Below are 288,358 nucleotides of genomic sequence, written 5' to 3' on the forward strand. Positions count from 1 at the left end.
TAAAAGTAGCAAATCTGATCCACGATAGTTGGAACTAAAGGCTGATCCAACATCACTTTTCCAAGGAGGAATGTTAGGATATCAACAACACACCTATATTCCTGGAAGATACCTCCATCTCTTGTATTTGGACACCCCACCCCTCCGAGAAATTCTCAACAAAGTATGCTTATACCCAAATTCAACAATTGTTGAATAATCCCATCCTAGTTGACAAGAAAAATGTTTTAGTTGTATTTGGAAACTCCTTGCCTCCCCAAATCCTAGTTGTTTCTTTGGAGAGTTATTAACGGACTCATCCCAGTTAAACAACAAATCTTGGCTAATGATCAGGACCAAACTTGTCAACTTTACAATGAAGCCCCTAAATCAATCAACCATTTTCTGGAATGTCAATTTTCTCAAGCCATCCCATTCATTTCCCTGTGGAATATAAACTTGCAAAACTTGTTTCAAGGATCTTGGTTTAATTGCATTCTTGATCTTTTGAATGTGTTACCTGATTGTTCAATGCTTCTTCTCTTAGTTAGTATGCCATTGCTTTGTATTATATATGCTGTGCAAGGATTGAGAGGTATTTCAGAGACAAGAAAATACCAATAAAGATAGTTATTGCCAAAATTAACATGTTTCGAGCTACACAATATCAGGGAGAAGACACCTATCATACTCCCACTCAACCCATAATAAATGATCATGGGAATTTTTCTTTAAGGCTGAATTCGAATGCAAATCTGCCTATCTGACCATCTCTCTTGTCATGGTATTGTAGGGGGTCCTTTTAAGAGGTTGGGCTTGGTGGAAGAGGCGGAACTTAATTCTATGTTGCAAGGAATTAAGCTAGCAGCCCAAATGACACATTGTATTATGTTCGGACTCACTGCCAGTGGCGAAAGGGATCCAATAGACATCTTTGCTCCCTTGGTCTTGCCTCTGGCTTTTGCAGAAGACCAAGGATTTACTAAAAAGTTCTTTAACTCATTCTCTATAATTCATGTAAATAGAAAGTACAATTTTCCAGTCCATTTGATAGCTTAGAGGGCCAAAAGCCTTGCCCATGACTACTTTTTCTTACCGGATTACCCCCACGGGATTCCTGATGTTTTGAACTATGTCAACATTTTTGGAGTTATAATATAGCTACTTTATCCTTCAAAAAAAAAGTATCTCAAGGCAAGGGGGCCAAATTTCACATGGCCTCGGTTGCCTTAGTTTTAGGTCAAGAGGCATAAGCCTTAGTTTTAGTGAGGTGTAAGCCTTTGGCTTTTTGCCTCAATTTATGTTTGGTGGTAGCCTTTTGGGTTGGGGGAAAATTGATTTCAGCATGGATAATTTTGAAAGAAAAAAATAAAAGAAAAAGTAAAAGCCCCAACAGTATACAGTTTCCATCAACCAAAATCTCTTTTCTCCTTTTTCAGATCGAACTCAAGAAGCTTTATCAGAGCAAACTCTACTCTGTACTCTGTAGTGGTTGACTGGTTTTAAAGTTTAATCTTCATCGAAATATTGGAGGGACAAAATCAAATCGTGCATACAAGTCCCCTTCTTCTTCTTCTTCTTCTTGACATCTTCTTGGATTGATCATTATGAAATATAACAAATGTAATTTTTTTGGTTGAATTTTTTATCTTATATTTACCATTTGGTTTTTTGACCTAGTTTTTCACCTCTATCTTATTTCTTGTCTTAGACTCTCAGCTGGGTGGGGCGGCAAATTTGTGGGAGGTGTTAGCTTTTTTTCATAAATCATAACTTCATAACCAGTGGGTCTCAAGGACAAGCTCTCTCAAGTGTCAACTCTCTCTCTCTCTCGTACAGGAAAACAAACAGAAATGCATTTGGCATTCCTGAACTAAAATGCATTGTTATTTATTAATTTGTTATTTCAATATTTCCTAAACTGAAATGCATTCTAGAAATGTGTTCCTAAATCTCAAGTTATTTTTTTTTGACACTTTGAATTTCTAGTTTCAATATAAAAAGCATAGGTCTCTCTAATGATTTGATATTATAATTTATGAAACATATATACAATATGCACAGAATGGCTGAACTGAATGAATTTGTCAAAAACATAGTTATGTTACACGTATAACCCTTAATTAATTTGTCAATTTCCCGCATTGATAAGAGCTGAAGTGGCCATATTAAATGGTTTATTGCTTTGCCTTTCAGTGAATAAGTTATATTTCTTCTTTTGCATTTTCCCCAAAGTAATGATGATGATGTATTATTTCCTTTCTTATTTTTTGTTGATTTATTCTTGGGTTATTTTTATACATATTTTGGCATGTTCAACCTAATTCCATTAGGTTATTTTTCCATAACTTTTAAGTTTTTAGTTTGAGGCTTATGCCTCAAGCAGCCTCGAGGCTTACGCCTTGCCTCTTTAGCACCTAACCGCTTCACCTCCGCCTTTAGCCTTTTAAAACCTTCTTTTATACAACTATAAAGAAATAGAAAATGCATATTCATCTATAATTATTAATAATATAATGTAGTATTTGGTGGACTCATGTCAAGATAAAGTGCTAAACACCAAAATCCACAACCCCAAAAGAATACCTTTTTATATTGTTTAATCCCTTGTGTCATAAAAGAATTTAGAGAAAGTAAGGTTGCATTTGGAAAGAGTGCAAATCCCGGTTTCCAATTCCCGTTTCATTGCATATATGCACTATGGTTCAGTTTTCCTAGTGTTTGGAAACAACACAGTTGTGTATTGACAATGACAGAAAACACAATTTCCAAGGCATGTTTACACTCAAAATGAAAGGTAATTCTGCATCAAAAAAATGAGGTAAGTATTTGCACTCTAATGATCAAAGTTAAAAAGGTATATTTCAATATCGGGATTCATGTTTGCATCTATTTCAAGAGAGTAAATTTATCAATGCAAAACAAAATCAACTTTACATTTGTATGGAGCAAAATGAACTCTACATATTTGCATTTACAATCTATTTGCACTGTTTCCAAACACAACCTTATACAATCAATCTTATTGCTTCTAAAAATGGAAACAAAATGTTTCATTCACTTACCTAGGATTGTGAAAATGATCCACTTAGTTTGCATAGAGAGGAACAAGCTCTCTCTCTTTGTACTTATGATTTAACCCATCTACTTCCATCACCAGGAAAAGAACCACAATCAGAGTTCCCATCATTTTCATTACCACCATTGTCAAGCCAAGAGTTTTGCCACAAAAATCAATGCCTTTGTTTACCCCGCCAATATTCAACAAAACCCAAATTAAATAGTATCACAATGAAGGAACTTTGATAAATAGAACACACAGTTTATATCAAAACAACAGAATAATGCCAATAGAAGATCTAGGAAATGGAAGAAGAAGCTTAGTGTCTTGATATACACCTCAAACTAAGATCATTCCAATGGAAAAACAGATATAGTAATCATTAATGGTGGTGAATGAAGGTTTTTGTATAGAAAATTTTAAACTGGATGAATTCAATAAATAAGAAGACAGATCTAACAAAGAAAAAGAGCTTGTTTTCTCTAGAGACGGATTACTTCCACCTTTGAACCTCAAAAATCAATCTTGATCTGATAGGCCACTCAACTTTGAACCATTATTTAACTCGCTAATTAGAGTTTTTGGATCTATTAAACTTGGGACATCATAGAGGAAAGAAAGAGGGAGAGAGGAGAGAATGGATCTGTTGTTAGACATTGTATGCCCTTAGCTCCAATCAAGTTGATATACACAAACATTTATTAGCAAATGAATAAAGTACATTATTGTCTTATGTTTAAATTGGTATATTTCTATGAATTATTCATTAAACTGGACACTTATGAGACTCATGTTATTTTAGAATGTTATCAACCATTGAATATATTTAGGGAGTTTAACCTATTAAGGCTAACATTAGTGTGCTACCGAATTGGTGGAGCAGCTTATCTCAGTTGCTATGGTTAGACCCCAAGTATAGTTAGTCAGCATTTGGAAGAAACAATGATCCTAGACCAATTTTCAATTATGCCTTAAACCTTGGAGATAGATGATAAAAATTGGAAAGTTGCACTTAACCCCTGATAAAAATTGGAAAGTTGCACTTAACCCCTAACTTGATTATGATACTATAGTAGGTTTTAGACTGAATTGTCTTTGATATACCAACCAGCGAGATCCATAAAAAGTCAAATATGATATAGCACGATCTGGGCACTCCTAGCTGACTGAAACTTGACTCCTAACTGTAACAGACGACACCTGAGATGAAGAGGAACATAAAGGGTTCCCGGGGATCTCTCCCGGCGGGAACACTCCGATGGCTAAGTTAGAGCTCTGAGGAAAACTCAAAGAAAACACAGAGAGTTAAGAGTGTTGAAAGTGCTAGCTTCAATACCTTTGCTCGTGAGGGTCGAGGTCCTTTTATACCGGAGCTTGGTCACATCAAGCGTAACCACCACTACCCTATCCGTTACTGCCAGGGCTGGGGTGGCAGGTACAGGCTGCTGCTGTAGGGTACGGACTCATCAGGCGTGCCATGCTTTTCAGAGATGGTAGGAAGAATGCCGCCTGGCAAGGGATGCGGGCATTGCCACCAGATTCGGCGGGTATGGATGTCAAGCAGGTACGGATGTCAGGTAGATCTCCCATGTAGTCTGCCGAGCTACTGTACACCGAACCACCTGGGGCAGGTTTGCCTTGCACCGAGGTGGTGCTCGCACTAGAGGCGAAACTTAAGCAAGTACGAACAGGAGTCTCGACGGTGCTGTCCCAAGGTATTTCTCCCTCGGGAGACAGCCAAAAGCCGAGGTGCTCCCTTCTTAGGAAGGGAGAGCTCGGAGTCCCTTAAGAGGAGCTCGGGTCCCTTTGCACGGGGGGAGCTCGGGATGCTCCACCCTTAGGCTCGGGGCGAGCTAGGCCTTGCTTCTCGGCGATCTGTCACACCCACCGAGTCATTTGGTCGGGCCTCGGCGAGCTCGCTACGCCGAGTTGTGGCCAAGCTGTCACGCTGAGTTGTCACTTATGCCAGGTCATATACATGGGTCACCGTACTACGAGGTCTGGCTAAATCACCCTACATCATCTAGGTATGTTGGTGTAGTTTAAGAAATTACTTAAGTGGGTGATCATAGTAATAGGATTGACCCCTTTGTTAGACAAAGTGAATATCACGGTTTACACTCTCTTTGATGGAAACCTAAACTACTGTCAGTGGATTTCAACTATATTTGAAATCTGATTTGCAAATGTATTTATATGCTATATTACTATTTTAATAAAAAAGGTTTACAAAAGGTTTTAATCCTAGGATCCATCCAAGTAGAGAGTGTGACATTTCATTTTACAATCAGGGAAGAGGTCCTTCCCTATGGGTAGTGTTTTGATGATTATAAACTGAGAGGTTAGGTGTAAGTAGGGGTGGCCATGAGTCAAGCTTTTCACGAGTTGTTCGAGCTCGGATCTATTCAATCGGGATTGAGCTTCGAGTCGAACTCGAGCCTAGTATATAGGCTCGTTTGCTATTTGAGCCGAGCTTGAGCCGAATTAAGCTTTTACACACACACACACATAGACCGATAGATACATACATACATACATACATACATACATACATACATATACAATACATATGTATATGTATGTATGTATGTATGTATGTATGTACGTACGTATGTATGTATGTATGTATGTATTATGTATGTATGTACGTACGTACGTATGTATGTATGTATGTATGTATGTATGTATGTATGTATGTATGTATGTATGTGTTAATATATACATATAAAAAATATGTATACAAATAATAAATATAAAATATTATATATATATATATATATATATATATATTATATAATAATAATATTTTTTTGTAATTCTTAATTTTTTATTTTTATAAAACATTTAATTCACAACCGAGCTCAAACTTTTGAGCTTTTGACTCGAGCAGAATTTGAGCTCAAGTCTCTAGCTCAAATCAAGCTTGAGCTCAAGCCTAATAGTCTATTAGTGAGCCAAGCTCGAATAACCAGATATTTAACTCGACTCAACTCTAGTCCACCTCTAGGTGTAAGAGACCATTATACAGTTGATTACCTAATGGGCTTTATCTTACATAAGTTCATTATCCATGGGTCTTCATAGGGTGGTTAAATCCAATGATCATTTATGTGTAAATGTTGGGCCCAAACTGAGCCCAAGCTAATTGAGTCAGGGGTTCACTGCCCCTGAGCAATGAATTCGGTCTAACCTCTACAAGAGGTGGGGTTGAACCCTTATGAACTCGTGTAAGACCTTTGTGGGTTCCACACCATATAATATTCAAGCCCAAAGTGGTCATGCAACACCTTGGAGCATGAACCATTAAAGAAAATGAGCCTAAGGCCCATTACTAATATGATTAATTAAGAGATCATGTGATTTGGGTTGAAGAAGGGTATGGATCTGGGTATGGAATACTCATTCTCTTAAAAAAATAATGCTTATCAATTAAAGATAAAGTCCTAATTCAAATGAGGTATAAATACATAGAAAATGCATATTTTAATAGTATGTATGAAAAACTACATTACATTCAATATAATGAGACTTATAAATATCATATACATTTATTAACAATACATCAATCAAGAGTTCAAGACTCATGCTACATGAAGATACCGGTTAGTATGTTGGTTAAAGTCTATTTGCTTGTAGCAAAGACCTAGGATCGAGTTCCACCTTCACTCGACTTAGGGGGTCTAAGGGTTTGGAGAGGGCCACCCCTATTATGTAGCCCATTAACAAAAAACACATTCTATGTGGCTTCTACAAATTACTACATGCATAAAGCCACTGATATGTTATTATTTAGTTAAAATATTACTTAATAATTATAGAAATATATCATTAATCCAAAAAATATATTAGATTCATGAATACTTCTTATGAATACATAGGAATATATATAGATAAATAGATATATGAATGAACTATATATTCTCATGCATGTATACCTGATTAACTGATTTCTATCTTTACAAATGAGATACATGACAATTTATAGAATATGGAAAATGGAGAACTTCTCTCATCCTGAGATTTGATGGAAGAATATCAAACCATTTTTTCTAAAATGATATGGAGAGGACAATCAACTTTGATTGTTTGGTTATTTAATACCATGCTCTCAACAATGAGATGCACATCGGTCATTGAAATAAAATAAATAAATAAATAACAATGGTTCAAGGGATGTTTTGAATTTATTTCCTTTGTTGAGATATTCTTGTCTCATTAGGATCCCTAAGGGAGTGAGGTCATAGCAGTGTGGCATTCACTAAAAAGAATGCATGTATGCTCATAACATATGCGACTTTGATGTTCTCTAGTGAGATAGGATCAACTGAATGTAAATGGGTTATGGGATCTCATAAGTCTTCACACTAGTCATAAAATACATAGAACCCAACCATTCAGTATATGTTTGGTTCCATTTATGTTTATTGAATAAACGTTTGTTCTTTATTTGCTGGTAAAACTGAGAAATGCAATAATTACAACCGTTTATGACAATTAGGCGCCACCAAGCTCCACATCAGCGTAATAGTGAAAATGTCTGGTCGTTTGTGGAAGCTTTAAAAAATAACTTCCACAAACAGCTGGCATGCACAAAAACCAAAGTTGACTTTTTTCATTTTCGATGCGTGCATAAGAGCGAGAGAGAGAAAATGCTGAAATGGTGCCTATGTGGCACCGTCAATAAACGTTTACTGAATAAACATAAATGGAACCAAACACCCTCTCAACCTCTCATAGTGGATTTCATATTTTTCATGACTGGTGTGGGGTGTTATCATTAGTTCAACTGCCCATTACCTAGTCATCACGTTCTACTAATCTAAAATATTCTCTTGTAGGATAGTAAATGTGTCCATATTTATCCAAATTCAACCTAGCTAACAATGATCCTGAATCCAAACCGAAACAATGGCTTTTCAGTACAAGGGATTGTGCGTAGAGATACTGAGTGATTTCATCAAATGGTTTGTTGTTGATAATTGTGCGTAGAGATACCGAGTGGATTTTAGATAGGTGTGATCATTTCAGCCCAACTCGGAAATTCCAAGCTTAGGCCTGGGTTTTGTGTTCAGGCTCGGCTCGGGCCCAGGCCCACATCAGGCCTGCAAATTTTAAGGCCAGGCTTGGGCTTAATACTTCAAGCCCGACCCGGCCTGCATATATTTAAAGTTATACATTTTGTGTAAATGTATGTATATGTATACATATTATTTTGCATTATAGTATATATTTTATATAAAAATATTATAACATGACATTTATAATTTATATTATATGTAATATTTTATGTTATATAATGTACAAAATAAGTTTATATGCATGTTATGTCATTTAATATATAGATATGTAATGTTTTATATATGAGTGACATTGGCCCGGAATTAAGCCCGGGCTAGGCTAGGGCTTATGCTTATGTTTTAGGCACGGAACCCCAAGCTAGGTCGGGCCCAGACCTAAGTTATAGCCCTTATCATAAGTGCAAAGCCCGGCTTGGGCCTGGCCCGGCCTAACCCATGATCATTCCTAATTTTAGACATGGTGTTGATGATGTGGTGTAGTTCTTCAAGAAAATGACATAGGTTCTAAACACTAGCTTGGAATCAATGGGGCAATCATCCCAATCAACATTGGAGTATGTTGAGAGAGAGAGAGATGAAATACAAAATTTAAAACTGATTCAAAAATGAAATTATTTTCCTATTTGTATTGTATGTCAATAGTATAACTTTTTGGGTCAAGTGTGTTAATCCTTGATATCATAATTAAATAATAAAAATAAAAAAGATAAGTGGACAAAAATATGAAAAAAAAAATGAATTTTACATTTCCAATATTTTATATTAGCCATTTAAAGAAAAGTAAGTGTAATAAAGAATAATTATTTTTATTAATGATGGAAATGAAATATAAAATCTAAAACCAACCCAAAAGTGAAATTGTTTTCCTATTTAGTGTTAGGTTCTAGCTTTTAGGTCAAACGTGACAACGCTTGTAATGAAACAATAAAAATTAAAAAATATAAAATTTGTGTAGAAACATTTGGCACATCTTTAGTATCAAAAATTCATTATACTAGTGGGGCTTTGTGCGATAAACATGCTTTATTAGATGAAACTAAAAGAGAATAACCATATGTTATTCCCAGTTATTTAATATAAATTAACTAATTAATAAATTTGGTTGAAGTAATTCCATTTAATAATATTATTAAACATATTTTATGTGAAACTAAAGAAATTATTATTATATTTTATCAATAATACAAATTAATAATTAATTTATTTCTTTAACAGTTTTTGGTAAATGTACAATAATTTAAGTACATCTAAAAGTATTCATTTTAGCAGTTTTTATTAATCTTTACAAAAATATAATAAGTTTAGTCATTAATAAGTTAACTAAAATAAGCAAAAGGTAAAGAAGTCACTTAACTTTGTTTAATTCAGTGTTTTAAAAAATGACCTAGAATCAGAACCGCTTTAGCCTCCAGTTTTCAGGTTAGAAGTGTACCATCCGATCCAAAATGGATGAGCCGATGCAATTAAAAAACAAAAGGAATTATAACAAAAGAATGGCCAAAAACCATCATCCAAGTCAACAATTCTACCGCCCAAGTTAGTGTATTGCAGATCAAGTCATTGGTTTTTGCCAAAGGAATGGTGAAATGGAACTAATTGCTTAAACGGCTTCTAGGCTAAATAGTCAAGGGCAGAGCCAGGGGACCCAGGGGACCCATGGCTTCCCCTATGGTTCAAAAAATCTTTACAATAATACAATTTTTTTATGTAAATTTTCCCCTCCCCCCACTCTCCGCCGCAGTGGTTGCCCCCGATATAAGTACATCCATACTTCATTTAGGTTTTGGCTCCCCTTATAAAAAATTTTTGGCTCTACCCCCGTGAATGGTCACATTTTAAAAACCATGATTTAATTAACTTAATTATTTAAATTAATTTTATACTAAATTCTAGGTTAGTATTATTGTTCTTATTATTTTTCTAAGTGCTACAGTGATTCGAGTGGAGGACCAGTAGGAATGGATGTTAATTGCCTCTTCATTGGTGCTTGCACCAACAACCAAATGTGAGAACAGGACACCCTCTACTTGGTTGTTCCAATTGTCTCTTTTTCATTTCCAACAACCTATTTATTTTCTTATGATATTTGTTCATGTCTTCTAGAAGGGTAGATTGACAAAGATTATTAGAACTATTTTGCTAAGGCCACGTTTGTTTGGGGTGAAAAATGGAATTGGGGTAAAACTGTTTGAAAAGCGTGTAGTTTTACATTGTAAATCAGTGTAAAACTGATTTTTTATTTTTTTAACACTAATAATCGATGTAAAATATACATCAAAATTATCGGTGTAGTTTTACAACTCTCTCTCTCTCTCTCTCTCTCTCTCTCTCTCTCTCTCTCTCTTCTTTTTCTTCTTCCCTTTTTTTCTTTCTCTGTTTCATCACCACCACTGCAACTGGAACCAGGGTAGCAACGGTTGCGGCATCTCTCTCTCTCCCTCTCTCTTTCTTCTTTTTCTTCCCCCTTTTTTTCTTTCTTTGTTCTGTTACTGCCACCGCAACCAATTGCAGCGGCAGATTTAAACCTAGCATGGGCACTTGCAATTTCTCCCCCCCCCCCCCCTCTCTTCTTTTTCTTCTTCCCCCCTTTTTCTTTCTTTGTTCCATCATTGCCACTACAACTGGTTGTAGCAGCAAATCTGAACCCACCTCCCCATCTGTCTCTCTTTTGTTCTCTCTCTTTCTCTCTTCTCCTCCTCCTCCTCCTCCTTCTTCCTCTTTTTCTTCTGTGTAAATTTTCACAGAATTTATACCTTAACAACCAAACATGGTCGGTGTAAATTTTCAAAATCTACTAGTTTCAATTTCCATCGACAACTAAACCGGTTCACATTTTCCATCAGTGTAAAATTGAATTTACACCTAAAACAAATGCAGCCTAAAGATCTAGAATGCTTGTAGCAGAGCTACAAATCAAGTATTGGGTTAAATATGAAAACTGCCCTTATAGTTTAGCAAATGGACACAAACATACCCTACTGTTTAAAAAAATATTATAAAGTATCTTGGACATTTCTAACAAGGGACAATAACGGAAAGATTGAAAAGACTAATTTACCCTTATTTTTCTTCAAATTTTCAAAATGTAGCATTTTTCTCGTATGTTTGTTTCTATCTTTCCATAGGTTTCTATGTACGTTGAAAGACGAAAGTGGCTATTGGTGCCCATTTAAAAGCCTGGATCAAATAAATACTTCATAGATCTATCTGTCAAAAAAAAAGATAAATACTTAATAGAGATCTTTACCCACGATGGTAAAACACTATAGTACTGTACAAAATTACAGAGAGTTGTCAAACCTCGTTGAGCTCAAGTATCATACACACAGTGATAGCACATTGTGTCTTGGTGCCACGCAATCATCTTCGCCTGCTGTCGAGGGACGAGGAGGTGACCGAGAAATTTGAAGCAGGTACTATGGAATTGAAAAGTAACGTCATTGCTAGGGCTGCAAATCGTAACGGGTTAGGTTGGATTGATGCCAATCCTAGCCCAACCTAAGTTCTAAATCCCAACCCTAACCCTAATCCAACCCGACCTTCAACCTGACCAACCCAACCCTAACCCTATCCTTAACTAAATTCCTTCAACCCTAACCCAATCCAACCCAACTTGAAGTCAATTTCGGGTTGGGTTGGGCTCGAATTTAGATCTTAAAACCAACCCAATCTTTTTCCCATCCTTTAAAACCTCATAGAATTTCACAATTTTATATCTTAATTCAACTCTCACTACATATATTAATCTTATGTTTCATTAGAATTTGTTTATTGACATTTTTTTTTTGTTCTTTTGGTACAAAGTTCAGAAAAACAAGTGTTAGAAATGATTATAGTTTATTATGAATTATGGCTTATGATAAATCTTTCTTAGGCAGCAAACAACATAGAGGAGATGAAGAATAAAATTTTCAAAAAACATAAAATAATGCTATTTAAGTATTAGTCTTTCTTATTAGAATTAAGTGAATTGATTATCTTAAAAGAAATACATGATACTATATGGTGGGGGTTATACAAATATCATGTGTCTAAACAAATCAATGTATGTTATATATTACATATAACATATATTTATATATGACATATATTATAGAGTCGGACTCGGGTTGACTAATAGGTCAATCTTAACCCAACGCAAAATAAAATCGGGTTCATAAATTTCAACCTGAACATCAACCCAACCCAACTTTTTCAGGTTGGGTTAGGATTAGGTTCGGGCCAACCCAACCCAAATTGCAGCCTTAGTCATTGCTCTCAACATTAGCAGCGAATTCATTTCCAGTAATAGTCTTTTGAACTTGGATATCTCCGGAGCTTGAATTTGGCGTACAACGCATTCAGTAATGCTCAGATTCCACTTCGGTTTGGCAGGCTCCTTAATTTGACTCATCTCAATCTTTCCCTTCGCGGGTCAAATTCCAAGTGAAATCTCACAATTGACGAGGTTGGTTTCTCTTGATCTCTCCACATTATTCAGCGGAAACAAGAAGGAAAATGAAAACCGAGCAACCTAACCAGGTCTGTAAAATCAGATGTGAAGTACCAAAACAAGAAGGAAAATGAAAAAACAGATCTAAAAAAATGGAATCATCTCTTACATCAAACTTAGAATCCCTCAGAAAACAAGAAGGAAAATGAAAGAACTTGAACTCTCAAAACCATGAGTTCAAATATGCGCCCCACACAATGAAGGCCCGCGCACCTATCATCTTGAAGCTAACGGGACGACGTTAGCCGTTAGCTCCAAATTTCACCCAATACGAAAATTTCTTCTCATTATTAGTGAAATTCATGTTTCTTCCTTGTTTCGAAACAACATTGCGAGACAAAGCTCCGGCCATAACTTTGCATTCAATTGTTATTGAAATGATTTTTTTTATTTTGTCCGGGCATGCCTCGCTATTTTTTTCTAGAAAACACCTTTTCTTGCCTTTTAAAACTCAATTTTTAGTTTTTTTATTTATAGAAAATAAAAATATAAATTATACCTAAAATAAAACATATTACACACATATATAATACATATACTAATCATATATTATTTATTGAACCACTTGATATTGCTCGATCCAAGGTGTTTTGAATCGAGGTTGCAGTCAAATAATCCTATCAATTGGACAAAGCCGAGGTGGAAGGATAAAGTGGCGTAGCAAAATCTGAAACCAAGAACAGAGTCAGAGGCCCGAGGAGTTATTCCCCGGGTAGGCAATCTGACGCTCAAATCAATAAGAAGAATGGGTGATCAGGCCGAGCAATTGATAAAGCAATGCTGGTCTAAGCAGAGTAACAGCATGGGTGCGAAAAAGTCAAAAGTAATCTACCTTGAGCGGAGATTACTTACTTATAGCCGAAGATCCGTGTTCGATTCGGATGAGGCCTCCGGGGTTGTTGGGATGAGATTGTCCATCGAGGTCTTCAAGATAAGACCTACTCCCCAGTGGGACTATCCTCCTTATCCATACGACACTCTCCTATCTTGGTCATACTTATCCGATGATGTGGTGTAGACGTGATCAAAGTGATAAGACAGCCGCAGAGGTGACACGTGGCACCCAGAGCCAGCTCAACCATAACCCAAACACCGCTGACTCACAACCAAGAGGAAAAATGGTTCAACCTTTGAATCGGTTTCAAAAACATTGAAAAAAAAGAAAACAATTCACTGATTTAAGATATATATATAGGACTACAACTTGGATTGGTCAGCTCAAACCCACCCCCCAAAAAATAGGGTGTGGATTGAAGTTTGGGTTAGGGTTAGGGAAGAAAAGTATGAACCCAACTCAACTCTGGGTTGGGTTAGGGTTGAGGCATTGACTAACCCAAATTTGATTTAACCTCATATTTACATGTTGAAAATGTGTATTTATACATATAAATACTTATGTCTATGTGTATTCATTGTTCATGCATGCATGCACACATGCATGTATGTATGTATGTATGGATATTTTTTTATCTTTACATGAATGTGTATATTGTATATATAAAAAAATTAAGTTTAAAACCAAATTTTCTTTTCTAAAACAAAAAAATTATGCTCTTTTACACATAATAAAGGGAAAATTCTGGATCAGTACACTATACTTTGGCTTGAGTGACAGTTTGGTATCTGAACTTTAAAATGTGACAATCAAATACTCGAACTTTCAAAATGTGACAATCCATTACCTACTGTTAACTAGTCCGTTAATCAGCCATTAAGTGACATTTGAAAAGTAAAAAATGCCCTAACAATGCCATATAATTCTCTTTATCAACCATCCAAACATTGACAAAGTGAACAGTCCCAAATTCTAGATTCTTCTAAATAGTCACCAATATTTTTGAATAGAAGTGGCTAGGATTTGGAATTGTTTAGTTTTTTGTCAAAGTTTGGATGGTTGATAAAGAGAATTAGATGGCATTTGAAGGGCAATTTTGACTTTTCAAATGTCACTTAACGGCTGATTAACGGACTAGTTAACGACAGGTAATGGATTATCACATTTTGAAAATTCGGGTGTTGGATTGTCGCATTTTAAAATTCGTGTACCAAATTGTCAGTTGAGCCAAAGTATAGGGTAATGATTTGTAATTTTTCCTAATGCTAATGTTGAATTAACATGAACTCTTAAAGTAGATCTTTCAACAACCCAATAGATGAGAGAGCTTTGGGGGTCTTCTCTTAAAGATCAAGATTGTTTGGTTTGTAGTCTACTAGGCTGTCAAAAACAATTGGGAAGGCTATTTTTAGCATAGAAAGACCAAAAGTTTCATTGGAGCATTTTGATTTTCGACCTTTTCAATCCTTCTCCACAATCATCTTTGGATATTTTGGTCTACACAATACTAAATGGGAAAAGTCATTTTTAGAAGATCTTCCAGTAGCCTTGATAACCAAAAGGCGATGTGAGCTTTGCATTTATATCTTAACAGCTTGAAGACCGTTTGGTTAAGGCATGTCTGTCTATACAAAAACGAGTTGAAAAAAAAAAATGAAAAGCTCTATTTGGAATTGCAATTTTGATGGCTAAAAGCCTATATCTTTTTTCAACTAAATGGAAAAATATCAAAATACGGGCTGCTAGGCTTCTAAAAAGCCAACAGGCATGAAAAATGCGCCAAACGAGGCCTGTCTTTTAAACTTCCTCCAAACCGAAACATACATCGAAAAAGGCCCTCCAAACAACCCCCAAGATCCCAAGGACATTTGCGATTTGGCAAAGGGAAGTAGAGGAATTGGACTAACTCGAACCCATTCTGACCCTAACCCAACCCAAAGTTTTAGAGGGTTGGCCAGTTGGGGGTTTCAACAACTCGGATTGGTTAGGGTTGCGTCAACCCGACCTAACCCGGTTCGACATGACCCCTAGCGTCCCCTACGTAATATACAGCGATTGGGTTCGGGTTCTGGATATGAAAATTCCGAATCAAACCCGACACATTACATAAATCTGGTATCTGGAGTCCGGAACTCCAGATATTGTGATTGATGTTGTTGACTCTTCACTGCCGTCTGCCGACCCAAGTTCGACCGGATGGGATGAGCCGGAATTCAGGCCGAGCCTTCCCTCCTCAACTTCAATCCCCTTCTTTTTGAGCCGCCGTCTCTCTCTCTCTCTCCTGCGCTCGAACTCGAAAGAGAAACAGAGATGGGGAGGAGGTCGTTCGGCGGACGTTCTCCGTCCGTCTTAGACCGCTCTGTTATCCTTCGCCGTCTTGAGTCCTGCAAGAACAAGTCCACCTTCGAGGAAATCGTCGACTACCTCCGCTCGAACTACCCTGATTACAGACGAATCAAGCAACAACCCTTCTCCAAATATGTCCAACAGACCCTAGAGTTCCAGCAACGAAAAAAGCTCTCTGCTTCAACCTCAAATGGAATCGACAGAGACGACGACGACGACGACACCAATGCTGCTCCTTCCCAAAGCCCTGCTCGTAAGAAGCTCAAGAAGATCGATTATAGAGAAGAGAGACTGCTCCGAACGGAGACTGAATATATCAGAAGGAAACAGAATCAAGCGCAGGATCTACGTGCATCTACGTCGTCGTCGTCGTCATCTTCTTCGGACTCGTCTTCGTCGGACGATGAAAAGGATGGTGCTGTATCGACGTCGGAAGACGCGATTTATGAAGAGAAGGTGGAGCCAGAATTCGATTTGATGAAGTCGATGCTACGGTCGAGTTACAGTGCGTCAAAGAAAGTGGAGACGAAGGTTGAGGAAAAGAATTTGGAGGTGGAAGTTGTTAATAAGGCCAAGAAGATTGAAATGGTTGAAGGAAACACGGGAGAGAGGCTGGGGCAAAAGAAATTGACAACGGAGCTAAAAGGTTCTCGTGAGAGGGAGTTGAGAGGGGAAGATGGTAGTGAGGTGAAGAGGAAGGACGGACCGAGGTTTAAGGATCTTGGTGGGATAAAAGGGGTTTTGGATGAACTGATGATGGAGGTGATTATTCCGCTTTACCATCCGCAGCTGCCTCGGTGGTTGGGAGTGAGGCCCATGGCTGGGATTTTGCTGCACGGGCCACCTGGATGTGGAAAGACGAAGCTTGCTCATGCCATTGCTAATGAGACCGGAGTTCCATTTTACAAGATATCAGCTACTGAAGTGGTCTCTGGCGTTTCGGGTACTAATTTTTTTTTTGTATTTTTTTTTCTTTTTTTGTTTCATTTGCTTATGTTGAATGCTTTGCGTTTAAAGTCACGAGGTGAATTTAAGTATAACGAAATGATTCGAATAAGTTTCTGTCAAAGATTGGGAACTCATTATATAGAATTAATTCGTTTCATTGATGTAAGAAAAAGAAAATAGAGATGAATCCATATTTGAATATCAAGAATTGGATTTGCTCTTAACTTTTATTTGCATTCTGGTAATGAATTCATATTAGATGAAGAAAGAGCTTTCAAAATGATAAGGTGCACAAGAATGAAATGTTTTAAATGTTTCATTCCATGTTGCTTCTAAATCCTTAGATAGTCAATTCAAACATCAACTGTAGTTATAGTGACAGTGTGAAACTTCTCTTACTTTCTATGCTTCACAAGATTTATTCCTTTGTTTGGTCAGTGTCTACATTGAAGGTCATAGCAGGAAATTGGATATAAGGTTTCTGAACTCCATATTTAGTCTGCATAGCGTTATTATTTTCCTTGGAAGTTGAACACGTTATGTTGTCTGTTTTATTATGTGTGCTTCTTATTGCTTATCCCAACCAAACAGTACAATCAAGTTATACCCACCTTTAGAAATTCCATCATATAGAATGTTATCCTTTTTTTTTTTTTTGTAAAAAAAGAATGAGCTGGGTTAAAAGCTTTTTATCTCTCCAAAGCGTTAATGTACATTTGTGCATTAACACTTCAGTAAAATGGTTATTGATTAAAAAAATTTTAATTTCTCATAGATTGGACAGGACTTGCGATGAAAATCCCTAAATAGGTCTAGTACATAACAATGACCCTTCTATTTAGGCTGGCATATTGACTACTCTTTAGTCTTACCTTCCAAGCTCATTACATATCCCTAAGAATGCCTTATCTCTATTTACACCTTATCTTGACAATGCATTAGCCATGCTATTGGCTGATCCATCTATCCATTTACATTCTGTAATTCCCTTCTCCAAATCCTGTATTTCCTTCATCATGTTCTGATGCTGCCAAGGGATTATGAAAAGTTCAGTATAGTAAATAGGGCTATACATTAGGCAAAATCCTTGGACATATTTTCAGAGTTCTCCTTTAATGATCTTTGGAGGAATTGGGATACTGTAGCAAGAAGTTCTACTGTGAGGGACAAACCAGTTGCAGATTGGTCTGAAAGAAGGTTGTATCAAGCTAAATTTCGATGGCAGCAGTCTAGGCAATTGGCAATCCAGGGCCGGCTAGTATAGGAGGAGCTTTTAGAAACTCTGATGGCTGAAGGAACCAGAAATAGTGATTTGGAAGTATAGGGAACCATTAAAAAGATTTAAATGGTTTATTAGAGATGACTGTTATAATCCAATGGGAAAGGAGGTCAGCAAATAGGGTGGCTGATTATTTTGCAAAACTAGGGGTGCATAAGTCTGAACATTTTCTGGCTCAGTTGTAAGTCTTTTTGGTAATGGGGGTTGCACCTCACGCCTCTGTTGGATTGCATTATTGTAATACTTTTTTGTAACACTTTATCTTTCTTCAATAAAACTTCATTACTTATCAAAAAGAGTTCAGTGATTGCCAATGTTTGTGTCAACTTTTTGCTGTTTGCAATTGGCTATGTTCCTTGCTGTTAATATCAACAACCAGTGTTTTCTCTCTTATTATCAAGACAATTTCTTTGATTGTGTGGTTTATAAAAAAGCAATTCTCTTGAATAAATTTTTATAATCATTTGGCCCCAGCTTTCTGTTTTATGCTTTAGCCATTACTGTGGATCTTTTCTCTCCTTTGAAATGCTCTTGTTGCCTAGTGTCTGTTTTGAAAATCAAAGGCTTTCGTGCTTTAGAATAGAAGCTTATATTTTCTGTAATTTCTTTAATCTTTTCCTTGATTTTATTATATTCATCAGGTGCATCTGAGGAGAACATACGCGATCTTTTCTCAAAAGCATACAGGACTGCTCCATCCATTGTATTCATTGATGAGATTGATGCCATTGCTTCAAAACGAGAAAATCTACAGAGGGAGATGGAGCGTCGAATTGTGACACAGCTAATGACTTGTATGGATGAATCACACCAAGTTATAGGGACAGCTGATGTAGATTTGGATTCAAAATCATCTGATTGTAGGCCTGGCTATGTTCTTGTAATTGGTGCTACAAATAGACCTGATGCAGTAGATCCTGCCCTAAGGAGGCCTGGGAGATTTGATCGGGAGATTGTTTTGGGTGTTCCAGATGAAAATGCACGGATGGAGATCTTGTCGGTGCTTACACAGAATCTTAAACTTGAGGGTATGTTTGATCTTGCAAAAATTGCCAGGTCTACACCAGGGTTTGTTGGAGCAGACTTGGCAGCACTTGCTAACAAGGCTGGCAACCTTGCCATGAAAAGAATTATAGATAGAAGGAAGTCAGAGCTCTCTAGAGAACCTAAAGATGGGGAACATGCTGAGGAATGGTGGAGGCAACCATGGGCTCCAGAAGAAATGGAAATGCTTAGTATCACTATGGCTGATTTTGAGGTAATCTGAAAAAAAAAAAAACATACAATTATATATGGGCTCCAGAAGAATTGTAATGCACTGAAATGCATGGTCACATGCATGTCATATATGTTGCACAATTTTTTTGGGTGATATAGCATGCAACTTTTGTTCTCCATGTTTTAATGTTCCTTTATAAAATTGGGTGGACTCAGATGCATGCACTTTAATTCCTGGTATTCATTTTACTACAACTGAATGAGCTAATTGCATCTCCTTGTAAGAGACCTCTGGATATTATATGATTTCTCTGACTGGTAAAAAAGTTTGCAGTGGTTAATTGATAGAATAATGGTGGTAGTGATGAAAGAAATAAACATAGGTTGATAGTGCAAATTCTTTTCTTGCTTGTGTTTTTGTAGGAGGCAGCTAAGATGGTTCAACCCTCTTCAAGAAGGGAAGGATTCTCTGCAATTCCTAATGTTAAGTGGGGGGATGTTGGAGGACTTGACTTGTTAAGGAAGGAATTTGACCGTTATATTGTTAGGCGTATAAAACACCCTGAAGATTATGAGGTAACTATTATGATTGTCTTTCCTTCGTTTCTTTATTGATCATAAAAATTGTCTTTCCTTCGTAAGGGCAAGATCAGGGTGCTCTAGTTTATATATATTACACTTTTTTACAGGTGCTCTAGTTGATAATTCCCGATGCACAATACATATTTGTATTATGTCAAGAATTTATTGTTTCTGATGAATTTCTTTTAGATCATTAAAATTTAAATTATATGGGAAAAATAAAGATAGATTAATCTATGGACTTCTAAGTATGATTTTTCCACATTTAAGGAGTTTCAAGTTTGAAAATCAGCTGAGTCAACCAATTTTTCTGATTCAAAAAGGCTGCATTTTTCTGTTTCATCAACTTGTTGAGAACTGGTTATTTTGATTTTTAACATGTGAGATGAAATTTTTGTTATAAAACTGTAACACAACTTTCTAAAATTATTGCCTGTGAAAGGCTAACGCTTCTGCTTCCTCCATGTCCATTTTACTTTTACTTTTTTTCATATTGACATTTTTCTGACAGTTTCAGCCAAGAAGCCTTCTTGGTTTCAGATACTCTTTTCTAATCAATTTAATTGTCAAAACTCAAAAGTACCTATCAGAAAAAAATGTCAAAAGTGTAATAGGGAAACACTGTTTTGGGCTAAACTAAACTATAATCTTGTAGTAGCACCATGTACTCTTTGCATAGTTCTTATGGTTTTTGTGTTTTTTGGGCTCCTTGTTTTGGAGAGGCAGCATTTCGTGCCTTTCCAAGGGTCTGTAATTTTCTCTTGGTTTTAGTGAAATGTGATATATTATCTATCAAAAAAAGTTGTCAAAAGTGCAATCTAGTTGGGAAATGTAGGGAATATTTCCGATCCAAGTTTTAACTTCTGTTTGTCTCTTCAGGAATTTGGAGTGGATATGGAGACAGGATTTTTGCTTTATGGACCTCCAGGTTGTGGTAAAACACTGATTGCTAAGGCTGTGGCAAATGAAGCAGGAGCAAATTTCATACACATTAAGGTCTGTGCTGACTTTATTTTTATCCTATTCATAATTCTTGCTGTCATTCTGTGTATTCAGTAGCTTTTTGTTTGTTTGTTTCTTTTTTTTCTTGATAAACAAACTAGTAGCTTTTTGTTTTTTTATATGATTACATTTAAGTGTTGAAAATTGGTTGATGCTTTACTGATTTTTATTTTCAGGGCCCTGAACTTCTGAATAAATATGTTGGGGAAAGTGAATTGGCAGTTCGAACAATTTTCAGTCGTGCAAGAACATGCTCTCCATGCATACTTTTCTTTGATGAGGTATGCAGTTTTTTACCCTTTATTGGCCTTTATTGCTTGGTTCAAAACTTGGTCCCACAGTAATTATTGCAACTTTGCACTTCTTTTCTTATATATGGGAATCGTGGTTTTATTAGGTTTTCTTTTCATCTCCTATTTGTTTTAATTAATAACAGAATTATATTATATTATGTAAAGATCATCCATATAGAATTACATGTAACTGTTTCAAAGGGTTAAAGTGATCAATCATGTATAAGTATACGATAAGAAAGAAGAGGGAGACGAAGAAATAAATGAGAGAAGGACAACAAAGAAACATAAGCATCCTAACTAGAGAACACAAAATGTCTAGGACCTCAAACTATATATACTATAAGCACCCTAACTAGCAGCCTGCCCATGTCCTAAAGTCTTTCCGTCCTTATCTAGGTTCTCTTTCAATGTTTTCAAACCGTTGTTGACCCGGACGGTCAGACTGTTCGGACCGGAAACCGTCCAGGTGACCGGTTCCGTTTTACCCCAAACCCGGTCCCTGGTAAAAAAACAGTTGAATTAGTCAATGAACCATTGACCCGAATGATTTGACCACTGAACCGTTCGTCTCAGACAACGGTTTGCAGTTTATTACTTATGACAACAAGAATGAAAAGAGAGAAGATCTCTCAGATCTGAGATCTACTAGAGAGAGAGGGATCAGTTGAGAGATGTGTGAGAGATCTCAGGTTCAGAGATCTGGGAGAGCAGCCTAGATGACAGATCTGAGAGGGAGAAATCTCAGATCTACTTTCATCATCAGTTCGCCACCATCGCCGCTGCTGTAGGTCAGGTCACTTTCGTCGTCGCCGCTGCAAGTGACCTCCTTTTCCTTCTTCTTCTTCTTATTTTTCTTCTTCTTCTTCTCTCTCTTCTTTCTCTTCTAAACTCTCTCAGCTGACAGCTTCTCAAATCTCACTCTCATTCTCAAACCTTATTTCTCTTGATATTTATATGCATCTTACCCTAATATTCCAATCTAATGGGTAAGATGACATATCACCTGTTAATGTCTTTAAACTGTTTGAACTGGACAGTCGAACCGCTGACCTGGAAACTGGTGGACAAAACAGTTCTGTTTCCGGGTCGGTTTTTAAAACCTTGTTCTCTTTAACCTCAGGAACTTTAATTCCATGAAAATGCCTGATGTCTCCTTCTCCACCTTCCCCCCATATCTAGCTTATGCTGAGCCTGAACTCATATGCCTCAATCTTATTTTCACTATTGCTTCTTGAACTTATCTTTTGGCATTTCTATACATTTGCATGTTCACATTTTTATTCATTGTCAAGCTTTTCAACAGGATCAATTTGTAGCGGGGACTTTTGAATCTTTTCATTCCACAGCAACTCTCTTAAAATCATTTTTGGTAATAAAATAAAATTCATTAAAAGACAAAAGAAGATTACACGGAAGGTGACCAGAAGTCACCCAAGAGAGATAAAGAACAAATACGCCCATTCCCACCCACTCCTAAGTCCTTAACTAAAAACCAATCCAGCAAGAACAAAACCCAAAAACAAATTCTCCAACCACTAACATATCAACAACCACCAAACCCAAACAACCTACCACTTGATCAAACAATCTTTGAAATAGCAATCTCAAACAAAACAAGACCAACCCCACTAAGAAGGAAATACATAGAACACTTCTGATAAAAAAACCAACCATCTAGCATCCCGAAAATGAAATAAAAAGGACCAAAAACTCTCTACTTTAATACTTTCCTAAGTTTCAACACTTCGTTGTTTGGCTCAATCCCAAAAAAAACCACCTTTTAATCTAGGAAAAACTTTTGACACCAAAATATTTTTATGCTTTCTTTGACTTTCGAATCTTCTAACAGCAAAAGTAGCTTCCTTGAACTCTATTGAAATCTTAGATTCCTCGTTAATTCTTTCCAGCTCCAGCACCTGGTTCTTCTTGAACAGTTGATCTGCACCCAAACCTTTATCAATTCCATTGGTAGCTTCTTCAAGTCCAACTAATCTCTAGCCTTCATGATTGTCTTCAACCCTAGAAATAATTTCCTCTGAACCCACAACGGACTTCCTCACAGGCATTGCACATTTTTCTTCCAGTTTTTTGACAGTCTTCCTAGCATAATCCTCTCCTCCTACGAATCGAAGTCCCAATACTTTACTCTCTTCCACTTCAGTGCATACAATCTTTCCCAGATATATTGTTCAAGTGAGTCGCTTTCTTTTTGTGACCAGCAACCACAAAGAAGAGATTTATTAATGATTAAAGAAAGTAGATACAACAAGGAGTTGCGAACAATAAGCATGCCTAATACAAGGCAAGCCACCCAACGCATATTACAATTGAGCTCAATACATAAACTGTCTTTGAATGCCTTGCTTGGCTAATTTGTCTGCCAAGCTGTTTGCAAACCTTCTAACCCATCGTACTGTTCATGTCTTTTGACAGCACAGAAATATATGAAGATCATTTGTTAGCTGTCAAGTTGCACCCTCTCCTTTTTTCAGCCATCCCACAACTACCTTCAAATCCCCTTTGATAATCAATTTGTCCTATAGTTTCTTTTTCTCTTGTACACCCTTGGACCTTCCACATCTAGCACTTCTTTCTCTTTTACAGTCTCCTCCCCTCCCAACTTCTACCCTCTAACTCCTCTTTACTCTTATCATTCCCTTCCTTGCTTTCAGCATGTTCCTCAATCCTTTCTTCTAATCCATCATTGCAGTTCCCCACTCCATCTTCAAACCCACTATTACCTACTGTTAAACTTCCTTTAGTTTCGTCAATCACCCGAACACTATCCTTGTCCACTTCATCTTCAGTTTCAATTCTTTCTTCTGCTTCAGAAAACTGTGTTTTCTCTATTGACATGACCCACACCCAGTAACACTTCTTGATCATGATCTATAATATTTGCAACCTCCCCCTCTCCTGATTTATGTCTGTTATTAGTTCCAAAATATATAAAGTTGGACACACTCACCTTTGTAGTCATCGGAAAGAGGAATGACTAAAATTTTAAAATCATGTCAATCAACTCCTTTTCAATTCCTAGATCCTACACCATCCTTCCGTTTCCACCATCCCTTTAAACAATGGCACCACTGTTGTCGTCTTCTTCCCTACTATCATCAATTCGAATATCCTTTTCTTGTTATTGTTCGTCATCCTTGATCTCCTCATTGTCACCATCCACCCAATGCTGGACCCTCTTATCATTAGTCTCTTTTTCATTGCAATTTTCTTAAGTCACTTCATCCTGATTATACTTGTATTGAGTGATAAACCAGATGCAGTCGCCTTTCCCTCTGATCTCTGTTTTCTGACCTGTTGGAGCCCTCAAAACCTTTAGCCCCTTTCCTTTTCTTCTATCAGGTCATCCTCCACTTGCGGCTTTGGCCCAAGCATTTTCTTTTGATGAGTTTGGCCCAGCCCAATTTAAATTAATGATGGGCCCACATAACTTAGAAATGTTGCTCGGTCCAACACCATTGGTCTTCAATCCAAGTCCACTTGGATTTAAGAATCCTGATTTTCCTTCATTGCCCCTATCTTTCCCAAAAACTTCTATTCCGTTGTTCTTCCCCAAACCTTCGTCTTCCTCCTTCCCTATTGGCTTCGACTTTTCAGATTCTTTGAGCCCCTGTGAAACCTTAGTCTTCTTCTCAGCCTCCATCTCTCTCTTTTTTTTTTTCCGTGTCAATCTGGTTATCTATTAAATGATGGATCACAGCAACCTATCACAATCCTCAACTCATTCCTCTTCCACATAGATCAAATCAAGTAAAGTTGGAACGGAGCTGGGATCCTCTGTTTCTATCAAGATTCTTGCTAATTGGACTTGTTCCCTAGGACTGTTGTGGAAATCAAATCTTTTAAATCTGCCACATGCATTTCCTATTTCTTTGAATGTCTGGGTACTCCATGCATGAAGAGGTATCCCAAAAACTTCAATCCAAACATAAGTTTTGTGTTTTGCGATTTGCCCACTCTTCGATACCATTTATCCATTCTTAGTTCACGGCATCTCGAGATCTCCATCTTTTCTCATTCCAAAACCTTTTCAGCATCCACCTTTTGTTTTTTGATGGATAACTTCCGCCCTGTTTTTGAAACTGAATAGGAATACGCTTGCACCCAGTTTTCTTGCTTGCAAGATACCCATTTTGATTTCGCCAATCTCTCCACCTCCATGGTTTTAGGGTCTGAGTTTAAAAATCTTCCCACTAAACACCGGTGAAGGATGAATAAAAGAGCCATCCCTTCTCACAGGCCAAAGTATCTGTTTCCTAATCCTGAACTCCAACTCCAATCTCCAACCAGCATGCACTTCCAGTAGCCATCATCAACTCTCTTTAAATGCTTGTCCTTTCATCCTTGATTCTGTGGAAAGTTGGAACTTTGTTCTCACTCACCTTAAGCTAAATCATTAACTTCTTCCTTTGGTTTCTATTGCTCTTCCACTATTAATCTATCTTCATTATAATGAGTATTCCTCTTTTTTAATCAACCACCTAAATTTTAAGCACCTAATTTCATCTGGCCACTAAACATGCACCCTCTAGTGAGCTTCTCAGCCATGAATATGATTTTGGACCCTTCCTTCAAAACAACCCTCAGACTTCCCGGCCCTGAAATGGCAAGGATAACCATTCCCTTTCTATTCCTACAAACAAATATTCTCTACCCTTAACCTTTTCAGGGCCTTAGGATACCTGGTTGCTGGTTACTCTTGAACATTTATTGGAAGTCTTAATTCATTCTTACACCAATGTCTTGCTTAATATGTTTAAATTTTGGAACCCTTCACTTTTGCAGGTTGATGCTTTGACAACTATGCGTGGAAAGGAAGGGGGATGGGTTGTTGAACGGCTGTTGAACCAGGTTTAATGATCTTCAGTTCTGTTCATTATCTTATGTGTTAACGTATCTTGGTCTAAAATTGGGTGAACTGCTTAACTGTAGCTGCTCATTGAGCTAGATGGTGCTGATCAGCGACGGGGTGTTTTTATAATTGGTGCGACAAACAGGTACCACTCATAATTCGTTTTCTCAACATAGGCAACTACACAATCTCTACTATGCCCACCTGATATTCCATGACAATGTTCACAGACCTGAGGTGATGGACCGTGCTGTCTTACGTCCAGGGAGGTTTGGGAAGCTTCTTTATGTCCCTCTGCCTGATCCTGATGAACGAGGACTAATTTTAAAAGCTCTTGCTCGGAAAAAGCCTGTTGATGCTGATGTGGATTTGCTTGCTATGGGGCGACAGGAGACTTGTGAAAATCTCAGTGGGGCAGATCTTGCTGCAGTGGTGTGTATAATATTGCTCTAAAATTTCTGGTCCAGATAATTTTTTAAATTGGAATTGGAGAAGTGTTTGTATGGCCTTACCTAACTAATGTTTTCTCTTTTGTCTTCTGCTAGATGAACGAAGCTGCCATGGCTGCTCTGGAAGAGAAACAGACGTTAGGCCAGTGCAGCTCAGATGCAAAGTCATGGACCATTAAGTCAGCTCATTTTGAGCATGCATTGAAGAAAATATCTCCATCTGTCTCGCGGGAGGTATGATGAATTATCTTATTTTGCCTGCTAGCTATGCCTCCAAAGTGCGTGGATTTTATGGAAGCCTTGATTCTTTTTCTTTGTTTTCTTTTTTCCTCCCTTTTTACTCTTTCTTGAACGCAGCAAAAGAGGTTTTATGAGGTTTTGTCCCAGAGCTTCAGAGCAGCTTAAGAGCAGTTGAACCGAAGATTTTGATGTTTGTGGTCCCTATGTGCATTTTTTTTCTTGTGGACCGTCAGTGCTGCACTGTAGCCGGCCTATTTAACAGAAGCAGAAGCAATTTTTTGGATGTCGAAAGGGAGTGATCATTTTGTTTTGGTCTTCATATTGACTACCTTCATACTAGACCACTACCACCAGAACAAATTTTGCATAGTTATAAAAGAAAAGAACAAATTTTGCAGAGTAATTCAAAATTCTTTTTAGGGAAATATTGATTGTATTTATTCATTTCACTTGTATATTAGCACTGCTGGGGCGTGGTAAATTGACAAATTTTGATGCGATCATGTTAATTGGACAGAACAGTGTACCAATGTTTATGATTTTTGGGTTTAACCACAAATAACCACAATGAATGTATGGACAAGTGCCTATTTAGGGTTTCATGGTTTTTTCTTTTGTAAGTTTTTTTTTGGGTGAAAACTTTTATAGGGTTTCAAAGTATTGAAAAGGTGAATTTAAAGCTTATTTCTAAATAGGCCAAATAAGCTTTGAATACAGATGTGTACAGTGGGAATTTTTTTTTGGTAACAGGAAATTTCATTACTGAGATAGAGCAAGGCATACAGGAGACTACTGCAGACAAACGGACAGCAAGACTAAAAAGAACAGACAACAGAAATCAACAGACCTATGAGATCTCGACTTACCTCCCAAGAGGGGCTACAATGGATGGAAGAGGTGGCGCCCAACACGGAGGAGAGAGAAGCCACCAAGAGACCTGATTTCCTTCTTGCAGAATCCTCCTCATCCATCTCATTGCTAGGGGTGCAGATGGATCGGATGATGATCCGAATCTGGTCCTATTTTGTCGGATTTGGATAGCCTTTTTTTAGATTTTCGGATTGGATTGGATTCGATTCAACCCTATTCAATCCCATCTATATATTTATAAATATATTTACTTATAAAAAGACATATATATTTATTAATGTTTTTATTAATAAATATATTTATATTGCATTTTTTTGTAAACTTTTTTTTATAAAGGACATGTTTTATATATATATATATATATATATATATATATATATATGAAAATAGTTGAATAAATATTTATATTTTTTGTTTTTTATATAATTTTTATGTTTTTCTTTTAATAATTTATTAAATTTTTCATAATTCAAATCAGATCGGATTGGATTCAGATTCTACTATTAGATCAGATTGAGATATACCCTGATTTGAATTCAATCTGATCCCTTTGCATCTACAATTGCGGCTATACATTGAGAACATCTACAAGGAAAAATTTTGGATTCAGCCACGAAATGCAGTTGCCCTCCCACTGATGTGATTAAAAATCACATTGTGACCAACTACAATCTGTAACAATTAAGGGCAACTTTTGGCCCTTAATATCAATAAAAGTAATATATTTAAAAAATTTTCAAAAATGGGTTAACTTTTTAAAAATAATATCAGTTAATGGCAAAAACATTATTCATCTTCTTCCTCTTGCAATTCATTCATTGGCGCCGCCGTGTCACGGGGGTAGTTCTACAGTGGAAGAAACCCGTGCGGCTTCCAGGACAAGCCTTTATGTGCTTCGAGGCTAGGAGTTGCCCGATGAGATGGCTCCACCAACGTCAGTAGCATTGGATCATGACCTCTAGTCGCATAGTCGGGGCACTTGGCTAGCTCTGGCCGGTCCATGGGAGGCACCACTTACGTGCTAAAGGGGGACGGCCATGATGTGAGGCGATTGTGCGTCGAAGAAGTGACTTGGCACCGATGTGAAGGGTCTCCTATATGCCGATGATGATGGGCACCGGTGTGCCATGTTAAGAGGCAACCGCTTGGGCCAGAACACACCCGTGCACTAGAGGCAACGGGGTAGCTCGCTCAGCTTGGGAAAGGGTTTGGTGTGGTAAAGGGTCATGCTTGAACTAGGCCCGCATGCCAAGCCTCCCTTGAGTGTTGGTAGCGCAGTGTTGGTCCATGCACTATCCCCATGAGCAAGTGTGCACCCATGAGAACCTTGGTAGCCATGCTAGCCATTAACCAGGGCCACCCCGCAAGGGAAGCTGGTCTAGGAGTGCCAAGGTTAGGCACCCAAGGAGGTCGACCACCCCTCCTCAAAGAGTACGTTAAGCTCTTGGTGGTTTGCCTGAAGATTACATTAATTCTCCCGAAAATCTTACAAGCAAAAATGACGGTGATGTCCCTTAACGTAAGCCTGCCAAGCGTAGGCAAGGCTAAGCCTGTGTCAGACTGTAACAGGCTCCCCCACTCAATCCATTGTCGACCTCGACAATGGTCTTCTTGTGAATGGGCATCTATGTCCCGCGCCATTCACTTCCTTGCCAGTTCCAGGGCTCATCTGGCTAGCTCGGGTCTTGCCTATATTGGTGTCCATTTATGGGGACAGAACCATTTCACCATGCCGGCCTGCTTGGACTTCACTCCCTATGTTAAGGTTACTCAAACCGCGCAATGGCTATGCCGTTGAATTGTGAAAGAAGGTCCCTCGAAGAAATTGTGTGTGGTGCTTCGCAGAGGTCCGTCCCATGTATCATCTTTACTTCAAGGCTCGACCGTCTTCTTGGTAGATTTTCGGTGGTGCTACCGAACACGCTGATAAGTCTACTCCTCAAGATGGCGATGTGTCCTGGGTACCCTTTCACCATGCTGGCCTGCAGACTTCACCTTGCCGACTCGGGTTACTCAAACCTAGCCATAACTTATTATCTCTTGGACCTTGAAACTACACTTCGCATCGCCGACTCAAGCTACCTCTTCGCTCTGAGGGGGCCCCAATGTGATACTGCCTCAAGGAGACCTAACTGCAATGTGTGCGAGTGGTGGCAACTTTTACCTATGATGTTGCCGAACATGCACTCGCCTTGTGATGAGCTATTGCTGCTACAAGTGATCCACCTGTTTGAACTGAGCATGTCCATCTGATACTTTGCCGGTGTAGGGCCGCCATGCTCCAATGGCTAGTGTACCCACATTTCTATCATTCCAATGTATTGTGCTTCAACCGAGGACCCGTTTGATGCAAAACTGCCACTTCAGTGATATTCCTTGACCAATCGTCGACACCAACCAATTTCAAACTGTTGTCCCCGCCTTAGTAGTGCCTCAAACAAAGCTACGGAACAATGGCTCATTTGTCATGAAACCAAGATGTAGGCGCACCGCCCAACACCTCACCAAAATGAACAACAACTGATGTCCGTGAGGAAGCATGCCGCTCCCCCACTCAAACTGCCACAATATGCCTTCCATGAAAAGGCTCACGTGTCTGCCCCGCATAAGCACAGCAACCAATACGTCTGCCCCCGCAAGGATAGCTGTTTTAGGGTCATTGGAATGGGGACATGAACAATGAATGGCCTCTTGCCAGGCCTGATCCGAATTCTGCTTGATCCTGGGTGGAAGTGCCTAGGGACCGCACCCCACAATGTGCTGCTTGCCGAGATTACCGCTTCAACTGGCTTTGGGCTAATCTGCTATGACAACTGCGACAACAATTGCTAGCTCGCTCCGATACCAACTATCACGGGGGTAGTTCTATAGCAGAAGAAACCCGTGCGGCGTCCAGGCCAAGGTAGGCTAGGACAAGCCTTTGTGTGCTTGGAGGCTAGGAGTTGCCCGATGAGATGGCTCCACCAAGGTCACTAGCACTGGATCATGACCTCTAGTCGCATGGCCAAGGCACTCGGCTAGCTCTGTCCGGTCCATGGGAGGTGCCACTTACATGCTAAAGGGGGACGGCCATGATGTGAGGTGACTGTGCACCGAAGAGGTGACTTGGCACCAATGTGAAGGGTCTCCCGTATGCCGATGATGATGGGCACTGGTGTGCCATGTTGAGAGGCAACCACTTGAGCCGAAACACACCCATGCGCTAGAGGCAATGGGGTAGCTCACTCAGCTTGGGCAAGGGGCTAGTGTGGTGAAGGGCCAGGCTTGAGCCAGGCCCGCATGCCAAGCCTCCCTTGAGTGTCGGTAGCGTAGTGCCGGTCCATGCACTGTCCCCATGAGCAAGTGTGCACCCATAAGGAACCCTGGTCGCCATGCTAGCCATTAACCAGGGCCGCCCCACAAGGGAAGTTGATCTAGGAGTGCCAAGGTTAGGCACCCAAGGAGGTCGACCACCCCTCCTCAAAGAGTACGTTAAGCTTTTGGTGGTCTGCGTGAAGATAACATCAATTCTCCCAAAAATCTTATAGAAAAAAATGATGGTGATGTCCCTTAACGTAAGCCTACCAAGGGTAGGCAATGTTAAGCCTGTGTCAGACCGTAACAGTCGTCCGCTGCTTCCGGCAACACCTCCACCTTCATCTCTAGCAACGTTGCTAGAGACGAAGGCAGGGGTGGTGGCGTTGGGCAGAGGAATGACCACCAGCCCCGCCGCAGCCTCTGCCTCCGCCCACCTCTAGCAACGTTGTCTGAGGCAGAGGTGGAGGTGGTAGAGATGGGCGGAGGCATTGTTAGAAGCGACGGCAGGCAACGGCGGGAGACAACACTGGTGAATGGATTGCAAGAGGAAGAAAATGAACAATGTTTTTGCCCTTAACTAATATTATTTTTAAAAAGTTAATCCATTTTTGAATTTTTTTTAAATATATTACTTTTATAAATATTAAGGGCCAAAAGTTGCCTTTAACTGCTATAACCCCTAAGATAAACACAATACCAAGTCTTTACAATAACTTGCGCCAGCTGCCTTGGATAAGCTGCTCAATTGCGTGCATACGTTTAGTTTATCCCAAGGTTCTAAATATTATTACGCCCAATACGCCGGTAGGTGCATATCAATACATTTTTTACTTTTTTTATTTTTTATTTTTTTCAAAACCAATTCAAGGGGCTGGTTTAAGACTCCACCCCCTGAACCAGTTAGAACCCCAATACACCCTCTATAGGGGTGTATTGGGGGTGCTTCCGAAACGATACAAATTGCAAGGTTCAAAATATCGATACACTTGATATGCCAATGGGGGGCATATTGGGCGATATGAAGTGTTTTTTTTTTCAAAACCAGTTGAAGGGGGCCAGTTTGAGGCTTCTCCACCCCCCGAACCGGTTAGAACCCTGATACGCCCCTACAAGAAGCCACCGGCACAATACGTATCAATACTTTAAACCCTAACATTGGCTGATATGGGCCGATATGTGTCAATTCTTGCACTAGAATTGAATGATCCCCCCCCCCCCGTTGTGTAGCTCTCCATCAAGTAACAATTTTAAAGCATTCCCTAAAAAAACCTGAAATCTTTCAAATTATCAATTAATGAAATTAACAAACTTTCTGAATTTTCTGTGCATTGCACAAGACCCCGCTAATTGCTAATTTATGGCATAAAATATGTTGCACACTTGGATATGGCATAATTCTATGATTGTCTTGCAACAGGCATCAAAGAGCACCTAAAACTACAAGAGTAACTCATCGCTACAAAGAAACAACCAATTGAAAACTAATCACTATTGAAAACCTCTGTTAATGTCACAACTCACAACACCAATGAAATATGTTTCGGGTTCATTACTTTGATTGATTTATTGAGAAATAACCTAAAACTACAAACATTTATTCTGATCCTAAAAAAATAGAACATTGTTAACCATTATCCATTAACTTGTTCTTATGTTAGTTAAAAAAGCTGATTTGTTTCCATTAGAAGGAAATAATATTCTTATGGCATAACTTCATATGAACGCATAACTTACCTGCTATTCATAGAAAGATGCTAACAGCTTTCTATCTCAATGTTTGATCCTGGCTTCTTATAGCTAGAAATAAGGAAAATAGCAATCCAATGGTCTAAAATCAAGGAAAATATTTTTAATACACTAGAATATCAAAATAAATGAATAAATGAAAATTCTACATAATGGATATGAACCCTCCACAATCAACATTAGGATAAATTGCTAATAATATAATATTGGGGAAATTTTTGAATTGTAACTCATGGAGATTTGACCAAGTTCTGAAGCCTAGTTAATAGAGTCAAAACTCTGAAGGCAACTTGCAATCCAAGGGCCAACATTACAGCTCCACAGTGATCAGCCCCAGGTTCAATAGGCGGAATTCACTCAGGTGAAAACCTAGATCATAATACAAATACAATTGAATCCGAATCTAGAACATAATTAGGTGGTTAACCAATCCAACACATAGACAACCCCAATGTAAGGTTTCAAATTTGCCTAAGGTCTTTTGCACTTTGTTCAATGAAAAGTGGAAGTTAATCTGTTTGACCTGGTTTTGTTGTAAACCACAGCTACTAATACTTCATGCCCCCTTTGTTGCAACAGACTTCTCCATTGTTCACATTCTTCTTCGAACTAATGACCCCTTTATTGGTTTATCCACTGTTCACACTCTCCTTCACACTAGTGACCAACTAACCATGTGCATGTAGCATGTGGACTAATACTTCATGTCCCCTTTATTGCATCATAGATTTCTTCATTGATTTCTGTTAACCACATCCAAGAGACCTGTTGTTGAATATTGTCTAATGCAACTGTGTATAATCACTTCAAAGTTGTTCAAATACTTATCATTTTTGGAGCTCGAAGGGACCTGTATATGCTGCAATGCAATTTCAGACATTGGATCAATATTATGAGGAATTAATTTAAATTAACTTTTTTGTACAAAACATATGCTATTTATATAAATTTGTTCCTTATCCATTGAAAAAACATCGTGGTGGAAAAGGGTGAAATGATCCAGGAAAAAGGTTTATGATCACACTATAAAATGATAAATGCACTAACCTCTTGAAGACATGAAATCTGAGACATCGGATGAGAAAAAACCTGTTACAGGTTAGATCTATAGTATAATGGTGTCTTGTTGAACTCACTCAATTTCAAACAATTTTAGCGTTTCATTATGAACCCAACCATACCAAAGAACAAAGATCAAATCATCAAAATGTTCATTTGGAAAATTACATGTTTTTCTAAACATTGATCAATATGTCATTTGGAATGCTATAGGAACTATAAACACAGAACTGCCCAATTTATAAAAGAAAACCAGAAACAACTCGCCGTGTTCTACGCACTGATCATGCCAGATGTGTATAGTACGGAAGTGCCTTGAGCATGAGAACGGAAGACTTGAATTTTAGCTACACCTTTGCTAGATCGATAGAGTGGTCTGAACAATGCCTAGCAATAGACAAAAAATGGCAATTAACCGATAGCATAACTGTTAATAAAGTCCAATAAAACCCCAAACTACAAAAATGAAAACACAAACCATAAGCTCTAAACCATAACAAGTATATGCAAACCACATTGGGCTATAGAAAACAAATAATATTCAACTGAAATCGTCACAACCAGAGCCTGTGAACGTAAATTGTACCTGTGTATTTGGTGATTAAAAGCTCTTTTTTTTTTTTTCTCTTGATCCAAAAAGAAAAAGGGATTGGTTAATCATATGTTGAGAGAATGAACAGGATGGAGGAGATACCCGTCAAAAAATGGCATTATACCTGTTGAAAAATGGGAGGGGGCCGGTTCTCCTTTGCTCCTTCAGAATTTGCTGCAAGTGAAAATGGAAGGAAGTAATCTGATCCCTATCGAAAAACAACCAAATGTTTAAGCCTCCCGAAATTAGCCATTTTGGGTCTTCCACGAGCTTCAGTCCACCCAGCTTCCCAATGCCAAACGGGGAAGACGCATTTTCCGTCTTTTGAGCCTTGAAAAGCCTGAAAGATATCACAAAAAGACTTGCAAACACAGCCTTAGTTTAGTGAATTTTGTTTGCAAGAATTTTCCTAAATTTTGTATTTCTAAGAGTTTATCTAATGACTAATACCTGAAACAAAAAGAAAATTTAGAAAATTTCTCCGCAGATGGTCTCTAGAGGCTATGATATCAGATTAGAGATTGAGAGTTAATAGCATGTAGCGTGGGTCCATTGTTTTATTGGATTTGAAAATAAGCTAATTATTTGGCGTAGTCATTGTAGAGAAGGGAAAATGTATAACCAAAAGTTAAGTTTTTGGTTGTGTTTGGATAAGCTTTCACTTTCATTTTTTTGAAGCTCAAATGCAGAAACATTGTATTCAGTACTGTGTAAGTTCTTGGTAAAACATGTTTTGGAAGTGTGATTTCCAGAACAGAAAAGCACTATAGGGCGTTTGGTTACATCCATGTACTTCTGTTCTAATTTGGCCATCGCATACACATATACCCATTTCAGATCCTGGTAATTTTGCTACATTCATCGCATAGAAGCACATGATACTTTATGCTATAATTTGTGTGGCACATACACATGTACCCTTTTCAGTCATGCAAAGTATTGCCACACACCAGCATATAGAATTTTTCTTTCCTAATCCTAGAATTTGGGTGTCTCAAACCTATGATCTTGGTTTGATTAAAAAAAAAGTGCAAAATTTGGGATTTATATTTTCAAATGCATATTATCAAAAAGAAGAAAGTTGTCAAATGCTTTTCGACTTTTGCTTTACATGTTTTTTACTTGAAAAAACAAATAACCACAACCAAATGCCAAAGTACTTTAACTTCATGTCTCTGGTTTCCAAAGTAAAAAACATCTAAGTAAAAACTTATCCAAGCACAGCCTAACATTTTGTGCATTTCAAACAGAGGGCCAGAATGATTTGGAAACTCTATTTTTAATCTTTCTAAGATATTTTAATCTTTTTTTGACCAATAACAGAAGACTTTTATTAAAGAAACTTTAATTAAAATGTATAATAAATGATACTAATCTTTTGTTTTGAAGCTAAAGCAAAAAAAAAAAAAAACATATAATACTTGGGATATCAAAATTAAAAAAAAAAAAAACTAGAAGTAGATTTTATGATTTTATCAATTCAAAAACATCTAACAGACACAAGAAGAGATAATTGATCTTGTAAATAGACAACTCACATATATAAAAAAAGGATTGTCATTTACAAACATCTGAGGACAATGCCAATTTTAGTGATAGTCAGATAAACGGAGTTCCAACCATGTTATTAATTTCTGTTGCCATAACTTACATTACACCAGTAACGAGAAATTGAATTCCCACTTCAAATACAAACTAAGAGAAATCAAGGAACTAGATCAATGTATTGTGGTCAATTACATACTTGCATAAGAACAGAAAAAAAATCACTTACATCAAAGTTTCTCAGTTATTCTAATCATAAAAGAATTAACAGCAACAGCATCCAAGACTATCCAAGACGACTCAAACAACTCATGGAAGAACTCTGCTCCAATCTCCTCTGCTGCAGCTCTGAATGCAACTCCAAATGCATTCCCTTGAACGGCTCCAAGACGTGGCTTGCCGCATACCCCAACAATCAAAACCTTGTTGGCTTCCTGGGTTAAGCAAGCACAGATCAGAGGCTTCATTTTTGCACCTTTCTCCCGCAGAGCATCCATCAAGAAATAACAGAATTTGGTCAAGGCTTGTGGATATCCCAACAGCTTTGTGTCAGCAGCATCTTCAAGCTTCAACCACCTGAATTTTCTCCCACTCCTTATGGAACCGCTCTTGGTTATGGCAGCACTTCCTTGTCTTAGGATGGCTCTCTGTATCATAATCGCATTCTGCATCCCCGTTCTCAGTTTATCAAGATTACTCAAGGATAAGGCATCATAGGCTACACCAAACTGTTCAGAAGCACAGGAGCCATCGGATTTCACGAATGATTCAAGCAATGCAGTAACACCATAAACGACATCAGCTGCAGATACCTTTGAGCTATACCCATGTAATCGTAAGAAACTTCGGTAATAAAACTCTGTGAGTCCATATTCTGGAAGAAATCGCTCAAACTCATCTTTCATTTTCCTTTTCACTTCAATGTTCATGTACTGGAACTTCTGTTGGCAGTCAACAAGAGCAAATCCCATCCTGGCTAGAAGAAGCTTGAGCTTCTTCAACCCATTATCACTCCAAGTCTTCAGTTTCGTTGCTATGTAGGAAGAGCAGAGCATTGAATCAAACAAGTTCCACTCCCGCAATAACATCAGCCTTGGCTCATCCTCGTATGCAATTCTCGAGGCATCTGGAGCCCGGATCTTGGTCCCATCTTTGAGAGTCACAGAAGTAATTGCATCCAAATTCCCTGAGCTGTTGATGTGCTGTTCAAGCTCCATAACCCCAGCTTGGTATCTCTCATTGGTAAGTCTTTCGTGGACGAACTGATCAGTCAAGGAGACACAAGCTAGCCAGAGTAACTCATTTGTGTTCTTTCTAAGTGAATGAGATAGATCGAACATCAGAAGGCCAGAAGGCCTCCCATGGAAGGTACCCATGTTGTAATACTCCTTTTTCAGCTTCCTGAAAAGCTTAACCGGATCTTCTTCTGTTTCATCAGAGACCCTTCTTCGTTTCCGAGATCCAGAACCATCTTCATCCTCACTTTCACTGTCACTGTCGTCTTCGCTATCAGAATTCCTCTCCATCTCATCATCACTGTTCAAATCCGATGCATTCGCCACGGTGGAGACATCAAAGTCATAGGCCAAATCAGCCTGCTGCTCATCATCCTGAGTGTAGAGAACAATTACCCGATCATTCTGCTCACTGAGATTGTGGAGATGAATAGGACGATGACTATCAACGACGAAAACCTGTGCCGCCGGCCCTAAATTCAGAACCCGTCGAAGGTCCCTCTGGCATCCCCAATTGATGAGTAGGATAGAGATAGGCTTACTAGAGGAAGCACAGAGATCGGGGCCTGCATACTTGTGAATTTCCTTGAAGGAAGAGACCGGATAGCAAGCGTAGCGGACGGAATCAGACTCCAAAACATGGAATATGATCTTCAGGGCGCAGAGAGAGTCTACGTCGGATGTCGACGGAAATATCAACAGAGGAGAGGAGGAAGCTAAAGCTGAAGCGGAAGCGGCCTCTCGCAATCGTGTATAGAATGAATCGACCCTCCGTTCCCTCACCATGATTTCTCAACTGGGTATCCTGCTTTCGAAAAGAAAAATATTGTAAAGATCTTGAGGAAGGATTGAGACTGATTTGGGGAGGGAGGAGGCGGAGGATTTTGAACGAACCAGTTTGAAATTTACTGAAAATTTGAAATTTTCTAACAACCGCCAAATTTTGGCGGTAATGGTGAAGGCGTGGGCTTGGGCCGAAATTTTCCGGGCTTGGGCCTTGGCTTAAGTTTAGGCCCGGCCCGGATCCGTTTCAGCACATATGATCTGAAATGCTGATTCTGAATTCTGAAATAGAGAGAGACGGAGAGCAGGAATTCGTCTGAACCTGAAGGAAGCGAAGGACAGCGGGTTAAGAGTTGTGTTCATGGACGATTACGAGGTGGGCTTCATTCCCTTCAACCCTTTCTGCGAACTTTCTCTGTGCTTTTACTTAATGTTCTCTCACCCTTAACCAATATTTTTACATGTTTTTTCATGAATTTTCATCAGAATCAATTCATCTTATCTTTACCAAAACATATAAATCTAGCTATCGTAAAATTTGAAATTCTGCACTTCCTGCAAGATGGGATTTTTTGTTCTTTCCTTTTTCATTTATTTTAGTCCTGTTGGCTTCAATTTTGGAACTTTAATGGCCGCGGCAGGAACAAATGACTCGGATTGTTAAGAACTATCTTTAAACCAAATATTATTTATAATTTAACAAAGAGGATGCCTACACTGAAAAAAAAAATTATGAATTAAGGTCCTCAACTAACGTTTAAAGTGTGATTGGGAATTTTGATTAAGAACTTTTGAAATATAATATCATTCAACTCTTTCACTATAATTCCAAGCCACCAAAAAATGACAAGTTTCCAGGCAAATATATTCAATTGTACCTATTGATTGGTAACAGTATATTTGTCATGACTCTTCCCTTTCATCTAATTCTGCAAAACCCTTTTTTAAGAAAGGTAAAGTAAATTTGTTTATTGATAAAAGCAGAATTGCATAGAGAGTTGAAATGATTGACACTCATAGAGTACAGTAAGGTACTGTTAATACAGAACTACAATAGCCAACATATATCAGAACAATTTACAGAAACCAGCTCTCCCCAACAATCTCAAACCAACTCTGCCCATCTAAGAACTCATGGGCATTATACTGCATGAACTCTTCTACTAATATTGATGAGCCAAGTCTGCCCATCATTTTCTTTAGCATCCCCTCTTGAGAGCTTTTGTACAAAAAAAAAAATGCTGAAGGAAAAACCAAGATGCAAATGGATTAAAGAGGGGGATAGGAATACAATTTTTTTCCCTTTTTTTTTTTTGATGACTAGGAATACAAAATTTTTTTCATGCTCTAGAAAATGGGAGAAGGAAAAACTTTGTTCTAAGCTAAAAGTAAAGGGCTTTACTATTACCCAACATAATGAGGTTGTTGGGGCCTTCACAAACCACTTTAGGTCAATCTTTAGAAGATCATTAAATGTTAGAATGTGGGTTGAAGGGCTAGGATGACCTAAGTTATAATCAGAGGCTAGGGAGTGGTTAGAAAGAAAGTTTGAATTGGAAGAAATTAAAGAGGCAGTATTTTCTATGGACCGATCAAAAGCTCCAGTGCCAGGTGGTTTTACAATGACATGAGGACATTTTGGGGGGTTTTTGATGAATTTTACAAAAGGGGAATAATTAATCTAGGGTTGAGCTCCACCTTTGTGGCTTTGATCCCTAAAAAGACAAATGCTGCCCATCCTAGAGATTTTAGACCAATAAGCTTGGTGAATAGTTTGTATAAGGTTATAGCGAAAATGTTGTCTCATAGGATTAGGAGTCCTCCCTACTATTATTGCACTGAATCAAGTAACCTTTGTGGAAGGAAGACAAATAACTGATCGAATCTTAATAGCAAATGAAAGTGTGGAGGATTTCAAAAAGTCTGGAAAGAAAGGAGTGGTGTGCAAACTTGATTTGGAAAAAGCTTATTGTCTGATGGGTTGGTCCTTTTTTGCTTGAGGTGATGGTGAATTTTGGGTTTGGAGACAAATGGTAAAAGTGGGTGATGGGGTATGTTAGAACTTGTCATTATTCTATCCTAGTAAATGGGACACTGGTGAATTTTTTCTTGGCCTTGAGGGGTATAAGGCAAGGAGGCCCTCTCTCTCCATTCCTGTTTTCCTTGATAGAAGATATTTTGGGAAGACTAGTTACTAGAGTAGATTCTAGGAATCAAGTAAGAGGATGGAGAGTGGGAAGGGATGGGGTACCAATTACTCACTTGCAATTTGTGGATGATGCAGTGTTTTTTATTTTCTTTTACGTTTTTTTTTCCAAAGGTGGTGATTTGAGTTGGATTAGAAATTTAAAACTGACTGTACAACTTTTTGAGAAAATGTTGAACCTAAAGGTGAATTTTGAAAAAGTTGTATATGGTAGGAATAAATTTGGAGGGGGAGATGGTAGAGCATGTAGGTCTCCTAGGGTGTATGGTATCCAATTGGCCATTTGAAGTATTTAGATTTGCCCCTAGGGGATAGGGGTAAACCCTATGAAATGAAATTTTTGGGACCTGATTGTAGAAAGATTTGAAAAGAGACTAGCTTCTTGGAAGATAAATTATTTGTCTCTTGGGGGGAGAGTCACATTGATTAAATCCACTTTAGTGAATTTGCTGGTCTACTTTCTGTCAGTTTTCAAAGTGTCGAAAAGGATATTTAGGAGATTAGAGAAGTTAATGAGAGATTTTCTTTGGGAGCTAGGGGAGGAGAAAAAGGATCATAGGGTTAGGTGGAAATTTGTCAGTATAAGTAAGAAGTGTGGAGGTCCCGCCTAGGGGATATTCAGAAGAGGAAGTGTGGGCCAAGAAAGTGACTAGTATTCATGGCCTTGTGGATAATGGATGGGAAGCTGGAATTACGGCTAGGACCACAATGGCTTCTCCACGGAAGGCCATCCAAACTATTCTGCTTCTTTTTTGGCCCCAAACCAGGTATGATTTGCACTTGGTAACCTCATTAAATTTTGGGAACAAGTCTGGATTGGGGATTCCCCCTTGAAGGAACAGTTTCCATCCCTTTTTGCCTTGTCTAATTCGAAGAACGAGCCTATCTCCACTTTTTTTGTACCTTTACATGTAAGTTCAAGGTTAGGGTGGAATTTGCATTTGAGAAGAGCCATTAGGGATTCAGAGTTAAATAGTACCTTGACTCTCTTAAGCTTTCTTGAGGGGGTCTATTTAGTCCCCACAAAACCTAATAGTAGGCTTTGGACTCTTTTGTCCTGTGCATCCTTCTTCAAAGCCTTGTCTCCACCAAATGATAATCTCAGATAGTCTTTCCCCGTTAAGGAAGTTTGGTGCAAACCCATTCCACCTAGGATTGGGAGCTTTTGTTGGGAAGCATTCCTGAAAAGAATCAATACTTGTGATTTACTTCAGAGAACCTAATAGTTATTTATCTCCTCACTGGTGATCAATCCGTCCTTAGTTTGGCACTTAACTGAGGCCACTAACTACACTAGAAAAGGAATCGTTTTACAGGACAGCAAACACCCACACAACTTTGGACGGGGAACTTGTATTTCTAGTCTCCATGAGGTTCTTGGCAAAAGATTTCACAGAGAAACAGCCCTTGCATCCCACTTCCGTACTCTTTAGTCTTTCCTCTCCATGTTTATCTTGCTACCTTGAAGCAAGAGCAATAGATTGGCTGCACTTCCTATCTCAAAATTCCTGTGAGATTTTGGCATCCAAGTGATATTGCTTCCATTGTGCCACTTTTACCTCTATCTTCTGCAATGAAGTAGAAGTTTGGAAAAACCTTGGCTAAAGATCTTTGGCCACACTATGAATCCATTCCAGAACCTTAACTACTTACCATTTCCTACCTTATAGGAAACTCCTTTGATGAAAGATTCATAAACCTTTATTGATCAAGAAAAAAAGGATTCATAAACCTTCTTAATGACCCTCCAAACAGAACATCCATAGGAACTGGAAGAACATAGGCCTGGGTCCTACACTATCGACCTGTATCCATAGTTCTTTGAAATCAAACTCCTCCACCAACTGTCCCTTTCTTCACCAAACCTCCAAAAGGATGTTTTCATTACTCTTAATTTTTTTTAATTCCTAATCCTGCTTCCTTGAGATTGTGTTATTTGATTACAATTTACCAAATGCACTTTCCTCCCTTCCCTTCAACCTTTCCACAAAAACTCCGTTTGAATCCTTTCAAGCCTTTTTGCCACCTTTGATGGAATAGGAAAAAATGAAAATAATATGCCAGTAAGTTGTATAGAGTACTTTTTATTAACATTCTCCTCCCACCTCTGGAGATACTTTGATTTCCATGAAGATAGTCGTTTCTCAAACCTTTCTACTATTGGATTCCATGTTGAGGTAGAAGTGGACTTGGCACTAAGAGATAGCCCAAGTAGCTGATTGGTGTAAAAATATTGGGCCAGATAGGCCTTAGTTTATTTCAGTCTCATGTTTATTATTTTTTGTGTTAATGGGCCTTTATACTTATGGTCTTGTTAGCCTTTTTTCTTTAAGTTTATAAGCAGCCGCCTTATTAAGGGTATTCATGTACTCCCTCCCCCCCCCCCCCCCCCCAGTAATGTTTCTAATCAAGTTTAATAAAAGTAATTGGGGCTGGAGAGAGAGTATGATTGACCCTTCTCTTCTCCTTCTCCTGCTCTTCTTCTTTTGCACTGATTCTCTTTCTTTTGCTTGGTTTCATTGATTAAACAAAGAATCTATTGCAGGTTAGTTTTCATCTTGGCTTTAGAGCAGTATAACTACTCTTTTTTCTTTTCTTTTTAATCCCATACACAGTCATAGTTTTCAAGGTGATGCCTAGGCGACAAGGCGCCCTTGGAGGCTTGCCTCACCTAATTGCCAAGCAGTTTTGTACATTGTATTGTAAAATAGTTTTACATTCTTGATTTTTTGAGATTATAATTATAAAATAAACATTATTAAACCAGAACATTCATTGTGTGTGTTTTTATACTAATTTATTCTTATTGTTTTCTTATTTGTTAGGGTTTAATCAACACAGACATTGCTAAATGCTGTATTGAACCCTCAAAGATTTCAAAGCCCAAACCAATAAGGCAGGTCTTAAAATTTTGTCTAATCAACACATTTTCTTCTTAATTTCTTCTTCTTCTTCTTATGGTACCTAGGGAACTAGCCGAGGATATATGTTTTTTACTTAGAAAAAATCCATCACCTAGGTGACACCTAGGTGCCCACTTAGGCAACAAGGCACCCCCTGTCGCCTAGCCTCACCTTGGCACCTTGAAAACTATGTACACAATGTGGTGGAGAATTGAATGGTTCACTGATTAAATAAGATATTCGGCCCAGTTAGTAGAGGATTTCAGGAGAAAAGAGACAATCAGATTAGTGGCCAAGACAATTCTTGGATTTTTTGCTCGAATCCCTAGCTAACTTGAGATTTTTGAATTAAGGGTCCCAGAGGAGGTTCTAACCTGGTGCTCGAGGCTTGAAGGGAGCCTTTTTTATCCTTATAGAGATCAATCCAAGTAGAACATGTTTTTGGGGATCCTACAAGGAGCAATCCTATTGAGGTCGGTATTAGTTGTTTCAAAGGAATATTTTGAGAAAAGTCTTGCTTCTTATCTTGATGATTGGGGTTATTCATCAAAGTTCTTGTTTACGCACTTCACAACAAAATGGAGTTGAACGAAAAAAACTATCATATTGTTGAAGTAGCCAGAAACGTTTTATTTGCCTCACACATGTCCCTACCAAATTCTTGCGTGCACGTGTGGGGGGGGTGCTGTTATTACAACAGCCTTAGCACTTCTTTAATGCTGAGTTTGAAATTAAATATTTAGGAGAACTGAGATATTTCTTGGGAATTGAAGTTGTTAGATCCAAAAATGGCATCTTCATCTCCCAATGTAAGTATGCGCTTGACTTGCTTACTGAAATAGGAAAACTTGGGATAAAACCAATTGCCACACCTATTGATTTGAATCATAAGTTCTTAGCTTCTGGTGGAAAGTTACTTGAGGGAGGATATGGGAGTGTTCCAAAGGTTGCTTGGGAAGTTGTTGTACCTATGCATGACTCACCCTACATTTCTTATGCTATTAGTGTCATTAGCCAGTTTATGCATGCCCCTAGAGATACACATATGGTTGCGGTAGAGAGAATTTTGTGTTACTTGAAGGGTACACCAGGAAAAGGTATCCTTTTGCAAAGCATGGTGACAAGAAGCTGGGAACATATAGAGATGCAGACTGAATAGGATGTATTGATGTTAGGAGATCTACATTTGGGTATTGTACTATGGTAACTGGAGATTTGGTTTCTTGGAGGAGCAAGAAACAGTCAGTAGTGGCTAGGCCTTTAGCTAAGGCAGAATACAAAGCCATGGCACATGGTGTACATGAGCTATTGTGGTTACGTTCTCTAATGGAAGAGATGGGTGAATATGACAAGCCATTAATGTTGTATTGTGGCAATCAGGCGACCATTAACATAGCACACAATCCTATCCAACATGACCGAGTGAAACATATTGAGGTTGACAGACACTTCATTAGAAAGAGGGTGGCATCTGGAGAAGTTTGCCTACCCTTTATTTGCATCTAAAGAGCAGCTATCTGGTGTACTTACTAAAGGAGTTCCTAAAGCTAAATTGCAGTAGTATGTAAACAAGCTGGGCATGATTGACATCTATGCTCAGCTTGAGGGGGAGTGTAGATTGGGCTGGATGGGCCTTGGTTTATTTCAGTTTTATGTTTATTATTTTTTGTGTTAATAGGCCTTTATACTCATGGGCCTGTTAACCTTTTTTTCTTTAAGTTTATAAGCAGCTGCCCTACTAAAAGTATTCATGTAATTCTTCCAATGTTTCTAATCAGGTTTAATAAAAGTAATTGGAGCTGGAGAGAGAGTACGATTGATTCTTCTCCTTCTCTCTTTTTCTCTTCTTCTCTTGCACTGATTCTCTTTTCTTTTTCTGTTTTTTTTTTCATTGGTTAAACAAAGTATGTATTGCTGGTTAGTTTTCATCTATTGGAAAATTTCAATGTTGCAGCCCAAAACTTCCACTAGATTCTGAATGTTCTCAACCTACCCAATTAGGTCGATTGGTTTTTCTATTTATGAAGTTTATGTTCAAACTTGAGGCCTCCTTGAACCAGCCTAACGTCCCAAATAAATACTTTAAGCTGTGTTTGTGAGGCATTCTAGTAAGCACCATTAGAACCTCAACCACACAAATGAATAAAAGGGGGATGGTGGACTAGAGCTCTTTAATAAGCCAGATGCAGTGTCATTAATTAGAACAGAGAACTTAGGGTTCTGCACTAGTGGTGCAAGTTACGTACCTCAGTTGAAGAATTTACATTGAATCAGGCCCAGATGCATACAAAATTTAACAAACGCTCAATCTGAGCCTGCCCAAGTTGCACTCCAATATGCAACACTTTTCCGCTTTGCTGATTTGTTGTTTCTGTAAAGGCCTTTGAGTTAAAATCCCTTAAATTGAAATTATGGAAGTAGCACTTTATAAGTTTTTGTATTATTTTTTGAATGTGGTAAAATCATTACATAAAGGGGGAATTGCAATATAAAACTATATAAAAAGACAACTAAATGAGGTATGGTCATTGCAGAACCGTTTAAGGCATTATATGTCCTCTCCCCCATCCCCCTCCAAAAAATGAGAAAAAGAAATTGAAATAAAAGGTTATACTAATTTTTTCATTGTTAAGAAAATCTATTGTCTAGATCTTGGGGCTCTAGCAAAGTGCTTAAAAACATACTTATAGTCTTATTTCTTTCACCCAGTGAAATCCAAATATTCTTTTCAGTACTCAACATATGTGTAAACCATCCGTTTCTAATAAAATCTGAACACTAGAAATGTATAGAGACTGAAGCTTCCTATAATGGTAATTTCCAGATCCTAACTTTAGGACCCAAAAGAGAGAAGAACAGAAGATACATGTTTCCCCCTGATAAATGGATTAGAAGTTAGATTTCTCAACTTGAAGTTGAGTTTTGGGTAACTGATAAATTAGAAGTTAAAACTCTCTATTAGTTTAATTGTCACAGGTTTCTTTCCATTCATATTGCTATTACTTTCCCATGTATTCTTGGTATGTAATTGTAACAACTCCAAGAGTATTTACCAAAGAGAAAACTAGGCTTTCCTTCTGGTTTTTTGATAGTTTTTTCCCACTTCTGTTTTCAAAAGGATCCTTTCTCTCGTATACGAGGCTTTAATCTTAACTATCTTTACATCTTTACACATATGTTCAACTTGTCTTCATTTCTTCTCTGGTTATGTTCAAAGGATTCTTTGTGTCAGATATGAGGCTACAAGCATATCATTCCAATTCTGAAGCAGTAGATAAATGGATCCATACCAAGCTAGAAAGAGACCACAGGGCCCTTGACCTGCGTAGAGCTGTAAAGTGGGCCGTGCCGCCCGTGGCTCGGTCACTTTAGCAACCAGGTCGTACCGCAGCCAGCATGGCACAACACGATAAAGTGGGCCATGCTGGCATGACTCGCGGCCCAGCACAGCACAGCCCATATATATATATTTCAATTTCTTGTCTATCTTGTTAATTTATTTTAACTTTCATTATTTTTTTCAATTTTTCTAAAAAAGCGTGCCACCCATGGACCTGGCCTCCCTTTTGAGGGGTCCCGGGCCAAGCATGCACAGCCCACCCAGGCCCGCTACAGTACAGACATCCTGTAAAGCATGGCCCACATTACACCTCTAGGCCTGCTTGTTTTGAGATTTAGCTTAAATCTACCTAGCAAAAGAGGATGGAAAGAAATTAGTGCTTAAGAATTAAGAATATAGAGGGAAATAGGAACGCACTATGATATTTAAGAACCATAAAGACTTGATAACAGAAACAAGTAGATAGATATACAATGAGAAAATATTATAATTATACGAAATAGAGGAATAACTGGATTAAAATACAACACCACATATTCTATAAGATAGAAGAATATCCAAGCACTACAATGTGCATTGAAGACAAATCAGGGCTTATAAAGGGAAAAATAACCAAAGCATAACTCTGTTAAGCAGGAGACAGGAAGGTCAAGTGTAGGGAAACTCAACCAGGATAATAGTCTAAATTATTGGGCATCCTACATGTAAAGCCAACAAGGACCGGGTTGAACCAGAATCCATGTCAACTTAAAGGATGTGGACTAAGGATGGGAACCAAAGTTTCAAACCAAACAAACCAGGGAATGGTTCAATAGTTATCCATGAGGTTATTATGTTTGACCTAACGAATAGAAATTCTCCTCTTCCAGAGGGAGACAAGCAAAAAAAGTGGCAATGGATGAGACTCCAGAATAGACGCTCTCTTCCAAAAATGAAGAAGTAGAACAAGTATTTCAGGAGCACAAGTATTCAGGGACAATCCGGTAAAAGAAAATTCCCCAAAGGTCGGTGGTTGGCACATTCACAGAGATAGAAGACACTGGTGAAAACTAAGTGTCAGAGGTAGAAACAATAAATTAGTTTACCATTCTTAGCCTGAAATCTTGGGCTGACAAGCATGAGATTGTGGGTTCAAGTCTGAGTGGAGACACTTCGCACAAAAAATGCCAAAGGTTAGGCATGTATCCGGTCCAGTCCACCCCTCCCTAAACCCCAGATGAGATATCTGTAACCAACATTGGGTAATGGCATTCTTTTAGCCTAAAAATCATATTGTGCTGGAAGAAGAAGAAGAGTACTGTGCTGCTCTTTTTGTATAAAATGGAAGTTAGATATTCTATAAGAAACAAAGTTATAAGCTATTATGTATCAAAAAAAAAAAGTATAATCTTTTGATTCATCTATCATTTGCAGTATTGGGGCCCCTATCCCTTGTGGTTGGTATTTCTTGCTGTTAAGAAACATTGCATGGGGTAATAATCATATGAGATTCAAGAAAATCATGCTGAAGGATCAAATGGTGGGTAGTTTTCAGTATCCGTTGTTCTATAAGTCCTATAAGGTGCTTTTTTTTATTCTTGTGTGTGTGTGTGTGTGTGCTTTCACAGCCACATATGACCCAACAGATTAATAGATCTTTTGGAATGAGTTGGATAAAGTCAAACTGTGATGGTATCTTCCATGTATAGGGGGAATTTCAACACAATACGTTTTAATCATGAAAAAGGGGAGGGTGTAGGATCTCAATCCTACTCAAATTGGATAGGTTCTTAGTTACAACATTAGGGATGTTAATGGGGTGGGTTTGGATCAATACCCAGCTAAATGGAACAGGATTGTTGAACCCGACCCAACCATGTCCCATGAACCCCTATTCTTAGCCAAGGCTATATCTACATTTTTTCAATGTCACTAGTGGGTTAAGTTTAGTGTGGGGCAGTCCCAACTCATACCAGACCTAGAACCCAATTAAGATTGTCTCGAACTCAACCTCATAGACCTTTTGTCTAACAATATTCCCATACTGTTGGGCTGTGAAGGGATCAAACATGTAAAGAGACTGGGCCGAATGGGTCCTAGTATCTTCTCTTGTAATATTTTTTCTATTTTCCTGTTAGCTAAAGGGCCTCTCTTAATGGGCTTGTTATTTCTTTTTGTTTGATCTCTTTATGTTACTGCCTAGCTGGCCACCCACTTAAGGGCATACTTGTAATTATTTTAACATTAATTTTTAGTAAAAATGATTAGAGAAGAGAGGGAAGGATTATTCGAACCTTTTCTTCTTCCTCCTCTTTTCTCCATCTTCTTCTCTTGTACTGTTGCTCTTACTTTTCTTCCTCCTTTTTCTCTCTAATTTTTCAAGTTTACACCTATTTTTGAGGACTGGTTTACATCTTGGTATCAAAGCAGGTTTCTTTCTTCCTTCTTTTCTTCTTCATCTTTTCCCATACAGCCTTCAATTAAGAGAGTGTATGGAGGGATAGGTTCTCTATAGTTCAAAGGATCTTTGGCCTAGTTGGTAGAGGGTTTGGAGAGTTTAAATCTGGCTGGATATTGCCAAGAAGTGGTGTTATTCTGTTGCTGCCCAAAACCCTAGCTAACTAGAGATTTTCGAAGGTACAGGTAAAGGTGAAGCTTTGGGAGTGGCACTCTGTGCTTGGAAGGTGTCTTTTGACTCCTAAAGGAGGGTGGTTCAGGTTTGGAAGAGATTGGGAAGCTCTGGTAGGAGCGGCTACATCCTCTCTCTTCCTCCCCAACAACTAGACAGAGTAAAACCCTAGTTTTCAAGCATCTGGGTTCTGGTTTGACTTCAAGTAAGTTTATATAAACCAAATTTCTAGTTCTTTGATTTTCGTTTGATTAATGGAGCCATACAGAAGTGAGTTTAAGCAAGTGTCGGTTTCCGGCCTCAGCTCGGTAGATTCTGTTTTGACTGGTGTGACCACAATCAAGCTAGATGGGACAAATTATCTTGCTTGGGCATAGTCTATAAGAATTTATGTTTGTAGTAGAGGAAAACTCGAGTATCTCACAGGTAGTAAAGTGAAACCCGAAGAAACAGATCCTGAATTTGAGAAATGGATGCAAGAGAACTATACCGTCATAGGATGGTTGGTCAATTCTATGCAACCTCATATAAGTCGGCATTATCTCTGGATGTCTTTGGCTAAGGAGATATGGGACAATGTTATTGAGACCTATTCACAGAAGTTGAATGTAGCCAGAGTCTATAAGTTGAAAAGTGATGTGAAGAACCTAAGACAGGGGGAGAAGAGTGTAGCAATCTACTACTATATATTGAAATCCCTATGGCAAGAAATTGATGTTATGGAGACAGTTGTATGGGAGAGTAAGAATGATGCTAAAATGTATAGGAAGTTGGTGGAGAGAAATAGGGTGTTTGAATTTATCACTAGACTCAACCCTGAGTTTGACATCATTAGGCAAAATATCCTGGCCAAAGATGAGGTTACTCTTTCCCAGGCATACGCTATGATAAGCAATGAGGAGAGTAGGTAGCAGGTTTTGTTACAGAGTCTACCTATAGAACACTTTGCACATGTTGGAATAAAGCCAAAGGGTCCTACTAAGAAAAAGGAGCATATATGTGAATATTGCAAGAAATCGAGGCATACAAAGGACACTTGTTGGAAGCTTCATCCTGAGCTTCTTCCTGATAGGTTTAAGAATAACAACAGTTCCAAGAAGGGCAGTCAGGTAGGAAAGCCTAAGACAGCTAATGTTGCTATAGTACCTGAAGGAGGAAATAAGGAGAGTGAAGAAAAATCAACCATTGAGCAGTTGGCAGCAATGAAGGCGGATTTTGAAAAGTATGGGAGGCTACTAAATCACTTGAAAGCTACTGTTTCTTCATCTACATTTGCTCACTCAGGTATTCATGCTTCTGCAAATCATGCTTCGGTTTCAGGTAATCGTAAAATCCCTTGGATTATTGATTCCGGTGCATCAGACCATATGACCAGCTTGTCTAATCTCTTTTGCTCATACCACCTTCTCTCTGGTAAAGAGAAAATATCCCTTGCTGATGGGTCTCTTGCTCCCATTTCTAGTAAAGGGGATATAAAGACCTCTGACACCCTTTATTTATCCTCTATCCTTCATGTCCCTAAACTTAATACAAACATTTTATCTGTTAGTAGCTTAACTAAATCCATGATTGTAGCATAACCTTTTTTCCCACTCATTGTGTTTTTCAAGACCTACAATCTTAGAGGATGATTGGGAATGGCCATGAGGCGAACGGAATATACTTGTTGGACACACTGGATAGAGCTTTTGGACCACCTCATGGAGTTGCCTTAGAGTCAGTCTTGTCAGAATCTATTGACAAAGTCTTGTTATGTCATTTTCGGTTTGGTCATTTGTCTTTTTTTTGTTTGAGTCATTTGTTTCCAGATATGTTTAAGGGAGTGTCTTTATCGAGTCTTCATTGCGAGTCGTGTGAACTGACAAAGCATTGTAGGCATTCTTAGTCAGTAAGCAATAAAAGATCTCTTTCTCCTGTTCATATTGTTCACTCTGATGTGTGGGGGCCATATCATTTGCCAACTGTGGGGGGTTACAGGTACTTTATCCTTTTTATTGATGACTATTCTCATTACACTTGGATTTATCTCATGAAATCCAGGGATGAAGTACCAACTATTGTGCAAAAATTTCATGAACTCATCCTCACCCAGTTTAACACTCAAATCAAAATATTTCGTTCTGATAATGATAAGGAGTATTTAGAGAAAACCCTCTCCGCCTATCTTGAAACTTTTGGGGTTATTCATTAAAATTTTTGTTCCTACACTCCACAACAGAATAGAGTGGCGGAAAGGAAGAACCGACATGTGGTTGAAGTATGATTATATTAATATAAACAAAGTATCGTGTACAACAAGTTGATGTACGTGGGGACTATACAAAATCTGCCCTCTCAGTTCTATACCCTCGCCCCGCTTTACAAAAAAAAAATGTCATGTACAAAAAAAGGAATTATAACCTTAAATTCTTAAATAGTTTATGACAAGTGAACTAAGAAGACATTTTTCCCAAGATTTTCTGATGAACAGAATCAGTAGAACTACTCTTATTTTTGAAAATTCTTGTGTTTCTCTCCTGCCATATACACGAAAAAAGCACAGATGGTGTTATATTCCAGACCAGTGTCTTAAAAGGCGTGGAAGGTGTATGTCTGGAGGCACCCCCAAAATGCCCCAAGGCATATGCCAAAGGTATTGACACCTCTGAGGCGTATGCCTCATATGCCTTTTTTATGAAGCGTGCTAGAGACGTACACCTCATGCGCCCCACATACACCTCATATAAAAAGACAGAAGAAAAAAAAAAGAAAAAGGAAAGAAAAAGGGAAAAAGAAAGGAAAAGAAAGGGGAGGGAAAGAAAAGCTACGTGAAGGAATTTGACTTCCTTTTTCTCAGCCTTTGCCCCACATCACACCCTTTACCTCTTTTTTCTTTATTTGTGACAAGCCCTTCAAACCCCTTGGCCGTGTAATGTGGACCTTACCTATACAAATTCTTGCACAAATATTGACCTGTTCACATTATTATAATTTCCCAATATTTACTTTTCTATTTATAGTAAAAGGAAAATAAAAGTGAGAACGAGTATTAAAAGTGCAAAAAAGGTATGGTGAAACAGTTAGATAAAGAGTAGACCTTTGTTAGTTGTTCATCAAGCCCCAGTCATCCCATTGTCCTCTTTTTGTGTTCAGTTTATGCCACATTTGTTGCTACTAACTGAGGTCATTGGTTGTTGTAATGGTGTACTGATTCTGTATGTATCCATTAAAAAACTGGGCCCTTTTCACATACAATAAGAAAATTTATTTTTGTGTTCAGACTATCTTGTTAATTATCATTAATCTACCTTTTCGTAATTTAGTGGCTGTTTAAATTATATGGTTTTAGTAATCTACTTGGGTTTTTTCTGGCTAAAAAACTGACAGATTGAAGAGAAAAAGCAAGCAGCTGCAGATGTTTTGTTTCAATATTCAAAATTTGTTATGGTCTGTATTGGGGAGGGAGTTCAGCCCAGTGATTTAAGGTTGCATCTAATGAAGGTAAATTTAATCCATGTGTTCAATTGATCCTTCTTTTTGTTGTTGGGCAAGATTTACTTTTTTCCCCATCTCCTAAATACTGCTTATTGGGATTATTTATTGGTTTATCCAACTTTTCCTGGTTTCATGGTTCTTCTTCATTTGTTTGTTAATTACCGTCTATATAGGGTACTACTGCCTTTCCTACTCAATAGATGTAAGCAGGAGATACACTGATTTAATCATTAATGTTTATAGTGAGGGAGTGTTGGACAAAATTTTCCTTTTCCTGATCTTTTATATTTGGCTTTGCTTTTTTTCTTGTTTTTATTCTTCTATGCAATATAACTGCTGTCATTGCAAACGGGATTGATTTCATCACATTGGAGGTAGCGTAGGGTATTTAATAATTTAGAACATGATTTCTAGTCATTCGATTAGAGGATTCTATCTCATACAGTAGATGTTATTTTTTATCCTAAACCAAGGGAATTTCAAGAATACTTATTCTGTAGGTTTTTGGTCTAAAAGATTTCATATGTCAAAAGTTATTTTATCCAAAACATCAAGATCTTTGGTAATTTTATCCAAAAATGAAACTGTTCTTCCATCCAAGTGGCATGTAAGCAATTCAACCATCTAGGTGAAATGGGTCAACCCATGATTCACACACACATCCATGTCTTATCCTAATTACATGGGGTTGAGAAATGGGTAAATTCATGATGTCATAGTTAAATAACAAAATTGTGTGATAAACAAGAATTGGTTTTATTGATCGAAAAGGAACAAAAAATTTACAACGCAAAAATGAAATTATTTTCCTTTTTTATGGTGGGTCAACAGGTCAACCTTTCAGGTCAAATATGTCAACATTTGATGTCATGATTAAATAATAAAAATTAAAAAAAAAGATAAAAATACAAAAAATAATTACATAGAATACAGAAATTTTGTAGAAAACATTTGGGCTTTTCTCTGATATTATATATTCAAACAAAGATAAGCAAGCATGATAAATAAGAATTACTTTTATACACATAGAAATATAAAAAATGTAGAAAATTTTAGGAATATATCATCATCATCATCTAAAATTGCCACATGCAAGATTGGCTAGTTATCTGAAAAGCATTCTTTATAGCCACAATTTATGTTCAAGTATAGAAGTTATGGAATTAGCCTTGCAGTTTTTCATACTTAAAAGTTCAAGTATCAGAAACATGTTCTCTGAAGTATCTAAGTAACATAGGCCAGAATTTTTGAAAGGGAAACTGTACCAAGGATTGGACATTGGACCTATCAAATAGCTCACAAATAATTTTCATCTTTGGTACAAACAGATGCCTCAGAAATTGTAATCATCTGGTACATTATTCAAATTTCAATATTTGAGAACAATAAGGTAGAGTACTTTTCAAGAACCAAAGAGAGAGAAAGAAAAGCTGTTAACTAAAGTGCTCCCTCAGAATGTTTACTTCATAAGACAGTAGAGTTTGTTCAAATGGATGAAAATTTACCAGGTAACATATAAAGGTAAATAAGAAAGGAACAGGATAACCTATAGTACTTATCTCTGATTCTGCAGTAATAAATCCATATCCATACTAATACCCTAGTGCAGTCTAGATATCTTTTCTGTTTTCTTGTTGCTAAAGAGCTTGATAAAATTTGGCATTGCCTCCTTTTTGTAAGAGTTTATAAAGCTGAGTGGAATATTTGCTATGATATTGGTGAGCTAGTGAGCTAAGCCTCCTTGACACAGGCTGCTTTGCTGTCAAGGTTCTACCATCCTCCCATTAATTTTCTCTCTTGTCTGTCAAATTCTCTTTTATGTATATCACTTGCTCTTCCTGTGCCATTGCCCTGTGATCTCTCTAAACTATTTCAGCCTTCATCAATATATCCTCGGTTTAGTGTTTCAATCTTGTACTGAGCCACTCCAACCTTCTTCATTGTCCCCCCCCCCCCCGGCACAGGCTTGCAGTGTTTTTAAGCTGCAGTCAAACTAGATTGTTGAACCGGTTGATCCATCACCCAGCCATGTTTCTGGGTCTGTTTCACCCCCAAACTGTTCACACACAAAAAAAAAAAAACATTGACTTGGCCAATGACCTGTGACCTGGCTGGTTGAACTGCTGAACCATTTGACCAATCAACAGGTCACAGGTTAGACATATATTCCTTTTTTCTGTTTGTTTTGTGCTTTTAGCCATTTCCATCATTAATAACAATAACTCTCTTTTACCACTCTTGTTTTTATTTAATATGATAAATATATAATTTAGACGCATGCCCAATTTCTGCAATTTTTTGTTCTATATTTTTTACTTATTTTTATTATTTAATTTATTATGTCACGTGTTGTCATGTTGAACCATTTTGACCCAGATGGAAAAGCAGTTTTGTTTCCAGATCAGTTTTTAGAACACTGTTCACACATTAATCAGGACTTAGATTATTATCGAAGAGTTCTTTTATGAGTTTATTATCAAAAATAGATGCCACAAGATGCTGAATCACATGTACCAAGTCAAAGAGGGATAAATGTTCGTCACGAACGAAAGAAAGTAACAGGGAGTAAATGGACCAGTTATATTCCCTTTTTTTTAAATCCCTTCTGTGAATTAGGTATCTTTTTAGATTACTAGTCAACTATTATTTTGGTTGTTTTACTCGAGAGGTTTCCCCCTTCTACAATTTTTCTAATAAAAAAGGTTGGAGTGCTTAGAGTAGAGAAGCCCAAGCATCTTTTGTAGACCTTTTTTCTTTATTTCGATTTCTTGATCAGACTCTCTCTCTCTCTCTCTCTCTCTCTCTCTCTCTCTCTCCTGCTTGTTTTTCTGACGAGGTCATAGGATCTGTGTTACAGGAAATTTCAGGTATGCCAACTTCTTTGAAGAAGGCACCATCCCAAACAACAGCTTCACCTGATGCAGTGGGTGAACCATCAAGCTCTGGTACAACCAGAGGAGACAGATCAGACAGCACTTACGCACTATGATTTTGAATCTTGGTTAAGATTTCCAACAATTTGCAAGTGCAATAGTTCAGAAGCTCTAAGGCGCGTAAACTAAAAGGATAAAATCATTTCCCTGTTTTGTTGATTACGAACCTTAGCATCTTTGTTGTTATAAGATTTCTGAATCATTTGGATCTACCTTTGCTTGGTAATGGTGGTGCTATCCTGATAAGATTATAGGTTCTGATTGTTTAAAATTAGAGAAATTGGATGCCTTGTCACTCTCCTGATGTATATTCAGTTTATTTTTTTTCATGAAATGAAAGAATTTCCAGATAAGGAATTCCTTGGATGATAGGACAGGTTATGTTCAGACCAATGTTATTATGACAAAACTTAAGCAGGTTTCTGGTATTTTGATTGAATTTGATAATTGAAAATTGAGTCTGTTGAATGTCAGTGTTTTGATTGCCCATGATCATTTTCCTATTTGATGGAATTAATCTATAATTCAACACAGCCAAACAATGTATTTGAACTGCAAGTATAGACCTCCAACGTTACACTACAGCTGTTTTTGTGCCACAGGAGGATTTGGATCCGAATTCCATTCCCTCTTCAATTCCCCTGGAATCGGGATTGAAATGACTATCCCACCCCATTTCCCAAATAACGCGAACTGTGCTCTGTTGAATCTTCTCTATCTTGGAGATGAACGCAGAATTGAGATCCAGAAATTCAGGGAATTGGCAATTTTAAATCCACCCTTATTCAAAGACAGCCCTAGAGAATCTTCATAGGATACAGACTATATGACCATGCCACGTGCAGAGACTATGGTGCTCATTCTAATTCACGTCCTTAGCAAAAAAAAAAAAAGATCAAAGAAAAAAAATAGGGCTGCCTTAAGCCACAATCCAACTAGCCAAATCTGAACTTTGACCAAGTTACGTTGGCTCTTACTTGAAGTTGGGTTTGATTATGATTGTAAATCATCTTCCTGATTTTAAGTGGGGTGGGATTGGATTGAGACCTGGGGAAACCCACGTCAATTGTTCCGTTTGGATGAACTTACTTCTGAGCTTTAGGCTGTGGTAAACAAGTAGGAGCCAGTAAGGGTTTTGGTAAGAGTGGCTTTTAAAAGCAAAACAATCTAAAGTCAAAGCATTTTTGCCCCTAAAGCATAAAGTCTAAAACTTGGGTTTTGTGCTTTAATGCTTCAAAAGCACAAATCTTAAAGCTTATCTAAACATTGGGGTCTTTCAAATACAAATATATCAATGCTTAAGATTCACATATCTAAAATTTATGTGTTCAAGTTTTGCACAGTTATACTCAAATTTGAGGAATAGCTAGCAGGGAACACGCTATAACACTTTGCGGGGCCCAAAAGGCTTATTAAAAATGACAGTTTCCGTGTTTTGTGGGATTAACAAATTAAAACAGTTCACCTTTCTTTTAGGACTCAGTATAGGGCTGTGCAGCAATACGAGTATTCTTCTTAAGAAAAGAGGTTGGAGTCTGATGTAAACTACAATGAGACCTTCCTGTTCATGCTTCATGGACCAGGTAACTCAATAGGTTAGCCCGGCTTGGCCCATTATTTTTTGGACTTGGACAAAACTTTAGGCCTATAGGTTTGAATTCGGGCTTTAAACACTAGGCCTGGGGCCTGGACTTTCTTAAATAAGCCCAGCCCGAACCCAATCCCAGTCCAATAATATCACATATAATAAAAACATACATTAATTTATTAAATTATATTCAAATATTAATTTATTATTCAGGAAATATGAATTAGCTTATTAATTTATTAAATTAATACCAAATTAATATATATTAGTTTATTAAATTATATCGTAAATAAGACATTTTATGTGCAAACCAGGCTTCAAACTTTATATAAGGATCGTGCTCAGGCTTAAGATATAAGCCTGATGGTCAGGCCAAACTCAGGCTGAGGTTCAGGCCTAGACATTTTCTATTGATAAAGACGCAAAGTCTGACCGGCCCATGAACAAGTCTAAGTACAACCAATATTCCCATATGTGGCTGGGTGAATGTGGCCAATAATGTATTGTGATCAACAAATCCAAAATCAAGAGCTTGGTATGGTAAAGGGGGTGAAGGTGTTTGGTACCTGTTTCAAACATAAATACTATCACATCAATGCCATATAGGCGTTTTGAGTTCAATGGCCAATTTTTTGTTTGGCTGGAGATGCTTTGTGTTAAAATGGTTATAAAACACTTTGAATGGGAATCCATGCTAGGAGGTGTTTATGAAGCATCAATTTGATTTTAATTGATATATTTCCTGTTTTTGGAAGCAAAGTCTCAACACCTAGAATGGTGTGGTGGCGACAACACACACTTCTCACCAAACAGAATGCAGTACAAGTAGTATTTGTGTTTCAACTTTCAAGTACAAACAGTGTTTCAATTTAAAACATTGCAGGTTGAAACACATATGGTACCAAACACAGAGTACTGGAAAGACAATTTTAAGATACATATTTGGATAACCTAAGGCTGTATTTGGTTTGATAGAAAATAAGAGAAAAATAGAAAGCTGAGGGAAATATCTCAAGGAATTTCATAAATTTTGTTAAGAATTTTTCCTTAAGCTTTCCATTTCTTTCTTGTTTTCTACCAAACCAAACATAATCTCAAGAAACGAGTGGAATAACTGGGAGTCTGGAATATTAATCAATATATTAGGGAAATTCATGTAAATCCAATATATGCATTAATAATAATAAATAAAGGCTTAAATGACTATAAGTAGCTATAAATACAAAGGTCGGGCTGTAGGGTGGGAGATTCACATGCACCCAAAAAAATAAAAAGAAAACATATTTTAATAGGTTGTCTGAAGTTCGGAAATTTGGATGCCATAACACACTTGGGAAATATTAGAAAATCATGCCTAGAAACCTATAAAAACATATTTCTTTGTTTTACTTTTTTATTCCAACTAGTAATTAAGCACATGCCTAGCATAGAAGAAATTTTTCTTCATATTAATTAATTGAATTTTAGATATGTCATAGTTTAAATAGAAATTGGAAATTAATAAAGGTAACAATTTGATTAAAAATAAACTTAAATGTGCATGCACATTGCATATGGAAATTTTAAATTATGTTAACAATTATTATTATTATTATTATTATTATTATTATTATTATTATTATTATTATTATTATTATTATTATTATTATTATTAAATTTTGTATTCCATTTCTATCATAAATAAAAATAGTTTTTACTTTAACAATTATTTTTATTTAATATGATGAATGTATAACATTAGAAATGTTCAAAAAATGTTTTCGACAAAATTTTGTATTTTTTCATTTTTTATGTTCTATCTTTTTTTTTAATATTTATTATCCAATTATGACATCAAGAGTTTCTTTAAAAAGTTAGAACATTGACCCACCATCTAGATAAGAAAAATAGCTTTGCTTTTAGATCAGTTTTAAATTATATAGTTAATCTATATTTTATAAATAATGTTTACTTATTACAACTAATTTCTGTTTGACATAATTAATATATTTTTTTTATATAATGTTTTGATTACTTGTATTTTTTTTAAAGATTTATTGTTTAACTAGCATATCATCAATTAATCCATTTGACCAAAACCACTAACCCACCACCCAAAAAGGAAAATAGTTTTATTTCTAGGTTGACATCAAATTTTGTATTACGCTTCCATCAATGATAAAATTATTTCTTATGTATAATTCTTGTTTTTGTTCAATGTAATGAATATATAATATTATAGATGTATCTAATATTTTATTATTTAATAAACAGATAACATTAGATATGTGCCCAAAATTTCTTCTTTTTAATTTTTTTTTATTTTTTTTCATATTTTTTATTTTTAAAAGTTTTATTATTTGACTATGGAATCATTTCATTTCTAAGTTAGGGCCTGTTCGTTTTCTCTAAAGACTTGCATCTGAAAGTGTAATAATTACATTAAGAGGTATATTGGTATTGGTGAACTTTTTTTTCCTCTGAACTCTGAATTTAGAGAATGTTGTTCTTAATTCTGAATTCTGAAAACTATCAAATATCCATTTTGACCCATATATGAGAGTTTTTGTTTGTCTTTTTGGGGTATCATTGAAAAACAAAAAGATGTATGATTGCACTTTGAGAGATAAGAGATAAGAGGAAACGAACAACCAATTTTCTCTTAAAGTTAAAAGATTCTTCTTAAGATATAAGAGTTAAGAGGAAATGAACATGCCCTTAATTTTAAATTTGGCATTCCATTTTCATCATTAAAAAAACTATTTCTTATATTTCATACTTATTTTTGTTTAGTATAATGAATATACAATATTAGAGATATGTCAGATTCTTTTTATTATTTTGTATTATATTCTTATTTATTTTAATTTGTATTATTTAATTATGGTATTATTTATTAACCTATTTGACCCTAAATGGTTTAATTGCTTACCCACCGCCAATAGGGAAGAAAATGGTTTTGTTTTCATATTACTAAAATATTTATTTTTATACTACTAAAATTAATGTTGTAGATTTAATTAGTAGAATGTAATAATGAGAAAAATATATACCTTAAATATAGGATTTAATGATATAGAATAGGAAAATGGTGTTATTTCCAATTGGTTTTAAATTTTACATTCCATTTCCATAATTAATAAAAACATTTTTTATTTATCATACTTATTATTGTTTAATATGTCAAATATATGATGTTAAAAATGTCACCAATTTTTTTATATTTTTTAAATTTTATCTAATTTTGAATTTTATTATTTAATTGTAGCAATATGGATTGGCCCTTTTGACCCAAAATGGTTTAATTTCTTACCACCACCTAGATGAAAATATTATTTTTTCAAGTAAATTTTAAAAGTATAATTTTTTATGTTATTGGAATTATTAATTTATTAGATATGGATTTAATTAATAGAATTTAATGATGAGAAGAAACAAATATTCCTTAAATATATGATTCAATGAAGGTAAATGCAAGTTAATACCTTAAATGTTGGATTTAATGAGAGGGAACTATATGAATTGAATATATTAAAATTACCTCTTTTCAACTCATTTAATATCAATAACCAATTATCCTATTTTCCCTCATTTTTTATCAAAAAAATTAAATATAAAGGGGTAAATTTTGTTCTTAGAAAATTCCATAAATATTCTTGGGGCTATTCATGCTTTTTAAAGTATAAATTTTCTAGTTGACATGGAAGAATATCAAACCTATACTTATCCTTATTCCTTTAGAACCTTGCTCCTCCTGGAGATGAAATTCACACTTTAGATGTGAGAAGCTTAGACCTCAATTCCCAGGAAGTTTAACCAACCCAAGAATGGGATCTTCCCCTACTACCACATCAGCAATAAAGGGAGTGCAATTTCTAGGATATGTTATTTTGTTTTTATTTTAATGTTGGTGTTACACAGAGATTGGATTTGCCCCTCACAAAGACATAGAGCACCTTCACACCAACCTCATAGTACATTGCACTCGTGGTTTGAGAACATCTCCCATACTTAATGTTTCCATGCACGGAAAGGTGTTTCCAATGCATGGCTGTGATGTGCTGTGAAGTTGGTGTGAGGCACGTTCTATGAAGAGCAAATCCAAATTTTGTTGCACCACCTTGCTAAAAGTCGAGCAGAATTTCAACCTCACAACATTAGTCCTCATGTCATCCTCGTAACACTTTAGCTATGCACTGCACTGGAAGCATCTCCCCATAAATGAAAACATAGAAGTATGGAGATGTTCTCAATGCATGGCTATAGGTGTTGTGACAATGGTGTGAAGACCAGTTTTGTGAGGATGAAATCCAATCTCACTAAAACTTGTCATGATAAATGAAACCTACATTTGTTTTAAGTTTCCTTTAGTTGTTAAGAAAATATGACTGAATAATCTTAGGTAAAGAAGGATCTAAACTTTTTACTTGTGCTGATCCCTACCAGTATATGGTTGGATTTCTTACAATATAAGAAATTTTATTTTTTCTTTTGTTGGTTGGTAAGAAAAAAAAATAAAAGAAAATAAAATTATGAGCAACTTTATTTCATAAGATCATCATGTTGGCATCGGTATTTTAAAATCCCTAGAGATTATAAAATTTGTATTTGAGCTATAATTGTCACATGCTAAGTCTATTATATCTTTTAACTAACCTACATTAAGTATTATTCGTTGTAATTTGTTTGTTTGTTATTCAAGGGTTGTTTGATAATATTTGAAGTGGCTGAACTGAATAACTTGTTGCTTTGTCTTTCAAGCCAATGTTTTTGAATCGCCATTGATCCAAACAGTCGGACCATTCAACTCAGAAGCCATATAGGCAACCGGTTCCATTTCACCTTTATCCCATTCTTGGGCCAAAAATGTTGACTTGGTCAAAGAACCGCTGGCCCAGGTGGTTGAACCGTTAACTCGTTCAACACAGACAGCAGTTCACATCTTAAGAAGATAAGGAGCAGATTGAAATCTCATATCTGATATCACTAATATCCCAGCAAGAAAGCACGCGCACACGAGAGAGAGAGAGAGAGAAGATTGTAGAGATCTCATCTGAGATCACATATCTAAGATCGCAAATCTGAGATCTCAAAGAAATTTTGTTGTTGTGTTTCCTGTTGTCGCCGTCATCATCACCGATTGGATGCTCCTCCTCCTCCTCTTCCTTCTTCTTCTTCCCTCTCCTTCCTCTTCCTCCTCCTCCTTCTTTCCTCCTTCTCCCCCTCTTCCTTTCTTTCATTTTTTTCCTTTCTTTCCTTCCTTCCTTTCTTTTTCAAGCGACAACTAGCTCTTTTTGAGTTTTTTTCTCATAAAAGACTAAGAGAAATGAATATTACCTGCCATAATATTCCAAACCACCTGAACCATTCAACCCAAACGGTTAAACCGCTGACCCAAAAACCGGTGGTTACAGTGGTTCCATTTTCGGGTTGCTTCTTAAAACCTTGCCTTCAAACCAAACACACCCATAATAGATTCAATAGGTTGTAAGATCTTTTATGAATGAATTGAATTGAGCGACTTATTGCTATCTAGTGAATTTCAGAGGAATGGATTGCATTTTGCAAGCCCAAAACATGACAAAGTAAAGATATAAGTTCCAAAGTGTCAGAGTCAATGGATTCATAGGCTTTCGGTTCTCATACTATTAATTAATTCTCTTTGGTTTGAAACCAATCAAGCTAAGGATCCAAGGGTCTTTCAGTATAGAAATTGGGTGTCATTGTCGACTTGGATTACCTATCTCACAAGTGAACACACTAATGATCCATACACAAAAGGTGTGGGTCTCATGTGAGTCCCATGTATATAGAATATTGGTGTGTTCACTCGTGACAGAAAACCCAACCCAGTTAATTGTCTCCAACCATCCAGTCTTGACATTGTCAATGACCCAAAGGGTACCTTTAGATAGTAGTTCTCTACTATTAATGATACCTCTCCAAACTTGTGAGACACGAGTCCTCTTGTCTAAAGCTACATTTGGCATTCCTTATTTTAAGGACTTATCGATCTCCTTTTTGTAGTTAAAATGCCCTTATGATGAACACTGAGTTTTTAACTACAAAAAGGGGGTAAGTCCTTAAAACAAGGAATGCCAAATGCAGCCTAAGTCCCATAAGTTGGAATTATGAATACATTTACATCTAAGATGTTGCTCCCACATTATGTTGGGGTCGTATAGGAACATCCAAGAAATGAAACCATTTTAGCCACTATGGGATTGTTCCATAGCATGATCATTTTTGTTTTCATTAGTCTATGAAATCACAACATTAGCAAAAAAAATGAAAACATGTCCTTGAACTCTGCTTTTGTTTTGAAAGGCAAAAACAAGTTGATTTTGTTAACAAAAAACAAACAATATATGTTTTTAGAACCATAAATTAGAATAATGGTTTTTAAAAAATAATATAATGTAGAATTTTATGATTTGCTGAATAGGATATTAAGGGGATTGTTGGACAACATGGTTGGTTTTGTTTTTGGAAATGCCACATCAGCAAAATTGTATTGAGTTTGTCGATGATGTGAAAATTGTTTTTGCTTTTAAAAAGCAAAACCATGTTGTCAAACAACCACTAAATAACTAGATGAAATCATGTTTTTGAAACTAGCAAAAACTCTTTTTTTGGTAAACATTTGAAACCAAAAATTCAAGAACATGTTTTTTGTTTCAATTTTGAATAAGGCTGCAACTTGGGCCAGGTTGGCCCGAACCCAACCCAAATTGGGTTGATGCTCGAGTTAGGGTTAGGGTTGAAATTTATGAACCCGACTTTACTTTAGGTTGGGTTGACCCCACGGGTAACCCAACCCAACCCGACCCGAACACAACTCTATAGTACATATCATATTTAAATATATGTTATATGTATGATATCATTCATTGATTTGTTCATATGCATGATAGTTGTATAGCCCCTACTACATACTATCATTTATTTCTTTTAAGATAATCACTTTACTTAATCCAAATCGGAAATACCAAAACTTAATAACAATTTTTATTTTTTTGAATATTTTATTCTTTATCTCCTCTTTGTTGTTTGCCGCCCATAGCTTATTGGACATAAAAGATCTATTATAAGCTATAATTCATAATAAATTATAACCATTTCAAACACTTTTTTTTTTTATTTTGTACTTAAAGAACCAATAAAAACATCAACAAACAAATACTAATAAAACATAAGGTTAATATATGTAGTGAAAGTTAATTTAAGACCTGAGATTAAGAAGTTCTACGAGATTTTAAGGGATAAGAAGAAGGTTGGGTTGGGCCCAACCCAAGCCTAGACCAACCCGAAGTTGACTTCAGGTTGGGTTGGGTTAGGGTTAGGGTTGGGTAGGTCGGGTTGGGTTAAGGTTAGGGTTGGGGGTTTAAAACTTAGAGTTGGCCTCAACCCGACCTAACCCGGCCCGACTTGCAGCCCTAGTTTCGAAAACATACAACACATACACAACTAAGAACCGAGAACATGCATGTTTTATGTGTTTTTTGTTTTGAGAAACAATCTACTTTCAACAAATATGGGTTTGATTTGTTTTTGAAATTGGCAACGAGAAAAATGATTCATATCATAAATGCCCCCTAAAGGTAGGTTATTTAATCTAATTCCATGAATGTTCAATTCCCTATACACAAGTTAGATCAAGAATTAACACAAATTTGCTTTTGAGTTCCAGGAATCCCCACCAAAAAGTCATTGATTGTTGTGTCTAGGGTAGCGTAGAGTGTCTTTTGGTAAAATATAAGTGCCCATACAAAAATAGAAGAGAACCTCTCTCTAAGTATATTATCCATCCAATGTGGAATAGGCAGTTGGCTTTCCAACCCCAAAGCCTATCTTTCACCTTATCTACGATATGGGCAACAAGGCAAACACATCCCTTATACATATGCTCATAAACAATAGGTTATCAAGGTAATGATCATGCTTAGATATTCACTTAACTCCATGTAACCGGACCTAGATTCTTTGAATTCCAAAATAACATACGTTTGCACCCAAGTGGATAGTAAATTTAGGCAATATTTGGGAATGCTTAAGTTAAAAATAAGTGCTTATTCAAATAAGCACTTATTTGCATTTGGCACCCAACTTTTTCAAGTGTTTATTTTTTAAAATAAACACATATTTTATATTGGATGTTTGGTAGTCTTTTATGAAAGTGCTTTGTACTTTCATAAAAGTACTTTTATATAATTCAACTATGAATAATTTTATAAGTGGTAGTTAAAATTCAACTAGAGATAATTATTGAAGAAAAAATTGAATAAGTGCTTATTGTATAAGCACTTAAAAAATCTGGAAAATTGAGCTTAAAACTGTCCTTATTTCTAAAATAAACACTTATTCCGGGCTTATTTCCCAAATACTAATAGGTGCTTAATGGCCCAAATAAGCACTCCCAAACATGGCCTTAGAGTAATTTATTGCGTGCCTTGACCACTGGCAATGGTGCCAACTAAAAGAATATTGCATAGCTTCCAATTCTCTCCTTCCTACCAAAAAAAAATCCACCTTTCTTTATTTGCCTAAGTGTTAATAAGTAATCAACAAACATAAGGTGGCTAATAGCAAAGGTAGATCAATGCAACTTTGGTTCTTCAAATCATTCAATTTTCTTATGGTTCTAAAGTTTCTCTGAGAGCACCTCTAGAAGGGTAGTATCCCATGGTTGGCTCCCCATTAATAATAACATAGATAAAAGAGGTTCTAATGCATTAACTTAATTACTAGATTCCTAATTGGGAGCAAAAAATAGTGGACACTAAGACCATAAGAAGGAATAGCCATACAACCCTATCATAGGCCTTAGCCACATCTAGTTTTAACATACATAAGGGGTCATATTTCCCTCTCTTAGACTCTTACACACACACACACACACACACACACACAGATATATATATATATATATATATATAAAGAAAAAAAGACTTCATTGTATGTGGAATTTCCAACTGACTCAACTGGTAAGGTCTTCGAGTGGTTGTAGTAGACACTTTAGATCAAATTCTGCTATCACCAGAACCGAGGGGACAAAGGCATTTTAGGTGTAGGTATCAATTTGTAATTCAATGGTTTCAGTCTATTAGTAAGATTATTTTTTAGATATGAGTGCAAGAAGTGTTTTATTAAAAGATGCATGGAATCAACAATTCTTAAATATGAATTGGATGAAAGGGATAAGGTTTGTAACTTGTTACTTCTCAATTTGAGTGACCATGTTAAGGCCTTGTTTTAACAACCACTTAAGGTTGTTTGGTAACCCACTTTTCAAACCACTTATTATGTTTTTAAGAACTTATTGGGGTGGGAATGTTTGGTAAACTACTTTCCATATAAGTGTTTATGTTGACACAAATGACAACTTTAGCCCTCACTTCACTCATACATATATACAATGCTTTTCACGTGTTATACTATACATTTCAACTGAGAGTCCATGTGGACCCCCACATGGGCTGCCATGTGGATCCAATTAATAATAATAATAATAATAATAATAATAAAATCATAATAATAAAAATAATAATCATCATAATAATAATAATTATAAAAATAAATAATAACTAATCATCAATAGGAGAAGACGACAGAGAGAGGGGGAGTTGATTTTCGTTTTTGAAAACCGAAGAGTTTTGATTGGTTTACAACTTCAAATTCCTGTTTTTGAACAGCACAACCGCTACTGCTATTTGAACAGGCTGTTGCAACTCCTTGCGGCTACGGAAACGACCTCTAGAAGTGGTTGGAGATAAAATAGAGGACAAGATATAGGGGGAGCTGATAAACGGAAGGGGAGAGAGAAAGTGATGAAAAGGGATAAAAAAAAAAGGAAGAATAGATCAGAGGGGGGAGGTTGTCGCCGCTGCAACTCTCCTACTCTTGTTAAGAAGACAATGAACATGGATGAAAATCTCCTTTTATCTCGTTAGGGAAGAGAGGGGGATGATCAGGATGGGTAAGAGAGAACGAGAGAGGAAGAATGAAAGTAAACGTTATGTTGATGTTGAGGGGAAGAAGATGATGAACAGTGCCTTTGGCGTGGGGGTATTTTAGGCATTATAAAAATTTATCAGGGAGTGGTTAGTCCTATTTTTTTGGAGAATTATTTCTTCAAGAAGTACTTAAAAAAAGCCAATTTAAAGTCATTTTTTCAAAAAAGTACTTTAAAAAAAATACATCTTCTCCACTTTTTTAACAAACACCCATAAGTACTTAAAAACCACTTAATGTGTGGTCCTTTGTCTTAAAATAAGTAATTTTAAGTGTTCTCAAACAGGGCCTAAGACTTTTTATTTCCTCTGGTGCTGTTAGAATTTTATAGAGTTCTTCATTCTCAATGGAGGAGACTGTCATTAGTTGACTAAGTAGCTAGCATGGTCGAAATCAAACGGTCCACTTTCAAAAATGTTTCCAGAATGATTAGGTATCAATTTGTTCTCTCTCCCCAATCATAGCTTTAGTTGCTATCTTCTCCTTAAAGTCTATTACTCGATATGGTTCTTCCTATGTTTGTTAATCAACAATATACATGGAAAAACTTTAAGTTCCGAACCCCCCTCTATAAGCTAATGAAATTTACACTGTTGCTTAGAAAATACTTTAATGGCATTTGATAACATTAATTAAATCTCAAACCCGAAAAGCACAATGCTCTTTTTAACCATTTGAAGTTTGAAAAGCAAAAATCTGCTTTATTAGGGCCAGTTAGATGTCAATAACCAAGTTTCCAATAAATGCAATCTAGCTTTAAGATTGACCCTTTTTATAAACAACATAATTGGAAAGATTGATTGGTAGATGTCTCTCAAACTTTATTTTTCTAAATAGCCATGTTTGTGGAGTTTTATTATATTTTTTCTCCTGAACCGAAGTGAAAGCAATATGGGATACTGGTTACTTCTTATTGTTGGCAAACAGTTGACAAAAGCTGAAAAACACCTAAATAGCCACTGCACCAATTAGTCATGACAATAGCTTTGTCTAGACATTTATGGGCAAGTTGGTGGAGACTTCTCTTAGACTATGTGTAAGCAAGTTCTCAAAAACCCAGGTCTCTAAGTCTACTTCTATCAATCCTTGAATGCAAAACCATTATCCCCCTTATAAGAGAGAAATATAGGCCCAAAATTCTTGGGATCCATTTGGTTTGTGGGAATAGAGGTCTGGAATTAGAAATGCAATAGCCCATTCTAATTTCAATTATTTGGTTAGCTAGGTAAAATGTGATTCCATCAATTCCTATTTTTGATAAAATAGCATTCTCCCATTTGAGAGCATGGTCATTGAAGCCTCTCCCTTGGAATGATAATCTCATTCTAGTCGGTCAAAAAATAAACGACATGACATTAAAAATTATCTCACCCCCCAGAAAAAAAAAAAATCATTCTATATCTCTTCTCAGTTGATACCCTCCAGCGGGATTTTTGTGTGTTTGAGTTCAAGAAGCCAAAACCCAAAAGCATCGACAACACCATTTGGATTAGCGGCTAGCAGAAGCACTTCTTTGGGCCACAAAAGCCCAATAAAAAACCACACCTGAAAATTCCACTTTACTTTCCATGCTTGCCAGAAAAAAACTATTTTGAATTAGTGACCGGCCAAATACTTAAAAAAAGAATCACTTTTCTACTTTAGTGTTTAAACCTATGCATTTATAGAATTTTTTAGACTAATTACATGGAACCCTACTTTAGTGAATGTGACACTTGAGCGGTTGAGCCTTCCTTCTGTTCTTCTATTCATTTGATAGGCTATGTTTGTTTGAATGCAAAAATAAATCAAACACAAAATTTAAACCCAGTTCAGTTTCGAATCTATTTGTTTGTAATTATAATATGATACAAATTTGTACTTTTTGGTTGCCCCATTTGCATTTTCTGGCAGTGTAAGTTTAACATTAAAAACAACAACAAAAAAATGATGCATAATTTGCATCATCTTCCTCCTACCCAAGGTTCAAAATATGATATGCCCGATGTATCGATAGAGGTGTAACAGGCAAATCAATTATTTTTTTTTTCAAAACCGGTTCAGGAGGGACGGTTTAGGGCTCCTCCACCCCTGAACTGGTCAGACTCCTGATACACCCACCATAGGGGCATATCGGAAGGGTCCCAATGTGATACGTATTGGCCGATACAGGCCAATACGTGTCAATACTTTGAACCTTGCTCCTACCTCACTTCTCTCTCATATAAAGTGATAACCAGACCATATTGCTTCCTACTTCACTCCCCAACAAACAACCCTCCTAGCTACTACCCCCACTCTCTTTCTTAAGGTAGGGCCACATCATTTTACCTTTCACCAACAAATAATGACAGGGTCAAGCAAAAGTAAACCAAATTTTACAATTAATTCATTTGCACTACAACCAAACACAGCCTTATAGGCAGACTCTTTAACTAAAGATATAGACCACTGAACTCACATCTCAAGATAATAAACTAATATTAAAAGTAGAAGTGATCTGCAATGTTTGAAGTACCTACGCCTTAGAAGCTGCATATATAGTAAACGATGTACCAAATTAACCTAAACATTTGAACCATCAAAGCCTTCTTGTAAGATTAATTCATTGTTGTGAACCATCTAAGTGGTGTATTAAGGTACAATTAATCAAGGCCATCCAAAAAGGTGAAAGTGTAAATGGACTGAAAGGTATAGAGGAGACGCTAAGGAATTGGGTCGATTAGGGATTTGGAATGAATGGGGGTGTTTTTATAAAAAAAAAACATAAAAAAATAAAGAGGTTGAAATGAGAATCACATTCCCATGGGGGATAAAAAATGGTCAGTCTCCATATGGGGAAATCCCAATCTGCCTTGGCAGTGGCATTAGTGGTCATTCCTCTGCCCAATGCCGCCACCTCCACCCACCAATGTCGTTGCCGCCGCTGCCTCTACCTCCGCCCACCTCCATCAACGTTGTTGGAAGCGAAGGTGGAGGTGGGCGGAGGTGGCGGCATTGGGCAGAGGAATGACCACCAGCGCCACCGCCACCGCCTTTACCTTTGCCCACCTCCAACAATGTTGTCAAAGGCGGAGGCGGAGGTGGGCAAAGATAGGCGAAGAAGTTGCAGGAGGCAGCGATGGATGGCAGCACTGATGAATGGATTGCAAGAGGAAGAAGATGAACAATGTTTTTGCCCTTAATTGATATTATTTTTAAAAAGTTAACATATTTTTGAATTTTTTTTAAAAATATTACTTTTATTGATACTAGGGCCCTAAAGTTGCCCTTATCTGCTATAATCCTATAACTAATTTCACTTATATCAAGTAATAATTCGAGAAAATAACTTTCAAAAAAATTAATATTTATTAATAATAATTTTAAACTCTTAATTTGTTTTTATTATATAATTATATATACTAAAATTAATATATATTGTTTTTCAATAATTATTTATTGTTTTTGTCATAAATGTGTTTTCAATGTTTATGTATAAATTTATTTTGTTTTTTTATTTACTATAAAACTTTCAATAATTATTATAAATTAAACTACTATTAGTGAAATTTTTAAATTTAATTTATTGTACTTAATGTATTTATTGTATTTTTGTTATAACTTATTGATTAATATTTATTAGAGATTAAACTATTTATTGACTAAGTTAATATATTTTTAGTACTTATTTTATTTTTTTCATTATCAATACATTTTCAATAATTGTGTATTTTTGTTATAAATTTTTAATAATTATTGGAGATTAAACTATTGTTATTTATTAGAGATGATACTATTAATTTAACTGAAATTATGAGTGTTCATGAGTTGGTTCGATTTGGTCGCAGGCTATTTGGCCAACCAAATTGACTTGGTCAGGTTGGGGAGTTGATCAACAAAAACTGATTAACTTTTTGTGAAAATTGGCCCACTCAAGTTGTATCAGTTTTGGTCGACTTTTTTTGTTTGGTCAGTCGGTTTAAAAGGTTTAAACTTAAAAATTGAATTTAATTTTGAAAATTATAGTGCAATTATTAAAAAATAAATTTAAAAATTAGATTTATGATATAAAACATTTTAGACTAAGAAATATGGGAAAATTTTCACTTTTCCATATTAAAAATTATATTTAAAACATAAAATATTAATATATTTCCATGGTTAGGTCGTTCAATTTTGATTGGTTTACAAATGGTCTAACTGAAATTGATCCAATTTGGTTGAATTGGGAAATTTTTGAAACAAAGCCGACCTAAAATACTAGAAAATTGACCAACTCGGGTCGAGTTGATCGGGTTGGTCGGTTTCATCAGTTTGATGAATAAACCTAACTAAAATTAATTATTGCTATTTTTGTATTATATAAAAATGATTAAAAGTAGTATATAAAATGTGAATGTTTATTAATTATTTAAAAAGTTGAAAATATAAAACAATTGTATACTCTTATGTGATTCTATTAATGTCATTTAGTAGAACACATCTTATAGTTTTACATATTTACTTAAACCTACCTTATAGTTTTCATTTTATTAAAACATCCCATATATTTTACAAGTTATTTACATAATCAACTTTTCATTAAGGAGTGTTTGTTTTGCCATTAGGCTCATGTTTTTTATCCCAAAAATACCCTTAATACTTTTTTTTACAGAAAATAAAATATAGCTAATAGAGTGGTTGCTTGTGTCGGATAAAGGGCAAATATGGTATTTTTATTTTTTTTCTTTTGATTAAATTTATTTAAGTGAACATTAGGGGTATTTTAGTAAATAGCCCTTTCTATTATTTAGCTTTTGCTTAATAAATCCCATGGATTGCACGGGTCCCCGCTAGTGAATCTTGAGATTGAAATATGATGATGCACGATCTAGTGCTCTTTGTTGGCGAACAGCTCGGACACTGGACTGGTGAGGTCGCCTGATTGAACTGCAGAGAGAGAGAGAGATAGTAGAGTAGAGTGTGCAGGTTGTTTTACCTAGGGTGGGCATTCCAATGCTTAAGTCAACGATAAGTTATTGGGGAGCTAAAAATACACTTTTTTTTTTAGCACCGATCAACTTTGCTCTCATTTTGAGTGCAATCATGTATTGAAATTTATATTTGCTATCATTTTCAAGATATAAATGCACTTTTACTAGGTATTAGCAAAACTAAACCAGAATTGCATTTGCAGTCTTCCCAAATAGAGCCTAATCTATTGGGCTCTAGCACACCTTTCTAACCCATCAAGGTGGCATTTGAAAATTGCTGAAGTTGATGAATTGAAAGAATTATTGCTTCATCTTTTAATCATTAAAATAATTAAATAATTAAATTTTAAAAGTTCATTAGGAGCTCTCAACATTCTTAAAATCTTATTATCTAAAAAGATGAAGCGTTAGCTTTTCGGTTCAGCATTTCAGGTGTAATGAAGCACGACCCCTACTTGTTTAATGCATAGCACCTTGCTACTAAGGAGCATGGTTCATTAAAATACTTCCCTTTCACCCCTAAAAAATCTATATCTAAAAAATACCACCATTAATACCATGAATTTATGTTCAATTTGCAATTTATATATAGAAGATTCTTTGCATAAAAAGTCCAATCCGAGAATCCGACTGAATATTTCTTTATTTGTCAAAAAACCCAAAGACGATAGCATTTGAAAAATCATGCATTTATGTTAAAAAGTATCCGATGAAATAATTTTGTCTAATAGATCTCCTGCATGGGTGACGGGTCTACAAGTTGAATACAATATAAAATAAATGCTACCACTTACATGATTGGACCCCATCACTCATCACTCACAGTGCTTTGATTTGAGCCATTTGACACAATGGATTCATGTGACCATTCCTGCCACCTCCCACGTGTTCATCAGATTCTAAAAATAGATGTGCTAATCGGATGGTTAAAAGATCATGATCGGTTTGGGCCAGGTCGGGTCAAGGCAATACTGGACCATTTCGGGTCGGGTCAGCAAAAGGCTAGACGCTAACTTAAATAGAACTAACTACCTAAGTATTCAGGTTAGCCATGGGCGGTCAATGATTCAACATTCAACCATCTAAGCTAATTGGTCTTTGATTAAGTCAACGCTTTTTTTATTAAAATATAAATTTAATCAATGTTTTAAAAACCGGTAAAGAATCAAAACCCTTTTAGCCATAATTTTTTTGGGTCAGTGGTTTGACTGTTCGGTTTCGAATGAATGACTTGCTCTAATTAAAAAAAAAAATAATAACTAAAAACGAATCGATAATTCGATTGCTTGGGTCAATGAATCACTAACCAAATCAATTACTTTTGGTCAAAAAACAAGTTAAAAGTAAAATGGAACTAGTTAAAAAAAAATAAAAATAAAAGGGAATTAGTTACCTGAACGGTTTTTGCGCTAAACCGTCCAACCATCCACGTTAACGATGGTTCGAAAATCATGGGTTTAACTGTCCAATTCAAATTGTTTGATTGATTTAACCGTCTGAGTCAACACCGGTTGGAAAATGTAGGTGTAAAAATCGATGACTTAATGGTGACTTGTGACCCGACCCAATCCCTGGATCGGGTCACTACACAGGGGACCCTAACCCGCATTTTTTGGGGTGGCCGGGCCGGGTTCGCGGGGTGTCTCGATTTTTTGCCAGGTATTTCTCTTCATCAGCTGCTGATGATTTTGGATCTGGCAATGCCTTAGCTCGGACCCTTTAAAGAGTGGGCCACTATCCAATAGAATTCGAACACGTGGCTTACAACGGCTCAGACACATTAACGGGTCCTGTAGCTTCAGACCCAAGCTGCTCCAGCACGGCAGGCATAAGTTACAAGAAACAAAGACAACTCTCTGGTATATATTTTCGATTAGATTCTTCGAGCTTTAACTTCAATCGTTCAAAGAGAAGACCAGCTCTCGGTACTCAATCCTCTCACGCAATTCCAGGTATATCTCTATTCATCTCTGCTTTGCTTTTCGTTCCTCTGTTTCTTCCCCATTAATTTCTCTGATTTTTCTCGCCATTTTTATGCTTTTTTTTTTTTTTTTCCTTCTACAAAATCCATCGGTTAAGCTGGGACCAGATCTTCCTTTTGAGCATGGTCGTGTTGAAACCCTTGGCGTAATCGTCAATAGAAAAGCTTGGTAGATTGTCCAGAGCAAACCCTAGTTGAGCATCGATTTTATCGATCAACAAAAAAAAAAAAAGAAAAAAAAGAAAAAAACAACATCGGTTTTTGATCCAAAGCCCCAAACCCAATATTATCTCTTTGTTTATGATGAATTTCAGTGGTTCCGTGAAGAATTATGCATTAGTTGTCATTTAGTACCTCATCGGCTCTTGACATTGTATTCCTATCTGGGGCAGATATTGATTTCTGTTTTGGGTACATTTTGTTTTATGGATGTTTTTTTTCCAGGACTGATGCTGTGACCGTTTTGTTGGACCGATTTTCTTGTTGTGGTGGAGATTTGATTTGGTGACAAGCAGCTTCATCACGGGAATTTTCTATTGAGTCCTCGTTTATATTTTGAGCGTTTCTTGTAACATGAAACAATTTCAGATTGAATTATACTATGCTGTATATTTGTAAACAATGCAAGGTTTCCAGTCATATAACTACCCACTTCAGCTCTTCAACTTTTGCATGTTGTTTGGAATGGATTGAGACTTGTTCCTCAAATCATCTTTCTTTTATGTTTGTTAAAGATATAACTGCATTTCGTGGGAAATTGTAGATCTCTATTGGATATACATACGTGGGAAGCAGAAACAATTGACCACTTTAATGGTGGATTTTTGATCACCTGAAATTTGGAAATCCTTCTTACTTATCATCAATGGAGAGCTTAGCGCAACTGGAAGCATTGTGTGAAAGGCTTTACAATTCACAGGACTCCGCTGAACGTGCTCATGCAGAGAGCACTCTGAAATGCTTTTCTGTAAATGTTGATTACATTTCACAATGTCAATACATACTCGACAATGCATTGACTCCATATGCATTGATGTTGGCTAGTTCAAGTCTGTTGAAGCAAGTGACAGAGCATAGTCTCTCTTTGCAGCTCCGACTTGATATCCGTAATATTCTCTTTCTTTTTTTTTTATAGATAATTTTTTTATATTTTAGGAGGAATAGTGGAAATTTATATGATTATCATCCAGTATGTGTCCCATCAATCCTTATTCTTTGGTGTTATGCAGGTTTGTTTTCTTGTATTGCACCCATTCTGACTCATACTATTCTTTCTTACAATTCTTGTCTATTTCTATTTTTTTTGATGGTCACTTAATGACCTTTTCTTGGTTTCTAATTTTGCATGGATGGTTTTGAAATTAATTAAGCTTCTTAAACTATTGAAGTGTTGGCATTTTATACTGGATAGGCATATATATATATATATACACACACTTTAAAAGTTGACAATACAAACCATTGCCATATTATCAAAACTTAATTTTTTACTGTTACATGTTTCTGAATTGATCCATCTGTACTTTGTCTGAAGGAAACTACCTTATAAACTATCTGGCCAACAGAGGACCTGACTTGCAGCCTTTTGTAACTGGATCACTGATTCAGCTGTTTTGTCGAGTTACAAAATTTGGGTGGTTTGATGATGACAGATTCAGAGATGTGGTTAAAGAGTCAATGAACTTTTTGAGTCAGGTGACACAGCTTCCATAAATGGCATTAATGACTTTTGTTGCATCTAAAATTAAATGTTCCATATGCTTATTTTTAATTGGTAAGCTAGGATGTTGCATATCGTTTATTCATCTCCTTTTTATGGTTCTATCTAGCTGTGTCTCCACTGGAATTTTAGTGGTTCCTTCCCTTCCCTCTTGATGAAGGTTGGGTACAATATACTACTTTGTGTATATGTATTTTCCCCTTTTTCCATCTGTTTTCTTTTTTTTTTAGGAATTCATTTACTTTCTTTGATATGTTAGGATTTCATTTACTTTTCTCATCAGTTTTTAGAATATTCCACAATAGTTGGCAGATGAAGAAGATAAAAAAATTGTACATTAGGTTGGCTTATCTTGAATTTCCTTGTTAGCTTCTTCCATCTTAGACTATGAATTTGCTTCTCTTGGCTTGATCTCATGATTATAATGAAATTATGGCCCTCTTCCTTGTAACTTGAAAGTTAACCCAATGATACATGGATACCTGAACATAATTGGCATACTCATCTTCAAATTGTAAGGTGCAGGTTACTAATAATGGATGCTGCATGGAACTCTCTAGAATGTAATTTTTTGGTTTATATAGGCAGCTCTGATGATAGTCCATTGGGTGTGGTGTTTGATTTTTTTTGGTGATTTGTATACTATGTAGTATTGTTATTTCTCTCTGATTAATAGAGTATGGGACCAAGCAACAAAGATGGCAGTAAGACTACCTATCTGTACTTGGATGGTACAAAACTACAAATACAATGAAAGCAAGATATAGAAACTTCTATCCCTAGACAAATGAACTCCAGAATTCCTATTCCTTTGTATTCATCCCTTGGCTATTCATTACTGTTTTTTCAATAGAAATATACAATATCAAGTGTACCATAAGTTACTTGAAAAGTAACTGTATGAACTTATTGGATGGTAATACTCAAATCTGTATCTCTGTCTAGAATCTTGAGGATGGAGAGTCATATCCAGGTTTCCTATGTCAATATCCTTATTGGGGCATCTTAGGGTAGCCCACACCCATGAGTTATATCAAATATGAGTGGTGATTTACTTGCTTGTTGGTTACCACGGGACAACTTTGCCTATTTGGGTTTATATTGTTGGAACAGCAATACTAGCATCACAGGTCTTGACCATCATGGAGCCCTTACATTACAAAAGTAAAAAAGGTAAACAAGGTTTGGTTGCAAATACAGGCAATTATGAGGTGTTATTTTTATTTTTTTCTTTCTGATTTTAGGGCTCCATGAAAGCCAAGCCCATAATGGCGGTATCTACTTGATATCTTTGTCTTGTAACTTTTCATATTATGACTGACTGGTTAAAAAGTTTTTTTTTTTTTCTTTTGAAGTGCTACACAACAGGGGTAGCCCATCCCCCAACCCAGGTGCAGGTGGGGTAAAAAGGTTAATGTTATTAAATACTTGAAAAATTTTGAAATCATATGTAGAATATACTTAGTGAGAAGCATAATTTTTATTGGTAATTAACAAACCTTGTGACAGGCTCACTGGTAATGAGGAAATTATTCTTAGGAATGACACATATCTTCAGTTGCTGACCTTGGTTTCACCAACGTTCCATCTTATGTTTTTTTTTTCTCACTACAATCTGTGTTATATTTCATTATCTTGGAAATATATAGATGTCTTATTTAAATTTATAGGTGTCTTTTTGTATTTTTTTTCTTAACAATCAGGGTATTTCACTTTCTATAGTAACCTTCCAGGGAATCATAAACTTTAGCAGAGCAGCTAATATTTATTAACTTTATGTGGTGCAAAGATTATTTATAATTTTAAACTATTACTTGTAAATAATAATGATGCAAACATCTAATGATTCCATGCAGTGCAAGATCATTTTACTACTACTGTAGTAATTTTATTTTATTTAGGTTGGAGGAATTGAGCTCTCCTATCTTTTCTACCTAAGCATGTAGGTACTTGTATACAAACACATGTTTTTATATGTATCTTCATTATTATACCTGCCTTTGCAAGAGCCTCCAAAAAAAAACAAAACAAAATAATGAAATGTGTTTATATTGAAAAGCTAATTTATGATGCCCAAATATGGATACGGACATGGACACTGATACGGGAAATGGGGATATGATTCTCCATTTCCTAAATATTGGGCAAGTATATATTTGGTATGGGTATCCCATGGTAATATGCTTATATCATGCATTTATATCAAGTTCAACGTTGGTATGCTAAAGTACCTCTAGTGTACTGATAAATATTGTATCATGCAGTACCTCTAGTTCAACATAGGTTTGTTAATTGCCAACAGAAATTATATCATGCATTTATATATTTTAAGTGTTACTACTATAAAGTACCTCAAGAGTATCCATGAATATCCTATATTGTATCTGATAAATATTGTATCCACATTGGTACACTAGGCATGTACAGGTATCTTGGCACTGTCAAAGCAAAAATTTTTTTTAAGAGAAATAATATGATTTTTGCACAAGCATCTGAAGGAGTTGAGTAAGTAGAATGACTTTGGGTGGAGTCCAGAGATTTGGTGGTTGTGCGCTTTTGTTAATTGTTAGGGGTTGATGAGGCTGAAGGTTTGGTGGCTGTGTGTGGTCTTACATGTAGTTTTAGGTGGACGTTTAGATTATTGTTTGTCTGGGCCTGGTTAGTGTGTTCAGCTTTCCTTTGGTTTATTGTTTTAGTGTCTGGTTTGGTTTGGTTTGAGTTTTTGAGAGGAGGTGTTGGTCCTGTTGGATTTGTTTGGGTGAAGGGTCATTTTTCTTCTCTTGGGTGACTTCTTGTCACCTTACTTGTATTTTTCTTTTTAATAAAATTTATATTTTACTATAAAAAAAAAGTTGAAGCTATTATGCCAAAAAAATTTAACTAAACTATAGATGCAAAAGATGTATAGCTTTAAATGCTTTACCACTTGACTGAATGCACAATTGGTTGTCTTCATTTATCTACATGCATTGCATGTATAAAATACCCCTCCTACTGTGTATTGTGTCTATGTATGCTTTTGTAATTTTTTGATCGGTAACCAGATCAAGAGAATTTTAGGAGTGAGAACAAAGAGATACAATAGGTACATAGTAGAAAGGGGAAACGACAGAGAAACAATACGAAGAGGCATCAAAGCCCCTGGATGCGGGACTCAGCCAAACAGCAGCTCATTAGGTGGATGAAATGGGCTGTAAGCAAGCTGGAAACACGCCCACAAAGCCCTCAGCTTGCTAATTCAAACTTGCTTTGACTCGCCCAAGAAATTTAGTGGGATAGAACTTAATGAGATTGAGTAATCACTAGTCAAATGAAGCGGAATTGAAAATCAGGTGAAATGATCTCACATGGTACTTACATAAAAGAGTTGGTGAGGATGGCTGCTGTACTTTTTACAGAAGATTTCTGAAATTCATTCACTAATAAAGTAAATGCAAAGGGGAAGAAAGGAAAAATAAATGGTGGTAAAGTAAGCGGCACATAGACTTATCAAAGTAAGGGGCACATAGAAGTTGAGTATATAACCCAAAATGCAAGAACATAAGAACAATAAAAAACAAACGTGGAATATTAAAACAGAGATTTAATAGTCCAATATTCAACCAAGAACTAAGCTACTTTCAGTAAACTACAGATGGGTCCTAATGGAGTCAGCACCATTAAGTTCCTCTAGGAGTCAGCACCTAGAGATGGACTCAGCACTATTATAAGCTTGGACTCAGCACCAAACCACAAATTTTGCAGGAGCAATTCATATTCATTCATTCATTTATCATCTCAAAACAGTCTTTACACAGACACACACACACACACACACACGCATATATATATATATACTTGCTAACAAAGGAAAGAAATTGAAATATAAATAAATCTGAAATATTTTCTCAATCTCTATCAAATCTTTGACTGGCATGATATCAAGTCAAATCTTTGATTGAGAGAATCTCCATGGGTCCCACTTGAGCTGGGCAATAATGTTAGAAATGGGCCTAGTGCAGGACTTATAAAAAAAAGGGCCTTCTGCGGGGGCTTTCTTGCATGAGGGCTGCAGATATATGGGCTATGTGCCCATGGTCTTCTCTCTATCACCTAGCTTGGAGTAGATACCTCAAAACTAGTCTATTTCTTTCTATTCCACTCCTAGCCAGTTAATCTGCTAATTCATTATGTGACGTCTTTTCTTGCTACTAGAGCTTTTTCCTATCTAAGATGATAGGAAACCCTTGTATCAAGGAAAACCTAGGGGCTAACCCTGGAAATTTGCAGGCCAAGTTGGGCTTCTAGGACAGTCTAAAAATGATCACCCCCTAATTTCATCCCAGAAAAAGTATCAGACTGTTTGGTGTTTCACATTCTGGCTATAGAAATATTTTTTCCACTAATCTATTGCATTTGGTATTACATGGACTTGGATGTAGAAGCTACGCAAGGGAAGAAATGTTGGAAGAGGAAACAATGTTTCTTCATGTTCTTGAATCCTTTGCAATTTTGTCCTAATTGTGTGATTTAGGTTTTGGTAAATTTCAACTTCTCTGAAGTTATTTTCTAGTTTGATAGTGCCTTGGCAATAAAGTTAATCGTCTTAACGGGTCAAACTAAGAGTCCTATAAAAATTATTTTAGTAAATATCTTCTTAAAAGACAATTAAAATTATAAAATCATTTATTTTTGTATTAGGATTAAGAATTTAAGACCCTACCATGGACTTGTTTGGGCTTGCCTTCAAGGGGCTTGGTACAAAGGCAGCTCGTAGAATCAAGAATGCAAGATGTTTTACATCACATTAGCTGTTTGAAGTAATGCAATTGAGGGAAAAAAAGAAATTGTGGGTTTTACATGCCTGAAAATGTTTTATATGTTTGATTTTATTTTTAAATTTTCATTTGAATACGCTTTACATGTTATGCTTATGTATTTTACTTTTAATTAATAGGTTTTTTAAAATATTTATTTTAAAATTTAAGTTTATATTTTTATTAATATTATGTTTAATATATATTTTTTAAAATTTGCATTTTTTTTTGAATTTTTTGGCATTTTTTTGTATTTTTGTGCCTTCATTCGAAAAGGCATGTGCCCCTTGCCTTGTGCCTTAGGCACAAATTTCCCCTTGCGCTTTTAAAACATTGGGTCTAAGGGTGTAAAACTTTATGTTACAACAAGGGGAAATGTTGGATACATAAATGGGAAGATAAAGGAACCTAAGAGTGAACTGCTGAACATGGTAGGTGGGACTAGGAGAATAGTATGGTGATGCCATTGGCTTCTCATAGCTATGGAACTTGAAGTGAAGAAAAATTTTATGTGGGTAGACATTGCTTGTGAGATATGGGAATAGGCAAAATCAACTTACTTTGAGCAAAGGTATTATGCCTAGATTTATCAGTTACAGGCTGAGTTCTCAACTTGTAAACAGGGAGATTGTAGCTTGTCAGCCTACTAATAGGCTTGGCACTGTAAAGATGGTATAAATTTTGGAGAGATTGAGCAAAACATTGGGAAGAATAATGGCATTAGAGATGAGACTGGATCTAAGAGATAGAAATGGAAATCTTAGGGAATAAAGGACGGGGTGAAGCTAGAGTTAGAAATCTCAAAAAATGACTTAAGTCTGAGCAAAGGGAATGAAATCCAAAAATGATGGAATCAATGGAATGGTCTAGAAATGGGATAATGGCCCTTTTTGCGTTATGAACCCTACTATTTATAGACAAAGAGAGGGCTCACTTTGTTCATGGGCAAGAATTCTAGAATATTTCCTAGGTGGTCAAGAGCTTTCTAAGGACCGAGAATTCCAGAATATTCTTTGGGTAGTTAAGGGCTTGAGTCCTTAGGCTTATTTGATGAGGACACGTGTCGAGCTGCGATGCAGGGAATATATTGTTCTGATTCCCATGCCTGCAATGCCCTACTATGCGTTATCTTGGGGGAGACAGTATCTGTCGTACGATCAGATTTTTTGTTATTCTGTTCCCTAAACTGTAGTTTTACTTTATTTGCTTTGTCTTGTGTTTCACGATAGGCATTTGTAGGTTTAAGGTTTGAGTTCGTAGAAGATTCACAGCTGACCCCTGTAGGGGGAGTCCGTGGTTCTCTTTAGGTTAGTACTGCTAACTATGCGACCATGGGTCCTGTAGTATTGTTGCTGGTCCACGGTTATGTATTAGTATTATATAAGTCTATCCCTTTACACTACTTAGCCCTTACATTTGTGTGGAAAGAGCTAGATCATTACAAAGCTATTGAATGGATACATGGTGGTGATGCTAAGGCATTAAGATTCATGGCTGTCCCCTGTATGGGGAGTCTGCGGTTCTCTTTAGGGTAGTACTGCTAGCTATTTGACCGCAGATCCTATAGTATTGTTGCTAGTCCACAGTGATGTATTAGTATTATATAAGTCTATCCCCTTACATTACTTAGCCCTTACATTTGTGTGGAAAGAGCTAGATCATTACCAAGCTATTGAATGGAAACATGATGGTGATGCTAAGGCATATAAGAAGTTGGTCTCTCAGCAATGGGTCTTTGCCTTCTTGTTGGGGCTAAACCCTGTGTACGAGTCCCTTAGAGTTCAGGTTTTGCGGAGTTGTGGCAGCCTTCATTCCAAGAGTTGTATGCCTGGTTCGGGCCAGGGACAATAGGCAGGGTGTTATGGTTACAGCTGAGGGGGAGCAGCAGATTGCTTTAGTTGCAAAAGTGGTAACAACGTGATGAAGAAAGGTGATAATAAGAAGTTTGACGATAGGGATAAGTTGTGGTATACGTATTATTGGTGTTCTAGGTATACACATGAAACTAGTTGGGACCTCATTGGGAAGCCGGAGTGGGCAACAAAGAACCGGGAACAGAATAATAGGCAAGGACAGAAGAAGTTCACATGATTTGGAATCAAACCAAATTTGGATATGATTTAATATTGATGTTTTGGAAATTAATCTTAAAATTAAGGAAGTATGAGGGTTGTGGGGTTGACTTTTTAAGTAGCTATTTTTCTCACTTGTCACTCTGAGACAATTCTAGAGAACTAAGGTTTTGGACCGTGAGAGAAAGAAAAAATTGCACTTGTCTGGTGGCAGAATATCATTATTAAACCTATATTCTCAAGTGGGAGTCTCTAATAAGTTGATGCATTAAAATCAACAATACTTTTCTAGGTGGCAGAACAACACTGATTAAATATAAAAACCTGCACTTGTTAATGTACTTATCTTTTTCCATTGAAAATTGTAAAAATGATTGGACTTTATTTGGGAGCTAGGAGAGTAATAAGATTTCTTCATCAATTGGGACATCATTTGCAAAAGGAGGATGTATGTATGCTTTGGAATAGGTATTTGAAAGATCAAATTGAAGTTTTATGTTATTGAGTAATAAGATTTCTTCATCAATTGGGACATCATTTGCAAAAGGAGGATGTATGTATGCTTTGGAATAGGTATTTGAAAGATCAAATTGAAGTTTTATGTTATTCTATCATCAAGTGCAAGTATGATCTTCAGTATAATTGTTAAGATGCTGGGTTGGTTTGAAATGGGAAATGTAATCCAGAGCGATCAGGGATTGGGGTTTGGAGCCATGTCATTGAGCTTTTCATGTCCTGATTTAGAAGGAAACTTATTGATGGTCAAGATGCTTGCCCTCTTTAAGGACTAAGGTTGGCTTTCTCCTCCATTTGTTACAACTTGAATGTGGAAGAGAAAGAGATTGCTAGATTGTGATATCTTGGTTCTCATCTACGGCTATTGGCATTTTGGTTCTTACATATTTGACTACAGAGCAAAGGCTTTTGGCGTCTAAGTTGAATTGCTTGTTCAATTGGATACATGGATCTGCAAATGACCTTGTGATTCTTTGTCAATTACTGGGGTTACAAAATCAGAGTTGGTTTGCAGGACTCCAGGCTGAGTTTTTTGATATTAAATAAAAAGAAATTTCATTAAAAATAAGAAGTAGAATGCTAACTAGGGCGATGAACTGGGACCCTAATTATATAAGCAGTACAACGGAATAAAATTAGGAAACCATATCATTTGGCCATTCAATAGTATCCAGAAATCTTTCATGAAAGTCAGATCTGTCCACTTCAGAAAATTCTGGTAAGACCAGCACCCACCCAATCCATAATCGTATTTCTAATGTGTGCACAAACTCTCTCAATGTCTCTTTTTGGTCCTCAAAAGTCTTCTATCCTTTTCCCACATAAACTCTAATATGTTGCCAATGGGATGCAGCTTCCAAACAATTTAGCCTTCTTACTTGCATGGACACTTGGCCACAGAGAAAATTTCATCTAGATTATGAGGATGAAAAACTTGTAGTCCAAATAAAGAAGAGGAAAGGAAGTGTGAATGCAATCATTAGAGTAAGCCAGATTTTGTCTTTTCTATTATACTAGTTCTCATATCCTTAACCATGGGAAAGAGTGGTTTCACTTTGTGCCTTGTGATTTTTCTTTTTTTTTAGTCAACAACTGTAACTTTCATTAATTAAAGATGAGATAAATAGAATACAAATACAGTTAGAGATAAAACTGCTTATCTCAAAATCAAAAAAGCTTTTACAATTGAGCCCAAAACATTTGAATTCTCCCAACCCCTTGTTTTATCAAATAAGCAGCCATGCTATTTAGCTGTCCTTTGGATCCATTTAATTCTCACATCCATATCCCTAGTTAGCCATTTATTCTTCTTTAATTCATTTTGGTACATCTATAAGCCATTTCCTTTGTTTTGTAGCCACTTGATGATCAGTTAAAAATCACCTTCTACAATCAGCTTGTGCATGCCCAATTCCTTTGCTTTGACCAACCCTTCCATATCTGCCATTACTTCAGCCATCAAAGAATCCTCAATACCAATCGGAACCAAGAAGAGTGCCACCTAGATGTTTCCAAAATTGTTCATTTAGAGGGGATGAACACCCAGGTATGTTTCCAAAATTCTACTAGATTACCCAAGCAAACATAATGCCTGATAAAAGGAGGAAACCGAGGGAGGATCTCAGTGATAGCTTTCTAAGGAGATCTCCTTGGTAGCATCTCCAACGTCCCAACCATTGTCCAACTGGCCATGTATACTGAATACCACCTTATGCCACAGTTTATCCTTTTCCAATGGCAGTTTCCACAGCCACTTCCCCAATAACACTGAATTCCACAGCTCAATGTTTCCAACACTCAAGTCACCTTGTTATTTGTGCCCTACAAATTTCAAGTACTGTTACTAATGAACTAAACAAAAAAGATTCTGGATTTATTTGTTGGTGACTAGGTTTGTTTGTTTGTTTGTTTGTTTTTTTTTGATCAATAATGGCAAATTTTATTAAGATTATGAAACTTTAATTATAAGAGAGGAGGGAGGTAAACTTTCTTAACTCCCCCACCAGCACAAAACAAAGGATACAAATTTAGAAATGAGCCCAAAAAAAGGAACCCCTATTCACCTCTTGCTTGGCTAACCCATCAGCGAGTGAGTTAGCAGTTCTCTTTACCCAGCTGTAATTCACCTCAGTGTCCCTAGTCAGCCACTTAAACCTTTTCCTTTCATTGCTGTAGTTCCATAATCCATATACCAGAGTTGTCTTCCTTTAGCCATCTCATCACTACGTCTAAGTCACCTTCAATAACCAATTTTCTTAGGTTCAACTCCCTTTCTCTTTGGGCACCTTCCAGAGCCGCAAGGTTCTCAGCCCTAAGAGTGTCTCCTCCAATAGGGCCTGAGGACATGGCTATAATAAACCCTTCCTCATTCCTGAACACTCCCCCTATACCAGAGAGCCCTGGGTTCCTTAAGCTACTGCTATCAAAATTCAGCTTTATGAACCCAGAGGGATTTGAAACCTTATTAACTTGGGCAGAATTAGCTATCTCAAACCAATTTCTCAGTAAGTCATCCAAGGAGAAAACTGTGAATAGGTTCAGGGATTTCAGCCAATGAGCCACCCTTAAGTGTATCAACTCCATTACATTATCAATGGATCTCTCCTTTTTTGAGAAAGTACATAAGTTTCTTTCTTCCCATATAGACCAATAGACTGCTGCCCCAATACATCTCCACATAATTTTCCCTCTTTTTAATGGCCAACTAAATTAAGAAGGAGAGAAAAGGCTTTGGACATTCAAGGGAGAATGCACCTATGCAGGGAGAATACACATTCTGAAATAGTTCTAGCAAACATGCAAGAAATCAATAGGTGGTAACTAGTTTCCCTTCAACTTTGTGGAGAATACACCTATGCGGGGATAGACAAGAATTGGGTCTCTTTCTTTGAAGCAGGTCACCTGTGTTAATTGTTTCCAGGAATGTCTTCTAACAAAAACTACCAACTTGAGGAGGAATGGGCTTGCTCCAAACCTCTTTAATAGGGAAAGATAGACCACTAGAGGCAAAAGGCTGAGATAAGGTTTCAAAGAAAGAGGCACAAGAAAAATTACCGGAGGAGGACGAGGTCCAAATTCTGATATCTTCCTTAGTGGAATCCAAGAAAACATTTTCAAGAATGGTTAACAAGTTCAATATTGATAAAAAAAAATGGTTAACAAGTTCAAAGTACACTCGAGGTCTGTGTCCCTAACAACCCTTCTCAGGCCTAGGTTCCACCCAAACCCAGAAGTGGAGTCTGAAGGCACATGAAAAGAAGAGATGGGCTCATTCTTCAGATTAGACAGAGCATACAAGGAAGGAAACTGGTCCATTAAAGGGGAATCCCCGACCCAAGTTTGCTCCCAAAACTTAATAAGATTGCCATAATTCAAATCATACCTGATCCAAAGGGAGAAGATTGGAAGAAGATCATGGATGGCTTACCAAGGAGAAGCACCTATAGTCCTTGCTAAAATTCCAGGATCCCAGCCATTGCCCTCCAGCCCATGAATGCTAGCCACTATCTTTGTTTCTTGAAAGATTCCTGGTGCCATATGAAAATCAATTAATTTGTTTTGTCAGGTATGACTGAGGGTAAGGAGTTGTACTCTTGATGATGAATTCTATAATCTCTTATATCCATTCTTGATAAAACCCAGTTTCTTATATTTTATCTCCTTCATTACATGCTTCTTAGGGCCCTTTGTCTCAGGAGTGCTTTGAGGGATCAGAAAAATGACATCATCTCCTTTCTTGAACTATTAAAGGATACCTTCATTGGTCTTAGTGGTGCTAATAGTCAAATTTTCTACTGCTTTTAAGGGTCCTTTCTCTTGCTTTTCCTTTTTGAAAATCCTATGTACTAACATTAACTGTGGGTTTTCTGGGTCAAATCTATTTGGTTGAGATTTACTTTTCTAAAGTTGGAGATTTTTTTTCGTGTGATTGAGCATATGAAAATCAATGTAATGTATTTGTCCAAAAAAAAAAAAAATCAATGTCTAATGTGAACCAATCAGTGCCTTCTCTTACAGTGACAACTACTACTTTTGATAAATAGAGAAATTTTATTGATAAGAGAAGCTGAAGAGACATATATGACAGGGGCAGCTAAAACACGACTGTAACCCCCAAGAAAATTTTATTAAGGAAAGGTTATCACTCATCCTACATCCAAAAAGGGTGATGAGAGTATACCTTAGCAGCAAGACAGAAACATTAATATGTGCAATTGAAAGATGACGTGTCATGAAGACCCTCCTGACAGCTCTAAAACAGACCGGGAATACAAATTCATGAAGGACCAAGGTACAAAATTGTATTTTCAATTTCTAAACTGCAGATATCTAGGACCAACATTGGGTGATGACCCTTTAAACTTTTGTGGGTTTTTTACCTATCTTTGAATGTTCTTCTATTCTTTTCCTTCTAAGTTCTCCAACAAATTGCAAATTGAGTGCAGCTCCAAAAGATCGTTGCCTTCTTTCTCCCATGTAAAGAATGCCATAGTGAGAAAATCTCCTTAGGGATTAGGAAAAAAGTTATGGATCCCCACTCAATTGCTAAATTTCGAAAATGGAAGCCCATTAACATCCCTTAAAGTTGAAACTCAAGAAACAACAATCCTTCCAATACACCAATCACCACCTCTATCTAATGTCATTCTTCTTGAAAATTGCTTGGCCTCTTTTTTTCCCAAATACATCAGTAGTTGGCAAATGGGTCAAGGTTGCATCATTAGCTAGGGAGCTAAGAGTCACAGGGTGATAGAAAGGAGCTAGAGACAAGAGGTTTAGGTTGGACACTTGACCTTCTTGCCTTCTTGCCAAGTTTGGACATCTTTATTGGACCGCCAATGGACTAGAGCATCTCAAGTCAGGGCTTGGACCAGAGTAGCCTAGGTCAGGATTATTCTAGATGTATGTATATGGGACATGGGTATTCTTTGGAATCTTGTGGAATGTCCTAGAGTTGCCTAGAAGGTCTAAACATGCTTTAGAATATTCTAGTACTATGTAGAAGGGGATATTCCTTGAAGAGTGTAGAAGCTTGAAGAATCTAGAAGGTTTTCTAGATTTTTCTTGATTGTTCCAAGTGTAGAATGTTCTAGAGTCTTCTTAGAGGGGGAATATAGTGTATAGGAAGGGGTCCCTCATTTGTATTTGCTCCAAGTCCTGCAAGCATTCTTTGAGTTGTAAGCTTTCTTAGTGCAATACAATCTTTCCTCTTGCATTACTTTGTGTATTCTTATGTGCCTTAGTTGGATGTTCCTTGCACTTAAGCAGCCTAGCAAGAAGGATCTTGGGCATGAATTTGGCTGACTTGCTCGTAGGGGGAGTACCACATGACTTAACTAGAGGCAAAGTTTTACACCTTGATACACCAAAGGGGGTGTATCGGTACTTCGCACCTAACTCATGTTTTTTTAGTTTTTTTTTGTTTTTTTCAAAAATTAGGCCAGGGGTAGGTCTTAGGCCTGCCCATTCCTTGAAATAGGTTAAAAGGACAAAAGGCCTATATTTTGAGTATTGATACCCCTGATACAATACAATATGCCTGATATGGGGCGTATTGTGTCAAAATTTTGAACCTTGGCTAGAGGGAGTGGTCGAGTTGTGACATAAGAGACTTCTATTTGGAAACAAGGATTGGATAACATCACGATTGATGCTTTGGAAAGGCATGGGGTAAATGAAATCAGTTGTTTAAGGGACTACTTCCCAAGGGAAACAATTGTAATGAAGCTTTGAAAACCCCATATTTTCTAATACTGCTATTTCATTCATCATAATAAAAGATATTTTAAAATATAACCTTTTTTTTTATGGGGATTAAGAATTTAAGACCTTGATATGGACTTAATTGGGCTTGCCTGGAGGGGCTTGGTACAATGGGGCTCGTTGAATTAGGAGTGCATAATGTTTAACATCACAACAACTATATGTTATGCTTGATTTTATTTTTAAATTTTCGTTTTAAATATGTTTTACATGTTATGTTTATGTATTATAATTTGCATGGTTTTCGAACCGTCGTTGACCCGGACGGTCGGACCGTTCGACTTGGGAACTGTCCACGCAACTAGTTCCGTTTTACCCCAAACCCGGTCTTTGGCCAAAAGCCGTTGAAAAGTAAAAAATCCGTTGACCCGGGCGGTCGAACTGCCGACCCATTCAGTGGTTTTGACAGTTTTTTTTATTTTTAATTTTTTTTTCAATTTGTTTGTCAGAACGGGCCGTCCGTTCAAACCGAATAGTTGGACCGTTGACCCAAAAACCGGTGGCCAGAACGGGTCCGTTTTCGGGTCGTTTTTTAAAACCATGATTATTTGAGATAATAGTTTTTTTAAACATTTATTTTAAAATTTACGTTTATATTTTAATTAATATTGTATTTTTAATATTTTTCATTTTCTTGGCATTTTATTTTTTGTTTTTTTTTGAATTTTTAGCAAATTTGTGTGTTTCTTCAAAAAGGCACATGCCTTGTCTTGCGCCTCATGCTTCACGTGCAAAATGGCCCTTGCACTTTGTGCCTTGTGCTTTTAAAACATTGGTTTAGTAGTAGGAATGGCTAGGAGTAGTTGAGCAATAGTCATCTTTGCCACCGGAGCAAAGTTTTCATCATAGTCTATCTTGTACTCCTGCTTATATCCTAGACTTCCTTTTGACTTCAATTTCATTGAATAAACCCATTGGCTACCAATGATAGAGGCTCTAGGAGGAGCCTTGACAAGTTCCAAGTGTCATTTTCAAGAAGTGCCTGAAGTTTAGAGTCCGTGGCATCTTTTCAATGAGTGGCTTCAGCCTATTGGTGAGATTTAGGAATATCTATGGTGGATGGCACACCAGAAAAAGAACTATGGTCTAAAGGAAAACCTTAGTGGTCAAAGAGGTTGAGAGATCCTAGAGGAACAACGTAATGTTTAATGTAGGAGTAGTAGATGAAATAGGTTTAGATGAAGGAACAAAAGAACTTATAAGGATGGATGAAGTAGGTGGACCAGTATCTGGTGATGAAGAAGGAAGAGGCATAGGTGCTGACATAGCTTGTTGCTTTCGGAAGAAATGGCTTCAAGAGTGAAGTAGAGGCTTCTAAAGAATCTGTAGTGTCAAAGGTATGCAATAAAGAAATAGGAGATAACTTAACAATATGTTCAAAGAAAGACGCATTTTTAAGAAAAAATAACATTGCAACAAAAGAAGAGAGGAAGAATAATATTGAGAGCCACTAGGGCAACTGTTGCTTTGGTGGTGTGGGAGGAAAAGAATAATGGAATTTTTGCTAGAAAGAGTAGAACTTTGGAGGAGGTAATTGGCATTATAAATGTGAGAGTTGCCTTGTGGATAAAAATATTAGAGAACTTTCAGCTTTTCTCAGTTGTTGACTTTCTAAGGGAATGAAGGAAACATCACAGTCATCTAGAGAAAAGGAAAAACTAAGAGTAGAGTGGAATCCACCAGAGGTTAGCAAAGTAAAGCTGAACTTTGATGGCAGCTCTTTGGGCAACCCGGGATTGGCAGGAATAGGTGGAGCAATTGGGAACTCGGAGAGTAAGATTTTGGTTCTATATTCAGGGCCAATAACTACTGTCTTTACTGCAAGGACTCTGGTTGGCAAAGCAATTGAGTTTTCGACAAGTGGCAGTGGAAGGGGATTCAAAAGTAGTTATTTCTTGGGCAAAATGTAACAGCCATATTCCATGGACTCTTAAGCATATTTTCAGTGAAGTTAAAAGGATCTAAATGCTGATTTCAGGTGGATTGGGAATACAAATGGGTTAACGGATGCTTCAACCAAACATGGGGCTACAAGGCAACATCTTTACCGGGGCTCTTTGTAATATTGGTTATGTTTTTCTAGGGATGACACTTTGGTCATCAATTTGTACAAATCTCACATATGTTTACTTAATAAACTAATCATTATTGTTGATAAAAAAGAAAAATAACACTGCATGATATGTGAATGCAAGAGCTTTGGGATCATAGCAAAGAAAACCCTTGTGATCAGTACTATAACCCACAAAAGCACATAAAGCAACTTGAGCAGTTAACTTAATGTGTTCTTGGGGCGGAAGATGAAAAAAGCAAGCACAACATAATACCCAAAGCATGGAAAAGTCTGAAGGACAATTAAAAAGAGATTGGAAAGGAGAAGAGTTGTCTAGGACTGATGACGGAAGAAGATTTATAAGGTAACAACAGTGCTGTCCGCCTCCACCCAAAACAAGCAGGGTACATGGGAATGCTACAAGAGAGTTCTCATTACACTCAAGATGTGCTTTTTCTTTCTTTTTTCCACCCTATTCTGTTGTGGATTACCAGGACATGGTTTGTGGGATTGGATGTCATGTTGTTTCGAGTAAATTTGAAAGTTCTCATCAAAATACTCCCCCCTGAATCCAAACGTAGAATGCATATGTTGGTTTTGTACTCAGTAGCAACTTGGGCTTGAAATAGTTTGAAGGTAGAGAACACTTTGGGTTTCTTGTGAAAAAAATAAATCCAAGTAAAGCGGGTGTAGTCATCAATAAAAGTCACAAAATACTTGTATCCTAACCTAAAGACAACTGGAGATGACCAAACATCACTATGTGTTAACTAAAATGGAATAGTTGTATGCTCATAATGAGAAGGAAAAGGTAAGACATGGCTCTTACACAAGCAACAAGTAATGCAAGCTTTGTTAATATCTTTAAAGGAAGCAACTAAAGTTGGTAAACTACCAAAAGAAAACAATTAATCAAGTTTCGTAAAAAAGATTATGACCAAGGCATCTATGCCAAATGTGCTAAGCATTATTACAATTAATAGTCTCAAAACAAGTAGTAAACAGTAAATAAGAAGTAGATGTGGGATGGGCCTTCTTCTTGAATTCTAGAGCAAAAATTCGATCCAATTAAGTCCCTTCCCCTTCACCTCCCTAATTTTCTAGTCCTTTATTAAGCAACCATAAGAATCAAACAAAGCAATATTACCATCTTCAACAAGTTGCCCAACAGAAATCAAATTGGTGGTAAGTTTAGGTAAAAACAAGGTCTTAGGTAGATTGATCAAAAGAGGCCCTTGTCATATGATTTGAGGCTCTTGAATCAATGATCCAAAGGTGATTTAATGAACGACAAAAAGGAGGAGATTTACCAGACAGGTTGATAGCTGACAAAGCGGAAGAGATAGTGGATAGTCAAGGACAAAAGTTGTTGAATCTTTTGCTCTGACATAATACTGGAGGTATCACTCTTCAACACCGAGGAAGTAGTAGAAGATGAAGCATCTGAACCCTCTTTAGAAGTCTGATAAGCCTTACAGGAGCCCTTCTGATTGGACCCACCTCCCATTGGAGGTCAAGTGGGTTACTCTGTAATAATATGTCCTTGTTGCTTGCAATAGGTGCAAGTGTTCTTTTTCTTGCAGTGTGAGATACATGCCCAAAATCTTTACATTCATAACACTGTACCTAAGAAAAATCTTTCTTCCCCTTGGGCTTTGTTGCAAGGAAAACAACACCTATATAAGGATTCGTCTTCCCATCAAGTGTAGTCTAAGTAATTAGTCTAGTTTCTTCTCTTAAAAGTTCCCCAAGAATGTTGTCTAGGTAAGGAAGGGTCTCATTATTGAGAATACTAGACCTAACAACTTGGTCTAAGATGCATTCGGGAATGTGCCTTCATAAACTTAACACAACAATCTGAAGGATCATCTCCCATGTGGACGAATTCATACTCAGTCTAGACGTTACTGAACCTTGCATAATACTCCTGAATTTTCCTTTCTCCTTGGTGATAAGAGAATATGTGAACTTGAATTTAGTATTGCCTAGAGAGGTTTGATTATTGATAAACCTCCTAAAGGTTCTGAACATCTCATAAGAAGTCTTGTACCCTTGCATAGGAATGACATTATCCACTTTTTTTTTTTGATAAGTTAATAGCAGTATCAACTTCAACTGGTCGAAGTATCCTTGAGGCAATGTTTGCATTTGTCCAAAGTCCCTTTGCCTCAACATGGAATTGGAAGTGAAACATCCATGAGGCATAATTGGACCCATTAAACTTCATGAGAAGGACATCTACTCATTTTGAAGCCATTAATCAACAAAAATTAGGCACACAGTTGAAAAACAACAATGTAAAACTCCCAAGGAAAAGTAACAATCCCCTCAAAGAGTAGTAGCAGTTACCTCAAAAGAAGAGAGTAAAGTAAACAACTTTCAGATGACTCAAAAAATCCCTGCAAATGTTTCAGAGGCAGAGGTTTTCGCTCTCTGTGGTGTTCCATTGTACTTGTTTCCATAGTTAATGAAAATTTTCTGTTATTGATGGAAAAATGTTTCAGAGGTAGAAAAGATAGACCAATCCTAGTCCAACAAATAACCAGGACAACTAGAAACAATAGAGAATAAAGGAATACCAAAAAAATTCTCACTTGTCCAAAGAAGGAAACTGTAGCAATCAACCGATCCAAGAGCGATATCAAAACCCTTATCAAACAGATCCAATCCAAACCAAGCGAAAAGAGATCAAAAGCACTCCTTTGGGCGACACCAAATCCAAAGTTTCATGTAGATCCAATTCTTCTTGAAGGAGATCCAGAGGAAATACTGAAGTTGGTGGTGCAAAACTCCTGGAACAAGACTTGATATTGGCTGTTCAAAACAGGAAAAGTCCTAAATAAATAGTGTAGGATTGAAGGTCAAGAATCTTCCTCAAGTAGATTAGATCGTGACATGCTCTGATACCATGTCATAGTCAGATTGTGAGACTGAAGAAGAGGAAGATAAACAGTTGTTGGGTGTGTCTAAAGTGACAGTCGACACCTAGGAAAGAATATTTATATTAAAATAATAAAAGGACCTTACTGTCCTCAAGATACAAATAATGTACAAAAGAATATGAAACAATCTAATGCATAGAAAGGGCACAAAAAGACAAAAATAACCCTCATCTCTCTTTGTCTCTACATACCCCATCTCCTCCTTTTGGAGCCAGCTAATAACCAACTTTGAATCCCCTTCAATTATCAGTTTATATAATTTCAATTCTTTGGATTTTTGAACTGCTTCCATAACAGCAAGGATTTCAGCTCTCAAAAAATCTCCAACACTATAGAACCTGAGAATAAAGCCATTATTTTTCCCTCCTCATTCCCAAAGACTCCTATGCCTGAGGGGCCTAGATTACCTTCGCTACTATCATCAAAATTCAGCTTTGTAAATCCACCGCTTGGGGGAGAGCAAGATGGCTTTATAACAGGTTTTAGTGGAGCAGAATTAGCCACTAGCTTCCAGTTCCTCAACATTTCAGCAGCCAATACACCTTTAAATAATTTTAAAGTTTTCACCTAATGGACCACTCTAATAGTGATAGCTTTAATAATGGCTTCCTTACTTCTCTCTTTTTCTGCAAATGTTCTCTGTTTCCTCTCCTCCCATATTGTCCAACAAACTGCAGCTCTTGTACATATCCATAAAATTCTTCCCCTATTCTTTTGCCAACTAACAGAGGTAGAGCCAAACAATCTTTGTACATTTGGTGGGGTGGGGGGGGGGGGGAGGGGGTTCCACCTACACCTAAACAAGGATAGAAACCATTCCCAAATTGAAGATACAAAGGGATAGGAGATTAATAAGTGATAGGAAGACTCCCCTTCGGCTTACAAAGGATACACCAGTGAGTAGATAAGCACCAATTAGGTCTTTTTTTTGGAGTAGGTCACATGTGTTAATTCTATCCAGAAACACTTCCCAACAGAAACCTCCAATCCTAGGCAGAATTGGCATACCCAAAACCTCTTTTACTGGAAAAGGTTGGCCCGTGCTATCACTTGGTCGAATTAGGGACAAAAAGAAAGAGGCACAGGTGAAGGTACCTGAAGGGGAGAGAGTCTAGATTCGAAGGTCACTTCGCGAAGGGTCCAAAAAGATCCGTTTGAGAACTTGGATAAAAAACAAAGCATTACCTAATTATTCATAGTCACCTAAGTCACGTAGACTTGGGACAAAAAGAAAGAGGCACAGGTGAAGGTACCTGAAGGGGAGAGAGTCTAGATTCGATGGTCACTTCGTGAAGGGTCCAAAAAGATCCCTTTGAGACCTTGGATCAAAAACAAAGCATTACCTAATTATTCATAGTCACCTAAGTCACGTAGACCTCTTCTGAGCACCAAATCCCAATCAAACCCTGATGTAGAGTTGGATGGAATCATAAAGGAAGCAATGGGCTCACCCCTCTGATTATAGAATGCATAAATGTAAGAGAATTTCTCTTTAAGGGCTGACTTACCCGTGCAAACATGATCCCACAAGATTACCAGAGCATGGATTATACCTGAAATGTGGCAAGAATGAAGGAATGATAGCGTGGATAGACTTCCAAGGAGAGGATCTTGTAGCTCTAGCCAGCACTCCAGCATCTGAACAATCAACCGTAAGACCATGAATACTGATAATTACCTTTGCCCACAACTTGTCCCTATCAAGTGGCAAGTTCCAAAGCCATTTAGCAAGTAAAGCCACATTCTTTTCCTGAATATTCCCCAAACCTAACCCACCAAATTTCATACTTCTATTGATTACTTCCCAACTAACTCTATGGTTCTTTTTCTCCTCCCTTGGCTCTTGCAAGATTTCTCTCATTAGCTTTTCTAGCCTTTTGCTAACCCCCATGGAATCCTAAAGGCCAATAGACAATAAACCAGCAATTTGGCTATAGTGATTCCCCACCCCTCGAAGACAAATAACTTTTCTTCCAAGAAGCCAATGTCTTAGTGAACCTCTCAACTACTGGATTTCAAAAATTACTACCCCTTTAGTTCTATCCTATAGACTAGCCGTTTTATATATGCCATCTTTAAGTGACTAATTTATTACGGACATATTCTGCTATTATTTCAGCCCTGAACCTTCATGAACTCCCTGTAGGAAAGATTTTTGGAACTCTTAATTACAGACAACAATGGCACAATGTCCTTTCTACTCTGAAAACTAATTTCATTTAGTTCATTGGCGAAACCCTTAAATTTTCTTGTTTGATCCATAGTTGTCTGTTATACTTCTGTGACATAACTTTTTAAGCTCTCTGTTACAATTTTCTTTCTTATTGGTTTCTTCAGGTATTTTGCGATTGTTTTATTCATTATAGTTATGGTGTTTTTTCAAGCAAGATTGCAAATGTAATCTTCTTACAATTTTGTTTTGCTTGGATCAGGCAACATCAGGTCACTATGCCATTGGCTTGAAGATACTGAACCAGCTTGTGTCTGAAATGAATCAGGTTAGTTTTGTCCTAGCCTGACCCCATTTTTACTGCATAACAAGGAAAGGATTATAAAATCTACTTAATCGTAAGTTATAAGCAGAACTACCTTAACAATCATGGATTTTGAGAAGGTAACTTTGGTTTTTAATCACTTGATATTTAGCTGACATTGTGCTCAAATGCTTCCGATGCATTTGCTTCACCATGTATTGCAATGTTTGTGACAATAAGTATAAGGTTTCTATTGCAATGCTTAATTACATACCACTCGTTTAGGAAAAAAAAAGGTTTCTATTCTTTTCCATTGGTGCAAGATTTTGTTAATTATAAAAAAAAAGAATAAAAAATGGTATATATTGTAATGTGCCAGGAACTCCTTTGCTAGTCTATCTTAACCCCTTCCCTTTATACTATACACTTTTATGCCTCCCCTCCTTGATTTGTTAATACCCCAATACAGATGGTCCCAAATTGCAGCTTGTTTTGTCAGTCCAACATCGAATAAATTGGCTGATCTCAGAGTCAATTTGTACCTCGTATATATCAAACTAGTTAGTTGCTTTATCTCTTTGATAGCATGTCTATACTTCCATGAAGCGGTTCCCCATCTTGTAAGCCATCTTACTGTCACCTTTGAGCTTCCCTCCACTTCCAGGATTTTGATGAGCAGCAACATAGCCATTTCCAAGGCCTTTCTAACAGCCAGAAATTCTGCATGAGTTGAATCGATAAGACTAATGCGACCTTAAAATAGATCATTTATATCCCTTATCTTCTAGGTCACTCCTACGGTTCAAAACGGTCTTGGATTTCCTAAGCTGCATGCATCAAAGTTGAACTTGATGGACTTGGGGGAAGGAGGAACCAAGATGCTGCTATGAGGTTCCTTGTTGACGAGTTAGCCAATGCCTGTCAATTCCTAATGATATTATCATTGGAGGCGTCTTTTGACTATCAACAAGGTTTCCACCCAATATACCACCTCGGTTGATACATTTTCAATAATAGTCTCTCTATTCTTCATCTGCTCTTTGAATATTCTAGCATTCCTTCCTACCTGTTTCACCTCCACATGATTTTACCCCTCTTTCATTTTTTCCCTTGTGGGAGAAATGAGGTCTTGAATAAGATTCTAATGTCACATGGCTATGCCCATTTGCATCCAAACAAAGAAAAGAACGAGATCCAAATGCTTAAGAGTATTTAGAAAACTAAATATTAGGTGATACATATTGCTGGTCCTTTTTCTTTGAATGACATCACAAGTGTTGATTTTGGTGTTGAAAACCTTCCAACAAAAAGTGCTAATTTTTAGAGGTATTGAAAGATACAATCTACAGGAGGCCTCCTCCTGGATATTGTAATAATCCCTCCTTGGTTTTTCGCTCAAAGAAGTCCTTATATGGTCTCAAGCAAAGCACCTTGTGCATGGTTTGAGAGGTGATCACTTCTTGTTGGATTTCATCAATGCACTACTAATCATTCTTTGGCATCACAATATTTCTATTATATGTAGATGATAAATTGGTGACAAGAGATTATGCTTTTGGGATTACTGATCTTAAGTCTTTTGCTCAGTTCTTTCAAAGTGAAAGATTAGGGTCTCTTTACCTATTTCCTAGGCTTGGAAGTCCATCGGAGCACTTGTGGATATTTTATTAGCCAACAGAAGTATGCCACTGACTTGGTTTGCCTTGTTCATCTCATTGATGATAAAGAGGTGTGATACTCTTTTTGAGTTAAATGTCAAACTTTCTAAAGGCACTAGGCAGCCTCTTCTTGGTGCTACATTACATAGACAACTTGTGGGGTTATCATTTACTTGACCATGACTAGACCTAACATATTCTGTGCTGTTCAAATAGTCAGTTAATTTGTTACCTCTCCTCATCAGCCTCATATGTCTGTAGTGCAAGTGATTATTTGGTATGCATGCTGTACTTTGGATAGTGACCTCTTCTTTTCATCCTCCCTAATTTAGCTCAAAGCATATGCTGATGCTGATTGGGCAAGCTGTCCCCAATTCATGCCGTTCTACTACTGGGTTGGTTTGTGTTTCGAACTGATTCTCTATCTCTTGGAAATGCAAGGAACAATGAAGAGTCTCAATATTTTCTACTTAAGCAGAGTATAGGGCTATGCCATCCTTTGTTAGTGAAATTGTTTGGCTCCTGTCTCTTTCTCTCTGACTTTGGTATCTCTTTTATCTTCTCCCATTCCATTTAATGCTGACAACACCAATGCTTAAAGATTGCTTCTAATCCGGTGTTCCATGAGATGACCAAGCATATTGAAGTTGTTTATCATTTTATTTGAGACCTCTTCCTTGCTGGCCTTATATTTCTTTCTCATGTGTCGTCTCAATTACAACGTATATATATTTTCATCAAGGCCATGATACGTGCAGTACACCAGTTTCTATTTTTTTTGATTAATAACTGAATTACTTCATGAAAGATTAATAGAAAGAAGATACAATGCAAATGATCTCGTCCCACCCCTTGTTTGGCCAAAGCATCAATTAAAGAGTTGGCGTCTCTTTTCACCCATTGGAATCTAACTTCCATACCAAGTGTCGTCCAGTTGAATTTCCTTTTTTTTATTAATATAATTCCACCAACCCACATCCTCCTTTTGCAGCCAGCTTATCACTAGCTTTGAATCTTCTTCGATAATCAATTTCTGAACATTCAGCTCCTTGGCCCTTATAAGACCTTCCATTACGGCCAAAATTTCATCCCTCAAAGAATCACCAACACCAATTGGACCTTAAAAAAGTCTAGAATTTGCTTCACTACTGCCATCAAAATTCAGCTTAATGAAGCCATCAACCGGTGGCGATCAAGACCACCTTATAACAGCAGCATGAGTAGCTGAGTTTTTCACCTCCTTCTCCTTCCACTTCCTACACAGGTCATTAGCATTTAAATCCTCAAACAGGAGCATGGATTTCAGCCAACGTATCACTCTGACGGTAATAATTTCAGGTAAGGCTTCTCTGCTTCTCTCCTCTGAAAAGATTCAAATTTCTTTTTCCCCAAATTGTCCAGCAAACGGCAGCTCTTGTGCACCTTCAAAAGGATTGTTCCCTGTTTCTTCGGCCAGCTGAAGAAAGTAGAAGCAAACAAACCTTGTACATCAGTTTCTAGTTGAGAAACTGATGCTGATTTGCTTACTTGAAATTATTACTGCAACTCTTGTACACCTTTCAAAGAATTCTTCCCCGTTTCTTCGGTCATCTGAAGAAAGTAGAAGTAAACAAGCTTTATACATCAGTTTCTATTTGAGAAACTGATGCTAGTTTCTCCACATCAGTTTAAGGGGGAGTGTATGTACACCTCCAAAGGATTCCTCCCCGTTTCTACACCAGTTTCTAGTTGTGAAATTGATGCAGGTTTATCCACATCAGTTTAAGGGGGAGTTAGAGAGTTTGAGGGTTAATATTTGCAATGTTTATAATAGTTTTTCTCATTTTTGATTTATATACTATGGCTCTTTAGAGACACTCTTATATGTACTGCTATATGGGGCAGAAGTGTAATTTTCCCACCATTTCATTTTATAAAGGATACCTTTGTGGGGAAATCAGCACTTTCTGGTTCCTTCATTTCCCTCTTGACTTAATAAGTTTGAGAATACTTTCGGAGTGACTGAAAGGGATAAGGTTTAGATGATGATGATAATGATGTACTGGCATGAGACTGGGTGTTTATTCATTACTGTCACTTCCGGAGGCTTCCATGCAAGTTGTGCTTGTAATCGGCTCCCTTCAATTGAAGTAGTAAACAATACAGATGGAAATGAGTCTACAAAATAGTAATCAACTTCAAAATTTAACCTGGTATGTATCAGATGCACCAAACAATCAACAGAAAATCTGAAAACTGTATTGCTTCCTATCTGCAATAACCTACTTCTAAGCTATACGCTTCATAACCCACAACCAGCTGTCATCACCTATTAGCATGCCATCAACACTGATTCACCTATACAACACTTTTATCCCTCTTTGTAACACTACAATAGAGGGCTCAAACTACTACATAACACACCAGTCACCAATGGTGTCCACAACCAGGAAAACAAAATAGGAAAAGAAATTAAGCCATTACAGATCTAGTTTCTTGAGAGAAACAGATCAGATAGTGAGAGAAAAGTAGAAAACGGCCAGAAGCAAATTTGAGCTTCCTCTAGATGTGATTGCAGAGCTTTGGGAATTGAAAGCTCCTGTTATCTCTTCTGTCTCTCATTGTCTTTTTTCAGGTTCAAATGAATTGTCATCCCATCCAAAGCAGAAAGTTCCAGCTCAGACAGCTGCTCCATCAAGCATTGGTAGGAAGGTGGCGGAGAATATGGGAAATGTTAACATAGCTGGAGTTTTGGGAATTGAAAGAAGAGATGAAGAAGATGAAAAACAGCGAACTTTTGAGAAAGAGAAGATCAAATCCGGAAATATTCAGGAGAAAAGTAGAAAAAAAAAGGTCCCAAAAAAGAATTAAAAAGGCTTCAGTGGGGATTAATGGATTGCACCTCAGATAGAAGTAGGACGAACAAGGGGATTTCTGTTAGAGCTCAATGAAGTTGTTAAGCTGGAATGTCAGGGGTTTGGGAGGTCAGCTTAAAAGAAGCTTAGTGAAAGAAACATTGAAAAGAGAAAACCTAGACATAATTATTCTTCAGGAATCAAAAAAGGAAGTTATTGACAGAAAACTTATGAAAGCCATTTGGGGATTAGGGGGTAGGAAATGGACTGCTGTTCCAGCGGTGGGATCCGCTGGTGGAATCATCCTAGCATGGAAGGAAGACGAAATTTCAGGTTTGGAGATTGACAAAGGTGAATTCTTAGTCTTGGTTTTGTTCACAAATATTAAAGATGGGTCCAGCTGGATTCTTACCGGAGTGTATGGCCCCAACTCTCCTTCTGATAGAGAGAGAATTTGGGGTGAATTGGATTCCCTGCATGGGGGGGGAGGATATCCCGTGGTGTTTAGCTGGAGACTTCAACGTCACCAGATTCAGTCTGGAACACTCTAGTGGCAGAGACCCAACCAGAAGTATGAGGAACTTCTCTAATTTTGTTTCTAGACACAACTGGTGTGACCTTCCCCTTACTAATGGATTCTTCACCTGGTCAAATATGCAAGAAAATGTCATAAGTTGCAGACTTGATAGGTTTCTTCTTTCTCAGGACTGGCTGGAGAGATTCCCCATCCTTTGCCAAGAACTTCACCCAAGATGTACTTCAGATCACTGGCCTATCTTTTTTTTTGATCAATAACAGTGAATTTTATTAATAATTGAGAAATTAGGAAGTTACATAGAAGAGGAACTAAAGAATCTTAACTCCTTAAAATACCAATGTACACCCAAACCATGAAACACTTACAAAACAGCCCAAAAGAGAGTTTCTGTTCACCCCTTGCCTAGTTAATCCATCTGCCAATGAATTTGCACTTTTTTTTATCCATGTGCAACGAACTTCGATGTCCTTAGTCAGCCACTTAAATTTCCTCTTTTCATTGTTGTAAAGTCAGAGCTTAGAGCTATCCTCTTTTAGCCAATTCACCACAATTTCAGAATCACCTTCTATGATTAGTTTTTTAATATGCATGTCCTTGGCCCTTTGAATCCCTTCAAGAGCTCCTAGAATCTCAGCCCTCAAGGAATCTCCGACCCCAATTGGACTAGAATACATAGTTAACAGATTCCCTTTTTCATCTCTTATCACTCCCCCTATTCCGGAAGGCCCATCAGTGTCAGCCTTGGCAGGATAAATCTCCCTAGATCTATCCAACGACTATGAAGATTCTAAACTAACACGAGTCTCATATGTGTCGATATAAAGTGGGAAATGGCTCTAAAATAAAAATTTGGAAAGACCTTTGGTGGGGGGAAACTACCCTTGTAGCCTCTTTCCCTAGACTTTTTAACCTTACCCTTGACCAAGAAGCCACTATTTCTTTCTGCCTTCCAGACAAAATTGTTGAGAACACCCTAAACCTTTGACTCAGAAGACCCCTAAGGGATTCGGAGATTTCTGAATTAATAGACTTAATTCAGACCCTTAAAGAATCAGACATCTCCCCCTCCTATTCAGACACCCGAATCTGGACCCTGCACCCTACTGGCGAATTCTCTTCTAAGTCTATGTTCAAGGTTTTGATTGCTGATGAACAACATTCCTTCTCTCCTTTTAAGAAGATCTGGTGTAGCCACATCCCTTTAAGAGATTGTTTCTTTGTGTGGGAAGCTTGTCTCCAGAAATTTAATACTTGTGATCTCTTGCAGAAAAAGTTTTTGGGAAGACTGTCCATCACTCCTCATGTTTGCATTTTATGCTTCAGTGAAGGTGAACCAGCAGATCACATTTTTCTTCACTGCAAGTTCACCCAAAAGATTTGGTTCCATTTCTTGAAAATGGCAGGTTACAGCTGGGTTATACCAGAGCACATTATGGACTTCCTCCATCAATGGCAAGGAACAAGTTTAAGTAAAAAGGGTAAAGTTTATTGGCAACCAGTGCTACATGCAGTGTTGTGGGGAGTTTGGGATGAAAGAAACAAACACCCATTTGACAACAAATTCAGGCCCCTGGAGGAGTTAATTTCAGACATTAATTACCTTTGCAACCTCTGGACGGTGAACTCAGATCTGTTCAAAGGACTCTCAGTCAATGATCTCAGTAGAGATGCTTACCCCTTTTTATTTCTCCCTCACCTCCATCAAACATCCTTGAGACATCTTGACCCCATCAGTGAAGGAGTGATGACCCTAAACTTCGATGGAAGTGCCTTAGGTAACCTTGGCTTAGCTGGTATTGGAGGCACAGTAAGGGATGAAAGGGGCAGCATTTGTTGGACTTTCAGTGGTTCAATTGGTTTGGCTGATTCCACAAAGGCTGAAGTGATGGCTGCTCTCACAGGAATCAGAATAATAATAAATTTGGGAATCCAGAATTTAATCATTGTAGGTGATTCAGCAAATACTATAAAATGGTTAAGAGACAAAGAGGGGGGACCTTGGAGATTGAGTCATTATTTGGCAGAGGCTAGCTGGCTAGGGACTTTTTGGACTGTTTAAATGTAAAATTAGTTTGGATTCCTAGGGAACACAATCATACAGCAGATGGCTTAGCCAAATGTGGTGTGTATTTGGAGCATTTGTATAGCGACAAGCTTCCTCCTTTGTAATTTGTAGGGTTTCTTCCCCTGCTTTTGTACATCTTCTCATGTATCTCTTCTTCCTATAATGAATCCTGGTTAAATTTTCTCAAAAACGGTAATCACAGTAGAAGTGGAGAATTACTAGCAGCTATGCAAGAGGTTTAGCTAGCAAGTCAACTTGGTGTGGAAAATTTAATTAATTGAAGGTATGGCTGATGATTATGATGGTGACTCTGAGGTGGCTGTGGGGTGGTTGATGTTTCTGGACTCGGTTATTTGGTGTTTCAGAGAATTTTTAAAGAAAGTCAATTGGCTAATAAGAAACATGAATTTTTAAAGAAAGTCAATTGGCAAACAAATTGGCTGATTCTCTTGCAAAACAAGGGGTTATTGGGGATAACTTGTATTGGGCTGGGGATTGGGGGTGTTTTTAGGGATGAAAATGGGGTCATTTCTGCCATGTTCTCAGGCCCAATTGGAGTGGGTAACTCCCTTAGAGCTGAGATCTTTTCAGTTATGGAAGGAACCCAGAAAGCTAAGGAGTTGAACATCAGGAAACTCATAATTGAAGGGGATTCAGAGGTGGTGATAGGGTGGCTGAATAAAGATAACAATGGCTTATGGAAGTACAGCATTGAGAGGAGGAAATTTAAGTGTCTGGTGCGGGAGATGGAAGTTAAGATATGCTGGGTTAAAAGATCAGCTAATTCCCTAGCTAATGGTTTAGGTAAACAAGGGGCAGAAAGGGATTCGCTGTTTTGGGCTAAGCTGTAACTTTAGTGTTTTTCCCTTTTCTTTTTCCTTTTCTTGAGGTCCTTTGTTGCTCTTGGAAGATAAGTGTGTTTGTCTTCCTCTTGTAAATCTTCTATTGATGATTTAATGAAAGTGTTATTGATCAAAAAAAAAAAAAACTTGTATTGGGCTGCTTTGTAATTGCTCGATTCTGTGCTTTCCTCTCTTTAGCTGATTGTAGCCTGTATTAAAAGTGAGGCTGCACCTTGCACCTACCTCAGGGATGCTTGTAACAATCATAGAAATAGTACCAAAATGAAGGTCACTGAGCATAAGTAAACTGCAAAGGGGCTTGTATATAATGGTGAGAGAAGAGAAGGATCTAAGGGATGCACCTTGCAAAGCAGTGTTCTTTGAGAATCTGTAGATCAATAGAAAGCAGGAAACTGGAGAGAAGAAATGTGAAAAAAAATGAACCAGAAAGAGAAAAAACTAGAGACAGATTGGGAGAGTAAAAAAGGAATGAGTAACATGCCTAACACCATTTGGAGGTTGGAATTCACTGGAGACTACAATGGAACGGCAGAGAAAAGGAAAGGTAGGGTTTCAAATGGGTGGGGATTTTCTTTAGGCTGGGTAAGCCATTAGGGATTTGTTGTTTCTTCATGGTAAAGTTTTCCAAATAGTTTTTACTAAAAGGTTTGAGCAAATTTGGTGAAGGACAGACATCCAATGTTTGGTTGGTAGACCAAATGGGCCTGACCTCTGAATTTGAGGTCCATTCAGTGTTATTAAACATGCTCTAAATGAGTGCATTTTGAATTGTCAGAAAATCAGGAAATTGTGTATGGAAATGGTTGATATTCACTGTGAGAGAGTACATCTTCTCTGTGATGTATAAGGAAATGGTTGTGTAAGGAAATGTGGTCTCCTTAGCTTACAATGTCGCAGCAGGTTGTCCATCATTTAGTTTTTATTCTCCGTGATGTATAATGCCATCGCATGTGATAAATTATGGATCTTTGTAATTAAGCTTTATTACACGGTAATCCAATGTGTCCCTGTTGAGGCATTGCTTATCTTCAATAGTTGTAACACTTGAATATTGTATCAGCCAAATAACACCAGGCCCCTAAAACAAAACCCAAAAAGACCTCTCCCAAAGGGAAATACTCCAGTGAAAGCTTTACATTTTAGGAAAATAAAATACTAGGTTCAAAAAACTGATGATGTGGTAAACCTCTGAACTGTTCAGTTTTTATTCTCCGTGATGTATAATGCCATTGCATGTGATAAATTATGGATCTTTGTAATTAAGCTTTATTACACGGTAATCCAATGTGTCCCTGTTGAGGCATTGCTTATCTTCAATAGTTGTAACACTTGAATATCATATTAGCCAAATAACACCAGGCCCCTAAAACAAAACCCAAAAAGACCTCTCACAAAGGGAAATACTCCAGTGAAAGCTTTACATTTTAGGAAAATAAAATACTAGGTTCAAAAAACTGATGATGTGGTAAACCTCTGAACTGTTCAGTTTTTATTCTCCGTGATGTATAATGCCATCGCATGTGATAAATTATGGATCTTTGTAATTAAGCTTTATTACACGGTAATCCAATGTGTCCCTGTTGAGGCATTGCTTATCTTCAATAGTTGTAACACTTGAATATCATATCAGCCAAATAACACCAGGCCCCTAAAACAAAACCCAAAAAGACCTCTCCCAAAGGGAAATACTCCAGTGAAAGCTTTACATTTTAGGAAAATAAAATACTAGGTTCAAAAAACTGATGATGTGGAAAACCTCTGAACTGTTCAGTTTTTATTCTCCGTGATGTATAATGCCATCGCATGTGATAAATTATGGATCTTTGTAATTAAGCTTTATTACACGGTAATCCAATGTGTCCCTGTTGACTCTCCCAAAGGGAAATACTCCAGTGAAAGCTTTACATTTTAGGAAAATAAAATACTAGGTTCAAAAAACTGATGATGTGGTAAACCTCTGAACTGTTCACGGACTGCCAGCCAAGAGTATATAGTTGCTGTAGCCCAACGCAACATCTCATCATCAGGGCTCCTCTTTGACTCAAACACCCTATGGTTCCTTCCCTTTCAAATAATCCAGCTGATTACTAGGGGAATCATACCCCAAAGCTCTTTATGCCTCTTGTTCAGCCCCACCGAGGCACCAAGTAATGTTGCAACCTCAAAATCTTTGGCAGAAGTTAATAGTGGAGAAATTTGGTCTCAGCAATGATGGTTGGGACCTGGGAAGATCTTCTTCTTCCTTTGGCTGTTCCATCTGAAAGGTGTAGGGAAGGTACACTCGAGCTTCATGAGGGGATGAAATTAAAAATAAGTAGGATCTGTTTTTGGCAATACATTTGGTGTGGCCTAAGATGATGAGTACGCATTCACTCTCTTGAGATATTATCTTCAAAAGTTGAAACACTTGGATATCATCTCAGGGTCTAATCAAGTTCCTTGGCAATTTAGAATGCTGGTGAGATTGGCTCTTTCCTTGGGTACCAGATTGAATATCTCATTCATTTGGATAGCCAGGAGTGTAAATATGTTAGCCAATTCTTTGGCATGATTGAGGGTAGGAAAGGATTGTTTGGTTTTGGTTGCCCAGGTCTGGGCTGTAACTCGTAAGCTTTTTCCTATTTTTTTTCTTTTCTGTGATTTTATCTAGAGGATCTGTTGTACTTGGCCCACCTGCTATGTTTCGAGCTGGGTGGTTTTCTCTCCATTAATGAAATTTATTTCTGATGCTTATAAAATAACTCAGGGTTTAATTAGGGAAAAATACTTGGTGATTTCTGAAGTAAAAACATTTTATGTAGATGCTATATGTTTGGTGATTGCTAATAATTGGTTTTCTGTGGGATTTAAATTAGCCTAATTAATGGTGATTGCTAGTAATTGTTTTTCTGTTAGTTTAGTTTTGTCCTGCACAGTCATTGTTATCTATTTCTTTTTAATGTCTATCCCATTAAACTTTTGCTACTAAAATCCTATGATATAGACTTTGTTTCCAAATTTTTATCAGCCTAATCCAGGACTGCCTGCAACACATCATCGAAGGGTGGCCTGCTCTTTCAGGGATCAGTGTCTTTTCCAAAATTTCCAGATATCTCTGACATCATTGTGCCAACTTAAAAATGAAGGTAATATGTTAAAACATATTTCATTGTAGGAAGTCATGCCTTTTCTGTGTTTAATTTTCTAACTTTCATCTTGGTTTGATTTAATTGTTTGTTTTTCTGGTTTTATTCTTGTTTTATGCAGTTGCAAACCGGTTACAAGAACTGGCCCTTTCTCTTTCGCTGAAGTGTTTATCTTTTGATTTTGTGGGGACGTCTTTGGATGAAAGTTCTGAAGAGTTTGGTAGTGTTCAGGTAGATACTAAGATTTAATAATAGTTATCTTTCATTGTGCAATCTTTTGATGATTACATGATTCACCATAAGATATGTTTAGTGTGTTTCACTCTAAATCTTTCTCCTTATGGCTATATCACAGATTCCATCTTCTTGGAGGTCAGTCCTAGAGGATCCTTCAACTTTGCAGATATTTTTTGATTACTATGCAATCACTAAGCCCCCGCTCTCAAAAGAGGTTAGTATTTATTTTATGCTCCAAATATAATTTAGTCTTGTACTTTTGATTGCTACAAAATGCTTGTGCTCTTTATTATGTCTACAAGGCCTTTGTAGTTCAGATTGTGTATTCATGTTTATTCCTAATATTAATACATATTTCTACTGAATATGTTAGATAAGGCAGATCATTAAACTCAAATGTTCCTGTTAGTGTGGACTAAGTTTTGTTTAATGGAAGATAGAAAAATTGGGATTCATATCCCTACATTCCTTCTAAATCAGGTCAGTGAGAATCCAGTTACCACTTCACTGAGGGAAGTGGTAGTGGCAAATCAAGAGTTAGAGTGTAAAGCTATTCTTGGTTAGCATATATTAAAACACATCAAAGGAAGATAAGCTGGTATATGGTAACCACACTGAAGCGATAATCAATGTCTCACAGTAAAACCTTTCTGCTGCCTGGTTGTTGGCATAAGATTTTGTTTGCATATCTGACCATGTTTTGTCAATCTGATATTTATTCACCTGCAATGTGATGATAAAAATGCAGTTATCATTACCTTTTACCTCGGTGGCTAATGTGCCTGTGATCAGGATGGTGCTATTTTTACAAGCATGAGTTCTTTAATTGTGGTACCTCAAATGGTTCAGCCTCCAAGTAATTGTTGTAATTCTTTAAATCTGTTTTGAAAATTCTTTCACATACAGTGAGGAAAGTATTTATGCTGACCCAGAATTTGTTTTTATCAAATGGTGTTAGGTTTATATTGATCAAATAATGGTGTTAGATTCATCCTGAATGGTCATGAGTTCTGTACAAGGTACCAAGTATTAGCTAGACTGACTAGCTTTGTAACAGGTCAACACAAGAAGACCTATGAAAACCATTGTCCACTGCTAAATTTACTATTGGTTCTGATTTTTATTGCAATTTTTGGGGATGATGAGAATTACTTTTCTGGTTGAGAACTATGTAGGCATAATTGGTTGTTTCATCTCTGGGTGATCCTTGAGCTGACTAGGTCTACATTTTGGAGGCAATCCTAGATCTTGTAACTTCTGGAATCTGATCATAAAAGGATTTGCTAAGAAATTTTCTACTTGGAATTGAAATTACATTTCCTTGGGAGGAAGAACTACCCTGATAATATTTATCAAAAAAGAAAAAAAAAACTACCCCAATAAAATCTACCTTTCGTATCTACCTATTTATTTCTTTTTTGGTGCTTTTTTTTGATAAGCGAAGAGAATTTTATGAAACATGTAATTAAAATTGTTGGAAAGCTGTGTGATTTTTGCCCTCACCTGTATAGGTTGGGTATGAAGAATAGCTCCATTGCAGAATTTTGAGATTAATCAAGGTAGAGCAGTATGATGTCCTAAATTTAGGAGATTTCTCTTTGGTTGGGAATTTCAAGAGTGTGTGGATCTTTTGGCAAAGCTACCGTTAGCTGAACGTTAGGTGGAAAGGAAAGATTCAAGATGGTTGAAAGAATCTAGAAATGGCCTATTTTCAGTCAAATCTTTCTACAAGTCTTTGTCAAGGTCAAATGGAAAAAATTCAGATTCGAAAGGCATTTGTTGAAACCCTGTCCCCCCAAGGTGGTAGCTTTTGCTTGGCTAGTGGCATTGGATAGCATTTTGACATTAAACCATCTTCAATATAGAGGCTTTCACTTAGCTAGCAGATGCTATGCTTGTGAGAATGCTGAGGAGAATGTCTTCATTTGCTTGTTGAGTGCCTTTTCTCCAAGTTCATTTGGGGTTTCTTCTTTAGGCTCTTCAAGGCTGGTGGTTGGTCTCCAAATGGCCAAAGATGATAGGAAATGTCAAGGCAAAGATCGCCTGAAACTGCATTCCTTTTGTAGTTTGCTGGGAACCATGGAAAGAAAGAAATAGAAGAATATTTGATGAGAAGGCTCAATCAAGGGAGCATTATCACACTTCAATGCGGCAAAAGAATTATGGACTGGATTCTCATTCTCCCAGAGTTCGAAAGAATCACAAAGGAAGACCTTGGTTCTGGATTTTGGAGCACTTTGTAGTCGGCCTAATTGTTTTCCTTTGTTTGGTTTGTGTTTTTTCTGCCTTTTTTTCTCAGAGTATCTTTTGTTTTTGCTCCATTTTGGTTTGTATCTTTGTTTCTTAGTGATATCTCATCGCTATGAGATGTACTTCTTTCTTCTATTAATAAAATTTCCTTTTTATTTACTACAAAAGAAAAAGTAAGATACAAACAAGTTGGAAAATTCCAACAACCCTGAAGTACAATACGGATCACATTATTGCCCAAAATAATTGATGCCTATTAACCCCCTGTTTAGCTAGAGTGTCTGCCATCCAATTTGCAATCCTTCTCACCCAGTTAATTGTGATGTTTAACTCCCTTGATAGGCTTTCCATCTCCTTGAAGGCATGCCTATAGATCCAAGCTACTTGAGAGCTGCTTCTTGTCCCAGAGATGACCAGTTTTGTATGCTCCTCAACTTCCAATTGTGGAAAGCCAGATTGCTTTGCAAGTCTAAGTCCTTGCAGCAAGATCATCAGTTTAACTTTCAATGAATCTCCGGCCACAATAGGTCCTGAGTGCAAAACCACCACCTTGCTTGCTGAATCTCTGAACACACCCCATGCCTGCCAGCTCCTGATTGTCCATACCACTCCCATCAAAGTTCAGTTTTATTTTATTATTTGCTAGAGGTTCCCATTCCATGGTCACCCTGTCTTTTCTTTAGAAGACTGCGACTTTAGCCCAAGATCTTAATATATCATTCACCAAGAAAATTTGAAAAAATTTCCAGTCTTTAGCCATGTGCCACTTTAATTTTTATGGTATCAATTTTCTTTTCCGTGGACCTGCTTTTCTCATTGAAGATTCTCCCATTTCTTTCCTCCCATATGCTCTACACCACTGCTGCCTTAAGAGAGAACAAAAATGCTCCCAAACATTAAGCAGAAAAGGACAGGAGATTAGTAAATGAGGAATGGGTTTGGTGATTTGGTGAGGAGGCTGCTTTGTGGAGGAGAGCCATTGTCTGTAAGTATGGGGTGGTTGATTTCAGGTGGGATTCAATGAGGGTTTCTCCTTCCAATGGAGTGGGTGTGTGGAATGGAATAATGATGTTTCAGTTTTTCTTGATGCCTTTTGTCTCTTGGACAGCATTGTAAACCCGGGAGCAGCTGAAGAGAACAGGTTACTGTTTAGCAAACAGATGTTTTATGCAAACCAGATGGTGAAAGTGTTTTGCACTAATTGGTTGAATGTGATTTCACAAGTTTTATGTGAAGTTTCTTCTTTCAGTTGTTCAATTTAAGAGGCTTGGTCACCTCATATGCCTAAAGACATTTTTGATCAATGGCCATCTATCAGGGGCAGCAAGAAAGTAAAGATTTTGTGGAGGTGTATACCATTTGCTGTTGGCTGGGAAGTATGAAGAGAGGAATAGAAAGAGATTTGATGGAAAATGAAAGTCAAAGGAGATGTGTGCTATTATTGGGGAAAGCTTCTTGATTGGGTGTTTCTGCTTCCGGATTATCAAGGAATCAAAAGAGAGAGTATGAAGCTGATTTTTGGAGAACTTTAGAGCTGCAGTAGAAGTTGTTCGTTCTAGTTGTTTTTTATTGTCTTTTGTTTGTTGCTTTGCTTGTATTTGATCTGTTCTCTCTTTCTTTATTGATTTGTGGGTTTTGTACTATTTTTCTTGCTGATACTTTATTTAAATACAATACTTCAATTGTTGTTGATCAAAACAAATTTCCTGTTAACCAGAATTACTGTTAGAGTCTTTACTGTACACTTGTCATTCCTGAATACATGTATATTTCTGATTCTTTGTATTTATCGAAAAAAAAAGCTTCTGAATCTCTTTTCATTTGGTCTGCTTTGTTCCTATTTCAGGCTTTGGAGTGCTTAGTGAGACTTGCTTCTGTAAGGCGTTCTTTGTTCACAAATGATGCTGAGCGTTCCAAATTTCTGGCCCATTTAATGACAGGAACTAAAGAAATTTTACAAACTGGCCAAGGTGCTGTTCTTTTTATGTACGAGTGGTTGTCTTTATTTTCCTTTTCTAAATTATTTCTTTATCTGGTTTTTCTGTTGACTTTTTTTTTATCTGTTGTTCCTTGTTTTTGGAATTGCAGAAATATCATTCTTTAAGATGTTATATATATATATTTATTTATATATATTTCAAATGCTTGCTTGATCTTATTCATTGTATTGCTTTCTTTTGTTCTTTTATGAAAAAAAATTATTAAGAGTTACTGTTACTTTATGTCTTGATTGTATGCCAGTGGATCCCTACATATTGGTTTGTCATATATTACGTCGGTGATCTTTGTATAGTATGGATTATAGCCTGAACAGTTTTTGGGAAAATTTCCAGTTTAACTAATATTTCTCTTATAGTAACTGTTTGATATCTCTCAAGTAAGAAATTTCTTTTTGCATGAAGCATGTGTTCTTTAGCCTCTCCATTATATGCTTATTTATGAGGAGTGGAACTAACACTTTCTCTTGTTTAATGAACCAACATTTTCCAATTCTGCACTCTAGTAGTTTTTTTTTTTTTGTTGATAACTTTAGAGAACACTGAAGTGGGCCCCACAACTACGGTCCCACTGTGTTCGTAGGGTAGAAGATATTCTAGTCTGCCTAGGGTTAGCTATTGGTCATTTAGTTGTTTCAGTTGTTATTTATTTCAGTCTTTGTTTTACTCTATTTGTTATGTAAAGACTAAGGGCAGATCTGTCCTTTCCATGTAATGAGCATAACCTATAAATATTAATTAAAGTGGCGGCGGCAGAACATGAAGCTTATGCTCCTCCTTTCAACCCTTGTGTTCTACTGCTTCTTCTCCCTCTTTCTCTTCTCTCCTCTTTCTTTCTGCTTATCTTCGATCCTGAGATTCATTAGGGTTCAAGACTGATAACAGTCCTGAACTTCTAGTTGGTATCAGAGCTAAGTTCTCTCATGTGAGCCTAGTCCAGCCGACCACATGAGAACCATCTAAGGCTGGAAGACTGAGAAAGCAGAGTTCGTTGACTGGTTCTTGGAGATCTCCAGAGGATTAGCAGCTGTTTGAAGAAGTATCACAGTTGGAGCAAGTTGGTGATCAGGAAGAATCAGAGAAGGCTAGGGTTCGGGTAGCCTTGGTAGGCAGCGAACTGCATTCTACTGTAAGTTTTTTACTTTCTGAGAGAAGTAACATCAGAAAAGATAGGTTGGACCTATCCAGTAAGGGTGGCCGAACTACTCTAGGGTTTTATCTCTCTATTCTCTAGGGTTTCTCTAGGGTTTTGTCCTATCCCTACGGCAAACCCTAGTATTAGGCCGAAACTTGTGATCTTATTCCTGCGGCAAACCCCAGAATTCTCCTCAACATTGATCAGTTTTAGGGTTTCATATTAACCCTAATACAAACCTTATCCGTAAGGCTCTTAGGACTGATTAAAACCTCGAATTTGCTTCAGCATATTAGATTGCCCTTCAAACTGTGTTTCGGTCTTTTTTTGGGGTTTCAAACACTTTTGAAGGGGTGAAAACAGTTCGGACTGTTGCTGTTGTGTGTGGTTATTGATTTCAGATCAGTCTTATATATATTTCATGCACATCTATCGTGAGTACAGATTGGTTCTCTACTGATTTTGTGACTGTTGTTGGGATTTCTAGTGCTGGTTTTGACTGTAGTAACCATAATCTTTGATACTTCTGGTTCTTGACTGAAATGGAGCTTAAGAATCAGGCAGAAGGCAGTTTTGGGAACAACAGTTATGGTGGTGGTTCTGAGACAGGTTTTCAGATTACAACCGTAAAGTTTGATGGATCAAACTACTTGGAATGGGCCCAATCAGCCATGATGGCTATTGGGGGAAGGGGCAAAGTAGGGTATCTCTTGGGAGATGTAGCAGAACCTTCCAAGGGAGACCCTACGTATACCAAGTGGGTCCAAGAAAACTACTTGGTTATGACATGGCTCTGTAATTCAATGCAGCCCCATATCAGCCGAAATTACTTATGGGCAAAGACAGCCAAGGAGATATGGAATGTGATGAAAGAGACTTACTCCCAACCCCTTAATGTTGCCAGAGCATATGAGTTGAAATGTGAGGTGAATGCCCTTAAACAAGGAGAGAAACCGGTGTCGGTCTATTTCTCTAACTTGCAGTCCCTGTGGCATGAGATTGATCACTTAGAGATTCTTGAGTGGGAGAGTCCCAAAGATGCTCAGATACATAGAAAGCACATTGAGACAAACAGAGTGTTTGAGTTTCTGGCAGGACTGAATTCAGAATATGATATTGTGAGGCAACAGATCCTGACCAGAGATAGTGTGACCCTCTCTCAGGTATACTCCTTAGTGCATAGTGAAGAGACCAGGAGGAAAGTCATGATGCAACCTCAGCCGCTTACACCTGCCTTGGTAGCTGTCAAACCCAAAACAGAGGGTGATTCAGAGAGGGGCAGAAAGAAGGAAGATAAAAGGGATGTGGTGTGTGAGCATTGCAAGAAACCTAAACACACAAAAGAAACATGTTGGAAGCTGCATCCACATTTGGTCCCGGCAAAGTTGAGAAATAAAAGGAGTAATGCTCATGTGGCTACGACTACTGATTCAGCATCCTCATCTGGCACGAGAGGCACACCATTAGAGACCTTAGCTGCAGTTTGGGCAGCTCTAATACAATTGGAGAAGGAAGTTGGCAGTTCAGCTCAGTTACCGCAGTCATCATCAGCTCCAGCTACATCGGCCTTTGCACACTCAGGTACTCGAGCCTCAGCCTACCATGCCTCCGCTCCAGGTACTACTGAACCGTGTTGGGTAATAGATTCAGGTGCATCTGACCATATGACCAGCTTGCCCTCTCTGTTTACTACTTATCACTTATCTTCTGGTAGGGATAAAGTATCTATAGCTGATGGCTCTCTTGTCCCTATAATCAGTCTTGAATCCTAAAAGGTTTTAGGTTTGTAAAACAGAAGAGAAGATGAGAGAAAAGGAGAGAATAGAAGAGAAGCAAGAGAACACAACTGAAAGGAGGGACAGATTCTAACAGATCTGTCGCCGCCACTCTCTTAATATTTATAGGTTTATGTTTAGTACATGATGAAATGACACATCTGCCCTTGGTACTTACATAATAAAATAGTAAATAAAACTGAAATAAATAACAACTGAATTAGCAAACTGACTCAAACTGACACTACTATAACTGAAACAAATACTGCTGTCCTACGAACACAATGGGGACCACTGCAGTGGGGCCCACATCAGTGTTCTCTACAATTTGTCTAAACAATATAAACATGAAAAAAAAGGAAAGAATGCCATATTATCTGGCTCCTTCTAATTGTAAAATGAGTACTGGGAATTGGATAGCAAATCTAACAGAAAGAAATGATCAAAATAAGTATCCCCCATCACAGTTGCCTTGAACGTGCAGATTGCTGATATCTTCACCAAGGCCATGGCTAGGGCTCAACATCTCTATCTTGTGGGCAAATCAATGCTTATGTCTAGGCATTAGTTTGAGGGGGAGGGTGGAGATTCTAAGACTTGGATGTATAGTTTTATTATATAGTCCCTATTGTAATTGTGTACATCTTTTTGTTTAACAGAAATTTTTGGGGTGGGAGTCGGCTATTCCATTGACACCCTTGAAATTGTTTGTCTTTTCTCTAGTTCAAACCTTCTTGTTGTCACACAACCAACTCCAACAAGAGCATTGTGGAATCTCTCAAACCAAGCATGCTTATTTTTTGGGTTCTTGTAATTGTATATATCTTTTTATTTAACAGAAATTTTTGGGGTGGGAGTCGGCTATTCCATTGACACCCTTGAAATTGTGTCTTTTCTCTAGTTCAAACCTTCTTGTTGTCACACAGCCAACTCCAACTAGAGCATTGTGGAATCTCTCAAACCAAGCATGTGGAGACTACTTGAGCCCATAAAGAGATTTCCTTAGTTTGCAGACTTTCCCTACATATCGGAAAGAAGAGATATATATACTTCTTCATGAAGATCTTGATTCCGAAGATATTTTTCTCATCAATTGATGTAGATACTATGAAAAGGATGCTGCCAAGGACAATAGAACATGAAAATAATTCTTCTTGGCTGTTGGAGTGAAAGTCTCTAAATAGTTAATCCCACTCCTGTGTATATTCTTTAGCTATTAGCCATGCCTTGTACCTTTCAATGGATCCATCAACATGGTATTTGATAGTATATATCCACTTACAATCTTGACTCCTTCTCTTTAAGCAAATTAACAATCTCCTACGTATTATTCTTATGTAGCGCTTCCATCTTATCTCTCATAGCTTCCCTCTATTCAAGTTTAGATATTGCTTACACATTTTTGGAATAGGTTGAAAAGAAATAGAGGCCAGAAAGGAATAATAAGTTATAATAAAGGTGCCTAGAAATACAATATGTTTATATCTACTTTTCCTTATAGAGATGGGAAGGTCATGGTTTGGAAAAGTAGGGGAGGGCAAGGAAAAAGATGCTAAATTTGTTACCTCTATTGTAATTGGAAGTGGAGGCGGCTCTTGTGATGTAGGGGGAACAAATTGCCCATGTTTGTGCTGAAGAATATACTTGCATCCGTTAGGTGATAGGGGGTGAAGATGGTAGTGTTATAGGAGGAGAAGAAGAAACTTGAGTGATAGGAGAATGAGGTGATTTAGTAGAAATATCACAAGGAACAGAGGAAGAAGAGACAAGAGATGGAAGAGGGATATCAAATAAGATAGGATTCTTCCCTTTCGAAGGAACATGACAGAAAGGAACAAACTTTGCAAAAGTGACATCTATGGAAAAAATGGGTGTCACTAATAGGACCATAACAGCAATAGCCCTTTTGTGTGGGGGCATGCCCAAGAAAGATACATTTCCTAGCCTTAGGTTCAAACTTATGTCGTAAGAGCTAGGAATGTGGACATAGCAAGTGCAACAAAAAACTTTGAGGGGAACAAAGAACAAATCATCATTAGGAAAAAGGAGATTTTAACCCCAAAACCCTTGAAGGGAAGTGGTTAATCAAATAGGTCACAATAGGAACAACGTCTCCCCAATACTTCGTTGGAACATGAAAGGAGAAAAATACTACTAGCAATTTCAACAATATTTCGATTTTTGTTTTTAGCCACCTTGTTTTTTTTTTGATAAGTAATAAGGAAATTTTATTAAAAAGAAGTACAAAGCTCAAAGAGAGTTGCGAGGTTCACTTGGATTCAAATGGCTTAGCAACAACTAATCCCTAGTAAACCTCTGTTTGGCTAAGGTCTCTGCCATTCCATTAGTTGATCTTCTTTCCCATTGGATTTTTAGTGTCAAGTTGTCGTTGAGCCATTTGAATCCCTTCATCTCATCCCCATAAGTCCATAATAGTGCTTTCGAGTTCTTCAACCATCATATCACCAACTTGGAGTTCTCTTCAATAATCAGTTTATCAAAGCTCAACTGTCTTGTTATCTATAAACTTTTTAGAGTAGCAAGAAGCTCAACTCTAGTTGAATCTCCTAGTGGTTTAAAAGGCATGCCTTGGCACATAGGTGGGTCACATTTTAGGGTATGCGCCTCTCCTAGGTCTTAGGTGCAGGCACTTTCAAAAGGCACGGTTCCGGTGTGCCTTGCACTTCATCACTGGCATGTGCCTTTTGAAAATCTATGTTTTTTTTTTTTGTTTTTTGGTGCGTCACTTACTTCGCTCGCTCACTGGAGTTCCAATAGTCCCATGATTGTTAATGTTGTTCATTCATTCATCCTAATAAAAGATATTTTTAAAAGACGCATAAAATTCTAAAACCTTTTTATAGGGATTAAAAATTTAAGACCCTGATATGGACTTGTTTGGGCTTCCCTCGAGGGGCTTAATGGTAGTTAATAGAATCAAGAATGCATAATGTTTTTTTTTTTATGAATAAGAATGTTATGTTTATATATTTTAATTTGAGATAATAGGCTTTTTAAATCATTTAGTTTTAAATTTAAAATTTTTTAATTTGTATTTAATATTATTAATATTTTGGTATATTTTTTAAATTTTGGTTGTTTTTTTTTTTGAATTTTATGATTTTTTTTTTGCATTTTTGCGCCTTGCTTAAAAAATGCATGTGCCTTGCCTTGTGCAAAATGGCCCTTTTTTAAAACATTGGAATCTCCTACACCAATTGGACCTAAGAACAATGCAATAACCCCATCCTTCTTTATTTTTGTAGCAACATCCTATCCCTAAAGGCCCTGGGTTGCCCTGGGGTGGTCCATGACAAAATAGGCTTGTCCTTCCTTGATGAACTTTTACCACTGTACCCATGTTCCTCTAAATATCATCAGAGAACTATGAAAAGATGTCCAAGGTTTTAATCCAATGTATCACCCTCAAGGCTATGCTCTCTATCACCACTTCCATGCTTCTTTCTTTCTTTCTTTTGAAATATTTTAGAATTTCCTTATTCCGATAAAGTCTAAATCATAGCTGCCCTTGTACACCTCTAGAGAACTTTGTCTCTTCTCTTTGGCCATCTAAAAGTGGATGTGTCAAAGAGTCCATGTAACTCTAGTGGTAAGGTCCAACTGTACCCAAATAAAGAAAAGAATCTTTCCCAAATACCTTCACCAAATGAACCAATGATTTAAAAGGCGTGCCTCAGGCGCGCCTAGGTGTGTGCCTGGTGTGCCTTGCGCCTTAGCCTAGGCGTGAGCCTTTTGAAAATTTGCCCTAACATGGATTTGTTTGGTTTTGCCTCGAGGGGCGTGGCACAAAGGCGGCTCGTAGAATTAGGAATGTAATATGTCACATTAGCTACTTGATGCAATTGAGAAAAAAAAGAGATTGTGGGTTTTATATGCTTGAAAATGTTTTATATGTTTGATTTTATTTTTAAATTCTCATTTGAATATGCTTTACATATTATATTTATGTATTTTATTTATTTTTTGATGAATAATAATAAATTTATTGATTTAGAAACAAATTTAGAGTGAGTTCATACATCATCCCAGCGAGAGGCACGAGCTACAGCCCCTCCTTGAAACTTACAAGTAAACTAGGAAAGAAAAACAAGAATCACAACTGAGCCCAAAATAATTCTTCCCTATTTACCCCTTGCTTAGCTAACATATCTGGCAAAGTATTTGCTGATCTCCCCACCCACTGTATAGTGACCAACATATTCCTTGTCAACCAACTAAATTTCTTCATTTCATTCTTGTATCGCCACATAGCCTCTTCAGAATTTTTCAACCAACCCACCACCACTTTGGAGCCCCCCTCAATTATTAGTTGTTGTACCCTCAGCTGGTTTGCAAATTGCACCCCTTGTATAGCAGCTAAGAGTTCTGCCCTGATGGAGTTCCCAAGTCCCAAGGGACCTGAGTAAAGCAACAAAATCTCTCCCTTCGCATTTCTCAAAGCACCCTCCATTTCGGATAAACCTGGATTACCCATGCTACTTCCATCAAAGTTCAACTTTAGTGAGCCTTCGGATGGAGGAGACCAGCTTGTAATTGATTTGTCCTTTAGAGATGAACACCTCGCTACTGCCGACCAATTTCTCCAGAGGTCATTAAAGGAGAACTGATGAAAGATTTCCAAGGTCTTCAGCCAATGTATTCCCCTATTTAACACACAGTCTTTCAAATCCTGGCTGCTCCTTTCCTTTTCTTGAAAGATTCTAAGATTTCTTTCTTCCCAAAGAGTTCAAATCAAAGCAGCACGAGCACATCTCCACATAATTCTCCCTATTTTTGTAGGCCAATAAAAGGTAGAATGGTTGAAGAGCATGTGAACTTCTGCTGGTAGACTCCAACTACCCCCCAAACAACGAAAGTAGCCAAGCCCAAAGGTTTGCAGAAAAGGGACAAGGTATTAATAAATGGTAACAATCCTCACCGTGAGCTCTACAGAGGATACACCAATTAGGAGAAATACAGAGGAAAGGTCTTCTCTTTTGTAGGTTATCTAAAGTGTTAACTTTCCCATGGAATTCTTCCCAACAAAATGCCATAATTTTTGGGGGAACTGGCCTACACCAAATTTCTTTTGACGGAAAGGGTTGGTGAGTAAAAAGTTGAGAGATGGGCTTGAAGAAAGAAGCACAAGTGAAGGTTCCATTGGGTCTAGGAGTCCAAACCCTCTTATCTGGCTTGGAGGGATCCAAACAAACCTGATTAAGACAACCAAGCAAAGCAGAAAGAGAATCAATTTCAACATCCCTAAGACCTCTACGAAACCCAAAATCCCAAGTAGGATCTAAGGGTGTTACCAAAGGTGAGACAAATTTTGAGACCACCTATTTTTTTGTACAAAGAAATTAAAAAAAGCGAAGGGAACAAATCCTTTAACGGTGCGTCTTCTACCCAAATATCCTCCCAAAAAAGGAAAGAGTTGCCAGAACAAACTTCATACCTGATAAAATTGAGGAATTGAGGAAGGGTGTTGTGAATAGCCTTCCAAGGTGCTGCTAGGTAAGCTTACCTCGATACACCAGCATCCCATCCATTCTTTGACCTCCCATGAATGCTTCCCACCACCTCATGCCATAATCTCTCTCTTTCCAATGGCCATCGCCATAACCATTTCCCTAACAGGGTTTGATTTTTTCTAGTTACCCTCCCAAGTCCCAAACCCCCCTCTTCTTTACTTCTGCACACAATTTCCCAATTAGCCAAGTGATCCTTTTTTTCTTGTCCCGGCTCCCATAAGAAATCTCTCATCAACTTTTCCAGTTTCCTAGCTTCCCTAACTGCACACAATTTATGTATTTTAATTTTAGATAATAGGTTTTTTGATTTTTTTGATTTTTTTTGCATTTTTTTTTGATTTTTTTTTGAATTTTTAGCATTTTTTTTTTTTAAATTGTGAGCCTTGCCTCCAAAAGGCGTGCGCCTCGCCTTGCGCCTTGCGCCTTGCGCTTTTAAAACACTAAAATGAACAGGAGATTAATAAGTGATAACAACTTTCCCTGTAAAACAACTTTACAGAGAATAGACTGGTTTCAAGTCAATCAAAGAAGGGTCTCTAAGGGAATCAAGAGTATTGATCTTCCCATAAAACACTTCCCAACAAAATGCACTAACTTTAGGGGGAAGATAGAAGCACACATGAAAGATCCATGGGGATGAGGAGACCAAATATGTTTGTTTGAACTGGAGGGGTCCAACCAAAGCTTTATCAAGCACTTGCAATAAATTTGATATGGAATCAAATTCTTGCTCTCTTAACCCCCTTCTAAAACCCTAATCCCAAGAACCAGTAGAAAGAGAAAACGATGAAACAAACTTCACATTGGCTGCTTTTCTTTGAAAAAGAAGAGATGGAATAGAAAGAGGGGAAAAAATCCTTGAGAGCAACATTCTCATAGCCACCCCATTTTGTTGAGGTGTAGAAACAAGAAGTCTGATGAATAACCCCAAAGTTTTTAAGATGGGTAGAGAGGCCCTGCTCAAAATACTCCTTGCCACTATTAGACCTGGATATTTTACTGTGGGTATTAAACTGAGTAAGTACAAGTTTATGAAAATGTCTGATCAACTTTGGAACTTCATCATGAGAAAGCATCAGACAAATCCATGTATATCTGGAAAATTGTCAATAAACAGCAATAATTTGTGAAGCAATAATGGTAGCTCTGCCCCATCCCTTATCTATGATATATTCGACCCATCATAAAATAATGATGGCAGAAAGAATAAATAATCAACGGCTTTAGGCCCTTTACAACAAAAGTCTACAACAAGAAATAAATACTAATGTTCCTCTTGGCCCAATATCTCAACAATTATGACTGTTCACTTGTTTAGTAAAAGCATTGTGCCTCTTGCTATAAGAATTCTGCTTTCATTTCTTCTCCTTTTACATCTCTTATACCTTCTTTTCTTGTAATTTAAATATTTAAACTAGTATTCTGTTTGGTCTGTTTGCATGTGCGTGCAGCGTACTTTCCTTGGCATTTCTAGTTTTCTTGCATATCCATGCTTATCAATGTATGCATCTTAAAAATGACATGATAGTATACATTGTAGATATTTTTAGTTTCATTATATTGCTAGTATGATGCTGTTGTAGTTATCAATAAGGAAAAAAAAAAAAACATAGTAAGGTGCCAACCAGTGGGTTGGTAAGGTCTCCTGCTGGTCGTAGTGGAGACTTGGGACCAAATCCTGCCTGCACCTGGGTTGGGGGATGGGCTACCCTCCGTTGTGTAGCTCTTCAAAAGAAAATAAAAAAAAAAAAAGAAAAAAAAGCATACTTGTAGCAATATTTCTAATCCTTGATTATAGTTGTGTAGCAATGTACATCTAGTTCTGAAATTTCATTTGGAACTGTTCAAAAAATATGTTCCTCTCAGAATTTTTAATCCTTCATTGTGGTCATGTTAAAGCATAAATGTAGTTCTGAAATTTAATTTAGAACAGTGCAAAAATATTTATCCTCTCAGAAATCTTACTCTATTTGATAACACACTTTATTTGATTGTTCTCATGCAATATTATTGCATGTTTTTCAAACTGAAAATATTATATGTTGTATACAATTTTCTGCTGTTTCTTTGAGTACTTTACTTTATCTATTTGTCCTTTTTTTCTTTTCTATGTTTGAAGTACCTCTGTGTGGTTATTATGTATTTGGGTGGGAATTAGGTCTTGCTGATCATGATAACTACCATGAATATTGTCGTCTTCTTGGACGCTTCAAAGTCAATTATCAGGTAATGTGGTTTTTTATTGTTTACACCAATTCATGGTTTTATACTTTCATCCTGTGAATTTTAAAATTAGTCTGGTATTAAAGTTAATTTGAGAATCTTGCATGAATGGTTTAACTGCCAGATTTTCTGTTTTTATGGTATGATTTATTAAGAAGCATGGTTTTAAAATTTCACTGACACCAGATTGATTCCACTGGAATAGTGATAGCCTAAAAAATACATGATTTTTTCTATTTTTTAAAATTAAATACAAACTAGGGAAAGAATGGTCTTTGTTTCAAAAATAATAAAAGGATACATGCTCTCTAAAACTTAGGAAATCTAATAGACTAATATAAAGATTTTAGAAATCGTCAAATGACAGGAAATGTTTGCTGTATTTACTTGTGGATGCATTACAGTTGGATGTCAAGAATAGCAGACATGTGCATCATCATACACCACTGCCTATATTTCAATGTTTCTTATTTTAAACATTTTGGCTGTATAATAAGTACTTTGTGTGTATTGATGTTTATTCTATTTTTCTTTTTAATGTTTATCACAGATTTCCATCATTTTCATATTGGTGTCATAATTTTCTTTTACAATTGTTCTTTGAGCATCCATAAACCTCCAAGAAAGATCTGAAAAATTGTAATTGTATCGTAAAATGTAGAGCATAATGAGTTGCATTGTGGAGTCCCCAAAACGCTAACACCTGGTCTCTTTTAAAGGTTAATACCCCTTGTAAAGATGTCCTGACCCAATTTTCGAAACATAATTTTTTTATCAATAACTGTGAATTTTAATAAGAATTAATGAAGAGTACAAATGAACAGAATTAGGAGGGGGTAAGCTCTCTCAACTTCCCCCCCTCTCCCTCCCAACAATTCTTACATATTACAGCTGAGCCCAAAAAAGATTATCCCCTGCTCCTTATTTTGCTAGAACATCAGCAAAGGAATTAGCACATCTTTTAATCCAATGCGGCCTTACTTTGACACCCTGCATTAATTTCTTGAACTTCTTTCTTTCATTGCGGTATCTCCAGAAACTATTTTCCACCTGCAACCAGCCCACCCAGTGATTAAAAGAGACCTAAAGTGCACCTAGGTGCACAGGTGATGCATAGGACTCAGGTGCAGCACTTTAAAAGGCGTACGCCTAGTGTGCCTTGCACTTCAGCCCAGGCGTTTGTCTTTCTTTTTTAATCTTTTGTGCTTTTTGTTCTTTTCTGAACCTAGCATCTGGGCCAGTTGCTCTGTGCCCAGACCCCCGGCTAAGCCCCTTGCGGCAAGTGCAAACAAGTCCATGTTAGGGGCTAAGCCCCTTGCGGTAAGTGCAAACAAGTCCATGTTAGGGTTTAATACGCCTGGGAAACCCTAACATGGACTTGTTTGGGCTTGCCTTGAGGGGCTTACAAAGGTAGTTTGTAGGGTTTCTTGGATATGTAGGCCAATAGGACTTTTTTGTAAATTATAAAAGAGATTGAGGGTTTTACATGCTTAAATATGATTTGTATGTTTAATTTTATTTTTAAAGTTTCATTTGAATATGTTTTACATGTTATGTCTATGTATTTAATTTTAGATAATAGGTTTTTAAAAACATTTGTTTTAAAATATAAGTTTACATTTTTATTTAATATTATGTTTACTATTTTTTTAATTTTTTGCATTTTTGAAAAAGTTTGGCATTTTTTGTATTTTCACGCCTTGCTCTGGAAAGGTGTGCACTTCGCCTTGTGCCTCGGGTGCAAATTGCCCCTTGCACTTGTTTTGTGCCTTGCACTTTTAAAACGCTGAGCCAACCGTTAGTTTGGAATCACCTTAAATAATCAATTTGCTAATATTCATATTCCCTGCCTTTTGTACATGTTCCAAAACAGTCAAAATCTCAACGCTTAAGGAATCACCTGAATCAATTGGTCCTCTTCATTTCTGAAAATGCCTGAGGGGCCTGGGTTACCCACACTGCTCCCATCAAAACTAAGTTTAATAAATCAACCTTGTAAGGAGCTGAATTTGCTACTCCTTCCCAACTTCTAAACAAAAAATAATTAATTTTTAATCTGAGTATTTTGCCCACTTGAAACGCCCAATATGCAATTTTTGTGTATTGAGCTTATAGATACTTTGGGCATTGGCTGAATCAAGTCATTAGTCATTAAATGGTTAGATTGTTTCTGTTTTTAGTCAACTATGCTACAAGAATATATTAATTGATTTCAACCTAATTTTCCCTAACAGAATAGAGTTTACCACTTGTACATCAGCAGTACAAGATAATATGATCAAGTTCAACTTAGAAGTTGAGTGGGTGGCATACAACAGCTCTTTGACCTACATGTTAGAAATAAACTCGTTAAGGTTCAAATAAATCTTGAATGATAACCAAGTAGAAAGTTAAAGACTTTTTGATAAAGCATTATTGAGGAAGTGGTTGTGGAGGTTTGGGCATGAAAGGGATTTTGTTTAGAGGAGTGTGGTTGTATGCAGGCAATGTTTTAAAATGTGGAAGCGTGAGACGAGGTGTTTCACTGCCTAGAGGCATGGGTGTAGTTCAGATTCTTCAAAATGTAAGAGGCATAAGCCTCCCGGGCATAAACCTCCTTAAGAGGAGGGATGAGGAGGAAGAAGAGGAAGGAAGATCTCATCTTTTTTGTTTCTTTTTTTTGTTCTATTTTCTCTTTCTCTTTCCTTCCTTCTCTTTCCTTTCCTTTTCTTTCTTCTCTTTTTTTTTTTTTCTTATCTTTCTTTCTTTCTTTCTCTCTTCCCTTTCCTTTACATTCTGCCTTTTTCTGTATGAGGTTTGCATGAGGTGTACACCTCTAGCATGTCTCATGCAAAAGGCGTATGACTTGTGTGCCTCATGGACATAAGGTGTACGCCTCAGAGGCATCAGTGCCACTGGAATACATCCAAACGCCTCCCATACCTTTTAAATCACCGCATGCAAGTATAGGGTGGTGAATTTTGGGTGGGACAGAAGGGAGGTGAAGTCTTCATATGGTGTATGCGTGTGGAAAGGAATTATGGATTTCCACTTGGCTTTCTTGAACTGTGTTTCCTTTAATATTAGAGATGGAACAGGCATTAAGTTTTGGAAGGATGGTTGATTGTGGAAGGGAAAGCTATGTGACCTATGCCTAAGATTATACAGACTGAGCAGTAAAAATATTTAAATCTCACAATGCTATGAAGTTGCCCAGGGATTAGTCGTGTGGTGTTCAAAATTTAGAAGACCACTTCTTGATTGGGAAGTGAAGGAATGTCAAATGTGTTAGCTTGCTAGCTAAATTAGAGGTACCAGAATTGAACTTGGGAAGGCTAATTTGACACGCTGGAGAGAAAGTAACAAAGGGATATTTTCTGTAAAATCATTCTACAAAGCATTAGCAAGGAATCAGGTTGAAAGGGAAGATATCAAAGATGTCTGGAGACTGGAGCAACCCTATTCAACCTAGGGTGGAGGCTTTTGCTTGGTTGGTTTCTTTGGACAGCATATTCACTCAGGATCACATCAAAAGTAGGGGCATTCAGTTGGTGGGTGGGAAGATGATATCTTTGCCTTGCAGAGGATGAAAATGCATTTCAACTTTCTGTGAAGACCATTTGAGTGTATTTCTTCTTTGTGTTTAGAATAGAGATATGGTCTCCAAGATTGCCAAAAGAAATCTTTGCACTTTGGCCAGCCTTAATTGGAAGCAGGAAAGCTAAAACAGTTTGGAGTTGTGTGCCATTTTGCAGTTAATTCAGAGCTGTGGAAGGAAAGAAATGGAAGAGTTTTTGAAGATCAGTTCAAGGCCTCACTGTCTTGTTTCAATTCTTGGGAAAAAAACCTTGGAATGGGTTTTGATTCTTCAAGAATGTGCAGATGTATGTAAAGGGTCATTCAGTTCTGGGGTATGGTCAGTTTTTGATTTGGAATTGGGAGGGGGATGATGTAATATTATTTTGGTGTATTTCTTTTTCTTTTCGGGTGAATCTTTATCACCCCTCCTTAGGGGTGTACATTTGGCTGGTTCTGTTCGGTCCAGTTAGAACCGAGAACCTAACTGACGTTTTGGTTTAACCAATATAATAAACCAAACCAAACCAAACTGCATTTCACAACCTAACCAAACCAAACCAAATAGAGTTCGGTTTGGTTTGGTTTTCCGTTCGGTTGTGCCTATTATTAAGTGTTGAAATTTGATAAGAATGAGACCCCTCCCATTATTAAGAATCAACAACTTTACAGACTTACAAGTACAGAGTTAGTCTCTTTCCACCAATGCTGGTCCTCAGTTGTTCAGCATTGATAACGACCTCTTTTGCCTTTTCTATCTCAAATTAATAAAGCAAGACTAACATATTGTACCATTATTTGGTCCACTTGGACCCACCACCACAGGGAATGAAGAATTTTTTTATCCAATAAGTTCTTCATCTTCTTTCAGAAAAAAATAAATAATCAAATAATGATACAATATACTGAAAATGATAAAGAATAAACAAATACCTGTAAGTTGACCAAATGCAATACAAGTTATGCAACACCACCAGGCGAACTGAGTTTCAAAATTGATGGGAATTCTGGTGGTGGTGGGTGGTGACTAGCAGCAATGAGTTGGTTCTAGTCCTCTTTGACATGCATCTGATTGTTTCTGTTCTCTAACTCTAGAGACAAAGAAGGATATGGGGTTATTTTTGTTTCTTTATACTTTGTACATTAGATTTTTCTTTCTTATTCTTTTGTACACTATTTGTACTTTGGGGACAGAATGTCTTTTCACTATATAAAATAAATTCTATTTCCTGGGTGTCTGTCTCTTTCGGCACACCCAACATTTGCTGCGCTCTTTTTTCTTTCTTGTCTCTCAATCTGACTCTGATATGGTATCAGAGAAGGTCGCAATCTGATCTTCTTGAATGAGATTCGAACCTACTGTTATTTAGGATTCTTCCTATCAGTATTTTGGGAATCCTCTTCTGCTTCTGATTTCCTCTACCTTAGCCTGTTTCGATCAGCCCTTGACAGTCTTGTTCTTGGGGTTCTACGCCATCAGCTTTGATCTCTATACTCTAGATCTCTTCAAAGAAGTATCAGATCTGCATGAAACTTTATATCTGGTGTCGCCCAGAGGAGCACTTTTGATCACTTGCTGCCTGGTTTTGATTGGGTCTCTGCTTAATAAGGGTTCTGATTTCTCTCTTGGATTGGCTGGTTGCTACAGTTTCCTTTTTTGGACAAGTAAGAAATTTCTTGGTATTTCTTTACTGTTTACTATTCAAATTGTCTCTTGAAATTCTCCTAGAGATTTCCTTTAATTGGCTGGAAGGTGTTTACCTTTCTCTCTTCCATTTAGAGTTGTAAATTGGGGTATGCTGCTCGTGACTTGGCACGGTAGCACGCGGGTTGTTCCGAGCATGGCACGGAGACATGGGTCGTGTTGGGCTTGGATTTTCAGGCCCAAGGGCTGGCATGACATGGCATGACACGACCTGTGGCCCGGCTGCATTGCACGGCACGACCGATATAGATATATAGTATATATATATATATATATATATATATATATATATAATTTTTTATTTTCAAATTTATTATGCTATTTTATTTCAATTGTATTGTAATAAAATAAAATTCATTTTTGTCTATTTTGTTAATTTATTTTAAAATTTTCATTTTTTTTCAAATCAAAATTTTTAAAATAATATACCTCTCATGGCTTAGCTTGGTTCGTGGCCTAGCCTGGCCTCGACCCACGATACGGCCCGGGTCTGCTTGGGGCCATGTCGGGCCAGACTTCTAAAGTATCCTAGAGGTAGCAAGCACAGCCCGGCCAGCCAAAAGCATGGGCTGTCTGTGGGCCGTGCCGTGCCGGCCTGACGTTTTGTTTGTAGTTTCACACTGCTGTCATGTTACTTAATGGCTTCAGAAAGAATAGATGTCCTTCCCATCAAGTTTAATGGGTCCAATTATGATTTATGGAAGTTGCACTTCCAATTCCATGTTGAGGCAGAGGGTCTTTGGAGATATTTGGATGGAACAACTTCTAAACCTGCTGATTCAGATGTTAAGGCCTTGAAACAATGGAAATTTGATAATGCAAAAAATGGCCTCATGGATCCTTGGATCAATTGAAGTGGATATTGCCATTGCTATGAGAGGGCATAACTGCTTATGAGAGCTATCGATATCTTGATAAGGTTTATAAACAATCAAACCTCTCTAGACAATACCAAATTGAATTTGACTTGTTTTCTTATCATCAAGGAGAAAGGAGAATTCAGGAATACCATGCAGGATTTGTTAACCTCTGGACTGAGTATGAGCCGATACACATGGGGGAGGATCCTTGAGATTGTTGTGTGAAGTTTATGAAGGAACATTTTGATAGAGGAAAGATGATGCATTTCCTAATGCACCTTATACCAGAATTTGATGTTGTTAGGTCTAATATTCTCAGTAGAGAGACTCTTCCAGACCTAGACACTATTCTTGGGGAGATTTAAGAGAAGAAACCAGGCTTATTACTCACACCACACTTGATGGGAAGAGGGACTCTAATATAGATATTGTTTTCCATGCAACAAAGCCAAAGGGAAGAAAGATTTTTCTTGGGTACAATGTTTTGAATGTAATGAATTTGGGCATGTTGTCTTACACTACAAGAAAAAAGAACACCTGCACTTATTGCTAGCAATAGGGACATTTCATTACATAGTACCCTACTTGACCTCCAAGGGGGGGGGGGGTCCAATCAAAAGAAGGGGTCTTATAAGGCTTATCAGGATTTTGTGGAGCATTAAGATGCCTCATCTTCTACCGCTTTGCCGATACTGCAGAGTGATACCTTTTTGCTAGTATGTCAGAGGAGAAGACTTGACAAGTTATGTCCTCGACTATCTCTTCTTCTTTTTCAGCTATCGGTCTGCCTTGTAAGTTCCTTCCTTTTGTCCTTCAGCAAACCATTTTTGGATCATTGGCTTAGGTGAACACATAACATGGGCCTCTTTTGGTAAGTCTCCCAAGACCTTATTTGTATCCAAATTGACTACTGATTTTATTTCTATTGGACAACTTGTTGAAGATGATGTTGTTTTGTTTTCTTCTGATAGTTCTTTAATGTAGGCCCAACACATTGAGGAGGTGAAGGGGAAGGGGCTTAGAGTGGGTTGGCTGTTTGATTACTCGTTTACTTTTGGTAGCTTGCCAACTTTTGCTGCTTCTCTTAAGGACATTAATAAAGCTTGCATTACTTGTTGCCTGTGTAAGAGCCATGTTTTACTTTTTCCTTCTCATTCTGAGCATGCAACAATTCCATTTCAATTAATACATAGTGATGTTTGGTCATCTCCAGTTGTTTCTTGATTAGGGTACAAGTATTGTGTGACTTTGATGATTGCAGCCGATTTACTTGGATTTATTTTCTTCGCAAGAAATCTAAAGTGTTCTCTACCTTCAAACTATTATTGTTAGTTTAGACCCTGATAAGTTCGATAAGCGTATTTGGCTCCCCACCCTAAGGGTTTATTCTCTTGTTTAGGAAAGTAGTGCATGGGTTAATCTCTCTCCTGATAAGTTCGATAAGTCCTTTCTTTCCTTGTAAAGAGTTTTAGTGTAGACCCCTTCCACCCAAAGTAAGAGCCTTTTTGTTGGAAAGTAGTGCATGGGTTAATCTCTCTCCTAACTGTTGTATCTTGTGTAAATCCAATAATGAGAGTTATCATCACTTACTGATCTTTTGTCCTTTTTGTTGCAAAGGTTAGGCTTTGGTTTTTCTCTTTGTTTGGGTGTAGGTGGACCTACCATCAAAGATTAATATGCTTTTCGACTATTCCATGTTTATGTGGCCCAAAAAAAGGGAAGAATAATATGGAGATGTGTTAGAGTAGCCTTGGTGTGGGCTATTTGAAAAGAGAGAACCAAAGAAGTTGTTAAGGATTGCGTAATGGTTAGGGTGATCCATTGGATAAAGACTTTGGATTTGTTCTCCCAATTCTCCTTTGACAATGTTTCGAGGAATCAGGAAGCAATTGCCAAAAGCTCTTCAAGAAAGGAAAGTGTAGAGATGTATTGGTTACCTCCAATGGAAGGCTTTGTGAAACTGAATTTTGATGGGAGAAGCCAAGGTAGTCTAGGCCCCTTTGGTATAGGAGGGGTTTTGAGAGTTTTTTTTTTTTTTTTTTTGATCAATAGGGTTTTTAGAGATTCAGAAGGTAAAGTTATAGCTTTGTTCTCCGGCTCCGTGGGTTTGGGTGGCTCCCTCAAAGCAAAGTTGCTTGCAGCAATACAAGGAGTGCAGATTGCCAATGAGTTGCACTTAGCAAATATGGTGATAGAAGGGGATTCAAAAGTGGTGGTGGGATGTTTAAAGGACCGAACTCTATAATCTGGTGCTACAAGAATGAAATGAAGAAGGTTAAGTGGCTTATTAGGAACATGAATCTTAGGATACAATGGGTGAGGAGATCTACAAATGGGATGGTGGATGCATTGGCTAAGCAAGGGGTGAGTAGGGATTTATTGTTTTGGGCTCAATTGTAACTTCTCTTTGGTTTTTACAAAGAGGTAGCATCTCATGCCTCTCTAGGGGATGCTTGTAAAGCCTTTTCTTAAAGCTTAATAAAAGTTCATTTTATTAATAAAAAAATGTTTTAGGCCCATGTTGCTATCCAATTCAAAACCAACATATGCATTTTACATTCAGGTTAAGGGGGAGAGTATTTTGATGAGGATTTTCAAATTTACTTGAAACAACAAGGTATTCAAACCCAAAAATCCTATCTTGGTACCCCCCAATAGAATGGGGTGGTAGAAAGAAAGAATAAACACTTTTTTAGTGTAGTTAGAACTCTCTCGCAAGATTTACATGTACCCTCTTGGTTTTGGGTTGAGGCAGCCAGCACTACTTTGTAGCTTATACGTCTTCTTCCATTGCCAGTTTTGGACAACTCTTCTCCTTTTCAGTCTTGCTTTCATTGTCCTTAAGACTTCTCCATGTTTCGTGTATTTGGTTGTGCTTGTTTTGCCCATCTTCCACCCCATGAGCACATTAACTAATTGGTCAAGCGACTTTGTGTGCTTTTGTGCGCTATAGTCCTGATGACAAGGGCTTCCTTTGTTATAATCCCACGCCTTGTTGCGTTCGCATATCCCACAATGTTATTTTTCTTTAAAATGTGTTTTTCTTTGAACATATTGATAACATAGTTGTCAAGGCGACGACTAGGGGACTAGGCGGTTTTCAAATTTCGCCTTGCCCAGACGCCATGCAAAGTTTGTATAAGGCACACGCCCAATCAATTAGGCGCATGCCTAGGCGACTAGGCGGGCGCTTAACTCCAAGGCACACGCCTAGACTAGATGCAAGACACATTAATACATCTCTTAATACATTAATCCTTTAATATTTTATATTGTTTTTTACTTTTCTTTTGCTGCAAATAGTTTTTATTGGTTAGTTTTTCTTATTACAATAGAACCTATCACACATTATCACTCTTTTTATTAGAAGAAGAGTGCTGTCTTTTTAGGGTTTTATTTTCATGGCAGAACTGAATAGAAGAGGGAGAGCTGTCCGGTCAGGTATGTTTCAAACACAGTCGAACTCCAACTGTTGCTGCAATGCTGAACAACCAACTAGAAGTCTAAACAACTTTGAATATGCCAGGTAGTCAAATGAATCATCTTCTTCTTCTCAGTTTTCAGTCCGCCTATTCTTCCTCCTACCCTCTTCGTTTTCAGCCTTTTTTTTTCTTCCTTTTTGTTGGTTCTTCCTTTTTTTTGTCTTCTCCATATGTTTTTTGGAATCAAACAGGGGCTCCACACCCTTCGTTTCTTCTTTATTTTCCTTCAAACTTTTCACCCTTTTACCTGCACTTTTGTCCTTCTTGATGTTAATCTGGAACAGGGGTTCCGCCCCCTTTTCTTCTTCATTTCTCTGTGTTTCTTCATCGTTTTTTCCTCTTGACTGGTGATCTAAAACAGTGGCTTTGCCCCCTTCTTTTCATTTTCTTCTTTATTTAGTGTTTCCCTAGTTTTTCTTGGTCTGAAACAGTAGTTGAGCCCCTTGTTCTTTTTCTTTTTTTTGGTCTAAAACAAGGCTCTGCTTTCCTGTTTTCTCCTCAAGCTCTTTTTCTTTTCTTTGTCAAACATAGGGGCTACGCCCTCTTCAATTCTTCTTTTAAGTCCAAATTTCTATTTCTAATATTTTGTATTGCATGCTTTAAGCATGACTATAAGAATCATAAGTAGAAAATTTAGTTTAGAGGTTTGTAGGTTAATGTATAAAACCAACTAGCTCATGAAGGGTAGAAACACGTAGGCTTACTATTTTTTTATTTCATCGCCTAGGCGCCTGGGTGCCCGGGCACCCCTTGGTTGCTTAGCCTCGCCTTGGCGCCTTGAAAACTATGATCAATAAGTTACTTGCTCCTACTTCGTTATTGAACAATTTTGACTCTATAAACTCTATAGAAGCTCTTACATCACTTTTGTAGCAATTTTAGACATACTTCCAAAAGCAACAAACTCTATGGCCAGCTAATGGTCCACTTACACCATTCATCCTTGTAAGTTCCTCTATTCCTACATCTGAAACCATTTCATCCACTGCTCCTATGTTCTTCTGGGATTTCTCGACCTCCTGTTTGCTATGGTTTTTCTCTAGAACATAGTTCTTTCTTTGTTGTGTTGTCCACCACAAATATCCCCAAGTCTTACCAACAGGCTATAGCCATTCTTTATTGGAAGATGCCATGGACTTTGAGCTTCAAGCTCTTCTTGAAAATGATACCTAGGAACTTGTTAAGGCTCCTGCTGAGGCATCTATTATTGGTAGTTGGTGGGTTTATTCAATGAAATTGAAGTCTGATAGAATTCTAGATAGATACAAGGTTCGTCTTGTTGCTCAAGGCTACAGGCAAGGGTACGGGATAGACCATGGTGAGACTTTTGCTCTAGTGGCAAAGACGACTGCTATTTGACTACTCCTAGCCATCCCTATTGCTAGACAATGGGAGATCCATCAAATGGATGTGAAGAATGCTTTTCTCCATGGAGAATTGAAGGAGGTTGTGTTTATGAAGCCTCCTCCTGGATATTGTAGTGATCCTCACCTTGTTTGTCGCATCAAGAAATCCTTGTATGGCCTTAAACAAGCACCTAAAGCCTAGTTTGAGAGATTCCACTCTATTACCACAGATGTTGGCTTTATACGGAGCTCCTTTGATTACTCTCTCTTTACCTTGCATCGGGATTAGGGAGTGACTATACTTTTCTATGTTGATGACATTGTCATCCCATGGAATGATGTAGAAGGGATTGTTAATTTGATGAATCTTCTAAGTGAATCCTTCAAGATGAAGGACTTGGGCCCCTTGACTTGTTTTTTGGGATTTGAAGTCGGTCATAATTCTCATGGTTACTTTGTCAAATAGCTCAAGTTTGCAGCCAATCTTGCATGGATGACTAATCTCATCGGTTCCTAGTTAGTTGACACTCCCTTGTAGTTTAATTTGAAACTTAGTAAGGATGATGATCTCCCTGTTGAAGATTCTACTCTCTATTGCCAGTTGGTAGGTAGTTTGGTTTATCATACTATGACTTGGCCAGATATATCTTATGTAGTCCAGATTGTACCGGTTTGTGTCATCTCCATGATAGCCACATTTATTTATAGTTTACCAGATTATCAGATATGTGCAAGGTACTTTATCTCATGGCTTATTCGTCTCTTCATCATCCTCTCTTAGCCTTACTACCTATGTTGATGTAGATTTGCAAGTTGCCTAGATACTCAGAGATCTACTATAGGTTAGTGTTGTTTTTTTTTTTTTTGGGTGACTCTCTTATCTCCTGGAAATGCAGAAAGCAATCTATAGTATCCAAATCATCTACAGAAGTTGAGTACAGGGCTGTGTCCTTGGTATATAGTGAGATTATCTGGCTCAGGGCTCTTCTACATGGTCTTCTACATGAGTCTTCATCTTCAATTCCCTTCTTTGCAGACAATCTCGGTGCTATCAAGATTGCATCCAGTCCTGTGTTTCATTAGTGCACAAAGCACATAGAAATTGATTGTCATTTTATTTGTGACATCTTCCTTTCTAGTTGTTGATATAAATTTGATGGGGAGTATAGAGACAAGGAAGGATAGAGGGTTATTTTGTCTTTTCATACTTTGTACATTAGATTCTTCTTTCTTATTCTTTTGCCACTATTTGTAGTTTGGGGACATAATGGTCCTTTCACTATGTAATGTAAATTCTATTTCCCGGGTGTCAATTGTTACTTTTGACACACCCAACATTTGCTATGTCCTTTTTTTTCTGTCTCTTGATCTAACTCTGACACTAACAAGTCACAACGGTTGTCAATGGTGTCAGCAACACTCTCCACTGTCTCTATAATAGTATTTTTTTTGCTTAATGGTTCAAGTGTTTGGTTATGGTATGGACTTGGAGTCCTTGCCTCTTGGACTTTGGAAATTGGAGTTGAATCAATGGAATTCGAAAGGGCAGGTCAAATGGGTCATTGGGATTTAAAAATTAGAATTGAGTTGGGGGTATTTAGGGGAGATATAAATATCAATATTTATAAACAAAATGCTATATATTATTATTTATTATATTAATAATTTAACAGTTTGGTTTTCAGTTCCGTTCGGTTGAAAATTTCAGCCAAAACGAACCATAACCAAAAACCAAAATTTTGAAAAATCTTAAACTGAACTGAACCAATATCCAAGCTAACTGAACCGAACTGGCATATTTGGTTTGTTTCGGTTTGGTTTTTGGTTACATATCCAAATTTGAACTCCCCTATCCCTTCTTGTACTATTTTTCATATTCTTCTAGTAAAATTTCTTTTTCTATTTATTACCAAAAAACCTTGAATAATGACAAAGTAGAGAACTAGGTTCCAATTGAATTGGTTCAAATGGAATGAATGTGTGTGTTGTAAAACTTACAACTTGAATGATAGTATTCCAATAGTAATTGTAAGGTTTTTGCGGAAAGGGGTTTAGACATAGGATTTAAATCAAAGCCAAATTCATGATTCAAATTGCAAATTGAATCATAAACTGTAAGTTTGTTTGTACGAATTAATTCCACTTCCACATGGACTGGAGTTAATATTGAAGCCAAAGTTTGATAACACCGCTAATGAACTAAAACTTTTCTAGGTTGTTTTCCCTCAAGTTCAATCAAAACTTGGAATTTTCTTGTTATAGCTATCTTTGCCATTTTGAGTCAAATCATCTCTGAGTGCCCTCATGTTTGGGTGCCCCCATAGATCTTATGCACATTTCAGTTTCATCATACCAAATACAGTAAATGGCTGACCACACTAAACTGCATATGAAATATTTGAATTAGTCATACACATAAGTTGAGTGCTATAGATTGAGAGACCCTAAGAGATAAATGAATGCATGAGAGGTTGGTTGATTCAACAAACAAATATTGTCCAGTTTTTGTGAAAATTGAGGGTCTTTGGTTGCTAGTATTTTAAATGCCTTAAGGTGATGAGGCAAATTTCTGCCCTGGTCTTGAAACCAAAACTAGGAGTGAAGCAATTCAGATTGTGTTTTTTATTATTCTGGTTTTCATGTACATTATGTGGTTCAGGATTCAGGAATATGTTTACTTGAAACTGCAAGTTGGAGTTTTTCATATGAACTATGAAGTATTTCTAGAATATTGAAATTAATCATGACTTGCATGGACTTGAGCATATGGGTGCTTATTGTATTGTAATTGCGGTTTGTGTCATAGTTGTCTGAGCTTGTGAAGGTGGAAGGTTATAGTGATTGGATACGTCTAGTGGCTGAATTTACATTGAAATCTCTTCAGTCCTGGCAGGTTAGCCTCCTTATTTCTTTTTTCTGATGTATAAATATATGACTGTATAACCATTATTCATAACCACAAATTGACAGCTATTTTCTACATTTCCTTTACAGTGGGCCAGCAGCAGTGTTTACTACCTTTTAGGACTGTGGTCCAGATTGGTGACATCTGTTCCCTACCTCAAGGGTGACACACCAAGTATGCTGGATGAATTTGTTCCTAAGATAACCGAAGGTTTTATCACTTCACGATTTGATTCTGTACAGGTTGCTGATATCCCTCCAATTTTGATCTCACATCTCGGTTTTGCTTGGTGACATTTGAAACCATATACCTCATTCTGTGATTATCTCCATTGCAGGCTGGATTTCCAGATGACATCTCTGAGAACCCATTGGACAATGTTGAACTTCTCCAGGATCAGCTAGAGTGCTTTCCTTACCTTTGCAGATTCCAGGTAGAGGTCCTCAGTTTTGGCTTGTTTTATGGCCTTGGCAGTCTGAAGACAGTTTAGGCTATGCACTCCAGGAAAATAACTCTGTCCAATTCCCAAAAGTTTGAGTTCCTGGCATGAATCTTTAATAGTTAATTGTCTCGTGATTATTATCTTTTTGTAGCATTAATTTACCAAATTCGCTCTGGTGCTTAATATTCTTTTCTTTCTTGAGTTGCAGTATGAAAGTAGTAGTCTCTATATAATAAAGGTTATGGAGCCGATTCTGCAGACTTATACAGTATGTTGCCTAACAGTCTTCATTGGTTGAGATATCAGTGATTTCTCTTTTGTAATGATATAGTTTAGACTAATTCTCTTTATTTGAATTATAGGAAAGAGCAAGGCTACCAGCAAGTGGAGATAACGGTGAACTTTCTGTGGTTGAAGCAAAACTTGCATGGATAGTTCATATTATTGCTGCCATTCTTAAAATCAAACAGTCCATTGGATGTAGGTTAGTAAATGTGTTTTACTGTGAATAATTTGAAAGTTTTCAATTGGCTTTTTACTCTCAAATTATTTAATTTTTCTTCACTTGCAGTACGGAATCACAAGAAATAATTGACGCGGAACTTGCGGCCCGTGTACTCCAGTTAATAAATATCAGTGATAGTGGATTACACATTCAGGTATGTCAATCTGAATATGTAACATTGGCTTGTGCAAATGCATTTTTCCTTATTTTTATTTGAATTTTTGCCAATGTATTGATAATGATCAAGATAGATTTAACTGGAAATGTGAAAAGAGAGTAAAGTGAAGTGATTTGGATGAAGGAAAGTAAAATTTTTTTAATCAATTTCAATTGTTATTATTACCACTATTTACCACTACTGATACTAAATTATTTTGAGTCAGATGGCTGGTAAGATATACAACTGTGTCTAACCCTGCCAAAATGTCATCATCATCATCCAATCCTTATATATCACCATTCCGTTCTGTTTAATGCCAATAACCATTGTAAATTTTTTGGCCCTTAAATCATTTCTTACTACTTCTATCAATGTCCATTTTGGCGTACTCCTTCCCCTTCTACCCTCATTTACTTGCAAAAAAATACTCTTACTATTTCCTGGTTATCAGCAGGTAAGTGAATAATGCAGTTGGTATAGCCCTCGCCTAATTAGTCAGTTGACTAGTCATTAATCAAAACATTAACTGGACTATACTTTGATAAGATAGGTCATGCATGTCCTTATTATTAAAGAGTAGACACTAGAAAAATCAATCTCCTGTTGACTTGCTATTTTGTTGTTAAGAACTGTGGTAGTATCGCAAAATATAGAAGGAGAAAAGTTCTCTTGAAACTAAGGAAGCTCTTGTCTTTAGTTAACAAACAAAAGATGAAACTAGGGTTTAGAGAAGAGAGGAAGCAAGAGGAGAGAAGAAGAAGAAGAAGAAGAAGAAGAAGAGGAGATGTGTCGAGAGGTGTGTTCTAGTTACTGTTCACACCCTCAAAAAAACTTTATACTTTGAATATAATAATTACAAGGAAGCCCCTACTTGGGGGGCCAACTACAAAAATAGTACAAGGAAGAGAAAAAGTTTCAAAAATACCCGTCTAAGCAATCTCAACATCTTTCTGCTTAATAATTTCTATCTGTATTGTGGGAAGTGCTCTGAAGTTTATGATTCTCTTCATTTGGAACTTGGCAGAGATATGGGGAGTTAAGCAAGCAAAGACTTGATCGTGCGATTCTTACTTTCTTTCAGCATTTTCGAAAGTCTTATGTTGGTGATCAGGCAATGCATTCTTCTAAGGTAGGTGAACTTCCCTCTTCATCAAGTAATTTGTTTACATAATCCTTGATGCTATCTATCTTTCTTGCAGCAGTTATATGCCCGCTTGTCTGAGCTTCTTGGAATCCATGATCATCTTTTGTTATTGAATGTCATTGTTGGAAAAATTGCCACAAATCTCAAGTGTTACACAGAGGTGTGTTCAGTTTTTGTTTCTTGCTAATTCACTACTTTAGGATGCTGGTTCATGCAATATCATGTCCTACATGCAGAGTGAGGAGGTTATTGATCACACCTTAAGTCTGTTCTTGGAGCTGGCGTCTGGGTTTGTTCTCTGACTAGGAAAACTAGACATTGTTATCGTCTTTAAAATATTTTGCTATATTGTTCTGATAGTAATTCTTTGGGAATATTGATATTGTACTTTTGCAGATATATGACTGGAAAGTTGCTTCTGAAGTTGGATACTATTAAATTCATAATTGGGCATCACACTGTAATATGAGTTCCAATATGTTTACCATATTTGTTTTGTTCCATTTATGTGCATATGATTGGTCTCCAATTCGCATGCAAGATTGATGTAGCAACTAATATTTGGGCTTTGTATTTTCAGAGGGAACACTTCCCTTTTTTAGAAGAATATAGATGCTCTCGTAGCAGAACAACCTTCTATTACACCATTGGATGGTTGATCTTCATGGAAGATAGCCCTGTCAAATTTAAATCTTCAATGGATCCTCTCTTGCAGGTACAGAGTTGAGGCTTTTTAATTTAGGACCAGTCCTGCTCTGTCCCCTCTCCCCTCTGGAAAAGAAAATTGTAAAGAAACAAGAAAAGACCATAGTAATAATGGTAGTTGTAAATTTGGTTGTCTTCTAACTCTCTAACTATTTATTGCACAATTGCTACAAGATCTCTCTTTTTCATAGCCTAAACTCCACTGAAAACCATAGGTTTTTTCCCCCATATTAGCTCATGTTACCTATCTGGTGTTTTGTACTACTTTTCACTACCTACACTTGGTTGTTTCGTGCATCAATAAATATATTCCTTTTTCTAGTTTCTGGTGTTATATGAATCACGAGCTTAGATATGGACTGGCCTTTTTTTTTCTCAATGTGATTTCTAACCTTGAAGTTTTGTTCTGCTTTAGGTTTTCATCAGTCTGGAATCAACACCTGATACCATGTTTCGAACTGATACTGTAAAGTATGCATTGATTGGGTTGATGCGGGATCTCAGAGGAATTGCAATGGCCACAAATAGGTTTACTTTCACGCTATTTCTGAAACTCAATTCTGGGTGTGAGGAATATGTTAACTTCTTCATGCTTTCTTATTATTTATTCCTTTACAATTTTCAGCCGCAGAACCTATGGACTCTTATTTGATTGGCTTTATCCTGCGCACATGCCTCTTCTTTTAAAAGGCATTTCACATTGGACAGATACACCAGAGGTAGGGGAAATTTGTTGTTTTCCTACTATTTTCAGTATTCAAGATGGACTAATTTTTTTGACTATGCAAGACTCAATTAATTGGTTGTTTTGTTATCAAGGAAACTTAGGTTTCAGTGAATTTGCCTTATTTAAGATGTTGTCCCCAAAAGTTGACTTTATAGTTGCTATGCATCTCATTTTTCTAGGTGAATGTTAAAAGTTTTCCTGAAACTTTAAATGAATAAAAGGTTGAGAATTGTTGGGTTATATGGGATAATGACTTAAAGCAAGCTTGGTACTGTCTGGTGTCTAGGGAAAACAGTGCATGAGTTGTATTTTGGCATTGTTTGCTTTGTTTTTACCCTTACTTTTTCTTGTTGGCAAGCTGGTTAGAGTGAAAGGAACTTGGAGGGAGAGGAGAAAGACAATATTCTAGAAGTGAGAGGTGCAACAAAAAACATAAGGGCTTCTGATTTTCTGAAGCAAATGTTGAGGTGTTTGATTGAATAAAGCTAGGCACAATTTTTGAAGAAAAAAAATTAATACAAAAATTTGACATATACTAATATGCAAATATTGAATCTCAATCAATCAAAATAACATGAACCTCCATAATTAAAGTCTAATAATCCAATTGCCTTGAAGATGCACAAAATCCATGAAGGCATTAAGACAGAAAAAATCAAAGATTCAAGTTTCATGCATGGTTTAAAATGTCCCTAATTTCCCTAACATTTCCGCGACATATTTCCATTTCCATGGGCAGCGACAAGAAATTTTACTGGAATCAACATTTCCTCAATGAACACTACCAACACTATGTGGAGTACAAGAGATGGTTTCCACGACATACTTTCATTTCCGCTTCCATGGGTAGCAACATGAAATTTTACTGGAATTTACATATTCCACATTGAACACTACCAATACTATGTGGAGTACAAGAGATAGTATTATAACATAAGTTGGTGACAATATTGTAGGTATGTGAAGTAGCAAGTTATTGTCCACTTAACTTATATGATTACCACTTTGAGCTAACTCAATATTCATTTCAAATGTGAAATTAAATATTAGATTTTTTTTTGTGTAATAGATTATTTGGTTAATATATTACAACCATTTACATTTCCTACGAGTTTATTTTTTGCTTTAACTCATTCTATTATGAAGCTCTGAATCTTAAGGTTTATAGGGCAACTTTAGAACATATTCTTTTGTCTATAACCATAGTTTCTTAGCTTTGTTTAATGATTTAGAATAAGATAATAATTTAAAAAGGTGTCCCTATGCTTCTTTTATCATTTCATAAAATACCATTATATTTTGCACATTTTACAATGTTTCCACCATATCTATAATTTTCACGACATTTCCATACGATATTTCCAACATTTCCAATATGTTTCTTATATTTGGATGACTGACATTTCCACCTGCATTGACATTTCAAAACTTGGTTTCATGGTCACCACAGAATAGAGCATTACTAGTGTACAAGAAACAATAAAAGGTTATTTAGAAGTTTGTAGGCTATTAATGGTATAAAACATGTAACAATATACATATATAGATAAACTAAGCTTGTAATTACATAAAAATATACATAGAGCATTACACAAGATCCTTGTTTATCCCACCCTTTTATCCCCTCTAGAAGGCTCACTTCATTTGGTTGGAAGAACCAATTTGTAAAAATGGGCAGATTCTTAATACTTTTTGAATTGGGATTACTTTCCAGACCTTTCACTAGATTCTCTAGTCAATGCCATGCCAGATCACACTTTACTTCTTCACTAAATGAATTTGCAAAAATCAGCTAAACCACCTCCACATTGGTTCAAGAGCACGTGGAGTGACAATTTGTTTATTTATGTTTACATTAGACAAATTGCTTTTCTCTGGATTCTGGTATTTCACTTGTCTGGCACTTTATGCCCAATGCATGGATTTCAGAGTTTTGTAATATAAGATTTATGAACAAGGCCTTTATAGAAGTAGTTGCTGAGGTTACAACAAGCAGTGGTCCCGAAATTTATACACATCAAGAAAATAAGTGACAAAAGCAGTGTTTTGAAAGCATGACGTGCAAAAAAAGCACAATGGGCATTTTGCTTCCAAGGTGCAAGGTGCAAGGCAAGGCACATGACTTTTCAGAGCGAGGCAAAAAGTGCAATTAAAAAAGGCCAATTTTTTCAAAAGAAAATAAAAAACATAATATTAATTAAAAATATAAACTTAAAATTTAAATTAAATGTTTACAAAACCTATTATATCAAATTAAAACACATAAATATAATATGCAAAACATATCTAAAATGAAAATTTAATAATAGAATCATTCATGCATGTGAAACTTTCAATCTTCCTTATTATTTTGCCTGTGGACTTGCACTTGTTATTAAATCCTTCTTCTGTAGTTATAGTTTAAGATAATCACTTTTTTATTCTTTTTCATACTTAGAAATTTTCTTAGAGTTTCTTTTCTTGTTCATTTTAGGTGATTTAAAATATTCTTCTGCATTCATTAGGGTAAATTAGGAAATATAAAGTATAGGTTCATATCTTAATGTGGCCCAATGGTGCAGGTTACAACCCCATTGTTAAAGTTTATGGCAGAATTTGTGCTAAACAAGGCCCAACGTCTAACTTTTGACTCATCATCTCCTAATGGAATACTTCTTTTCCGTGAAGTCAGCAAGTTAATTGTTGCTTATGGATCAAGAATTTTGTCTCTTCCAAATGCTGCTGATGTTTATGCCTTTAAGTACAAGGGAATTTGGATATGTTTAACTATCCTTTCAAGAGGTAATGCAGAAACTAGATTATTTGTTTTTAGAAATTTGAGTGGGTGTCTCATCAGTGAATAAGCTGGAATTCTGTTAGTTGTTTAGTTGCTTTTGAAATCAGGTTATAAGTTTTTGTTTTCTGGCAAATTAGTTATTCAATCTTCTAATTCGCAGTGTACTGTAAGAAATAATCAAGACACTGAGGAATCCAAGATACTAGACTATAAGGAATTTACTAAACATATATTTTATACATGTATTATGTCTTAGAATATAAAATATTCTTGTAACAGATGCTCAGCCCAGTACATGGATAATGAGTAAGAAACTAAGAATCATGCATCATTTTCTGGATAGATGACATAATTTACATTACTATTGTTGTTAAAAGGGAGCAAGATCATGCTTACAGTGCATGGATAATGAGTAAGAAACTAAGAATCATGTATAATTACATATACTTGGCTATGCATTAAAAGAAGAGTTAAAGAGAATTTCCTTTCACTGGTTTCGAGATCATAAGAGAATCCTAAAAAATCTTTGAGAAACCAATCCATCAAATGCATTCTTTCAGTCTTCCTCTACTGGGCATTTGGATCTAATCTCTTCTCAAAACTTTAGGAATTTCCTTTCGTTTTTTTCAAGTTTACAATCACTTCAGCAGACTGTAATCTGAAAAGAATGTTTATAATACACCTACTTGTTATGCATTATGCAGTTTTATACACTACTTCACCATTTCCATGAACATTTTGATGTGATGTACAAAATATAGCTTGCATACAATGTGATGACTGCTCAGTCCTATTGAAAGGCCATTATTTTCATCAGGGTGTTGACCTCTAGTCTAATAAAAAGGGTGGTAAATGGAAAACTCAAAATATGGTCAGCAACGTAAAAAGCAGATTCCGCTGTTTGTGTTGGTGTTATTACTTTTCCTCTTATTGTTGATGCTTATACAAAGTCACTGCTTGTATTCTTATTGAGGACATGCATGTTTTCTTATGATATATTGGGAGCTTTTCTAATATGAATTCTTAATATGTAACAGCACTTGCTGGAAACTATGTCAATTTTGGTGTCTTTGAATTATATGGAGATAGAGCACTTGCTGATGCACTTGATATTGCTCTAAAAATGATGCTTTCAATTCCTTTATCTGACATATTGGCATATCGGAAGGTATGATTTTGCCACTGAAACAGAATTGGGCATATGACTGTTCATATTACAGTAGGGGAATTTTGATTTGTTTATAGAAATGTGCAATAACTCAATAATCTATGAAGATATTCAAGAAAGTGATGTTTGCAGAGAAAAAACTCTTGTTGTTTTATAGTATGTTTGAAGCAATTTATCCAGGAGAAATAATCAGTTACTTGATACTACCATATATCATGTAGACATGTAGTAGTAGTAAGTTCATAAACTGTTTAGTACTAGCATATATTATATGCAATAATTATATATAATAGGGATCCTAATTTTCATCCTGGCCCGTCTGACACACAAATTTCCAGACCTAGGCCTTGATTTTCTTGCTAAACCTGGCACAAGGCCTGCATGTAATCTTGGGCAGGCCCTGTCTTTCATGATGCCCCCTATACGAGGTACCAGGACCAGCCCATGATCACTCCTAATACATGGATATCCAACAGTGGAACATGGTGCCCTATTCTCTGACAGTTAATGCTTATTGCTTTCATGGATCCACTACTTGATTTTATTGTGATAATAAAAGAAAAAAATTGTTAAAAATAAAAGAAAAGTTGAATACATCCTCAAGCAGTGTCAAGGCAACACCTCCAACATCAAACCACAGGACTAATCAAAAGAAAAGAGATATTTGAAACTCAACTAAACTCTCAAAACTCTCCCTGAACTCTGGACACTTGGAATAGCAAAGCCACCTTCCCTCTACGTCGACTCCAAACTCCCTTAAATCTGAAGTTAAGCCTGCCCATCAAAATCTTCTTCCCATCCTTTTTCATGCCAAGCCTCACCCCTTCCCCTAATGTTTTTTTATTCAAACTATCTTCTTGAACCCTTCAAGGGCTCTTCTGATAAAAGCTTCTCCGCCCACAAAAGCAAAACCCAAAAGCCTGCCAACCTCCACTTCCTTGTCAACAATTGTATTAAAGCCCATACTTCTGGCCTTTGCCTCCATTACACTCAAGTGAAACAACAAGATTTCTAAGTTTCTCTGTTACGTCAGAATTACTAGCAGATGTGGAAGAGGATGCTTGAATCCTAGCGGCGTTAGCATTACCCCTCTTTTCCAATCTTAAATCATTCAAGTTTTAGGTTAGAATGCAACTTCCAACATCCATATCTGGTGTGTTTAGGCTTCTTGCTATAGCTTTTTTTTTTTTTTTATCAGAAAAATGAGTTTATTAATGATTGAAAAAGGTTTCATGGCTTGCTACATGGTATCCCAAAGCACAACAGAAAACAGGTTGGTCACCCTAGCTGTGCCATCCCCCCCTTTTACTATCAAAGATTACAATATTGCCCAAAATAAAGTGGGTCTGTTGACTCCCTGTTTTGCTAGGACATCTGCCAGATCATTTGTTGTTCTTTTTACCCATCCAAAGATAGTGTTGCAACTTTTTGTGAGGAAGTAAATTTCCCTAAAGGAAAATCTATATTTTCAAGGGGCTGACTTGATTTGTTTCATCCAAGAAATAGCCCAATAAGGAGTCTCCTACTCGAGCTCTCTAACTCCTAGCTGTTTTGCTAGTTTTAGTCCTTGTAAGAGAACCATTATCTCATCCTTAACTGGATCTCCAAATCCAACTGGCCTAGAGAATAAGGCCACTACTACTCCTTGATGGTTTCTGATGACTCCCCCTATACCCCCCCCCCCCCCCCCCCCCCCCCCCCCCCGGATTGCCAAAGGAGCTCCCATCAAAATTTAGTTTCAGTTTATTTGGCCCTAGAGGTCCATTATCACTACTTCTTTGTGTGTAGCTGTTTGTGCCACTTTGGTCCATTTCCATAATGTCATTTGTAGAAACATCTCTGAAAAGTTAACTTGTTTTTGCCCAATGTGCAGATCTGATCTTTATGGATTCAATCATTTCCTCCATTGATCTACTCTTTTCCTGGAAGATTCTTTGGTTTCTCTCTTTCCAGATGGTCCATACTAGGGCTGCTCTTGTTATTCTCCATAGACATTTTCCCCTTTTCTTTTGTTATCTCAAAAAGCTGGAGTTGAATAGGCTAACCACATCCTGTGGGGGGTACCCATCTGCAGCCAAAAAGAGAGCAGAAATAGTCCCAAATACAAATCACAAATGAACAAGAGATTAGTAAATGAGGAAGGGTCCCACCACTGGCCTTGCAAAGGACACACGTGGAGAAAGGCAATTATTTGGCCTTCTTTTTTGTAGCACGTCACAGGTGTTAGTCTTCCTGAGGAAGCTTCCCCAACATAGAGCCTGCACTTTAGGAGGGATAGGTTTGCACCAAATTTCTCTCATCGAGAGATTTACCCTCATGGATTCTGAGCTAATAAGAAGGTAGTAGAAATCTGCTGAATTAAAAAATATGAAAGAAAGTAGTTTCCTGAAGAGAGAAGGAGAAGAAGAGAAGAAGAGAAGTTGAAAGAAAAGAGAGCAATAATCTGGCCACCCCCTTCACTTATTATTTATACTAAAATAATAGAACAGTACAAAGACAACTATGCCCTTATAGGGCCTATAACACTCAAAAAACATAATAAAATTTGGACTCACATAACTACTGTGGTCCCCACCTCCTATCTAACAACTAACATAAAACATCTACTCAGAAATACATCATAAAACTAATTAATCTTCAACACTCCCTCTCAAGTTGGGAGTAAATGTCACACATTCCCAACTTGCGTAGATCATGTTCAAGCTTGTTCCTTGCCACCCCTTTAGTGAGAACATCAGCCAGTTGCAACTCTGAAGAGACATAAGGCAAACAAACTTCTCCGGTTGTTACCCTTTCTCTTATAAAGTGTCTATTAACTTCAATGTGTTTTGTCCTATCATGCTGAATTGGATTGTGGGCAATATTGGTTGCAGCCTGATTGTCACAGTATAACATCATAGGTTCCTCTGCTTTCACCCCAATCTCACTCAAAAGAGATCTTACCCAAAGAAGTTCTGAGACACCATGAGCCATGGATCTATACTCAGCCTCTGCACTTGACCTTGCCACAACCGCTTGCTTCTTATTCTTCCAGGAGATCAAGTTTCCACCTACAAAGGTACACATTCCTGATGTAGACCTCCCGTCATCTAAGCATCCTGCTCAGTCTACATTTGTATAGGATTCTAGCTTCAGTTTCTCATGATTTGAGAAAAGAATGCCTCTGCTAGGGTGCTTTTTCAGATATGCAAGTATTCTCTCAATAGCTTCTTAGTGTTGAACCGAGGTGCATGCATGTACTGACTCACAACACTGACAACATAAAAAATATCTGGTCATGTCATACACAAATATAGCAGTTGGCCCACCATTCTTTGATATCTCCCCACATCCTTTACCAATTCACCTTCCACACCATTAATTCTGTGATTTGGATCAATAGGAGTGTCTACTGGTTTGGTCCCCAGCTTCCCAGTCTCTCGCAGTAGATCAAGTACATATTTTCTCTGCGAAATGAAGATCCCATGCTTGGATCCTGCAACTTCAATCCCTAAGAAGTATTTGAGCTCACTAACATCTTTGATCTCAAATTCTTGTTGCAATGATTTTTTGAGATCATCAATCTCCTCTAGATCATTTTCTGTCACCACTATATCATCCACATACACAATCAGAATTGACACCAAAGCATCTCTCCTCTTCACAAAGAGGATGTGATCAGACTGTGTCTGTGTGTATCCAAAACGGATGGGTGACCCTATGAACCTGTCAAACCAAGCCCTAGGTGACTGTTTCAGTCCATACAGAGATTTTCTGAGTTTGCACACCTTTACTTTACCAACATTTTCATAAAAGCCTGTTGGAATGCCCATATATACCTCCTCCTGTAAGTGACCATTGAGGAAAGCATTTTTGACATCAAGTTGGAACAAGGGCCATGAATAGGTGGCTGCTAGAGATAAAAGGATACAAACTGAACTCATCTTATCTACTGGTGCATAGGTTTCCAGATAATCAACACCATAGGTCTGAGTATACCCTTTTGCTACCAACCTTGCCTTGTACCTCCCTATCTTGCCATTGGCCTTATACTTCACTGTGAATACCCATCGGCATCCGACTGTCTCCTTGTCTGGGGGGAGATCAACTATTTCCCAAGTTTGGTTTTTGACCAAAGCATCCATCTCATCTTGCATGGCTGTTTTCCACTCAGGTTTGGAGAGAGTCTCAATAACATTCCTGGGTATAGACACTGAATCTAGGGAAGAAAGAAAAACACTGTAGGAGGGTGATAAGGCACTATAAGAAAGATGGTGTGAAATGCAGTGGGTTGTACACTTTCTCTTCCCCTTACGAACTGCAATGGGAAGATCAAGGTCAGTGGGATCAGCTGCAACAATGATGTTAGGGACATAAACATTATCATCAGAAAACATAACAGGCTCAGGCTCAAGAGGAATAGCTGGAATTGTATTTGCCGAATCTGGAGTTTCAGAAGGACTGATAGAGAGTGGTGTGGGTCGAGGATGTGTGGAGTCAACCATCATTTGTCGGCGCTGATATTGTTGTGAGGCTGCCCGTAGTGGCTCAGGTAATGAAACTGGAGGTGCAGGTGCTGGTTGAACCTATGCTAGCTGAACTGATGGTGCAGGTGGTGGCTGAACTGATGGAGGCACCATAGAAATAGGAAGAGGAACAGAATGTGAGATCTCGTCCCCAAAACTCTCCCGTTGAGGAGAACCACTCGAGAAGAAGAATGTGGATTCAAAAAAGGTAACATCCATAGTGACAAATCTGCTCCTCGACACTGGATCATAACAGCAATACCCCTTTTGGTTCTAAGCATTGTTAGAATGTTAGAGTGATGTTCGGCTGATAAGAGTTCTTATTAGCCCATTCTTATGTTTAACTTATCTTGTAACTGGTCCTGTGTTAATGGGCCTAATCCTGTTTAATGATTTAAGTCATTTGGGTGTCCCATCACTAATCAAGGGCATCCCTGTAATTTCTTGTACCTTGTACTACATTCATCTATAAATAAAAGGCTGGTCGACTGGCTAGTACAGTTCGACATTCTCTTCATTTCAGTGGTTCTCTTCTCTTCTTTGCTACTTCGAGTATAGCTCCTCATATTACATGGTATTAGAGCATTAGCTCCTTCCTGGTTTCATCTGGTGCACTCTCTTCTCTTGCTGTCTTTTCATCTTCTCTCTTCCTTTTCTGGGTTGCTGTAGTAAAAACCTAGGAGTATAAGAGAGCAAAGCAAGTTCGAACCTAGGGTTTCTCTTGGTTGTAGGACTCAAGGGAAGTAAGACCCAGAAGTAGATGTCCTACTAGTTTTTTTTTTTTTTTCAGCAAGTAGTAGCTATTGGGCTACTAAGAGAGGTCTGTATAGGACAGACCTAGTTGAGGATTGATTCCAGCAGTCCTAGCACTAGCCGAAAAGGGGAGAGCTTCCTCTACAGTTGCAGCTTCGGTGCTCCAGCAAGACTTGCGCAAAACAGTGTTACAATTTTTTTTTTCAGGTCGGTTACCAGCCCTACTTCTGCACTTCTACCAGCACCGTTGCAACCTTGAACTTTTACCAGCACTGTGATCTGGTTCAGTTACAGACCTTTACTTGCTACTGTACCCGAACTGTGAACACTTCTACCAGCACTGTGGACACTGTGACCACTTCGGCTAGTCCTAAACAGAACCACCTACAACACTGTGAACAACTCTTGGACTGAAGTCAGGATGTCCTCACTATCCGGTGAAGTTTCCTCTAGAGATAACAGACCTGTCACAAGGTCCTCAAACCTGAAAAACCCTAATCTGCACAACTTGCAGATTACAAGTGTGCTGTTGGATGAGTATAACTTCAGAGAGTGGTCCGTCTCAGCAATGTTGTTCATTACTTGTTGTGATCTCACATGCTATTTGGATGGAGACAAGAAACAACCAGAAATTGGCAGTCCTGAATACACCATGTGGCATATGGAAAATGCCACAGTCATGTCTTGGTTGCTGGCCTCCATCACTCCTCGGGTGGCCAGAACTATTCATCACTTCCCTACAGCCGCTAAAATTTGGGAGAAGGTTTCCAAGACATATGGCCAGAAAAAGAACAATGCTAGAATCTACAGGCTGAACCAAGACATTGCAGCCCTAAGGCAAGGAGACATGTCTGTGGCAACATACTTTGCAACACTGGAAGTTCTCTGGGAAGAGCTTGACCACCACTTGATTTTGGATTGGGAAAATGCCAAGGATAAGGTGAGGCATGACAAGCAGATTGAGGAGGGTAGAGCCTTTAAGTTTCTGGTGGGCCTTGACCCTGTATATGAAGGTATAAGGTCACAGATTCTAGGGAGAGATGAATTACCTGAGCTTCACCATGTCTACTACCTAGTGAGGAATGAAGAAGTAAGGAGAAAGGAGATGCAAGTCGACTCCTAGGCATAGTCAACAGAACTACCTGGAGGACATTTAGCTTTAGTCTCCACTAAGGGGAATAGATTTTCAGACAAGAAGTCCCTCAAGTGTACCCATTGTGGTGGTGAGAAACACACAAGGAGAAATATTGGGTCTTGTACCCTCATCTGAAGCCAGCTGCTCTGAGAAAAAAGGCAACATAAGGGCCACACGGCAAGTGGGAATCTTGCCACCAACAACAGTAGTGACAACTCACAGAGTACTCAGGCAATGTCCTCTTCCACCGCAAGGCAGGCTGCCGACTCCTCTGGACCAAGTATTTCGGGCTTCACAGCTAGTGAGGTAGAGGTTCTCAGCCGGGCATTAGCCCGTTTGAAGAACAATTCTTTAGCTTCCACCTCTCTTGCCAAATCAGGTACAACCTCTGCATTTAGTGCAACTAGTTCCATTAATTCTACCTCTTGGGTGATTGATTCCGGAGCCACTGACCATATGACACATATGTCCTTATTCTTTACATATCATTTGTTGTCTGGCCAGGATAAGATGAGAGTAGATGATGGGTCCCTCTCCACCATCTCTGGAAAGGGGGTGGTTGACCTAAGCAAGGATCTCTCTCTTAAATCAGTCTTACATGTTCCTACTCCTACCTCAAATCTGTTGTCTGTTTCAAAGCTTACAAAAAATTTGAACTGCAGTATAACTTTCTTTCCTTCTCATTGTATCTTCCAGGATAGATTGACGAGGAGAACGATTGGGGGTGGTCATGAGTATGGGGGCCTTACTATTTTGATGAGGATGTCAGCTCAGTCTTGCAAGCTTCTGCTACTACTAGTCCGAAAAGTGTGGAGTTAATAGCTAGGCTGCACTTGTGGCATGCTAGGCTAGGTCATTTGTCTTTTTCTTCCTTAGCAATGTTGTTTCCCGAACTATGTAAGGGCATTCCGATTCAAAGTTTAATTTGTGACGTGTGTCAAATGTCAAAACAATGTAGATCAATGTATCCAATTTCTAGTAATGAAATTCAAGCCCCTTTTGATTTGGTTCATTCTGATGTTTGGGGTCCTTCACCTATTGTTTCAATTGATGGCTTCCGGTACTTTATCAGTTTTATTGACCATTATTGTCGGTGCACTTGGATTTATTTGTTGAAAGGACGTGATGAAGTTCCCAAAATAACTATGATGTTTTGCAAGATGGTTGAAACACAATTTGATAAAAAGATCAAGCAATTCCGTTCAGACAATGCAGCTGAATACTTTGAAAGATCCCTGAACTCATTTATGGAAGATGTAGGCATTTTACATCAATCATCATGTGTTTACACCCCTCAACAAAATGGGGTTGTTGAGCGCAAGAACAAGCACCTATTGGAGACAGCTCGAGCCCTTCTTTTCCAGCACAATGTGCCCAAGCAATATTGGTCTCAAGCTGTTCTCACTGCATCATACCTGATAAATTGGATGCCATCTAAGGTACTGGGCATGAAGACTCCTTTCTCTGTTTTGTGTCCCACTCTTCCAGAATTTCCTCTTCCCCCACGTGTTTTTGGCTGTACATGCTTCATACATGTGAAGGATCCAAAGAAAACCAAACTGGATCCTAAGGCTACAAAGGGAATATTTTTGGGGTATTCTCCTACACAAAAGGGGTATAAGTGTTATGATCCTGTCTCCAAGAAAAAATGTCACCAGAGATGTAGTCTTTTTTGAGTCTCAACCTTATTTCCAGTCTTCTCAGAATCCTCTTCAAGGGGAGAGTAGTGGGTTGGAAGAGGATTCTCAGTCTCCCTTCTTTTTTGTTACCCTTTCATCACCTTCCACTACTCCTAGCTGTAACATTCCGGGTCAACCTAGTGAGACTCCCATTGTGCCAGTTGCTTCTCCAGATTCGGCTGATGCTTCTGAAGGTTCCAGTAAACAAGAGAAAGAGATATTTACATACAGTAGAAGGAAGAAGGGCCCTCAACCTCATGATTGCAACCAGTTGAACTCAGATCAATCTGTCTCTGCAGTCCAAGGTAATTCTGACTCACTTAATTCAGATTTGGATCTTCCTATGCTCTTCGTAAGCTTGTTCGTTCTTGTACCACTCGGCATCCCATAGCTAATTATGTTTCATACTCACACTTATCCCCTGCCTATCATTCCTATGTGTCTGCTCTTTCCTCTGTATGTGTCCCTTCCAGGTATTCAGAGGCGGCATCTGATCCAAGGTGGAAAGAACCATGAATGAGGAGATGAAAGCCCTAATGAAAGCAGGAACGTGGGAATTGGTGGACCTGCCAGAGGGGAAAGGCACTGTTGTGTGCAAGTGGGAATTCACAGTAAAGCACAGGGAAACCTTTGTCCCAGTAGCAAAGCTCAACACAATCAGGGTTCTACTATCACTAGCAGCAAAATTCTCTTGGGAACTTCATTGGTTGGATGTGAAGAATGCATTCCTAAATGGTGATCTTCATGAAGAGGTATTCATGGAACCCCCACTTGGATATGATGTTGGAAAGAAGGTATGTAAACTAAGGAAATCATTATATGGTTTGAAGCAATCTCCCCAGGCATGGTTTGAGAGACTTTGTTTGGCCATGAAGAAAGTGGGGTACACTCAGAGCAGTGCAGATCATACATTGTTTACAAGGAGATAGGATGACAAACTTACAGCACTCATTGTGTATGTGGATGATATGGTGATTACTAGAAATGATGTGAAAGAGATGAAGAGGCTGAAGGAGTTCTTAGCTTCAGAATTTGAGATCAAAGACCTGGGAAATCTGAGATACTTTCTTGGGATTGAAGTTGCTAGATCAAGAGAACGAATCTACATATGTCAAAGAAAATATGTGCTAGATCTCCTAGAGGAAACATGCATGATGGGGTGCAGGCCAACAGACACTCCAATAGAACCAAACCATGGATTACAAGAATCAATGGGTGATGAATGCTGTGATAAGGAAAGGTACCAAAAATTGGTAGGAAAATTGATATACTTATCCTTTACTCGGCCAGACATTGCCTATGCTGTGCATGTTGTCAGTCAATTCATGCACTCACCAAATACCCCTCATATGAGAGCAGTGGAAAGAATTCTAAGATACTTGAAGACTTGCCCAGGGAAAGGAATTCTATTCAGGAAAAACAACAGACTTGAAATTGAAGCCTACACTGATGCTGATTGGGCTGGGTCTGTTGGAGATAGAAAATGAACCTCAGGTTACTGTACATTCTTGGGAGGAAACCTAGTCACATGGCGTAGTTGGCTCCTGCAGTTGCATATGAACTACCTGTATGTGCGAAGGAAGTGGTGTAGTTGGCTCCTGCATTCTGCTGTCCATCTGGAAGGCTAGAGCTGGATGAATCTTTCTTACTCATAAGCTGTCCAAACCTCTCCAATTCCATTCTCACTACTGCTACTGCAATGGATTCCCAATCAGTTTGGGAGAGAGGGGCTGAAGAGTCTCCTGTAGTGGCTACATTTGCATTTCCCTTATTGTTTCTTATCCGAGCAAGCATAAGATTTGGATGAAGCGTCCAACAAGTGTCCCTGGTATGCTTAGGCTTCTTGCAATAATCACACACCAAGTCCTTCTTATCTTCCCTTCTAGTCTCACTACTCCCCTTGTCTCCATTTGGCTTAGGTTTTGTTGTACCAACCATAGCCGGTTGGTCAATCCCAGGCTATCTCAGCATTACATTCCTCCTACTCTCCTCTCCAGAGACAAAAGCATAGGCCTGAGAGAGTGTCACACCCTCCCTAGAAAGAATATGCTACCTAGCAATGTCAAATTCAGGGTTCAGCCCTACCAAGAACTCAAAAACCCTATTCCTCTCTACTAGTTTGTGATAAGTTGCTGCATCATTTACACTTTCCCATACCATAGTTTCTAAGTGATCTATTTCCTGCCATAGGGTTTTCAGCATGGAGAAATACACAGCAAGAGGTTTTTCTCCCTGTTTCATACTTATCACCTGATTTCTTAATTGATAGGCTTTGGCTTCATTTTGTTTCTGAGAGTAGGTTTTAGTCACTCCATCCCAAATCTCCTTAGCAGTATTAGCCCATAGGAAATTTTTTGCAATATGGAGTAGCATAGAATTACACAGTCAAGACATTACCATGTAATTCTCTTGCACCCATCAGAAAGAGTCTGTATCAGGTTTCTTCTCCCTAGTGAGATACCCTAATTTTCCACGGGCACCAATAGCCATCTTAGCTGATTGTGCCCACTCCAAATAATTTGTACCATCAAGTTTTACTGTAGTAATGATCCCAGACCCAAAAATATCACTACTACCTCCAACACTTATTATTTATACTAAAATAATATAACAGTACAAAGACAACTATGCCCTTATAGGGTGGCAAAACATAAAACAGCATATATAACACTCAAAAAACATAATAAAATTTGGACTCACATGACTACTGTGGTCCCCCACCTCCTATCTAACAACTAACATAAAATATCTACTCAGAAAAAACATCATAAAACTAATTAATCTTCAACAAAGGTTAAAGAAGGAAGCACAAGAGAAGTGACCATCAGGGGAAGGGTGCCAAATTCTACCATCCAAGAGATTTTGATCCAAGAAAACCTTTTCCAAGATAGAAAGTAGGAGAATAAGGGGTTCATATTCATTGTCCCTCAATCCCCTTCTGAACCCGAAATCCTAGTTTAAACCAAGTGTTGAAGGCCTACCAAACCTAGAGACTAGTCCATTCTTGAGGTTTGTTAATGTGAAACGCCAGTATTGCAGTGTGAGTGGAAAATCGCCAAGCCAAGGGTCTTTCTTTTCATCTACTGGCTCTCACAAAAAATCTCTCATCATTTTTTTCAAATTGCTTTCACCAGGATTCTAAAGGTGGAAAGGTAATAGGTGGGCAAATTTGCTAGGGTAGATTTGATCAATGTAATTCTTCCCCTAAAGAGATATAGTTTCTCTTCTGAAAGGCAAACCTTTTAGCAAATCTTTCCACTATTTGCTTCCTGAAACTATCTACTCTAGGGTTTACTCCAACAGCATTCCTAGGTACTCTAGGGGCCAAGTTCTCACCTCACAACCTATGATTTCGGCCAACAGTAAAATGCAATCCTCTCCCAAATTTATCCCAGCCACACATCCCCAATTGACTTTCAAGTTTGGTATTCTTTGAGGCTTCTTGCTATAGTTACATACCAACTTCTCAGATTTCTCAGTAGATTCGTTCCATTTTTGCTTTTACATCATGGTTGCCAAAGCTGAGATCTCCCTTATTGAGACTGAAAGCATTATCTGCCCTCCTGCTCTCTTCACCCTGTACAAGAGAATATGTTGTAGGAAGAGTAAACATATGAATACTGAAAATTCATGCCTAGTGAAACCAATATCAACATTCAAGCCGGCTATGAATTCAAGGACCTGGTTCTTCACAATAAACTCTTCATATTGTTCAAGTGGACCTTTCCATTTAAGTTCCTCTAGATGATCAATTTTCTCCCAGATTGCATGTAAAAGGAGAAATACATGGCAGCCAACTTCTCCCTTGTCTCATATTACTAGCCTCTCTCTTAAGCTTATAGCTCCTGGTAGTGTTCTGTGATTGAGAATAGGTGGCATAAACTTTATCTGGGATCTCGTTGGTTGTAGATAAAAACATGTGATTTCTGGATGTATGGGGCTACATAGAACACACAACACACAAGCCAAGACATAACCAGTAACCAGTAAATCTTCCTGCTCACACCTGGAAAAAGAAGAATCATCCAATTAGGGTCTTACCTCGCTTTATATGAGGTATCCTAACTTTCCCATACTTTCAATAGATTGTTTTTCTGATTGGGATCATTCCAAGAAGCTACTTCCATATCCAACTTAACTACAATCACCAACTTTCAAGTCGATGTGGCCAACCATCAGTAACAACCAATTCATAATGCAATTTAGCAGTTTACATAGTTATCCAAAAAAAAATAGCAGTCCATGTATGAAGAAACACAGTTCCACGCTAAATTTGAGATTTTTTTTTTCTAACATCCATGTTAGATATGTCAACTGTTACTGTTCTTAATTGGGGCAATTTGAGATTTTCCACACAACTCTATTTCTTGCCACATGATAAGACCACTATCAACTATCTACTAGATCGTGGACTTTTTGATTAGGCCAGCATTGAGTACACATAGATCTAACATCAGAAATTAGAGACAACGCAAGCTACACACTTGGTGATCTTAAAGATGGGTTAGTTCATATCCTTCAATTTGTCCTAAAATAGTGCCCCCTTTTCATCTTATAACCAGATTATTATTTTATATACCTATTAAGGCTTTGTAATTGTGCTCTTAGATCATATCCTTCAGTTGATGAGGTATTAAAAGCTAGATAATGTCATTTTCTGTTCCTGATCGGATCAAGTTGAGATTTTCCACACACAACTCTACTTTTTCACATGGGAGATGATAAGACCAATATCAATTGTCTACTAGATTGTGGACTTGTGTATTGGCTTGGCATTGAGCTCACATTCCATACACTATCTCACCCTTTATTGACCTTTTTTACACCAAGTAGAATTCTCTAAAGTTTCAAATTTAAAATTTAAGAATCGTTGTAAAAGAGTTTATTTTTGGAAAACATGGCTTCTGATTTATAATTTAATAAATATGGGATCAAAAGTCTAGTAAATGGAGCACTTTTGAGTGTGAAACAATATTGCCATAAAACTCCTTGGTCATATATATTTCTCTAAGTAGCAGCTAGTGAACTCATGCCATCCTGTTGTAATGTTCATGACCATTCCTATGAAATTTTCTTCTACTCATTTACTTGTGCTCTTTTGGTGAATTTTAGAGATACAATCATACTGAGTACTGTGTGTCTGTTGAAGTCCTCAGTACTAGGATATTTCTTCACTAGTCAAAAAGAAAAACCTAAACTTGTAATTTTCATTTCAGGATTTTCTAGCTTGTCAAATTAGGAAAAAGACATTGGGAAAAGCCTAAGTTATTTAGAACCATGAAGAATAGAGAGATGCTTTTATGTTTGTACTGTTCATGACACTATGTTGTTATGAAGTTTATTGAAACTTTTCTGGTCATATATCCTTCAAAAAATTTTCATTAATTTGTTTTGGGTCAATCCTTAATGGAAAATTTTACGGTCTTTTCCTCTTTTCAGCTTACCAGGGCCTACTTTTCTTTCTTGGAAGTTCTATTCAGCAGCCATATTGGTTTTGTATTAAAGTTAGATACAAGCACCTTCATGCATATTGCTGGATCTCTAGAATCTGGTTTAAAAGGTCTTGATGCTAATATCTCATCACAGGTATGCATCACACTAAATGTTTACTTATATTAATGGCCACTTGCTTATCTTTATTTAATGATGAAACTTGACTTTATCTAGTGACCTCATGTCTATATAACAACTTTCAGATGGGTTCCTAGGGAAGTGAATGTTATGGCTGATTCTTTAGCAAATTCAGGGGTGGATGGGGCTTCTATGTATAGTAGAAACAGTTTGCCTTTGTATTTTTTTGGCTTTGTTGGGCTTCTAGTTTCTATTTTTTTTTTTTTTTTTTACTTTCTCTCATGTACATCCCCCCCTCTTGGTATAAAATCTATTTAATATATATTTTTATTTTATTGGTATATCTGCATTCTGCAAAGCATGTGCCTGTCTGCTAGTTTCTATTGTATCTTTTTCCCTATGTTTATTTGTTTTACTTACAAGGACATTAATTGCAGTAGTTGTAACATAGAAGGATGTTAAAAGTCATGCATATATTTTTCAGTGTCAATCAGGAACCTGAATTATGTATCAGTTTTATCTTGTGATCTTTTGGAGGCCAGCCTGTGCACTGGGGTGTGCATTTATGATAATTTAATTATTTTTGGCAGTGTGCATCAGCTGTTGATAATTTGGCTGCTTTCTATTTTAACAATATTACGGTGGGAGAGCCACCCACATCACCCGCCGCATTGAGTCTTGCTCGACATATTGCTGAATGCCCGAGCTTGTTCCCAGAAGTAAGTCATGGATTGTTTTGATTGTAAAATAGTCATTCTTATATTTATGTGGTTGTCTTTCCGTTAATTTGATATTTGCATAATGAAAATCAAGATGATCTTTGTGTGTGTGTGTGTATAATATATTATCTTTATCCTTTTTTTTTTTAATTTCTCTTTTCCCTGTGACTTGTTACATTCGAAAAAGAAATTGATTTTCAAATTTGGGAAACAAAATGCTCAAGCCTAACAATGCAACTTGGGCCTGGATTGGATCATGTTGTCTTTAGTCTGGGCTTGGGCTGGGTGTGGGTCTTGGAACAAGTGAACAACAGACTAGACTGCTTCTGAACCCATTGCAGCCTAAGTTGTGATTTTTTTTGACAAGTAATTAAAAACTTTTATTAAAATTCAGCAGAAACAACTTATACATTGAGCTTCCCACATAAGAGGCATGAGGCGCAGCCTCAAAAACAGTTGTGAAGTTTCTTTTGGTCCATAGAATTCTTGGCATGCTCTGTTCCTGGTGTTACTGTCTACCATATGTATTTTCTCTGGTTCTAGGACATTTTTTATTTACAAAACAAGAAGGGCCACTTGTTGTAAATCTTGAATGTGATTTTCAACCAGAAGATGTGAATCTGTTGCAAGTTCAGGAACATACTAGTTGAGGGGCTTTATATTTTATTGTTATTTTGGATGGTAACAGGATTTCAGTATTGTATTTTTTTTTCTTTTGATAGGAAACGGAAACTTTCATTTATGAGATTAAAAAGCACATCTGCCACCACCCAAAGGATGGATAGAAAATCCATCTACATTAACAATCCTACAAACAAGCGCATAACAAAGCCTCCCATTCCTTGCTTAGCTAAAGTATCAGCCATCCCATTTGCTGATATTCTTGCCCATTTGAACTGCACCCTTAACTCCCTTGCTAAGTTCAAAATTTCCCTTAGCGGTTGCATGAAAGACCATGTGCTCAAACTTCTTGCTTGAATCCAACCTATTACCTGTTTGCAGGCACCTCCCACTTCTAATTGTTGTATTCCCCACTGTTTTGCCAATCTGAGGCCTTGAAGTAGGGCCTTTATTTCTTCCCCTAGAGAGTCTCCCACTCCAATTGGACCCGAGTAGAGGACCAGCACTCTTCCATATCTCTGAAGACTCCCCCAGTTCCCGAAGGACCTCGATTACCTAGAGAGCTTCCATCAAAATTCAATTTTACTCTAGCCTATAGAGGTGGGGACCAACACTCCTGAACTATAGGAGGAGGAGGAAGAGGAAGTAGCTATAGCACTCGAACCTTTGATGAGATCATCATAAGTCCTTGAAGAGTAGCTAAACTTTCAGCCAATGTATAATTTTGTTGGTAACGTCCTCAACAAGTGATTCCTTGGATTTTTCTTGCCCTCGGAAAATATTGTTATTTATCTCCTCCCAAACCAAAGAGAGAAGAGAACTAGTCCCATAAATAAGAAACAAAAGGACAGGAAATTAATAGGTGAGCCACTGTCCCACCACTCCTTAAGAAAAGGCAATAGAATTAGGGGAGAGGCACTAGTCTGACCTTTTTCTTTGAAGCACATCCAAAGTATTGATCTTTTGGAGAACCACTTCTTAGCAAAAAGCCCTAACCTTTGGTGGGAGGTACAACAGTAGATTGTAGTAAAGCATTAAAGAATGAAGAGAAAGAAATGAACCCTAAGGAAGACTTCGACCAAATTCTACTTTCGGACAATGATCTAGGAAAACTAAAGTTAACAAAGAAAACACCTTGTCTACACAATTCACTTTTAAATCCCTCTGTCCTCTCCTTGGACCCAGATCCCAATATCTCTCAGACCCATGTAATGAGGAAATAACCTTGAATTTATTTAAAGACTGAATATGGAAACAAGGATCCTCAAAACAGAATTTTGTTACCTGAGCACACACTCTACCCGATGAAGGGTTGAAAGGCAGGCAAGACTCCAATAGTGGCTTTCCAAGGAGAAATATGGGAAGCCCTTGGGCTTGGGTTGACACTAGCATCCCATCCATTTGCTGTAAGGAAAACCTCCACAACCACTTTCCTATCAATGCTAAATTTCTTAACCCAGTATTACCAATGCCTAGCCCCCCTTGTTACCTCTTCCTAGAAACTACTACCCACTTCACTTAATGATCCTTTTTTGAGTCACCTGGTTCCCAAAGAAAATCTCATTATCTTTTCGACTTGTTTCGTAACTTTGGGAGGTAATTTGAAGGTGGACAGAACACCAATCTCATTAACAGGACCCTAGAGTCTGAACTTTTTGTAGCGTCTGAGCTGTTAGGATTGCTGAATTCAGTTTTCTTGGGAGAAGGTGGGTCAGATTCTAGGATTTGGGGTCCTAATTCTGACGGGTTATTTTCTTGTAAATCCCTTCTACAATTGTTGGTTGCCACTCCCTCTTCTCATCCTTTCCCAGTCAAAGAAATTTGGTGGCCTCCTACTCCCCCTAAAATCAGTGCTTTTTGTTGGGAAGTATTTCATGGTTGTATTAATACCTTTGATGTACTTCAAAGGAAAAGACCAAATTGGTGCTTGTCCCCCAACTGGTGTGTCCTGTGTAAGTTGAGTGGTGAGACTGCTTTCCACCTTCTAATATCTTGCCCTTTTGTCAGTTTTATTTGGAATTGGTTTACTTCCCTTTTTGGGTGCAGGTGGTCTTCTCCTGACAGGTTGGAAGGTTTATTCAGCCATAATGGTATTAGTGGCATGAAAAGGAGGGGTAGGATTCTATGGAGGTGTACTAGAGAAGCACTACTTTGGACTGTTTGCGAGGAAAATAATATTTGAAGGAAAAGAAAAATGTAAGGAAGCATTAGTTGAAACAATAACATTGAGGGCGGCACATTGGGTAAAATGCTTGAAGTTGTTTTCAGGTTTTAAGGTCAAAGATTTTTTAGGGTTTAGGGAATTATTGTTGCCTCCTCATCTACGAGACAACAATTTTTTGAGGCGTGGTCTCCGCCAATAGATGGTTGGAAGAAGCTGAACTTTGATGGGAGTTGTGTAGGTAACCCAGGCCCTTCAGGCATTGGGGGACCATTAGAGATGAAAATGGAAACATTATTGCTCTGTACTCCAGTCCTGTGGAGCAGGGTGATGTGGCAAGGGCAGAGTTTCTAGCTGCAGCATATGGGGTTGAGAAGGCTAAAGAGTTGGGTATTAATAGATTGATCATTGAGGGAGACTTAAAAATTGTGATAAAATGGTTGCAGAAAGGGGAAGGGGTGACATGGCAGTTGAAGAATGAATTTCGAAGACTTAAATTGATGTCAAGGAACATGTCAATCCAGATGGGGTGGGTTAGGAGATCTGCCAACGGTTTGGCAGATAGCTTAGCAAAGCAAGGGGGTTCAAAGAACACATGTTTTGGGCACATTTGTAATTCTGTTCCGGGTCAGCTTACTAAAGTTGGCTTCTTGCACAACTTGTTGTATCCTAAAGTTTTCTAATTAATGAAATCTCTTCAGACTTATTGATAAAAAAAAGATATCATCTGCAAACTGTAAATGAGTAACAACCACTTCTTGTTGCTTTGATCTTCTGATATTGTATGTTACTATCAATGAATTGATGCTTCGATCGTTTGATATTCCTCGACTAGGGGAATCCAAGAGTACCTCCACCCAATAGCTGTAATGTAGACTAAATGGTTTTTGCATGTCAGTTGAGTGTATCTTTAAGAATATATATATAGTTATATATCATACAAGCCAAAGACAAGATTGCAATTGCTGACTGGCAGAAGGTTGGAAACGTTAATAAGATAGAAAACTACTGCAACATAGTCTGATAGTATGTATCTCTTGCTATATTGATATCTATATGATCAAATGTTTAAAAAAACGACCTGGAACCGGAGTTGTTCTAGCCACCAGTTTTCGGGTCGACAGTTTGACCGTCCGGTTCGAATGGATGGCCCGTTCAGGAAAAAAAAAATAAAAAAAGTAAAAATAAAAAATGACCAAAAAAACGTTGAACAGGTCGATGGTTCGATTGGTCGGGTCAACGGGTTGTTGACCAATTCAACGGTTTTTGGCCAAGGATCGGGTTTGGGGTAAAATGGATCCAGTTGCCTGCACAGTTCCTAGGTCGTCCGGGTCAACGGCGGTTTGAAAACCATGATATGATCTAGGAACATTACTAGTGAGCTTAAGTGTATATGCCTTTTTTTCAATGCAGTTTTAATGGAGCTTTTGTTCTTTCATATCAAGTTGTTAAAAAGTAGTATTTACCAATTCATTTGTGCTTTTTCACTTGACTGTCTATGGTTTAGGGAAAACTGTAGTCAAGATTTATCTAGATCTTGAAGGAGAGAATGATTATATTAGAATTTAGGGTAAAATATAAAAACTCCCCTGGAATTTTTGACAATCGTATAGACCTCCCGTGTTTTGACATTAATAAAAACGTTCCCTATAGTTTTGAGAAAATATACAATTACCTCCCTTCCCTTGACTTTCCAATAACAAAGACATTCAAGTTACAAAAATGCCCTTAGTATGGTGGCACCATAAAAAAGTGGGTAAAATTTTTTCTCCATTCCCTTTCCAAACGATTTTAAGCATTTGTATCAACTTGCAATCAAGAGGTTTATGGGCAAGTAACGTTTGAATCTTGATGTACCACACTTCTACTGGTATAACATACGCTAAAATAAGACTTGTTTAATTCCAGTAATTTGATGAGCATAAGAGAGATCAGAATGCAATTTTCCATTTCCACTGGGAAGAAGTATCGTTAAAGAGCTGATGTTGATGGCTTTTGGGGGTAGAAATGGTTATATTTGTGCTGAAAGAATGAACAAGTTTCTGTGGAGGAGTTGAACATGCACACACAAAGCTTATCGAATTTCGTTTCTTTCTTCTCCAAATGGCTGCAATTGTTACTTATCCTGCAATAGCCTTCATCCCTGAAAGAATATATATCTTAAAATCTCACCAAGACACCTTCCACCACTCATCTTCTCCCAGCAACTTCGCTTCAAGTCCAAGCCTTCTTCCCTAAAAGAATGCATCTTTCGATGTAGTCTCTCATTCCTTTCATCAGGGTTCTCTAGTAGCAACTTCTTCTCGTTTTCTCTGCAGTAGCAGCAACAATAACTTCAAATGAAGATTCCTTTGCGGTGGATAGTGAAACTGAAATGGTTCTTTCTTCATCAGATGTTGATCAACAGACCCTCTAGTGTTCTTTTCTTTGTTTTAGACTTTTAGTACTTCTCTCCCTTGTTTTGTTTCAGATGTAAATCAGTCCTCAAATATTAGGTGTAAATTTGAAGATTAGAAGAAAAAAAAGGAAGAGAAGTAAGAGCAGCAGCACAAGAGAAGAAGATGGCGAAAAGAGAAGGAAGAAGAAGAAGATTTGAATTATCTTCCCTTTCTCCTCTAATCCTTTTTTATTAAGAATTAATGTTAGAGTAATGACAAGTATGCCCTTAAGTGGGCAGCCAGCTAGGCAGTAACATAAAGAGATTAAACAAAAAAGAAATAACAGGCCCATTAAGAGAGGCCCATTAGCCAACAAGAAAAGAAAAGATATTACAAGAGAAGATACTTCAACCTATTCGGCCCAGTCTCTTCACACTCCCCCTCAAGCTGAGCATAGATGTCAATCATGCCCCAGCTTGCTTATATATTGTATCATTTTTCCTCTTGGAACTCCTTTGGTCAACATATCAGCCAATTGTTCGTCTGATGTGATGAATGGCAAACAAACTTCTCTTAAGGAAATTCTTTTCTTTATAAAATGTCTATCAACCTCAATGTGCTTAGTTCTGTCATGTTGAACAGGATTATGTGCAATGTTGATAGCTACTTGATTGTCACAGTAGAGCATCATCGGCTTCTCTTTGTCAACCCCCGATTGTTCTAAAAAGGATCATAACCACAGTAATTCTGACACACCATGTGCCATTGCCCTGTATTCTGCTTCAGCTAAGGATCTAGCAACTACAGACTGTTTCTTACTTCTCCATGGCACAATGTTCCCAGAGACCAGAGCACAATAACCTGAGGTGGATCTCCTATCATCAATACATCCTGCCCAATCAGCATCAGTGAAAGCTTCCAGCTTCATGTGTCCATGTTTGGCAAATAGAATACTTTTCCCTAGAGTACCTTTCAAGTAACACAGAACCCTTTCTGCAGCAGCTAAATGAGTATCTCTAGGAGATTGCATAAATTGACTAATAACACTTACTGCATAGGAAATATCTAACAGAGTCATGCAAAGATATAACAACTTCCCAAGCAATCTCTGAAACACCCCCTTATCAGATAAAAGCTCACCATCTGTAGCAGAAAGCTTATGATTAGGATCAATAGGAGTGGAGATTGGTTTAGCTCCAAGTTTACCAGTCTTAGCAAAGAGGTCAATGACATATTTATGTTGAGAAATGAAGATACCATCCTTAGATCTAGCAACTTCAATGCCCTAAAAATACCGAAGATCTCCCAAATCCTTGATCTCAAATTCAGAGTTGAGAAATCTTTTTAGTTTACTGACCTCTTGAGTGTCATTATCCGTGACCACAATATCATCAACATAAACTATCGAGAAGGTCACCAGAGAGCCATTTCTCTTCAAGAACAGGGTATGATCAAATTGAGTTTGTGTGTAGCCAAAGGAGACAAGAGCAGCGCTAAACCTCTCAAACCAAGCCCGAGGAGATTGTTTGAGACCATAAATAGATTTCTGCAGTTTACACACCTTGCCTTGCATTTCCTTCCCATACACCCCTAGAGGCAAAGACATATAGACCTCTTCATGTAGGTTTCCATTCAAAAAGGCATTTTTAACATCAAACTGGTGTAGGGGCCAGTCAAAAGTAGTGGCTAGAGATAACAAAACCCTGATTGAGGTCATCTTAGCTACAGGAGCAAATGTCTCAAGATGGTCAATACCATACATTTGAGTGTAGCCCTTAGCAACCAGCCTAGCCTTAAACCTCTCAATAGAGCCATCAGAGTGATATTTAATGGTAAACACCCATTTACAACCCATTGGTTCCTTCCCTTCAGGCAAGTCAACAATATCCCAAGTATGGTTCTTATGCAAAGCATCCAGTTCAGCCATCATAGCATCCCTCCATTCAGATTGAGATAAGGCTTTCGGTATGGACCTGGGTATTACATGGGAAGAAACAGAAGCAAGAAAAGAGTAGTAGGAAGGAGAGAGAAGGCTGTAAGACAGGTGTTTGGAGATACAATGGGCTGTACTCTTCCGCTTGCCCTTGTAGAGAGCAATAGGAAGGTCAAGGTCTGGGAAAGCTGTAGATGGGTCAGAAGAAGGGTGACCTGTTACCTCAGTAATGATGGGAGGAGCAAGAGGCTCTTCTGTAGGAGTGGAAAAAACCTGCCCATGTTTGAATCTCTGCCTTTGGTACCACCTTTGGAGAACAGGAGGAGGAGGCATGGGAATATCGGAGGTAGGTCCAGTGGGAGAAGTAGACACCTCATGATAGGACTCAAGAGGAATGGGAAGAGGAACAGCTGGAGACATAGCCAAGGGCTCTTCAGATTTCTCCCCCTCAGGAGAAATGCTAAAGAAAGGAGTCAACTCAGCAAAGGTGACATCTCGAGATACAAAGCGGGTGCCACTAACTGGATCAAAACAGCAATATCCCTTCTGTGTGGAAGCATATCCCAGAAAAACACATTTACGAGCCTTAGGTTCAAACTTGTGCCTTTGATGACTGTGAATATGCACATAGCAAGTGCACCCAAAAACACGGAGAGGAAGAGAAAAAATATCCTCATCTGGGAAGAGAAGGCTAAAGGGGGTTTTGAAGTTAAGGACCCCGGAGGGCATACGGTTGATCAAAAAGGTAGCAGTAAGAACATTATCTCCCCAAAATTTTATAGGAACATGGGATGCAAACAAGAGGGATTTGGCAACTTCAACCACATGTTTATTCTTCCTTTCCACCACCCCGTTTTGTTGTGGAGTGTAGGAACAAGAACTTTGATGAATAACCCCAAAAGTTTCAAGATAGGCGGAGAGGGTTATCTCAAAATACTCCTTAGCATTATTAGAACGGAATATTTTGATACGAGTGTTAAACTGGGTGAGGATGAGTTCATGAAATTTTTGCACAATAGTTGGTACTTCATCCCTGGATTTCATGAGATAAATCCAAGTGTAATGAGAGTAGTCATCAATAAAAAGGATAAAGTACCTGTAACCCCCCATAGTTGGCAAATGATATGGCCCCCACACGTCAAAGTGAACAATATGAAAAGGAGAAAGGGATCTTTTATTGCTTACTGAATAAGAATGCCTACAATGCTTTGTCAGTTCACACGGCTCGCAATGAAGACTCGATAAAGACACTCCCTTAAACATATTTGGAAACAAATGACTCCAACAAAAAAAAAGACAAATGACCAAACCGAAAATGACATAACAAGACTTTGTCAATAGATTCTGACAAGACTGACTCTAAGGCAACTCCATGAGGTGGTCCAAAAGCACTATCCGGTGTGTCCAACAAGTATATTCCGTTCGCCTCATGGCCATTCCCAATCATCCTCTAAGATTGTAGGTCCTGAAAAACACAATGAGTGGGAAAAAAGGTTATGCTACAATTCATGGATTTAGTTAAGCTACTAACAGATACAAGGTTTGTATTAAGTTTAGGGACATGAAGGACAGAGGATAAATAAAGGGTGTCAGAGGTCTTTATATCCCCTTTATTAGAAATGGGAGCAAGAGACCCATCAGCAAGGGATATTTTCTCTTTACTAGAGAGAAGGTGGTATGAGCAGAAGAGATTAGACAAGCTGGTCATATGGTCTGATGCACCGGAATCAATAATCCAAGGGATTTTATGATTACCTGAAACCGAAGCATGATTTGCAGAAGCATGAATACCTGAGTGAGCAAATGTAGATGAAGATGATGTGTTGTTGTTGGAAGAGTGAGATGAAGAAACAGTAGCTTCCAAGTGATTTAGTAGCCTCCCATACTTTTCAAAATCCGCCTTCATTGCTGCCAACTGCTCAATGGTTGATTTTTCTTCACTCTCCTTATTTCCTCCTTCAGGTACTGTAGCAACATTACCTGTCTTAGGCTTTCCTACTTGACTGCCCTTCTTAGAACTATTGTTATTCTTAAACTTATCAGGAAAAAGCTCAGGATGAAGCTTCCAGCAAGTGTCCTTTGTATGCCTCGATTTCTTGCAATATTTACATATCTGCTCCTTTTTCTCAGTAGGACCCTTTGGCTTTATTCCAACATGTGCAAAGTGTTTTGTAGGTGAACTCTGTAACTGAACCTGCTGCCTACTCTCCTCATTGCTTATCATAGCGTATGCTTGGGAAAGAGTAACCTCATCTTTGGCTAGGATATTTTGCCTAATGATGTCAAACTCAGGGTTGAGTCTAGTGATAAATTCAAACACCCTATTTCTCTCCACCAACTTCCTATACATTTCAGCATCATTCTTACTCTCCTATACAACTGTCTCCATAATATCAATTTCTTGCCATAGGGATTTCAATATAGAGTAGTAGATTGCTACTCTTCTCCCCCTGTCTTAGGTTCTTCATATCACTTTTCAACTTATAGACTCTGGCTACATTCAACTTCTGTGAATAGGTCTCAGTAACACTGTCCCATATCTCCTTAGCCAAAGACATCCAGAGATAATGCTGACTTATATGAGGTTGCATAGAATTGACCAACCATCCTATGACAGTATAGTTCTCTTGCATCCATTTCTCAAATTCAGGATCTGTTTCTTCGGGTTTCACTTTACTACCTGTGAGATACTCGAGTTTTCCTCTACTACAGACATAAATTCTTATAGACTATGCCCAAGCAAGATAATTTGTCCCATCTAGCTTGATTGTGGTCACACCAGTCAAAACAGAATCTATCGAGCCAAGGCCGGAAACCGGCACTTGCCACTTGCTTGAACTCACTTCCATATGTCTTCATTAATCAAACGAAAGTCAAAGAACTAGAAATTTTGTCTATATAAACTTATTTGAAGTCAAACAAAAACCCAGATGCTTGAAAACTAGGGTTTTACTCTGTCCAACTGTTGGGGAGGAAGAGAGAAGATGCAGCCGCTCCTACCAGAACTTCCCAATCTCTTCCAATCCTGAACCGCCCTCCTTTAGGAGTCACAAGACACCTCCCAAGCACAGAGCACCACACCCAAAGCTTCACCTTTACCTGTACCTTCAAAAATCTCTAACTGGCTAGGGTTTTGGGCAGCAACAGAACAACACCGCTTCTTGGCAATATCCAGCCAGATTTAAATTCTCCAAACCCTCTACCAACTAGGCCAGAGATCCTCTGAACGATAGAGAATCTATCTCTCCATACACTCTCTTAATCTAAGGGTGTATGGGAAAAGAGGAAAAAGAAAAAAAAGGAAGAAATAGACCTGCTCTGATACCAAGATGTAAATCAGTCCTCAAATATTAGGTGTAAATTTGAAGATTAGAAGAAAAAAAAAGGAAGAAGAGAAGTAAGAGCAACAGCACAAGAGAAGAAGATGGCGAAAAGTGAAGGAAGAAGAAGAGGATTCGAATGTTATCTTCCCTTTCTCCTCTAATCCTTTTTTATTACGAATTAATGTTAGAGTAATGACAAGTATGCCCTTAAGTGGGCAGCCAGCTAGGCAGTAACATAAAGAGATTAAACAAAAAAGAAATAACAGGCCCATTAAGAGAGGCCCATTAGACAACAAGAAAAGAAAAGATATTACAAGAGAAGATACTACAACCCATTCAGCCAAGTCTCTTTACAGTTTCTGACACATGATCCTATTAGAGCTTCAAACTTTGGTTTGAAAATTGCAAGCACACTTCAAAGCTAGGGATGACTCTCCCAGGCAGTTGTTTTCACTCTCATTGTGCTTCCTGTAATCGAGCTTTAGGGGGCTATTCTGGTTGGTTACTGGTTGCAAGTCAATCCCATGCTCCTAATTGTCTTACCTATTCTTGGGTCAATCTCTTCTCTTCTCCATTCCCCTTGAACTTAGCTGAGTAATTTAATTTTGTCCTTAACCACGGACGTAATATGACAATTTTGTCTCTTTTGGATTTTCTTTCATTTTGAGTTTGGGGGACGGGGTGTCACAGGCAGCCATTTGGAACAAAAACTTCCGCTATAGTTCTCCAGTAGCCGAACTTTCGCTGCCCTCTCTGGAACCAAACTTTGGCTGCCTTGTCAATCAGCTTTCAGGGGGTGGAAAGTGAAAAAAAAGAATAGGTGCAAGGTAAAGGTAAATCTGGTAGTTTATGAAATTGTCTTTCTGGTGTATTTTATTAAATTTACATTTAAATGGATTATTCTGAAGGATAAGTCTGGTATTTTGAAATTAGTATACTATGTTACCATTTTTCCCTCTGGTAAGTTGAAGGAAGGGAGGTTATTATATATTTTTTTTCAAAACTACAGGGGAGGTTTTATTAGTGTCAAAACGCAGGAGGTTTATATGATTGTAAGAAAACCCCGGGGAGGTTTTTATATTTTACCCGAGAATTTATGAAAAGTTGTCTTTACCTTTTTTTCTTGCAGTCTGATGTTTATGTGATTTTTTTTTCTACAGTTATTGAAGACTCTATTTGAGATTGTTTTATTTGAAGACTGTGGAAACCAATGGAGTCTTAGCAGACCAATGCTGAGTTTGATACTTATAAGTGAACAGGTGATAACTAAGACCTCCAAACTAATTTTCAGCTGCCTAAGCTTTCTATTAGATGTGCAAAGTACATTGATTTTTCATCTGACTCTATGTTACAGGTAAAGTATGACTTTTAATATGTAGAAGGTATCTCAGCCTTATTCAAGTCATACTGTCATTCAATAAGAGGACAACAATGCCCCAGTCGTTAAAAAGTAATTAAAATTAGGGTTAATTACTTATATATACCCTACATATTTGAGAAACTACTTATATATACCCTGAACTTTCAAACCCAACTTAAATATACCTTGTTGACCTTTCAAAGGTTAAATCTAACAGATAAATGTAAAAGACAAAAATGACCTTAACTGTTCATTAAATTTTTAAAAGATGCCATTTTCTTTCTTTTTTTCTCTCCTTTCTTTCTCCCTTTGATGTTGCAAACACCATACCTGTTTTGGCTGCTGGTGACGTGTGTCTGAAAAATCGGCAAATGCACATACTGGAGTTTACAAGACTAAAGTTGTGTCATGTAAATCCAAATGTACTCGACCTGGACTGATTGGACAGAAACACGTGTCTGAAAAATCTGCAGGTGTCTGAAAACCACTATTGGTATATTGTATACCTGGTTTGTCTACCGGTGACATGTGCATTGTACAGACGCACATGCGTCTGAATAATCCCCAAAAAAATTCATAACTCAGACCCCCAAATTAGTGGCTCCTCAAAAACCTAAAATTTCAAAACAATCGTTAAATTTTTGGCATGTTCACTGAGATAAGAGTTCATCAGGATGAGAATCAGGGAAGCTGGGTTGGGTTCTGGTAGACAAAAAAGCTGGAAGATATGAAAACGGGAGAAGATTGAGAAGGTTTCAAGAGTTTGATGACAAAACAGATGGTTATCCAGCCCTGCTTCTCACATTCTTGAACATAAAACCAGTTTTATCTTCTTGTTTAATTAGAGAAGGATTTCAGTTGGAAATTTCAAAAATTTGCGTGACAAAACTGATTCAGTTGTTATGTTCATGGTTTTAGACGAAAAAGATGATCCAATGTTTTGAACATATATGGGTAAATTTGGTATTATAAAAGCATTTGTAGTGAGCTGTTAATGGTTCTAAACGGTTCATTGACAGGGGTCCTATTTGTGTTATGTCGGGCCACTCAACAAGGCACGTATAAGTTGTTTTCAAATGTTCAGGGTGTATGCAAGTAGTTTCTCAAATGTACAGGGTATATTAAGAAATTAACCCTCAAAATTAAAATAGAAGCCCAAAAGTAAATGAGAATACTTCTCTCTCATGATAGTAGACCCAGACATCCATTCACCATGGATGTAAGTATATAATTCATAACCAATTTCTGGGTTGTACTCAAGAAACTAGCTAATTGTTAAACAGGATTCATGTAGCCATTCCCATATAGTTGGGATAAGGTTTGGATGGTGATGATGATGACTCAAGAAACTGGTTAGGAAACTTGCCAAGTTAATTTTAAGTATTAATAACCAGAATAAATTGCAGGAAGCAACTTGTTTTTCTTTCTTTATTACCTTTAAAATCTCAATTAAGCACCCAAAGAGTTTGAAAATCATATTTTGCATATTGTGCACCATAGGCTTTTATTTTGGTGAACTTTATCAAATTCCCAGTTAACTGAAATGAATTGAATCCTACAGGAGTTTTTAGGTAAGTGAATCATGGGATTGTCTTGTACTTGTAACTGACAATTCAATAATTCCTGTGCAGATATTTACTGATTTAAAAGCTCAGATTTTGGCTTCTCAAGTAAGTTTCCTTTCTCTAGCTTGGCTATTTGGTGCAGCACTTAGCACAAATATTTTGGTACAATGTTTTAAAACCTGGCCCAGAGGTTGAACCATTTTTCCATCTAACAGATCAGCAGTTCAACCATCCAGGTCAATGGGTCAAACCCATTCTGTAATCAACATAAAAATTCATAAAATTAATATTGATATAAAAAACGAGAATCCATTGAACAGCTCAGATAGATCAACAGTTTACCATCTGGGACAATGGCTCATTAACCCAAAATTTTGCTTTTTGCAACATAGTGGGCTAGAGGTTTACAAAAACAGGGATTATGACCATGTCACCAGTCTGACTATCTGGGTCAACAACAGGTTGAAAACACTGTTTTATTATGAACAAGCATTGTAGTTTTATGCATTTATTTTTTAAGGTCTAAAGGGTTGGCTTGGATCTGGGGACAGAGGACTGCTAATTAGTATTGGTGGCAGGGGGCTCTGGTAACTTGCCATTGAGCAGATATTTAGATCAGGATCCATCTTTGGGTAGGTCCCATCTAAGAGGCAAAATCAATATGATCAGATGTATATAGATAATATGATTCATGCACCATTTTCAATGCTTTGAAGTAACACTTCTGACAACCATCCAAATATTTGTTTCAGAAATAGACATTTTGGATGAAAATAGGAACTGAGTTTTTGCCCACTTAATCTTCAAGGTGAGATCCATTGAATTGGGGGGAGGGTACAGTCATCCTAATCTAGCAAAGAATTGCAAATTATGGGGCCCCAGACTGCTTTTGGATCCTGAATTCCCAGACCTGAGCTTTTGCTTCCTGTTATTCATTATAAGGTTTTCTGCCTTGTATAGTAGTATCAGGCAATGATAATGGGATTTTATGTAGATTATCTAGTATTGATTTCTTGGCACATTTATTAGGTTGTATATTGAGTTGTAAGATTACTTTCCCTGGATAGTGAAGTATTATTTTGTTTTGGAGCAAGAGATTACTTGCCCTGGCATTTGGCAAATATCCTTAATTCTTACTGAAACGGTTCCATTTTCATGGCTTGCAGCCCACAGATCAACAGCAGCGCCTCTCCATGTGTTTTGACAAATTGATGGCAGATGTTACTCGAAGTTTGGATTCAAAGAACAGGGACAAATTCACTCAAAACCTGACTATATTCAGGCATGAATTCCGTGTCAAATAGCATTCACTTCCCTAGATATACATGGACGCATCTTTTGGGTGAAATTTTCAACCAATATACCAGATGAACAATCGATGTTGCGATCTACCATACTTCTTTCGGTTGCAGATAGATTCTTTTGGTGCTAGTCAGACTGTCAGAGCACCTCTGTTGATGATCTTCTGGTGCTAACAAAGGAGAAAGAAGGTTTGTGAAGATCACTGGTATGCTTGCAGATTGGATCAGTTCTCTGTGAATTCTTTGTAGTTGTATTTAACTCTTTCTCTTTTCCCTTGGGAGCCAGGGAAGAGCTAGAAATTTATACAGGGGTAGTCAAAGGGCATTGGGATTTCTGAAGCTAGTGGCTAGTATGATGTTAAATGGGGATCAGATCAATTCTTTTACTCAAAGAAAAAAGAAAGATGTATATAAGTGATTCTTTCGTTTTGTTACAGAAATGGATTTCTGAAGCAGATATCTGTACATTACCCGTTCTTTTATTTTGTAATTGTTGATGTAAGCTGAAATTTGCAGAATTCCTGCTTGCCCATGCATAGCTTTCTTTCCCAGCTGACCATTGATGTTGACCATTGATGTTCTTGAAAACAGTACGAGGGAATCTTTCTTTCCCAGCTTCTACATTTATAAATCTGAGAAAGATTTCATGAGCCAAAGAAACGAATCCTAAATACATTCACCCATCCAGTCTACCCCTCCCAATACCCTAGGGGGCTGCTTGCTTCTGAGTTCTTGGTAGTGGGACAGGCTTTACATTTATAATCCAAGTCAAGGCTTACGATGGTATGATCGTCTACTTCCCGGGTTCTGGCAATTGTCTATTATGTTGCGTGCTGTTTCTAAGCATCTGAGAATTACTGGTGTCTGATATTCAAATGATGCGTTTATGTTCCTGCATCAAATGACTGTATTTTTCTGCGAGAAAAGACCCAGATTCAAAATAAAGTGTTCTGTTTATAAACAGAATGCTCTTTCAATGTAAACAATGGATATTATGTGAAAGTATAGAGATTTTCTTGCCCCATAAACATTGTAAATTTGTAACTATGAGTGCTGCTCCAGTCAGTGACGGACCACTAGCTGGCTAAAGATAAGTGGATTCTTGTTATCTGGAGAGTGGTTCAAACTTCAAAATATTGCTATATTGTACTAAATTGCAACGCATCGGTTTTCAGGGTCACTCATGGTTTAGACTTTAGAGTGCTGCTTTTCAAGTGGAATTGCCAATATGTTATTTATAACTTACAATGCCTGCTCTTAAGTAATGTAAATAAATCATTTTTTATTTAAGGACTTCAAAATAAATCTCCCTTGACAAAACTACATATAAACCAAAAATATTCATTGAATTTATTAGAATCATAGTGAATCGTAGGAACAGTATATATCATAAGATTTGTTAATCAAATCATACGATTCAAATGCTTGTTTACTTCAATCGTAGGAACAGTATTTAAGGACTTCCATCTTCTCACAAACGAAGTGCTTGTTTACTTCAATATGCTTCATCCTTTCATGCATCACAGGATTGTGGGCTATATTAATCATTGTTTTATTGTCACAATACAATGACATTAGATGTTGAATTTCTACTCCTGACTCTATCATCATATTCTTCAACCGCAACGATTTAGTTATCTCAAGATCCATGACCCTACATTCAGCCTCTGCACTCGATCTAGCAGTCATGGCTTACTTCTTGCTTCTCCAAGTCACCAAATTATCCCCAACGAAAGTACAATGACCTGTTATATGTCATTTGTCATTAACAATGTCCAATCAGAACCGATAAATGTCTCTACCCTCAGTGACCATGCTTGGAGAAGAGAAATACCTTCACCATGAAACTTCTTCAAGTACCTAAGAATTCTTCCTATTGCAAAAAGATGAATGGTTCTAGGGAGCACACATATAGTGCTTTAACACTTTGGTTGCATAGGCTATATCAGGCTTGGACATGGACAAGTACAACAATCTCCCAATAAGTCTTTGAAATTGTCTCATCTCAAAGAGGGACTCGCCACTTTCTTCTCCAAGTATGATCAACATCAATTAGAATATTTGCTAGTTTAATTCCAAATTTACCGATGTCCTATAGGAGATCTAGGATGTACTCTAGGAAATAAAGATGTCCTTGTCTAACCGTGCAACTTCAATCCAAGGAAATATTTTTGGGGCCTAGATCTTTAACTTCAAATTGAGTTCTCAAAAGCTTCTTTAGATTCTATATCTTTGATTCCCAGATTCCTATAAGTACAATGTCACTTACATAGACAATAAGTGTATTCTCTCTTAACAAAGAAGGTATGGTTATTCTAACACTATCTAAAGCCAATTTGCCTGACTGCGTTATTGAATCTTCCAAACCAAGCCCTACGAGATTGTCTTAGGCCATACAATGATTTATTGAAACGATACTTTTTCTTTTATATCATTTGAAGAAAACCTCGAAAGCTGAACCATGTAAATTTCCTCTTCAATATCACCATTTAGGAACTCACTCTAAACACCTAATTAATGTAATTGCCATCAATGTAAAAAGGGAGATAAGAACATAGATAGAGTTCATCTTATCAACTAAAGAGAATATCTCCTTGTAATCAACACCATATGTCTAGGAGAAGCCCTTGGCCACCAACCTAGCTTTATACCATTCTATTGAACCATTGGAATGATGCTTAACTACAATCACCCATTTGCATCCCACAAATTTTTCCCTTCATGAAGATCAACCAAATACTACAAGTGATGAAATGGCTAATAGGGTGCTTAGTAGTGCATGAATAAGTGCTTTTGTGAATAGTAAAAGGGAGCTCAAGATCACAATTAGGGTCACACAACGAAACATTAACTGGAATGGAACATTAACAACCAAAAATATGAATAGGGACCGATTGTTCTTCCTCTCAGCAATGTCATTCTATTGAGGAGTTCTCAAACACGTACTTTGATGAATTATCATGATGAGAAAAAATTGGTTTTGATCATTTCTAAAGTATTCACGAGTATTGTCTGAGTGAAGATCTAAGACTTCTACATTATATTGAGTAAACACCATTCTTTGGAATTCTTGTATTACTTAAGGAATGAAATCATCAATGTAATTAATAAAATATCTACAACCTCCCCTAGCAATTACAATAATAGGGCCCCACACATCAAAATGAACAATTTGAAAGGAAAAAATCAATAATTTTGTTCTTTAGAGAAAACTTGTTCTACAATGTTTGTTTGAAGGACAAGTAGGACATTAAAAAGAAGAGTCAAACACTAGCTTAAATGACTTTGGGAAGAAAGCTCTTAAAGATGAAAAAGACAAATGGCTCAGACCGTAATGCTTAAGTAAAAAATATGGGCATTATTACAAGGACTCTCAGATTGAGTTAGAAAACTTGTTGTATTACTTGACTCCAAAGCAACAACATCATCCAAGATGTTGAGACCATCAACCACACATCCCTTACCAATCATCTATACTACTAAAAAAAGTTCAAATAGCTTCTAAAATTTTTGGAATTTTTATTAACTAAAATACCCCTCATTTTTGAAATATGGTCCCTTTCTTATGAGGGTAGAAAATGTAAATTGAATACATTTAAGGTATTAACTGGAATTCAATGCTTTCAATTCCTTCTCATTAAACCTCACATTTAAGGTATTAACTCCCATTCACCCTCATTGAATCATATATTTAAAGCATTAATGTATTCTCATCACTGAATTCCACTAATTAAATTTATACATAATAAATTAATAATTCCAATAACATAAAAAATTACACTTTTAAAATCTACAAGGAAAAATAGTGTTTTCTTTTAAGTGCTGGTAAGAAATTAAACCATTTTGGATCAAATGGGCCAATTCATGTTGCAACAGTTAAACAATAAAAATTGAAAAATAGATAAAGTGCAAAAATAAATATAGAAATTAAAGGAAAATTTGGAAATATTTTATCATATATTTGACATTAAACAATAATAAGGGTGTGGAACTTTCTATTTTACTAAAATGCCCCTATATTTGAATTTAGTCCCTCTTTAATTGTGAGGGGTCAATTGGGTGAATCCATGATGTCATAGTTAAATATTAAAATATTTAAAACAGAAACAAATTTATAAAATAAAAATGTAGAAAAAATGGGCCATTTATTTGATATTTGATATTAATCATAGTAAATAGTCATAAAGAAGAATTCTTTGTATTGATAATGGAAATAAAATACAAATTTTAAACCAATCAAAAAATGAAATTGATTTCCTATTTGGTCGGGGTCAACAGTTCAACTTTTAGGTCAAATGTGTCAATATTTGTTGTCATAATTAAATAATAAAAAAAAGATAAAATAAAAAAAATACATAAATTTTGCAATAAAAGCGCTTGGGCACATCTCTAACATTGTATACTCATCATATTAAACAAAAAAAAGTGCGATAAATAAGAATTATTTTTACACATTTGGAAATATAAAAGTTGTCAAAAATGTAATTTGAATTTAGTCCCTTTTTAATTGTAAGGGCAAAAAAATGTAATTTGAACTATTATTTTTCACCTCATTTAAATCCTTCACATTAAGTCATATATTTGAGGTGCTAATGCCCATTCTATCTTATTAAGTCCTATATTTATGTTATTTTATCACTAATAAATGCTACTAATTAGATATATGTCCAATAATTTTAAAAATATAAAACCACAATCCAGGTGATGACTAAGCAATTCAACCATCATAATCAAATTGGTCAACCCATGAAATTATAGTTGGATAATAAAATTTTAAAATAGAAATAAATATAGAAAATTACAAAAATATAGAAAAAATTACACATTTATGATATTTTTATTAATAAAATTAAAAAGTAAGAGTAATAAACAAGAATTATTTTTGTTGATGATGAAAATGAAATACATAATCTAAGCTAGCCAAAAATGGAATTATTTTCCTCTTGGACCGAGATCAATAGTTCAACTTTTGGGTCAAATGTGTTAATTACCTTTAATACCAAAATTAAATAATAAAAAAACAATGAAATATAAAAACACAAAAATGAAAAAAAAAAGATAAGTTTTACAAAAAAAAAACATTTGGGCATATATACAATATCCTATATCTATCGTATTAAACAAAGTTTTTGTACACACATAGAAATAAAAAAAAATTACAAAACAAAAATTGAACACATCTATAATTCTATATTTATACTCCTACTAAAAACATGAATAAGATTGTAGAACTTTTCTTTTAACTAAAATTACACCATTTTTTGCATCTAATCTCTATTTAATTGTGAGGTTTAAAATGTAATTTCAAATATTACTTTTCACATCCTTCAATTTTCTCTCTTTAAAACTTATCCTTTTTTGATAAATGAATAGAAAAGATACACTACGAAGCTAAAACAGAGTCCAACCAAGCAACTAGGTTTGACAATGATACCTAAAACTTTGCATCCCAATATGAGGAGTTTACATAATTAGATTTGGATTTTGTAATTTTCATTCAATTAATAATAAAAAACAAAAAAAATGCATGATTTTTATAAAAAAAAAATTGGATACACTACTACTGTGATTATAATCATCTAGAATTACCACATGCAAAGCACTTGTATACTTACTAGTTCTCACAAAAGTCAAACCTTAGAAACACAAAAATTAGAAGAAAATCGTTACACTACAATTCAATGACTTAGTAATATAAGTAATGGATAAAATATTGGTAAGAAATTTTGGAATATGATAAACTGAATGAAGGTGAACACCGTTTTGTAAGGACATAGTACCTTGGCCAGCAATGGTGGTGTGAGAACCATCTACTAGTCCTACTTTGTCTTTACTAGGGAGTAAAAGGTATACTAAAAACATGCTTGTCTCAGTCTTAGCAAGCATGCGGTTGGTTGCCTCATAATCAATAATATAAGGGGTGGAGGATGGAGTAGACACATATGGAATGTAGATGCTTGATTACCTAAAGTGGATTACATGTGAGGTAGGAGTGATAGAGTCTCTTCTTCAAGTTGACAGCGAGTCATTCCATACTCTTCCAACTAATCACATAAGGTATTCAAGATTCCCTCCTTAGAGTTAGAACCTATGGAGGTACTCTTCTGAGATGAGCACCAATACTAGAGTTAGCTGAACTAGGTTTCTTCCCAGACTGTTGTGGTTTCTTCTTCTAGAAGAACCGAAAGTTTTATGATCCCAACATGTCTCATTGGTATGTTAAGGTGTAAAACAAATGAGAACACCGTAACTTATCTTTGTCATCATCTTCAGTCTTCTTCATTATGTCACCACCCATTTTTACTTTCACCATTCCCTTTGGCCAAAACGAAAGCAACTTGTTGCTCCCCCTTGTAGAGGATTCATGGCTATTCTCCTACTCATTAGATTGAATTAAAGGGTACACTTCCTGAATTGATGAGAGCTCCTTACTCCCTAATGTTTGAACATGAATGGGCTCATAACTTGGATTAAGACCAGATAGTAAAGTAAATACCCACTGCTGAATTACAAGCTTTCTATACTCTTTTTCATCTGATTCATTTTCTAGTCAACATCTTGATAATAATCAAACTCCTTCCACATTGATATGAGAGAAGAGTAATAGGATGATAGGCTTTTTCTCCCCTTGTTTATAAGTGGATGACTCTACTTAGAGTTGATATATACGAGCATAGTGCCTTTGCTCAGAAAAACCTGTTGCATCATCCCACATGAAGTTCTTCCTTGGACTAAGGTGAATAAAGGTCATGAGCCAAGACATAATCGAGTAATTGTCTCAGTCCTACTTATCATGAGTTGAACCAACCACCTTAGGTTGAAGAATAGCACCAGACAAATACCCAAGTTTTTCTCTTGAGCCCACATATATTTTAGCATTTTTCACCACTCCAAATAATTTGGTCCATCAAGGACAGTGATCACCATAGCGAAACCCTAACTCCAACACTTGGATTGACCATATCCTGACTTTTAGAGACCTCTAAGATGGCTGAATATTCGATAGACATTGCCCAAACACAAACGGAGTAGCAACCACACTTAGAACTTGTACTAGAAAAGGAAAACAGCATCAACCAAGATAAAAATCAGTCTTGTTTAATTGTTAACAATTACCATCGACTGGAAAACATAGAAGCAACTTCATACAGCACCGATTAAAAAAAAGGAAAGAAAAAACACATATAGCTAATCCTAACAGTCTATACACTACCAAAAAGTGATATTAGCTAGAATGAAAGAAAATTTCTCAAACACCAAACACAACACTACACAAATTACCAGCTGGTCTAAAACTTGGTGTTGAATCCATAAAACAAGACACAACATACAACATACAACCAAATGGATTGCAGACCACAAAAGTAGAGAAGTATTGAGAAAGCTTCTCCATGAACTCATAATCCCAATACAAGAAGAGAGAAAACACCCAAAACAATCACCCTTTTGATTGCCAAAAGGGAAAAAACGAATAGCAAAAAATCACTTATTCGATTAGTTCTCTTCTAGATTTGTTATGTTTTGATCATTCTAGAGAAAACAAAACAAATTAGAGGAGAAAAAAAGGAAGCACATGAGCTTCAAACTTCTTCCAATCCTGCTCTGATACCGTCTAGTTTCAAAGAGAATAAAAAAGAAAAGAAGAAACAAAAGGAAAAAGGGAGAATGTTTGGCAAAAGTTGTTAGTGGCGGTTCCTAAACTGACTTATATATTATGGTGTTTAAAAGGTGTGAAAAATACAAGAAGTACCCCTGATTGTAATATATTAACATAAACAATCCTAACAACAAATAACATTAGCAAATAAGGCAAGTACAAACAAGTCCATTTTTATTTGTTTCATCCTGATAAAAAGATCATTTAAAAAGATAATTAAAATTATAAAATTATTTCTTATAGGGATTAATAATTTAAAATCATAAAATCATATTAGTTATTTGAAATAATACAATTAAGAAAGATATAAATAAATTGAATGTTTGACATACTTGAATGTGTTATATTATTATTATTATTATAATTTTCGAGGGTTGTAGGGTTTGCTTTCAAGGGTTCATCTATTTTTAGGGTTTTCTTTCAAAAAAAAAAAAACCGTAATATTCTAGTTGTTTTTTCTCCTCTCTGAAACAAAAGCAAAAGAAGACTTTAGAGAGCCGGAGTTTGGGGCCGAGCTACTGAGCTACCCTCTTGTGTAGCTCCTTCAATTTCTACCAAACTGGATGATTGGACCGGTTGAACCGTGACTTAGTCCCTCGGTTGATTCGGTCATACCCCCAGAGCCACAGTTGTAAAAAAACCGGAAAAAACAGCTGACCCGTCCGGTCGGTCCTAGAAATGGGTGAACTGGTCCCGGTTTCGTGTAACCAGCCGGTTATTTGCAGTCTTCATTTATTTAAGTCTTTGAGCTGGAAAAAGACCAAAAAACCTACAAAAAGACAAAAACAAAAGTTGAAAACCTTTGCCCTACTCCAATTTCGATCTATAAACCCCGAAAAGACCAAAACGATTTCAAACCCTAATGTCTCTTTTGCTCTCTCTTCTTCTTCTCCTTCCCCTTTCATTCTCTCTTCTATTTCGGCATTTCTTCCACCGCCATTCTCAAACTCAGCAGGCCAGGAAGGCGATTGCAAAACCCACGGCACCACCAAGGCGCCAAAGTTCAAGCGCCAAAAGCGTGAGGTTTAAAATTTTTTCTTTGACTATTTTTGTTATTTTGATCAAAACTTTTATTAAAATCGATTTGGCAAATGATTAAAAATTTGAAATCATCAAAGATATCATATGCATAATCGGTTGAGTATGTTGACAAAAGTCGCAGAACGACAAAACCAATCATATCTAGCCTTTGTTTTCTGATTTTGTTGCTTCATTTATTATTTATAATTGTTATTATTTGCATCTTCACTTGTGTTTTCATTTTGATGATAGCATGATGTAGCCTTCTTCTGTTTGAGAGAACAAAACCCCTGTTTTGCCAGATTTGTTGGTTTGACAGTCCCGTTTAGGAAGACGAATTGAAGGTTTCCAGTCTCCTCTTTTTATCCTCTCTTATTCTTTGTTTTTTCATGTTTCAGTTTTTGTTTTTGTTTTTGTTTTTGTTTTTTTAATTTGCTAACTTTCAATTATAAAAAGTCTAATTGTTTTTTTTTTTTTCAGTCCAAACTCAGTTGGTTCCTGGTCTCGTTTCGGAAGAAGAATTGTAGGTCGCAACTCTAAGTTTCAATCTACTGTCTCTAATTGATTTTCAATATTTGGGCATTCTCAGTATCTCAGTATTTCATATGTTTAGTTTTCTTCTTTTTGAAATGGTCTTATTTTAAATATATTTTTATTTATAATTTTCTATATTTTATCTATTAATTACTTATATTTTTATTTATTACATCATCATGGTTTGACCTCTGGTTGAACCTCTCCCCTTTCCAGTTCTTTGAACATTGGTCTTTACATCTTTTAGAGAATTCTAGGGTTTTTTTTATGTTTTTTCGAGGGCTCATCTGTTTTAGGGTTTTATTTGTCTAAAACACTTGGGAGTTTTCTTGTAGGTTGTTTTCTCGACTCAAGAACAAAAACAATAGAAGATGGAAGGAGGAGATAAAGAAGGGGCTTTTACAGGGCCAATTTTCAGAGACTTAAGGCGCTACTACTGTGAATTCTGTGGAATTTGCAGATCCAAGAAATCTCTGATTACCTCTCATATCCTCACCTACCACAAGGTTTCATCTCTATCTACCTTTTTCCCTCATCAAGATTAAAACATATTGAAATTGATCTAAGTTTTTTGTGGTTTTTGATGATTTACTGTTTAATTTAGTATTTAATGAGTACAATCGCAGTTATTTGCGTGTTTGTATGAATTAAGGTTGTAGAATCATGTGGGTTTTGTTTGTATTTGCCACTTGGACATATTTTTCTTTGTGAAATGTTTATTGTTGTTTTGCAAAATGATTTCTCAACTAGTTTTTGTTTTCTGCAATTCCTTGTAAAATTCAGGACGAGATGGAGGAGAAAAGAGATAATAATGACCAAGAAAAAGAGAAAAGGAAATCAAATACTTGTGAAGAGTGTGGTGCAAGCTTCCGAAAACCTGCTTACTTGAAACAGCATATGCAAAGTCATTCAATCGAGGTAAATTGTTTGTTTTAGTGATTAATTCTTATGTTAATGTTTTAATGCTCTTTTGAAACTGCTGGCGTATAATACAGTATAATTAAGAAAAGTTTTCATACCTTTTCAGCTTAACCACTTGAAATTAGTTGTCTCTTGGGGCTACTGTGATACTTCCTCCACCCTGCCAAAATTAAACGAGTCCAACGAGAAATGGAGTTGGTGGGAATGGGGTAATCAGGCAGGGTGGTGCCGTTATCTCTGTAGTTCCCCCTTGATGAATTTAATCTATTATCTGTTTGTTCCTACACTTCATGAACTGAATCCATTGACTCTTTAATATTAGCCATCATGAGCTTAATTTAGGGGATTGTTACAGTATTGACTGTGGAACTTAAACACTCTCCAAGTGGATGGTTGTTAAGGCCATGCTTTTTTCAGTAATTATTATGTTGAAATGGAGTTATGCAGGACTGATGTTCCATCTGTCAAAAAAAAAAAGAGAAATTAACTGGGTTTCATCTTTTATCTGTTCCTCATGTTTGAGACATGAATTTTTGGTGCAAGTAATTGTTTGGCTGACAAATACATTTTGTTTCTATAGATACTGATGTCTTTTGTGAGGGAATTTGTATTGGTGTTTTACATTTTCCTCAGTATTGCATGTTTTAAGGAGAATTGATCTCGCAGGCTTTAGGGTTTATTTCTGGATTATCAAAATATCAAAAACCCATAGATGTTATAGCGTGAAGCATTGGATCCCATGTAGAGAACTCCAAAATGCGAGGGGTGGTTCATTAGCTTGAATGGACCAGTACCAGGCAGGGGGACCGCCTGAGAAGCTCCATCAAGACAGCCTCAATCACGCACTTCCTCATTTGCAAGGTTTGAAAATATGTTAACATGTGTATTTGTAATATTATATATGCATCTAAAAAAGTTGATTTGAGCACTCTTTATTTTACTACTTCGCAGAGGCCTTTCACTTGTCCTGTGGATGACTGCAGTTCAAGTTATAGACGAAAAGATCACTTGACTCGACACCTCCTCCAGCACCAAGGCAAACTCTTCACCTGCCCTATGGAGAACTGCAATCGCATGTTCTCTTTACAGGGCAACATGAAGCGGCATGTGAATGAAATGCATGATGATGAAGAGCCTTCTTTCTCTGAGGGTGATGGTCAGAAGCATGCCTGTGAGGAGTGTGGAAAGGTGTTTAGATTTGCATCAAAGCTGAGGAAGCACATGGACTCTCATGGTTAGTTGATTCTTTGGTTGAACTTTTTTGAGTTTGATTAAGCTGTTTTTATAGTTGCCTAGATTTAATAGTATTAAAAAACAACACTATAGTTAGACTTTCATTCTTTTGTGTTCAAATTCTTATACATTGTAACAATGAAATTCTCTTGGTGATCATTTCTTGATCACAAGTTAGGCTAATTAATCAAGTACTATTGCAGTTAAGCTGGATACTGTGGAGGCTTTCTGCAGCGAACCAGGCTGTCTTAAATGCTTCACAAATGTTGAATGCCTTAAAGCTCATATCCAGTCTTGCCACCAGTACATCACTTGTGAGGTCTGTGGGGTGGAGCAACTGAAGAAGAATATCAAGCGACATATGAGGACACACGAAGCTGGAGTTACATCCGAGAGTATTAAGTGCAGTTTCAAGGGCTGTCTTCACACATTCTCAACTGTAAGTTCTTGAAGTAATTGTTTTGACAAGCTTTTTTATTTGGAAAAATACATCTTAATTATGGTTTTGATTTGTTTAAACGTCTTCACACATTCTCAACCCACTAACTTGGAAAGTATTGATAAATAAAAAAATGAATGATTTCCTTGTTAAAAGAATTGATAAATTAACCACCAAAAGCTTGTTGGTTATTTAGTCTCAGTTTGCATTACTGCTTGGATGCCAACTCTTGGTGTTCAATTATTTTTATGACTCAGAAATCAAATCTCAACCAGCATATAAAGGCTGTTCATCTCGAGCTTAGACCATTTGCCTGCCGATTTCCTGGATGTGGCAAGAAGTTTCCTTACAAGCATGTAAGAGATAATCACGAGAAGACAGGATCTCATGTTTATGTCCAAGTAAGTTTGAAAAACGACGCTTTTGGAGGCTAGTGCTTCTATTCTGATTTCTGAAGCAATGCATTATTGCTTCCGGTATCAATGGAGATGAAATGTGGGTAATGCTGATTTCTTTTGTTCAGGGGGATTTTGTGGAGTCAGATGAGCTATTCCGCACCAGGCCCAGGGGTGGGCGGAAAAGAAAGTGCCCGGCTGTCGAGACATTGCTGCGGAAGAGGGTTCTTCCACCCAGTCAAATGGATTCGGCTTTGAGCCAGGGTTCTGACTACCTTGCTTGGTTACTCTCCTCGACCACCCACGATGAAGAGCAATGAGATGAGATCATGAGAGAGGTGCCCATAATTTTGTACATGATGATATTTTATATATATACATAGTAAGTCTTCGTGGTAGTCTTTTCAGAAGATTTAGTTGTTTTTCTCATGACTGTCATCTTTTGTAATATTTGTAATTACTACAGATGTTTAGCATGGACATGGTCTATGAATCAGCTTGTCAGGGTAGCAATGTTTAGCATCAAGGGCCTTGTATTGGATGCATTAATTGGAGACCCATGACCCAAATTAAATGTCAATTACATTTTGTAGTAAACTCTCCCCTTTCGTCCATGTTATAACTTTTTGATTCTAATGATATCCTTATTTTTCAAATTTGCATTACTGTGCATGTGCAAATAAAGGGTAAATATATAAATTTTGGAGGCCATTATTTTTTAGGTAAATTTCTTAAATTATTTCTATTGTTTGTGAAATTGACCAAGTATACCTTTACTGTTTGACTATTTTGACTATTTTCTTAAAGCATTCTTACTGTTTCTAAAAATTGACATCATGTGTTAATGGAAAGAAACATAATATCAAATTTGCTTTTCATTATTTCTCAAATTTCAAAATAAAACCCAATTGAATTTGCCCTTCATCCCACCAAGAAGACCCCTGGGTTGTGAAGAGTGTTTTGGTCACCCAAGTTTTCTACCGTTTCTGAATCACTGTGTTGGAAAACTATGAAGCGAAGAGTGTTGCTGTTTGTCTGCAAATTTAACCTCCACTTACCGCCACAACCCCTCCGCTCCAACTATCAGTCAATGGAGAAGCTCTTCATCTACGTCTCCAGCTCTAATTCTCTCTGATTCTGATTCCATCTTCATCTGTGTCACGGGCTCCAATTCTGTCTCTAATTCCAATTCCGTCTTCATTTACGTCTCCGACTCCAACTGTCTCTGATAACAATTCCGTCTTCATTTACATCTCCGGCTCCAACTCTAACTCCGATTCCAACTTCAACTTCGTCACCTCTGGATTCTATTGCCATTAAAACCGATCGTCTCCGGCATCTGTTGAGTGAGAGAGTTATGATTCAATCTCGTCGTGGGTGAATTCAAATGAACAAAGCGCAAACGATACGAATTTGAAAATCAATTCAATTTCGGTTCCCTATCCAAATTTTGACGTATACTAAAGTCTTAAAGCACTGCAACTATACCCACCACACCACCCCCTCACCAATGGACTATAGTCATTGACCGACTCCATCTTCCGTTTCACTCGGCTCTGACCCACCAAAGTGTCGGCATCAGAATCTTCTGAGATATGCTTCACAAGAAATAGATCAAGCAGGGGCTTCGCCAAGAAGCTACGGTTTTCTTGCTGATTATTGGCATACTTCGTCATCAAAACAAGGATACTGTTGGAAAGTTCTTCAACTGGGTTAGTTCGTGCTTCAGGTGTGTATTCTCTTTCCTAAGTCATTCGTTCTCATCGAGAAGCTCCGCCATGTTGTTGCAGCTTGTTGCTCTATACGCCGTAATGGGAACATTCGAAGGTGATGACTTACTCGTCGCTCGAATTTGTCGGGGATCCCGCCCACACGACCGGGACTGCTATTGTGGTAATGAAGGGAAAAAATTCTTGCGCTTCAGATCCTCCAAAGATTTAGTGATTTCAATCAGAGCCTTGGACCGAAAGCAAAAGCTTCAAATTCTGCCGATGCTTTGATTCCAAGTTGGTTCTTCAAGCGCCGAAAATTGCTGAATCCATAAGAAGTCCACCTCTGTGAGAAGTTTCAGATTCGCTCAAATAACCAACAATCGCTTGCTGCTCTTTTGAAATACAAGGTCCCTCTTTTTCCCTGCAACTTTGCAACAGCAGAGAACAGAAGCTTCCTTTTCCTTTATCGTCACCGTCGTTGTTGTTGTGATCTCTCCTCTCTGGTGTGAACCTGCTTTAGAACCTTAAAAGAAGAAAGGGAGGGTTTTACGGATTGGCGAAGGGCCGCAATATGGATTGCTGCACACTCGAGAGGAAACATATTGTAAGATCCAGGTTGCTGATACCGATATTGGTGTTTCAGTAGATTTGCCGCTGTTGAAAGGAAGAAGAGGGTAAGGGTAAAATTGGGTTTTAAAAAGAATAGGGAGAATGATGGTTCAGCTCAGGGTCAAAATTTTTAAGCCCAAAGTACTGTTGGAATTGATGTTAATGCACAGGTAGGCATTGGTGCATAGAGTAGGGGTATTTGTCATTTTGAATGTTTATAGATATGCAGTGGAATTCAGAAATCTACATAGGTCTGTTCATACTTTCCAAAAAGATATACGTCATGTGTGTACAAGTTTTGACAGAATATTAATGGTAAGCGTAGAGTTAGTCAATTGTTAGAAACAATAGTCAAGCAATAAGATATACTTAGTCAATTTCTAGAGGGGTAGTTTAAGAAATTTACCCTTATTTTTTGAAATTTTTATGGTTCAGTTCAGCCCTAGTTGGGCCCTATTTTTTTATGATATAACATCACATTAAATAACCACGTTGGGACAAATCATCGAGGGTACCAACTGTACTAACCCTCGGTTTATGTTAAGGCTGCAACTTGGGTCGAGTTAGCCCAAACCCAACCCTAACTCAACCTGAAAAAGTTGGGTTGGGTTGGGTTGGGTCGGGTTGATGCTTGGGTTAGGGTTAGGGTTGAAATTCATGAACTTGACTCAACTTGAACCCGACTCTATTATACATGTCATATATATATATATATAATGTTTTTTGAAAGACTAAAACCTTAATAACATTATTTTATATTTTTTGAAAATTTTATTCATCTCCTCTATGTTGTTTATCGCTCAAAAAGAAACTATAGTAATTTCTAACACTGTTTTTTTTTTTCTGAATTTTGTACCAAAAGAACAAAAAAAAAAAACATCAATAAACAAATACTAATGGAACATAGGATTAATGTATGTAGTGAAAGTTGAATTAAGATCTAAAATCAAGAAATTCTATAAGGTTTTAAGGGATGGGAAGAAGGTCGGATTGGGCCTAGCCCGAGCCCAACCCAATTCGAAATTGACTTCAGGTTGGGTTGGGTTGGGTTAGGGTTGAAGGAATTTAGTTAGGGTTAGGGTTAGGGTTGGGGTTTAGAACTTAGGGTTGGGATAGGGCTGGCCTCAACCCGACCTAACCCGGCCCGACTTGCAGCCCTAGTTTATGCAATCACATTTTAACTTTTAATCTTTTTATGACCTGAAGGCAAGTATCTGCATTATAGTGTTTTAGAAGCTGTGAGAAAGATTCCCTCGTACTGTTTTCAATAACATTAATGGTCAACACCAGTATAGTAGGACTGTAGAACATTGGAAGCTATACAAGGGCAAGGAGGAATTTTGTAAATTTCAGCTTACACCAACAATTACAAAATAAAACAAGGGTTTATGTACAGAGATCTGCTTCAGATATCCACTTCTATACGAAGATGAACGAATCACTTGTATACATCTTTCTTTCTTCTTTGAGTAAAAGAAAAAAAGAATTGACCTGATCCCCATTAGCATCACACTAGCCAGCCACAAGCCCTTTGACTACCCCAATATAAATTTCTAGCTCTTCCCCTGCTCCCCAGGGAAAACAAAACAAGTGTTAAATACAACAAAAATAATTCACAAAAAACTGATCCAATTTGCAATCATATCAGTGATGCTCATAATTCTCCTTTGTTAACACCAGATCATCTACACAGGTTCTCTAATTGGTACTAAGAGAATCTATCTGCAACCTAAAGAAGCATAGTTTTGAAAACCAAATCGGATCGGATAGTCGGACTAGAAAAATCGGGAACTGATCAGGTGATCGGTTTCGGTTTTCTCCAAAACCGAAAATTTGCCCAAAACCATTGTTTTTGGTCAGCAAACCATTGACTTGGGCAGTTAACCGTTCGAACGGTTTTGACTGTTTTTTAATTTTTAATTTTTTTGTCAGAACGGGCCGACTATTCGGGTCAAACGGTTCGACTTAGTAACCGGACCCCTGACCAGTTTGGTCTCCGAGTCGTTTTTCAAACCCAAACTCCGAGTAACATCTGCCATCAATTTGTCAAAACACATGGGAAGTAGTTGCTGTTGATTTGCGGGCTGCAAGCCATGAAAATGGAATAATTACAACAAGAATTTAGGATATTTGCCATATGCCAAGGCAAGTAATCACTTGCTTCAAAACAAAATAGTTCTTCACTTTCTAGGGCAAGTGATCTTATGACCTCATAAATGTTTCAAGAAATCAATACTAGACAAATTACATAAAACCCTATTATCATTGCCTAATAGCATGGTACTACACAAGGCTGAAAGCCTTATAATGAATAACAGGAAGTAAAAACTCAGTTTGGGGCCCCATAAGTTGCAATGCTTTACTAGATTAGGATGATTGTAACCTCCCCCAATTCAATGGATCTCACCATCCAAAATGTATATTCCTGAAACAAATATTTGGATGGTTGTCAGAAGTGTTACTTCAAAGCATGGTTTTCAAAGTCGAACCGGATTGGACCAAACGGTCAGACCAGAAAAATCGGGAGCCGGTCAGGTGACTAGTTTCAGTTTTCCCCAAAATCAGAAATTTTCCAAAAACAATTGATTTTGGTCAACAAACCGTTGACTCGGTCAATTAACTGTTTGAATGGTTTTGATTGTTTTTTTTGTGTTTTTTAATTTTTTAATTTTTTTGTCAGAACGGGTCGACTGTTCGGGTTGAACGGTCCAACCCGATAACCAGACCCCTGACCGGTTCGGTCTCTGGGTCATTTTTAAAAACCATGGAAAGAAGTATGATAGATCGCCACAATGATTGTTCATCTAGCATATTGGTTGAAAATTTCACCCAAAAGATGTACCCAAATAGGAAACCACATACTATTTGACATGAAATTCATTCCTAAATATGGTCAGGTTTTGAGTGAACTTGTCCTGTTCTTCAAACCCAAACTCCCAGTAACACCTGCCATCAATTTGTCAAAACACATGGGAAGTCATTGCTATTGATCTACGGGCTACAAGCCATGGAAATGGAATCGTTACAACAAGAATTCAGGATATTTTCCAAATGCCAAGGCAAGTAATCTCTTGCTTCAAAACAAAATAATTCTTCACTTTCTAGGGCAAATGATCTTATAATCTCATGAATGTGTCAAGAAATCAATACTAGACAAACTACATAAAACCCTATTATCATTGCCTGATAGCTTGATACTACACAAGGATGAAAGCCTTATAATGAATAACAGGAAGCAAAAACTTAGTCTGGGGCCCCATAAGTTGCAATGCTTTGCTAGATTAGGATGATTGTACCCCCCCCCCCCTTTCCCCAATTCAATGGATCTCACCTTGAAGGTTAAATGGGCAAAAACTCAGTTCAGATTATCATCCAAAATGTATATTCCTAAAACAAATATTTGGATGGTTGTCAGAAGTGCTTGAAAGCATGGTTTTCAAAATTGGACTAGATTGGATGGTCAAACTAGAAAAATCGGGAATTGGTTAGGTGACCGGTTTCAATTTTTCCCAAAATCGGAAATTTGCCCAAAACCATTGATTTTGGTAAGCAAACCGTTGACCCGAGCGGTTAACTATTCGAATGGTTTTGACCTTTTTTGTTTTTTTTTTGTCAGAACGGGCCGATTGTTCAGGTCGAATGGTCAGATTGTTCGACCCAATAACTAGACCCCTGACCGGTTCGATCTTCGGGTCATTTTTAAAAACCATGCTTCAAAGCATTGAAAATGGTGCATGGACATATTATCTACATGCATAAGATCATATTGATTTTTGGTGTAGGCTGTCTCTTGGGCGGGACCTATCCAAGGATGGATCTTGATCTAAATATCTACTACATGTTTAGTTACCAAGGGCCCTACCACTAATTAGTAGTCCCGTGCTTCGAGATCTAACCCTTCCCTTTAGGCTTTAAGAAATAAACAATAAAACTGCTCGTTGCTGCTTATCTAATATATATATATATATATTTATATATATATATATATATATATATATATATATATATATATATATATATATATATATATATATATATTAAAGGAAAGCTTTCAAGCTACAACCCCCACCATTCAGACACGTGGCTTCTTCAAATTTAGACACATGGCATTTTCTGAGAAGTTGTTGTTAAAGTCGACAACCCATTACCACCATTCATATGAGTGGCCTTCTCATTTTCTAGAAAGCTAGACATATGCCAATTTCTGAGAAATTCTTGCTAAAGCCCACAACCCACTACCAGGATATAGCCCCCCACCATTCAGACACATGGCCTTTTCATTTTTCTAGAAAGCTAAACACGTGGCATTTTCTGAGAAGTTGCTAAATCCCACAACCCACTACCACCATTTTCAATCCATTCCTAAAAAATGTAGAAAATGCAAAAGTGTTATCCAAAACCACTTCTGCCAACATTATATCAATCTCAGTTAATCATTAACCCTCTACGTATCATAACAAAAGAAAATTATCCATATTCTTATAAATATTGAAAAGCTATTTTTTGAAATAAATATTTCTTGAAATTTTAATAATTATTTAAAATATTAATAAATATAAATTTAACATTATTGATTCCATAATGTAAATTTAACATTACTGATTCCCCGTACTCAGAACAAGGTCATTCACTAGTTTATAATAAAATAATGTTTTAACCTGCTGTTGACTCATCTGGAAGACTTGTGACCAGGTCATAATCCCTGCTTTTGTAAACCTCTAACCTGTTATATTGCAAAAAAGCAATTTTCTGGCTTAATAGTATCAGCCCAGATGGTAAATTGTTGATCTATCTGAGTTATTTAATTTTAATTTTTATATTGATCACACAATGAGTTTGACCCATTGACTTGGATAGTCAAATTGTTGACCCATTGACCCAGAAAGATGTTCAACCTCTGGGCTAGATTTTAAAGAGTCTGGATCTCCTACATAGTGCGTCTTGCACAAGTTCCTAAACATCCAATCGTAGGATTCCATATAAGCATCCAATCATGTGCAAATGTTGTACATGCAAAGAATGTTAACAGACGTCAAACACCCTTTTGCCTTTTTCCTATTAAACATTAAAAAATTAAATGAAAAGAAAAGACATAATAGTTTAAACATATTTATCATTTACCCATAAGAGATGTGAGGGAGAGGGGTTCTCATAAATCCCATCTTTTTCCCAATTCCCTCATTGCCTCCACTAGTACCACCATCTACTCCACTATCTTCTACTTCGCTGGTACCACCAGTTTCGGTAGTTATTACCTCTCCTCCACTGAGTAATGGTGCCATAGGAGGAACAATTTATCTTTCACCCAGCAGATGTTACATTGTCTCACCACCTCCCAATTCCTCCCTCCTCAAGCCTAGTCCAATTCTGTTTGGTTGAAGACTTCCTTTTATTTGTCTCAATTGGTCTCTTATCTATCATCACTTTCTTTAGAGAGATAGAAACAAAACTCATAAATAATAATTAGATTAGATTTGTAGATCTACAATTTGGCACAATGGAAAAGAACTTGGGAGTATCAAATTGTTTCTATACAAACATTTTGATTTGATAGTGAGATCTATATTGAATTATTTGTTCTTTCTACAAAGTTATTATCTTTCCTTTTTTATTTTTAAAATGCAAATTAAGATGGTTCTTTTCCTTTTTTTTATGTTTGTTTGGAAATATCAAAAAGTTTATGGTGGTGGAGCGGTGGTTATGCGAAACAAAATGGAATGAGGATTTGAGGATCCTCCAATTCACCAACCATGTGTTATGAGGTTGTGGAAATTAATAGCAGAAAACCATAATGGTGAAAAGAACGATGGTTCTGGGAAACCAAAAGAGTCAGAACGTTCCCTATGGAGAATAGTGGGAGAAGCAACGGTGGTGGTAGTTTGGCAAAATAGAGAACACCCACTTAATAAATCTTTTAAAAGGGATCGGTTTCAACTTTCATGTTTCAGTAGATTTACATGGAGTGGTTGAATTCGAAATTGAAATCACGATATGTCTCATTGGAAAGAATTTCTGTGTCACCTGTCTGGTAGGAAACAAAAAGGGCAGTGCTGGTGAGGATAAAGGGTTTGTTGGTGAGAATAGACTCATGTTATCCTCCACCAAATTTGTATCTCATGGCTAGCCTGGGTGGTCAAAACTTATTTGTTTTTCATGACTAAATTTCTAAAATAATTAAATAAATTAAACGAGCATCTTGAGACATCTGTTAAATTGTTCACACATGTGCAACATTCATAATGTGTGATGCTAATGTGTCGTGATATGTTTGGATGTATAGAAAGTTATGTAGAAGGGACTGTGCAGGAGATCCAAGCTCAATTTTAAAACACTGTACCAAAGTATTTCTAATAAGTGTTGCACCAAACTACCAAGCTATAGAAAGGAAACTTACTTGAGAAGCCAAAATTTGAGCTTTTAAGTCAAAATTTGAGCTTTAGAAGTACTTATTTTAACAAACCACTCAAGGTTGTTTGGTAACTAACTTTCCAAATCACTTATTATGTTTTTAAGCACTTATTGGGGTGGGGATGTTTGGTAAGTTACTTTCCCCATAAGTGCTTATATTGACACAAATGAGAATTTTAGCCCTTACTTCACTCATACATATATACAATGCTTTTCACATGTTATACTATACATTTCAACTAAGTGTCAATGTGGACCCCACTTCATGACAACTGAGAGCCCACGTGGACCCAATTAATAATAATAATAATAATAATAATAATAATAATAATAATAATAATAATAATAATAATAATATTCAACCAGGGAGCCATTGACTTTCATTGAATGCCTGTCATTTGTTCTTCATGGGATTGCTCCCGCCTTTCATTGAATGCCTGACAATATCCACTCAACATCTTGTCGCATATCACTCTCCTAAGCCAGTGAATCTCCACCAAACATGGGCCTTGATCTTTTCTTCATCATTACAGCTTGTGAATCCATGCACATTGGAGATACTAGGCTTCCAGTTGATGTCAGGCAGTTGTCAACAGAGCAATCCCCAACTTGAGTTGGCCAGTTTGAAGCAGATTTCCCTTCAAGAGCTGCAAAAATCTTAGATAAGTTAGGCATTTTGATGATGTCTAGTGGGACCATACCCAGACAATCATTAGAAACTTTGATCGCCAATTCAGAGAGCTCTTGCCTGGCAGCTTCAGGCCCAACTAATGCTATGGTTTGCTCAGTGAGAGCCTTGCAGGCTTTCTCAAGTATGGACTGCAGATATCTGCCTTGCGCTTTAATCTGAAGGTGGAGATGTCACTGGACCTCCAGTTGCTCATGCAATCTTCTTTGGACTTCCATTTGCACCCGCAAAGCCTCAGTAACATGGTAACCATCTTGAGCCATCATTCTTGATGATGCTAATGAAGATGATGAAACAACACTCTGACTTTCATCTTTAGAACTGTTAGTGAACTCCTTGCATGATTGCTTTCCTAGACGATATTTCTGTAGATGAGATTTCAAATGATACAGGGTAAGTCCCTTTACACCCATTGTCCTCATAATGGTCTTTGGTGTCGCTTTGTTAGGGCCACCCAAATGAGTAGTAGCATCTACAAATTTCTCATGGAGCTCAGTTGTCCATCGTAACCGAGGCTTCGAATCAGTAGTGTGAACCAGACAAGTGTTACCAGGTAGACTAGTGCCTTCAAGAGATCCCTATAAATCTTCATGGTCAACGCTCCCATCAAGCGAGTGAATCCCATAGTACATTTTCCCTTCTGCTTTCTTCTGAGGCCAGGTGCCCTGAAAATCTTTAGACCCAGTTAGTGATCAGGGCCCCCAAAAGCTTTGTAAATCCAAAGAGTTGTTCTTACAGGGGAGCTCAAGTGTAGATCTGCGAAGAATAGGGAGTTCAAGTTAGAAAAAAAAACCAAAAAAATGATTAAATGATAAAAATGACTTCAGAAAATAGAGGAAAGTGGCCAAACAACAGGTCCACCGACCACTTTTCCTCATCGCTGATCATCATCGGTGGACCTGCAACTGGTGCACCGCTACCTGGTAGAGATGTTCGAATGAATGGAGGAGGTATATCCCTTGCATGGGGGTATTTTAGGTATTAAAAGAAAATATTAGGGACTGATTCGTTCCATTTTTTTGGAGAAGTACTTCTTCAAGAAGTGAGGAAAAGAAAACCAACTTGAAGTCACTTTTTTAAAGTACTTTTTAAAGTACTTCTTCCCCACATTTTACCAAACACACAAAACCACTTAATGTGTGGTCCCAACTCTTAAAATAAGTACTTATAAGTGTTCTCAAACAGGGGTTAAATCGGTAAATATCTACACAAGAATTATTGGATTTGTTAGTTGTAAGTACAAGACAATGCCATGATTCACTTGTCTATTCATTTCAGATGTTAACTGAGAATTTGATAAAGTTCACAAAAATGGAAGCCTAAATACGATTTTGATTTTCAAACTCTTTAGGTGCTTAATTGAGCTTTTAAAGGTGATAAAGAGGGAAAAACAAATTGCTTCCTACAATTTATTATAGTTATTAATACTTAAAATTAACCTAGCAAATTTCCTAAACAGTTTCTTACACCACGTTAGAGAACTCAATCTGGAATGGAGTATTTGAATTTTGAAGTGTTCCTCGGCAGTATTTGCTTCGATTTATTAGAAGCTAATACTTCTCCTTAGCATATTAGAACCATTCTCTCTAATTGTAAAGCTTACATGTTCAGTGGTATATACATCAAGAGTTGCAAATAGGCCATGTTTGGTTCTAACTCTCATTCTTTGTCTCTCTTACTCAAGATAAAATTTTAAAATGAAGAAAGAATGAATAAAAATGAGTAGTTTGAGAAAATATTATTATGAACGAAATGCATTTTTTTTTCTAAAAATATGATTTTTTTTTCAAACTGATAAGTGCCATATATTGTTCATTTTCATTATTCTAAAAAGGCAGTCATAAATTGCTGGCCTAGGTCTCCAAAACCATCGACATAGATGTTTATTGGTGTATGGTTGATGGTCAATGTCCACCGACGTAAGTTTCCATGTCAACCCACCAATAAAATCTATGGTGACAATTTTGTAGACCTAGGTTAGTGGTTTATGACCACTGGAATAAAGCTTTTTTATGAATGAAAATAAACAATATAGGGCATGGTTATTTTTCATGCTGCAAGTTACTTCAATTTTTGTGTTATAAGCTGATTTTTCATTCTAAAAAGAACGAGGCCCATGGCAAGAATATTGTAACCAAATGCTTATTTATTCTTGCCCATTCTTGCTCAGGATGAGCAAGAATTAAAAGGATGAGGCCCATAGCAATGAACCAAACATGGCATAAGGTGGCTCATAATCTAGATAAATTCTTCTCTATCTCTTATATCTATTCTTGGTGAAGGTCCTTGATTTTCTGGCTACAACTTTTATGGTCTGTTTGGTTGCTGAGAAAGGATGTGATGAGAAGGGATGGGATGAGAAGATAAAGTTTATTTTCTCATTCCTACCACCCTATGTTTGGTTCTTGAGATCAGTTATCCTACCAAATATGTTTCCTACTGTTTTATTGTTAAGAAAAATTATAGATTAAAAATTATAAAAATGTCTACTTTTTTGTTTAATTAAAAATTACAAAAATTACATAAAATACAGATTGTTGAAAACCAATTCTACAACTAGGATCAATAAATCTGCATAGGGGTTTATTAGATCTAAAAAATAAGAAGCAAGATGGAAGGAATACCTGATAGTGCTTTAAAGAGTCTAAAAAATGAAAAACACCACTGTAATTTAGTAGATCTAGCACAAGGGGTTGCAAATCTAAAAAACATGATGGATCCCGTTCTGACATACACTATATACACACAACCATCAGACGATTGGGTGATAATGGAAAAGGAGAGAAAAAGAAGAGCATCACCTTCGGTGGCCATGCCTTCTATTTTTCTCTTATCTGCATCTACTATGACAAGGCCTAAGAGTCAAATCTGAAAAACACAAACATGTTAGACCTACATCACTAAATTCATCCGGTGGAAAAACGGCGACATAAAATGGTATTACCTTCGCCAGCGATGAAGAAGATGATGGTTGGAGATGTGACCATTGAAGGTGTGAAGCTTGAATGGGGAAGAATGAAAATGAGTGCAAAACGAGAAAAAAGTGTTCAAATGACGTATCCTTTGTCAAAAATGATGACGAAGACAATGGAGTTGTGATCGTTGGGGTGTTTGAAGCTCGGTTAAGAAGTAGAGGAACTACTGCTTTCAATAAAATTTTCCCACTTAGTTCTCACTATTTTCGTTTCTTAATGGGGTCACACCTATTTGGTGAGACCCTGCATCCCTATTTTTGTGAACCCATTTCTCATCGCGTCTTAGCGTTTCTCCCAAATCAAACGCGAAAAAAGAGGAATATAAAGAGAATGTTCTTCCTTTCTCATCCCTATCGTGGCAACCAAACAGACTGTTAGTAACGATATATCCTGAGCATTTGTTCCATGAATTTCACTTGATTAGGCTTAAAAAATTAATAAAGTCCTTGACAATATTCAACTTTTGATTTTAATTGGTACTTACTAGCAACCTCCAAATCCCCAATATCCTTCTTAAAATGCAAATCTACAATATAGTTTGCATTGTCCGTGACGAAGGGCTCATCATTTTCCCCACGTCTTGAGCTTGGTGACACCTCGTACTTAAACAACTTCTACAACCAGTCAATCGTGAAATCTGTAGCAAAAGGGAACAATCTTAATTGTCATTACAAGACCGCTACCCCCTCCCAAATGATCTACTATTTATTGGAATCAAGCTCAGCTTGAAGTTTAGTTTGGACTAGTCATTTATGCAAGTTGTGTTTGAATGGCTCATCAATAGCTTACAACTTGATTTGTGTCCACCCTTATATCTAATTATGAGGGCAAAAAATGTAATTTGAACTAATGTTTCTCACCTCATCCAATTTTCTTTCATTGAACCTTATGTTTCAAGACATTAACTCCTATTATCATTCAATGAATCATTTTCTTGAATAAAACAACCCTATTTATGAATTTAGTCACTCTATGATTGTGAGGACAAAAATGTAATTTGAACTATTCCTTTTCACTTCATTCAGTTTCATCCTATCAATACCAAGTCTTATATTTAAGGTATTAACTTCCAATATCTCTCATTGAATTCTATTTTTAAGCAAATTTTCTTACCAATAAATTCTATCAAATAGATTTATATTCAATACTTTTAACAATATCAAGTCCATGTTTTTTAAAATTGACCTAAATTTGAAATTGTTCTTCTATCCTAGTGGTAGGTAAGCAATTCAACTATCTGGGTTAAATGGGTCAAGCCATGATGCCATGGTTAAATAATAAAACTTTTAAAATAGCAATAAATACAAAAAGAAAATAGAAAAAATTATACTAGAAATTGAGCACATCTTTAATATTTTATATTTAATCATATTGAAGAAAAAGATAAGTATGATAAATAATAGTTGTTTTTATTAACGTTGGATATGAAATACAAATTTTGAAAGCAGCCCAAAAAATTAAATTGCTTTCCTATTTGGTGGTAGGTCAATAGTTTAACCTTTTGGGTCGAATCTATTAATTGTTGATGTTATAATTAAATAATAAAATTTAAAAAAATACAAACACCAAAATTACAAAAAATATAAATTTTGTAGAAAACATTTGGGCACATCTCTAATATATTAAATAAAAATAAATGTGGTAAATAAGAATTATTTCATACACATAGAAATATATAAAAAAATTGTAAAAAAAATTTAAAAACATATCATTACCTTTATCATCATCATCTAAAATTGTCACATGCAAAAGCATATGAACATTTAATAGTGCTATCAAGTGGCATGATAATTGTATTTGATGTACCATTTGAAGACAATTGAAACACTAATTGGTTCAGTAACAAGAATGGTTTTAGTAAGAAAACAATTTTGCATGAAATTATACCAAATTACTGATTCTAGTGTTTTCAACCCATCACCAACTTTGCTAGTCAGACTAGTGATCCATCGGATCACAACACTAGTTCGAGTTAACCTCCAACTTACCATTTTACAAAAACCTTATGACCATGCAGTTTATTGCTTTTAGTCGTTCAATTGTAATCCATCGACTTATTGAGCCATACAATTGAATCGTGATCCATTGGTCCAAAGGGGAGAATAGCTCAAGCTTTGGGGTCGAGTTTTAGAAAATTGAGGTAAAAATTTTAATATTCACTTCATTTAAAAGAACAAGCTTTTTGATATTTTTAATCATGCAATTGAATTCATTTCCTATATTTTCTATTTTATAAAAATAAAATGATAAGAAATATATTAATTTCTCAACATGGTATCAGAGCAGAGTTTAATATATTTTAAATTTAAGATATATCAAACATCACTCTGATACCATATTGATATATATAATATATTTTTTATAACATTTATTAATCTTCATCAAACAATAAATATAAAAGTACAAGATGACTTTTTCAACCGATGTGGGACAAAAGAAGGGTACTAACTTTTGTGGGATTCAAAAGTTTGTTTAACAATCTCACACTACACACTATCATTCCAGTGGAGACAAGAGGGCCCAACTTGTCAGGCTCAACCAATATACTCCATCTCGATGTGCCCAAAGTGCACCCTCGGCCACACCCTTCATCAAAACGTTAATCATCTAAAATACATGGTAGAAAAGGATCAGATGGCAATAGCTTTGTTCAGGATTAGAAGGCAGATTTTGGTGTATTCTCTTTGAGAAAGAAACACGTGTCTTTAAATTAAAAACAAATTCGTAGGAGATCAGATCTGCTCCTCACATAAGGCGTTCACACCAAGCTCACAGGCACATCTTATATGTTGTTATTCATGGGAGATATTCCCGATGAGCATGTGAGGTTGGTGTGGGGCACCTTATGTGAGAGTAGATCCAGCTTCAGTATCACGTGATTTGTAAATTTTACAAGAGTTTTATATTATTATCGTCATTCCTGCCCTGTGTTGGGAACAACTCCCGATGATGACATCATCATTTCTAGTATTATCATTGGGAGATGTTTGTGATACACGGTGGGGATGTGTTATGGGACGTTCTGGTGGGGGGGGGGGGGGGCGCTGATACGGATTTGGTCAAGCGGTCGTGAGTTAAAAAGTCTGAACATTCTACTTTTGGTTTTATCCTTCAACTCACTCAAATAATAATAATACTTTAATGCCCCATTCACTTTTTGGTAAGTCACTTACTCGGGTAAAAGCACTTACATGGGTAAGTGTTTTATAGGAAAGATTTACCCAGATAAGTGCATTTACCCATGTTCTTTTATTTCCTATGTAAATAAGGCAATGCCAACCTTAGCCATAAAAATTTCATTATTAAAAGGAGCATTTTTGTCCCATCTAAGTATTGGCAACTTTCCCCTAGATGGGAAAGTTAATTTATTCACCTAAAAGATAGGTACCCAGAAAAAAAACTTTTACTGATCCCCACATAAATCTGAAAAAATGAACTTGGATTTCTTGGTCAATGGGAATCAAAATCCCATAGACCAATTTTCCCCCCTCTCAAAATCCAAAAAAAGAACACCCCCTAAAACTATTTATATAAAAAATTTAAAATCAGATTAAAATAATAAAATGTTCTAACGATGTATGAAGTTTGGGTTCTACTTTTGTTTTGAAATAAAAATAATGTGCAATCTTTCAACAAATGGAAGGTTGCTTCTTTGTTGCAAGTTGGTCGATTGCACTTAGAATCTGCTGCCCACAAATTGTTTTCACATCCTTATCCATAGAAATACCAAAGCAGATGTTTTCAATCTGCAGTTATTATGTCCCATTGGTAGGAATGTGGGAACAGCTTGTGGGTAATAGATCCAAACTTGGTCGGTTGATGGTCATAGATAGGGAGGCAAATTAAGTGAGTTGGGCTGATTTTAAGGTCAACTCAAATAATAACCCTAAATATTGGGTCTAAGGCCCAAGACCAGATTGGGGCAATGGTCAGCCCAAAAATTGACATGCTTGGTTTGGGCTCAAGTTTGAGCTGAACTTAGGTTAAAGCAAGTTTGTTAGGCCCAATGTATTAAAAAATTGCATGAACCCTTTTAGTATCACTAATCTAAACCTTGAGTCCGATTATAATGCCAGAAAGGCATCATACGTAAAAATATTTATAGCCAATCAATTGGCATAAAAAAATGTTATCAGTTGGGTGATTTTTTATAAAAATTTCACGGGGGGTTTTGACTGGTCAAAGCCCTTCTAATATCATGTCATTCCAGCATTATAGTTTTTCTCCAAACTTTTAAATATGAAATTTGTATATTTTTGCATATAAGTTTGCATGTTTGCATATATATGTGTGTATGCATGTATATATATTACCGGGCTGGGTTTGGGCAGGGTTCGAGTTACCCAGGGGCTAGGCTCAGACCCAAATAAAAAAATAGATAAAGCTGGGGTTTTGGGCCCAGCTATCCCAAAGGTTAAAAGTCCAAACCCAATCCATGAAAAATTATGGTCCAGACTGGTCTGGGCTTGAGTTAGGCCTTTCCAAGTTGCACCCGTACTAATGAAATCTGCAATGCACATCATTCCTAATCATTTTATGTCTAGGTCATCAAGATCATCATGGACATTAATCAAAAAGGCATCTATAGTGTATTTTCAAAGATGCTTTTTTTTTTTTTTTTACAAGTCACTACCTTAACCCATAAATTGTCCCTTTGAAAGATTATTCCATCGAATTTTGCTATATTTGCAGCATTAACTATTCCATTTTCTTGAGATCCATGCCTAGAGCCATTGGTTTGTTCTTCTCCTTTCCCCAAAGAAAGTTCTTTTATAATCTGTATATTTCTTCCACTATTCTTTTTGGGGAATCTAAACAATCTCATTAAGTATTGGGGCATTATCCCTACTGTTTCTTTTAGAAGTGTAGTCTTTCCCCTCAAAGGAGAGTGTTTTCTATTTCCATCTTGCTGCTTTCTTTTTGACTTTCTTTTATATTCTTCCATTTATTTGAATATACTTTGTAGTTTTCTTAAGATGATCTTTGAGATGGTTTTCCATTTATTTTGGAGTTGCCCTCTGGCTAAAGCCATTTTGTTTGCTAGTCCTCCTTTAGTATGCAAAATTATGATACAAAATCATTCCTCAAAAAGCTTATTGAAATGGATAGCTAGTTATTTTTAATACATTTGGGCTGTCAGGAACTCCATTGTTTACCAAAGTCCTCATAAACTTATTCATTAATCACTCTCTATTGGAATGTTTTACAGAGAGCCGGGCACTCCCTATTGATAATCTTCCTAGCAGAGGGATCCTATAGGAAAAGAGATTACTGGAGGCCTCCTCCAACAGTCCAACTGGGTTTAAAAAAATTAATTGTGATGGGGGCTGAATTTCTGATGGTTCTGATGGCTGCAAATGTGAACCAAGTACAAATATAGCTCTTGGTTCTATTTTTCTGGTGATCTTAAATCACTAGTGGTGTGTTTGGTTTGAAAGAAAAGGTAGGAAAATCTGGTGCATTGAATTTTAAATCTGACATATAATTAGGATAATGGAAATATTATAAAATAAGATTAAGTTTAATCAGCACCATAGCATGCGTATTTACCCAACTAAGTTTTCTTTATTTTTGTTTAGAAAAAAAAAAAAATTTTAAGAGAACGCTTGCAAAAATGCATTGGTGCTAAATACCATATAGGTCAACTTAGTGGTTGAACTACTTGAACCACGAGCCTGTGGTCTTTCTGGTTTGATGAATATGCTTCATTTAGATCATCTGTTAAAAGCTTATGCGACTTAAAAAAAGAATTTCTTAATAGATTCAATTTTTTTCTGAACATGTTCAATTGTGCACGTTTACTATTATTCCTTTTTATTGTTATACACTATTTCATAAACCTGTTGGGTTAATTTAGGGGCCGTTTGGCAAGTTTATTTTGAAAGGTTTTCTTAAAGTTTTGATAGTCAAAAGATTGATGTGAGCTTTTCAATTAAGATTTTAGCAATTTGAAGACTGTTTGGTTAAGGCACATCTTTCCACATGAAGATGAGTTGAAAAAAAGACAAAAAGCTCCATTTGGAACTTCTCAAAAACAGCTCAAAAGGGCTTCTCGTGTCTTCTCGGGGCTGCGACTTTTGACGATTAGATCTTTTTCCACCCAAATGAAAAAAGACCAAAATGTGAGCTGCCAGATTTCTAAAAGACCAACAAATCTATGCAAAAAGACATGTCAAACATGGCATTTTAATAAATTTTCTTGTATCTTGTTTCTCTCTTTTGTTATGATAAGAGAGGTTCAACTCCTAAATTTCCTAGGAAACCAAGGGGACATTTGGCAATTCTTTCCATGCAGTCTTTCAGACTTTTCAAAGTTCAAAAGATCAAAATTTGGTCTTTTTTTTTCCATTTGGCAATAAAAGATGAGAGGCCCATGCTCGAGAAAGCTCACAGAAACCCAAAACGAATAAATTGGGTAGTGTAATTTGAAGCTTCCCATCTTTTCACATCTACAATCTTTTGTCTAACATCTCAATAGACCATGCTAGACCATAATACTTACCAAACGGTCTTATCTTGAAAGACAAACTCCAAGAACCTCTATACATTCTTTTGATCTGTTAGGTTGTCGGAAAAAATCTACTTAGAAAGACTTGCCAAACAACCCCATGCTTTTATGGGCTTATAAGATAGAATGTATAATGGCTTATAGTTTTGGACTAGTGGTCCTGCATTTGGCATTCCTTATTTTAAGGGCTTATCTTCTTTTTACTATTAAAAACTCATTGTTCATTAGGGCATTTTAATTACAAAAAGGAGATAAGTCCTTAAAATAAGGAATGCCGAATGTAACAAAGAAATAAAGTAATATATGTATTACCATATATGGGCATCAAGGATATAACAAATATTTAATAAGATTGATCATTTAAGCTTAATTTAGAAGGAATACAAATATAAATACGTGGAGTGTAAATACATACAAAATATAAGATTTTACACACTACATATTTGTTTTTATGTTCCTTCCGAACTGAGTATTAAGAATTGTTTGATCATGTCAAATGCTTAAATGTTTGTATGGACAAATTTTATTAATGATATATAAAGGAAAAATATTGGAAGGAGAATTTTGGACAAGAAACCTCATGGAGGCTATTGCCCTATTGGGTTTGGGCTTGGGCCTCGAATCGGGTTCAAACTTTCCAAGGCTTTTGGCCTAGGCCAACGGTCAACCGGCAACGGACGTCGGGACGTGCCGAATGGTTCAGCGCGGTGGGGTCACCTTTCCACGTGTTTTATGCATCTAAGAAGTTCCATTCTTATGCTCATCAGACGGTTAATTTCATCCCAACATGCAATCTCTTAGGTGGGATCCACGTCAGTGGTGGTCCCACTGGGAACACGTGGCAGAACTGGGGCCTTGCTCAATTATGAAATCCGGTCTCCTGTGGTCCCAGTCTCCCAGAGAGACCACGCTCCCATAAACTTCGAGCCTTCGGCTTTGGGGTTACTCAAGTCAAGCGCAGTCTGCCACTGGATTACTTTGGACTCGGACCTTAAGACAGGTCTAGCAACGATTGTAAGACATAATAAAGCCGTTGAATTACTAGATATCCAACGGTCAAAATTTCATTGGAATAAGACCGTTGGGAAGAGGCGTCCCTTGCCCGGGTTCAAAAGGGTGAGAAGACCGTAGAGGAGCAGAAGCGGAGGACTGGAGGAGGAGACGAAGAGGACGAGGAGGAGTTGCAGAGACAGAGAGGGTAGAAGTGGTTGTTGGAGAAGAAGAAGAGGAGGAGGAAGAAGAAAGATTGCAGAGAGAGAGGCAGAGAGATCACTTGTTGCTTCTCGACAATCCTCGTAGAGAAACCAAACCTAGATCGTCGTTCGTTGCAATCCTTGCAAAACAACAGAAATGGCGTCAAGAGCTGTTGCTTCACAGCAACCAAGAGGTATACTTGCTTCTAAACTCTTTCGTATCGGTCTTTCTGATTCTGTTTCTGTACTTTATGTGGTAGATTCTACCCATTTCTTTGTGTTCTTTTCTACATTTCTCCAATCCGCAACTCGGTTCATATCTAACGGTCATATTCATCAATCATTTTCTCCTTGATAGTTTCCCAAACTTTGTGAGATGGGCCTTCGTAATTTTGTTTTAATCTATTGATCTGAACAGATTTTTGTTGTTCATTTCTTTTGGTTCTTTTTATCTAGTTCTTTCTATTTTCTCTATGATTTTTCCTTTGATTTATGATGTCATTTCTCTTGATTAAAAAATTGAGCAAAAGTGGGGCATTTTCGTCTGTGTTGATCCGATCTGGGTCTGTTTCTTTCTTTCTTCTTTTTACCATGCTTTATCACGAGTTTATTCATAAAAAATATGCAGATGGAGCAGTTGCCGGGGCCGGAAAACAGAAGATGGCTGCAACCAGAGGACATAACCGGCGGGCACTGGGAGATATTGGTAATGTGGTTACTATTCCAGGTATCGATGGGAAGCCTAAGCAGGAGTTTTCTCGTCCTCTAACAAGGTCTCTCTCTCTCTCTCTCTCTCTCTGTTTGCCTGTGAATGGTTCGTTTTCTTCCTTTCTTTCAGTTCCTGAATTTCGTTCATAATTTTTAGGAGTTTCTGTGCACAACTACTCGCCAATGCACAAGCCGCGGCACAAGAGAATAACAAGGTAAATCCCAAACACACTCTCCTATCTCAACATTTTCTTGATTTCTCATCCAAAGTTTGAATCGTTCAGTCCAAATAATGGTACATATTGGACTTCAGATTCTGAAGAAACCACCTGCAGTCCTTGTTGATGGAGCGGTGGCTGCTCCAAAAGGAGTGGCTGCTGCAAAGCCTGCTCGAAAGAAGGTTTCTGTGAAGCCAACCCCGGACACTGGAATGGAGATAAGCCCCAAAAAGGACGTGACTCAAACAGAAGAAGGCACTAAAAAGGAGAGCTCCATATCTCAGAGATCATCCAGGAAGAAAATCCAGACTCTCACTTCAATCCTAACTGCTCGAAGCAAGGTAACTTTCTGATTCTGAAATCATCCACATTCCTTCCATTGTTCTTAGTAGATCATCCCTTATTTGTTTTTCCTGTTTCTTTTGATTCCCCTCAGGCTGCTTGTGGCATTCCTGATAAGCCCAAGGAACCCAGTTTTGACATTGATTCTGCAGATACCAATAACCATTTGGCAGTGGTCGACTATGTTGAAGATATATACAAGTTTTACAAGCTCGAAGAGGTATTATTCTTCTTCGATTTCATCTTGCTTTATCTAATTCTGCATCTGTCTGTGTGTTTGATTGATAATTGGATGTTCCCAATTCTTGATACAGAACGCAAGCCGAGTTCACGACTACATGCATTCGCAGCCTGATATTAACGAGAAGATGAGATCAATCCTTGTGGACTGGTTGATAGAAGTTCATTACAAGTTCGAGCTCAGGCCTGAAACTCTCTACCTTACCATCCATGTAATTGACCGGTTCCTATCTATGAAAGCAGTTCCAAGGAGAGAGCTGCAGCTACTTGGCATTGGTGCTATTCTCATAGCCAGCAAATATGAAGAGATATGGGCTCCAGAGGTAGAATCTTAGCTTCTAAAACGGTCCAGTTGGATACTGTTCTTGTTTATGATAAATTGATCTAAATTTGGTGGAAATTTGCAGGTCAATGACTTGGTTCTCATATCAGATAGAGCATATAGCAGAGAACAGATTTTGGCCATGGAGAAAGCAATATTGGGCAAGCTGGAATGGACCTTGACAGTCCCTACACCTTACTTGTTCCTTGTTCGTTTCATCAAGGCAGCTGCCTCTGATGAGAAGGTGCGCAATATTGGGCAGGCTTGCAGCTTACAACTATCAATTTGAATTCAGTTTTCTGAGAGATTTTCTGATGACCCATATTCCTTGTTTCTTAAAAATTAGATGGAAAACATGATCTTCTTCATGGCGGAGCTTGGTTTGATGCACTACGAGACAATAAGGTATTGTCCATCAATGGTGGCCGCTTCAGCAGTCTATGCAGCACAGTGCACCCTGAACAAGAGTCCTCTTTGGAGTGAAACTCTCAAGTTCCACACAGGATTCTCAGAGTCTCAGCTCATGTACGCCCTCTTCTTTCCTTGGTGTTAATTCCATTGAGGGTGTGAAGTTTAATGAAATATAGTAGTAACTTGGCTATTTTTCTTCTTTTTTTTCTTCTCTGCCAACAGGGACTGTGCTAAACTGCTGGTTCACTTCCATTCAATAGCAGCAGAGACTAAGCTAAGAGCAGTGTACAAGAAATATTCAGATCCTCAACTTGGCGCTGTTGCTTTGCTGCCTCCAGCCAAAAACCTTTTGACTGGAGTGACACACTGATCAGACTCCAACCGTCAATTTGATTGATCTTGTTTTTATTCATTTTTTATTCAACAAATGCATGAATTCTTCAAGGTTGGGTTGCCACTAAGATAGTCTATTTGTCTTAGATGAATGACTGGGAATTAGGCAAGAAAGCCTTTGAATGATTCTTTAAACAAGAATTATTTTTGTATAACCAATTCAGCTCGGTTGTTGATTTTTCAAAATAAATGAAGATTATTTGTCTTGTCATTGGAAATTCTGGTGGATTTTAGCAATATACATTGGGCAGAAGGAAATGAAAAAAACTTGCTATGGCCTTTTGTTTTTTATACATGTGATGTGGCTTTGGTAATGACACATTAAACAGAACAGACTGGCGCAGGAACTTTGATGATGATGATGATGCGGCTTTGGTCCTCAACAATCAACATCATCAACATCATGTTGCTATAAAAATTCACTATGGATGAAGTTGCTATAAAAATACCAAATTACAAGCATGGATTTGATCTGCTAATCCCTAAATTTCAGCTTCAACAACCATTTAGGGAATTGGGATCATGACTAGAAACACTACAGCCGCATATTGGGTACATCTCTCCTATTTTATGTTGTCATTCTTATGACCAGATTCTGTGGACTACCATTTGGTTCAGCTTTTGGTTTTGTCATTCAGCTTCAACAACCATTTAGTTCCAGCTTTTGGTTTTAGGACATTTTTGCACTGTTCCAAAACTGAGCCCAAGGTTCCAACACTACAGCCGCATATTTGTACTCTTTCCAACACTTTCCATTTTTGCACTGTCCCATTTCTTTCTTCTTGCAAAGAGAGTTGAGAGAAAAGTGAATTAAGGAAATTTTCCATAGCAAACCTGCAACTATGTTTTTCTTGGTATATTCCATTTCAAGCTCAAACTTGGTTTTGTCATTCTGCTTCAACAACCATTTAGTTCAGCTTTTGGTTTTAGGAGATATGGATGCCCAAAAATTTAAGTCCATTTTTGCACTGTACCTATTTATATTTGTACTCTTTCCAAAACTGAGCCCAAGGTTCCAACACTACAGCCGCATATTTGTACTCTTTCCAACACTTTCCATTTTTGCACTGTCCCATTTCTTTCTTCTTGCAAAGAGAGTTGAGAGAAAAGTGAATTAAGGAAATTTTCCATAGCAAACCTGCAACTATGTTTTTCTTGGTATATTCCATTTCAAGCTCAAACTTGGTTTTGTCATTCTGCTTCAACAACCATTTAGTTCAGCTTTTGGTTTTAGGAGATATGGATGCCCAAAAATTTAAGTCCATTTTTGCACTGTACCTATTTATATTTGTACTCTTTCCAAAACTGAGCCCAAGGTTCCAACACTACAGCCGCATATTTGTACTCTTTCCAACACTTTCCATTTTTGCACTGTCCCATTTCTTTCTTCTTGCAAAAGAGAGTTGAGAGAAAAGTGAATTAAGGAAATTTTCCACAGCAAACCTGCAACTATGTTTTTCTTGGTATATTCCATTTCAAGCTCAAACTTGGTTTTGTCATTCTGCTTCAACAACCATTTAGTTCAGCTTTTGGTTTTAGGAGATATGGATGCCCAAAAATTTAAGTCCATTTTTGCACTGTACCTATTTATATTTGTACTCTTTCCAAAACTGAGCCCAAGGTTCCCAACACTACAGCCGCATATTTGTACTCTTTCCAACACTTTCCATTTTTGCACTGTCCCATTTCTTTCTTCTTGCAAAAGAGAGTTGAGAGAAAAGTGAATTAAGGAAATTTTCCACAGCAAACCTGCAACTATGTTTTTCTTTTCAAGCTCAAACTTTAGAGAGGGGTAATGTTCATAGCACAATTACCAAAACTAGATTTTCCATTAAATACCAAAGAAAAACCTAATTTTCAGCTTCAACAACCATTAAGGGAATTGGGATCATGACCAGAAGGCACTACATGAGGGCCACTTTTACATAACCACTATTTGACTGGCATGAAATACATGACTTCTATATCAGAACCTTTCTCACATTTACATGAGGGTCACTTTTACATAACCACTATTTGACTGGCATGAAATACATGACTTCTATATCAGAACCTTTCTCACATTTCATTAAGGAAATTAATCTCCATACACGTATGAGAAAACTCATATCACCTAGAATTTGTTATAGAATTTGATAACTATCCAATAAACAAGTTAGTTAAATTAGGAAAATCAAATGATCAATCACAAATTAAGAATATAGTTTTTGGTAATATGTTGACTGAATGTGTTGAAGTAATATTGTTTATTATCTCAAATATTATATTTATAGCAATACAACAACAGTGATTGGTAGTAGGTATAGAACTAATTTATTGAGAACTAAATATAAACAATTAAAAAGCATAATAACATGAAAAAAATTAAGAAGGGACAACAATGTAACACATATATAAGGTTCTTCACCATTGTATTTATTGTGAAGGAAGATAAAGTACTTGGAAACTATCTCCTGGAATCAATTAAAACCATAACTGTTCAGGCTGTCAAATTCAGTGGTGCCATTGTAACTTGAGTCTTCATATTCACTTAGAAAATGCTCAGTTTCTGTAGGATATTGATTGACCCATGGATGCATTCCAACTGTTTGCAACCCTACTAGTTCCATTGCGACTTCTTTCATTGTTGGTCTCTCTTCTCCATTCAACTTCAAGCATTTTTTTGCAAGTTCAGCAACTTCTTGGAGTTGTGCACGACTCCCTTCATGCATTACTCGATCATCTAGAATATCAAAGAGTCGATTCCTTCTCATTGATGAAACAAAATGCATTGCTAGGTTCCTCTCTTCTTCAGGTTTCTCAAAAGAAAGAGCCTTTCTTCCTGTAAGTAACTCCACAAGGACCACGCCAAAGCTATATACATCGCTCTTCTCTGTTAATTGACTTGTATACAGGTATTCTGGGTCTAAATACCCTAGAGTGCCTTGTACCAATGTAGTTAATTGCATTTGATCCTGTGGAACTAACCTTGAAGCACCAAAATCTGAAACTTTTGCAGTGTGATTACCATCTAAAAGTATATTGGCAGACTTGACATCTCTATGAATGATTGGTGGAGAAGCCGCAGAATGCAAATAAGCAAGTGCTCCTGCAGTTTCAGCAGCTATCCTTAATCTATCTTTCCATGAAAGCTGCAACTCTTTATTCTCAGTGTGAATATGGTGAAACAAGGTCCCATTAGAGATAAACTCATAAACTAGTAATGGAACTTCAGTTTCTAAACAACAGCCTAGTAACTTCACCACATTCCTATGGTTGACTTGGGAGAGAATGAGAACTTCATTTATAAATTGCTCAATTTGGTCTTTATCTATTATTTTGGATTTCTTAATGGCAACTATTCTATTGTCTTGTAATACTCCTTTATAGACTGTGCCATAACCTCCACGACCAAGTATTCGACTCTCATCATAGTTGTTAGTTGCCTTTTTCAGCTCTTCTGAAGTAAAAATCTTCATTGTCTCTAAAGACTGTTCCCTTGAAACAAGCAGTTGATGTAATAATAAACCTCCATTTTGTTTAAAGAATTTTTCTCTCGTTTTGCTTTCCTTTCTTTTCTGCAAAACCAAATGCACCCAAGAGCTACCAATAACAACAAAGAGGAGACCTAGTCCTGTACCTGCATGTATAAAATTAATAACTAATAATGAAAACAATAAGTTTGCTGTAATTTGCATGGTGCACATTAACAAAATAGAAAGGAAATTGTTAGAAAAATACCCATACGGGTAGGCCACAATCCAGATTGTTTGGTCCTAATCCAACCACCCGAATATATCTCATCGTGTGGGTGGTAGGACTAAAACACTTTCCTAGAATAGTTCAAAATTTGGGGATTTGACAATTTAAATTTAAATTTGAATAGACCCCATTTATTTGGAAATAATGGGGCTGTTAATTGAGAGAAAATCAAAGGAATTAAATCCCTCATCTTTAGGTAAACTCTTTGATAGGATGAGATTACCTAAAAGAATTAATATGAGAGAGGACTCCTCTCCCCTGGGCGAATGAAGCATTCTCTCTAATAACTAATATCATCCTACCCTCCAACTCAACTCATGAGAATGCATCCTATCAACACTGTTTCTGAGAGAAAAGATTCTTGAGAGGAATCGCTGTGACTTAAGGGGATAAACTAAGTCCTTGCAGTCACCAAGTTTCTATCATGGTGATAGAAGGTACTACATTCAAGTGGAGACACCTGTATTGATACAGCCAAGGAGAACGCCCAAAGATTGATACGAGAAGGAAATCGGCTTCCACAAGTCAAGAACACTGATTATGACGATTGGAGGTATAATGTTTTTTTTTTTTTCTTTTGATCGGCCAAAACAATCACTAGTCTTCAAGATCAGATCAAGCAGTCAGATCTGTTTTATTATTTCAATTTTATTATTCCATACTTTTATGTACTCTGTATTGGTTGAACCTCTTGTACTTAGATCCCATGGCTGCCATTAGGATTTTTTTATTCTATATACTTATGTTAATTGGTTTTGGTAATGCCGGTTATCTACAACATGGCTTGAATTTCGGGTTGTATTTCATGCCCATTCTACTAGATTCAAGAGTTTTATTTATTTATTGTTTTATTTCTCTTGATCCATTTATTGAGTTATTTTAAATGTCGACTTAGATGGCATCATTGTTGTAACAAGCCATGCTGGTGGAAATGGTTAATCCCACCATTAACATAAAGGGTTATTGTAGTTGCTACCTGTTAGCTAAGCTGAATATGAACATCTTTTGATGGCATTATGGGAACCAAATTTGCTGCAGTGTTATAGCTTTATTCATTTCAAATGATTGGTCACAACGTGACCAGTAAATGGGTGTCCAATTTGTTTAGATGATAGCCATGGATAAAGAAATGTTTTAAGATCCAATGATCCATGGCTAATCGTTATATGGACTATTATATATGAATTCTGTGATCAAATAAATTTTGATTGATCATAAATATTGGACTGATCATAAACTGTTTGATCACTGAAATCATATATGGTGCACTACGTGCTCACTGTTTTTCCTTAATTAAATGGGAAAAGCATATTTACTTTACTGGGCCCCCATGTACTTTTATTTAATGCAGTAACCAACAGAAATTTTGAACTTGTCATGTCATCAAAATGGCAGTCATGGAGAGACCAAAATAATTGTTTAACGGGCTGATACACCAGATACCTTATTTTATTGTATTGGTTCTTGTTATGAGTAGTGGGCTGTAGGCCCATTATCTAAGTTGTTGTTTAGCGTGTTATTACTTGGACCAAGAAACACCAATTTGTTGGTGGGGCTAATGACCCAAATCGATATGGGTCAATTTGGACTGGTTCAAACTAGTCCAACTATTGCAACTCAGATAGTGGTTCGGTACTTAGTTGAACCGAACGGATTATTCAAATATCATGTTAGACCAATACAATTGATAATTTTGGAAGATGAACCGTATCAACAAATTGGTTGCACTACAGAGAACATACTTGCTGAGTGGGTCTAGCCAAAGCAGTCCACTGATATTCCTAGGATGCTGGAATTGAATGTTAGCATTAAATCAGAATTGCTTGGGCCCAAAGGCGAGCAATTAAGATTTAATGACATCCTAAATGTTAATAATTTGAAGAATCTAACTCTCTAATACTCAAAGGTATGGGATAGCAACCTCAAGGTATGCATACTTAGGGCCTGTTCGTTTCCTCTTGACTCTTATCTCTCAAGAGGAATCTTTTAACTTTAAGAGAAAAATGGTTGTCCATTTCCTCTTATCTCTTAAAGTGCAATCATACAAATTTTTGTTTTTCAATGATACCCCCAAAAGATAAACAAAAACTCTAATATATGGGGTCAAAATAGATATTAGATAATTTTTAGAATTCAGAATTCAGAGTTCAGAATAACATTCTCTGCATTCAAAGTTATGAGGAAAGAAAAGTTCACCAATACCAATATACCTCTTAATGTAATTATTGCACTTTCAGATGTCAGACTTCATAGCAAACAAATAGTCCCTTAGTTGATCCGACAATTGGGTTGAATGCCCGAAGGTAAAACTTTATGGCAAAATCCTAAGATTCTAAATTTAATTCAAATTTGCAACAAATCTTGGTTCCTTTGATATTATTGCAATTCCTATGTTGGATGGTGATGATTACGTAGAATGGAACGAAATGCTCAACATAATTCTAGGATGCAAAGACCTAGATTTGGCTATATGGGAAAAAAAGAAACCCGTACTTAATGATGATGCATCTTAGAAAGAGAGATCACTTAGATGATTGGAAAAGATCCAACCGAATATGTAAATCGATTGTAAAAGCCTGCATAAACAAAATGAGTATGGACCATTCAAAGTGTTATTTAATACTTAGAAGGAACATTGGAGCTTTAACAGGCTCTTGACTATGTACATACAAGAAGAGGAGAGACTTAAACAAGAGAGGCTGGAAATTGCCAGTCTTGTTATGAAAGGTGAGAAGAAGAGGAAAGGTCTTGCACAGAAGAACAAAGGGCATAAAAGTACTAAAGGAAAGCCAAAGAGTGAGCCCGCTTGCTTCTTCTACAAGAAGAAGGGCCATTTTAGAAGTGACTGCACAAGGTTTAAGCTGGCTGGATCTGAAGGGGAAAGAATCAAGTACTAATATTTCCTTGGTATGTGAATCCAATTTTGTTAAGTCATGCTATGATTCATGGTGGATTGATTCGGGTGCAACAACTCATATTGTTAACACCATGCAGGGACTTCGAAGGACAAGGAAACCAAAACCAAATGAACATTTCATCTTCTTGGGAGATGAAAATAAAGTGGTTGTGAAGGCTAATGATGCGCATTCTGGCCACTCCTAGCTGGAAGTGACTGAGCTCCTAGCTGATGACGTGCAAGAGGTACCTGCATGAAGAGAGATGAAGGAACCCGGGGTTGCTCACTCGGCGGGAGCACTCCGATGCTTAAGTTAGTACTCGGTTGCGAGCTGGAAGAGAATGAGTTTGCAAGAAGAGAAAGCTAGAGAGTGGTGAATATGCGATACCTTGGCCCTTGGGGGGTTGAAGTCTTTATATACTGGCATTTTGACAAGTTTGGGGTTGATCCTGAATCTTTGCCGCGATGATCTGTTGTCAGGTAACATTTTGGAGTGACTGGCTCTCATTGTTAGGACTGGGAGAGGGTGGGCTAATGCGACCGTTGTAGGGTACGGTCCTGCCAGGCAGGAGGCAACCTCTGGGGTTGGCAGGCACGACATCGCTAGGCAAGAGATATGAGTGCAGTCCTCAGAGTTGGTAGACACTGTGCCGCTAGACAAGGGACGTGGGTGCAGCCTTCGGGGTTGGCAGGTACAGTCCCATCAGGCAGAAAGCTTCTCGTGAGATGCATGGCTTCTTGTCAGCGAGCTACCTGTGACGAGCTACTGGCGGTGTGCCGAGGTGATTCTGCCCGAGGCAACTCGTCTTCAAGGTGGCTCACTTGCTTGGGTTCAGACTACTAAGAACTTGTTGTTTTAGTTCGCAAACTGAGATGGACTCGACGCAAAGTACCTTTAGCTCGGGACATTAGTGTACTTGAGCTCGTTCTATAGCGAGCTGATACTGGTTGAGTTATCACCTGAGTTGAGCCATGTCCACGTGCCGATCTACTCATGTCGAGTTGCCAAGTCATGTACATATGTCACCCAATTAGGAGGTCGGGCCAAATCACCCCTTATCAAAGGCCATAGGAGATTTTGAAATAATTTTGAGTACTAGTTATAAATTAATTTTGAACAATGTGGTTTGTGTTCCTAGATTTTCCAAGAACTTGATGGTTATAGACTTAATTTCTATGACTTAAAGTTGGAAATATTTTATTCATCTAGATTAATTGGTTTTGGTGATTTAATTTTTAACTTATATAAATTGAACTGATCATCGGATTTGGACAAATTAATGTCCCATATAGTTGGAAAAAAGATAAGTTCAGTAGAAGAGAACTCTTTATTCCTGTGGCATAGAAGGTTAGGTCACATTTCAGTTGATCGCCTTAAGAGACTCATGAGTGACGAAATTTTGCAACTAATGAGCCTTGAGAATTTTCCCACTTGTGTTGATTGTATCAAAGGAAAACAAATAAACAAGAAGGAAAATGAAGCCACAAGGAGTGAAGCAATACTAGCTTTGATTCACACAGACGTATGTTGACCGCTCTCTACTCCCTACTTGAGTGGTCAAAGATACTTTATAACATTTATTGATTGACTACTCGAGGTATATGTATATATATCTACTTCATGGTCAGAAGTCTAAAGCCTTATAAGCATTTAAGACTTTCAATGTGGAAGTAAAAAAGCAGATCGGGGATACAATAAAGATAGGCCAGTTTGATAGATGATGAAAGTATTATGGGAGATATATTGACTTAGGACAAAGTCTTGAACCCTTTGCGTTGTTCTTAAGAGAATATGATGAGTGACTTTGTCTTGCCCATAAGCTTATGGGGAGAAGCCTTGAAAACCGCATTGTATGTATTAAACAAAGTACTGACCAAGTCAGTACCAAAAACTCCATTTGAGTTATGGGTTGAAAAGAAACCCAATTTAAACCATGTGCACGTTTGGGGTTGCAGAGTTGAAGTATGGATATACAACCCGCAATTAGGGAAGTTGGATCCTAGGACCACCTGTAGACATTTTGTAGGGTATGCTGAAAGATCCAAAGGGTTCAGGTTCTATTGTCCAAATGGTTCCCCAAGAACTATAGAAGCAAGAAATGCAAAGTTCTTATAGGATCTCTTGGAGAGTGGAAACGAACATAACAGAAGCATTGAGTTATGGGAAGTCCAAAATATTGATAGACATCTCAATGTTATTCTGCCTATAGATTCCACTATGGTACAAGAAGAACAACCATCAGTAGAACATACCATTGAGATAGAAGTAACTGTTGTTTGTCCAGAAAAACCTATGAAACAAATACCATCTCCTATAGAGAGCACAAAAGCACCCATACTCCTTAGGAGATCAACTAGAATAAGAAGCACTACATCTTCTAACTATGTATATCTTCAAGAGACTGAGTTTGATATGGGTCATTTTATAGACCCACTCACATTTAGAGAAGCCATTTTGGCTTGAGGCCATGAAGAGTGAAATTGACTCTGGTCACTAATGGTGTCTGGGACTTAGTACCACTACCGGTAGGTGCCCAGACAATTCCATGTAAATGGATATTTAAGACTAAAAGGGAATCTACTGGTGAAGTTAAAGAGGTACAAAGCTAGGCTTATGGCCAAAGGTATAATACAAAGAAGGGAGTTGACTACAATGAGACATTTTCTCCTGTATGTAGGAAAGATTCATTCAGAATAATCATGGCCTTGGTAGCTCATTATGATATGGAATTACATTAGATGGATGTGAAAATGACTTTTCTGAATGGTGATATAGAAGAGGAAATGTACATGGAGCAACCCGAAGGGTTTGTAGTTGAGGGTAGAGAATATATGGTTTGTAGACTAAAAAAGGCCATTTATAGGTTGAAATAGGCCTCCCGCCAATGGTACTACAAATTTCACAGTATTATTACATCTTTTGGATACAAAGAAAATGATGTAGATCAATGCATATACCTCAAAATCAGTGGGAATAGTTTTGTTATGCTACTGTTATATGTTGACGATATCTTGTTAACTAGTAGAGATATGGGCTTATTGTACCAAACCAAAGAATTTCTAAAACAAAAATTTGACATGAAGGACATGGGAGAAGCCTCCTATGTTCTAGGAATTGAGATCCAAAGAGATTGAGATCGTAAGGTTCTGGGGTTATCCCAAAGGGTCTATGTCCAAAGGGTCTTAGAAAGGTTTGGGATGGAAAATTGTGCACCAAGTGTAATTCCCATTCATAAAGGAGATAAACTTAGCAACAAAAGCTGCCCTCAAACTGAATATGAAAAAGAGGACATGAATAGAGTTCCTTATGCATTAGTCATTGGTAGTTTGATGTATGAACATGTTTGCACAGGACCTAACATTGTATTTCCAGTGGGAATACTGGGTAGATTTCAAAGTAACCTAGGTAGAGAATATTGGAGAGATGCAAAGAAAGTGCTTAGATATCTATAGGAAACTAAACTATATGTTTTCACATATAAAAGAGGGGATGAATTGAATCTGTGTGGATATACCGATTTGGATTATGCTGGTTGCCTAAACACTAGAAAGTCCACATTGGGATATGTATTCCTGCTTGCTGAAGGAGCAACAAGCAGAAACTAAGAGCTTCATCCACAATGGAAGCAAAGTTTATTGAGTGCCATGATGCTACGACACATGCAATGTGGTTAGAAAAACTTTATTATCGGTCTAGGTGCTCGTGTATTGGATTATGTAGATAGACCAATACAATTTTACTACAACAATGCAACAACAATGTTTTTCTCTAAAAATAACAAGAATAGTTGCTAAAGCAAGTAGGGGTGAGCATTATTTGGTTAAAATTGAATAACCGAACCAAAAATTTCGGTTTCGGCTTTTTAGGTTTTTGGTTAAATCGGTTCACTTTTTCGGTTTTTGGCTATTTTGGTTTTTGGTTTCAGTTTTTGGAATTAAAATTTTGGTTAACCAAATTAACTGAACTTTTTATTATTATATGTAACATAAAATGTATAATATGTAACATATAATATATTAGATATTTATATATTAATATATAATATACTGAAATTTGATTTCATAATATATATTTTATAATATATATATACTATATAGTATATATAATAGAGCATATATTATTAAAATTCAGTTTTAACTGAAAACCAAAAACCGAATAAAAAACTTTGGTTTCGGTTATTTCGGTTTTTCTAAATTTCAATTTTGGTTTTTATTTTTTTTAATTTGGTTTTTAAAATTTCAGTTTATTCGATTTGGTTTTTAACCAAGTAAACTGAATGTTCACCCCTAAAAGCAAGTACATAGATTTAAAGTACTTGGTAGTGAGGGACAGAATACAAGAATGCAAGGTAGACATCCAACATGTTAAAGTTGACAAGATGTTGGCAAACCCCATGACTAAGGGGTTGTCCCCTATAATTTATCAAAACCATGTGAAAAACATGGGTATTGTCAGTTTGTTGGATGAAGGAAGTTTGATTGGATGACACATGTCGATGCTTCTTGTATATACGGATGTCTCATAGCCTGTCACCTTGTGCATATATATGTAGTGATAGACAATGGACCAAAACACAACAAGGTTTGTACATTGAGGGTTGTGATGTATAATGGTATAATACATGGAAGAAAACTCTAATAGTTAGAGGAAACCGCCATGATTTGCATTATGCTAGTTATTTCCTAAGTAGTTTAGTTACATGTATATACTTATACAATCATTAGCCTTGATCAAGTTAATTTTATTTTATGATTTCTCTCCATGTCCACTATTCGTAGAAGTGTTCATGGGTTGGGTTGGGTCGGTTGTAGGCTTTTTGCTCAACTGAATCGACCTAGTCAGTTTGATAAACAACTAACCCAAAATTGATCGGTTATAAGAGAAAACCAATCCAAAAATGAAGGGTCAGTTTGGGTCGGTTTTTCGGTTTGGTCGAGCCATTTTGGGGATGGTCAATTGGTCATCCTAGGAGATTTATTGATTTGCAATCTCTTTTTCATATGTTGTATATGGTTTTTATTGGCTGATTTATCTCATTGCCTATTTGAGTCAAACACCATATTTTTCTATGTCATATACGCTGCTGTGTCTATACTACCCCAAACCCAAAGATAATTGCTATTTTTGTGTAAGTCTCTTCAACTTCAAGACTATTACTAAAAGTAATGAATGAAGGGGAGCCCAATTGTCTCAAACTTCAAGACTAATGTAAAAAAAATAATAATTAAAGTGGAGTCCAAACTATCTATATTTGTAAAATGTATTGTGTAAAGTCTTAAAAGTGGAGAGAGTCTCATTGTTTCTATACCAAAACCAGAAGTATCAGACTTCTACTACTATCCATAATCGGTTTGGTTTAGGTTGGTTTTGGTTTTCAGATTGAAAAACTGAAACCAACCTGACTAGTTGAATTGTTTATATTTAGAAACTGAGACCGACCTGATCGGGTTGGATCAGATCGATTTGGTTGGTTTGATTGGTTTGACTCTTCTTGTGAACACCCCTAACTATTTGGGCCAAGTGGGAGATTGTTAGAAAAATGCCCATACGGGTAGGACCCAGATTGTGGCCCATCATAGTGGCCACGATCCAGATTGTTTGGTCCTAATCCAACCACCCAAATAGAGCTCATTGTGTGGCCACGATCCAGATTGTGGCCCATCATAGCTCTAGAATTTTGGGATTTGACAAATTAAATTTAAATTTGAATATACCCCATTTATTTGAAAATAATGGAGCTATTAATTGAGAGAAAATCAAGGAAATTAGATCCCTCATCTTTAGGTAAACTCTTTGATAGGGGGAGACTGCACAAAAGAATTAATATGAGAGGGGACCCCTCTTCCCTAGGTGAATGAAGTATTCTCTCTGTTATTTAAACTCATCCTAACTTCCAACTCATAAGAGTGCATCCTATCAACACTGTTTCTTAGAGAAAAGATTCATGAGAGAATCATTGTGACTCAAGGGGATAGACTAAGCCCTTGTAGTCACCAAGCATCTATCTTGGTGGTAGAAGGTACTACATTCAAGTGGAGACACCTGTATTGATACAGCTAAGGAGAATGCCTAAAGGTTGATGTGAGAAGGAAATCGGCTCCACAAGTTAAGAGCATCGGTTATGGCAACTAGAGGTATAATGTTTGTTTTGTTTTGTTCTTTTGACCGGCCTAATCAATCATTAGTCTTCAAGATTTGATCAAGTTAGATATGTTTTATTATTTCATACTTTTATCTACATTGTTCAAAACTAGTGGCTGCACAACCGACCTTCAAAAATTGCATTGCATAAACAATATTTTGTAAATAAAAGCATTCTCCCACCCATATTATTAGAGAAAGCAAGATCAAGATGTTTAGAAGGAAAAAGGTTCATTATGTAGTCAGCAAGGGATATTGGAATTGTCTCGATCAATGAAGTAGAAGCTTGAGCAGTTGTTGATGGTTATCATGTAGCAGAAGGGTTTGGTCATTCCATGATCTCAACAGCAGGAGATTCATGCATACTAGTAGTTAATGGTCTTCGAGAAAGGGAGGTACTTACTCCTTGGAACATAAAAGATTATTTTTTTTTTGCAATATTGCTATGAACTTTTTCATGATTGAGCTCTCAGTCTCAATTCTTGCACTCTTTATTGCACGAGTATGACTAGAGGAATTTACTCTTGATAGAGCACTCCTCACACAAAAAACATCACAATGTCTATTAGAAACATCTCTCCATGAATGACAACATACAAGAACGGTAGATGTTCCTGATGTGTGTGTGGTTGGGTTGCATAGTGAGGTTGGTGTAACCATATCGAAACTTGAGATTAGGGATGGCAATTTTCCTCGTAAAACTAGGGCCCTGCCCTATCTTGAATAGGGCGGGTTTTACCTGATCTTTCTTAATAGGGGATAGAGTGGAGATGGGGAAAATATTTTTACCCCGAACAAAGAATGGGGCAAGACATGATTGCATATAATCCCTTGGATCTTCCCTAAATCCAATGGTAAATTAGTAAAATATCGCTACGTTTTATATTAATTTTGAATACATCCCTAATTTTCTCTAAATTCGTAAGAATCCTATCTTACCCTTTCAGCATCGAGTAGAGGATGACTCAGGATGTAGAGATTCGCAAGAGTTTGGTCGGGTTTGTGTGTCTTAGGAGGGGAGGAAATGATATGTTAGCTTTTCTTGGAGTTGGAAAAACATTCTCCATGCCAAGTGCTATTGATAGCTCTTGGCATATATGGCTTGACTAAGGGGGTTGATTATTCTCACTCACTCTCCCAGGCAACTTAAATTCCTCTTGTGGTGATTACTTAGGTCAGATGTTGATGATCAAGATTCCACTTAATTTTCATCTTAACAGAATTCCAAACTCTAGAAGGACAAAGGATTTAAGAGATTTCTTTGGAGATTTTTATGTGAGGAAAATCGTTAAGGGTACAAAAGTACTTATGGTCTTAAAATTCAAAATTGTTTATTATTATTATTATTATTATTATTATTATGCATGCGTATTAGATTAAAGGGTAAAAGTAAACAATTTATATGAATAAAAATACTATGATTTAACTTCTATGGATTGCACAAATAATTGTATATCAAGGCATGTCTAGTATCTTTTTGGTTGTAAATAAAGAAAGTTATTATAAAGAAAATGACAAACTATAGAAAGGGAAACCAACAAACATGACAAGACAATAATTGTACAAACCAGCAAACACTTCTTAATGGAAAAGCCAATCACACTCCTTCAACCAAAGTGCACCTTACCCTAGAAACAGGGAATACTCAGATTCGAGTCCTCACAAAACCCTTCTCACAATCTTTTTCAGTCATGCATTGGAAACATCTTGCACATGTATGTTGTTATTCATGACAAAATGTTCCTGATATACAAGTGGTTGTGAGAACGATGTGAGGAGGGTTTTGTGAGAATTGAATATGAATTTAGAAACAAGGATATATAATAGAAACATCTGCTTAAAACTAAAGCACACCCAACAAGTATTTATGGTATTTCTATTTCATCCGCCATCACTCCTTCCTCTCCACTAAACCAAGGTTTTTAAAATCGAATTGGACAATAGATCAGTTAGGGGTCCGGTTCCCAGGTTGAACAGTCCAACCGTTCAAATCGAAAGGATGGCTCGTTCTGACAAAAAATAAAAATAAAAAAATAAAAAACAGCCAAAACCGTTGAATGGTTTGAACGATTTGACTGCCCGGGTCAACGATTTGTTGACCAAATCAATGTTTTTGGGCAAATTAATGGTTTTGGGGTAAAATGGAACCAATCACCTGACTAGTTCCTAGTTTTTCCGGTCCAACTGTCTAGTCTAGTATGGTTTTGAAAACCATGCACTGAACACTTTTTGTCCTTGAACTCAGATTCAATCCTCAAAATATGGTGCTCACACCAAACTCACAATCACCTGCAATCATATATTGATAATTAATATCTCTATACTTATATGTTTTTATTCATGGAGAGATGAGATATTTCCAATGCACAACTGCAAGTAGTTGTAAGCTTGTAAATACGGCATGTTATGAGAGATCACATCTCCGCCCCACAACACATCCCTGCCATGTATTGGGAATATCCCCCGATGATGACATCATTAGGACTGGTACTATCTCGGGAGATGTTCCCAATACACAGCGGGGATGTGCAGTGGGGTGTTGTGGGGCGGCCCCCGGGGGGGCCGCGGAGATGTTAACTCGTATTATGAGTACTGAATTCGATCTTATCCTCTTCGGCCTCATGGGCCTGCACCACCATATATATCGACTTAAAAGATCCACCATCTTCCTCATTTTCCTGTTTCTAGGCAGACCCCCAAACTTGACTACTGTCAAAATCCCACGTTTGGGTCCTCTCTAGAGGGAAGGGAGGAAAATTTCCTTTGCATAAAAAAAAAAAAACAGTTAATTAGCCACACCAAATCTCTATCCACTCTCCTTTTCCAAGTAGACTCCAGATTTGTATGACTTGACATAGCCTACAAGTATAGGGATCACTGCACGTAAGGATGGCAATTTTCCCCATGGGGATCCGCCCCGAATGGGGCAGGGATCAGGGATAGGGATGATTTTCCTCCCGCAGAAGTAGAAATGGGAAATCTTCATCTCTATTCTCCCCCTCCCCGCCCCGCCCTGCCCTGCCCTGCCCCGTTGCCATTCCTAACTATACGTCGTTAGTGCTTCACCAATCTCGTCACTCGAGCGCTTCACCAACAGTCATGACCACCATTTCATTGTGGCCCATAGCGTTGATGAAGTCGAAAGTACAGGCGTAAATCTCTGAGTATCTATGCTCCCCACGAAACATATATATTTCTGACACTTAAACTACAATCCTAACACCGAAACACCCCAATTCATCTGTTACGGTACGAGCACCTATAACCTTCATCAGTCCCTCCGCTCCGGTTGTCGTCAAATTCAAACCTGCTAATAGTGATGACGAAGTGGAGGGACCTAAAATAGAATAAATAAATAATACTTGCAATTGAAATTTGAAAACAGAGAATCACTTTTTGTTTGGGACGTCAGAGATCACAGTTGACTGCTGACTTTAATTTCCCGCCATTAATATATATATATATATATATATATATATATTAAATATTAATTATATATATTTAAAATATTATTTTTATTTTTTATTTGAAACAAATCCATTTTCTATAAAAACTGAATGTAAAAAATGGGGATTTGGGTTTCTGATAAAAAACTCATCTCCATGAGGGATTGGCTATGTAGGTTAATTTTTTATCGTTAATGGGGATTGGAGTTGGGACTAGTTAAAAATCAGGGTCAGGGATGGAGATTTGTGTGTCCCCACCCCACCCCACCCCACCCCACCCCAAACTGATTTGTTGCCATTCCTAAATTGTTATTGTTGTAATTAACGTCCTAAGATTTACAACAATAAAATGGATCAATAAACAAAAGGTATATAAGACAAGAAACAAATTAATGCAGTAGGGGGTAGTTGTGCTTATTACCTAGAGTGATGTGTAGCACCTTACTGGATTTATTACTCTTGGAAATTGGGGTGCAACCAGTTCCATTCACCTTGTAATTGTAACCATCACCTACAGTTCCTTCTGGGCAAATGCATTTGTAACTTCCGAGTGTATTCTCGCACGATCCTTCACAGTCATGGGTGGCATTCTTGCATTCATCAATGTCTTCAAGCAACAATTAAGCATAAAAGGCTGGCATAATCAGTATTTAATGGGGGAACTAATAAATCATCATAAAATCAATCACTAAATAACTGGGTACACACAATCTTCTATTTCTGCTTTACTATACCTTGGCATCCTTGTGGCAGATAAGGATTGCCATGGTAGCCATTCTTGCAATGGCACAGATATCCGCTGCCGCTGGTGGAATTAATGCATTCAGTGTTGTTTCTACAGGCATAGTTCACCTGCAGGCTTGTATCTCCACAGGTCTGGTTCCCAATCGCCCACTCCAGCACCACTGGAGTTCCCGTCTGATTCCCAAACTTATATGGCACCCTTCCTATAAAATCCCATATATCTGATTCCATGAAACTGAACCATTCATCCTTAACCAGGAAGGCATAGCTGCAATTGGAGCCATCAGAGCTGTTGCTTTGGAGTTTTACTTGAAATGTATCAAGACCCCGAGGAATGGACGTCTGGCAACATCCGATGCCGGAACAAGATCCGTTGATCACATTGGTGATATTGCCACACACAGAGCTGCACCCGCTCTGGAAACCGTTAGGGTTTACGTAATCGGACATGAAGGCCTCCATGTTGCATCCGATAGCAGTGAATTTGTTTCGGGTGTTGGAGAATTTGAACCCTTCCGTCAAGTTGATCTGGACTGTGACTCCTGAATCTTTCATTTCTTGACCTAGTGTACGAAAACCGTCGGGTGGGGACTGGCGCATAAAATAATGATTCAATTAATTAACTAGGATCAAAAGTAAATATATTGTTAGCAAGGATTAAAGTATCCACAATACATTGAATACGAGATATATCGTATCTATATCCATGTTCACTGGCATAGGATAAGTTTCTATCTTGTTAGTCATGTATATCCACATGATACATCACTATATTGGTGTATATACTGCTGTATCAGGGGATACAACCTAAGGCTCAGTTTGAAAGGAGTACAAATACAAATATATAGAGTGCAAAATCTTATGTTTTGTATTATTTTGTATGCATTTGCACTGTATATATTTGTATTTGTACTCTTTCCAGACTGAGCCTAATATTCATTGATAAGGAGGCATATTAGACCCTAATTTGACAACATATTCAAACCTTTATTTAAGAGTTAATTTTCCCCCAAAATTTAATAACTGAAAATTATAAAATTAATTTTATTTTATTTATCTCAAATGATTTATATATTTTATTTTACGTATAAATCATATGGGAAAATGAAAATATATTTGTTATTTGAAAAATAGAGTTATTACTTATATAATTTTCCCAAAAAAATAATAAAAATTGTAAATTATAATTATAAAAACTGAACTAAATAGTTTAAGAGTTATCTTTCTCCAAAATTTTAATAAAAACTGAAAATTATAAAAGTAATTTAATTTATCTACCTAAATGATTTATACGTTTTATTTTAAAAATGTATTTTAAAAATAAAAATATACTAAAAATACTAAATTAAAAAATTCCCAAACAATTAATAGATATTATGTTATAATTATAAAAACTGAAATAGAGTGATAATTCTTGTATAATATGTACATCTTTCCAATGTCCCGGTATTGTTGATTTTAATGTTTCTCTTCATATAACATATTAAAGTGTGCATTTCTCATGTATTTATACCTCATTCATAGTTAATTCAGCTTTAAATTTAGTGATATTAACATATTTATGTGATTTATATGCATTTTGCTAGTGAAATAGGGGTTTAGAATTGCCCAACTGTTTGGCCGAGCAGAATTGGAATTTCAGTCTCATTCTTGATGAAATGATCACATTCCTCCATTTGAAGGAATGTCTATTCCCTCCTCTTCCAATAGAATGAGAATCCATTCCAGTCAATTCTAAATGTGAACAAATAGGTGAAAAGATAGATCATTTTGATTCCAATTCCAACCAATTCTCATTCTGGCGATTCCAATCCAAGTATAAACTAATAAACGGGTTCTAAATAAGTTTCTATAAATGATATCAAATCAGTCACCCACAACATCTCACAGCACATCCCCTGTGTATTGAGAACATCTCGCAATGATAATATCAGAAATGATGTTGTCATCATCGGGAAATGTTCCCAATATACAGCAGCTGGGATGTACTGTGGAAAGTTGTGGGGAAAAATCTTGGCTGATTTGAACTCTCTATAAATATATAATTTAAGAACAAGGTGATATTCATCAAAATTCAGGAGGGGATTTGATTCATCAAAGATAGCAAAACACAACACATAGGCCCGTATCTAACATGTAGAAAAGTATTTCAGAAACTAATAAACATAGTTCGATTATTTCATGTAGTTGCAAAACATGCAAAACTGAAGAAGAGCCATGGACTCTCTTATTCCTTCGTGTTGTTGATAGGTTGGGATGAGAATTGGGCCATCCTCTTTTTTATATAGAGGTATAGAGTAGCTCCCCCACCGACTCTAGCCTCAGTTGAAACAAAGGTGGCAAACCTCTCATAGGTGGTGGTTTTCTTAATCCGGGTTTCGCAAAAATAAAATGAACCCATTTAATTATTGCAGAGTGCAGACCACCTTTTAAAACCCTATCATATTTCCAGCACCATAGGTCTACCCTAAATCTAAAAATAAATGTCTTTCTGTTATAAAAAAGAAGTTTTGGTGAAAATCCACAATTTCAGAAAAGCTGTTTTATGGAGGAATTGATACTAGGTGCAATTGTATAATCAATCAATATGAAACGTACAATAGTCTCCTCCTAATATTCCATTAATCATCAGGATCGCTTAGAACTCACGTTGGATGATGAGTCGTTGCAGTTTTTGGCAACCCAGATGAGCGCGGTTGCTTCACCCTGTAATAACGATATATCCAAAATGGGAATATTGTCTTCGGGAAAAGAAAGCATAGGAGGATCGAAGGAAGTATTGCAGACTAATCTGAAAGCTTGGTCTCTGAAACATTCGGGGTCATCAAGGCCAAAGGGATAAGGGATGGAAGTGTTCCCGCATGTTTCCTTGCAGCCAGGCATCGTCATGTTGGTGTATGTCGACGACGACACAACCGGCCATAATAACAGCAGGCAAAGAAAAGCAGCCGGCCGAGCCATCATTATTCTTGGGTGTCTATTGCAATATGCATTAATTCTTCCTTTTATAAGCACCAATTAGAAGTCTATTATAGGTGAAATGGGGGTAACTTCTGAGATAATTCACAGGGATTCAATGGGGGTGATGTCAAGGATAAAGTAAATTATTTACGGGGACTCGGGGAGTTGGTAAGTTCCTTGGGGTGTGAGGTAAGCTTTTACGTTGCATTTACCCTAAGGGTTCCAAGGTCAAACTGTCATTGGCTGAAATCTCCCCTTAAGTTTTTGGTTGTTGCTGAAACACGTTGAAGTTTGGTAATTGCAATTAATCGTTTCATGAACTTTCTAATATAGTTTGCAACTTGCAAGTAGATCCCTTTTGTTAGAATGTTTTAGGCATGAAAATGTCCAAGATGCTTAATTATTTTTTCCAAATTTTCTCTTTATATGAATTGTTAGCATAAATCCTTTCATTCTCTTTTCTAAAATTGATTTATTTTCCAAAATTTCCCTTCATATCAATCACTCAAATTTAAAATGCAACTTTAAATTCTATATTTTTTTGTTGTTTATAAAGTTGTTATTGTTTTTTCTATAGAAACCAGCCTCCACTGAAATTGCATGGGTATTTTGGACATTTTATGTCTACTTTTAGAAGATTCTATCATAGAGGGTCTACTTGCAACTCTGTGGGAAAGCTGAGGAGAGGTGATTGCAATTACCAAACTTCAGGGTAGGCTGCAAGTTAACCAAGAAAGTTCACCCTAGCCTATAAACTATCCGATAGTTTGCATTTTATAAAAACATCCCTAATAATTTGCAACTATGACTCAGTTTGGAAAGAGTACAAATACAAATATGTAGAACACAAAACCTTGTAGCTCAATTTGGAAGGAATACAAATACATTATTTTGTATGCATTTACACTATGCATATTTGTATTTGTACTCCTTCCAAACTTAGCCTAATTTATTTAATCGAGCTTTTGTTAATAACCATTTGTATTGCTGAGTGAAACTGGTCATGTGGTCATCTAAATCAATTGTAAAGTGTTTAAGGGCATGGACCCATGGTTGCTAATTTCTTTGAGGCTTCACATTTCAGGTAGTGTTATTTTGTAATTAAGTTCTATATCTTGTCTAGTAATAATAGATGTAGAGTGTAAATAATGTACACCTGATTAATTAAGATAAAGAAGTGACATTTTTTTCTTTTTTCTTAATAAATTTTCTATTACCCAAAAAAGAATGAGGAAAAGATGTGAGTCGTGGTGATTTTCTCCTTCATATGATCCTTGTTTATAGGCTACAGCCCATTAACATTCTTGATTAGGGTTAAAATTGTTATTTTCACTTCTATCTAACAAAAGATTGACTAAGTAAATAGGTTGCAAAAAATATGAGTATTTTTAATAAATAACCTTTATTAGGGATCATAAATTGTAAGATAAAGTTATGAATTCTGAGGTGGAGTGGATCGTAACCCCTTCTTATTATACAAAAAATTTGAAACTTCTCATTTACTTTGAAACTACAAAATCTTTCTCATTGGTAGTTAAGATAAACTTTAAGGCTATGTTTGGTTTGAAGGAAAAAGTAGGGAAAGAAAAGGAAATGAAAGAAAACCTTTACGAATCTTGTATAGATTTCCCTTCCTTTCCCTACTCTTTCCTTCAAACCAAATATAGCGTAATTGATCTCTCCTCTGGAGAGGATTGATCCCCCTCTTTTCAAGATTCTTACCGCATAAGACTGCTTCAATATGACCAAAGGAAAAAATGAATAAATCCATAAACCTCTCTAGCTTTTCTGACAATGTCTTAAGTCTGCCTTCAACTTTGACCAGCCCTTACACCTCCCCTGACTTTGGAGATGAAGGAACTTATACACCCCTTCTTGTACTTTGTCATTAGAAATCTAACAACTGCTCATGTCATGGATTTAAATATTTTATAATACCAATTTTGTCCATATATAAAATTATCAAATGTTTGATGACTAAAATACTCTTAAAATAATATATTTAAGTCATCAACGGCCAATTTGTTAAGGTCAATGGGGTACCTGAATTTGGCTCATACCGCATCAAATTTGGACTCAAATTGGATTACATTCGAGCCCTACCCAAAAGTCAAGGGAGGATTAAGAAGGGGTCAAAGTTGAGGGGAGGTTTAAAGTCTTTTCAGAAAGCTCAGGGAAGGTTCAAGGGATTTAACCAAAAAAAAAAAAAAAGAAAAACAAGAACAAACAGAAGAAATAAGGAGGGGTCAAAGTTGAGGGGAGGTTTAAAGTCTTTTCAGAAAGCTCAGGGAAGGTTCAAGGGATTTAACAAAAAAAAAATGAAAAACAAGAACAAACAGAAGAAAGAAACAGAGATGACCTCTTCAACTATTAATACATTACTTTGTTGTAAGGATTAAGGAAAGACCAATTCATTAATCTACCATTTTTTGGAGTCATGACAAGAGAGGTCACGTCACTTGTAAGTAGGTTACTTATGAGTTGGGATATTCTATCAATAAAACAAGTTCCAGTCCTCTACTAATTCTAATAAGCACATCTCACCATGAGACAGAGACCCACTATAAAATTGGGACCCAATGTATGAGATGTGTAGTGTGAGATTATGTTGGCAGGTGATCTGGATTCATTATTTATAAACTTCTCATAGGGTATATAGTTTTATGTGAGTTAAATTAAGGATTTAAATATCAACTAGCAGGGACCTGTGCGACACACAGGATTTGTTAATTTAAAGATAAACAATAGAAACATATAAGAGTATATAATTATTTTATATAATAATTTATATTTTATATATTACTTTTAATAATATTTTTACAATACAAAAATAACAATAATTAATTTTAGATAGGATTGTTTATCAAACTTAGAAATGGAAATTCCCCATTTCCCCGATCCTCGTGGGGATTTGCCTCGAATAGGGTGGGGATGGGGATGATTTTCCCCCTGTGGGAATGGAGATGGGGAAGTTTTCATCCCCGTTGGTGGGGACGGAGAGAGCACTCCTCACCTTGTATGGTCCCTAATACCCGCTAAGATATATATATATATATATACACATACGCTTATATATTAATATTTTTAAAAATATGGTTTAATATGTTTGAATCTTTTCTAATAAAATAAAAATAAAAACATAATGATTGACATTATAAAGAATCATAGGGAGTGGGGATCCTCGTGGAGATGGGGATGGGGATAACATTGTCTCCATTAACTGGGATGGGGACAAGGATGGGGATGGGGACGGGGATGGAGAGAGGCTCGTTGTCCCCGCCCTGCCCAGTTTCCACTCCGAATCAAATTAATGAAACTAACCAATCCAATTTCTAGTATTTCTAGTCGACTTTGGTTCAACAATTTCCCAACCCAATTAGGTTGGATCAGTTTTGCTTTGGCTATTTGTAAATACACTAAAATTGAATGACCTAATCATAGATATATTAATATTTTATATTTTAAATATATTTTTTAATATAGGAAAGTGGGAAATTTCCAATATTTCTTAGGCTAAAATAGTTTATATTATAAATTTATTTTTTAATAATGCCATTGTAATTTTTTAAAATTTAAACTTAATTTTTAAATTTTATTTTTTAAGTTTAAATCTTTTGAACTGATTGACCAAACTAAAAATTGACCCAAATCGATATAACTTGAGTGACTAGCCCCCAACCTGAACAGGTTGATTTGGTTGGCTAAACAACCTACAACTGAACCGAACCAACCCATGAACAATAGTTTAATATCCAATAATTATTAAACATATATGGTGAAAATACAAAATAAATTAAATATATAATGCTAAATAATAGTACTTTCAACTCCAATAATAATTTAAAATTATCTATTAAATAAAAAATAAAAATATATTTATACATAATTATTGAAAATAGATTTATAAAAAAAACAATAAATTTTTGAAAGTTGCTTTCTAGAATTATTAATAGGTATAAATGAAATTAGTTATATTCAATATTATCTATTTATTGAAATAATATCATTATTTTTAAATTTTAAAATATTAATTATTTTTTGAATTTAATAATCCATAAAATTATAGTACTATTAATACATTATTTTTTTTTATTTTAACTATTTAAAATCTAGTTATGTTAAAAATTTCATTATTTAAAATATTTAGTTATTTAACCAAATATTTAAAATCTTAATCTATTTATTATAATTGAAAGTTATTCAATATCTATTCAAAATATATTATTAGTTTATTAAAAATATTAATTTTAATATTTTTTATTTAAGATATTTAGTTATTTAAATAATTAAATAATATTTCATTTTTAATGTTATATTTTTATTATTTGAATAAAATTTAGATTGAATAATCCAGAAAATCATAATTTATATTGTTTATACAAAATTTTGTGATTAATTTTGTAAAAATATATAATTATTAATAATATGAATTTTATTTAATCGATTATAATTATTTTTTGTCTTTTTAAATAATATATTTGAAAGTTATTATATAATTTTGTTAGAATATTTAAATAATTCTTAATTTTTTTAATTCATACATTTTTAGATAGATATAGATCAAAAGTGGGGGAGAAGATAAAAATAATTAGAGATAATTTAGGAGAGAATCTCTCAACTAAATTAAAGATAATTTAGGAGAAAGTTGGGGATAGTGAGTGAGAGAGAAAGAGGAGGGAGGGAGAGAGAGATTTTAGGAAGATTCTTTTGGAGAAAGTAGAGTTTCTAGTTGGTAGTTTTGAAAATGACATGAATTAAAAAATTCAAAAATTCAAAAAAATGAGAAAATTTCTAGACTTCCTTGTTTTGATCTATACTTATATTACTTATAAAATTGTGAATGAGGAAGTATTGGCTTCTAGATTTTTTCTTTACTAAAATACCCTCCTCTTGAATTTAGTTCATCTCCATTGAAATGGTAGAAAATATAATTAAAAGAATACCATTAAGTACATTCAATTACCTCTCAATAAGTCTCACATTTAAGTCATTAAATAAATCACATTCTCTATCATTGAATCCAACATTTATACTTTTGTTTATCATCATTAAGTTCCACTAATCTGTAATTTTTTTTTACTAAAACACCTCTCCTCTTGAATTTAGTTCATTTCCATTGAAAAGGCAGAAATGTAATTAAAAGAATACCATTAAGTACATTCAATTACTTCTCATTAAGTTTCACATTTAAGTCATTAAATAAATCACATTCTCTCTCGTTGAATCCAACATTTTTACTTTTGTTTATCAACATTAAATTCCACTAATAAATCCACACACAATAATTTTTAATAGAATGAAATTTTATATTTTTAAAATAAGCATAGAAATGAAATCATATTTTTCATCTAGGTTGTGGGTAAGTAGTTCAAGCATTTGGGTCAAATGAATAATTTCATGATGCCATAAATAAATAATATAAATTTAGAAATATAAAAATACAAAAAATATAAAAAAAAATTGAAAAAAATTGGACACGTTTCTATTATTATATATTTTTCATATTAAAAAATAAGTATGATAAAATAAACATAATTTTATTACGGATTATTGTTGGTGCGATGGTAAGGTTCAAAGGGGCATTTATCTGTCCGATGGTTACAGTAGGTACTTGATTATTGTTGGTGGGTTGGTTGCTTTATGAAGCCATTAGTTTAGTTTTGAAAAATGAAGGGTGAGTACTTAGCTTTTTGTATAAGATTTCCCACAAACGGAGCCAATTGATGTAGTGTGATCTAGCAACTCCCTCGTGTCAAATGACTCGAACGTTGATTTGGATAGTACCTTGTTAGGGCTGACCTATGCTAGGCCGAGCTGGAGGTGGCCAAGCTATGCTAGGCTGAGCTAGAGATGGTCGAGCTTATATGTTTTGCAAGAAGGAGGATTAGAGTGCTCGGGTTGTCTTTATCTAGGATGCACACTCCGATGCTTAAGTCAGAGAGTGTTTGAGATTCTTTCGAAAGTGAGAGAGATTGAGAGCTTGTAATCATGCATACCTTTACAAGTAGAAATTAGTGCTTTATATAGGGGTCAATGGTTTGAGTCCCCTTATAATGGGTCTCATCTTCTCGTGAAGCTATTTCTGTTTGGTTCAGTGGGTTATTGCATCGGTTATGATGAAGGGTGATTTGGCCCGACCTCGTAACACGGGTACACGTGGGCGCGACCTTGCTCAAGCGATGACTCAGCGTGACAGCACAGCAAGCGTAGCCACAACTCGGAGGGAAGGTTCCACCGAGTTCAGCCCGGCAACTCGACGGGATAGGCTACTCGCCGGGAGCCGCCTAGCTAGTAGCTCCTTCCCGAGGCCAAGACACCCCAAGCTGCCTCCGAGCTCGGGGCCCCCTGACCTTTCCTAATACTCGAGCTCCTTCCACTGAATCTTAGGCCACTCCTAGACAAGAACACCCCGATCTGCCTCTAGGTATCGCGAGGTGAAGACACCTCGAGCCAGACAGCTCGGCATAGCTAGCCACAGGCAGCTTGCCGCTTGCGGGATAGCCCGACATAGGGTAACTCGCGAAAGAGCAGTTTGGTATATCGCAGGAAGATCTCCTGCTCGACCACCATACCTGACAAAACTAGGGACAACAGCCACGTCCCTCGTCAAACAGTGTCGTGCCTGTCGCCTTTAGAGGGTGCCTTACACCTGACAGACACGTACCCTGCAATGATGGCCCTGCGCATGCCACCTCAGCTCTGCCTGTAACGGATGTGGCAGGCTGACAGTGGCGGTTATACCTACCCTGTTAGAGGCCAGTGGGCCTGATGCAACGGATTTTCTGTTATAAGGAGCCTACTCTCAAAGAACAGAGGTAACATCTATCACTCGCGCTATCTGCACTCTTGGCCTTGATCCTCTCTTTGCTTCTTCCATAGAATACTAACTTAAGCATCGGAGTGTTCCCGCCGGGCAAGCCCCCGAGGATTCTTCTTCTTCTCCATCTCAGGTACCTTATAGGAGCCATGCAAGTGCCAACTAGGTGTGACTGGAATGAGCACCACCATTTGGCGCCATCTGTGGGAACTGCTTCTAAAAGTCTTCCTCTAAACCTTCACAGTTTTTTCCTTTCTGAAAACTCAACACTCATGGCTTCTTCGAGCAATGCCGGACGTAGCATGGAGATGGATAATGCTAGGGAACAACCCCAAGTTCCCACGATCTGCATTGGGCAGTTCACCATTCCCCTCTCGGTGGACGGAGTCCCCAGCCTGAACGTGTTGCGAGTAGCAGTGCCTGTGGATGTTTCCCTTCCCTCTATTGAAACGACCTTTGTTGAACCGACTGTCATCCCTCTGGCGACCAGCTAGAACCAGCTTGATGATTTGATGCAGTGCATGCGAGCCATGCAAGCCCAAGTGCAGCAGCTCCAGCAACACCAGCTTTACTAGCAGCAAGTGCTGCACCACGTCTCCCAGAACAACTACCAGCAGCAATTCCCTCAACTTCCTCAGCCTCAGCTTCAGCTACAGCTCCCTCCTCGGCACCCAGCCTCACAACGAGATAGGTCCCGCCGCCAGGATGAACGCCCTTCTCGCCAAGGAGAAGCCTCCCAAAACCCCCCTAAGAGCTAGGCCTCCTGCAGACAAGAAAGACTGGCCACCCCGGTCTCACTGCGGGCGGTCAGGTCGAGAGGACCCTAGCTCGCCAGGTCTACATCACCTTGGCAGTCAAAGTTCGAAACCCCATTTCTGGAGAACTAGTTCAAGATCCTAGCTGCAGACTCCAAGCAGGATCCTTCTGTCTATAGCCATCACTAGTGGCTCGAGCTACTTCCTGCACAAACCATTCCTGACAGCACGGAGGTGAGTAGCACAAGTGCGAAGCCCGAGCTCGGAGGCAGAGAAGAGGTAAGCTCAGGCGATGTTAAGGCTCCCCTCCTTTCAGTTCCATCCCCCTGTCTCCCGAGCTCTTGGTTGTTCCAATGCCTAAGGACTTCAAGCTCCCCCCTCTCGACAAGTACGATGGGTCGTTTGACCCAAATGATCACATAGATGCCTTCCATTCGCAGATGCACCTGACGAGAGCTAGTGAGTCATGCATGTGTGTGGCCTTCTCCACCACTTTCAGAGGAGTGGCCCACACATGGTACCTGAACCTAGCACCCGGATTGATAAGAAGTTGGGCGCAGTTCGCGCAAGCCTTCACGTCCCACTTCGTCACCAGTAAGCGGTGCCCGCAAACTGAAGAAAGCCTGCTCAACATAGTACAGAGAGAGGGAGAGTCCATCCGGGGCTATATCAAGCGATTCAATGATGCATGCATGCAGATACCGGGCCTGGACCCTACCATGCGCCTTGCAGCAGCCAAGAAGGGCGTGATGCACAAAGAGTTCAAATGACACATGGTCGTTAACCAACCGTCAACCATAACCGAATTCCATAAGCTCGCTGACAAATTTATAGCCACAAAGGAAGAGATCAACCAGAAGAGTGAGGGTGCGCCCGAGAAGAGGAAGAGAGAAGGAGAGCCTTCCAGCCAAGTGGATAGTCGAAAGAAAAATGATGTATCTCAGGGGGCAAAACCCGATTAGTCGTTTCGAGTCCCTATAGCGGACCGAACTGATTACACCCCACTGAATGTGAAGCGGGCCAAAATCCTGATGGCAATCAAGGATGCCCCGTACGTGAAATGGCCACCCCGTCTGAGGGGGAATCCCAATGAAATAAATAAGAATTTGTATTGTAGTTTTCACAGAGACCACGGTCCTAGTACCGAGAACTGTAAGAACCTCCATGACGAGATAGAGAAGCTCATCTGTCGCGGATATTTAAGGAACTTTGTACAAAATAATAATAATAATAATAATAAGGCAGGTCGACAAGGGGAGCACGGTAACGATGCTCCCGAGTCCAGCAGCAGGCCGGCCGAACAATCACAGAGGTAACCTTCGGAAGAGAGGCCGGTTCGGGGCACCATCCATGTGATAGTGGGAGGCTTGACCGTTGCAGGTTGTACCTCAGTAGTAGATCGGACGTCAGTTCGCGAAGCTGTCAGGGAAGAACAAAATCCTTCGAAGCAGCCGAAGATAGAAGAATCAATCTTCTTCACGGAGGACGATGCGCGAGGGGTCCACTACCCTCACGACAACGCGCTTGTCATAAAGCTAAGGATCAACGACTTTGAGGTCAGGCGCATCCTCATTGACTCAGTAGCTCGACAGATATTCTCTTCAAAGCCACGTTCGACCAACTTCAGTTGCAGGGAAGTGACTTGAGGCCCGCGAACACTCCTTTGGTGGGCTTCAGCGAAGAATAAGTCAGGCCCCTTGGGAAAGTGGTAGTACTTGTGGAAGTTGGCACATGGCCTTGCGTAGTCAGACTCAACCACGACTTCCTAGTGGTCACGACCCCCTCCCCATACAACGCCATAATAGGTTGGCCGATCACCCATGTCCTACGGGCAGTGGTCTTCACTTATCATTTGGCAATGGAGTTCCCTATAGACTTCTGTGTGGGGGTAGCGCGGGGCGACCAGCTCAAGTCCCGCAAGTGCTATGTTGCCGCCCTAAAGGGAAAGACCAAGGTGGCCGACGACCTAACGAGACCCAGCTCAGACGCTTCAGATCGGTGCTTTCGTCTAGGAACCTCTACGATCCGAACTGGTAAGTTTCTTACTTCAAAACTTAGATATTTTTGCATGGTCCGTGGTAGAGATGCTTGGTATAGACTCTGACCTTATAACTCACAAGCTCAATACTGATCCTATAGTTAGGCCCGTTAAATAGAAGAAACGCAACTTAGCCCCGGAGCGGTGGAAAGCGGTTGACGAGGTCTTAAAGCTCCTCGCATCTGACTTCATAAGAGAAGTCCATTACCTGAGCTGGGTAGTCAACCCCGTTCTGGTAAAGAAGGCTAACGGCAAGTGGGGCATGTGCGTTGACTACACCAACCTAAACCGAGCCTGCCCGAAAGACTGCTTCCCGCTCCCTAGAATCGATCGCTTGGTGGATGTGACCTCAGGGCATGAGTTGCTGAGTTTCTTAGACGCCTATTTGGGCTATAACCAAATCAAGATGGACCCGGGGGACGAAGAAAAGACCGCCTTCATCACAGAGTTCGGTCTATACTATTACAAGGTTATGCCCTTCGGGTTGAAAAATGTTGGGGCAACCTTTCAAAGTCTTGTAAATAAATTGTTTGAGCCGTTAATTGGCAGAAAAGTAGAATATTATGTAGACGACATGGTCGTCAAAACTCAATTCTCACATGGATTAATACAATACTTGCATTCTGTTTTTCAAGTTCTGAGATGGTTTAACATGAAGTTGAATCCAAACAAGTGTGTCTTCAGTGTTACCTCGGGTAAATTCCTAGGATACATTGTTAATTGGCACGGCATTGAGGCCAACCCGGATAAGATTAAGGCCATCTTAGATATGAGACCACCTTGAAAGTTGAAGGAGGTTCAGAGGTTGAATGGCCGCGTAGTCGCCCTGAACCACTTCATGTTCAAGTTGGTGGACCGTTGTCTGCCATTCTTTAAGCAATTAAGAGAAAAGGGTTCAAATGGACCCAAGACTGCCAGTTCGCGTTTAACGAGCTCAAGAAATACCTCGCTAGTGTACCAATCTTAACCCGGCCCGAGGAGGGCGACGTTCTAGAACTATACTTCTCGGCAAGCGATGAAGTGGTCAGTTCGGTACTAATAAAGGAAGTAGATTGGGTCCAATGACCCATCTATTATGTTAGTAAAATATTGTAGGGAGTAGAGAGGAGATATCCAGAGATAGAAAAGCTAGCATACGCACTAGTAATCGCAACTCAGAAGCTCTACCCGTACTTCCGGGCTCATACTGTTATCATCCTCACAATAAACCTCTGAGGCAAGTCTTACTTAAGCCCGAGGTCTCTGGTCGATTGACGAAGTGGGTCATTGAGCTCAGTGAATACGACCTCTAGTACAAGCCGCGAACTGCTATTAAGGCCCAAGCCTTAGCAGATTTCATCGTCAAGTGCACATTCAGCTCCAAAGTCCCTAGGTCGGTTGAGCACGAGGTCCCCAGTTCGGGTGAGCCTGAAGCTCCCAGGCCGGTTGAGTCCAAGCCTCGTGAGGTAGCAGCCGGTGTGGCATCTCTCCTATTTAGGCCAAATGCGAACGAGGATGAAAAGCCCTGGATCCTTCACGTAGATGGCTCCTCGAACCAACAGGGCAGCGGAGCCGGAATAGTTCTGCACGACCCAAGTAGCACGAAATTGGAGTACGCGCTATGCTTCGAGTTCACGGCATCCAACAATGAAGCAGAACACGAGGTGTTGATAGCTGGACTAGCCTTGGCCAGAGAAGTAAAAGCCAAGCATATCGTTATCTGCAGTAGCTCCCAGCTCGTGGTCAACCAGGTCACTGGCGAATACGAAGCTCGCAAGCCAACCATGGTCGCCTACTTAGCCAAAGTCATCGAGGCCCTGCTCAACTTCCAGTCACACTTCATCAGGAAAATCCTGAGGTCGGAGAACGCTGAGACTGACGCCTTGTCTAGGTTAGCCAGCACCAACGATATCACCATGAGAACCGTATACATAGAGGACCTGCCTCGGCTTAGCATTCTCGGGGGGGGGGGGGGGGCAGAGGAGGTCGCTCCTGTCGTTCAAGCAGAGGCAAACTGGATTGACCCGCTCGCAAGCTTCTTGCTACACGGGACCCTCCCTGCAGATCGTAATGCAGCCATAAGGGTACAATGCCAGACAGCCAAATACGTCATGATAGACGAACGACTATACCAGAGATCCTATACGCTCCCTACCTGTGTTGCTTGTGACCTACCGAAGCCGAGCTCGTACTCTACGACACTCATGAGGGTCTGTGTAGCAGGCACTTGGGGAGCAGGGCCCTCACCCAAAAGGCACTTCGAGAGGGGTACTATTGGCCAACAATGAAGGCAAATGCCATCGAGCTCGTTAGAAAATGTGACAAATGCCAAAAGCATGCCAATATTCACCATCAGCCAACCGCCGACCTCAAGTATCTCACCAGCTTGTGGCCCTTCACACAATGGGGCATCGACATACTTGGACCGTTCCCGCCAACGACAGGCTAAAGAAAATTCTTAGTAGTAGCAGTGGATTACTTCATCAAGTGGGTAGAAGTTGAACCTCTTGTAACGATCACAGCCTGAAACATCCAAAACTTCTTTTGGAAGACCATTGTGTGCCGCTTTGGGTTACCTCGGGTACTAATTTCTGACAACGGCAAGCAGTTCGAGGACATGAAATTCCAGAACTGGTGCCAAGACATGGGAATCCGATAGAACTTCACTTCAGTCGCACACACTCAAGCAAGCGGTTAGGCAGAAGTCACAAATAGAGTCATCCTCTACGGACTGAAGGCACGGTTGGACTGAGCTAAAGGGTTGTGGGCAGATGAACTTCCCAGTGTCCTATGGGCTTATTGAATCACGGAGAAGACCACCACGGGAGAAACTCCCTTCAACCTCACCTACGACACCGAAGCGGTTATCCCTGTAGAGATCGAAGTACCTACACTGCGACCGGAAGCGTACAATGACTAGACGAACGAAGATGAGCTACGCCCCAACCTCGATCTACTCGACAAAGTAAGGGACCTTGTGTACATCAAGACTGCAACTTACTAGCAGAGGGCAACTCGGTACTATAACGCCAGGGTCAAGAATGGAACATCCGTGTCGGTGACCTGGTCCTGCGTAAAGTTATGGTACCTGAGCCCAGTGCTGACAAGCTCAGGTCCAACTAGGAAGGACCGTACCGAGTGAAACGAGTGCTCGGGGAAGGAACATACGAGCTCGAAACCCTCGAAGGAAGACAGGTACCTCGGGCATGGAATATTGTCAACTTAAGACAATATTACCTGTAACAACTGAGTAGGCTACGAGCCACTCCTAGAGCCTAAGGGCCAAGATGCCGGGCTAACATGGTCTTGGCACTATAAGACCCTATCACCTCTTCGGCACAGGTTAACTCTAGGAGAGCGGACTATAAGCCACTCCTCCACCTTAAGGGCTAAAATGTCAAGCTAATGAAAGACCCCAACACCACATAAGACCTAGCCGCCTCATCGGCATAGGCTAAGTATTTGTAATGCCTAAGGCGCAGGCAGTTAGGGTACGAACCTTGTGATGCATAGCCCACCCTGGCATGCAACAAGTTGAACCCGTTAAGAACAACTGATATCAACCTAACCCGAGTGCAGACAGGTCGGGCATGTACCCTACTATGTTACTCACCTTGCTGTACATAAGGCTACCCCTACTAAGTATTGGAATACAGTTCGGGGTCACGAAAGTTGAGGAACTCTCACTTCGGGTAATTAGCTTGTAGCCTAATAGTTCAGGATAAAATAATCACTTTAGCGAGTAAAGAAAATTGCACAAGGTTTTAGCGAAGTGAATTTTTTATTATGAAAATTTCATTACAAAAGGTTTTGTTACAAGAAAAAGAAAAAGAGAAGATTAAGCTTGCAAATACAAGGACTAGGCTATTTTGGAGGCTTGTTGTCTTTGATAGGGACCTCCTTGAGGGCAGTAACCGGGCCAACAACCTCTACTTCATCGTCGACACCTTCATCCTCAGAGTCAGGATCATCCGCCGACTGACGCACTATGTCATCGGTGATCTAGGAAGTGGTGATGGCGCTTGTGTCTAGACCAGGGTAGAGGTGTCTAATCAGCCACTGGCTGAGCTTGAAGCCCTTGCGGTAGGCCTCGGTCATCACGTCATCAAACTTCGACGACTGGACATAATCAATGACCGCTTGAACCTTAGTCTCCTCGAGGGCATCCATGAAGATCTCGATCTTATCTTTGAGGTCGGCTCGAAGGTATTCCACCTCACGCTCCAGCTTCCCTTTTGCTTCCTTGAGGCCCTACACCTCGAGCTTCAGGGAGTCCCAGTCTGCCTTGAGACTGTTCCGATCTGCCTTGAGACCGTCCCAGTTTGCCTTGAGACTGTCAATCTCAAGCCTCAAGGCTTCTTGGCCGACCTTAAACCCGTTCACTTCGGCCCTCAGTCTGTCCTTGTCTCGGGCCAGTTCGCTCTTCTCCGCCAACAGCACTTCAATAAAGCTCTTTTGAGCTGAGGCATCGCTCTGCAGGTAGTGGATCTGACTGCGAGCTGCCCTCAGCTCGGTATGGGCTACGCGTGATGACTTCTCAACTTCCAAAGCCTGTTTTAGATGCCGATCAGATTGAAAAGTCAAAGCATGCACGACTGAGTTCACCTACAAGAAGGAGACCGATCAAAAAAGAAAAAAAGAGAAAGGAGTCTTTCACAGGGAACTCACCACCATGGTATGAGAAGCAGCTTGGGCACCGAGCTGACCAGGAGTGAGATCAACCCACTCTATGACCTCCTTCGGGTACGCGGCCTCCTTGCTCTTCTGGAGACTACACTGGGGGTTCAGAATACTTTGACCTTCCTGGCTCTTCGAGCTAGACACAGTCACCTCCGCCACATGGGCAAACACCTCAGAAGCCTCAGCGACGATATCAGTAGGGCAGGCCCCGGCTGTAGCCTCTACAGGGTGTGCCTCAGGGGTGGCTCCTGTATCACCCCCAGCAACGGTCTTGGCAGGCTCAATGGTGGGCTCTGCCACTGTCTTAGGACCCTAAGGCGCCGTGTCCTCCTCCAAGTTGATGACGGGTTGAGTACAGGGGAGCTCGGGCTCCGGAGCCAAAGTCTGTGGAGGTTGAGCCTAGGCGGAGGCCTGCGGAGACTCAATGCGTGCCTTCTTGGCTACACGCTTCTTTCTCTTCATTTGGTGGAAGAGCCTTTGACCGTCAATCTTCTCCGCCTCCATGGGACTTGCAGTGAAGCTCGACGTTAGTAGTCCCAAAGTAAATATATGAACAACGTGACAACATAGCAAGCATAGTCGTAACTCAGAGGGAAGGTCCCACCGAGTTCAGCCCGACAACTCGGCGGGATAGGCTACTAGTCGGGAGCCGCCTAGCCTGCATCTCCTCCCCGAGGCCAAGGAACCCCAAGCTGCCTCCGAGCTCGGGGCCCCCTGACCTTTTCTAATACTCGAGCTCCTCCTAGTGAATCTCAGGCCACTCCCAGACAGGAACACCCCAATCCACCTCTAGGTATCCCGAGGTGAAGACACATCGGGCCAGACAGCTCGGCATAGCTAGCCACAGGCAGCTCGCTGCTTGCGGGATAGCCCGGCGCAGGGTAACTCGTGAAAGAGCAGTTCGGCATATCGTAGGAAGATCTCCTACCCGATCACCATACCCGACAAATCTGGGGACAGCAGCTACATCCCTCGTCAAACAGTGTCGTGCCTGTCGCCTTTAGAGGGTGTCTTACACCTGACAGGAACGTACCCTACAATGATGGCCCCATGCGTGCCACCTCAACCCTACTTGTAACGGCTGTGGCAGGCTGACAGTGGCGGTTATACCTGCCCTGTCAGAGGCCAGTGGGCCTGATGCAACGGATTTTCTGTTATAAGGAGCCTACTCTCAAAGAACAGAGGTAACATCTATCACTCGTGCTATTTGCACTCTTAGCCTTGATCCTCTCCTTGCTTCTTCCACAGAATACTAACTTAAGCATCGAAGTGTTCCCGCCAGGCAAGCCCCCGGGGATTCTTCTTCTTCTCCATCTCAGGTACCTTTCAGGAGCCATGCAAGTGCCAGGTAGGAGTGACCGGATTGCGCACCATCAGGTTACATGTCTTGCACGGGAGTTACGAACTGCCCGAGTAACTTTGAGGCGTGTGGTGCACTAGGCTGGTATAACGATTGAGGCATTAATGTTCTGGAGATCTTGGGTTGACAACGTCTTTTCGAGACAAGTCAGCGAGCTCACTCATAGGTCGCCATAGATTCCTACAGCTCGATCGGTCTCTAAGGCAGGTCGTTGTGAGTTAGAAACCTATCAATTCTCAGCGAAGGTGGAGGTTGGCTTGTACGAGGTGGTTGAGACTAACTTGCCGAACTGGTTCGTCTAGTCAGCATCGAGGTGTTACTCGAATGCCACGTGTTGCAAAGTGATTTGGAGGACCAAATTATCCCTCATCAATATTAAATTGATTTTGTAAAATCCACTAATTTACATTTATATAAAAAATTGATTATTAATTTCAAAAATATTATACAAATACAAATTTTAATAATGAAATAATTAGTTTAATAATTAAAAATTATGAATTTTCATATGATATATGTCATAAAAGTTTTAACCAATTTTATATATATTTTAAGTTAAAATTATATATTTCTATAAATTATTAGATGATAATTTAATTTATATTTGAGAATTTAATATTTGGTTAACTTTTTTTTTGTTAATGTTAAAATGTAAAAATAATAAAATAGAAAATAATTGATATAATAATTAGGATAAATATAATAAATCTATCTTGGACTCTTAATTAATGTATTGTATGATATTTGTGCATTCTACTATTAATTATAATATATTTTTATGTACACCATTAAATATATATTTCTTATATATTTATACATTATTTATGGCTATTTGACCATAAATTTAGTGTTAATGATGTATTTATAAAAATTGTATGTGTTTTCATAGTGTATCCAAGTTTTTAATATTTTTTGTCAATATCCATGTGTTTCCAAAATGTATATGTATCCGTATCCGTAACCAAGTTATCCGATCCGATATTCAATACCAATACTTTACATGGTGTTTGGAAGCCTGGGCACTTTTTGGGACCGATATTCAAGAGAAAACGTCCATACTTCCAAGACCTGTTTTTCACAAAAAAATGCTTCTACCACGTAGGCAGTGAGCAATACTATGTTGTTTGGTAAGGTGATTTTCATCACCATTTTTCATGTATGTGCTGACAGGTAAGCACCACATAGGATACACATCAGTCAACCGTTGGGGGAAACGGTTCACCGATGCATGAAACACCAATTTGGTGTTTCATGCATCGATGGGGTCCCGATTTTTGAGGCGTGCCCAATTTTTTAATAATCAGCTGAACCAAACAATGAGATATATGAGCGTTTGTTAAAATATCTATATGGATCTGACGTGGCTCCATTTTTTTGAAAAACGGCCACGGTTCCAAACATCCCCTTAATCATTGAGATAAATTTATGTTGTAGTAGATTTACCTTAGCATGCATTAGCATTATACTTTTTTGTTGTTTTTTTTTTCTAATTCAATCTCAAACAAAATTGTCTTGTGAAGATTCGATCAACTTAAGACTACAAATTTTATTGATCTCCCTCTTTATTTCTTCAACATTCTTACCGCCCAAAAGACTTTCAATCCAAAAGTAAATCCCTTACCCCCTACCAAGGTCTTAAACCTTTCATCAACTTTGACCAGCCCTTAAACCTCTCAGACCTGGACTCATACATCGCTTCTGTTATTTAACCGTTAAAAATTTAACAACTGCTAAGATATTATAATACCAACTAAAATACCTTTAAACATTTAACCAAAAAGCACCCTTAAACCTCTCTTTACCCCCAAACGGATTTGTTTATGCCGTAAAATATAAAATACTAAAACATCTTTACTTGTATTAACAGTTTAAAGGTAAAGTTGGAATTAAAAAAAAAAAATCTATTAACTTGATAGGAAAAATTATATCGGCATAATAGACATTTAATATATCTCTATCGACGAAAGTAATGAAAAGGGTCTACTTTATGACATATCAAAGTTGAGGGGAGGTTAAAGGAATTTATGTTTATCCAAACAAAATAAAGGAAAACAAAACAAAGAAAAAGAGATGAACTCTTCAATCCGAGATATATCAGATTTGCTTCTGGGTGTCTCACACCAACCTCAAGCTCATGGCAACAGTGCATTGAGAACATCTCCATTAATTGATGTTACCATTCGTAGGAAGATTCTCAATGCAAGGCTTCGATACAGAGTTGGGAGTTTAAGGGAGGGGGATGGACCGGTCTGTGACATGAGCCTAAGTGGGCCAAGCCGGGCTGTGCCGTTAGTCTGGCTCACGGCCTCAAAATCCATGTGCGACACAGCCCGAGGTATGGGTCGGGTAGCAACATGACCCGATTACTCATGTATCTCAATCATACTCGTAGAGAATAACCGCAAACGTTATCGTGATTATATTAACACGGGATAACTGCAGTCATGTTATTAAAATATACGATCATTGGACAAATGCAGCCACGGTTGTTAAAGGGAGAATGACCAGGGTCAGAATTTGTAAGTTTAAAGTACATTTGAACGTTTTAAATGTTTATAATTATCCAGATTGACAATTGGTCCACACCCTACGATTTGACACATGTCTCCATCAAATCAATGTAAGCATATGAGAAAATAACAACCTTAAGAATATTCTGGAATTCCACATTTCATGCATATATGAGTCCTCCCTTTCTATAAATAGAGGTTCTTCTGATGGGAGAAGGGATCATTCTTTCAACCCAAATTTCCCTAAACCCTAATCTCTCTCTCACTCTCTCTCCCCATTCTTATTCTCATCTCTTCCTTAACTTTAAAGCGAATACTATCACCACCACCACCTTGGTCTCTCATACCATGAAAGCCTCTAGGTTTAGACCCAATGGGCAGCAAAGATGTCGACCACCTACTAGAACAATGAGAAGCACAGTGAAAGCCACTAGGTTTAGACCTTGGTTTCTCATACCATGAAAGGTCTTAGAGAATGGCTGGAACAATTGCATTGATTGAATTGAAAATACACCATATTTCTAAAAAATGACCCGAAAATGGAACCATTTTGGCTACCAAAACTGTTGAACGGATCAACAAGTTGATGGTTTGACCATTTGGGTCAACAAGTTGTTGACTTTTTAAACCGTTTTTGACCAAAATCGGGTTTGGGGTAAAACAAAACCAGTTGTTTGGACAGTTCCTAAGCCGAACGGTCTGACTGTCTGGATCAACAACAGTTTGAAAACCTTGATTCTATCTCATCCTTGTCATAACAACTTGTACACCCAAAGGTATCTTGATTCCCTAACAATTCAAAATCTAAACCTTATTTTGATCAAGAAAATGAGGAGATGTCATTTTCTCCTCATTCTATCTCATACACTATTTACTCTACCTCGTTCCCACTTTTAATAGTAGTATAGATTATAAAACAAAAATGTAGAAGTTGCAATAAAAACCCTCTTAAGTCTTAGGTGGTGTTTTATAAATTTGAAATATGAAAAGTTAAAAAGATATTAAAAGTGTTTGAAATCTGAAAAGAGACAGTTGCTTTTTGACTTTTTAGAAGCTCCGAATAAAAAAAAGTTATTTGTATTGGGTCAAATATTCATCATTTGAAATTCAAATATTTTGCTATTTTACCCCTAAAATAAACTATTTGGTAATTTTGAGTTCAATTTGCATTATTTCATAAAAAATAATTTATTAAATTCAAAATAATATTGAAAAATATGAGTAAATTAAAAATTAAAATAATTTATAATTTATTAAGAGTAAAATTGAAAAGTACATATCAATTTATAAATTAAAAATAAATTATTAAGAGTTAAATTGGAAAGAATAGTTAATACAAATATAATTTATAAAAATAAAAATAAAAAATAATTTATTAAAATAAGAATAAAATTGGAAAGAATAGTTGTTGTTGCTGAGAGTTGTAGTGGCGGTGGTTGGAAGACAGGGGGAGAGAGAAGTCGAAGATAAGGGTGTCTCAGCAGCGGTGGTGGTGGGAAGACAGGGAGGGAGAGAGAGAGAGAAGTCGAAGATAAGGGTGTCTCAACAGTGGTAGTGGCGGGAAGATGGGGAGAGAGAGAGAGAGAGTGAATTGGGCTTTTAACAATTAAAATAGGGGCATTTTTTACTTTAGTCCACATCTGAAATACGTTTGGGTGCGTTAAGTGACGGGCCTGGGTCTTTACAATGTTAGATCTAAAAAAAAAAACATTTTAGATCATATTTCAAATGTAATACCAAATGAACTTGGCGTCTGAAAACAAATATTTTAGTCATCAGACCTCTGAAAAGAGTTATCAAATGCCACCTTAGTTTTTGTTTAATAAAATCCATCATTACTCTCTAATAAAATCATTCTTAACCTCCTCCCTCCATTACTTTATAACATCCCCCTCCCCTATTAAATCCCTTCTTTCCTCTTAATTCTCCATTGATTCCTTTTAACTTTCTTAACAATGTAAGGGTATAAATAAGATGGGATTAGGTTAGGTTAAGAGCCAATCCAACGTTAATATAGAGTGTTTTGAGTGACTATGCATGTTGATTATGTGGTCCAACGAATGAATAAATGCTGTTGAATGCTTGCATTGCTGCAACAACTATTGAAATTCAACCAAATTGCAACCTTGCTTTCTTAAGTCTAGGATTAACTCTTGGAGGGGGGTGGGGGGTTGCTAGATTCTCTCAGCTTGGAGGGGGTCAGGGAAGGATGGAGTTGTGGACGAGAAGGGAGTTATTATATAACCTAAATAGGTGTAGAATTCTCTCCCTAGGCCAAAATGTGTGTCTAAGTGAAAGGTGGTGGGGTTAGGGCTGCAAACGGATCAAATTGGATTCGGTAAGGGTATATCCGATCTGATTCGTTAAGAAAATCTGACTGATCTGAATCTGATTCAATTAGAAATTATATTTACAAAATAATATATTATAATATTTATATAATATAATAATATATTAAAATATATAATATATAATTATATAAATAATATATAGAATATACATATATAATATGCAAATAATATATAATATATAATATTTCATAATTAACAGATCGGATCAGCCAATATTTGAATTTGATTCGTTAAGTTAACGGATTGGCTATTCCGATCTGATTTGATTTGTTAGGATCAGGAGGGATATCCAGATTCACCTCTTAACAAATCGGTATCAGATTCAGATCGGACCTGATCCAATTTATTTGCAGTCCTAATGGGGGTAATTATAGTGTTTTGAGGAGAATTCTAAAAGCAAATGAATGGTTAAGATTTGATTTTTGGGAGATCAATGGTTGAGATTTAAAATGTTTTTGGAGGAAGAATAAATGTGGAAAAGGGATGGCATGACAGTCATGTGAGAAATTGTCTCGTTTGGTCAAGAGAAAGATGGAGTGTCTTACAAATTTGTCTAAAATGAATATTTAAATTTTGGGTGATTGGCTTGATTGATTGGAGACTTGTTATCTAGTGAATTTTGAATTTAAATATTGTTTTAGAGGCTGTGAGAAAATATCTGGTCATAAGGGTCCCTAGGTTCCAAGATTTATTGAGAAAGATTCTGGGTAGAGGGTTTAGATTGAATCTACCTTTAGGTCTCAAGATGGAAGGGTTAACGGTGTTGGAATTGGATGATCTTGATATTGTTTGACTTGGAATTTCAAGTTTTATGCATCTAAAGGGTTGGATTTCTGACTTCATGCGAGGTATGACTCGGGATTGAAAAAGATTCTAATCAGATGATCAAAATCAGTCTCGACTTCGGGTCTTAAGATGAAAGGGCAAATGGTGTCGGATTTGGATGATCTTAGTGTCATCAAACTTGTAATTTTGGGCTCTATGTATATATGGTGTTGGATTTCTAATTTAATGTGAGATCAAAATGATTTCATTTAAATAATTGGAATTTCTTCTAGCTATAAGTCTTAAGACGGAAGAGCATATAATATTGGATTTGGGTGGTCTTGGCATTGTCAAATAGAATTTTGGGATATATATGACTAAGGTGTTGGATTTGTTAACTTAGAGGTCTAAACTTTTGTAAAATTTCAAAAATACCCCTAACTTGACTGAGAGGTTAGTTGAAGCATGTTTAGAGTACTCCAAAACGACTGAAGGGCGTAAAAGTAAGGTGTGTACTAAAGTAATATAAGCTGTAAACAATAAATTATTATTATTATTATTGAAATTTAAGTTTAAAACACTTTTTGATTGTAATATTATTATTATTATTATTATTATTATTATTATTATTATTATTATTGAAATCCAATTATGGGCTAGAAAGAACCTTTCAAGGAAGGGGACACCCAAATTTCCTGAACTCTTTTGTCCAATTTTGGGCAAAAGAGAGAATCTTACAGGTTGAGTTTCCTTATGATAACTGAGAGGCACTTGTTCTTTTTATGGGGCCTTTGGGCCCAAATTTTATAATATTATAATCAGTTACTTATTGCTTGAGAGAGAGGTGTTTGGAAAAAGAATTTAAGCACAATTTGACCCCATCAGTCTACCATTTCTTCTAGATAACCTTATTAATATGGCAGTTGTATATAAGTCAAAACTTGGCATATATAATTTGATCCTACTAGTCTACCGTTTTTTTTAGATAAACTTGGCAGTTGCTTATAGTTAGGTCAACACAAATTAAATTTGTTGGTGTATGAGAGAGATGTTGGATTCTAAATTTGATCCAATACCTTTTTTGTTACACGGCGTCGTCTTTTTCAACGTAATCTTGATGTATGCATGTTGGACCGGATTAGGTCGGGTTGAAGCCAATCCTTACCCAAAAATTGTATGGAACCCTTCATCCAACTATTCTGGATTGAGATGGATTGGATTGGTCTTGGTTTTTTTTTTTATTAGAATGTTGTTATTTTTTATTTAAAATTTGTGGATTAATATTAGAAGGCAAGATTCGACCCAGATCTCCTACAATCAGTCAGATATATAAAGAGATAGATAGATAGAGATGGATGCATAATTGCAGGTATATATGCAACTATGGTGCAAGTTATTAAGGCATTATAGTTGGTTTTGATTGGTCAAAGCATGGTTTTAAAAACTGGACCGTATACAGAACTGTTCAGCCATTGGTTCTTGGGTTGCATGGTCCAATTGTCCGGTTTGAATGAATGGCCTCTTTTGATTTAAAAATTAAAAAAATAATTAAAATAAAAAGTCAAGAACCATTGTCTTGGTTGACGGTTCAACCACCTAGGTTAGAGGGTCACTGACAATTCATTGTCTTTTAGCCCAGGAACGGTTTTAGGGTGAAACAGACTGATTTTCAGGTGAACCAGTCCGACCATCCGGTCCAATTTGATTTTCAAAACCATAGGTCAAAGTTCTTATTCTTTCATACCTTTCCTACATCATAGACAATGCTTTTACATAATATTTGTATTCAAATATGAAGTATGGATCAGAATTGAGTTGGGTTGTGCAAATCCTCAACCCTAACTGAACTCCAATACCACCCAACCTAACCCAACCCATTTATTTCTAAATTTAGTTTGGGTTAACCCAGCCCAAGGGACAAATTTCCCAACAGTCTTCGGTCCTGGGGTTCAACGTTCTCCAAGTAGGTTAATTCATATAATATATATATATATATATATATATATATATATATATATATATATATATATTAATTTGTAATAGAACGGGTTGAGTTGGATCCACGGAGAACTGATTTTAATTGGTTTGGAAAATTCCAACCCCAATTGGAACTGTTTTATTAATAATCCTATTTCGCCATTCCCTCATGCCAATGCCATATCCATTGTTATTGGATCTAATACTGGAGCTAATTATAAATAATTGAGTTCATATCAGAATTCAAATTAGGATAAATGGATGTTATTTGCAGCACTAATTAGTCAATACTAATTGCCCAGAAGCAAAATGACGGATTGGAAGACTGGATTTGGGTCAACACTAGGAATTGCCAAACCAGTACGTTTGGTGGCTTAGCAAATGACTCATGAACGTCCCAGGCACAAAAAGTTGGGAAGCTAACCAGAATTCATAAATGCCAAACAAAACTTTCTCCTCCATCCATTGACTCCATCTCCCCAAATCTTCCTGCCTCATCCTATATATTATTCTCTTATCAGTAGCAACATTATCATACATGAAGTGATCAACTATGGCATCTCTTCTGTCCTTGATTCTTATCATTTATGGCTTCTTCCTTTCATCTTTCACCTCAGCTTCCCAACATAAAATATGTCCATTTGATGCAGTCTACCAATTTGGAGACTCGTTATCAGATACCGGCAACTCTATAAGAAGCTCCTTTGGTGTCAATTCATCAGCATCTCGTCTGCCCTACGGCGAGACATATTTCCGTAGACCTACAGGCCGGTGGTCTGATGGACTTCTCGCTATCGATTACATCAGTAAGTTGATTGAATCATAGCTTTCTTCAATTCATCTATCCTAACCACTTTTCTTGTCCATTAACTTCTTCTTCTTCATAGATTTGGCTCTTGGTCTTCCACTTCTTAATCCTTATCTGGAGAGGAATGCAAGCTTCAGTCATGGAGTCAACTTCGCAGTAGCTGGAAGTACTGCACTCAACAATACATTCTTCATGAAGAGGAATCTTTTCGTGTCCCCAGGCAACATTCCCCTGAGCGTCCAGCTCAACTGGTTCAAGACCCATCTCAAATCTACCTGCAGAACGCTTTCAGGTCCGATATATCCTCTTTGATTCATTTTGGGCTTTCTGCATCTGTCTCCTTTGATCTGGAAAATTTTGTCTAGTCTTCTCACTGGTACATATGTGCAAGAAACGAGCACCACATATTGTCCAGTTGTATTGAGCTATGGATAGTAGTAGCATTAATGCCATATATAGGTCAATGGTGTAAAATCTATTCATACCAGTCAGTCTGAAGCGTCAGTTTTGTTAGCTTTATATCTAGAAGGTATTTAACACCAATTAAAATAAAACCAATTGAATAGTCGAGAAAGAAGGTCTGTTTAGTTTGAGAGAATAGGGATCTGGAACCGGCCCATTCGATTCCAATTACAATCATTTGGTTGGCCAGAATTGGAATTCAATTCTTATTCCTAGTGAATGGCATTTCCCTACTTGAATAGTCATAGACCATTCCAATTCCAAGGGATTTTGATTCTAATTATTCCAAGGCAATTCAAACGAATATCAAATATTCTATTATCAAAATTTGATTTGTTTATCAATATAAGATATTTGCCTCGATTTTAGTGTATGTCATAAAAATTAAATTTGATTCCGAATGTCGAACTTATACTTTACCCCTGTATTTTCCCACATGCTCTTCCACTACTTTGATTAAAGGTGTAAATCGGGTTGTATCGGGTATGGGGTTTTAGGTCCATGGGCTGGCACGACACAACAAGATTGTGTATTCTATGTTGCCTGCGGCACGGCCCGGTCCGGCCTGTGACATGACCATATATAATGTAACTAATATATATATATATATATATATAATATACAATTTCATTTTATTATTGCATATATAAACAATTGTATACATCAAAATTCATATAAAATAAAATTTTAAGACTTTTTTTGTCCATTTTGATTAATTTACTTTATTTTTTTATTATATTTTTCTTTTAAAAAAAATATACCTCTCATGGCTTGGCCCAGTCCATGACCCAGTCTAGTTCGAGGCTCGGCCCACGGACCAACACAGCCCACAGCACGGCACGGCATGGCACATGTCTACATGGAATCAGATAGTTGGATATGTCGGGCCGACCCTCTGAAGTATGCCAGGGGAGGGAAGCACAGCCTGGCTTGGCCCATGGGCCGGCACGGCATGGGCTGCTCATGGAACATGCCATCCCAACTCAGCATAACCCAATTTACACGTCTAACTTTGATTAATGTCAAAGGCATCTGGTTAAGATTTTATGTATGGAGTCTCTTATATAAAATATTATACTTCTATATCTCAGTTAGAAGCTTAGAAATTTTGGTTCCAAAGTTTTATTAACATGGATTAAGATTTGTGTTTCCAAATTTTTGGCAAATTGCATTTCTTTCCCTAATAACTATCGTTGCATCAGGTTCAGGCAATGTGCTCTCAATTTGTCCTAATTAATTTCTTGGTCACTTGTATCTTTGCCCTGTGACACTGTGATTGCTTAGATTCTTCTCTCTTATGTCTACTATTCATGTAAGGTTATTGCTCCAAAAGACTTACAAGAGCTCTAGTGTTCATGGGGGAGATTGGAACCAACGACTACTTTTACTCCTTCGAAGGCAAGTCCATTGAGGAAACCCGGACTTACGTGCCTTACGTTGTTAGAGCCATAAAAGAAGGTGTTAGAGTAAGAGTCTGATCTTCCTTTCTTTTTCTGTTCATTTTCAATCCTTCTCTGGTTTTGAATTTTGATATCTTTGACCATTTCTTGAGTAATTCATACAGGAAGTAGTTCGAGCTGGTGCTGTTAATGTAATAGTTCCTGGAATTCCTCCCATTGGATGTGTACCAACCTCCCTTACTTTCTTTCAAAGCAACGATACGAGGTCATATGATGACATGGGATGCCTGAAGGATCTAAATGAGTTTGCAATGTATCATAACACCCATCTCCACTTTGCACTAAAAGACCTGAGACGAGAGTATCCTCAAGCTGCAATATTATATGCAGACTTTACGCAGTTTCCCTATCAATCATCCGTCAAGCAATGGCTCTCGGTTAGTCATCTTCACATTTCTTACATCCAATTCCATGGTTAAAAAGAAGGGTCATTTACTATAACCAAGGTTCAAATTTTTGATACGGTACGCCTTGCATCAGGTATACTGTATCGTATCTTTGGGGGCCCGATATATTTGTTTATAGGAAGTGTTTTGGAATCCCTCTTTTTTTTTAAATAAAAAAGTGTATAAAAATCCTCTTCAAAAAAAAAATTTAAATAAGATTAAAAAATATTAAATCGCATACTTTTTAATACCAATACGCCTCTGCCATACACAGGGGCATACTAATACTTTGAACCTTGACTATCACATCTTCTAATTTATTAAAATCTATCCTATATATAGTTTGTGTTTTATTAAAACACCCTCTATAGTTTATAACCCATTTACTTAATAGGTTGTCTTAGAAGTGGAAAATGACAGTTTTAACAGTAACTAATATCTGTTTAAATAAATTTAATAAAAATGAAAAAGAAAATGAAAATATCATTCCTGCCCCGGAAAAAATGCAATCAACCACTCTGTTCGATTAGTTTTGTGGTCTATTCGAAGAAGGAAGATATGTTGTTATAGATGAAAAGCTCGAACACCATTCTTTTCTCTTCATTCTATGAATCCAAACATTGTTTCTTTCTAAAAGCTCGATACAAAATGCATGGATACTTTTAAGAATAAACAACCATGGTCCTCATTTTTCACTCAATGTAGCTGGTCACATGACCAGTTCCCGATGGCAAATATAAACCCTATAGGGTGTTTTGGTAAAACACAAATTATAAGTTTTAGTCAATCCAAAATAGTATGGGGGTGTTTTAGTAAATGGCCCAAAGAAAAAAGGTACCGGTGGCCCATGAACAGTACTCAAATAGTTCCTTTGATTTTATTGTGTTTAGGATTCAAGAAGGACGTGTTATTAAAAGCTTGTTGTGGTGTTGGAGGGGACTATAATTTCAGTCTGGACAGGCCGTGTGGATCTCCGGGTGTTCCTGTTTGTTCCAAACCTGCTCAATACCTTAGTTGGGATGGTACTCATCTCACTCAGGAGGCTAATAAGAAGCTGGCAGACTGGATGATTCACAATGTTCTCACAAAGATCCCATGTAAATGATAAGTAATTTTCATATATAAGTGAAACTCTAGGAGTTAATTTCCACTTAATTAGCTGCTGCAATCACACTTGCTGGATGTATGATACTAGTAATTATGTAATGGAAAGAAGCTGCTTTTATTTTATTTATATATAATCTGAGCTGATGGGAATAATTTAATTTCATTTTTTTTATGGAGGAAACACCGGCATAGCAGAAATTAATAGTTGAAAAGACCCCAAGAATGCTTGAGGTATTTGGAAAATTTTGATATAAGTTTCTGACTAGAAAGTAAGAATAAAAAAGTTAAAGCATGAGAAACTGTTCAATTGAAACTCCACATCTAAACACAAGCAAGGTTAATGTTGATGGCTTGGTTAATGATAGAAAGAAATTCTGCAATTAGATGTATTGCAAGAAACAGTCCAGGACAAATTATTGGAAGAGAAAAAACAAAAAAAAAGGTTAGCTATTTGAGTTAAGTAGGGTTTTGGTCCTTGATTAAAAACCTACCATCTTCCTGCAAATTTATGGGTGAATGTAGTCAATCCAAACTGTCCACCCGACAGCAATGATTTCAACCTGCCGTTGATTTGGATGGTGGAGTCGTTCGTTTGAATGTTAAAATAATGCATCTATTGCAGTAATTTCAACCTGTCGTTTATTTAACATTTTTTATAAATAAAAAATTAAATTTTGAAAAAAATATAAATTAAACATAAAACAATGTAATTAAGATGGTTCAAAATATTAATATGTCCGATACACTGGTAGAGGCATATCGGACGATATCAATACTGTATTTTTACTTTTTTATTTTTTTCAAAACCGATTCAGGGGGGCAATTTAAGGCTCCTCCACCCCCTGAATCAGTCAGAACCCCGATATACTCACTATAAAAACGTATCGAAAATGTCTCGGAACAATACGTATCAGCCGATACGGATGAATACATATCAATATTTTGAACCTTGTATATTACATATTATTATACATTAGATAGATAGATAACATGCTGACAGTCGGTGACCAGCAAACTGAAGGCAAAAATTTTAAATGGTTTGGCCTCAGCCTCTGGGTCAATTTTAGTTTAAAACATATCTGGATAGGGGTTATAATTATAGCCTATGGTTTTTTAAGGCTTTATGGTGGCATGATTCCAATGGCCTGACGAGGTTCCCACCTCAATTTGCAGAGGTGTACGCCTCACACCTTCCCCTCAAGTTTCAAGATGAATATGACTTGCATGCTTGCCTTGCAAAAACAAAGGAAACAATCAAATCTTGAACAGTAATTTGATTCAAGTGATGAATTTTAGGAATGAAAATAGGGCAGGGACCATACTCCCCATCATCGACTGGAGAGAAAAATCAACCTCCATCCCCGTCTCCCCATCATCGACTGGAGAGAAAAATCAACCTCCATCCCCGGCTCCCCATACCCATCTCCATTCCAATCAGGTTCCTCTTCATTCCCATCCTCGACCCCATCTGGGGGGGGGGGCTAGGTACCCAGTGGGGATGGAGAAAATTGTCATGACAAGCTGGACATCTAGGTATAATATAAAGTATTTTATTTCTTTCTTGTTTATCAAAAGCCAGCATGTTTTAACAATTGGCAGGTAAGGTCTTTTTGATGGAATGAACAAAAATGAGCAAATGATGTAATGGTTTTAGTAGCTTCATAGAATGAGACGCATCGGTAAATGTAAGTCATAACCCTAATTCCTTCATAGACAAGAGTTGGCAGGTGAGGTCTTTTTGATCCACGTATACATGGTTTTCCAGATCAATGACAATTGATCAAGGCTTTTGCTTTTCAATGTTTTTTAACATTTTCTTTCCTGCAACAAAAAGAAAGGAGTAATCTATCAAAAAAAAAGGGAAATCCTTATCAAGGTTCCATTAATTGGGTCCTAACTAACCAATTTGAGTGGATAGCACCTTATGGGAATAAATTTTCAGGATCAATGTTTTTTCTTTATTATTTTCTTCCTGCCAGGATCTTATTCTGAAAGCAAAATTGGCAATCTATTTCCTATTTATAGCATAATATCATATGTAATGTCCTTAATATTTATCACATGTTTTTTAACTACAAAATGGAACTCTTTATAGTGAAAATCCAATCAGACCTATCTAGAACAGCAAAATAGACAAGAAAATAATGAAGGGATGCATAGCTAGAATAAAAGGATACAATCCAGTTATATTCACCCTTGTGATCTATCTTTGGATCCCCCTGATCAAGCCTGGATACTTTCCATACAACATTCTTGAAAGTTGTGTATTTGTACAGAATAAACATTTGACTTGCTCCAATCATAAAAAAAAAAAAAACATTTGACTTGCTCCACTGTATATGCACGGTCTGTCAATCATATCAACATTAAAACTCAATTCAACAGTGCAAATATCATCTAGTCCATGCTTGAAGCCATCAACTTGTTATCTATGCTCTTTTACATTTTGAAGCACTATATGTATTTTACTGGAAAGATCATGAATGGATTTAAGCCAGTGTTCCATAAACATTGCCACAAAGTAATAAACAAATAAATGAATAAAAACAATCATGTCGAATTGAAAGAGAAAATGCAAAAAGAAACTTTCACATGACTACATGTCTAGTCTGAGTAGGTTCCCAGACAAGCTTGACAGAACCATTCCCAAGAGGAGAAGGAAACACATCAGATATCATGTATAAACAAAATACATCCTTGCGCAAGAAGAAATATATGAAAAGCACCAACTAAATTACAATAATTACAATCACAAGTATCAGACTTTGCCCCTACTAAATGCAACTACCTGCCCCACTATCAACCATCTGGGCATGAAATTTAAGCAACCACTTACGCCGGAGGTTTGGGCTTTTTGCAAGGAAGGACCTAGCAATTGTATCATGTTCATTTAAGTAATCAAAGGCTGAAGCAAGAAATGATTCATTGAAGCCTTCAGATTTCATAACTTCTGAATAAAGTACATGAGAAATGTCCTGGTAGCGAGTGTTTTTCAATGCTGCAGCTACCTCACCAATCTGCTTTGCTATTTCATCAATCTTTCTGCTAATAAATTCCAAGGAACGACTTCTCTTCCCATGATGCCTGGCCTTGGATGATGAGTAATCAGGTGTCAGAGCCTGCTGCTTCTCAAACTGCATGCCCTCCCCTGTTTCTTCAGCATCAATATTCTCATCCAAAATGAAATCTTCATGTTCTGTAACAGGATCAGCTGATTCTACATTTACAATGGCATGGGATTTATCAAAACTTCCAGTAGGTTGATCTTTTCCACATACAATAATCATTTCATCATACATATCAATCTGCCTATTTAGGTACTGAGCAGCCTTCGGATGCACCTTAATCATCATGAAAGGTTTAGACACAAAATTAAATATATTCACAAGGAATAAGAAGTGAAAAAAAGAAAAGCTAAAATATATCATGTTTAACATACCGCAATATAATCATTGTATGCTTGAACATGTGCTGTTATCATCTTTTGGGTGTCATCCCATCCAAACTCACTATTTCTTTGCAGTGCCATTATGCAATTGTACCTTTTCTTTGTTGTCCTTAATCGATTCTCAACATTGTCAGCTGTACAGAGAACACCAAATTTGTTGCTTACATATGATGCTGCGCGTGCATATGATGGCTTTTTAAATCCTTTATCACCCTTCTTTCCTTCCCTTGCTTCTTTGGCTAGAACTAGGAGGAGACAACGATCCATAGCAGGTGTCCACCTTAACTGCTTTATCCCAACATCCTTGTTTGACATTTCAACCTGTGTATGTAGCATGAAAGAACAAAAATAAACGCTTACTATACAATACAATCTGAAAATTTCACATGAAATGAATTAGTATATGAAGCAACTTTTGAATTCATCGCCTACAGGCATTGTGAGACCCATGAAGAGACATTACAAAACAAAGTTAGGCATGTCTTTTCATGGATCCTACCTTGTTTATAGGATGAAGAATTGGAGGATTTGCATAAGTCAAATGTTCAGTAGCATATTTCATTGATTCAAAACTTAGTCTAATAAGTTTCATTGATTACTGAAATAACTGAACCCAAAAAAAGAATTACCACCAATCTCCTTCTTGGGATAAATCATTAAACTACACAGGCATAGTGGTGGAAGGGGATTTGAAAATTTAGTGAGATGGTTCAAAAAAAATTGTCACATACTCTGGAAATACAGATATATCTTAGGGAAGCAAAGACTCTGGCTGCAGAGATAAGAGCTGCATATAAATGGAGACATGGATCAACTAATAGTATGGCTGATGCTTTGGGAAAATTCAGGGAGAGGGCGATTTGAACAAAACCATAAAGAAAAAGGTTTCGGACTTGGACACGCACCAAACTCTAGCGCATCACACTTCTATCATACTAGATAAAAATACTAAAAACTAGGATTTGAGGCCAAAAAAAATTTTTTTTCTGGAAAAAATAGTGGGGCAAGGTGCCAAAAACGAGTAGATCTTGAAACATTAGCCCAAACTGGTATAAAGATAACCGAAAACAAAGTTATGGACTATGGAAGTCTCAATACATCTTATTGGCTAACCCATTAGCCATGACCTGGTGACCAGGTCAAACAGGTCAACAGTTCAACCACTAGGGTTGGACGGTTTTTTACCAAGCCAATAGTTTTTGAAGAAATTTTGGGTTTTAGGAAAACTGGAGCCAGAATTGTGACCAAGTGAAAGTTCAAATGTTTTTGACTGTCCAGGACCCTAGGTCAATGGTAGGTTGAAAACACTGGTTTGAAGACTCTCTATCTAGGAAAATACACAAGAAAGAAAGAGCCAGTTCCATGTTTCACACTTTATTGGTGCTTCCATTCATCAGTGACTTTTTTTTTATCAGCAACATACATACAGAAGTGACATCTCTAGTGTTATGCATATTCTTCTTAGTATAACAGAATTTTATTAAAAATAAAGAAAAATGAGATCCTCCTTCCTCTTCTTCCTCGTCCCTCTCCTCCTTCCTTCTCATCCCCCTCCTCTTGAGGAGGCTTATGCCTCTTACATTCTGAACTACGCCTCAGGCCTTCAAGTAGTGGAATGCCTCATGTCACGCCTCTGTGTTTTAAAACATTGGGGAAAAGATGTGGAAGTACTAGTTTGGTCTTTTTCTTTGCAATAACTCACTAGTATTAATCTTTTGGTGAAAAATCTCCCAGCAGAAGGGCTTATTTTATGAGGCACAGATTGGAACCAAACCACCTCAGCACTACTACTTGCAATATTCTGCTTATTTATCTTCCACATGACCAAGTTCCCTCCTAGATCATTGTACAATCCACCCTCTGGACCTTCTTATGGGTAACACATTTTAAATAGCACATCCCAATTTGGGACCTCAGGATTTTGCATAAATTGGCTTACCACACTCATTTCCAATGACATGTTTGGTCTGGTAATAGGTTAATAGTACAAACTTATGTAGTCTATTAACAAACCAGACTCCTATACTTCCCTGAATCATCACAGGATTCACCTTGATTTGCACTTTTCATATTTGGGTCCATTGGAGGCTTTGTTGGCTTATAGCCCCAAACCAGACTCCTATAATTCACATGGAATATTCCTCAGTTGCTGAGGGAGCTCCACTACCCTCACATATGGGTAGCAGGATTACTTCTCAGAAACTAATTGCTACAATTAGGAATCTTCCATGTGGAAAGTTTAGTTTGGCAATCAGAAAGAGTCCTTGTATTCCTCTTATTACAATTGATGAAAAAAATTGGCCCAAAATTCATTCCCACATGATCAAAATAAAGCTTCTTTTATAAGCAACATTTATATTAAAAAATATATTTGTACAGTTAAAATTGATCGAGCTAAATCTGATACAGGTTTGGGTATAAGACTAATGTGCACACTTCAGGATTTGACACAGCCAATCCAATGGGCTGTGTACTTCCATCTTTTACAGTGGATGTTAAAGCTACCTCAACCAACATTCAAATTTTTTCAAGAAAACAAGGTCAATCAGTCAAGGAGACACAAACTTGTCATTCACCATGAAAAATAGAATTATGTACTTCCAACAAGGAGCAAAATGTTTTCCCCCTATCTGATGAACAGCCACCTTATTTCTCCACATGGTAGAATAGGTAGGGTTGTGTACACAAGCTACCTATTTGATCCAATTAGGAAGCCTTTTATATTTAAAGTAGTAAGTTTCCCCAAACTGAACAATCAGAAATTTACAACTTTTGGCAATAAATATGTCCCAAACTATTGCAACCTATATTAATCATGGAATCCAAGTAACTGGTACTAGATCCTTTTTAATTTGGCTATTTAAATGTCAGTTCTTGAATTTTGTAAGAACCATTAAGATGTAATCCCTTTCAATAAAAGTGAAATTTCATTAGATGTATTGGGAAAAAAATGTGACATGAACAACAAAAGACGCTAAGTGAACATGAAAGGGTAGGACAATGGATTATACTTTTTTTTTTCTATTTTCATATATTTTAATACCTTAATTACTTAAAAACTCTTTATTTTGTTATCTTCTAAGCATTTCATAAAATATAAGTTTTAGGAAAAAAGCAATACAACTGCAGCAATCAAATGATTTCTCACAAAATATCAGCAGGTAGATAATTACACTACGATTTCTTCTTCTAATCATGGACTATCTTCAAATACAACCAACATAAAAGCATATCAGCAAAGATACAACATCACCACGAAAACCATTCCAGTCGAGGAAACCAAGTTAAATAAGTGTAAAAAAAAACGACAGACTAATCCTCAAAATCCACCAAGGAATTCATAGGAAATACATAAAATAAATTTAACTCCACAAGAATTTTCATTAATTTCAATGCTCACCTGATTCCCGGACGTTCTAAAAGCTTTTCTAGAAGAATTCCCCTGGTCCGTAAAATTCAAGCTAGCTATTCGCTTCTTTGCGTGCTCCGGTAAACTCACCGATTCCTTTCCGGCATTCTCTGGCGTACCGGGCTTCTTTTCCAATGACGAAGAAGAAGATGATGAAGATGACGACAGAGAATTCGACGAAATCTGATTCTGGGTCGACATATCAGCAGCTCAAAAGAGTTACTAAACAAACACTAACCCTAACCCTAACTCATTCTGTAAAGCCTCATTCTGTGTAACTTTTCTTCTTGCTTACACATCAAGTAAGAAAGCTTGCAAGAACATCATAAGAAAGCGACTCCAAAACCCTAAAAGAACATCCAGATCACAGGAGATGGAGTGCAGAAGTGTGCTTGGATTGTTATTTTTTTCTTTTTCTTTTTTTTTTTTTTTTTTTTTTTCTAAAACTGAAAGAGCAAATGAGACTTGCTCTGTTGTGCTTCCTTCACCGTAAACTGGAAAAGGAAAAAAAATTTCATGCGAAATAACATTTTTCGCGTTTTTTGATTCGCGCCGTAAAATCGGAATAATGTAAAATATTTTGCCAGGAGACCGAACAGACCAGTTGCATGGATAAAAAAGTAGACCCCAGATTGATTCTGTATAAACCATTGGATTCGTATATTTCATCTGGATAAATAGTTCAACGATGCATGACCGTAGATCCTCAGTCCCTCTAAAATCTCCAAATAAAGATTCCAATCTGTTGGATTTTACACCTGGTATCATTGTTGCTCTTCTAGTTTGAAAACTCTGTCAGCGGTTCACTCTGCCGAATGCCGATACTAGCAGCAACGTATTATGTATGTGAGTGGTTGCCTGGTTGGGGACGATTTGTTTGGGCCTTTTAGAATTTGAGCTAGGCGTAGTCGTAGGGATGATCATTCTTAGCCCAGCCCAGCCTGGACCCATTATCTGGCCCGGTCAGAGCCCAATGCTTCTAGGCCCAATTGACTTGGAATTATACGTTATAATCCTTAGGCCTTTACGCCCAGAAGGCTGTGGTACGGGCTGTGGCTTACTTGGATCACCTTATATTAGGTGCCCATTCGGGAAGGCTTTCATGCTTCCGCTTCTGGCTTTGTGAGGTGGGTCCCACACAGACGGCTTAAAAAAACTCACAGCTCAGCCCGGTTTGACTTGGATTAGGTTTATACTCTTTTTATTAGAAATACATAGATATATAAGATCAATTTTTGTTTTCTTCTTTCTCCGTTATCTGGTTTCTTTTGTTTCTTTTGACTCTGTAGTGCAAGACTAGAATATTACGATGGAGAGAAGACCATGGAAAGATGAGAAAGACATAGTGCCCCCAGCGGGCTACAGATTTGCACCCACTACGAAGAATTGATAGTCTATTACTTGGCTGAAAAGACGAGAGATCCCACTCTAAGAATTCATACGATCACTGAAATCAATATCTACCAATTTGACCCTGAGCAGCTTATAGGTACGTAGCTTTCTTTGTAACAATTTTTTGTTTAATTTCTTTGTTACGTTTTTTCTTCTTTCAATCTACATTTTTTTCTTCTATTCTTGGTTGTTCTCTACTTCTCTATGTCGATCATCCCTGATTATGTTCTGAAATCTGAAAAATCTTGATGTAGGTATGGCCTAAAAGTGGGCAAAAATTAAAGAAAGAGAGAATCAAGACCAGAGATCCCATGTTTATGGGTGAACCAGCCTTGGATTGGATGGTTCATTGTATGTTTATGGGATGTTCCTTTGGGGTTGAACCTTCTGGTCAATCGTGATGTGGGTATCATCTAAAATAGGTAAAAACCAAAAAGAAAAAGAAAATCAAGATTGAAACAGCCTTGGTTTGGATGGTTCAATCTATGTTCATGGGATGTTCTGGGACTGGGTCCGGTTTAATAGTTTTTAATCTTTGAAACTTGTAGCGTAATGGGTTCACCTTGTTGACTCTGGCCGGTCCTTCTTTTTGTCTTCTTGTTTGGTGAATGAGTAGACAAACTGCACGTCTTAAGGTGAAAAGTTGTGAGGTGAGAGAAGGTTGTTCAGGCGAGAGTGAGAGTCTGAGAGAGAAAGAGAGGAGTTCTCAGACATTCTGGGGATTGACATATTTAACGGGAAGAAGGTTGAAGATGTTGTTTTGGGATTTTGTGAAGATGGTTTTGAGAGGATTCTGACTGAAACTGGGGAAACCAAGGATGACTCGATGCTTCCCACTGACGAGACTCTGCTAACTGCTGACCCAGAATTAAGGATAGATTTGCTTAGAAGGATGGATTCCATGCCCAATCGAGCTTCTCGAAACTTAACAGAACTCCTTCTAGTCATTTCGCAACACTGAAGATTTTGATAGAGTCGAAACCGCACAGCCCAGGAAATTAAGCCAGCACTCTGTCACAGACGACAGCAGGAAAAGAGATGATACATTCTGCTGAGTGCTAACCCCCTAGCCATAGAAACTTCCGTTTCAGTCTGACCATCAGACTGCAGCAGATTATCGTTCCTCCACCAGAACACCTCAACCCAACGAAGGCTGTTAAGAACAATAACGCCTCTTGGGCTCTGGCTGGCTGCTTCCAGAAAACATGAGAATACTAGGCATATATCTAGCTTTGCAAATATTTCAACACGATATAGCTAAATACCGAGTTGTTCGCAACCACCAAGCCGTGTTGACTCAGCGGTTTGTCCGTTCGGTTTTGCTACCTGTTTCTGGGTCAGCAGTTGGACCGTTTGGTTTGAACGGCTGGTCCATTCCAAGGAACAGGTTAAGCAGTTCGGATTTCATACTAACTCAATTCTACAATCCTCTCTATTAACCCAATAAAATAATGCCACCTGTACCTAAACGTCTTTTGAGTCTTTAACTTTGATATAACAGGGGAAACCGGATCTGTTCTTCACATAGGGCGTCTCACACCGATCTTACACACACGTTCTACCATGCATGGGAAACATCTCCTGTACTTATAAGTTATTATTCATAAAAGATGTTTCCAATGCACAATGGATGTACCTGTCAAGCGCCCATGTGTGAAGAACAGATCCCCAACATGTATTCCTTCAAAGAATTATGCACGATTCTAAACCACCACCCCGTCATGTTGAACCAAAACCTTAATTTTATATTTAAGATCCAATTTAGAAGGAGTACAAATACAAATTTGTAGAAAAGCAAAACCTTGTATAGTTGGGGACCGGCTTTCATAAGCCCCATGTTTGGGGCATCGGATCTGCCCTGGGCAGCAATCTACGGAATGAGAAGTTATCCTCTAATTAGGGCTGTCACACCGACAAATTGACATGCAATCCGATTATTATTTGGATTTGGATATTAAAATTTGCATATCCGATTATTATTAATTAGAAACAGTGTGGATTTGTGAAGTTTATTTATATAGTCCTAATAATACATATAACATCATCATCATCCATGCATTATAATATACCGTAAACATATTGCAGAAAGTTGGGTTGTTTTGGAATGTTTGATGCCTTTTTTTAAGCCCATGCCAAAGTGGGTCAATCATTGCTTTTGTTATCTATTTTTTATCCAAGTCACATCAGATGATATTATTGTCACTTATCTTGCAGAAAAATATACACACATGAATGAAAGAGCAAGAGTGGTATTTCTATACACCAAGGGATCGTAAATATCAGAAAGGGAATAGGCCGTTCTGCACCCAATGGATACCGGAAAGCAGACAAAGATATCAAGGATGGAAATGGAAAGAACATTGGTGTTAAGAAATCTTTGGAAAGTTCATTATTGCCAAATTAAACAAATTTCGTACATTAAGTTGCTTTTATCATTGTTTTCTACTTTTTTTAATGATGTACCTTGATTCCGAAGGTTCTTGATACCTAAGAAATGTCACTTTACTCAAAATAAAATGATATGAATGCAGAAAGGGAAAGCAAACAAAGATATCAAGGATGGAAATGGAAAGAACATTGGTGTTAAGAAATCTTTGGAAAGTTCATTATTGCCAAATTAAACAAATTTCGTACATTAAGTTGCTTTTATCATTGTTTTCTACTTTTTTTAATGATGTACCTTGATTCCGAAGGTTCTTGATACCTAAGAAATGTCACTTTGCTCAAAATAAAATGATATGAATGCAGAAAGGGAAAGCAGACAAAGATATCAAGGATGGAAATGGAAAGAACATTAGTGTTAAGAAATCTTTGGAAAGTTCATTATTGCCAAATTAAACAAATTTCGTACATTAAGTTGCTTTTATCATTGTTTTCTACTTTTTTTAATGATGTACCTTGATTCCGAAGGTTCTTGATACCTAAGAAATGTCACTTTGCTCAAAATAAAATGATATGAATGTGATTAAACAATGTTGCACGGGAACTCCCTTTCGCCTCACTCCTCCTTCCTCCTCTTGCCCTTCTTCCAAGTCCGCACTTCACAAAAATCTTTGTGTGCTTCTTTTGGTTTTTGTTGTTTCATAGTTTCCTACCACACAACAAAGAGGGGTAGTTGTCAACACCCAATTTTTGCATGGTCCGCAACTTAAACCCCAATTTACCCCAGATTCCTAATCAAACACCCTCGATCTCTCTAAAACACATAAAACCCAAGAAACTCGAGTTTCACCCAAAGAACCCTCAGATCCACCGTTAAACCTACCTAATACTTATCCTATGGCCCTGATCGACCTCCACTTACACATTAACTATTAGATCAGACATAACCATCAGACCCAGAAGCTCCCAAGACACCCTACCCATGAAGCGAAGATTCCTTTATTCACCCATCCATCAAGCGAAGATTCCATTTCGACTCCTCATGTTGGCCTAAATACTCAGAACCCATATTACCTTGATCTTGACATATCTGGACCAATCAGACTATACCTTTAGACTCTAGGCATACCATAACACCTAATCATAAAATTCCACCCCTAAATTCCCCTATTTGCCCATCAATTAAATAAAGATTCCATTCCAAAGCATCCTGTTGACCCAAATTCCTACAATCTTGACCCTTTAAGAATGATCAGATCTTGGACACCCCCAAATACCCACTTGTGCAATATAAACCCAAAATACCTCCATTTACCCTTCAATCACATCAAGATTCTATTTTAAGGCCTTAGATTGATCGTATTATATATTTGCCAAATTCGGGCCCAGTTGCCTCAATACCAATCACCTTAAACTACCAAAAAAATCATACCCTATGAAATTTTATCCAAAAGAAAGCTTGCTTGCCCCTTAATCACACAAAGATTTCATTTTGAGCTCCTTAATTAACTGAATCGAGCCATTTCCTGGTCTGCCCAATTCGGGCCTAGTTGGGCAAATCTGGCCCCACCAATCAACTCGGAATGTTTGAAAACCCTACCTTGTAAATCTTTCACCTAAAATACCCTCATTTACCTTTCCATCTAAAAAGATTCCATTTTAGCCAATCTTATTGGCCCGTACACGCACAAACCCACTTTGTGTTTAGACCCATCTCAACCCTCCACTTTTTTTACCCGAAACCACCAATCATTGAACCAAGACCCCGGTTTGACCTCCTTAGACCCGGTATAACCCTTTTTCAAAATTACCAATATACCCCTATACTTCCCTAAAATTACAAAAAAAATCCTTTAACATACCTATAAATTAAGCGTCTGTTTGGCATTGTTGTCACTTCTCTAGAAAATAGTAACACATAAGTGCCACGTCAGAAAAAACGGTGCTCCAAAAAACACTGTTTGTTTGGAATTGTTTTTCCATAAAAACAATGCTCCAAGCCATGCCTTGGAAATTGAGAAGGTGTGGTTTAGAGCAACACCAAATTTGGCATTTCTTGGTGCTACAGCTCATTGATGCCAATAAGGACATAAGGAGATAGTGACGGGGGCATGACGTGGCACTAGATAATTGGTACCAGTGAATTTAAATTAGCCCCCCACATCATCATTTCTAATATTATCATTGGGAGATGTTCCCAATACACAGTGGGGATGTACTGTGGGAATTGTGGAGAGCAATCTTATGGGGGCTGATTTGATCTCGGTACTAGTGCTGAAAATATTTCCTAGAGCATTGGTATCAAACAAAAAATGCCGTTGTTTCTCCTAGAAACGTCCTACCTGGTAGCAACATTTCCAACGTTACACATCGTGTTGTATCTACAACATCGATTCCAAACATAAAGTTTTCAATTTAGGATAATTCACTATTCACTCTCTTCCACCCTTCGACACACAACGACGGAGTGGTAGGAATCTTTCTCCACCAATACCTCTCTCTCAATTTTCTTCTTCTTCTTCTTCTTCTTGTGTATCATTCTCCCCTGTTCCTTCCCAGTGTTGCAATTTCGGGCAGCGCCGGTTCTTTGTCCGCCAATCTTTCTTTCTTTCTTTCTTTCTTTTTTCTTTCTTCTTCTTCTTCTTCTGCTTCTTCTTCTTCTTCCATCACCTTTATTTCACATAATTTGAAGGGTGGTACTCCATTCCAAGCCCAAGTGAGTTGTTTTCCTAATGCTCACAGGGCATTTTAAATTAACTTTCTCTATCAATTCAATTATGGTTTGTTTGGTTGCCGAGAAGGGATGGGATGAGAAAGGAAAATTTTATTTTCTCAATTAGGGTGCCTATGTTTGTTTGCTGATACCTATTATCCTATAGAATTTGCTTTCTATTGTTTGGTTGATGTGAAAATTTTGCAAGCTGTTTGATTTAAGCAAAAATGGTATCCAATTCCACAACATAGCCCTATCCTATTTACGAGATGACATGGCATAATATTGTTTGATTCTTGCCACGTGGCAAGCTGACATGGATATATTAAAAACATGTGTTTAAAATATGGCATATCCGTACTATTTTAAAGTTAGCAAAAGTAACTCCCAAGATCATTTCAAAGCAAGCAAATACACGTGGCATCATTTAAGCAAATATAAAACTGACATAACCACCAAACTAACTATCAAAACAAAAACGACTATTGATTGTGAATGGGGTTCTTTCAACACCTTCACCTCCATGTCAGTATCCTCTATGTAGGTCTTAGAGGTGTTTACCAATTGTAGGTTGTTTGGGTGGTGGATGCATATTACATTGGTATCGTTGCAATTGAGATACGACATCTTCATAAGTGCTATACGAACAAAAAATTGCTCCACTAAATTTGTGTACTTGGGCATTGCACTCTATCCATGTGAAATAAGTTCCTAGTTGTTGCCCTTTGAACACAACATAATATTTTGCCATTTTAGACCTATAACCATATAAGCACATATTCCATCAAACCATATTTGATTAACCCATAATTGAACTTGCAAATAAATCAACCACCAAATACAATACGAAATCAAACATATGCTATATATGGAACCTCTAAACCCCATATTCATAAACTCAACTAGTAATTAATTTTGTCAACATAGGAACGTCTGAACCCCCTATGTTGAGTTAAAATCTATCATTCAATGAGTTGAACACCTGTTCAAAGTAAATATTTAATCACCCACCCTACTCAAGAGAAACACTCATACAAAGCTCAATGAAAAAAAAATGCTTAAATTCAAAAACTCAACTACTATATCATTCATCAACATGGGAACCTCTGATTCCCATATGCTGATTTAAAACCTATCAATCAAAGAGTTCCATCTGTACCGATTTCAAGAGATCCATCCATACTAATTTCAGCAAAGAAAACCTATTTAAGTAATCATTCAATCAAATAGTTGAGCAACCCATTTAAGTTCATAAACTCAAGTAATAAAACCTATTTAATGTCATCAATTCAAAGAATCAATTGTCTACATGGGAACATCTGAATCCCATATATTGAGTTAAAACCTGTTAATCAAAGAGCCAGAATATACATTCATCTTAAGTTGGAAAACCCTGTATAAATTCATCAGATCAATTATGCCAAATCATCATTCCCATGGGAACTTGTGAATCCCATATATTGAGTGAGAACCTGTATTTAACAAATAGATTAACACATGTTCAAACTAAATATTCAACCATCATTCATGAACCATCAGTATCTTCTTTTAATCATCCACTTGGGTAATGTTCAAGTTGTCCACAAAAAAAAATGATTGTTTATATCGATTGGTCACGACAAAGCCAGTCAAGACATATGAGTCATATGTCAATCTAAGTAATGTTCAAGTTTTCCAAAACAGGAAAATGTAGCCAATAAACAACCCATAAAGCATAAAAAAGTGGGGTGTTAGTGAACCATATATTCATTAGTGTCTCTAAAAAAGGGGTATTCCCAAAGTAACTTCAATTAAGTGAACCCAGCTTCAAATCTAACCATGCCTTCCTCAATTCTGGAACCAAGGCATAAAATTCTATTGCCCAATTTTCAGACTCAATCAGATAATCAATTGCCCTTATGAGGAAGGAGGGGTTGTGATCCCCTAAACTCAACACATCATCATAAATCTTTTCATTCTTTAACAACCTGATTCCCTTTTCAACAACAGAAGTCAATGACTTAATGCTAGATGCAATCTCATGTACTTCTTTAACAACTGCAACTGCATGACTTTCTCTTCCGCAAACCCCTCCACTTAGCTAAGCTACCCTCCTCAGGTGGCCTAGCCTAAAGAGTTGAGTCACCAACATTGTCTCCATTAACCTCATCAAATACAGGCTCATGCATTGTTGGCATGCTAGTGGTTTCATTCACTGTTGTTGCCTCATGTCTATTTAATTTCCAATTAGTGAATGCTCCAACACTAGTTACTTGATCATTTCCACATACTATAGCTAGTTGGCCATAGTTGTGGCTACAAGTTCATATCTTACTTGTGTATTGTAATATTTAGGATGGATATCATATTGAAGTTTACTTGAATGTATTCATTCCACATATGGTGCTCTGCATCGATGGTTTTAGTTATGTCATTCCGGGAAAAACCACTAGAGTTGATGATGTTTGTTATCATAGAGTTCTTCTTTATTGTCTTCATTCAATTCCTAATGTGGTTCTATACACACTTCACTTCATATTTTAGACTTATATTTCTTGCAAATGTAGTGTATGGCAAAGCCTTAAAGCTCTTGTTAACCTTGTGTCCAAGGGTGGTTTGCTCAACCAGAGTTTCAATCTATGTGTTATCCATCTCACTTGTCCAACTCATGTTCACATTATTAGCTCTACCATCAATTTCGTTGGATTTAGTATCCATGTCTAATTCTAACCAAACAACAATAAGTCAAATTACACAATGAACACAATAAAATTTATACATCTAGCGTGCCACCTCAACTAGTTCATAACAGTATTTCAACCAATATCAACCAAATTTATACCAAGTTTCATCATTCCAGTCATTTATAAAAAAAAAAAACACACACACACATAGTACAACTAAAAATAATAATGTCCAACACAAGATAGTTGTGTTATTAACATAAACTAGTCAAAGGGAAGATAATAAAAAATGCTAATAATTAAATAAAGAGTAAATGTACATTGTGAAGTCAAACATAGAAATACATGTGAAGATTAAACAAATAAATTTAACGCCGATGCCTTGACTAAGCCAACTGATAGTTTGCCCACATTTGATTTGCTATCTCGTCTCTAAGACGATGTCCTTCTCTGACAGACTCATTTCTACTAACGTGTTGAGATGATTGAGTATCATCAACCACATCATCTACCACTTCCCCATCATTTGCATCAACCGTTGCACCTTCAGCAACATTGTGATCATATTGAGACATATATAGATCCACAACCATGACATGGATATGCAATATGCAACATGCATAGACAATCTTGACTTGTGTTTTGAATGGGTAATGCTACTCAGAAACCAATAGTGGAAACCGCTTCTTGAGAACCCCAAAAATTCGCTCAACTACATTTCATAGTGAAGCGTGACGGAGGTTGAATAACTCTTTGGGGTTCTCAGGTTGATGTGCACCCCATTCCTTCAAATGGTATATTGTGCTCTAATACAGTGTTAAGAAGCCAAGACTTTAGAGCAAACCCAGAATATACCAAGTAATATTTACCTATTTCAACATATGAGAAAATGGTTAGATACCAATTTCCACATTTACACCTGATATGACCTATATGGATATGTATTAGCACCTTGTGGGACATGTAGTTTGTGTTCCTTTGCCATTGCACTACTTAACATGCAAGAGTCCGATGCAGCATCCTCCCATCCAAGTAACACGTAGGTGAAAAGCAAGTTGAAATAACACGTAGCAAGGATATTTTGTGTTGGGTAAGACTTACGATCGTGTAATCTAGCTACATCTGCAAACAAAACCTTCACAGGTATGTGTCCCGTCAATTGCCCCAGCATAATCCTACCAAGCAAAGCATATTGATTGTACTATGTGATTCACTACCTAAATCAACATAGATAATTGAAATATGTAATATTGTCACTTTCCTTAACTGAAAATATAGCTACAAGTCGTGTTGGTTTCCAATCTCTGGTGGTGTGTCAAGACTACTTGGTTGGACCAGGTATCTATCTTCTAAACTCAAAATTGCATCTAACACGAAGTTGAAGTGGCAGCTAACAGTCTCTCTAGATCTACTAAAATGAAATCCCATAGTCTTATTCCTAACATTATGTGCTAAAATGTACAGGAATCTAACAACTTGTTCTTCTACGCTAGTCTTCAATGTATCATGAAGTTATCCGATCTCCAATAGAATTTTACACAACTTGTAGAAGGATTCCTTCCCCATTCCTATTTGGTTGTAACAATCAACTTATCGTCCCTTATACAACCGATCCAATAAATCTTGTCTTTGTAAGTCTCGATTGACAGAAGGTTCCCTATCAACATAGTCCAACCATTCTTGTACAAGGGTCAATGCAACTGCAACTCCACTAGTTGTAGCTCCAGCAATCACAATCAACATCCCATTGTTCATCCATGTTTATATAGAATAAATGATCTAACCTTGCTTGGTATTAATGTTTTTAATGAGAGGGCAGTTTAATCAAATAATAGGGAAAATTTAACAATAATCAACTGTCACACAATGCATTTGAAATAATAGTATTAAAAAAAATAGTTTGAAGGTTTAGTGGATACTATGGCCCATCCGGCCTAATCTCTCTCTCTCTCTCTCTCTCCCTCTCTCTCACACTCTGTGTGTATGTGTCTCCTACTTTCTACAAGTTTTTACCCACAAAAAAAACACACACAAATCAAACATATTAAATAAAAAACATTAAATAAACAATATTCAACAAAATAACAAGACAAACATAACACAAACCAGTTGTGGGGTTGATGGCATTCACATATGAACCCTCAAAGAGCTATAATAAGCCCACTTTGAATAACCATATAAAACCCACAACAAGTCAGCACTTAGAGGGCTTTCTCTTGGGATGCTTCAATAACAACCTTTTAGACATAAGAAACAATTGTGTTACGAGCTTTGGATATTTGATGGACTACTTGTTTTTGCTTCAGTCAAGTTCCTTAGAGCAGCAGTTTGTGCACTCAATTTCACCAAATGTGCAACATCACATCTTATATACAATTTATGAGCTATTTCTATGAGATGATAGCAATATTTTAAAGAGTGTGAGGTCTGAGTTGAGATGTTAAGATATTCTAATGTGTGAGAAAAAAATATAGAACCATGCACACAGACTATTTATATTTAACAAGAATGTGATAGATGAATTAATCATCATCATCATCATATAAAGGACTATAAAGTACTAGGAGCTTAACAAAAATTTAATTGCCTTCATGCAAGTCGGTATTAAATAACTAATAATTTAAATAATCACATGCACATACACACATAGAGAGCTTAGAATTGACCTTTAACTTGGGCTTGTGATAATAACTCAACATGGTGGACATGTTATTGACATAAGGTGCCTTATGGTTGAAGTATGTGGTTATACTTATAAGCATGATTGTCAAAGGTTAAGTCTCATGGTGTTTCTCTTGAATCTTGCCTCAAGGCAAGCCTCATAGACCTTTTTAAAACACTAGATGAAGAGTTGGATGAGTTCTTTCATAAATTTTAAAATGAGAGCCAATGGAACGCTGCAAATCAGGCAGATTTGACTACAAACAGTTTGAGAAATTGAAGTATGAAATTGTGAGGTGCACCTCCTCCTCATCCTTCTTCTTCTTCTTCTTCTTTTAAGGGTTATTTCTCTTTTACATGATTATCTATTCTTCTATTATCATCTTCTATTTTGTTTTCTACAATACCCATTCCACTACCTACACACTAGTAGGATATCTCTCCCTGTTCTACGTCACCAAGTTTTTGATTTATCCCAAGACAATGTTACATAACAAGCCCCCAGATACATGCTATAAAAGGAATGACCTCTCAAGTTTGAGATGAATCAAGACAGTGGTAAAAATCCAAATATAACATTTGATTAATGGTTGGATTCTTGAATAACTACCCATGCTTTGGATTTTTTTTTAATATATGAAGAATTAGCACAACTGAAAGTTCACTCTTAAAAAGAAGCATATATGCTTTTTTAATATAAACAGATAAGTTTATAAAAATAATAACTCTTAAAATATATGAAAAACTAGCACAACTGAATCCTTCATGATCCATTATATATTGTTTTCCTAAATTAGTAAAAATAATAACTCTTAAAATATATGAAAAACTAGCACAACCGAATCCTTCATGATCCATTATATATTGTTTTCCTAAATTTAGAAAATAGTAACTCCTAAAATATATGAAAAACTAGCGCAACCGAATCCTTCATGATACATTATATATTGTTTTCGTAAATTTATAAAAATAATAACTCTTAAAATAGCCATCCATTGATCAACAATACATAGAAAAATGAAAGAGAGAATGTGTTACCTCAAGCCAAGATACAATGTTTTGTTGTTTTAGATGACCTGAAGCAATATATATATATATAATAGTAGATCTGAGATCAATAGAATAAAAAAAATGGTTTGAACGTCAGATCTGGGTTCGTGTTAATGTCCAATGAGCGAACACATGCTAGATTTGAGTTCATATTCATGTTGATGTCCAGATCTGGAACAAACAAATGCCAGAAGCCAGATCTGGAGCTCCGACGAATGAACTGGCGATGAGAAAGGAACTAGCGAACTCAAATGCCAAAAGCCAGATCTAGACGACCAAGTATAGATGGAATTGGCAATGAGATTTGGAGGGGAACCCATCCAATGGAACAAGACAAAAATGGTATAGAAATTGATGAAGGAAGATTTGGCCCGACCTCGTAATTACGCAACACGTGGCAAGGGCAACAGCTCGGCACAACAGCGCGCCCAAGGCCGCAAGCACCAAAGGGAGGAACCAGTGGTCCGAACTCCTTACCAGCGGTCCGAACTCCCTACCAGCAGTCCGAACTCCCTACTAGGAGCCCGAACTCCCTACAAGGAACCCGAACTCTCCCTTAGGCCCCGAGCCAAACACAAAGGGCAATAACCCGAACTGACCTGCCCCGTGGTAGTTCGGGACACACCTCTATCCGAACTCAAGACTTCACCTCGCTCACCACTCTAGCACTTTGCCTCCAGGACGCTGAACTGAACAATTGTACCATACTTGACACCGAGGAAGTTCGTATCCAGGGGCGGCGCACCTGACTGACTTGGGATCTGACGCTTGACAGCCGCACTTCAAACGACCACCTGCCACTGCCATCTTTAGTTACAGAGATGGCTCCGACAAGGAGCAGTGGCGGTTTTGTCCCAGCAAAGGGGATGACACCCGAACTGGCAGAGCACAGAAGTAATCATACCCGACCTGACAGAAGCCTCGGAGTGAATGCACGAAATGGTTATAAAAGGCTCCCTACCCCCCAAGAACAAGGTATGCGAACTTTGCGCCATTTGGTTTTATCTTGCTTTCGAGAGAATACTAACTTGAGCTTTGAAGCAATCTCACCGGGTTTCCCTCCGAATTCCCTCATCTTCTCCGTTTTAGATTCTCTATAGCTCTGTTCAGAGGCAAGGCCGTTGACAGATAGGACTGGCCGGATTGCGTATTATTAGAAATAAATCGAAACTTACCTAACGAGGAAAACGCTAGAGGCGATGCCGGAGATGGCCGACTAGAAGAAATTAGACGAAGTCTGATAGGTCCCTCTCGATAATATTTTCTCACAATTTGCCTTTTTCAATGGTGAGACCCCATTGATTTTTGGGAATTCACGACCCTGTTTTTTCTTCCTTTCCCGGGGCTTCCTTTGAAACATTAATGAGTGAGGAAATAAAGGGGGTAAAGTGTTAGAATATGAAAGTTCAGGGGCTCTTTGAAAAGCATAAAAAGTATAAAAGAATAGGGGCTAAAAATTAGAAAGTGGTAACTTCAATTTGTAAAGTCATCCAAAAAGGTTAGGAATTTGCTTTGTTCAGGAGCTGGGACAAATCTCGTTGTCCACCCGACCGTTAGTTTGCTACCAATGAAATTTAATTATGTTTGTCTCAGTTTGAAAAACTCTGTTACGGTTGAGTTCACCGGTATCGTAGCGCAGGGCTACAACCGAAAATCATAAATCATGGCCTTAAATAGATCAATTGCAGCGGCCGCACCAAGAAATCACTTCATCGAATTCAAGGTGGGAAGATGACAGCGCTACGACCAAGTGTGGCTTGTTTACGGTTTAACCCATGGAGCTAGCTTGCATTAGTCAGAATTCTCAATCTTTGGCTCTCTCCCAAACCAAATCCATCTCTCTCCTCAAGCAATCCCACGCTCAGCTTGTCAAGTTATCTACACCCTGTAACCTCAGTCTCACAGCCAAATTGGTCGCCTCCTACGGTAAGTTCGGGGACTTGGAATCCGCCCTTTCTGTCTTCGACCGATGTCCGCAATTTCCAGATGCATTTCTCTTCAACTCACTCATCCAGGCTCACATCTGTGGCTCCCTCTTCCGACAGGCCTTTCAAATTTATCTGCAAATGTTGGAGCTTGGTGTCTCTCCTAACCGATACACGTTCCCTCTCCTCCTCAAAGCCTGCTCCTCTTCGTTTATGCTCAGTCAAGGGGCCCAGCTTCATGCGCACTGTGCGAAATTTGGACTCAATTCAAGTCCGTTTGTGACGGTTGCGTTAATGGATATGTATATGAAAAACGGGTTGATTGATAGTGCACGCCGATTGTTTGACAGAATGGTTGAACGAGATGTTGTTTCTTGGAATGCATTTCTATCGGGCTATTCACAGAATGGGAGGCCAGAAGAAGCCTTAGGAGTCTACAATAGGATGAGAGTGGCAGGTGTGACTGTTGACTTTGTCGCTATTGCATCTGTAATCTCTGCTTGCTCACAGCTGCGGTTCCTTCACCAGGGTAATTGAATTTTGATGACTTCACACTCATATATATTTTTATTTTCTGTAAATAATTACTTTTTTATAAAATTTACCTGGATAATTTTTTTTTTAATTTATTCGTGGATTATAAAAGCTCAGTATTGATATGAACAGAACTGGAAAATGGCATAACATATATCTGTATGGACTTTGTACTCATCCTATTCCTATCCTCCGCAATAAAAAGAAGTCAAAATGTCAAATAACTCCTCTCAAGTTGACTGTAAAACTCCATTTTTTAACTAAAGTTTGATTTTAATAATATTTTACATCCTATCTCCCAGTGTCAACTTTTTTTTTTTTTTTCCGAAAGTAACTTTCAATACATAAATTTTGTTGAGCAAACCAAGCTCCTACTCCTTTGTATTTTAGAACCTTTTATTATACTATCTTCTTTTAGATCTGTGTTCTTCTTTGTTTATATGGTTTTGTGGATACCCAAAAGAGTTCCTATTAGGTAAGAGGCTACTGAAAAATAGGGGTGCAACTTGGGTTGGTCCTACCCATTTGGGTTGAAGATTGGGTTAGGGTTAGGTTAGAAAATGCCAACTCGATATAAAGTCAGGTTCAGTTAGGATTGATGCCTTTGGGCAACTTGAACTAACCTTAATTATTAAGCTTCTAATTATATATGCTTTTAAACTATGTAAAGATATATGTATTGATTTGTATATATAATTATTTTACGTAAGAAGGGAGTGAGAGGGGATGATGATGTGAAAGGGGTATTTATTGTAAGATATTACTATAATATGATGTCTTTTTATTATTTACACATTTAATACTACTAATACCCATGTTTGCATGAATATTATAGTACATATTTATGCTTATATTTATAAATTAGGTATACAAGGCTTCAAACCAACAAGGTTTGGTGCCCTCCCTACTAAGTATTTGGTACCCCTGAGGAGCCAATTATAGATCACTGGAAACCCGGGACCCCATTGTTGAATTGTTCCAATGTAAGTAGACCGAGTAGAAGCAATTCTTATCAAAAGGAGGAAAATTGGTACTTCTACACAATGCACTGTCAAACCTCCATACTTATTTTTATCATCCTTGTTCTCTATAGTCTATACCCATCTCTATTGTCAATATTTCAACCGTCCTGTTGAAATTGATGCTTAGCTTAATCCAGCTAAGAGTCTTTTCCTCTTGAGTCCATGAAGTAAAAAGAAAATAACCGACTAGCACATATACCTGGATGTAGAAATCTGGCTACAGATCTGCAATGTGGGAAAGCAAATATTGATCCTTGGACTCAGTTTGGAAAGAGTACAAATACAAATATGTAAGTGAAAATATAGTTTAGAAATACAATATACAAGACTTTACACTGTAAATATACAAGACTAACACTATTCTAATTCATAAAACTCCTACAAATCTTGATTCTATGTAGGAGAAATGACCATATACAACCTTGTTCACAAAACTTGGCTTACTATTGTCCCTTCTTGAATGCTATATAAAGGTGTTACCTATTTGTTTATTTGTACTGGTTTCTCTCAAACCAAGGAGGAGAAATGTATACCTATAGCTAAAATCCATTTGGTCTAATATGTATATCTTACGGTTATAAATTAGAATCAGTAGAAAGAATAAGAAGAGAAGAAGGGTTCGAATGTGGTGTGTTATTCACTGTTCACAACCACACACCAAAAATCTTATGATGACAAATTAAAAAAAAAACCCTTGCAACACAATGTATTCTCAACAGAATCAAAAGGTTGTCTCTACTCCTAGCAGAGATATAACTAAGGGAATGTTTATAAGGTATCCTGAATCGGGCTATCTAAATACTAAAAACCCAGTGACTTCTCTAATTGGGTTAACTTTGTTTTTTGCTATTCTGATTGGGTGAATTACATTAGGTGGGAAAGCAACCGATTTTTTTTTTTTTTCAATAACACTGCAGTACACTTTCTAGCTACCAAATTTTTTTTCCCAATAACCTTTTTTGGTAAAGATCTAGAGGATCTTTCTAGGTGATCATTTTCATTTTTTGGATAAGTGAGGAATCACTATATGGAAAATAGAGAGGAAAAACACTATAAAATATTTCACATTTTAAAGCTGCTCAGTAACTTGCAGTCTGTATGATATAGAAATCCTTCAATTATATAGTACAAAAATTGGTCCCAACTCTTCAATCAAGAATCTGTGAAATAATTGTGTGCACCAACAATCTGTTTCCCAACATTTTCTCTGCTACTTAGGTCTATGAACATCTGTCTTTAATGTTATTAGATAATCCGATAGGCTATTTCTTAGCAGTTTGGATCTCCTACCCACACCTCACTACAGCTGCACATTGAGAATATCTCCCGTATTTGCATGTTACCCATTCATGGGGAGATATTCCCAATGTACAGCTATAGTATCTTGTGGGTAGGAAGTCTGAATTGATTTCTTAGATGGTAAGGCCACGTTTGGAGTACTTTTTGGCCTAAACAGACTTCTGAAAAGTCATTTTTTGAGATGTGCTTTTTGAAAAGGCACTTTGTTTACTATTTGGCTACTCATTGCCTTTTTGTTTAATTCCAATGGAGCTTTTTGCATAAAAAAAAGCCTGTTTTGAGTTTTTTTGCCATTTTTTTTCACTAGCTTTTGGCTTCTCCAACATAAAAAGCACAAAAAGCCTGTTGGAGCACTCCCAAATGAAGCCTAAGATAAATAAACCACTGTGTCTATAGTAGTATGAGATTTCCTTGCTAATTGAAACCAATAGGTCGTTATGGAACCTTCTTTGTGTTCACAGATGAGGGCATAAGGCTTGACTAACTAGAAGGTGGATGGTTTCCTCTGGGGGTGTTTTGTTGTATACACTATTTATTAATATTTAATTGAAGTTAGTAATTTTTATTAATTTATACAGGCAAGTGGATTCATTCTTGGGTGATAAAGAGTGGATTTGGTGCTGATGTTGTCATTTCTACTGCTCTTTTAGACATGTATTCAAATTCTGGTGACTTCTGGTTGACTAAGAAATTGTTTGAAGAAATGCCTACGAAAGATTTGATTGCTTGGAATTGCCTGATTTCTTGTTATGTCCAAAGTGGGATGATAGGTGATTCCTTTGAATTGTTTAGAAAAATGCAACACAATGGATTGAAACCGAATGGCTCTACTTTAGCTGGAATTTTACCTGCTGTTGGCCGTGTTGGTGCACTCCATTTGGTAAGATCCTGTCATGGTTTTGCCATCAGGAATGCTTTGGACTTGGATGAGTATGTAATGACTGCTTTGATGGATGCTTTTGCCAAATCTAGTGACTTAGTTGCTGCTCAGAGGCTGTTCAATCTCATTCCTAATAAAAGTGTTGTTGCTTGGAGCTCCATGATTGATGGATATGGCACCCATGGTTATGGGGCTGAGGCCATCATGCTGTTTGAGAAAATGCAAGAAAATAATATCAAACCTAATCACATCACCTATGTTGGAGTTTTATCAGCTTGTGCTCATGCTGGATTTGTCGAAGAGGGTCAAGGATATTTCCGGAAGATGGTTGATGTCCATGGCATCATCCCACGTCTGCAGCACTATGCTTGTATGGTGGACATGTTTGCACGTGCAGGGCTTTTGGACGATGCAGTGTCTTTGATTAATCAAATGCCCACTGAACCATCTCCAGGCATATGGGGTGCATTGTTGGGTGGATGCAGGATCCATGGCCATGTTGAACTTGGTAAATTTGCTGCTGAGCGGCTATTTGAGTTGAACTCTGTAGATCCAGGTTTCTATGTCTTGCTGTCAAACATATATGCAGCTGCTGGGATGTGGTCAGAAGTACGAGAAATAAGGGGTTTAATGAGAGAAAAAGGGTTGAGGAAACCAGCAGGCTGGAGCTCAATTGAGATAGGTAATAAGGTTCATTGTTTCATCTCCGGTGACATGTCCCACTCAGATTCTGGTAAAATATATAAAAAATTAGAGGAATTGATGGAAAGAATCAGCAAAGTTGGATATACTCCTGCGACTAAAGTTGTCTTACATGATGTGGAAACTGATGTGAAGGAAAATGTACTGAGGAGTCATAGCGAGAAATTGGCCATGGCTTATGGCTTGCTAAAAGCAGCACCCGGTACACCCATTAGAATATTGAAAAATCTTCGAACGTGTGAAGATTGCCATGTTGCTGCAAAATTCATATCAAAGATCACGAATACAGAAATTATCTTGAGGGATGCTGTCAGATTTCATCATATCAAAGAGGGAGTGTGTACATGCAGGGATTATTGGTAAATCTGTACAATACTATACAATATTATAAAAAAGGTAGCCAGTCCTGATCTGCTATGCTTGATGCACTGTACTCTTGGCTGTTTGCAAAAAGCCAACATCATCTCTACATACTCATGTGCAGCCCCTTGAAGCAAAAATAATAAAAAAGAAAAAGAAAAGCCCACAGCTCAGCTCTGACTCTTATATATTTACACACATAAGATAAGATCATTGTTTGTTTTCTTCTTTCTCTGTCGTCTCGTTTCTGTTGTTTCTTTTGACTCTTTAGTGGAAGATTAGAGAATTAACGTAGAAAGAAAACCATGGAAAAACGTTGAAGGCATAATGCTTGCTCCAGGCTTCAAATTTGCACCCACTGATGAAGAATTGATAGTCTATTACTTGGATGAAAAGACGAGAGATCCCACTCTGAGAATTGATACAATCGCTGAAATCAATATCTATCAATTTGACCCTCAGCAGCTTATAGGTACGTAGCTTTCTTTGTAACAATTTTTTGTTTAATTTCTTTGTTGCGCTTTTTCTTCCTTTAATCTGCTTTTTTTTTCTTCTATTATTGGTTGTTCTTTATACCGATCATCGCTAATTATGTTCTGAAATCAAAATCTTGATGTGGGTATGGCCTAAAAGTGGGAAAAAGTGAAAGAAAGAGAAAATCAAGACCAGAGATCCCATGTATATGGGTGAACCAGCCTTGGTTTGGATGGTTCATTGTATGTTTATGGAATGTTCTGGGGTTGTTACCTTCAGGATTGAACCTTCTGGTCCTGCTTAATTTTGTTCTGAAATTCGGAAATCGTGATATGGGCATCGCCTAGAAGTAGGAAAAATCCAAAAAGAAATAGAAAATCAAGATTGAACCAGCCTTGGTTTGGATGGTTCATTCTATGTTCATGGGATGTTCGGGGTCATGTTTAATAGTTTTTAATCTTTGAATGGGTCCTTTTTGTGTTGTTGTTTAGTGAAGGCAATATAACAATGTTGAGTTGATATAAACTGCATTTCTTAAGGTGAAAAGGTTAAGCCTCTTCTTTTGTGAGGTAAGAGAAGGTTGTTCCGGCGAGAGTAAGAGTGTGTGTGTGTGTGTGTGTGAGAGAGAGAGAGAGAGAGAGAGGAGTTCTCAGACATTCTGGGGATTGACATATTTAACGGAAAGAAGCTTGAAGATGTTGTTTTGGGATTTCGTGAAGATAGTTTTGAGAGGCTTCTAACCGAAACTGGGGAAACCAAGGATGATTCGCAGCTTCCCACTGATGAGACTCTGCTGTTTGCTGACCCAGAATAACGATAGATTTGCTTAAAAGGATAGATTCCATGCCCAACCGAACTGCTCGAAATTCAGCTTCCAGCACCGATGAAGAAGACAACTTCTAGTCATTTTGCAATACTTAAGATTTTGATAGAGTCGAAAACCGCACAGCCGCATTCTGTTTCTAGCAACACAGACGACATCAGATCATCGTTTCACCACCGCCAGACCTCCTCAACCCAACGAAGGCTGTTAATAACAAAAACACCCCTTGGGGTCTGGCGGGCTGCTTCTGAAAAGATGAAAATACTGGCATGGAACATCTAAGGGATGTTTGGAAGCGTGGCCGTTTTTCCGAAAAATGGTGCCACATCGGATCCAAGTAGGCAATTCAACAAACACGCACATATATGATTGTTTGGTTCAAGTGTTTTTTGAAAAAACACTGAAAAATGGGCATGTCTCATAAATTGGGACCCAATTGTTGCATGAAATGTCAAATTTGGCATTTCATGCTTCGGTGAACCGTTGCCCCCAATGGTTGATTGATATGGTGAATACATAACAGAAAAATGGTGATGAAAATCACCTTATCAAACAACATAGTGTTGCTCACTGCTTACGTGACAGAAATACTCCCAAACATATCAAGGTGTTCTTTTTTTTTGTGAAAAACGGGTCTAGCAAAAATAGGCTTTTTTTTTTTTGAAAATTGGTCCCCAAAAATGCCCACGCTTTCAAACACTATCCTAGTTTGCAAATATTTCAACAGGATATAGCTTAATACCGAGTTGTTCACTACCACCACGTTGTGTTGACTCAAAATCAATGTTTTAAAAACCAAACGGGAACCATAACCATTTTAGCCACTAGTTTTTGGGTCAACGGTTTTGATCGTCTGGTAAGCAGCCAGTCTATTCTAATTTAAAAAACAAAATATATATATATATATATATATATATATATATATATATATATATTATTAAATAAAAAAATGAGCAAAAACAATTGTTTTAGTTGAACAGGTCAACAGTTTAACCACCCGGATCAACGGACCGTTGACCAATTCAATGATTTTTGGGCAAGGGATAGGTTAAGGGTGAAACGAAATTAGTTGGCTTGATGGTTCCTAGGCCGAACGGTCCGACCATCTAGGTCAACAATGGTTTGAAAATACTACTCATAACCATTAAAATGGTTGTGTATGGGTAGTGTTGTGGTTAAGGCTGTGTTTGGTTGCAGTGCTTTGCACTGATGCAAAACTATGATAGTACAGATGATTTGGATGTAAATTATGATTTGTTTTTGTTTCATATTTTACCTTACTTTGTTTGATTGTAGTATAAATGAAGTAAAATAAGACCAGAAATAGAATAAAGTAAAACCTAAAATAAAATTAAACCAAAATTTGCATTATTTTCATTTGTACTCGCATGAATTTATACTAGTGCAAATAAGATTGCAATGCAACCAAATACAACAAAAGGATCAGTTTGGAAGAAGTACAAATACAAATTTGTAGAAAAGTAAAACCTTGTATTTTATCTTATTTTGTATGTAATTTTACTATACATATTTCCTATAAAAGTGTGAAAGAGGTATTGGATTCTGGATTTTTTTATTAAAATAACCTTTTTCTGAATTTGGTTCCCCTCCATTGTAAGGGCAGAAAATGTAACTAAAATAATACTATTACATACATTCAATTGGGTCTCATTAAGTCTCATATTTAAGTCATTAATTAAATCACATCCTCTCTCATTGAATCCAACATTAATACTTTTGTTTCTCACTAGTAAATTCTACCAATAAATCTATACACAATAATTATTAATACCATGAAATTTGATATTTTTAAAATAAACCTAGAAATGAAATCATATTTTTCCATCTAGGTGGTGTGTAAGTTGTTCAACCATTTGGGTCAAATGGATAATTCCATGATGTCATAAATAAATAATAAAAATTTAGAAATACTAAAAATACAAAAATTTAGAAAATAAAGAAATTTTGAAAAAAATAGTCACAATTATATTATTATATATTTGTTATATTAAAACAATAAGTATGATAAAATAGACATGATTTTATTAATGATTGACACTGAATATACAACTTAAAACCGATGGGAAATGAAACAATTTTCCTATCTAGGGGGTGGATTAGTGGTTCAACCTAACTCATGATGTATAGTTAAAAATAAAATTTTTTAAATAGAATAGTACACAAAATACAAAACAATTTTGGGCACATCTATTATAAGGGTGAGCATAATTCAGTTAAAATCGAATTGAAAATTTTGGTTTATTTTTTAAGGGTTTTGGTTATTCGGTTGTTAGAATTAGAAATTCAATTAACCGAATAAAATGAACTTTTGTACATCATATGCAATATATAGTATTTAATATAATGAAATTTGCTTTTACAATATATATTATATTATATGTTATAATGCATATAATACAGTATATACATTATTAAAATTTGGTTTTAATCGAAATAACTACAAGCCAAATTGAAAATTTTGGTTTTTCTATTATTTGGTTTTGATTTGATTTTTATTTTTTTTTAATTTGGTTTTAATAATTTTCTGTTTATTCGGTTCGGTTTTTAACTAAATAAACTGAATGCTCACCCCTACATCTATAATATTATATCTTAATCATATAAAAAAAAATAAGTATATGAATAATAATTATTTTATTAGTGATATAAATTAAATGCAAATTTTAAAACCAGACTGAAAAATGAAACCATTTTCATATCTAGATGGTAGGTCAATGATCTAATCTTCCAAGTAAAATGGTTGAATCTATGATGTCATAACTAAGTATTAACTATTAAAAAAATATATACTAATGTTATATACTATCTCAAAGAAAAATATAACCTTTTTATAAAGTATTTTGATACAATTCTAATGTCTTATATTCATAATATTAAATATGAAAATAAGAACTACTTTTATTAATGATGAAAATGAAATACAAGATTTAAGTAGAAAATGCAATTAAAATAATACTATTAAGTGATAAATTAAGTCTCACATATTCTCTCTCTCATTCAAGTCTCACATATAAGTCATTTATAGTTCCATTTCTCATCATTAAATTCCTCTAATAAATCAATACACTATAGTTATTAATATAATGAAATTTTATATTTTTAAAATAAACCTAGAAATGAAATAATATTTTTCCATCTAGGTGGTAAGTAGTTTAACCATTTAGGTCAAATGGATAATTCCATGATGTCATAAATAAATAATAAAAACTTAAAAATATAAAATTATAAAAATATAGAAAATAAAGAAATTTTGAAAAAATTGGACACATTTCTACTATTATATATGATAAAATGAACATAATTTTATTAATGATGGACATAGAATATAGAACTTAAAACTAATGGAAAATGAAACAATTTTCCTATCTAGGGGGCGGATTAGTTGTTCAACCTTTCAGATCAAATGGGTTAATTCATTATGTATAATTAAAAATATTTTTTTAAATAGAATAATACAAAAAATATGAAACAATTTTGGGCACATCTATAATATTATATATTAATCATATAAATAAAAAATAAGTATGCCAAATAATAATTATTTTATTAGTGATATAAATTAAATCAAAATTTAAAACTAGTATGAAAAATGAAATCAATTTTATATCTAGATGGTAGGTTAATGATCTAATCTTCTAGGTCAAACGGGTCTTATGATGTCATAACTAAGAAATAAATATTAAAAAAATATATAAAAACTCAAAGAAAAATATAAGCTTTGTATAAAGCATTTTGATACAATTCTAATGTTATATATTCATAATATTAAACAAAAATAAATATAAGAAAAAGAATTACTTTTATTAATGATGAAAATGGAATATAAGATTTAAAATCAACCAAAAAAAAAGGTTTTTTTCCCATCCAAGTGGTGGATTAGTAGTTCAATTGTCCACATTACAAGGATCAACACATGATGTTATAATTAAATAATAAAATACACCAAATTATTGAAAAATGTAGATAAGATAGGGTACATTCTATGATATTATATATTCATCATATAAAAAAAAGTGTGACAAATGAGAATTATTTTCATTAAAAATGGAAATTGGATAAAAAATAGGAAAAAAAATAAAGCATTAATGTCTAACACATGACTCCACTAACCCGTGTTAAATGGTTCAATGATTTAATTAGGTAGGCCATCGTAGGCAAGTGGTTTGGTGGTAAATGAACCTACAATCTTGAATTGGGTGGTCGGCTAATCAATCTAATAAATCGATTTGACCTCAATATTAAAAACCAATATCAAACAATATATTGGAATTACATTTCCTCTTGTTAAATAAGTAATTTTTATTATATCATAAATGAAATAATTAAAAATAAAAATATAGATTTTCTTATTAATTTTATGAAAAAATTTGAACATGCATTAATATTATATATTCTTCATATTAAACAAAAATATACTTGAAAATTGAGAATTATTCTTAGTAAAAATAGAAATAGCTAAAATACAAAAAAAAATAATAATTAATGTATTAACCATAGCCCATTTTCTTGGTTAAATAGGTTAGTGGTTCTACCAGTAAGGACCTCATTCGGTTCTTGACCAAGTCAATGGTTTTTTCTTTTAGCAATAAATTGGTTTAGATTAAAGCATACTAAAAAATTGTGTCCAATTGACAAATCAATAAATCCAATTCTATAGTTCAACCGTATGTTGAAAACTTTGATAGAAACTATGTTTGTACTCAATCCTTTTGCAAACTAAGCCTAAAATGTATCAGTTTTGTACAAAGGGGAAATGATAGGCAACAACTTTGATGAGCCCCTTGTTTGTTTGGGGGGGACTGGAACTGCCCAGGGCAACAATCTACGGAATGAGAAGAAATCAAGGGTGTCAGTGGACATACGATGTGGATTTGAGTCCATACAATGCCATAAAATTTTGAGTCTAGTTTATATAATCCTAATAATACATATATCATCATCATCATCCATGCCTTAACCCTATTATATACATTTCTAAATATGTGTAAATTAAATTATTTTTTATTTATTTTAATGACAATTCAGTGGAGTCAGATTAAGTCCAAAATCCAAAATACTGGACCGGATTCAGATGTAGCTAAATTATAGCCCTTCTCTATGTCATATTCTTTTATTTTTTTGACTTAAATAGAATTCAATTATGTGCAAGATCTCATATTTCACTTCTTTTATTTTTCATCTTTTGGATGGGGTGGGGTTGTGGGATGTGACTCAATTGGAATTTCATAGAATTGGATCATTTGATTTTAGATTTACTAGTTAAGCTACAGGTTTGGTTAGGTCTGAGCCAACATAGGTCCAACCAAGGTTCAATATATCGCATGGATTAATTTGCACATCATTAAATAAAATTTTGTTTTTATTTGCCACATAAACCATGCTATCATAATAAACTTTGAAACAATCGCATCACATCATGCTTAAATATGGATTATCAGCTCAGCTTTGTATCCTCCTTACCAAGCTTCTATTGCGCTGG

The 288,358-nt window shown here is 37.2% G+C and overlaps 11 protein-coding genes and 1 pseudogene across 20 annotated transcripts; 7 read left to right on the forward strand and 5 right to left on the reverse strand.

Annotated features, from left to right (window-relative positions):
* The first annotated feature begins 15,589 nt into the window (after positions 1-15,589).
* CDC48C (cell division cycle 48C) lies at positions 15,590-27,277 on the forward strand. The gene is made up of 10 exons (XM_088955806.1): positions 15,590-16,734; positions 18,660-19,276; positions 19,660-19,812; positions 20,698-20,814; positions 20,997-21,101; positions 25,920-25,985; positions 26,067-26,131; positions 26,217-26,418; positions 26,532-26,669; positions 26,793-27,277. The coding sequence occupies exons 1-10, from the start codon at positions 15,756-15,758 to the stop codon at positions 26,838-26,840; spliced, it is 2,490 nt and encodes an 829-aa protein (XP_088811932.1). The 5' UTR covers positions 15,590-15,755; the 3' UTR covers positions 26,841-27,277.
* Positions 27,278-33,711: 6,434 nt separating this feature from the next.
* Positions 33,712-37,831, reverse strand: CDC45 (cell division cycle 45). 2 transcript variants are annotated; one of them, XM_088954949.1, is made up of 2 exons: positions 36,014-37,831; positions 33,712-34,579 (listed from the first exon to the last, which is right to left on the reverse strand). In XM_088954949.1, the coding sequence occupies exon 1, from the start codon at positions 37,803-37,805 to the stop codon at positions 36,015-36,017; it is 1,791 nt and encodes a 596-aa protein (XP_088811075.1). In that variant the 5' UTR covers positions 37,806-37,831; the 3' UTR covers positions 33,712-34,579; position 36,014. The 2 variants fall into 2 exon arrangements, with proteins under 2 accessions (XP_088811075.1, XP_088811076.1); XM_088954950.1 differs by having other exon boundaries at positions 34,479-34,600; positions 36,014-37,805.
* Positions 37,832-37,867: 36 nt separating this feature from the next.
* On the forward strand, positions 37,868-55,739 carry LOC148845572 (uncharacterized). The gene is made up of 3 exons (XM_088954951.1): positions 37,868-38,178; positions 52,226-52,339; positions 55,191-55,739. Exons 1-3 carry the CDS (start codon positions 38,164-38,166, stop codon positions 55,320-55,322), a joined length of 261 nt encoding a protein of 86 aa, XP_088811077.1. The 5' UTR covers positions 37,868-38,163; the 3' UTR covers positions 55,323-55,739.
* Positions 55,740-73,315: 17,576 nt separating this feature from the next.
* Positions 73,316-173,328, forward strand: LOC148845573 (ARM repeat superfamily protein). Of its 3 annotated transcripts, none has more exons than XM_088954832.1 (30): positions 73,590-73,730; positions 74,204-74,387; positions 74,523-74,865; positions 75,294-75,454; positions 96,054-96,119; positions 107,061-107,178; positions 107,300-107,409; positions 107,534-107,629; positions 111,512-111,635; positions 122,262-122,329; positions 136,081-136,167; positions 136,269-136,421; positions 136,517-136,612; positions 136,830-136,889; positions 136,984-137,105; positions 137,193-137,280; positions 138,311-138,415; positions 138,486-138,590; positions 138,667-138,719; positions 138,827-138,890; positions 139,011-139,145; positions 139,551-139,663; positions 139,761-139,854; positions 142,424-142,643; positions 143,676-143,806; positions 157,318-157,464; positions 158,040-158,168; positions 169,745-169,843; positions 171,576-171,614; positions 172,676-173,328. In XM_088954832.1, the coding sequence occupies exons 3-30, from the start codon at positions 74,625-74,627 to the stop codon at positions 172,811-172,813; spliced, it is 3,162 nt and encodes a 1,053-aa protein (XP_088810958.1). In that variant the 5' UTR covers positions 73,590-73,730; positions 74,204-74,387; positions 74,523-74,624; the 3' UTR covers positions 172,814-173,328. The 3 variants fall into 3 exon arrangements, with proteins under 3 accessions (XP_088810959.1, XP_088810958.1, XP_088810960.1); XM_088954834.1 differs by having other exon boundaries at positions 138,489-138,590; XM_088954833.1 differs by having other exon boundaries at positions 73,316-73,730; positions 74,204-74,865; positions 138,489-138,590.
* A 7,966-nt stretch (positions 173,329-181,294) lies between these two features.
* TFIIIA (transcription factor IIIA) lies at positions 181,295-185,665 on the forward strand. Of its 5 annotated transcripts, none has more exons than XM_088956134.1 (9): positions 181,322-181,490; positions 181,740-181,831; positions 181,968-182,010; positions 182,357-182,527; positions 182,805-182,939; positions 183,894-184,176; positions 184,379-184,614; positions 184,872-185,015; positions 185,138-185,665. In XM_088956134.1, the coding sequence occupies exons 4-9, from the start codon at positions 182,393-182,395 to the stop codon at positions 185,327-185,329; spliced, it is 1,125 nt and encodes a 374-aa protein (XP_088812260.1). In that variant the 5' UTR covers positions 181,322-181,490; positions 181,740-181,831; positions 181,968-182,010; positions 182,357-182,392; the 3' UTR covers positions 185,330-185,665. The 5 variants fall into 5 exon arrangements, with proteins under 5 accessions (XP_088812262.1, XP_088812260.1, XP_088812265.1 ...); XM_088956139.1 differs by having other exon boundaries at positions 184,890-185,015; XM_088956135.1 differs by having other exon boundaries at positions 181,326-181,490; positions 181,968-182,014.
* Positions 185,666-194,164: 8,499 nt separating this feature from the next.
* LOC148845575 (protein PHR1-LIKE 3 pseudogene) lies at positions 194,165-195,058 on the reverse strand (annotated as a pseudogene).
* Positions 195,059-204,963: 9,905 nt separating this feature from the next.
* Positions 204,964-207,954, forward strand: CYC1BAT (Cyclin family protein). 2 transcript variants are annotated; one of them, XM_088955020.1, is made up of 9 exons: positions 204,964-205,296; positions 205,731-205,875; positions 205,968-206,025; positions 206,124-206,369; positions 206,465-206,590; positions 206,685-206,933; positions 207,018-207,176; positions 207,279-207,457; positions 207,566-207,954. In XM_088955020.1, exons 1-9 carry the CDS (start codon positions 205,260-205,262, stop codon positions 207,711-207,713), a joined length of 1,347 nt encoding a protein of 448 aa, XP_088811146.1. In that variant the 5' UTR covers positions 204,964-205,259; the 3' UTR covers positions 207,714-207,954. The 2 variants fall into 2 exon arrangements, with proteins under 2 accessions (XP_088811146.1, XP_088811147.1); XM_088955021.1 differs by having other exon boundaries at positions 205,047-205,296; positions 206,095-206,369.
* Positions 207,955-210,053: 2,099 nt separating this feature from the next.
* On the reverse strand, positions 210,054-227,757 carry LOC148845577 (wall-associated receptor kinase 5-like). The gene is made up of 4 exons (XM_088955019.1): positions 227,355-227,757; positions 224,696-225,296; positions 224,383-224,568; positions 210,054-211,355 (listed from the first exon to the last, which is right to left on the reverse strand). Exons 1-4 carry the CDS (start codon positions 227,667-227,669, stop codon positions 210,196-210,198), a joined length of 2,262 nt encoding a protein of 753 aa, XP_088811145.1. The 5' UTR covers positions 227,670-227,757; the 3' UTR covers positions 210,054-210,195.
* A 23,693-nt stretch (positions 227,758-251,450) lies between these two features.
* LOC148845578 (acetylajmalan esterase-like) lies at positions 251,451-255,245 on the forward strand. Its single transcript, XM_088953089.1, has 5 exons — positions 251,451-251,704; positions 251,786-251,998; positions 253,486-253,634; positions 253,733-254,005; positions 254,905-255,245. The coding sequence occupies exons 1-5, from the start codon at positions 251,452-251,454 to the stop codon at positions 254,926-254,928; spliced, it is 912 nt and encodes a 303-aa protein (XP_088809215.1). The 5' UTR covers position 251,451; the 3' UTR covers positions 254,929-255,245.
* A 2,413-nt stretch (positions 255,246-257,658) lies between these two features.
* On the reverse strand, positions 257,659-262,563 carry LOC148845579 (uncharacterized). The gene is made up of 3 exons (XM_088955688.1): positions 261,970-262,563; positions 258,561-258,890; positions 257,659-258,462 (listed from the first exon to the last, which is right to left on the reverse strand). The coding sequence occupies exons 1-3, from the start codon at positions 262,177-262,179 to the stop codon at positions 257,896-257,898; spliced, it is 1,107 nt and encodes a 368-aa protein (XP_088811814.1). The 5' UTR covers positions 262,180-262,563; the 3' UTR covers positions 257,659-257,895.
* Positions 262,564-271,514: 8,951 nt separating this feature from the next.
* On the reverse strand, positions 271,515-272,883 carry LOC148845580 (uncharacterized). The gene is made up of 4 exons (XM_088955881.1): positions 272,738-272,883; positions 272,080-272,303; positions 271,942-271,997; positions 271,515-271,784 (listed from the first exon to the last, which is right to left on the reverse strand). Exons 1-4 carry the CDS (start codon positions 272,881-272,883, stop codon positions 271,515-271,517), a joined length of 696 nt encoding a protein of 231 aa, XP_088812007.1.
* A 3,422-nt stretch (positions 272,884-276,305) lies between these two features.
* LOC148845581 (pentatricopeptide repeat-containing protein At3g26782, mitochondrial-like) lies at positions 276,306-281,790 on the forward strand. Of its 2 annotated transcripts, XM_088953378.1 has the most exons (3): positions 276,325-276,765; positions 276,885-277,293; positions 280,198-281,790. In XM_088953378.1, the coding sequence occupies exons 2-3, from the start codon at positions 276,906-276,908 to the stop codon at positions 281,562-281,564; spliced, it is 1,755 nt and encodes a 584-aa protein (XP_088809504.1). In that variant the 5' UTR covers positions 276,325-276,765; positions 276,885-276,905; the 3' UTR covers positions 281,565-281,790. The 2 variants fall into 2 exon arrangements, with proteins under 2 accessions (XP_088809503.1, XP_088809504.1); XM_088953377.1 differs by having other exon boundaries at positions 276,306-277,293.
* Positions 281,791-288,358: the final 6,568 nt, after the last annotated feature.

This window comes from Nelumbo lutea, chromosome 7 (genome assembly GCF_056320005.1).
Source record: "Nelumbo lutea isolate HS-2025 chromosome 7, American lotus-T2T, whole genome shotgun sequence".
NCBI classification, from domain to species: domain Eukaryota; kingdom Viridiplantae; phylum Streptophyta; class Magnoliopsida; order Proteales; family Nelumbonaceae; genus Nelumbo; species Nelumbo lutea.

Bases quoted from the DNA above. Each gene is read 5' to 3' on its own strand.
- CDC48C (XM_088955806.1), top strand. From the start codon at position 15,756: ATGGGGAGGAGGTCGTTCGGCGGACGTTCTCCGTCCGTCTTAGACCGC. The intron at 19,277-19,659 runs GTAATCTGAAAA...GTGTTTTTGTAG, and splicing joins TCACTATGGCTGATTTTGAG to GAGGCAGCTAAGATGGTTCA. The intron at 21,102-25,919 runs GTATGCAGTTTT...TCACTTTTGCAG, and splicing joins GCATACTTTTCTTTGATGAG to GTTGATGCTTTGACAACTAT.
- CDC45 (XM_088954949.1), bottom strand. From the start codon at position 37,805: ATGGTGAGGGAACGGAGGGTCGATTCATTCTATACACGATTGCGAGAG.
- LOC148845572 (XM_088954951.1), top strand. The intron at 52,340-55,190 runs GTAAATTTAATC...TCTGTGTTACAG, and splicing joins TAAGGTTGCATCTAATGAAG to GAAATTTCAGGTATGCCAAC.
- LOC148845573 (XM_088954832.1), top strand. From the start codon at position 74,625: ATGGAGAGCTTAGCGCAACTGGAAGCATTGTGTGAAAGGCTTTACAAT. The intron at 158,169-169,744 runs GTAAGTCATGGA...TTTTTTCTACAG, and splicing joins GCCCGAGCTTGTTCCCAGAA to TTATTGAAGACTCTATTTGA. The intron at 171,615-172,675 runs GTAAGTTTCCTT...CATGGCTTGCAG, and splicing joins CTCAGATTTTGGCTTCTCAA to CCCACAGATCAACAGCAGCG.
- TFIIIA (XM_088956136.1), top strand. From the start codon at position 182,393: ATGGAAGGAGGAGATAAAGAAGGGGCTTTTACAGGGCCAATTTTCAGA. The intron at 182,940-183,893 runs GTAAATTGTTTG...ACTACTTCGCAG, and splicing joins TGCAAAGTCATTCAATCGAG to AGGCCTTTCACTTGTCCTGT. The intron at 184,615-184,871 runs GTAAGTTCTTGA...TTTATGACTCAG, and splicing joins GTCTTCACACATTCTCAACT to AAATCAAATCTCAACCAGCA.
- CYC1BAT (XM_088955020.1), top strand. From the start codon at position 205,260: ATGGCGTCAAGAGCTGTTGCTTCACAGCAACCAAGAG. The intron at 206,026-206,123 runs GTAAATCCCAAA...ATTGGACTTCAG, and splicing joins CGGCACAAGAGAATAACAAG to ATTCTGAAGAAACCACCTGC. The intron at 207,177-207,278 runs GTGCGCAATATT...CTTAAAAATTAG, and splicing joins CAGCTGCCTCTGATGAGAAG to ATGGAAAACATGATCTTCTT.
- LOC148845577 (XM_088955019.1), bottom strand. From the start codon at position 227,669: ATGATGGCTCGGCCGGCTGCTTTTCTTTGCCTGCTGTTATTATGGCCG. The intron at 224,569-224,695 runs GTATAGTAAAGC...TGTTGCTTGAAG, and splicing joins TCTGCCACAAGGATGCCAAG to ACATTGATGAATGCAAGAAT. The intron at 211,356-224,382 runs GTAATAAGCACA...TTATACATGCAG, and splicing joins GGTGCTACACATCACTCTAG to GTACAGGACTAGGTCTCCTC.
- LOC148845578 (XM_088953089.1), top strand. From the start codon at position 251,452: ATGGCATCTCTTCTGTCCTTGATTCTTATCATTTATGGCTTCTTCCTT. The intron at 251,999-253,485 runs GTCCGATATATC...TATTCATGTAAG, and splicing joins TACCTGCAGAACGCTTTCAG to GTTATTGCTCCAAAAGACTT. The intron at 253,635-253,732 runs GTAAGAGTCTGA...TAATTCATACAG, and splicing joins CCATAAAAGAAGGTGTTAGA to GAAGTAGTTCGAGCTGGTGC.
- LOC148845579 (XM_088955688.1), bottom strand. From the start codon at position 262,179: ATGTCGACCCAGAATCAGATTTCGTCGAATTCTCTGTCGTCATCTTCA. The intron at 258,891-261,969 runs GTGAGCATTGAA...CTACATACACAG, and splicing joins TTAGAACGTCCGGGAATCAG to GTTGAAATGTCAAACAAGGA. The intron at 258,463-258,560 runs GTATGTTAAACA...ATGATGATTAAG, and splicing joins CATACAATGATTATATTGCG to GTGCATCCGAAGGCTGCTCA.
- LOC148845580 (XM_088955881.1), bottom strand. From the start codon at position 272,883: ATGAACAATGGGATGTTGATTGTGATTGCTGGAGCTACAACTAGTGGA. The intron at 271,998-272,079 runs GTGCTAATACAT...ATGTTGAAATAG, and splicing joins CAAACTACATGTCCCACAAG to GTAAATATTACTTGGTATAT. The intron at 271,785-271,941 runs GTATTAGAGCAC...GTTTCTGAGTAG, and splicing joins AGTCTTGGCTTCTTAACACT to CATTACCCATTCAAAACACA.
- LOC148845581 (XM_088953377.1), top strand. From the start codon at position 276,615: ATGGAGCTAGCTTGCATTAGTCAGAATTCTCAATCTTTGGCTCTCTCC. The intron at 277,294-280,197 runs GTAATTGAATTT...TAATTTATACAG, and splicing joins GCTGCGGTTCCTTCACCAGG to GCAAGTGGATTCATTCTTGG.